Below are 288,358 nucleotides of genomic sequence, written 5' to 3'. Positions count from 1 at the left end.
TATTATAGCAGCGCGTTATAATCCCTGGAGATAGTGTGGGTGTCGCAAGGTGGAGCTACGGGTTTTTTCGCGCGTGCAGTCGGCTTTTGGTGACACGGAAGGCTGAACCGTATCCGTTAAAGAATGGTCGTGTCACACATGCTTTGATCTCACCGTGTGAAACCGAACTTTCCGCTGGACTCACAACCTTAGTTAAGCTCTTGCTGAGACTTCGTGTTGCTATGGGCAATTCTTTCTCTCATCCATACGTGTCAGCCACGTTTTTTATTCTCTCGATCATGCCGAGCAAGTTAACACAACCAGATTGGAGGACTTTCCCGTTACTAAAACTAGCAAATATCCCAAGACTTCTCTGCATAGGATCCCCTTTTGGTTAACACCTCCCTTTCTCCACCATTGGCTTTGTTGTTTATATCGCCGCTTCATTGTTTCATTGCTTCGAAAGACAAAAGCAACGCGGCACTTTTCGAGACACTTTCATTTATTGGCGGAGTCATGATATACCCTTGGAGAAAATCTCTGAACAACTACCAAACTCTGGCTGGGTGCCGTACGCAAATTGAACAAAAGTGTGATGTTACGGACAATGTGTGAATTTCGATGTACAGCAATAATATATTTAGGCGCAATTTTCTTTACAAAAACTCCAGTGTCTGAAGTTGCCTCGCTGCTTGGAACCACGCGTAAACGTGCATGTTCGGGAAGTCTCTATGATCCTTAGTTCTCCTATCTTAAAAGCAACAAGACGCATGTAACAGGTGTTTTATACGTCCTGGAAAAAAATATTCTAATTCGCCACAAATCTGTCATTTCTAGGTGGCATTCGTAGCAAGCGTATGTCATGCGAGTGTGAAACGAATGACCAAAAGAAATTAGGCTGCAGACAATTGAACCTGTGTTGTTGCATCGGATGCCACTCAGTAGAAGCTGTTTCATCAAATGGCGCTTGTTGGAAATATGTTTCATCGATGACATTTTGCTTAATTAGGTTGCTGAACGGTGACGACAATGTTATTCCGCACAGAATCATCATTCACGCTGACCATTTCTTATGTGGAGAAAACTGCTGATGTGTTGTCTTGACGTGAATGACCAAGGTGTTTTGCCCCGTGACCTATAACTGAAGTACCCAGATGGTGTCTTGTGTAAGTGCCTCAATTAAGACTACATATGAAGGACGTGGGGCGTGACATTTTCATTGCAAAATACTCTAAGGGAAGCTTGATTGATTAATTGATTGATTGATTGATTGATTGATTGATTGATTGATTGATTGATTGATTGATTGATTGATTGATTGATTGATTGATTGATTGATTGATTGATTGATTGATTATAGGGTTTAACGCGCCGACGCAACGCAGGCGATGAGGCGCGCCCTAGTGTAGGGCTCCGGAAAAATTTTTTCCACCTGGGGATCGTTCGTAACGTGGGCCGAAATCTCGTACAAAAGGGCGTTTTTCATTCTCGCCTCCATCAGAAAAGCGGCAGCCGTGGCCGGGAATCGAACCCGCGACCTCGTGCTCAGCAGCACAATGCCTCAGCCGCTGAGCCACCGCGGCGGGTTTCTGTAAGGGAAGAAAAAAATCTAATACCAAACCAGTCTTCGACCACAAGGGTGTAGATATTGCCCTCAAACGGGGTTGTGGAAAGCACTCTTACATGCATTGCTGTCGCTGCTTGAACGCATTAAGCCCCACGCCGCATTTTTTTGGCTTCTTAAAATGTCCTTGATTACTGACGACTCAATTACGCAAGCCAATGCATATGACACGCGTCACTATCGGAATAGGGTGGTGTTTCCAAGAAACAGTCTTGTGGTCGGACAGCAGTTCCTTGAATTAACTAAAATTTCATTGTTCCGAACAATAGACGTACCACAAGTTTCAGGGGAATGTGCATATTTCAAGCTTATTGCTGCCACGTGTGCTGTCTCGAGCGGCTCAGAGAGATGGACGAGAGAGAGGGGTTGGTTGGTTACACAAAACGCACATTTATTCTACACGCGAAAAACCGCCAATGCCGATCACGTTCACAAACAACACGGAACCAAACACTCAGCAAGCTGATAAACGTCACACAAGAAGGCTCAAAGTAAACAAAGTGTCGCTTCAATGAAGTTTTTTCACAGTCAAATCAAAAAACCTCTATCCACTCATTACTGGTCAATCCTCATGTTCTGGGCACCATCTCGACAACGCCTCAAGTAATGAGTATCAACTTATGTCCTACGACATGTGTCCTTACTGGACTAGCCTACCGCTGTCACCGGCACTGACATGACGTTATCTGTCGTACCCGCGATGGTGTGGCAGCCGTAGTCTGCGTTGTACCACTGCCGGCATTGCTGCGCGCTGTCGTCGTGAAGATGGCGTTAGAGCCACGCGCCCCGACGTGAGTCGTCTGTGGCTACCGCTCTGGTCATCCGCCAAGCATGCCCCTGGCCAGGAACTGTCGACGTAGAGAGCGATCACACGGGAGGATCCTGAAGCGTTTCCGTGCGGGGACCGTCAGAGTGTAGGCTGACGGGCGTAGAAGCTAGACGGAGGGGCCGGACCGACACCGCTGGGGCCTCCAATGCACAGGTTAGCGGTGCGATTCCGAGGCTAGGGCGGATGCGTTGTCGGCCCGCTCCCGCCAGGGCTTACATGACATGGTGGAGGCCTGGCAACGTTCCCCAGGCTCGTTCCTCCCAGACCATCCACCTCGTGTGCTGCCTCCTCCTGCTCATCTCTCCTTCCCCTAGACTCTCTTGTCCAGGGCTTAAAGAGACACTGTAAACTATCGGGAATTGTTTGTGCAAATCGTAATCTGGGTTCCCTAGGTCATGCTTCGACCACACTCGGTGCATTCACGCCAGTGTATTTAGTAGTAAATCAAGTCGAAAGTGCTGCCCTTCTGTCTGCATCTTTCTTGCCGATTTCCTATGACGTTCCGTGTGCTGTTAACTCGGTATGGCTTGGTTAGAGTGCGATACTGCGCGCCTCGCCGACTTTCCGACAGAGTGACCCGGCTGTGGGTCAGCCAGAGGCGTGTCGTTGCAGTTCGTTCGCTCAGTTGAAACTGAGCCACGATGCGACTTGCGTTTGTAAGACCATGCCTTCGGTTTAGTAAAGTCTATGAAGTCAAAGCAGCTCCACACAAGCGCACATGCGATGCTTCGCTGACTGGTACGCTAGTAGGAAATCTAAAACCAATCAAAGGAAGAGAAGAGTCAGCGAAGTTGTAGATACAAAGGATTTAAATACAAGGGAAACGTTTGCTGTAAAACGTAACAACAAGCCCTTTACGTTGTCTGCCACTGGCGCGCTGGTGAGTTCCAGTTGGCGTGCTGTTGCCGTAAGCGCCGCCTGCTTGCGGGCACAGCGCGGAACAAGCCGACTCTCGGCATAGTATGAAAACGCCTCTTAGGACCTAGGGAGGAGCCAAGAAAGCACCAGAAAGGGGGAGGAGGGGGGGGGGAGGGGGGGGGGAAGCTACTCGGATTTTAACGTCCCTGACTACGCGGAGGGCATTCAGTCAGTACGTAAGACTTGGCTAGGGAACATTGCGGTTTTAAGCGGTGCTGGCAGGTTTATCTGACGCATTGTAGAGCCGACAACGTAGAAGAAGCGCGGTAGGCCGGTTCCTGATATATCGAGAAGGCTACTCCAACCATAAAGTCGCATGCTAAGCATGTTGTTCCGCAAAACCGAAACCAAAACATCCTAATTCGAATATTGGACATCGTCCTTTAGTATCGCATCTCGAAAACGCGACACTGCTTGTAGTTGTCGCGGAAGCCACAAATGTCACACAGTATTTTTTATTGTTTTAGGCTTTAAAAATATAACTACTGCTTTATCGCCGCGTAAACGATAAAACGTGCTTTTATTTGAGCCAGTCTTTGCAATAAAAACAAAAACAGAAGTTTGGCAATTTATTTTAAGGCCCCTTTTACAAGAAAAATACAATGTGGTGCTTGACGCCTCACCGTCCCCCTTGTCGCCGCTTGTCGCCGCATTACCCCCATTGCTGACGCGGCCTGTTTCACAAGTCCCGTAGTCCCACGCACTCACGTGTGGTGACTACGGAATACCTTTCGATGGTTTCGGTACCTCCGGTACTGCATTCTGCTTGCTCATTCGAGGAGCTTTTTTTTTCGACATGAGTCAAATTCACAGACTCCAACTAAAATTGAACTGCAGTTACCAGAAAAACTGGGAATCTTTTGCCGAGAAAAGCGGTGGCTACAAAGAGTTCAGATAACCGCGGGTGAACGTGTACGCATATCGCATTCTGAATTTCAAATGACCGAGATCCTGCTGTATCACAGATCTGCTCTTCGCTTTTCCAATGGGAGTGTGCTTTCGCATTAAGAGCACGCAACCAACAAGGCAACCGGCTTGTGAGTTCCCGACTAACAGCACGGGCTGTCTGGCGAACGACAAATTTATTGCGGTATCATTTAAAAATGAATTCAGTTCTAATAAAATAAGCGCTTACTTTTTTTTTCAGTTCTTGTGGCCGTAAACGTCCCTTAGCTGACATACAAAACATGTTATATAAGGGTTTTGAGGGCCTTGCATTTAAATTCTGTAATAATAAACCTTCGCTCATTTCTCGAAATCTGTTAAGTTTGATTCACATCGAAAAAAATACTCATTAGGCTTCGCTCTTCGGGTCCAACGATACCTAAGTGTAGTCTGAACATCGCGGAAATAAAATTATACTAAGCACGTCACAGGCTGGTATAAGGGCCTTAATGACTACTCACGACTACTTTCAGTACAAATCTCACTGATTACGCGTTTCACGTCCCCTCATCATCACTGTGGATGGTATTTTTCAATGTTTTACACCAACACTATGTGCGGCTGAATAGTGTTGTGTACTTTAAAAACCGAGCCATCCTGTCACTCAGAAGTAGATGGCCAACAATTGCGGTTTTACCAAACCAAACACACTCTGGAATCGACTGAGATAAAAATTGAAGGTTTAATTGAACTGGGGATCAACGACTTCCCCTTCGTTTGTACGCGTTCGGCGATGTGTATTAACAATGACATTCATTTCAAAAATTCGCATCGCAGGGTCAAAAAGTGCGTTTGTTTGTGAATGGAAGTCGCGGGAGCAAGGCGTCGCTCTTCGACGGCGCTGACTTTCGTCAGTAGCATCAGTCTCTAGCGGTACACGCAACCAATAGTCTCCGAAAGAAGCGGGATATTGTGTTGCAGGTACTCACATCATACTCTTAGGGCAGCCAATCAGGCAAACGTGATGTAAGGGGCTTATCTTATTTGAAGTAATTTCAGGCTTTTATGCTTCACGGGGGCACTTGGCGGGTAGAGGCGAGTTGCTTCACGTCGTTTCCGTCCTCTTTCTGCTGCAATATCCTTTCTCCTCCAAGAAAAACAGGAAAACCTTCGACCAACCAGACGCTAAAAGCTCCGCTCGTGCCTCACACCAGGTAGGGTTACAACATTCACCCGCAGGGAAAACAGACGTACTGTTGTGTGTGGTGTTATTACATGGCCACCACCAGTGTCGCCTACCATTCAAAAACATAATTAGGACCTAAAACGTATTTTTTTGATCACTTGATTATGTAGTTTGGGTATATAAATTACCGATGCAGAGCATTCTCAAGGTCAGTAGACTACCGGTGGCGTATTTGAACACCCTTCGCTGCAGTGCCCCTTCACCCACCAGCACCCACCCCACCCCACGACATGCCACTTTTTGCGATAAAGACCGCCGAGGAAACGTATTCATGGGCGGCGCCCCGATCCTAAACTAACAAAAGGGATATCACATCACATTTATTAAAAAATATAGTAGGTATGATGGATCTAAGGAGACCGTTTAAAAACTGAGGGGTTGAACCCGCCGGATCTCGTACCCCGCGGCCTTCAGCGACAGTTTCCTGAACTCTACTTCGAGACAGGTTTCTTTGTTTATTGTATGGGAGGATACACTGAAACATTGGATACACTGAGGACATTGCATAGTCAAGCGAACGACAGAATACACTAATGTTAAGAAAAGAACAAATGCATCAAAATTCAGGCCCACAAACACACACGCGTCCAAATGAGGGAATCGGTCACGTGGATTGTCGCAAAAAAAATACCCACAGATGCGCTTTTTAGCAGGAGCTCAATATAAAAGCGCGCAAAGTGACATCCCTTATGTCACGTGGGTTACGCTGTTCAGCGGAGCGTTTCAAGCGCGCCTTCGGGTACATAATGCCGGTTACCCTTTAAGGTTTGCCGCTGTTCGCAGCACACTCTTTCTGCAGTGGTTGGAATGGCTAGCGTGTCTAGTTTCTTCCGGCTTCTCGCCGCGTGGGGCTGTGTCAACCCGCCCTCTCTTGCTGTCGGCGTTCCAAGTGACTTTTCCTGTAGGCCTTTTGGGGAAGAGAGGGATGGTTCGTCACTTAGCCAAGACAGGTGCGATTCTCCATTTTTGACAATATGCCTTTCGGTTCGGCGTATCCTCGACAACGGTTCTTATGCGGGATGCAGCTGTGCTAGTCATCCACTTTCACAGAGTGAATGGCTCACAAATTCTTTTTACTGAGCTACTATGTAGTGTAGTCGTTATAAACTTATCGCATTGGAAAACAGCGGGATATCGCAACAAATAAGCGCCTAATCGGGAGGAGCGACACATGCAAAAAAGCCCCTAAAACGATTTGTCAGTTGCCGAGACAATGCCACCTATCAGATCCCCATGTCTTGCGGGAAAACGTTAGGTGGGGCTGATACTCAGCTCGCTAAAAAACGTGTCAAATAACATGCGTGTTCTCTACGAACATCCACGGGTAGCCATCTTTGGCAACTGCCTAAAGTAAAACCGGAGGTAGGTAATCGCAATTTGATGCGACCCAGACAGATCATTTGTTTGTCCTGTAGCCTTTTATACGTCCATCTTTTAAAGCGAATAAACTATATCATAAACTACGAAAACACATGGCCCCCCAAAAGTTATAAACCGTTTATGATGGCCAAGAACGTTGATCGCTGTGTCAGGGCCTCTTCTCTGAACCTGCTTGTCAGTCAGCTTGAATATCTTGCGTATGAGGGACTGCGGAATGGCGATAGTTCAGCGTGTTTACCTACATGTGTTGTGGTCCCGCTATTTCCACCATAATCATGCACACTTTTTGAATATTTCTTGTTTCGTCTATCGATTTATGACGCCGAGCAGAACGCCACGTGTATCCGTCCATTTACTTTCAGCCGCAAGAACTAAAAGGCACTTGTTATTAAGCTACCATGTGAGGTCACTCGCGTGGTCGTCCGCCTTCACACGGTGCCTTTATGGGAAGAGTAGGTGGAACCGCCGCGTTCTATATACCACATGCACGTCTGGAAGCAGCGCTTGGATGCTTCCAATATGCCGCGGCGTCTCAGGACTCCAATTTGTCTGGACGAAGAGGCCGCCCGGCTGGTGCATCCCGTGGTGGCGAAGAAGAGAGAATAAAGCTTTATTTATTGCCAAATGGCGTTCCATAGATTCCGAACAAAGCCATCGGGCTCTGGTAGTGTTAACACCAGTTGTACGGCCCAGAGTTGATCCTGCTGGTTGGAGCTGCGGAGTATTGTCTCCCACTGCTCACTGTTATTAACATTGCGACCAAGTGTGGCTCCCCACGACATTGAAATAGCACGTGTTCTAGGCCCGCTCGTAGCTCGCACATGTGGTACTCTGTGGGTAACGGCCTGAATAACAGTACTGTAGACAATCGGGCTGTAATATGAGTGTATCTGGAGGAGTCTCCAGACCACGGATTGGCGTTAAGTTAGGGAGGGACATGAGGGCTGAACGCGGGCTCAGGTCAGCCGATGGTTGTTGGTAATATCTATTTATGACACGGGTTGGTCCCCGCCCGGTATTGAGGTGATACCCTCGTCAAAATTGGCGTCCGCAATGGCGGTAAAGCCCAGATCATCGTCGTGAGCGGATTTGTTCCTGGAAAGAAAGAAGTGGGCAGGGGTCAAAAATATTTTCATCTTACTGCTCCTTTTCTCGGGGTCGAAGCCGGAAGTTAAGTTTGCGGACGCCTATCGGGAGATCTGCCTTCCGAAAAAATTTCATGGCACACTTGGAGTCGCTTATTACGTTCCTGATTTTTGTGGAGGCCAGGCCACCATCGCATGTACAATTGCTGTTTCTTCACCAACCACTAAGGACGTCACACTGAGAAAGCCGGAGGCACTGAAATTCACACATATTATAGACTGGTGCACTTACCAATGCATCGTGACCAAAAATAGTCAACCGCATCCGTCTAGGCCATGTTCTCGCAGTTAGAGTAGCCTTAGCGCAGAGCTCGGGCTACCTGTCGTAGCTCCTCGTTGTGGACGGTGTGCATGTTTCGCGGTAACGGTAATGAGGATGTGCACTCGGAGCGATGTAGGGGATATTTCCAGGCCGAGTCGCGCCGCCAGGGTACCTAATGCTCAATGTGTCTAAAAGGTGACGCCCCGTTTGGTTTTTAGCTTAACACTCGTGCTGCATGCCTAAACGCTAGTATACCTTTGGGCCTATACGAGCTCGTCCAAACTTTTGTCAGTCCAAGAACCTCAGACCGCCGGGTGGAGGTGTTAAGGAGAAGGCCATAGCCTGCTTGTAGGCTCTTCTGAGCTGGGCATCTATTTATACCTTTTCTCCGCGGTATACGAGCAGGTTCGGAGCCGCGTAAGTACCCGGCTCACGTAGGTCACAAAGCTCGCCTGGACCAGATGAACGAGGGTTTCCTGCCATGATGGCGATTGGCGACGCGAAATACTGCCGCGAACCAGGTATGGGTTTGTTTATTTATTATTTGTTTTTACTGCCCGGCCACTCCCGGCTCAGTTATCGGTGTCCCAAGCGAAGCGCGTCTTCCATTCTTTATTTTCTGCCGCACGGGCTATCTCATTCAGATAAGCAGGCAGTTTTGTGTTAACGTCACTATCCCGGAATACTCTTCTCTGATCTGCAATGTTCTGGATGCAACTCGACGGTTCCAGGAACACTCGCGCCGAAAGATAAAAGCCTGCAGAGCAGACGCCGCGGCATTCGAATTGTCGACGCTCGCCTTCGCACGTCACTTTGTTGACTGCTGCTTCGCCGCCTCCATTGTTTGAGTTGTCAGGGGAGCAGAAGTTCGCTCGAATAAACTTGTTTTCCTTGAAGACAACTGCGTCGTCTTTGGCCACATGACAATATACAGTGTGTCCAAGCTATCATGCAACAAGATTTTAAAAAAGGGCAGTGGTGATACCCCGAGAAAACCCACTGCATGATGTTAGCAGTACTGTGGAAAACCGGACAATAGGGGTTTCGTTGGTAAGAAATATTTCATTGTAATTATTTATCTAACACCAGATTTACTCTCGTGATAATAAAAGTGTCAATGAGGCACTTCTAGGCACCCACAAGAGGCATCTAACGGTGGTATTTTCAGCTACGAACTTATTCTGTACTCATTTATCCCGACTGAAAAAGCACCCCCACGAAATAACGAAAATACCACGTGACGGCGCTCCCGCCTGCCTCATAAAGCAGCGTCCTCAAATCAGCTCATTCAAACGCAACTGCTCTGCCTGTCACCCGCCTGAAAAGGCAGCCCATCACCTGAATAATGGCATGCAAGGAAGTAGCAGCGAAAGCAAGTTTCACGTTGAACCTGTGGTAGAAAGGCACAAACTCGGTCGTGATTTCTGCTTTCTTTCTTTTCTTTATTTCATACTGGCTAACTCAGAGGCAGCCTGTTTGGCGGCATTGTTTACGAGACAGGCGGCCGCTCCGACACCTGGTATTTGTCATATTTCGCGGGGTTTCTCTATCAGTCACAGTAAATCAGTACGCAATTAGATTGTCGCTGAACATACCGCTGGTAGATGCCCATCGTGGGTAACTACAAGTGCCACATTGACACTTTAATGATTAGGAAAGTAGTTCTCGAGTTACATAATTATTTACAAATTACAATTACATCTAATTAACAAAGAAAAAACTGACGCTACTCCTCTTTACTGCAAACAGTATTCACTCGGTTTTCTTCGAGTAGCGCCAATGCTCTTTTTTAATCTTGTTGCATGATAGCTGGGACACAATGTATACCTGGTGGTCTGCTGTACTATTTTTTTCGACAGCGAGCACCATTTTGAATTTATGGCCATTCACTTGCATACGGAGTCCTAAATCACGTATCCTAGGAACGCTAGGAATGCACTGCTAACCTACCGTAGAACGTTTACGAGAAGAAGGGAGGGGGGGCGAGAGAAGCTTTCTTCCCTGACTGGTTGAGTGGTAAAGCAAAAGTTCCAATTTCTGCGGTCAGCATCTGACGCCCCGCGGTCACGTTTCTCTCAACCCTGTCTATCGCCTGCTGGAGAGTATCCTGGCTTCAGAGACCCTGCCTGCAGAGGCCCAGAGCGTGATGTCGTCAGCGTATAGGTGGTATTCGTTGAAAAGTTTAGCGGTCAGTCTCATCGCTTGGCAACACTGGAAACGGTTACAGACATGGCCGATGCGCGAACGACACGGGGCGGCTTGGGCCACTGCGCCAGCAAGCCGAAGAAAAAAACACCGGCGTGCGTCATCTGCTACGCTCTAATCCTATTCTAAACAGTGAGGTCAATAGGGACGTTAATAATTGCACACACATTGAACTCGAGGGAATACTGTGCGTTCGGTGGGGTGGAGCTTGTAACGTCAAACAGTCATGTGTGGAGACCACCCACACAAAAATGCCTTACGGGCGTCTATAGAAAAATGTATGGTGAGCTATGGCCGCCTATGGGTCCCTATGGTCACCCATAAAAGTGCATAAATTAGGCTATAGCCAGCTATTGAAGTTTTTATGCATCCTGCACTAAAGAATGTAAACCATACAATTCTCTTTAGACGACTATAGAACATCCTAGTGTGTTTAGTCTATAGAGTCACAGCTATTCAGGCTACTTTAGCCAGCTAAAGAAAAATCTATGGCTTTAGTTCTATAGGCCAGCCGCGACAAAGCTTTTTTGGCTGGCTATAGACCATTGTTTAGCTTTAAGTCTACAGACTTGAAACCATTCAGCTGTCTTTTACCAGCTATTGAAAAGAGTTCGTGCTAAAGCTAAAGAGAGAAAGCCATAAAAGCTCATTTGGCTGGCTATAGGCCGTTTTTTAGCTCTAACTCTACAGACTCAAAACCATTGAGCTGTCTTTTGCCAGCTATTGAAAAGGATTCGTTCTACAGCTAAAGAGAGAAAGCCATAAAAGCTCATTTGGCTGGCTATACCCAGGTAGCACAGGACTGTTCGGCCTGAAACAGGCCGATTTACTTTGGCCGGTGATTTTCTGTCCGGCCGTTTTCCGGCAGCCATGTTCGGCCCATGTCCAAATGTGGGCCTTTTGGCCGTATACGGCTGTACTCCCATGGCTGTCCAACGGCCAGTGTCCGTCGGCCAGTCGACCGGCTTACGGTCATACGGCCAGATTCCAGCCGTAGGGCTCCGGCCATTCCAAAGCCACCCATGTACGGCCGAAGTACGGTCGCCGGAGGACAGCCGAGATGCGGTCGCCGGACTCCAGCCAGACTAAAGCTACCGGAAATACGGCCGTGCTACGGGCATTGGAGTTCAGCCACAGTGCGTTGTACTGAGGCCGGTCACTGCATGTCGCGCAAGCAGATGACTCATTCGCGCAGTGCAGAATCAGCACAAACCCAGCATTTTGGGTCCAATGCAGCCACATCAAAGTGAGCTCCCGCGCAACCACCAGCCGTCAAGCTTTCAGCGCAGCCTTGATTAATTACCAGCCTCAGTTGACAGCAAAATTCATTTATTAAACAGTGCTCACAAATTGTCGTTCCTTTAATTGCTGTGCCTCTTTTACTGCCGAACACAGAAAATATTCAGTTCTGTGTAGAGCTTGAATAGATCTATTTTCCAGGTCCTGATATCCTGTGTGGGGTGGCTTACCTGTAATAAATGGGGAAAGAGGAGGGAGGGGGGGGGGTGGCGGAGGGCGCATACTTTAGTGGGTTGAATTTCAGAGACATAAATTGCGCCGCTTTTAGCCAATTTCTTTAAGGGCAATATTCCGGAACACTTTCATGCTATGACTACATAAACTATTTTTATAACAATTGCTTGACCAATTTTGATGTATATAAAACCGGTGTGAATGCCTTTACGAAACGTTTTGGTTCTCAACAAAACACTCAGGAGCATTTAATATAACTCCTTCACAAAAAAAGTACGTCCAGTTTCGGCTCATTTTTCTTGCAAAGACATTTTCTACTCGATCAACTTTTCTGATGATCTTGCGCAGGGCTGATCCTAAGAAGGAGCGAAGAGGTACTTTAATTTGCAATCTATTTTAATGTTATTTTCATGAGTATACGTCCACACCACTTAATAGTCCAAAAGAACTTAATTTTCTTCTAATGTCATACTACGTTCAAAAAATTCTAGACGCGTTGCGAATGACGCCCTGCTTCAGGTGGCTGCAGTTGTATCTCTCTGTGTTCACGCAAGGAAAGGCGTAAAATTAGAGTTACATAATTTGTTTCAAACCAATCACATAGCAATGGTAGCATGCATACAGGAACCCTTGCATACTGCAACGAATAGGGCCATAAATATTTTATTGGTCAAGGTTGAATGCGTAGGGTTCTCAACCCGTCGGAGGCAAACTTGCGCCTCTGGAAGTTTATTTATTTATTTATTTATTTATTTATTTATTTTTATTCATTTTTTATTCATTTATTTATTTATTTGATGCCTGCATGCATTACAGAAGGGATATACATAAGACTAAGCAATAAATATGAGACAAAATAACAAAATAATTCTACAAAGCGCGCTGAAAATCGTCAATATAAACAGTTAATGCAATCATACGTGGAGGATAATTACACTGCAGTATTGATGTAAAATAAAATGAATCGCGCAAGGCGTCACCTTTAAAGGAAAGTTAATAATTTGCTTTAAGCTAGCGGTCACGCTTTGCGATATGTAGAATGGCGCCTGGACATACTTCTCCACTTCTACTCCAGTTTTCGAATCATAGATATTACGAAAAAAGTTCAACCTGTGGTTTCGTCTGTGATCTTTCATGTCCTGCCATTTAAGTTTACTTTTACTTTCTCTCATGCTAAGTTGAGCGTGCCGATTACCTAATACGAATCGCACTGACATATTCTGTATGTTTTCGAGCGTATCAACCAGCTCTTTGGTGTAGGGATCCACGAAAACACACGCGTACTCCAAGATTGAGCGCACATGAGTGAAATACGGTTGTTCTTTTCAGTTAGATGGAGGTTCACTGAAATTTCGTCTCAGAAAGCCAAAAACCTATGCAGCCTTAACTTTTATGGTGTAAACCTGCCTATTTAACCTCTACCCACTCCCTAAATAAACTCCTAGGTATTTATATTCCTCGGCCCTTGTCACAGCAGCATAATTTACGTTATACGTATTCAATTGGAATGACGGTTTTCTTGTAAAGGTGCCATTAACACACTGTTTAACATCCAAAAACTTTTCTGAATCAGCACACCAGGATGTTATTAAATTCGAATAAAGCTGCAGGTATACGGAATCACGTTCATTCGCTATAATCCGGTAAACTACACAGTACTTTTGAACAAAGCTATAGGGCCAATAGTAATAACAATGCAAAAACCGATTCATTCAGTTCATAGGATGAAATGTACTACGCAGAAGGTGATATGGAACACCATCATTTGCTTTTTGTCAGTCCAACAATATACAGTCAACCACTTTAGGCTTATCTATTGCAAGAGCCAAATCGTGCGTGAACTCAACAATCTGCGTTGACCAAGAAAATCCTGACAAAATCCGTGTTTTCTAGGATTCTGGCAATTATGTTTAACCAAATGAGTCATATCCCCAGAGTAGCTAAGCTCACCTTCAAACATCGGAACTAAATTAACAGCTAGGCTTCGTCAGTGACAAGGCTCTGTTGTTATCGTAAAGTTAAAATAATTTTTTTTCTAAATAGGCAGTCGTAAAATCCCATGAAGTAACATAGTGCAGGGCATGATTTGATCCTACCAATGCACGAGCGAGTCTGTTCTACTTTTATCACCAACAACATAGTGCAACATTGCTTGTCGCAGTTTAATTGTAAGCAGAAAAACTTGCGCTTTTGTTCGCACTTGCCTTTATTTGGTGGGGTGTCCTTGACATGGTGGTGGTTTAGCTCCTGCGTGGTGGCCGCTTGCTCGACGCCCTTGAAGGCCAGTTATTTTGGTGAACCATCTCCATCTCGGACCGGACATCTCTGTCGGTTCGATGTCTCCAATGCTCTCCATTTCTTGAGGGGGCGAATAGCCTCGAGCTGATGCGTCGACGAAGCCGGCGGAAGAGGCGTGGTAGCGGAGATGACTGGCGAGGCTTAGCTCACCCGTCGGTGTGGCATAGTCTTCTTGTGGCAATAAATGACATTTAAATGGCCTAAAAGCTTGCCTGCTAATGTCCAGTCAGTCCTTGCACCTTGCCCGTTCACCGAGAACACTCATTACTGTTTGACAAACGATGTTCGTTCATTTAAAACGTAGAAACACGGAGCCGATGAAAAACGCGTCCCCGTCGTTCGGCTCCCTAACGGCTTTTTCTCCCCGCAGAAAAAAAACGGTCGGTCTCCTTCCAAACACGTCTGTGCATGAATTCTCGGCGCCCAGGCGCGTGCCGTTGTTCGGCTGTATGCCGTTTGCCGAAAAAATGACGTATAACCAGATACCTTACGTAGGCCGGTCTCCTCTTGAACACCGGTTGCCAGATATTCAGTGGCCATTCGCTTGCCTTAATTCGGCCGAAGACAGCTAACCGAATGAGAAACGTATATTCCGGGGCCGTACGTCGGCCGGTATCCTTCATAACACTGGTTGCCCGAAGAAAACGAATATTCTACCGTCGGACGCGCGGTTCACCGTTGAAACAACGAATGCACGGCAGCCGCGCTCCGGCCGGTCTCCTTACAGACACCAACTGCCGCAAGAATACGCATATTCTGTGGCCGGTCGCTTGCCGCGCTTCGGCCGATTACCGCTTCCCGAAGAAAAAGCGGATGCCCTAAGGCCGTACTTCGGCCGTTCTATTTCTCAACATCGGCAGCCGTAAGAGAACTGAATATCTGGCAGCCGGTTAGCTGCCGTTGTGCGTCCGGACATGGGCGGACGGAAAAATACCGAATCTCTGGTTGCCGAATGTTGGCCGTTCAACGCATGATCAGTGGCTGCCAGAACCTGGATGCTGGCCGGACATGCCAGAAAGCGGCCATAGAAGGGCCGGTCTTGGGGCACACTTTCTGTGCCGCCTGGGTAGGCCGTTTTTTAGCTCTAACTCTACAGACTCAAAACCATTGAGCTGTCTTTTGCCAGCTATTGAAAGAATTCGTCCTAAAGCTAAAGAGAGAAAGCCATAAAAGCTCATTTGGCTGGATATAGGCCGTTGTCTATCTCTAAGTCTACATAATTGGAACCATTCAGCGGTCTTCTGCCCGCTATTAGAGAGAATCTGCCCTAAAGCTAAAGAGAGGCACCCATAAAAGTTTCTGCGGCTGGCTACAGCGCAATATATAACTGTAAACCTTTAGACGTGGGACAATTAGCAACATTTAACCAGAATTAGGAAACCGTGTGGCGCAGAATTTAGAGGCTTGCATCCATAAAAGCTTCCTTAGCTAACTACAAAGTGATATAAGCCTCTAAGTCTACCGCCGCTAATAAAAAAGTGTTAGCGTATAAAGGTATAATTCGAGCGCACCATTAAATTCTATTCCGCTGGTTCCAATATCACTTAAGCCGCGTAATTTATACACTCATGATTTACCTAGCTACATCTACAACACAGACTGAATAACGATGATGAGGTTCATTGGCCAGTTATATGAAAGGTTAACGCTCAAATTCAGGTTGCAACTTTGGATACTGTGCGTCGGCAAAGCTTGCGAATGAACGGAGACCGAAAGACGTATAAGTTAGGAGAATTCTTCCTCTGCGGCCCATCGCTGCTGCAGTCAAGTGAAAAAGCGGGCTTCTCTGAAAACGGCCTTCTCAGCGTCGAAGCAAATTGGAAAGAACTTTCGCAGCCCCCGTTCCTGCGGGCGCAGTCAGAAATATGGTGGCATCTGCGAACAACCGCATTCCTTCTCCCGCGGAGCTCACTTTGAAATTAGTCATTGAGAAAGGGGGAGAGCGACCCAAGCTGGACCGAAGGAGGCAGGGAAAGGAAGTTCTGGGAAGCATTGAAAAGGCAGAGGGGACCACGACCGGCCGGGGAGGTGCGGCGTGAGTGCCCCGCCCGTCGACGCTGTAGCTCGGTCGTGCGAAGGGAAGTTTTCGTGGAAAAGAGGGTCAGGCGTTCCGTGCTGTGTTAGTATTCGTGCGCGCAGCAATAATAGTAGCAGAAAAGTTTCCCTGAGTACTGATAACAGATATAGTTTTTTCGGATGAAGAAAACAAAACGTTAAGCGATGTTGTATTTGCCAAATAAAATCATTACCAGAAAACAAGGTAGAAAAAGGTCGAAAGATGGGCACGTATCTCCGCACTATTTGCTAGTGCGATGGACCTGCTTATACCAGGATGTACTCAGTCAGCCACATCTCGTCTCCTTGCTCATGTGCGCGGGCATGGCACGTGTTGCCAAATGTTGGAAATTTACGACTCGACTGCAATGTGTTCGTGTTGATGGTTTGACGCCAAACAATTGTGCCGCTTTTCGCTGTCGGAAATTTCGGTGTTTACGGTGACAGTGTTGCGATTAATTCAACATCAACCCGAAGTCACGCGAAAATGGATACCTGCGATGCCGCGACATGAATTTCATCGTACGCAAAACACCAGGGTGAGTGATCGTACGAACTGAAGAGGCTGTGTTGTGCGAGAAATGCAGGACTTTTTTTGGTGTTCAAGAATACGTTTCCAAGCTACCCTGCACCACATGGGCATTGCAATGTACACAGAAGTGAAGATTTCGCCGCGGTGATGAGACAAATATAATTATTTTTTCGCGAACTGAGAAAACGTACAAGGAACTAATTGAACGGGCTTGGAAAACGTTTTTTATTATTGCATTATGTGCGACCGTCTTTATTGTTTAATTAAGAGTGCATTTCCATTTTAGCCACCATACTTGCAACTTCGTGCATTGAGTACTGAGTGAAATGAACGATTTCTGAGTGTTCTATTTTCTGTGGACTACCCAGCACCTGCAGGTATTGTGTCTCGGTGGGCGTTCGTAGAAAATGTGCCGCGTAGTGTGGCTGTCGAGCGAATGACGTAAGCGTGAGCCAGAGTGTTGGAATGCGTGTGCTGTGTGTTTGGATCGGCGTATGTGAACAACAGTTTACTGGCGGCGAAGTAGCGTAGATAGTAGCCCTTTATGTAATGAATGGGATGAATAAACCCCTTGGTTTTGATTTTCTTGTTTGCCTTTGTTTAAGCCTTTTGTGAATGAAAACTGGCGACGTGTTTGCAGTCGCAACCTTGCACTCCCCCTATATCGCTGAAGTGTTCATGGAGCATATATTACAGAATGCAGATAGCCACACAACCTAAGTTGTGTGGAGAAGTTCTAGAGATCCGCAAGGCTATATGCCGGCATAGCAGCGTGTTAATAATTTCCCAGAGGCTGCTGCTGTCGCTGTGTTTCAAGTAGTGGTCATTTTCTTCTGGCTGCAGCCCATGCAAAAATATCGTATGGTCGGGTATTGAAAATCCTTCTTATGGTTGTCTTTAGCTATTTGGCCCAATTATCTTTAGACATTTCTATGGCTGTCTTTAGCCATTTCTATGGATATTTCTATGGGTGTCTTTAGCTTCTTCTATAGCCATAGCGATATCGAAAGAAGACCTAAAGAAAGCCATAGAACCGGCTATAGAAGAAGCTAAAGACACCCATAGAAATGTCGATACGAATAGCTCAAGACAACCAGAGAACCGGCTATAGAAGAAGGTAAAAACATCCGTAGGAATGTCGATACGAATATCTAAAGACAACCACAGAACCGGCTAAAGAAGAACCTAAAGACACCCATAGGAATGGCGATACGAATCGCTAAAGACAAACATAGAACCGGCTATAGAAGAACCTAAAGACACCCATAGGAATGTCGATACGAATATCTAAAGACAACAACAGAACTGGCTATAGAAGAAGCTAAAGACACCCATAGGAATGGCGATACGATTCGCCAAAGACACCCATAGAAACTTCTAAAGAAAATTGGGCCAAATAGCTAAAGCCGACCATAAAAAGGATTTTCTATAGCCGACCATACAATATTTTTGTATGGGCAAAACTTTAGGCAAAATGCCCTTTTTCCCTTGAGCCCGTATAAAGCCTATTTAACATATAGGCATAAACTAAGGAAAGGGTAGCATTTTAAGCAATAGTTTATTGTGCCTCTAATGCCTATTTTGACCATATGAGCTTTTTAGTGGCTATTGTGACTATACGGGCCTATATGAGCATATGGGCTTTTTAGTCAATAAAAATGCCTATTTTGTGTTTAATGTGCTTTTTTGTTTTTATAGTCGCTAGTCTGCACGGACTGTTCTCGCTTCAGGAACCCGCAACGAAGTGTTTGTCGCACCCCATTCACAAAAAAAAATCCGCGAGTCATGCCCAACAAGCCCATAAACGCAAGCCGGGCACAAGCCACCGCCACCTAGACCTCGTCACATCGGCCGAGCTGCCAAAGGTCCGTACGCAGCGAAGCGCAGCCAACCTTACCCCGACGTCACCCTTGTCCAGACGAGCTGTTTTGTTGTATGTCCTTGTGACGCGTTGTGTCCGCGGACCGACGGCGACAACTTTTGGCCATGTGCCCCCCTCATTGCTAACGCGATAAAAACCATGGCCCCGATGAATCTATTGGATTGAAGGGTGCGGTGAAAAGCTGAGCAGGTCGTTCTTCTCTGTCAACGAATGAATACCTGCGGTTAAGATCTTTCTTCGGTTTGCAGTTGTGTCTTCAAGCAGAAGTTACCGGTTGTGCATCTTCCACCACATGTCCTATTGGTATGACTTAAAAATTTGGCTAAGTGCGGGTATGTACTACAAATACACTCGCCGGTGCCCTAACACCATTGCAGACGACAAAAGTGTCGCAGCCGAAATTGTTTGCACTAAACTACACTTGAACGTAACTGGGCACATTTGTGGGCTTATTTCACACTCTTAGCAAAAAGAATTTCCGCAGCTGATAACTTTTGCACCACTCTGACTAAGAATGCTCAGCTCATTTCGAAGATCCAGGACTTACCGCCACAATCCCCAAGGGCCGGTTTCCGATAGAGCCTTTTCTGCCTGACAATCTGCCATTCTTCCTGACATAAAATGCCTGGATTCCCTCTTCTAAAAGAGCTATCCAAGGTTCTGAGCACCAAACATTTTTATATTCCAGATGGAATCATAAAACATCCCGAAGAACAAGCACGCTTTTCGAACTTAAGTGAACGTTGAGTGTTGTTTTTTCACACACAATTATGGACCGAAACCAGGTACAAATACAGGGCGAAACTAACTTAGGGGGGTGTGCCTTGCAATTGCTTTTAAGCTTTTTTTTTGCTGTGGAATCATTCGGCATTTCACGTAAATCTGTTAAAATAGCAACTCTTGTGCGGCTGATTTTCACGAATAAAATACACTTACTTTTCCGCTGTACAAGACCTGAATTTTCTGCTGTTTTTACTGCACGTCATATATTTGTCGTAAAAATGCTGCTGGAGTGAATACGTGTTGAGCCTATATGTGCCCTAAACAACAGTATTTGGTGCATATAAATAACTAAACGGCCCTTTTTACTGCCTACAATAGGCGCCTAAAGCCGTAATTTCTTATGCTTGAAGTTTCAGTCTCTAGTCATGTGTTTCACAGTCGTGCTTAGCATGGACAAGTACCGCCATCCCGCGGAGCGGCGGCGGTGGCGAGAACAGTGTAGCCCCGTCTAGACGTAAACTCCGCCACCAACGCGCGCACGGCGCTGCACTAGCCCGGCCGTGAGCGCACTCACACGGTTGCATGGAGGATAAGAGGGATGCCTGATCTGCGGGCCGTGCGCACAACATCGCATAGCAACAGACGCTTGGCCACAGATATGGCGGCACACACTTGGGTGCCTGCATGCATTCCGTGCCATTGAATACCGGCTATAGGCTGTGTTGGGCTCCTTGGATGCCGTTTAGAAAATCGGACGAGCGGATCATAGCAACATTGAAAATAAAAGATGATATAACCGACCCTTGCGCTGTGTCACTACTGCCTATGCCGATGCCGGATTGTAGTTCGTAAACAGCGAGAGTTGCTGTTCGAATAGAAGTAATCCTGAAATATAGTTTAACACAGGTTTGCCGAGACCAAGGGTGTTTAAGTTTTCTAAGATCGCTGAGTGTTGGACGCTATCAAAAGGCTTAGTAAGATTGAGACCGAGGATGGCGCAAGCACCTAGCGATGAGCAGGGCGACCCATCCATTACCTCCTGCGCTAACGGAAGCATGACGTCCTATGCGGTAATTGTACTCCTCATGCCGATCATGGCACGGGGAAGGAGGCTCTTCCTCCATGCAGGCGTTAAAGGGACACTGAAGTGAATTTGTCAAGCTCCCGTTTTTGCTTGCACTACGTAGACTGGCTCAAATTAGTACACTTTTCATCGTTTATCCGGTTCACAAATCGGTAATTATTTTACGAAGCGCGAAAGAAGAAAAACTACCATGCGCGGTTTGCGGCGGCAGCACCAACCTCAGCTGTGACGTTGGGAGGAGCGGGCACCGTGATTGGACGATGCCCAAGGTGAGCAACCAAACAAGTTTCGGTTTCGGTTTCGGTTCTGTAAAACACAACCGGTGGCGTTGTTGGATGGGCATTCTCAATAACTCAGTAATCATCGTACCGCGCTTCTGCCATGTTGTCAGCTGTAAAAAATGCATAACGATAAGCCTCCCAGGACGGCTTGGAATCGTAGCATTCACTAGCCGAGGCCTACGCAGTGCATGGACGCCCTCCGCGTACCCGCAGACGCCCAAATGTCATGCGCTTTTCCCCCATATTTGGATCTTGCCTCACTCATGCCTGTACCGTAAAAAGCGCGTTCGCACCAGGCCAAGGGTCGGTTCATTCTGGCCTGTGCCCACTGCCCACAAGCAGTCGGTGCTTACGGCAACAGCACGCCAACGAGAACTCGCTAGCGCGCCAGTGCCAGCCTGCGCGCGTTCTGTGAACTAGTCCGTGGAGCCATGAACGTTGCGGCCCAAAAAAAGTGAACTCAATGTAGAAAACATCGGCAGAAAATGAAAAAAGTTAACCAAAAAAAAAGCACGTACCCGCGGGGACTCGAACTCGTGACTTGCAAAACACTTGCGGCAACCTACCTAGCGGCCCAGACCACTGGGCCACGGGACGGGTTCCGCCGACTTTGTAATATAAGGTATATATTGTACAACAAGTTTACACTTTTATTTAGTTTTGGCATTTCAAGCAGCTTAGGTGAATATTTGTTGTATTGCGCTCGTGCAGTAAGCGTCCCCCGAGTTTCCACAATAGCTCACGTCTAGCAATCGCATTTCGTAGACGGAAAAGCGTTCGCAGATTCGAAGTCGTGCTGCTGACCGCTGTGCTTGTTCGCCCAGCGCAAAAAAGTGCTTCCCGCACCCTATTTTTTACGCTGCACGATAAAAATATCAGTTTATTTTATTTCCTTGGTACCTATATTGACTTCGCTGACTCTTCTCCCGCCTTCAAGAGGCCTTATATTTTCCTACTGGCATACCAGTCAGCGAAGCGTCGCATGTGCGCTTGTGCAGCGCTTGTGTGAAGCGACCTTGACTTGGAGCTAGATACAGTGTACAAACTAACAAAGTAAAGAAAGGCCCATTCTTCCATTCATTCGTGTCCTGGTTTCGTTTCAACTGAGCGAACGAATTGCGACTTCTCGTCGGCGGCCGGCGGACGAAACGCTGGGCTGACTGATTGTCTCTGAAGGCCGGGGAGCCGTGCAGTATAATTGCGAGCTCGGCTCCTCGCGACGTCACACGAAAATGCCGCAGAAAATGGGCGAGCGTAAAGAGAGGAGGACAGCATTTTAGAATGATTTTTTCTACTACATAAAATCGCGTAAAAGCGCCCAGAGTGGTCGTAACATGGCCTGGGGACTCCGGACTACAATTTGCGCAAGAAATCCCGCAATGTTTACATATCACTTCAGTGTCCCGTTAATCCTTTTAACAATAACATTTTTACAACGCTAGTCCATGAACGAGCTAAGGGATATCGGGCGAAGGTTTTCAATCCGAAGCGTTTTTCCGGGTTTAGGGGAGAAAATGATTATCGGCCGCTTTTTGCGTTCAAGAAAGGGACCACAATCACAACACGCATTAAAGTTACGCATGAGGGCCTCCCTGGAGTCATCAAGTACATTACGAAGAATTTTGTTCCCGATGCCACCAGGCCGCGGAGGGCATTTTGCGCGCAGAGAAGATGTAGCCCCGCGTAACTCGCTAAAATTGATGGGGCTGTCGAGAAGGTGGGCGCGTTTCGTTCAGACTAGGGAAGCAGTACCACGGGGCAGAATTTGCTGTGTAAAGATCCTGAATGGCCTTTAGTAGTTCTTCGTCCACGCCACACTTACGCGGTGTTTTTTGCGGTGGGCCGTCTTTTTCTCTTGTGAGGAACTATTAAGCAACACACGATGCTCCATGTCTTGGGTTCACTTATTTTCCTCTACATGCGGTAGCAAGCAGTATGCCATTTGTGTATCTACAAACGTTTATGTATTCTTCTGCGCCCCGTTCGAGCCGACTCAGGCGAGGACGTTAGTTGCAATTGAGCTTGTGGAGCCTCTGTTGAAAGCCATGTTTAGCCGTCGACATGTGGCGAAGCGGCGCGTCGGCCTGCCATAGGTCCGTTCCTTGGGATATCTCTTTAGTTACTTATTCACCACCTCTCAGAGTTGACCCGCCCATGCCTCCATGTCGGTTATTTCAAGAGACGTAGATAACAAATAAGTGTGAAGAAGACCGCTGCGCCACGCAGAGCTGACGAAATGCGTCCCAGCTACTCAGCCTAATTGGCCTACCAGAACTTCATCTGACGTCCCCGGATGCGACGCCTATGACCACCACGACGCCTATGACCAGAGGGTGCGAGGCTTGTCGCTGCCGACATTCTCTAGTGTGTTGAGCCAAGTCGCGTCTCGGCGTGTGCATTCTGCTAGCGTGAAGTCGGGCGTCGTGTGGCTGCTCACACTATTTCCGATGCGAGATGGACGCCTGGGGTCGGGGATACGGATGACGTCTTCTTGTTGGGCGTCAAGCAATGTTGTGGCCCTTGATGGTCTCGCACTTGTAATCTTACTGAGCGTGATGCGCGTTAAGATCACCCACATTGCGTAATGTCCGGTCCTAGGGAATGTCGATAGTTTTCCGGAAAAGCTTGGTTACTTGGGAGGTATTGCTAGGAGGACTAATTGGCATATTCATGGGAGGTTGTGGCCATTACTGCACCGGGGTTAAAAAGTCCCCATCTCCCGCACAATGCTCGGAGAAGAGAACACGTCCCAGCACCACTCCAATTGCTTCTAGATTTGTATTTACTCTGTGCGTGCGTGCGTGCGTGCATGGTCGCGTTTGTAGTGGCTGTTGCACGGATTGAAATTGTTCTGTAGTATTAGATGGCTTAGCACCCCCTGCTGCGTCACAGGTCTCACCGCCATCGTGGTCAGTTCCTTCGCAGCCACTGGAGACTGGGGGCCGTGGGTTAATCGGCGTATTCATGGGAGGTTGGGGCCATTACTACACCATGGTGGAAACATCCTGCTCTGGTGAAGCAGTGCGTTACGGGCAATGGTGGCCGGGGTCAGGCGGCACCCCAGGCCTCATACTGCAATTCCATCAACACCCAAATTTTTCTTTATTGTTTTATAATTCGTTGAGAATTGTCCGGCAAAGGTATTCGAGCCAACGGTCCTTGTGCACACGAGGCAGATGCTCTACCCCTACACCACCGCTGCACCGGAAGGATGGCGGGCACATCGTACTACTAAAACTGGAAAACCTGCTCACGCGATGCCTTATACCCACGAGTGTACCGGAATCTTGGAAGAACCCGAACATCATTCTAATCCATTTTGAAGGGTGACATAAAGAACTTGAAAAGTTACAGGCCGATAAGCTTACTGTCAGTCGTCTACAAGGGACTTGCCAAGTTAATCGCTAACAGAATTTGTGCCACCTTAAATTTCCATCAACCTAAAGAACAAGCAGTGTTTCGTAAAGGCTATCCAACAATGGACCATATTCACACGATCACTCAGGTGATAGAGAAGTGCGCGGAGTACGCTGATCCGCTTTATATAGCCTTTATAGACTATGAGAAAGCATTTGACTCGGTCGAAACCGCACCAGTCATTCAGGCAATACCGTGCCAGGGTAAGAGGGGTAATACTTGAGGACATTTACAGTGGGTCCACAGATACCATCATCCTCCATAAGGAGAGCAGCAACATACCTATAAAGAAGGCATTCATACAAGGAGACGCCATCTTTCCAATGTTATTCACAGCATGTTTACAGGAAGTATTAAGAACATTGGAGTGGGAACAGGTGAGAGTAAGGGTTAATGGAGATTACCTCAGTAACCTCAGATTTTCTGACCTTGCCTTGCTAAGTAACTCGTGGGACGAATTTCAAAGCATGCTTTCAACACTGGACAAACATAATAGAGCCGAGGGCCTGAAAATTAATATGCAGAAAACCAAAGTAATGATCAATAACCTCGGGACAGCACAGCGGTTTCAGATAGGTGGCGGGGGAGCGGAAGTCGTAAGCGAATACATTTACTTAGGCCAGGTTGTGACCCCGGATCCCACCCATGAGGCAGAGATAATTCGAAGAATAAGAATGGGCTAAAGTGCATTCGGCAGGCATTCTCAGATAGTGAATAGCAGCATATCATTGTCCCTGAAGAAGAAAGTGTATGACAGCTGCATCTTCCCGGTACTCCCCTACGGGGCAGAAACTTGGAGGCTGATTAATCAAGTTAAACTTAAATTGAGGACGACTCAGCAAGCACCGGAATGGAGGAGGATAGGTGTAACATTAAGGGGCAAGACAGCGGAGTGGGTCACGGAACAAACGCGTGTTGAGGACACATTAGCAGAAATTAACAAGAAAGGGACGTGGGCAGGGCATGTAATGGGAAGGCAAGACAACGGTTGCTCATTGAGGGTACCAGAGTGGATCTCTAGAGAAGGCAAGTGTGGTAGAAGGCAGCAGGAAGTTAGATGGGCAGATGAGATCAAGAAGCTTGCGGGGATAAATTGGTCGCAGGTGGCGTAGGACCGGGGTAACTGGAAATTATTTGGAAAGGCCTTCCCCCGGCAGTGGGCGTAGATAGGCTGATGATAATGGCGATGATGATGATGCTGCTAGGACAGCTGTATACGTTTAAGACAAACATGCTGGTCATTCCCTGTTCTAGATTAGGAATTTGTAGCAGCAGATCCAGCGGCAATGCTGATTCAAGCGCCACCTCTCAATTGGCAGCCCGAGGGATTTGGCCGGATGCGCTTCGTGGGCACGCGAGGGGATCAGACAGGGGGTTTCGCTGAGTGCTAAGAAGATCGAATATATTTTTCCTTGCCGACGAACGGTGGTACTGCGCGAGGTGGCCTTCTTTTATCCTGACATACCTGACATAGCGCCTTACAACTGGTTACCCTCCGGAACACGCCACCGAGGCTACTTCAGAGCCATGTCCCTCGACAACCAGGAGTCGACCCGTACACAGGAAACCGGCAAGCACTCTCAGCCGTGTATATTCTTCGGCGCAGATTTGGCACCACAATACGACTATTTGTTTCTGCCAAAAGTGGCGCCACTCGAGCTGGACCGGATCACCTCTTCAAGGAACCGAATATCACGTTGTCGGAACCAATCCACCGACTGCGACCGAGGTGGTTGCTGCCACCCTCGCCACACTACGCCAAAGCCGTGCAGCAGCTTCTTACGATACGCTCAAGGCTGCCCTGCTCGAGCGCACAGCTATTTGGGAGCGAACGCGCATCCAGAAGCTTCTCTGGTAGGAAGATCTTGGCGACCGCAGGTTAACCCCATTACTACGCGACAAGACAATACTTCAGGGCACGCAGTCCGCCGCCATAGATGACACACACTGCTGCTTGAACTTTCCCTTTAGTGCCTTCTTTTACGTACAACTATATTTGCCAATGCCGCAACCATGTACCTGCAGGCACTCACCGCACTGACAGTCAATGACATGGACGTCGCCACCCCTTTTTCCCAAGAGACTGCGGTTGCATCGGTTAGCCTACGCTTACTCCCTGTACCATCAACCCCGCCCCTGTTCAGAGTGAGTCCGCGCCTTAGTCCAGGCTCGAGAGACTTTGCGAAAGTCTGGAGAATACGTTCTAGCCGCACCACGCGGCTATAGCTCGCCAAGCCATTCCAAGCAAGGTCCTCGCTCGTTATCACAGCGCCGACGCACTGAGCGCCCACGCAACAACTCCCCCTATAACAGCACTGGTTTCTTAGGTGCCGCCACTGCGGTTTACTATGCGCCTGGAAATGAAACAGACACGCAGACCGCTAACGGCGACAAGCGATCTCGTCCGTACGGAGGAATACCGGCTCTTTCGCGTCACGGACCGCACCACAGGACAGAAATTACTCGTTGATACCGGTGCCCAGGTTAGTATGCGGCCGGCTACACGCTCCGATAGCCCTTCTTGTGCCACCTCCCATTTACAAGCATTGAACGGTGCGCGCATACCAGTGTACAAGCAACTCTCCCTCGCTCTGAAACTGGGGCTCCGCCGAGTATTGCGGTGGGTTTTTCTAGACGCCGACATTCGCGCCGCCACCCTCGCAAACCATGGGCTCCTCTCCGTCGTGAAGCGGTAGCGAATACTAGATCCCATGACGTTACTCTCAGTGTAAGGTGTGCCTGCAGAGGCAGCTGCTAATGCAGCGCGATCCTGTGCTACAGCTGCCGCTGAACCGTTCGCCGCTTTGCAAGCTTGTCTACTACTGCGCAGTGACCCAGGAAACGGGTCACTCAAAGGACATGGGCTCTTGAGGGAGGGATTGGTGGCAGATGTTGGTATGAGCCGCCTTGTTGCCTGGGTCGTTCCGGTGTCCAGCTGTCTATTCCGTCAAGATCAGAATGCTCTAAAGGTCCGTCGGTCGCTGCCCTGTGTTGTGAATGGTGCAGTCCAAGCGGCTTGGTGGATTGGCGTCTTCAAGGGCTTTAATTTTGGGCGCGTTATCCGTATATATATTAATGCGTTTCGGTTTGTGTATAGCTTGATTTTTTAGATGCGAAGCATCTCATTGTAAGGGATATGTCCCTCCCTTGTTGTTGTTGCGCTGTCCACCCCCCCCCCCTAGCGCATGCTCGGCATGCTAAACGCCCGATGGTGTGTTACCCTTTAAGGGCTTCAAGAGCGACAGTGTTACCGTTGTCTTCCTGGACCGGCACGAGACGAGCACGCTTCACGCGCCAAGGTGTCCTTGACACGCCAAGAGGGCCGAATCCACTCTTCGTAGGAGTGAACCCACGCCGGGCGGTGTTGGGCGCGAAGCACGGCAAGGCCCGGGCAAGACCAGACGAGGTGCGGAAGGTCAGGCTTTGTTGTGCCATGGCATGCGTAGCAGAGCACATTGGGGTCCAAGAGAGAAGGGGAGGAACTGGGAGCTGATCCGGTCTGTGGAGGTCCTGCGAGGTCTACAGAATGGGAGTTTCCCGCCATTGTTGACGTCGGAGAACCTGCCTGCGGTATGGTGTTGCCGTGTTGGGATTCATTGCCCGAAGGGTCAAAGTGAGTGTGCCGTCCTCGCCACCGTGCGACGATGTCAGCGGTTATGGCGAAGCCAGAACGGGCCCGGTTGAGAAAAACCTGGGCGCCGCGAGATAATCCAGGAGGCAGAGGATGCGGGTTCTGGGGTACTGATGACTGGAGGTGAAGGCGCCGGGCATGTCGGCGACGCTGGCGCTCCTCGTCAGGATCGAAGTGGGCTCCGCTGGCTATGGTCTCCCCGGGCTGACGGCGGTACGACGAAGATGCCTCGCTCGCCAGCCTGTGGGCGCTTTCATTACCGGGATGCCCCCATGGCCAGGGATCCACCGTACTGTTACGGGCGTGTGGAAGGTATTGTGCAGAGAGCTGCATGATTGTTTAATGCAGTATGCTGCAGAGTGTTTCCGTGGAATTCCTATAAGGGAACGTAAGGCCTCGGCACAGTCCGTGAAAATGTGCACGCGGTGGTACGCGCGCTGATTGCATGCCTGCAAAACGGAACGTGCTAGGCGAAGGCCTTGTTCAATAGCGCGCAGCTCAATGGTGGTGGTGTCCGGAATGGAGTCGACGATGTAGGCTGTAACGCTGCGTTCATTGCTGTCTGCCGCTACAGCTGCAAGTGCCACAGCAGCCGTGCGAGGTTGCCAGGAGGCGTCCACGTACACACGCAATGTCCGCGGATCCGCAGCGTCGGTGGCTGCGGTGGTCTGCACCAGTGTGGCACGTTGCGCCGCATAAGTAGCCCGAGCAGTTTTCCGGGGTGCTGGTCGCCGTTCTGTGATCAACACATCCTCCCATGGGCGAACGTGTGGAGGGATGGGCGGCTCATCTAGTAGTCGCTCACCGTCGTGACGTAGCAGGCGGCGTCCCTGCAGTGTCAAGTGGCGACGGTCGTTTGTGCCTGCTATGCGCGCCGAGAGGGTATCCCCAAGCGTGGGCAAACCAGCATAACGGTACAGCTCTTCGACGCGAGTGTGACGGGGCAGGCCAGTAATAGCCCGCAGCGCCTCCCGATACAAGACCTCTAGCTGGTGAAGTTGGTACTTCGTGAGATCGTAACACATGGCGCCGTAGACCGCTCTAGATACCAGCACTGCCTGTACTAGGCGTCGAGCGATATCTTGCGAAGCACCACCGAAAGTGCCAGAGATGCGACGTATTATGTGTAGGAGACGTCGCCACAATGGTTTGAGCTGTCTCAGCCACTCTTGAGCTCCCCCGTTTTCATGAAACGGAACACCTAGTATGCGGATCCAACCATCTGGAGCTGGCTGGATGGGTTGCCCTGCGATAGTTAAACGAACGCGCTCACGATTAGTGGCTTTGCCGCGCACAGCTAAGTAATTTGTTTTTGTTGCTGACACCTCCATGCCAGTGGGTATGAGAAGGGCCGTGAATGTGTCCAAAGCATGTTGCAGGCGCTGTACGGCGGCATCAGTCGTAGGATGATCGTTGGCCTCCGTCCACATGGTCACGTCGTCAGCGTAACCGTGACATGAACCCCTGTGACGGCACCAACACCCTTGACTAGCTTTGCCATTACGATATTGAATAATATCGGGGACATTATGGCGCCTTGTGGTACCCCGCAGCTGTTCTTGAAATGGTGGGTATTCACACGTCCCGAGCGTATTTCAAACATCCTGTCGGCCAGGAAGGCTCGCACGAAATTCCTCATCCTTTTACCCGGGTAAGCTTCGCAGAGGGCTTGTAGTACCGCGTGGTGGGAGACGGTGTCAAAAGCCTTGCGAAGGTCTACAGCCACCAAGATGTGTGGCTTATGATGTCGTGTACGCCGGAGTACCCGCCGAAGGAGGTGGATGCTGTCATGCGTTGCGAGATTGCTTCTGAATCCAGTCTGCGCGGGGTGGAAAAAGAAAGCCCCTTCTTCCAAGTAGTGGATTAGTCGGGTAGCGGCCATTCGTTCAAGTAATTTGCACAGTGTCGACGTCAGGGAGATGGGCCGTAGATTTGACATCGTGGATGGATCTTTTCCAGCCTTAGGAATGGGTGTGACGACTGCGTGCTTGAGAGATTCTGGCAGATGTCCTGTGGCCCAAATGGAATTCAACAGTTCCAGTATGTCGCATCTAGTTTGTTCATCTAGATTTCGCAGCATTGACCAAGTCACTCTAGCAGCAGCCTTGGCAGCACTCTGGAGCTTTGTCTGTGCGGCGTCGATGGCTGGACATTACTAGCGTCCTTCCTGCCCTCCCCCTTCCCCTGCGGCTTCGGGCCATCCTTTCTTAATAAAGTTTTCTTCCTTCCTTCCTTCACGCGCCTTCGAAGTTTCATCGGCGGCAGCGGTGGCGTGCGTCGGCGAGTCTCGGCGGACCGTGATTACAAGCAGCCCACAACCATCCGGAGAACGTGCATCGACCTCATCTTCAGCAACTTTATGGTTCATTCACTACAACAGCCATTGACTTTGCATTTCACAGACCATAAGGCGGTCATAATCAAAGCGATACGCCAACCACAGCTCGACATCACCTGCGTTGAAGATGATGATGATAATGCCTAAATAAAGACAAACTCATAACACGTACTACGTCTATCTCTCTCTCTCTTTAATGGCTCTCCACTCTAACACCCCCCCCCCTCCAATCAAATCACACCATGTCCCGGTAGGGGAATCGTGAAGAGTATGGGAAGCCGCAATGGGGTCAGTGGCATTTCCCACTTCGCAGTTCTGGTACGTTGAAAGTTTGGTAGTTACCATGGAAACCAAACGATAAATATAACGGTAGCTACGTACCTCAACCTAACGGAAACGACGAACTGAAAACAAATGGGCACTTGAATCGACCCCATGGCTGCTTTGCATACTACTAAGGGTTCCCCTACGGGAAGATGGTTTAATTTTTTTAGTGTCTCTAGAGAGTAATGTGAAACCCAGGAGTATAACCTTTAGTTCGGCTGTGGTGGAATAAAATTAGGTCTCAGAGTAGATACTGGCGACTTCCACAATGATGAGTCAGACCTATGATAGCTGCTCCTTACTAAGGACGTTTCTCTTATGGACGCTTCGGTGTAGATGGCATATGCTCCTGGCTCTGTGCAGTAATGTAGAATGGAGAAGCGTGGCTTTTTGGTGAGTGTCTTTGTGTGTGTGTGTGTGGGTTGTTCCTTGGGGGACCTATTTTTAATGCGTCATTGTTTTAAATCCGAAATCAATGTGAGGGTGGCGGTGCGAGCGTATGGGTACCAATTTGTTCTGTGTAGACTTTGAGGGTCTCATCACACTGCGTTGGGTGTCGACCCTGGATTTAAGTGTCTACGCTCTTTATGGGTATTGTTGGCGTATTTCTTAAGAGATTCGCTTGTTGTCAGCTCGGCGTACGCATACAGGTGATCAGTTGACGTATGTCTTGGAAGGCCGGTAGTGCATCTGAGTAGCGTGTGGTGCAAAATTGTGAGTTGCTTCAGCTGAGTACGAGTGAATATGAAACAGGTGCTGCCGTATGTAAACAGGTGCTGCCGTATGAAAACAGGTGCTGCCGCAGTGACACCTCCAAGTTATCGGCCTAGTCTTAGCAGAGAGCACTCAGCCGTTAAGAACTTTGGTGCCACTCTCACTCAGAATGCATATCTCATTCCGAAACTACGTGATAGGCCCATCGCCCCCCCGAAGAACAGGTTTCTGACCGAGTCATTCATAAGCTTATATCCATGTCATGCATAAAATTACAGGATTACGTGTGCTAAAAAATACAGCAGGTTCTAAAAGGTTAACATTATGACATTTCGTGTTGGAATGAGATTGTCGGGAACCTTTTGCATTGGAATGAACCTTTGAAATGTTTGAGCGGCATTCCATCGCCCAAACGGCATGCGCACATACTCAAACAAGCCGAAGGGTGTAGTGATGGCCGTCTTCGGGATATCGGCAGGCTCGAAGGGGATTGGGTGATATGCCTTAACAAAGTCCAGTTTGCTGAAGATTGTGCACCCTTCCAAGTGGCTTGTGAAATCCTGGATGTGGGGTAGGGGATAGCTGTCGTGGACAGTCTGAGCGTTGAGCGCCCAGTAATCGCCGCAGGGACGCCAGTCTCCACTCTTTGGAACCACATGCAGTGGAGACACGTGGTTGCTGGACGATGGACGGATAATACCGAGTTCCAGCATGTGCTCGAATTCACGCTTAGCAGTCACCAGACGCTCACCGAAGAGGCAGCGCGGCCGAGCTGCGGCTGGTGGGCCACGCGTGAAATTGTGATGGGTAATGCTATGCTTAAGCGGCTGCTTTAAGTTGCAGGGTCTCGTAACCTCCGGGAAGTATTCGAGGATTCTTGCGTACGGGGATGACGGAAACAGCGTGCATATGCCAGTTGGAGCGACAGTACGAGCGACAGGAGACAGTACGCGACAGCCAACTCGCTAGGAGCGGTGCGCGCAAGCTCCTTCATTGAACGTATTTCATTTGGAACATATCGTCCGCACGCTTCTCCCTCGTGCATCCAAGGCCAGCTGAACATCCGGAGAACACCTGCACACCAAGACATTACCTAGAAACGACTCAAGGCTCCGGAAAAAGCTTCGGAAGCAAGAGCAATCGGGTGAGCCTAACCCACCGCTTCAAATTTTCAAGACCTCCACACAAGACAACAACTGTCGGGAGTATGGTGTGTTAGGTCCTAATCGACTCGCGAACATTTTCGCTGACATCGACGAGTAAATATCCGCCAAAATAGGCGCAAAGAGGAAATAAACGCCGTCTTACTTTCACAGCCGACTGGACCCTGGGCGCAGCCATTACGGGCAATGTAGGAGAGCCGGAGGAGAGCCGGGTGGGCTCCGAATTTAGAAGAAAGTCTCCAGAAGGGGAAAACGAAACCAAGCGGAAATTTTTAAGAGCTATCTGAACAAAAAACTAATAAAAGCTCACTCCCACGCTGCAAAGTCGGTTTCGCCTTGGTGAGGCCGAATACGGAAGTGTAGCGCTCGCGAAGGAGACTGGTGGATACGGAAAAGGAAGAAACATGCGAAAGCTAGTGGGAGATCCCCAGTACTTAAAGGATGAAAAAAACAACGCAGAAAGAAACAATCTCCAGACCCAACAAAAAAAGTGAAACCAAGCCAACTTCCACCAGCCGCAATGAAAGAGTCATTAGAACGCGACAGGTGGCAAAATGATGACTCACAGCTAAGCGACACGGGCTCAAACGCTCCTCCTGAAATTTCAAACATAAGTAATTCACGCAAAAGAGTTGAGACTCAAGAAAGCGGTGAAGACCACCAACGAAGACTCCACGAACCAAAATCACCGGATGGAACTGATATAGCTGAAGATTTCCCTGCTCTACCTGCCAGAGAACACACTACACCGGACATTCCGATCTGTGATGATAGCAGTGACCTGCTAACAAAAATAACCAGCTGTGATGAGCGTTTCATGAGCGCACTCATGGAAATCGCGACGTTTACTAAAAATGTGAAAGGTCTGAAGCAAGGAGTCGCACACTGCTCAAAGAGTTCATTCAAATGAAGGAGCTCACTTTAAAAGCATCTCACGACGTGCAGCGATTTAGAGGAGAGATCTCCGGCATGGAAAAGGCTCTCAGCAAACACTACCGAGAAGGTGTTAGTTAGGCAAGAACTGTTCAAGGAAGTGATGTGACAGAACCAACCAACGACAAAGACCCAGTACAAACAAGAACCAACCAGCCGCCACCTCGCGCCGCGGTAGTGGTGACGTCGCCCACACTAAAAGGAGCAAAGATAGTTGAAACACTCCAAAAACACATTGACCGAGGAAAAATCGGCATAACAGAAGTCTCCCTTCTACAAGGAAGAGAAGGCATCGTAGTGACCTCGACGTCAAAGGAAGGACTGAAGAAACTGTCTGAAGAAATCGCGAAAAATCCAGCAACCCACCAAATACAAACTAGGGAACCCAAGACAAAACTTCCCCAGGGGATGGTAATAGATATCCAAGACGACGTTTCAGTCAAAGACATTCCGACAGTTAGTAAACCACAATCGACTATCCTGCGACCCCGACAACATCCAAGTTCTGAACCATTGGAAGGGAAAGAATGGCACAACAGCCGTTCTGTCAACACAACTGCGAGCTTATCAGAGCATCGTTTTGAAAGAAATACTCTACATAGGATGGACAAGCTGCAGGTACTTCAACAACGTTTTCCTCCCAAAATGCAAGCGTTGTGTGAACTTCGGCCACTCCGGAAAACACTGTGACATCAACAGGAGACCACGATGCTCCCAATGTGGGGGAAACCCCCACTACCAGAACTGCGCTAGTGTAGAACTTCATTGTTGCATCTGTGCGGAAGAGAGCCAAGGAACTGTTGAGAAGTTCGACATGAGGCACTCAATGATGGAGAACACATGCCCAACGTACATTCAGAGGCAGCGACAAAAACAAGAAGCGATTCTCTTCCGATTGAATTGAACCGACTGGGTAGCTCTGCGTCGACAACGTAAGCGGCAAGTAATTGAACATTTAGCTAAGTTCAGTGTTGTGTGCAGTGGACTGAGTTGGACGCTCTAAAATTGTGAGTTGCTATGAATAGGTCAACGCAAACACACTCTCATCACTACAACACTCACAACACGCACATACATAATACTATGGCGAAGAAGTACTCGGACCAGCGAAAAATCTCGCAGCCACGGTCATCACTACACATCCTCCAGTTTAATTTGGCAAAGTGTGCCAAAGGGAACGAGGCGTTAAGTTTCTACCATAACGAAAATCATAATCACATCTCAGCAATACAGGAACCTTATCATGTTAAAGGAAAGGTTATAGGTTTCCCCATCCGGCATCAAGTCATAGCACACAAAAATAACCCGAAAGTCGCTATAGTAAATCATTCTCCAGATGTAAAAATATTCCCTCTCATAATCTACCAAAAAGTAATTGCGGCGAAGGTAAACTGGGAAGAAGAGGAATTCATTATAATTAATTGGTACGCCCCTCCCAGAGACGATTTCGAAAACACGTTAAACCAATTAGAACTCTTCTTTCAAAGTTGTTCTACAGACCACGTAGTACTACTGAGTGACTTCAATGCTAAATACAGAGTTTGGGGAGGAGATATAACCGATACAAGGGGTGACAATTTACTTGAGCTTTCCCTTAGGCACGACCTTTCTGTTATAAATAGCCCTAACTCACCTCCGACATTTGAAAGCAGTATAGGTAAGAGTTAGATCGACGTAACCATTTTAGAGCAAGCGTTATTATCAGAAGTTATTCACTGGGAAGTACTCGAAGAATACAACAGCAGCGACCACAAATTTATTTGTTTATTTTTATACGATATCTTTAACAAACCCAAGTACCGTCTCACCCTGAAAGTGAGAAACATGTCCTAGAAGATTTCAAAAAGGACACTTGGTTCGAAACCACTAGAAACAGGATTAAAACAACAGAAGAAATCAAAAATACAGTGAACACATTGTATGCTAAAATAGAAAAATTAGTAAGTAAATATAGCAAAAAAGTTAAACCATCCCACACACAACGAAATCCGTGGTGGATAGCTGAACTTGAAATCGAGAGAAAGCCAGTAAGAGCACTAAGAAGGAGGTATCACAAATCGCGAGTAGAAATCAGGGAATAATTTAAGCGCGAGTACTATAATGAACACACAGCTTACAATGATAACTCAGCCACAGCAAAAAGAAAAAGTTGGGAACAACTTTGTTCACAAGTTCATAAAAATCCATTCACATTACGGTATAAATTAGCCAGAGGAACAGTAAACCAACCAATCATCATTTCAAGTTTAGAAAAAGAAAGTGGAGGAAAAACAAAATCAACCGAAGAAACAGTTGAGCATATATTAAGAGAGTTATACGATGTCGACAAGGTTTGTGACGAAGAAGAAATTCTTCTTGAAAGCGATAGCGATGAAGCTGTTATTACTGAAAATGAAATTAACGCAGCCATTTCTGAATTACGCAGAAATGTAGCTCCTGGACCAGATGGCCTACGAGCCACGTTTGTACAATGTCTATATAATTACCAAAAATTATTCTTACTTGGTCTTTACAATGCATGTGTCAAAACAGGATACATCCTTCACGGTGGAAAGAATCAAATGTAATCCTAATACCAAAATCAGGAGATAACCAAGGAGCCAACAAATATAGACTCATAGCGGTCAACTCTATACTAGGAAAATACCGTACTTACCCGATTCTAACGCGCCCCCGATTCTAACGCGCACCCGATTTTCCAGGCAAAAAACCGAAAAAACTTGCACCTCCGATTGTAACGCATACGGAACTTTGTGAGCAAGAAAAACGAATGCGAGAGAAACGGGCGATTTATTTTCTGAAGTAATCTCGCGCATCTCACTCCTCGTCACTCTCCGAGAGCTCCTTGTCGCCTTCCGCTGACCGCGACATCTCGTCCTCGGTGCCATCACGCGCGTTCGCGATGCCACACTTCTGAACGAACGTTCAACCATGGTCGATGGGATCGTGGCCCATGCCTCGCACGCCCATCCCGCCAGCTTCTCCAGAGGCGCACGCTTCAGCGAACCACTCGTTATGAACGCGTGGGAGCCGCTCGTAAGCCGCGGAACCGGCGCACCTTCGTTGCCGCTGCTCCCTTTGCTGTTATCAAGCGCGCAAGTGGAATAATTTGACGATTTGCGTGAACGCCAATAGAAAAGCCTAGGCGTCTAGATCTGAAAAATTGTTGCTAAAAGCTTTGGCGCCATCTTGAGATGGCGATAGCGATGGGTGGGACGAAATTTTAACAGTTTCGGTTTTGTATCCGATTCTAACGCGCATGCGATTTTTCGGCCTGTTTTTCCGGAAAAAAAGTGCGCGTTAGAATCGGGTAATTACGGTACTTGAAAAAATAAAAAAGACAGAATATATTACTTCTTAACCAAGAAAAACTCTATAGTACAAAACAGTTCGGATTTACCCATAATACGACGGCAACGATCGCCTTAAACGAGTAAACAAAATTGATCAAGCAAGATTAGATAAAGATGCATGTGTTGTCCTTTCTTTAGACATAAAGAACGCATTTAGCTGTATCAAGTCATCTGTCATTCTAAACTTTCTAAAAAATGTCCGAAAATTCTGATCATTTCGACTCATAACTTTTTTAAAAATAGAACAATTATCTATAACATGGAGAAATCAGGAATTCAACTTTATCTTAAGTCTGGCTCTCCGCAGGGGTCACCTTTAAGTCCATTACTCTGGAACATAACAATTTCAGATCTCCCAAACAGCAAATTTCCTAGCGATTTATATATTCAGACTTTTGCCGACGGCATAACCTTAGTAATAAGAGGCAATTCAAGAAATAGTATCGAACAAAAGGCAGCTGAAGCGCTCAAAATAGTAGAGAACTGGGGAATAGACAAACAACTTACATTTAGCACAACCAAATCGAAATTCACTGTAATAGGGGACAAGTACATTAAAAGGCCTCCCATTATCAAACTAGGAAACAAAAATCTTAAATTATGTAAAGAAATTAAAATATTAGGCGTCTATATAGACAACAAGCTCAGTTTTATCCCTCATATTAACTATGTAAAGGAAAAAGTAAACCAAATAATAAACAGCCTAGGAAAATTTACAGCATACAACTGGGGGCTTACCAGCAAACACCTACAACAAATTTATATATGAGGTATAGAAAGAATCATAGTTTATGCCGCTCCAATTTGGTATGCAAAACAGGTACTACTAAGAAAAAAACTAAGAAGTATTCAAAGAGCAAGCCTCCTTAAAGTTACCAAAGCATTTAAAACAGTATCCAATCCGGCCTTAACATCATAGCTGATGTCCCACCAATTCATCTGACGATCGAAAAAGAAATCAAAACATTTAACATACTTTTCGCCGGAAAAATGTTCATCTTGAAAAACCGGGCTTTTTCGGGAGACCAAATAAGTAACAAAGTAGATACATGGCCGTTGCATCCAGCAGATAAGATATCTTTTACCCCTCTTACCCAACCAATTTCGCAGACAGATTTTGTAGTATTTACAGACGGCTCGCAAGATAAAACCATAGGAGCAGCTTTTATAATTCTTGACCAATCCGGCAAAATAGTAGAAATCAAACAATACAAACTTCCGCTTTCACCAATTTCCGCTTTCACCAATTCCGCTTTCACCAAACCACTTTCCCACCAATTATTACACGCCACAGTTTATCACTGGACACGGTAGATTTCCGTTTTATTTTCATAGGTTTGCGATTTCAAATAATAACATATGTAAATGCAACCTACCAGCAGACAGTTTTGATCACTATTTACACGACTTCCCCATAACAAACAAACACAGAGAACAACTTCTTGATATCCATAGAAATTACCTTGTAAGAAGGAAACCCGAGTTAATAAAACATACAAAAACGTTAAAAATTTCAGAAGAAATGACCATACTAGTTAACACTAATATTCCAGAATACTAACCCCTCAAATATTTTGTCACAATTTTACTCGCACGCAGAAACAAAGTCAGCGGCAATAACGCGATAATAGCCTTTAGATCTTTTGTATTTATCATTGTTGTTTAGTAAGTCATTTTCTGCGTAATTATATTGTTTAATTACCTTTTTAAATTTTTCTATTTCAAATCCATACATCCATTTTCAATGTATTTAATTTACCCGTTATACCTCGGTGAAACAGGAAAGGTTTCAGTTCTTGAGCCCGTTTTAATAAAGTCAAAGTAGACAGTACGCCCAGAATGGAAAGGCGCATCTTGCTGTCAATCAGGCGATGGTGACACATGCTGACATCTAGGTCAAAATGGGTCAGGAAATCGGAGCCGAGGTTGTGCTGATGGACGTCGGCTGCTACGAAGACCCACCCAAAGACACGCCGCAAACCAAGGTCGAGGCTGAGGGACCGCAGACCATACGTGGCAATAGAAGTAGAGTTCGCTGCACGAAGCGTATGCCCAGGTGACTTAGAAGTACGCTAACCCTTGGTGGCTGGTAATACACTGACCTCAGCACCCGTGTCTACAAGGAAGCGCAAACCAAAATGCGATCTGTGACCAGGAAAAGGCGGCCAAGTTGTAAGGCGAGGTCACATGCCGCCATCAGTGATCTCGCGTCGCATTTTCCGACCAGCTGCTTGGGGAAGTGCAGTGACGGGCGCGGTGCTGGAAAGTGCGATGGTACCAGGAGATAGACGAGCTTCGAGAGCTGCGCGAGCAAGAACCGCCCGGAGAAGACGAGCGACGCCTAGGACGTGGGGAGGAGCCGCATCGGCGATCAGAGGATGCCCGAAGCGCTTCGATGGAAGCGGCGAGTTGATCGATCTGAGTCTCTAAGCGGGACACGGCCGATGACTCTGCTGTCGAAGCAAGGGTAGCGACTGAGGGAGAAGTCGCGTCGTGAACTCTATCAGCAAGCTCGGCGGCGCGGTCGAGAGTCAAGTCCCCTGCAGCAGCTAAAACGATGCGAGTGGACTGTGGCAAGCGCTGCAGAAAGAGCTCCTTTAAAAGTGCACCGTTCGAGTCCACGTTGCTCGCGCCCACGAGCTGTCGCATGTTGTTGAGCAGCTGGGAAGGGCGGCGATCTCCAAGCTCTTCGTGGGTGAGCAGGTGCCGGAGGCGCGCGCTCTCGGACGCCGTGGTTCGGTCCAGAATACTCTGCTTGAGCCGCTGGTACGGAGCATCGTTCAAAGGTGCACCGATGACGTCTGCCACTTCATCAGCCACCTCAGCAGCCAGGTTGCAAATCAAGTGGCGAAACCGAGGAGTCTCCGAGGTGACGCGGTGCAGATCGAAGACGGCTTCGACCTGGTCGAACCAAACGTGTGGGTTCTTGCTCACGAAGGTGGGCAGACAGAGCTGTATGACTGCGACATCCGGCAGCCGCCAGGAAGCGTCAGGCAAAAGAGGGCCAGAAGGCGCGAGGTTGCGGCGGTCAGTCATATTAGGTCCGGGTGACCACGGTCGGGAACCGTGGGGTCGCAGCGCCGCGCAAGAGAGAAAGTACCAGCGTGGCAGGCTTTTGGAATCGAACTACCCGTGCAGTGCTGACGCACCAAGCATGCGCAGCTCGTTCCTTTATTGTCCTCGTCTTTCATAGCCGGCGACTTGGCGCCGCCGAAGAGCGCCGACTAAACGACGCTATAAGATCACAAAACATTTCCAAGTTTACGTATGCTACGCGAACTTCAGTGGACGTTGAGCGATCTTTTTGCTTATAAATATTGACGGAAACCAGGTTCACCTTCAAGCTGTCAAACGTACAGATGACCCTGCTTTATCGTGGCTTCTAATACTTTAAAATTACTACTTGAATTAATACCTACTGAAATACTTTCCTACAGCAAAAACAATCTCACCTGTTTTCATCGCGAGTCAATACTTTGTGCGAAACTGCGCTGCTGACGTAAATATCGTTTCAGCGTATATGTTCTTAAACGGGAGTATCTCACCTCTATGTCGCCTAAAGGACACTTTATCAGCCCCTGTTGTAGGCCCCTACAACATCGATTTTTCGTTCCGAAAGTTCAGGTCTCTACACATGACTCACATATGTATAATGCTTAGATTAAGTGCCTGTGTTTTGTGCAATCTAGAAAGTCTTCTGTCTTTTTATGCTTGAAAACTGCTTGCACAAAGCAGCGGATATACCATTCTCAGGTATGGCATTATCATCATTCTGCTCAGGTTCCGCTGAAGGACGAAGGCCTCTTCCATTGACCCCCAACCGCTGCTGCCCTGCGCTACTCGAGTCGACAGTTTACCCCCGCGGTTCAATATTTGATCCCTCCATCGTTTCGTTGACCTGTTGACCCACCCAACACAAGGTCATCTGGTCTCCTTTGTGAGGGCGGCCATGCTCGACTCGTGATAGCCCCGGTTGTTAGTATCTAGGGCAGTGCGCCGACACTTGCGTGACTTCAATGCTGCGACAACAGTACGAGAAGACCGTAGCACGATTCAAAATAAAAATGACACTCCAAACCACCAGAATGTTGAAACGGCAGCTGCTGCCTCCGAGGCAAACATGAGCGCAATGTGCCTATAGACGCATGCACAGATTATAATAATAACCAGGACGTTTAAGCGGTGTTGTACACGTAACACCCCAGAAGTAACCAGCAACCGTTACTCGTTATTTGGCTTTAGAAAAATAAAATATTTTGCCGTTGTTTTTTTCGAAAACGTAACTAAATACCTCTTTTGTTTCCGAAAAGAGTAACTAGTTAGAATAAACTCGCTTCTTGTAACGCGTTACATGCATGTCTTCTTCTGCGGCAATGTGACCTTTTAAAGACCATACTCGCGTTATCACGTTGCTGTTCCGATAGTTTGACAACTTAAATCAGCCCGAAAGGCGAATTTATGGTAAATTTACACCCAAGCTCTGTACAGAATGTTGCTGGAATAGTTGGTACAGCATTTCAAGAGTAAAAAACTGCTTATCAAAGACAAGAGTTTTGTAAAAGGGACAGGATGGGCCGTCCTGCCCACTTGGCAGTAGTCCTGTATTTGATGATCACTTTTTCTACTTTTGAAATTCCAGCCAAAAATGGAAATGTAAACAAACGGTCACCATAACTACCAGGACCTCCCATTCTTGCACAAAACCGAGTGTTTGAACGACGTTTGCAAGGCAATCATAAGAATAGGTCTTATTTGCTAGACTTGGCTGTGGAGCGGTGCGGCCAGGCTAGAGCGGGGGCTTGCGCGCGCCGCCGCTCTAGCCCAGGAGTCTTGCTTAATGTTAGTCAACCTAGATGGCGCCCCCACACCGAGGCAAATCGAAACTTCGTAGCACGAATTCTTTTACAGTTACATACACTTTTTTTTTCGGCGCAGGGGCGGTCACGCGCCAGCTTTTACATGCATGCAAAACAAACCCAGCTAACATCCACGAGAAGGTGACCCCTTAAAGGTGTCATGAAGGCAAAATACAAGTTCGTTTTGTTCGAATGATTTCGTGTTGTATAGCGCCCCTAGCGCTCATCAGGAAGCAATCGAGTCGCAAACGAATAGTGAGAGGACTCTGGAAGCGAGTAATGGTACCAGCACTCACAATTTCAAACGCAGTAGTGTGTGTCGTATCAGAGATTCTATCAGGGCTAGAAGTAAATCAGAGGGCGGTAGGTCGATTGGCATTAGAAGCACACAGTAAAACAACAGAGGCAGCACAGAGAGACATGGGATGGGCCTCCTTTGAAGGGAGATAAGAACAGGGAAATATATGTTTTGAAGAACGACTTAGAAATATTGATGACCAGAGGTGCGCGGCTAAAGTGTTACGGTATCTTTACATGAAAAGCACGGGCACACGGTGGAAGAAAAGAACCAGAAGGCTCAAGTGCAGGGGAAACGACCGAGGCAATAAAAAATGAAGTGAAAGAATCAGCGACAACGGCCTAGAAAAACAGGATGGACGCGAAGAAGTCCTTAGATATCTACAGGATCGGGAAGCAGGAGATCAGAAGGGAAAAAGTCTTTGATAATACCAAATGGAGTGCATTGATTTATGAAGCCCGGGCGGATTGCTTGAGGAGAAAAACGCTTATCCGCGAGCCGGTACAGTAAGAACTGTGCGCAGACTCCGGCAGGGAGCCAGAAACTATGCGGCATATTGTAACGGAAGGCAAAAAGATCCGTCCAGTCCTCGGTGAAGGAGCCATCCAGCTTCCGGAAGCCCTTGCCTCTAATGTTAACGAAAAAGTGAGTTGGACAGCAGTTGAGGTCAGCAAAGAAGGTTAGAGTGTTGGTTGGAAAAGAGCAGGGAACAAACTGGAAAGTCATGTGAACAAAGAGCTCAGACTAGCACTAAAATTTCATCAAGATTTATTATTTCTCTTTTTATATTTTTATTTATTTATTTTGAAATCTTTTTGGCGAGGTGGTTATATAGTGAGGTTACGACTAAGGGCTCTGTGCAATGCCACCCTGTTACAAAGGGGAAGCCGCTAAGCATCATCGTCTTGCCTTTTTCTGCCTTTTGTTTGTTTGTGAGCGTATTTAAACATGGCTTGCTTTTGTTCATGGAGAAAATAATTGTTTCGTGAAACATGGTGCTCGCTCGACAAATATGGTCAGGTAAGACACCGTCGCTTGCGTCAATCTGCCATTGTCGTCTTAGACAACCCCAAAGCGCCGCTGTGCTCTGCATCTAAAGAAAGCAAAATGGGCGCACTACCAACTGCAGTACGCATCGGTACTTCTGTGTTTACGTGTGCTTTTATAACTTGTACTGTTTTTCCCACCATTCTTACTGATATAAAAAGAATTTGCCCTACATATAAGCGCAAATACCTCGTTCGGTAAGCTTATCAGTTCTGCTTAATTCGCGTTTGCTTTTCCCTGCCTTCGCCAATCGCAGAGCTGGCTGGTATGATAGCATAGATTCTGTTGGGCGAAATGAGCTAGTGCGACACATGACCATTTCCTTTTTTTATTATACAGCTTATTTGACCGAAGTTCACGTTAAAAAAGGGGTGTCAGCATGATTTTAACCAGGCAATCTTTTGCATGGACCAAACTTGCATTTTGTCTTCATTTAAAGGGCCTTGTCAGAGCTATGCTGTTAATATAGTTTGAGAGGCTAATTTAGCTCGCTAGGCGCATTTTTGATAAAGTTACAGCCACAAGCCGAAATGTAAATAAACACTTATAGTACGTTCGAGAACCTTCCATTCATGGCAGACACGCTTAAACAGAGCTCCGCTGCCTGAGCTTCAAGCAAATCAGCTAAGCCTCAGCTGAGAAGCTCAGCTTCCCTTTACCAGGTCCTCGTTGGCCAGCTGAGCTTCCAATTAGCCGTCTTTTCGTATCTATGCACTTGGGCATGGCAGTAGCTTATGTTTCCAACGGCCATACGTCAGAGAATCTTATCAGTAAACCAATGTGTCAGCTTAAACTTTCCGAACGACGCGTGTAAACAGCAACAACGAAAAACGCTGGCTCACTGTCACTGCAGGCGTCCCGACAACGTCGTCGTCGTGCAACTTCTCTCGCTGACTTGCTATTTTAGATGCGGAGCATCTTATAGTCTGGGCATGTCCCGCGTCGGCATCCTCACTCACACTGCGCATGCGCAACTCTCCTCCTTCCCTCTCTCCCACAGCTGCGCGATACTCCCGCCACTTCTTCTCTCGTACCAGTTGCGTGCACTTCGCTTTCGCTTCTCCCGCGTTCTCGCTTCTGCTTTCGCGGCGCACGCTCGGCGCTTCCGCAGCTTCCGCATCTCTCCTCCTCTCGTCTCCTCTCCTTCAACCTTGAATGTAAATCGGGTAGCGCGCTGCGCGCGTTCAGTTCAGCGCTTGCTGCGGTTGACTCCACTTCACTCCGTTCTTCCGATGAAGTGTGATAGAAGCAACAGTCCCGTCAGTTAGTGGGTTGGCGCAAGCAAGCGTCAGCACCACCCCATAAACTAACAGCAACGCTACGTCTACTGAAGACAAAGCTGCGCAGCGAAGGGCACGCAACGCTGAGCGCAAACGCTTGAAGCGAGCGGCGGACCCTGAGCTTCGTCGGCGCGAATTCTCGGCGCTTCTCCTCTTCTCTTCTCCTCTCGTCTCCTCTCCTTCAACCTTGAATGTAAATCGGGTGGCGCGCTGCGCGCGTTCAGTTCAGCGCTTGCTGCGGTTGACTCCCCTTCACTTCGTTCTTCCGATGAAGTTGTACGAACACAACGGAAACACAACGGAACCCCGAGATGCACCGCATCTACTCAGCGCTCCCTTCGGGAAGATGGGGCTAATTTATTTCGTCTACCTCTCTCTGCACAACCCATGTAGGTATAGAGTGCTGCCTGCTCCTGGAGTAACCATCGTGCCGGACACCTAACGGACTACACAAGAGAGATTCTACCATGCCAGGAAGGCTCTTAGGGACGAAACAGCACTCCCTCACCAGAGAAGAATCTGGACACCTTGGTGTTGTAGTTAGCCACCACTTTCCTATAATAAACTGTTTCAACTCAGGTATGCCATGTGATGCTTTTTCAATAGTTCCACTACGATAAGAGCAGAGTCAAAAGTATTTCATTTTCTTTACAAGTCACATTTGCAAGTCACATTCACATTTTCAAGTCACTTCACAAGTCACATTCGTTACAAGTCACATTTTATTTAGGGCAAGTGGCTTACCGTCATTTGATGTGTGTTTAAGAAAAATATTTGTGATGGGGTATTTCACATGTATGAACTGCGGAACTCTGAGTCTTAAACCCATTCCTCTGTGGCATATACTTCGTTATAACGCGCCACGGGTCCGTTCCTGTTACGGAAGAGCTGCAAGCCCGTGTTATATACCTGCTATTTTCAATGAACTTCCTGACAAAATATACACCTGAACTACTCGCAAAAATTTGTGACTACGATTCTAGCATTGAACTGTTCCTGAAGTGTACATGTGTTTGCGTTGACCATTTTGTCAGTTCTTTGCTTTCTAAGCACTGATTGGTGGCGCTTTAACTTCAGCTGACCTTAAGACGAAAGGAAAGCGGAACATGGCTATACCGAAGCACACAGCACTGTGGAGCTACAACAAATGCGAGGAGGTAAGGGCAGCCTGAATAGGGGCTGTAGCGGGACAACGACGCAAGAAGACCTGGGCCATGGCAAAGAGGAATGCGCGTTCGCCGTGAATGAAAGCGAGGTCGGGCCTCCTTCTGAGAGCGTTGGACGGGACCGAACGGCTTTGAGAAGTGGTTGGCAACATACCTGCATAAAAGGTTAACAAAGCGAAATCGACACTCAACCAAAGGCAAGCTTTCGCTTTGCATATCCAAGGTTAGCTGAAATAAGCCACAGCACTTTTTGTACCCAACTGTGCAAAAAAACTCAAAAACATTCCCTAGGGAATTATTGCGTAAAACATTAATAAAACACGATCAAAGGGTGCTGAATTAATCCGTCTGCCGGTGGACTGGCGGTCATGGCGTATTGGATGGTACATATACGCCACCCCGCGGCACCTTAACGACAATCATAGAGAGGCTGCTAAAAGGGACAAAACTGGGGCTCCTGTTAATAAGAAGGACGCGCATTTGCGCTACGTTGGTCTCGACAGCAGGCGCCGTGCATCGAGAGAGCGCAGCGATGATTTTCAACACGTGTTCGCCTGGTCCGGAGTACTGAGTCTTCGCCTCTACGTGCACGCTTAATCAGCAGCAACGCACCCCGTTTGCGCGAGAAGACAAAACGAGCACTGCACACTTCATACACAGCGGGGACGCATCACTCGTGCATGTCTAAACAAGCATAGAGTTTCATACAATATTAACTAGAAGGAAAACTGGCGCTAGTGTCAACGCAAATACCGAGGCGGTGCTTACGCTTCGATGGGAATGATGGGTACTTCTGGAACTGGATTGCGTAGGATCAAAACGAGCCTCTGGCTGCGCGAACGGTGTTTTTTGACAAAACACTCTTATCGCCCGGTTTGGTGTTTACAAAAAACATGGGAAACAAGAAAGCTAGAGAACAAAAATATTTTTCGACGAAATAGAAGGACGCGTTAAGTAACAGAAATTCCCGCATCTCCACGAAGCGAATCATGAAGAGTGGGCGAAGCACTGGGGACCATTCTTACCGCAAATCACCCGTGGCATTTCTCACTCGCGCATGTAAATGAGTGACAACGCATGTGTACAGTATCATTATCATCACCAGCCTATCTCGCCCACTGCAGGGCAAAGGCATCTCCCATTATTCTCCAACTATACCGGTCCTGTTCTAACTCACTGTGCTAACTGTGCAGCGGTGGCGTAGAGGTAGAGCATTCGCCTTACATGCAGAAGGACCGTGGTTCGAATCCTGGTGCTGGAAAATTCCCACCGGATTAAAAAAACTCGCGCATTGATGGAATTGGAGATTGTGGCTTGGTGTGCGGCCTGACCCCGGCGACAATTCCCGGTAACGCACTCCCTCACCCGAGCAGGATTGGCCACCCTGGCGTACTAATGGCCGCAACTTCCCATGAAAACGCCAATTAACAAGCGGCCCTCACTCGGGTACGGTATATACAATTCCAATCTAATCCAATCCGATAGATTGCTCCTCGCGCATGCGCAACGCTGTGTACACGGACGCCAAAGGTCAAGCCATGGAGAAAGCGAGGTTCTAACGTGCTTTGCCTCAAAAAGCAGCCGCGGAGTAGAGGAGGCCTGCAGAGCTGATTTCCCATCTACCGCCCACTACTGCGGGACGCGAAATTCCTTGAAAAAGTTTCGGCCCTTCTATTTTTCAGTAATAATAAAAGTCTTGTGCTCCTAAAAAAGAAACCATTACATTTTGAAGGAGTTATTCTAGCCTGTATTAGTAACATTCCTGAAGCTTCAAATAATGTTGGTCTACGCCGTAGGTGCCAGCGTTCGCACGAAAGGTGTGGCTGTTCGAAGCAGTTCGCAACCCTTGTCTGCTTCGAAAATACATTGCTATTCCTAATGAGCTACGCCGCAACTCCTCCGAATATATGGAGGTCTTTCACTTGTGTTTTCGAGCTCGCTGTGCAGGCAATGAATTCATAACCCACCCGACTGGCAACTATGGTTACAAAACTTTACCACTCATGGTGGCGTCAGTGCGAATTGTCGCCGCTGCCAAGCCAGCGACAGGACGATGGGAGACAGGCTGGGATATCAAGACGTTTTTAGTCATTCCACTCTATTTACTTTGAATTAGAATCAATCCGTACATTACACGTTCCAGTGTTTGCTAGTGTGTCGCAATGAACTGAGTAACATATTTGGAGTGACCGCGTTTTTATTATTCTGAAGATGTGTAACCCACGCATGGCCTGCGGTGCGTTCTATTTTGTCGCGCACTGCACGTTTTCCGTTGTTTTATTCGACAGTCCCATGTAAAGCAAGAGCGAAAGGCCCGTTATCGTCATTTAGAAGGCAACTTAAAGGCAGCTGTAGTAGGCCCACAAGAAAATAATAATCGTATTACAACGACCATATTCATACCGGAATTCCTCAGGAGTTTACAAGACATCTCATCCGCGGATTCCGTAATACACCCAAACTCAATTTACAGGTACTTTGTAATTCTGATTCTAAACAGGATGTTTCTCTACGTTTAGAAAACCGAATTTAGATCGTCTCGAAAACGTTGAGGAGCCAGACAATAGCAGAGATATGAGAGATCGTCACAACGGCGGGAGTCTTTTCGGAGTCGTTTTGTTGCCATTATTTTCGTCTGGGATGTCCGCAGCATATACGATTTGTAACCTTTTGGTGCTAGCTGGGTCACTTCGGCTCGTTTTTAACGGCGCAAATCCTGCCAAGTCTATCCCGTCGCCATTTAATGGAGCTAGAAAAGAACAGACCCTGCCTTGCATTGCCGCTCCTGCGACTGCATGGTGGCACTGCAGACAGGGCCAATGCTACGTGAGCCGCCGCTGCTGATAGGAGCATAGGCACCGCGCCGTTTGGCGGTTTGGGTAGCTGTAGGCCGTCCTTCATTTGTGTGTATTTACTTGCGGATGCACCCTCAATCGCTTGGCCCATGGACGAGCCGACGTAAAAGAAAGCGCGTAGAATTGAAGTCATCGTTTTTTACACCTTGCTGTTTTCATCATGTTTTTGTAGTACATTAAAACACCGTAATGATTGCAACTTGCATTGCCGGCACTCCTTTATGTCAAATGAAGTGCAAACCCGTTGCTTCCATGCTCTGCAACCCAGCCTGTAAGCCGCCATACAGAAATAACTGAGAAGTCATTCCCTCAAATCTAACATTTCACTTCAAGGTTTATTAATTGCAGCATCCATACTAAATTTTCTATTCGAATGGATGTTAATTCCCAAGAATTGATGTGGCTCTAGCAACATGAGCACTCTGGGGGTATGGTAAATGTTTTTTTCTGCCCTAAACATCGTTTTTGGAAAGTACGGTAACTATGTTTCCTTTTCTAAAACTTGTGATGACATCTTAAGTTTACTCTTTCAAAAATGAGACAGTATCGGGCCCCCGCTAATATATCTAACTCAAAGTTTGAAGATTCGTCAAACGTAACAGTTTTGTTTTTGTTTTCGTGTTTCTTGTTTTTGTGAGTCGTGATTAATTCCGGGCTTTGTAAGCTACACTCCTAGTAATTTTGGCTTTTAGGAGGCTGTCAAAAGATAGCAACAAACGTTCTGATGCTTGCGAGAAATAACTTATTGCCAGTACAACAAAAACTAAAAATTACGCCCATCTTCCGGCGAGGGAACCCTGATGTGATGCGACGCATCTTGGGGGTTTAATTGGCGTTTCCATTGGGTTGAGTCTCTAAATCGGGTGAAACGTGTTGTGAACGCGCATGATGCATTTCCATTTAACCGTTTGCGTTCGGCATCACGTGCCCGTCGTTTCGCAGCCTTGTATTCGGTGGTCGTAACGTTGCCTTGAGCGTTTGCGCTGACGCTGGTATTAGATTGCGTCTACCCACTCGCTGAAGGCACCGTCGCTTCCATCACGTCTTCATCGGAAGAATCAAGCCAAGCAGGAAGTCGTCAAGCAAGTCACGCGGAGTCGAACGAGAGCGAGCGGTGACTGAACCGCCGCAGCGCGCTACCCGCTTTATATTCACAGCGCCTGAAGGAGAGGAAACAGCGGAGGAGAGGCGCGCATGTGCGCACTTGCGCACCGGAGCAGACGCGAGCGGAGTGAAGCGCGCGCGCAGCTGTTTTGTTATGCTAATGCGACGGAGTGAGAGCGTTGCGCACAGCTCTGTCCGAGAGAAGAACGGAGGAGAGTTGCGCATGCGCAGGTGGTGTGCGGACGTCGACGCCGACGGCGGAGGGACATGCCCCCGAGCAAGAGATGCGTTGCATCTAAAAAGCTTGTTTGATGTTCGTACTCTTGCTGGTTACAAAACAGAATACTGAAGTAAAGCGGAACCAGTTTAATTAAAATTATTCTGCAAAACACCTTCTATACGGGTAGCCATGATATACCGTCGCACGTAACGAGTTATTATCCCAGAATTTCACGGAAATGGGATGGGTATTTCTGCTAGAAAGTATGAAATTCATTTTCCGGCATACTTCAAAGCCTTCAGATACATGATATGTTGGACATCTTTCATTGTTGTGAAGATTTTTTAAAAAGAAAACATTGATCCTAAAAGCAAATATCTGGGCCCCTACGAAGCAAGTTTTGATGTGGACAGGATGTCTTTGTTTATTCGATGAAATTTTGTAGAGCATTTGTTGTCCTTTATACGTTTGGCGTATTCCGGTTTCCAGGAAACAAAATAGCTATTAGGTGAATTAAAAAAAGCAGAGATAAACATACAAAAGCGTGAAACCGTCATGGACAACACAACGCCCCGTAAAACCACGTTCACCTCTTGTTTGCAAAGAAAAACGTCGCAAAGTTCACAGTTTACGTAGAACACGCCAATATCTGTCTTTTGCTCAACAGGTATTAGGTTGGGCGGGAAAAGCACTTTACTAAAACACATTGGTACGGGTATACACGAATCTGACGTCGGTACGTACCGCCAGTCGTGACGTTTCGCGAAACATGAGAAAAAATCACAGGAAAACTAAAAAGCGATGCCAATTTGGCAACCCAATAATAGTTCTTGAAGCATACATCTCTGTGAGTAGTACCAAACCTGTCAGGTTCCGCAGCAAGGGAATTTCTACCAAGGACGCGAACAGCCCTTACGCAAAATAAATCTAGATACCGCAAGACGATGGACCCCATCTCTGCATTTGCGAGCTTAACGGGAAGTTCATCTTCAGCGGCAATGCCGGTTTTTGTATCTGCCCTTGTGTTAATTGTAGCTTTCAATTATGACTGTTGCAACGGTTTTATGCACCAAATACAGTTGATAAACGCTACAAACAATGTGTCAGGCTAGCGCGTGGCTATTTTCAGCTTCAAGACAAGCAATAGGGCATTAGACAACACTCTGAGGTGTTTTTCAATTTCGTAGCGCACTGGACTGACCTGGGCACCCCTAGCTGTTTGTTTTCAATCCTATGCTTTCTGACTCAGCCTGTGGACTTCCCACGGCCCACATTCATGGTTGCTTTTCCAAAAGACCGTCAGTACACAGAATTCCTTCAATTAATTCTTACATTGCAAAAAAAAACAATCCCAATGTCCAGTGGGTAATTCAAATTGAGGAGCCCCAAGTCGTCATCCAACGATTATCTAGTCTTGCATGCCAGATTGTCACCGTTACCAGCAACGGTATCAACGTTCCATTAAAAAAATTCAAGTCTTGTACCGCTTGTAAGCTTCCACAAGCATTTACATATGGGAAAGAGCTGCTTTTGAAGGCATGTACCCAAAGTACCAGTCTTTAGCTTTGGCTTTGGGAGGGGACCCACCACCACCAAGCATCCACATTTCTTTCAACCTTATATTATAATGGACAGATGCAAAAAGGATTCCCGGAAGCGTCTGCCCTGTTGGACACTTATAATGTGACCAACACTTCACTCAGAATACCCTGCCCCGATCGAAGCAACGACACTCTTTTTCTAGACCAAAACGTAGACTCTCTTGTGTACGCACCACTCCGGGAAGATTACCCAGCTTTTTACAAATGCGCTTTCTGCTCACCGGTCTCACTGTGCTTCTTCGTTCGCTCACGCATTCCTGTGCGTCCATCTTTTTTGAGGTGCTGGCTCTCATTGGTTGTGTGTCTTCTCTTTTTGGTGCCCCTTACCGCAGGAATGGTATTTGTGGCTTACGAGCGCAGCCGCTTGCGATTTATAAGCAGGTTTACGCTCTCATCTGCAGCATTGTTTTTGTTGGGCACGTTGCTGAACAGAAGGCAAGTGTACATTGCCTTTCAAGCTGCAACCCCGAGAGTAGCCTTGGCGATGTGGCTGATTGTTATGTTTGTTCTTGGAACCCATTATCAAACAAGCACCACCGCATCCATAAATGTACCGTACTTTTCAGCGGATATTGATAGTCGCAGTGAGCTAGCACAACGCTTTAACGATGGAACTGTACCGCACTGTATCCCCGGTTAGTCTAACAGCGAGGTACGTGGGGACATCCAAACAAAGCCGATCTTCGAAACTGTGGCGATTTTTTTACGAAAATGTCAATCTCATTGCTTCGATTAACATCATCACAGAGGTTGCATTGAAAGAGTGCCAAGTGGCAAGCGTGTTTTTGTGACTGTTTGCAGCGGCCTTACTCTACACTTTACCTATGAACGGGCACTCGTGACTGGCCCAAAAAAATTAGTGATGTGGCTGTCGTACTCACCGGTGCATATTCGCTCTCCGCTCAGGAATGAATGGAGCCGTGTAAAGGATGTTCGCCACTGTCTTGTGATGCTTCTGAAAGATGCGTTACCACACTCTGCATATCGTTTTACGGCAGTTCCGTACAGTCATGGGCAGATAAAATGCGAACACAAAAATACTGACGGGAACAAGGTAATAGCGTTTATTATCTTTATTTAACCGCAATTAGCTATATGTACCACGACCGCCAGTACGTGCTAGCAACGAAGCAAATTCTTCAATTTTGCATTTACCGGTTCATATCTTAGAGCTCCCTTTTCATTTGTCCATGACCGTACATATCCTTAACAGGACCTGTAACGTGTGCTCCCGTATAGGAAAAAACGTAGAGCCGAAACCGTATACCCAAATTTTCAGCTTCCACTTTAATAACAATATTAAAATAATCAGGGTCACTTCAAATGTACATATCCTTACAGTTGCTGTAGAAATTTTCTATACGTATAAACCACCGAAAATCCGTGTCATGTACAATGTTGCACTCGATCGAACTGCCCAATGCTACGTCACCGCACCGCAGGAACCACACCTCGCATTTTTTTAATTGCGCTCACCAACATATTTGAGGCCAAACTCTGATGGCACAATTAAAGTATCCAGTTGCCCCCAATACTGCGAACTGCGACGATAAACAAAAGAATATGTTTAAGTGTCGTTGTGTCGCACCTATAAAACACAATGCAACGCACCATATCAACTCAGATAATGTTTGCTTATTTTGAGTTTTCGGTACAAGACAAGAGCAACCATAGAGTTTTTTTACAGAAGATTCGGGTAAGCTTGCGTAGTCTTTCTGCTCATTACGTAATGCATTCAAAAACTTCAAGTTCGACAACAATTACAGGTCTCATCCTTTATTACAAATGAACGTTACCGGCCCAGGAAGCCCAGTTTGATATACTGCTTCTTTTCTTACTTTGTCGACAATCATTTTTGTGTTGAATGTATTGCAGGGGGGATATATGTTTTTTTGTATATGATGCCCACGTAAACCATATTTGCATATTTTCATGCAGGAGTAACTTTTGTATTATTAGATGATGAACCAACACCTATTACAACCCCCAAGATATTCTGGTGAACTACCATGCGGGAGCCTGATTAGTCAAGAAGCTTTGTCCGTGGCGTTCTGTCTCTTCTTGTGCATAGTTGTTGGCGACCCGGGATTGAACTGCAGAGAGGACGCTCTCGTTACCTATTTGAGCGGTTGCAATTGAGCAAAGTGATTATGCGCGTCGACACTCATATACCGTGGGGTAGGCAAGGCCCCAGCCATAATTTACAATAGTATGCGTATGTAGTGAGGTGTGAAGATTGTTATGTGGTAGCTATGGAATGTGCTTAAAGCTATCGATAGACAAGTGCGAACTCTGCAGACATCTGAAAATGTGGACGCTGAAAAGGTTATTAGCTCCCAGTTGTAACGTTCAATTATGTCTGAGTATCTTCTCAGAATAATTTATTGGGGTGGACACATAGCATTCCTGGGTGCAATGCGCGAAGAATCGCCCGGTGTGCCTCAGGGCGCAGTAAATATGACGCTTATTCTTTCCCTCCAAAGACGTGTAGTCCTGGGTCAAAAAAATGTATTTCACCAATTAATACTGGATACACAGATGTCCGCAACTCTCGTTGAAATGCGTTTGTACACGAAGTCTTCAAGTCTGAGATAATGGTACCGCATTCCTTGCCCGTGGTTTGTGCAAGTGCAATGACTTTTATGGTAGTGCTTATTGCCTTTCTTGGTATAAAAGCAGTGGGTGGTTTCAGTCCTTGGTCGGTAACGGTGGTACCACGGGCTCATCGATTTGTATGTACCGGTGTGTGTGCTCCCCTAACGTAAGCGTTTCTTCTGTATTCAGATTGCCGAGCTTATAACCCCTGCCTCCCGCCGTTTCTTGTCTAATGTAAACATGTTTTTCAAACATTTCATGCCTGTGGTGCGTTTGGTAGCCGCTAGCGAAATGCGCATGCTTGTTTTCCTTTGTTGCGTCATAACCTACTTTTCCCAGAGTGTGTCTTTGGTTATTGGGGCGTTTTGAACGTTCTTACGGGGTAATAATATTGCGCTTTAGCCCATTCCTACCAGGTCTTGTGCTTGCCTCGAGGCAGTAATTTGTCCATTCAAGAATTTGTGTGAAAGCCTTGGTAAGCTTGTGTGCTATTTGATTCAAGTATTGTTACGTAGCCGAGGACTGCGCAGCTGTCTTGAAGGAAAATCAAGTTTATTGGAGCAAATTTGTGCTCCCCTAACAACTCAAAGAATACGCAGGCGGCGAAGCAGTGGTCCACAAAGTGACGTGCGCAGGCGAGTGTCGGTTAATCGTATGCCACGGCGTCGGCTCTGCGGGCATTTATCTTTCGGCACGGCTGTTTCCAGAACCGTGGAATCACTTCGAGAACCCCCTAGATCAAAAAAAGACTACACTACGCTAGCGAGGTTAGGGCGAAACATTCTCGTTGTCAAATAAGACAACCCGTGCGGCATCAGAAAGAAAGAGTGCCCCGCGCGCTCCACTTCAGACGTAAATAAAACAACCCGGTGCAGCCGTGCAGTATTTTCAAAACATAAACAAATCCAATGCAGAGTTCGCGGCAATATGAGGTATTTTTTTGTTTGTTTTGGGTAAGATAAAGCGGTGCATTGGTAATAATACTTGATATCAAATATTAAAAATGAATGCGGCGTATTAGTTTTTGAGGCTGTATCGGCATGCGAACCTGTGGATGAGAGGTGGAGCTCAATGAATGATGGTTTCCAGCTCATGAAGCACTCTAGGCTTACGTACTGCCTTTCTAATTTTATTTTCTCTTCACTCTAGTCGATAAACTATTGTTACGATCACTGCATATAATAATTTTCACTGGTTAATATTCCCAAATGCTAAAGTTAACTACCCATAAATAATAAAATCAGACCAATTATCTCCTGGAAGACCCGGGATAAAAACATATACGCACAAAAACTATTCCACACACACACACACATACACACACACACACACACACACACACACACACACACACACACACACACACACACACACGTCGCAAAATCGGTTGGTAGAATATATTGTTGTAAAACGCACTTCCTCTAGCCGCGCCTCTTTATGGTAGGGGAGATATGTCCTTGTTATGTTTGCGCAGTCAGTGACAAGGTGACGCATGGGCACACTTGAAAATAGGGTTTATTCACTCAAGAAGAACGCGGCTTTTTCGCAACTGCTCTGCAGCAAGGTCTCAAAGCGTGTCTGGCGCATTGTCCATCGCACCGCGGAGTCGGGGGCGGCGTCGGCGAAGGAAGGGGCCCCTTGCGGGGGACACTAACTGGCGCGCTGTCGGAAGGCGCCGAAACAGAATGCGCTTCCGCTGGGCACGAACACAACATTTCTTCATCACTTAGAAGAGCGCCTGGTAGCGGTCAGGGGGGTGTCGCTGCCGTGAGGACGTAGTTCGACGGCCTGGGGTTGCAATGAAGACGGGAGCTGGCCGTCTGCGCATGTGGTTGTCGGCGTCGCCGCGGCGCTCTCCATAGTGAGATGGGAGGTTCCTGTTTGAACCCATTCCCATTTCACCCTTCCCGCTTGTTCCATCCCGTTTCAACCCGACGCAAAACGATCTTCCCGTTTCGCCCTTTCCCACTTGGCACGTTCCCGTTTGAACCCGTTCCCTTTTGAACCTTCCCGTTTGTTCCTTCCTATTTCGGCCCGGGGTGAAAGAACCTTCCCGTTTCGTACTTCCCTACTTAGCCCGTTCCTGGAATAACGTACCCAGTTTATGAAACGTTATAAAAGCATTTTCATATTGTTTTTCATTTATTTCCGCTTGTTCACAGCCGTTGCAATAGCATTCTAAGTACATCCAGAGTCCTTGAGTGCTTTTCAAACCTGGGCTTCACTTTTTGAATCTAGAGACGATGACATTTGGTTACAATTCATCATACCATTTAACAAATCTTTTAAATTAACAAAGCCTAACAAACAAATTAACAATTAACAAATTAATAAACAAATCTTTTAACTTAACAAACCAAAAAATGATAACCACAAAAAGCCCAGAAAAGCGCCGCGGAAGCAAAAATAAAAAATCGCAAAAACTCACTTTGAAAGAAATCGTATTTGGCGGACTAACACATTTAATCGTTATAAAAGCACGAGTGTACATCAATGCCGAAAAGAAACAGATGAAAATTATAACAGATAAAAAAGACGTATAGAAATAAAGTAACCCTATGTATCTGTATACATATGACACATCTGGCTATAAAAAATCGCAGTCATGAGAAGCGGGGAACATTATAAACTTACCTTTGCGTTTTATTGATTCTGGTTATTCCCGTCAGTCTAGCGTATTCAATTTGCGTAATAGGGCAAACCTTCAAAAACTTAAGCAGCGCAGGGTCATCTCTAGCCTACATTTTCTTTACTAGAGAAACTTAAAATTGTCGCGGGAATACCACCTCCAGGGCCTTTCAGACGTTCAGCGAGAAGACATCATAGTAAGACTATTAGGCAGCCAATCAGCTGAATTACTATTCCAAAGTTCTCTTTGTTTCCTCATGCAATTTCTTACTGGAATAAGTCAACTGAACGAACAGGGAACTCGGTATTGTTAGAAACATTTCCCCACGTATTGTAAATATGTGTTCTGGTTGAATTGTCGTATTTTAAAATTGGAATACATTACTAATGCATATCCTTGTTTGGACCCCTTTGCGTCTATTACATATTTATGTTATTTATTGATTTGTGTGGGGCGTTGTTAAACCACGCCAACCAATACTGATGTGTTTTCATGTTCACTCCGGCATGAGCCCGACCAGGCCGTAAAGTATCGGTAAATAAATAAATATATCTCCCCATTACTCGCGTAGGAAAGGCATTAGTAGCCAATTCTCAAATTTCTGCACATGTTTTTGCCTTTTTTAAAGTCTCTCCTACGGACATCTTCGGTATATAGATCTCTCGAGCCAGAACGCAAAGCTGCGCTCCAAACAATGAGCATAAGAGGGGCTGATAAATAAATTTCAGCCGCACGTACGAACACCAACTGCAGAAAAATTCAATGCTTGCATTACTCAAGATATTGGGTATCTTTATATTACACTTTCGCCGCTACAAATTTTGTGTCAAGAGGGCAGTATCTGCCTAAGGCATTCGAAAACGTTTATCGGCCGGAAATATCGGCCGATTCCGGAAAATTTGGTGCATACAAGTTTTTAATGCATGACCCGTTGCTTGTAAGCACAATTTGGGAATAGTTTCATTCAGAAATTCTAATGGGTTGGAACGATGCGGGTTCAAATGAGAAGGGCGCTTTGGGAGCGGGTTGTAACGGGAAGGGAGTTTTGGGAACGGGTTGAAACAGGAAGCGCCCAAACGGGAAGGTCGTTTCGGGAACGGGCGCACACGGGACGGGTCAAGCGGGGAGGGCGTTTCGGGAATGGGTTCAAACGGGAAGGGGTCAAACGGGAATGGGTTCTTTCGGGCTACACCTAGTGAGATGCCAGGCCCTGTTGACGGGTGGTGACTCACAACGTCCTTCAGAAGAGGCTGGTTTGTTTGGAGACAGCCTAAGCTGGTGGAGCTGATTGAGGTGCCCCCGAGTTGTCGTCCCGGAAATCTAGACGAGCCACGACCGGAGGCCAATCCATTTTTTTCATGGTCGCTGGGACCCGTTCCGGCTTGTGGTGAAACTGGCGGGCGAGTACCCGTTCTCCCTTTTGTACCCCCCGGCTGCGCAGTGGGTTGCGGGCATCCTCTGCCGCCTTTGAAGATGGCTCTGGTCGAATGGCCGTGAGAGGCGTCCTCATTTGCCGCGAAAACATTAGCTTAGCAGGGGTCTGGGCTGTCGTATTTTGGACTGCTGTGTGCTGCTTGAAAATGAAGCGGGCCAAACGTCGCTGTAATGACCCTGTCTCGTCCTTGCAAAGTGCCCTCTTGAGTTCGGCCACGTAGCGTTCGGCTTGGCCGTTCGTTGCTGGGTGGTACGGGGCGGATGTCACAGCTGTGATGCCGTTGTCTTTGTAGAACCGCCTGATCTCTGCCGACACAAATGCCGTGCCGTTGTCCGATACTATCTTTTGAGGTAGTCCGAACGTTGCAAAAAACGCGCGCAGTGTGTCGATGACTGCCGCAGATGTTGGTCTACTCATTTGTGCAACTTCTAGCCATTTTGTGTAGGCATCCACCACAACTAGAAATGTTCCTTCGATTGGGCCTGCAAAGTCAACGTGCAAGGTGTGCCGTGGAGTTGTTGGCTTCTCCCAATCAAGAATGTGGGCTCTCGGTGGGGCTTGTTGGATTCCCTGGCAAGCTTGACACGTTTACGCAGCTGTATCGATGTCGTAGTCAATTCCTCGCTACCACATGTAGCTGCGAGCGCACCTTTTCATGGCTACTCCTCCTCGATGCCCATCATGAATGAGCGCTATGGCTTGCTCGCGTACTGCGTGCGGGATAACGACTCGTGACCCGAGTGTCACGCAGCCACGATGGATACTCAACTCTGTTGCTCTTTTCTTAAAGGCGTTGAAGATTTCTCTGGTGAGTTTCTGCACGCGGCCTTGATGAAGTGCCTCGCTCAGTTGCGACAACGTCGGTTCCTCTTGCGTCGCTACGGTGACCATGTCGGCCGTTAGGGGTGGATTAGGCAGGGCTTCAAACATCAGCACGCAGCCCACTTGTGGGGGATCCTCAATTGTTTCCCCGAGCGGCAGACGACTCAATGCGTCCGCGTTCTGGTGTCTTCTCCCTGGGCGGTGCACGAGCTCATAGTCGTACGCTGACATTTGTATGCACCACCGTGTCATATGGGGGGACAGCGTATGGAGTATTTGTTTCTGGAGGCCCAAAATACCCAAAAGATGTTGGTGATCTGTAATGATGACCACGTGTCTGCCAGCAATGTACTGGTGAAAGTGTATGGCTCCATACACGATTGCGAGTCGTTCTGGATCCAGTTGCGTGTAGTTGCGCTCTGCCACTGAAAGGGTGCTGGAAGCAAAAGCAATCGGTGCTTCCCTGCCTTGATCGTCCGCGTGTGAAAGACTGCGCCCACACCGTAGGGCGATGCGTCGCAGGCGAGAAGCAGGGGCTTCGTTTCATCGTAATGCCTGAGGACTACGCACCGCCGGAGCAGGTGCTTAAGCGCGTTGAATGCCTTCTGGTGGCGTTGCACCAGCTCCATTGGACATCATTTTGTAACAGGTGGTACAGGTCGTTAGCCACAGACGCTCGCTGCTCTAGGAATCGATCTTAGAACGTAATGAGCCCAAGAAAGGACTGCAGTTCCTGCTTGTTGGTTGGTGCTGGTGCCTCACTGATAGCACGCACCTTGTCATCAGTTGGATGAATGCCTTCAGCACTGATCAGGTGCCCCAAGAACTTTACCTCGGGCACTGCAAAACAGCATTTCTCTATGCTTAAGCGCAAGTTGGCGCTGGCTAGCCTGTCAAGTACAAGCTCTAGGCGTGCTGCGTGTTCTTCGCTTGATGTGCCTCTAATTATCACATCATCCAGGTAAACGCACACTCCTTGAATTCCAGCAAGCGTGGACTCCATGTACTTCTGGAAAACTGCTGGGGCTGCGGCCACTCGAAACGGAAGTCGTTTAACCCTGTAGAGGCCCCTTGTAGTGTTTCTGGTGAGCAATTCAGATGTTTCTTCGCTCACCTTCAGCTGTTGGTACGCCTGGGTCACGTCCAGCGTGCTGAAAATTCGGCCTCCATGGAGTGTGCTGAAAACCTCCTGTGGCGTTGGTAAAGGGTAAGCAGAAGCCATCGTTGCCAGGTTGACGGTGCCCCTGTAGTCTCCACAAAGACGTACAGTTCCGTCTTTTTATGTGACTCCGACAAGTGGTGTGGTTCAGTCTGAGTGCTGCGTCGGCTCAATGACATCCTGCTGCTCGAGCTTGCGAAGCTCTTCGTCGTACGCCGACTGCATGGCAAAGGATACTGGCCTTGCTTTGAGAATTTGGGGCTGACGTCCTGATGTAGCTCCAGGTTGATAAGAGGTCCATTGTGACCGGGAATATCCTTACCGAAGACCGTTTCGTACTTCTTTTGAAGTCGCTCCACGAAATCCTGTCGCTCGGGAATATTGTCCTCGGTAGCCTGGTTGATACCTCCGATCGTTATCCCAAGAGCGTCGAACCAATTGCGGCCCAAGAGCCTAGATCCGGCCCCTCACACGATAAGTAGTGGTAGCTGGCAGGTTGTGCCGATGAAGGAAACGTCGACGTTGGCACTTCTCAGTAGTGGCAAGGCCTGCCCTGACCACGTTCTCAGGTGCGCCTCGTCGTCGAGCAAGATGGGTGCATGCTGCCGCCAGGTCTTGTGGTACGTCTGTTCGCTAATGAGCGCACATGCTGCGCCGGAATCCACCTCGAAGTGGATCGGCTGGAGATGCGCGGTGACGTCGATTATGATCTTCGGTTGCGTGCGTAGGTTGAGAACGGTGTTTAGGTCGTACAACACCAGTGACGTTGGTAGACTACCGTGTGTCTCCGCCTGCGTTAAGGCCTCTGAGGCGTTCAGGTGCTTGTGCCGTTCAGGGGGTGCCCTCGACTGTTTCTTCTTTGATATGCATGCCTTCTCAATGTGACCTCGTTTCTTGCAAAAATGTCACGTTGCGCCTTTAAGCTTGCATGACTGCGGGCTGTGCTGCTCGTCACACCACCAGCAGCGCTGCGTCTTAGGTGGTTTTTTGCCACTTGCCTTGCGGGGGTTGGAGCTGGTGATTTGTGAGGTATGCCGGCTTGATGGGCTTCCGGATGTCACGCTGCTGCTTGCCGGCACTCTCCGCTCGAATCGCGATGTCGTAAGCCTTTGCGAACGTCAAGTCGGTCTCAGCAAGCAGGCAATGTTGTAGGAAGTCGTCCCGCAGTCCGCACACAAATCGGTCACGGAGCATAATGTCCAGTGGTAGCATGGTAGGGTTCGCAGGTGGCGAGGCAACTGGGTGTTCGGTAGCTACCATTGTGGTGGGCAGCGTTCAGAAATTAAAATCAGAGGCCAGTTTTTTCAGCGCTGCAACGTAGGCGCTGACCGCTTCTTCCTCCATCTGGTCCCTTCCTTGAAAATGGGCCCGGCTGTACACTTCCGATGGCCTTGGGTCGTAGTGCTTCTGCAGTGCCGCAACGATGGGGTCGTAGTCCACTGTCGCTGGTGTGCTTGGCTGCACTAAGGAGCAGACGGTGTCGTACGTCTCCTCCCCACACAGCGTGAGCAGGTGTGCCTTCATCTTGCTGGGCTCTACGATGTTTTTGGCCTCAAAGCAGAATTGAATACGTCCAAGCCATGATCCCCAGGAGGTGCCGTTGAACTCAGGTAATTGTCCTGATGCGTGCGTAGGCATTGCGTAGCACTGCCTTTCAACGTGGGTCGCGCAAACACTTCCTCATCGCAACTGTTATGTCCGCGCAGTCAGTGACAAGCTGGCGCACGGGCACACTTGAAAATAGGGTGTATTCACTCAAGAAGAACGCGGCTTTTTTTGCGACTGCTCTGCAGCAAGGTCCCAAAGTGTGTCTGGCGCATTGTCCATCGCACCGCGGAGTCGGGGGCGGCGTCGGCGAGGGGAAGGGCCCCTTTCGGGGGACACTAATTGGCGCGCTGTCGGAAGGCGCCGGAACAGAGTGCGCTTCCGCTGGGCACGAACACAACAGTCCTGAAGTTTTATTTTCCCGAATATCGCGTGTAATCCTGAGCACAACAAGTACTGGTAATTACTGCAGCTAGGCCCTATGATAAAAGGAGTTTACAGTGCAAGACACAGGTTCTGTGTAAGACAGAACGTTTTGCGGACTTCAAATGCTCTCTGTCATTGTGTAGCTGTATTTGCTATGTCCCATCTATCTGAGCTCAACGCAAAAGAGACTCGGCTGTATTATCTCGTCAATTCCATCGGCAGGTGCCACCCAGAATTCTCTGCGTTGAAATATAAGTTTACGCAGCCGGTTGTAAAAAGGACTTCTGAATAAATCGAAGACGGGGTTTCTGAAAAGGCGCCACGCGCTGTGCAATACGCCATGTCCTGGGATAGTGCGTGATGCATGAACGCTGTTTATTACGCGATCTCTTCGCTTACATCCAAACACTAATCGAACATATATATTCCATTAAAGAAACAATGGTACTTATCCGTGCCTAAATATCCCATAATCGTTTTAAAATCGTCTCGAAGCAATGGTGCGGACATGCTTGAACACCGATGTCAAGCGAGGCGACGTGAACTAAGGGTGTTACTTTTGACTTTGGTGCAGGGTAAATCAGTGCAAGAAAGAAAACTTTTGTGTTTGTAATTTCCAATTGGGCAGCCTTCTGAATAGTTCTCCCAATGAAACTTATAGGATATCAATGTTATCTCAGCCGACATACATGAATTTGTTCTACGTCAGTTTTTGTACGCGGCTTGAAGGGTTTCCGAGTGGTGGCGTCAGGTTATTTGTTATAAATTTTTGATACATTGTTATCTATTAGACGTGACGTATACAATATCCCGATTATTTGGTAATTTTATCAGACCAACCTCGTTATATTTGTTTCGGGATGGTTCCAACAACACACAGTGTACACCCCTTTTCTGTACCCACACTCCTATCCGAATTGCCGCTGTTTTGACAACAGGAGGCAATTTGTTATCGTTTCTAACAAAATGGCGAACTTTTGCTTATAAATGTGATGGTTACAACTGTGTGCAAACGAATTTTAGGGTTTTGCTATAAGCAGTGGTAGAATGTGTATTTGAACTCATTTACACTCTTTGTAGCATGAATACGTGACCAGGTATCATATTGACACAGATGGACATCGCTGGGTACTACCGCTATTCAACACATTGATATGCATTGTATACAGATAAATTTCTTGCAGAGACATGCTACTTTATATATAATGGCACATAGTTGGACCAATTGGAATTTTGGAGAAATTTATTTTCCCACTTTTACTCTAATAACATTGCTTCTGAAAACTTTTAAGACGTGTTTGCCCATTAAGACGTTCAAACATCAAATCCACGCTCTCTAAATTCGCTATGCTAATAATAAACCTATTATGCCGTTTTGCAGGAGCTGCATGAATTTCAAATTTGTCAAGACGTCAACTGTTGTCAATAAATTAGGAAGGAAACCACAGTTCATCTAGCCATGGCCCTAAGTTGCCTCCTGAACTGAGCTGGCTATGCCGTCACCAACTACGTTGGTAAGCAAGAAGTACAAAGTGGGATTACACAAGCAGAATATACGTTCATTTCTTTCGACTTGTACACAGCCCAGGCTATCATATCAGCGCCTCCTTGGGAGACCAACCTCCTAGCGTGATTTATATCCGTTAAAGTAACCTTTGTCGACGACAGCACTTCTCAGACGAAGTCTCATGCACAATATTTTAAACGTCGGCTTCACTGACAGGCTTATATTTACATTTAAATCAAACGATTCACTTTACTGTATTCATCATTGTTGTCGTTCTTTTTCAGGCACCAGCACCGACGTATTCTCATGGCTGTCGCAGAAGGGGGATTTGCCCAACATTACCGTCACCTCAAACATTCATCCTCCACGGGTGGCGACCTCTTGTCCTTCTCGGTGCCGTTCCAGGAGTATATGCTCATCCTCCTCATCGGCCATGCAATATCACTGCCCGCCTTCGTCACAGAGCTTCTCAGCAAGCCGTCATGGAAACAGCGGCCGAACAACTCCCCACTGGAGCACAACACCGGACCATCTGTCAGCACAGTTGCCTAGGCTGGGCATGTAGTCTTGCGACTGTCTTGGAAGGCTTTGTGATGGGCGCTTATTTATATTGCGCTACTTTGATGACAAAATACCTGTACATCCACAAATATCAACTGAATGTGGTGTTAGCCTTTTTTCTGTGGCGTTAGTCTGTACCGCAGTGGAGAAGAAAAATCCCAAAGCAAATGGTGAATCTCTCTTAGGTGCTTTAATGTGGATCCCCATGAAGCATTTGTTACACACAACAAGCAGAGGTGTAGTTCGGGCGGTTCTCCTGCTATTACTAAACAGTTTCACATCAGAACTTCTTTCAGGGGAAGGCACTCTCAGATTGACAGGCCACTATAAAAACGTCAAGCCAGGGGTAGTTCTCACCACTAGAATAACCAAACATCACTAAAGTAGAAAGTCGGGGCGGCGGCAGCCGGTTGAGGGGTTATCCATTTGCTCAGGAACCGAGGCAAGCTTAGCTAAGAGCATTCATGTGGCCGCTGACTTCAAGCGGCAAAGGTGTTTCTTCGTTCACTGACACTAGCCGACGTTCAGACTTTTGTGGCCTAATTGTACAGCACCGCATAGCATAAATCTGGTATCCACATGGCTCGTGCCTGTGTACTGCACATTTCCCGATGGCCTGATCGCACAAGTCTATTGTCATTATTCTTGTAGCCGCAAGCAACCTAGGGGAAAAAAGCCATCCTGGCAATTTACTGTGATGGAGACACCAGGAGGTCTTAGAAGGGCTCGAGTCTTTAGACGACTACCGTGCCACACCTCACGCGGCGAGGAGGTATGATAGATTAAGCAATGTCGTTCACGGGCGGGGGACAGGCGATTACTTTGAAAGGGCTAGGATACTTGGCTACCAATTTTGGGATAACACACGAAGTTGGGCAGGGCCACCCAAAGCCACGTGTGCTACCCAGGATAAAATGTTACTCTTGAGAAGTTGTCACGGCGATGTATCTGGCTCTGTTCGAATGCATTTGTAAAGAAACGGGTGGATTTTCGGCATTCGTAGGCGTTCTTTGACAATCGTTGAACATTATGTGTGCTACAGCTGCAGCGTTCTAAGGCAATAAGTTGTCCGCGGACATTGCGTCTAGCGTCCAATCAGCAAACAAAAAACACAGAACAATTGCTTATTAACAGCCTGTGTTCGACGACGTTCGAGTTGAGGTTGTTTGATGACACGTATATTAAACGGACCATGCAACACGCTGTGAGCAGTGCAAGTAAACCTGCGCGGCATTTAGATTCCACTGTCTAGAATAAGTGAGCCAAATATTACACGTGAACCTGAATCGGTGAGCGCGCAAATCGCTGCTAAAGACGCGGAAAAACCAACCGCGCTCTGTTCAGATATTATTATGCACCCCTGAACGATGTCATTGAGGCTATGGCAGTCCTATTGGCTGTCGCTGGTAAAGTTCGCGGCTTATTTCTCGCATTTACTGTGACGATCCGCCATCGTCGGTGCTGTGTACCAACCTGTTCTATGCCGGAACCTGTACGCAGAGTTTAGGAGTTTCTTTTGCGGTTTGAGTGCACGCGTAATTTGAGTGGCGAACTCAATACTTCCTTTTCAACAAGACCACTCAACAAAATACGTTCCTTGCCTAAAAAACGCCCCACCACCCTGTGCGCCCGCTTGCGAGCAGGCAGTCATGGCGACTTTTTTGTGGCACCACCGGAAATAGACTTCCGTAGATAAGGAGAAACTTCCCTCGCCTGTGATATATTTAAGGCCACCGGATGTAATACTGGGAGCCATCCCAATCTCCAAGAGAGACCGTGGAGATTTCGCTGCGTTGTCCGCGCAAGAGTTGAGAGGGAAAAATTATGCGCAAGTTTTGTAAATGTTGTCGGAGGAGATTGCTGGGACAATCAATTTACCCCGAAATACATTCAGAGTAGTCGATGGTGAGTGCTGCAGGGTCCCTTTAAAAGGAAGTCCCAAGAGTTCGGTAGAACCTTTCCGTAAGCCAATTATTTTGTGGGTGCATAGCATGGTCAGGTGGTGTAAGAAGAAAGTGGTATTACACGAATAGCGCTTTACCAAATTCCGATAAACATCCCGCCCTTGGTCACTCAGTAGCTTCTGAGAAGCTACGTTACAAAGGCAAAAGTAGCGTTGAAAAATGCAGTGACGTCACATCACATAAGTGATGTTAGTGCAGCGTTCATAGCGTACTCCTCCCGGCTGTCCAATGCAAAAATTATCCACCGGATGCCGGCTGATGCAGAAGACAGCGCACTGTATCGGTTCATCCTTACGTGGTCGAAGGATTTCGTTGGGCAGGGTAACGGTTGCATTGTGGAGGATCAGTAAGTAGTTAAAAATTTGCGGTGTTGGTATTGATTGCACGAATGAACGTCGATTGATTGATTTGACTCATTCTCGGGTTTACCGCGCCGACGCACCGCAGGCGATGAGGCGCGCCATAGTTGCGGGTTCCGGATTATTTGTGACCACCGGGGGAATTCTAACGTGCGCCGAGATCTCGTACATACGGGCGTTTTTGCTTTTCGACTCTATCAGAAAAGCGGCCGCCGCGGCCGTGAATCGAACCCGCACGAATAAACATGCTTCTATGCGAAATTACGCATAACACCATGATAATAAGCTTCAAGAACCGCGTGTACGTAGAATTGTACGTAACGTTTTAAAAGTAATATATTGGTCGTAATGAATTGCCTTTTTTCTGGCACGGTGAGTTGTAAAATATTGCCACTTTACCATGCCGTTGGACACAGCACGTTCTGTATAGCGTTACATAACATGTACAGTATTAACGGTCTTATCCTCTTTCATTAGTTCCTTGTGTCAGTAACTGCGGTGTGTCAAATTCCAGGGCTAGAACTTACCGAAGCGCGCTCGCGCACCTGACGATTCCGTCTCTTTTAATGCAAAATTGTTCAGGCTGCATTGAGTGGAAGAGCCAGTGGCTGCCAGCGTCCGATTTCATTTTCCCTTGCCTTTGTTACATTAAGTAAAATGACATTGTTGCTACAGATTTTAGCAGTTGTGATTCCTTATCGGAAAAGTGGAGAAGGAATGACGTTGCTTAGGAGAGGAATGACTGTTTCTCAGTACCGGTTACAAAAATGGAATGTCCATTACTTGTGACGTGTTTCACAGCCCGTTAAAAGGCATGGCCTGGGTACATAACCTGAAGAAACCTAAGTGCTTCTAACTCTCTCAGCATGCTGCCGTATGTACTGTAACAAGTAGGCTGCACCAATCTTGTCATAAAACCCCAAAACGTAACGTGCAGAAAAATCTAACAATTTTATTCTGGACAAAAACTTAAAAAAGCACTCTGCGACGCTTAAATATGCAATAAATAAAATGTGCACCTGGAAACCACTAACTGTTTTTTTGATAACCAGCATGGCTTCAGAAATGGTTTTTCTTGTGATACGCACTTATTTGAATTTACCACTGACTTGCACATTAACATGGACAATAACTTTCAAACTGACTGTATTTTTCTTGATTTTTCTAATGCTTTTGACACTGTCGCCCATTGCCGTTTAATCTCTAAATTGTCCGCCCTTCGACTAGATTCTTAACATTATCTTGGCTTCTTAATTTTCTTTTTATGCGTGAACAGTTCACGGTAGTAAATGATTATACCTCGCCGCTGTCCCCAGTCACTTCGGGTGTTCCTCAAGGCAGTGTTCTCGGTCCCCTACTCTTCATAATATTTAATAATGATTTGCCTTCCCGCGTCACATTTTAATTTACCGGAACATAAATGACCCCACTGACAACGTAACGTTTTAAAAAGACCTAAACCTTATCTGCGATTGGTGCAACATATGGAAAATGTCTTTAAACTTAACTATATGCCAGAAAATATCCTTTAGCCATAAACACAAACTCTAACTTTCCTTATTTCCTGAAAAACCGTTTAGTTTCTGAAACACTAACATATAAATACCTAGGCGTGCTTCTAACGGCAAATCTTTCATAGTCCACCAACATTAATGCCAAATATGCTAAAGCCTCACGATCATTAGGATACTTACGTCAAAATTTGCATGCTTCTCCGTCTAACATTCGTCAAATAGCCTATAAAGCATTTGTATTACCACGACTAGAGTTCACGTCCTCAGTTTGGTCCCTCTATCAAAATTACTTAGTTGACATACTAGAAGCCGTACAAAATCGGGCAGCTCGGTTTATATCCAAATCATATGACTTCAGTTCAAGCATAACAAAATAAAACACAATCTTCCACTAGAACCATTGCATATCCGACGACAAATCGCGCTTTATTCATGTTTCACAAATACATTAAACATACCAGACCCTCCCCATTACTCACTGTAAGCCCTCTTTCCACATCACGCAGATTATTCAATCAACACAGCTTAACACAATCTATGACACCACAAACCTTTTCGATTCACCTGCTCTCCCACGTGCTATCCGGTTGGAACGATCTTCCTGATAATATCGCATCGCTGACTAACCCAGAAGCACACCGCAATCACCTGCGCAAGCATTTTACCATGTAAAATCACCAAAGAGAAACGCTGGCGTTCCTTTCTGTTAGCACCTTGTTGCTTTCCTTTTTCTGCCTTTTGTTTTTTATTGCTTGTATTTATTTTCTTGCCACTCTCGCTTGCTGTTATGGTCTTTTCTCTTGTTTCACTGACTTGTTGCTGTATTCTATATTCACTTTTTGTATAACTTCTGTTGTTATTTTTTGGTTATCGGCTCTTCTTGCCCACCTTATCCAACGCCCTGGTGGGCCTGTAAGGTATTTTGAATAAATAAATAAATAACAAATAAAAAAGTTTTTTAGTGTCACATTCTTTTAAAGTACTTGGTTGTCTTCAAAAAGTTTGTTTTTTAAGCTTGCTGATTCCGGTTTTCTCCGAAGGGCTAATTTATCTGACACGACTGTAAAGAATAACGCATGAGAGTCTATTGGTTTCAGTTGGATGGTGACACGCGGTCGAGCAGTTACTGCGCGTATACAGCCGGTGTTCATGAGTTCTTGAGCTCTAAAAGGGCCCTATCACCTGGTTCGCACCACTTGCGCCTAGGTGACGCTGCCATTTTTCTTTCAGCACGAACTCACCACACATTGATAGCTTAGTCGCTGTCTGTTATGTGTTGTACGCATGCAAACATTGTGATATTCAGTAGATAGCTAGGACAACAAATTGGCTTTAAAACGCCATTCCTTCTCCTTATGCGGCAGGGGCAATGAGAAGCATCGTAATGATTTCCTACGTATGATTTGCAACGTTCATTTACCGGCGCCGCCATACCGAAAATTCGCGCATTTCTCCTTTATAAAAAAAAAACACTGCGAATCTTAGTTCTCGAGTCACATTTGTGACTAACTAAAACCCACGCAAGGACGCAGAGGGGTACAGAAAAATACAAACACGCATAAAAAGAACACACAAACATTTCGTTTTATGCGATGTTACTAAGTGGTCATTCATTTTCCCGCAAGAGTTAACCGTTACAGCCGACGTTCATTAGTAGTGGATTGTCAAACCACCCCCAAAAACGTACTCAAAAATATGGCGTACCCGAGGATCTTGCAGTCACGCTGTCTGAGCCAATAGGTTGCAATCGGGACCCTTAAATCCGCGGCAGTACCTTGTAACTGCAGGTTACCGGCAGCCCCCCCGGCAACTGAGCCTCGCAGCTAGACTCCACAGCTGTCGACGTCTCCGTGACTGCGCACTGTTTCCTTCCGCTGGTGCGAAGATTTACGTTTGCGCAACTATTTACTCTGCGAACCAGTTTTTCGCGAAGAGATCCCACACCCTCTCAATGGTATCTTACATTACTCCATACGCAGGTCATTCATCTTGGATAATTGAAGCCATTGCCGAGTTGACTTAACGGCTTAGACATTTTCCGTGCTTCGTTCATAAGAGGAGCGACCGATGCACGTAATGTGAAATTTTGTGGCTTCGAGGATGATGCGGTTAGCCGAGTGGGTGGCGTAAACGCTTTTTCCACTCGATAAATGCCGCGTGAGCAGCGCTTCTATACAAAAGCAAATTTACGCGCAGCTGTCTTCCCATAAAATGTGTACGACTAACCACTGGAGCACGACCTGGTCAAGTTGGAGAGACGCATTATTTGCCGCATTTGATGACTTCCAATTCGCGTATCACACTGGTTTCATGGTAGCACTCCGTTACCATGCCCGCAGCAAACATGTACCCTAAGAAATTCCTCCGTTAAAGCCTCCGAAGTCTTTGATAAGGAACAAGCCATCCTCAGAAGCCAGCCGTAAACATTATGAAAGTCTGATTATGAGTCTCGACACAAGGACATGCCAGTATAAGCCAGCAGCTGAACTGCGTCAATCAGTTAAACACATGACGAGAAGCGTAGAGAACGCAAAAATACGCCTTTTGCAGGCGAGGACGTTTCAGCGATAGTCGTGGGAGCGAACAAGGACAAATGCGGAGAAGACCGGGACAGAAAAGAAAAAAAAATGAAGTCGGTTGGCTGAAAACGACGACAATGTCAGCAACAGAGGCAGAGCCAGCCTATCGCAGACCCTTTGCAAAGACACCATCATATGCCTCTTCAATGAGCAGAACATGATCATTTCGATAGCCACCGTAGCACCCTTGTCAACGAAAACAGCTCAGCCCGGGCACAAGCCAGCAACAATAAGCTCAACCGAGAGGCCGAAATATTACCCGTCGCCTCTATTTGATTGATTGATTGATTGATTGATTGATTGATTGATTGATTGATTGATTGATTGATTGATTGATTGATTGATTGATTGATTGATTGATTGATTGATTGATTGATCGATCGATCGATCGATCGATCGTAGGTTTTAACGCGCCGACGCAACGCAGGCGATGAGACGTGCCGTAGAGGAGGGATCCGGATTAATTTCGGCTACCTGGAGATCTTTGGTACATATGGTACACACCGGCATCCCAGCTTTTCGCCTCCAAAAGCGTCCGCCGTGGCCGGGAATGGAACCCGCGTCCTCATGCTCACCAGCACAACGCCTTAGCCAATGAACCACCCCATCGCCTCTATGCTGGACAGTAACAGTGCTGAGGGCATGGCCAAAAAAAATACAAGGAAGGACTCTTACCCCCCTCTCCTCCCTCCTTACTTTTCCTCATTCTTGAAACTTCGCGCTCTTTGGAATTCGCTGCATAGAACATATGCCGTATTTACTCGAATAATCTCCGGACTGCTGATAAACATCGCCTGACCTTGTACTTTCTAGCGTAGAATACGGAGATTGCCATCGGAATCAAACTGGAGACGAAGAGACATAGATTACGTTGAGATTTATCGGCTAGTGGTTCGTACTGAGAATGGGTTAACTGCGCGAAAAGACGAAAAGGAGTATTACAAACGCACGTACGTTTTCACGCACGTTCTCCTGGTCGAGTGCAACAACACTCATAAGAGTTACGCGTTGCAGTGTATATAGATAGATATTTGGGTCTATAATTCACTATGACAATATTGTGGTTTTTTATATACATGCCTATACGTTTACTCATTGACATTCCCGTGACATTAAGGGCATACAAACTGCGGCCGTATTGCTCTATGTGGGTTTACATACTTCACATAGCATATGTTTCACTACACGCACGTGGCCTATTTCCAAGGTTGCCAGTAATACTGTGATTTCTGTTACATTGTATTATTAAGGCAACAGCTACACCATTTATTATTTCCGCTGTTTTGAATAGCCAGCTCTTTTGTTGTTCCGAGCTAACCTTTTTACCAAATAATGTTTTTCTCTCTCATACTACTGTTAGGAGTGCAGTCTACGTGTCTTATGTGTGTTTTTTTCATTCGTCTCAACCTTTAGCGCAGTTTACCATTTCTCCTAAACCTCTACAATGCTAGTTGATAACATTTTCAACAGCAATGAAAATCACGGAAAGAAAAAAAGAATCATCGGATCTCTACTTTCGGTTTTTAGGGGTTACTCCTTAGTAGGCTGCGTTTTGGGAGGCCTTCACAACAGGTTCGTTAGGTCGCAGTGTCAGTTCCGGATGCAATGACCTTACGGGCCTTCGGTTTGGTCGGTTTACCTCAACTAGTGGCACCGCGGCGCTCTTGTGACACGCCAGTATATGTAAATGGTGACATGTCCGTGGCCTCAATTGCGGTTTCTGAGGGTCAGACAGTTTTGTGGAGATCAGAGTTTGTGATAGAAGCCGTAGCCTCAGCAGTGGACAAGTCTCCAATGGCAGTCACCACAAGGACAGCCTTCTGGTGTTGCACAGGGTTTTGAGACGACGCCAGGTCAACTTCGCACACCTGGACACAAGTCGTGCTGACAGTCTTTGCCCCAGCATTAGGTCCACGGCAGTGCATTCGGAAAATCGGCGAGTGCATTCGGAAAAATTGGCTCCCTTTATCTGTTCCATTCACGCTTTGGTTGCCTGCGTGTGAGCACCGCCCAAGAATATGAGTGGGCCTTTTCAGAAACTGGTGGAGCCAGAGAGCGAGATCGATACCTAACCTTCACAAAAATGTTTTCAGGAACACTCTCGAATAAACGATCATAAATGTTTTCATTTATGCACACATCGTTCACATTTAATCACGTAGTACATATACGTTTTACACGCAACATCCACTTTTATAAATACGGGTAACACATTCGCATATCACACGCCTTTTCTACTAATAAATTGCAGGTTAAATTTAAATGTTGACGCACACTGTCTACTTCAAGACAGTATAGAAAATAGGTTATGCGTTTCGGAGAAATTTAACTTTGAAATGAGCCGTGTATACGCATTACCACGTTTCCCTTTTTACTCGTCTTTTAAAAGAAAGGTATGTTCGTTTCAACGAGCGTTTTCCTGCTTTTTGCTTGAACAGTTTGTTGATGAAATCATAAATGTAACCGTTCAAGAAATCCTGGTACGGCTGCTCCCTGGGTTCATCAGCTGGATGAGCTCCGTCGCTGTATGGTTTTGGGCGAGTTCAATATTTTTAACTCAGACCGAAGAACTGCGAGGTGGTTTCAGTGTTATGTACATGATACAACGAACAACGTTTTCGAGGCATTCCTCATTGAAATAGACACTCTCTGTTTCAATCAGGGGGGATAACCAGGAGGCTCAAACATTTTCAAACCAAACCATGGAGTCCGCATTGTCTTTCAATATTAGTGGAGGCCGAAGCCTGGGGGTGGGGCCAGTTAAATTGAACCCTTTAATTTATAGATAATCCGCCTGTGCCTCTAACATAAAACACTGCAAAACACCATACTACAAGCTGCTCAAGAACGTCTCCAGGCTACGAAGAGACGTAGAACACCTTTCAGGTGTTCACGGTCTAGCCCTAAAGTGACAGCTTACTTTGAAGTGACAGCCCTGACAGCCCTGAAGTGACAGCCCTAAACTGACAGCTGAAGTGACCGTTCAGTACTGATGCTCGCATTATAGCCGGTGGTGAAGACGGGAAGCTTCCTGACGTAACATGAGGAAGGGGAGTTGGCGGGACAAACCAAACCGACGAACATCAGCGAAGTGTAAGTGGAAAAGGCAGAAGCCGGGAGCACAACTGCGTACTAAAGGTGGTGTTTTGGTGGCTCTTCATCACAGTACAAACATATGCAGTCTGTGTATCATGTTTGCACAGTTCTTAAGTATAAAAATTAAAAGATCTTTCGTAAGGGAAAGATGGTTAAAACGCAAAGCCTTCTCCCATGACACGTGACAAAGTCCGAAATTCATATTCCTTCTACCTTGTCAGTAAACGCAATCGAATAGATGTGGCCTTCATCATGCAAGTGAACAAGCTTCGATTCCAACCACGAGAAGCATTTTTTTCTTGAGGCAGTTGATGTCCCTTCGCGTATTATCATCATCGCTTTGTGGAACTCACTCTGTAAAGATGGATCTCCTGCAGTGCGTTCTGACGCGACATCGAACGCCATCAGTCAGGCACAGAGCTTCGCATAATATTATATATTGATCATTTACGTTCCTGACTATTCAGCTGAGTATGCGATCATAAAGCCAGCATAAAAAACGGCAACGTTCCTTCGGGTCTGCGGGTATCGGCCTTTCTCAAAATGCTTCTCAAGGAAAGGCCGATGCCCGCCCTTTCTTGAAGCCGATGAATGTGACCCCGCGCATTCCTATACTTGTGTCAAAAGCTGTACTTTCTGAAAAGCTGAAGACCAGCCTTTGATAAAGGCCCATGGCCGGCCCGAACACCAAAATTCCAAATTCCAGATTTATTTTTTACCAGTTTGAGTGGATAGGACGGAGTAAAGAAGCTGTGTGCGCAGCGTAACGGCCTTCCGGCCTTACAGTGCGAGGTGGCAGCACGGGCAAGAGACAATACAAGTAGAATTGCTGAAGTGAGAATACAAGAGTGATATGCACGCATCACATGCATAGACACTTAAACGGTAATTCCTGTGTACCACCAAAAAAAAAAACGATAGCCACAAAAAGAAGAGCACGACAGCCTTTTTTTTTTCTTGAAACGAAAAACAATGCAAAAATTAAGGCAGCTATCGCTAATGCGTAAGACTTCGAGGTAGCGCACCAGTACGCAACAGTAGTGTTTTTCCTCTTTTTCGCCTCACGGCATTGTTTAACCTTCGCGCTGTACGAGCGACCGCAGCTGTATGTTCGTCTTCCTCTATCGCACCCGGTTCCGGGCCGCACGTGACATTCCTTCGTTGCGCACGCTTAACCCCTTTTTAAGCCGCATCCCGCATACGGGTCCTGCGCACGTCTCATTTTCCTCTTCGCCTATCTCTCCCCCTTATCTGGCCGCAGCTCCGTCGCGGAGCTTGCGGAAGGGGGCGTGGTTTAATCTCTAGCCCTGAAGAGCGAAACTAGGCCCCCCGCGAAGGTTGCCATAGGTAGCGTAGCGTAGCTTGGGTTACAAAATTTCGACTGGGCGTACAAAGCCCACCAGATTTGTCTAAGGCAAGTCAGCGCGCCGCCAGAGCATGCTGGCGACAAAGGTGATAGCTGCTTGGTTGGAGTCACTTTTTCACTGCGCGGTCACGGGAATAAGACAGCTCGGATCCTGTTGTCGTTTAGTATGGGCCACTCATTCTGCAGATGCCAACACCCACGATGGGCGCTTTTGTTCTCTAGTGCAGGCCGTAAGCGATGGCACGGGAGGTAAGCGCGTCGTTTGACGCAGTGCGGTATCAGCGCAGTCAGTTACGTAATCACCCAAAAGGTTCGATTGAAAGTGCTCCAAGGCATACTTGTGGCGTGCTTTTCGTTTAATATGAGTAAGATGCGGAAGATTACCACAGGTTGATTTGAGAGATCACGTAACTTGCTGTGGTGACGTTGCACTTCGCCAAACCGGTCACTCCTAGTGGCTGTGACTGTCGAACCCATGCACCTCTCGTGGGCGGTGGCGTATGAAAATTAGACCTGGACATGCGAAAGAACGGCCAGGCCGACCCTATCTGAGATCCTAGCAGGCGCAACGAATTGCACACTATCTCCGACCCCGCAGCCACCAGCAGATGTCGCCAGCACCATCCAAAGCCGTGCGCATACAAGCCTGACGAGCACAAGAAAAAACTTCACAGAGTACGCTCTGCAGCTCCGGCAAATGCGTTTGCTTTCTATCGTCTTCGCAGTACTATGATTGTCGTCCTTCCCCTAATCAGTGGTCGTTGCGCCATATCCCAGATTCAGGCGAGCCTTCGCATCTCGCTACCTTAGTAATAGCTTCCAGCTGACAGCGATGACGTATTATATGCGACTGCATCTCATTCACTCGCCTTGACCCTCCATGCGGCGTTGTTGTCCGTCTACACCCCTCCCCCATTCTCCTCGCTGCGCGAGCTGCGCTCTCCGCCGCTCACCCCCTCTCCTCTCCGATAGCGAACACTCTCTCGCGAGGGGCATTGGATTGGATTCGATTGGTTTGGCTTTGCTTGGCTTGTCTTGGCTTAAATTGAATTGGATTTGATTGGATTGGATTTGGATTATATTAGATTAGAGTGGATTGTGTTGGATTGGGTTGCGTCATAGCCGCGGTCGTTCCAGCACCGGCGTTCCGATTTCCATCGATGCGTTGAATGGAGCCTAACAATTCTGCTATCGACCGCGTAACCGTAACAAGCACCGATCACTGTAATAACAGGAATGCGAGCACCACTGAAGACAAGGCTGCGAAGCGGCGTGAACGTGATGCTGAACGCAAACGATTGAAGCGAGCAGCTGATTCCGAACTTCGTAAACGTGATACCGAACGCAAACGGTTGAAGCGAGCAGCCGATGCTGAACTTCGTCAGCGTGAAGCCGCTGCCGTACGCGAGAAGCGAGCGGTCGATGCTGAACTTCGTCAGCGTGAAGCCGCTGCCGTACGCGAGAAGCGGGCGGCCGATGCTGAACTTAGTCAGCGTGAAGCCGCTGCCCTACGCGAGGAGCGAGCGGCTGATGCTGAACTTCGTCATCGTGAAGCCGCCGCTAAACGCCTACGCCGAGCTGCTGATCCAAGTACCGTTCACGGTGGTCCCGTTACGTTACGCCGTCATCGTTAACGTTACGCCGCGTGTTAAATAAAGAATACATCATACGCGTTCCTCGCACGTTTCACGCAATTAGAGAATCAACCCAACGGAAACACCAAGTGAACTCCCAAGATTCGGCGCATTTCCACAGGGTTCCCCTCGCGGGAAGGTGGGGTAATTTTTTCCGCGAACTTTTGATGAGCACGGCTGATTGCAGACAGCTAGTAACCACGAAGAGATAAAAAATGGGCGTAAAAATGCTATCGCGCTAATAAATACATTTCTGGGACCATAGCTTGTCTTCATTCAGTATGCTAAAGAGAAACTGCGCCTGGGAACCTTATGTCGCCGTGGGGGAGTATGGGAAGATCAGTGCTGCTGGTTTGGCATGTCTATCGGACTCTCAAGTGTCTTCTTTCGTTTGATTCTTTTTACTGTGCATTGCTATGTCTACTAGGTAGCCAAAATGGTCGAAACTCGCTTTGCTACATTAGCTTTGCTTGGAAACCTAAAAATTCGCTCCGTTAGTTCATACTGAGACAGCTATGATTCTTTGTAAATAAGTGGGAGGAATAGTGCCGGCGAGTGAACATCGGTACATTTCTACTAAAGTAGACACCCACATTGTAGATACGTTAGTTTGTGGAAAGGAGAGCTGGCTTCCAGGTTGTTTTTCGCAGTAGCCGTACATATGTTAGCAGGGCCCGGACATCTTGACTGAGCGGGCAATTAGTCGCGGCGAAAGTTGTAGCAGACGGTCCATGCACCAGTTCACCGCGAAGGTGATGTTTTTATATATACCCGCATAAAACCTTTCTGAGCTTTTTAAACAATTTATTGTTTGAAATATGGGCGCAATAGCTGTCTTTAATGAGTAGCCTCCCAAAATGTGGCATTTTGGGATAATACTCATAATAATAAATAAATAAATTATTGTTCATTTCCAGCTTGGTCTCCAGAATAGTAGGAACAATTATTCCGGCAGTCTTTAAGTAAAAGAAATACGCTTTATTTTTCTATTTCGTTACCTAGCTTTCAGACAGCGTGTTTTATTTTCACTTACACAATTACACACTAGGCTTCACGTTTTTGTGGCACTGCATATGAATTTACGGTCACAAGAACGTTTGAATACAATCCAGTGATGAAACTAAGGTGTGCGTACGGTTTGATGGTGGCCAATGTCAACAGAGACCGGCTTGATGTCAGCCGTATAGACACTGGCGCTACATTCCTCTCTACGGTATATTGTAAGAAACGATATGCTTTGGACATGGCAGCTTTCATGGTCCTATTATTTTAGATGCACCAGATGGCTTTACCGTAATTTTTGATAAAAACTGAATACCTGGATTGCATGAGCTCGGATGCGCAGGGTTGTACGCAAGCACGAAACTTGGTTGATAAAAGATGTGTGAATAATGCGAAGGTAAAGAAATCGACGTTCCTCTCGGGCACTATCATGGCAAAGGTCGTGATAACACAGGACAGGTCCCGTATAGCCTACTAAGAGATGGCTGTAGTGAAACAAGTTGGTCAGCCCATCCTCAGTGTACAAAACGTTCTCTGCGCCCGTGCGTTAGTTTACGCCGTCTAAGCGATAGATTAATACGCCCGGCGTTCTTAACGTCAATGCAGCGTGGAGTGAACCGCACAAGCGGCGGCAAACTCATCGACGCAAAAGTTATGTGATTCTGCTATCATTCCCTTGACGCCGTCCATTTTTGCAGTATATAATCAAGCATCATAAACTAAATGCGTCTTTCATCGGGCTCCTTTCTACAGAAGATTAAGGCTCTGTACTCAACTTAAGGGGGCCCTAAATAGGGTGTCGAAGGCGCTAAGGCCTGGATCTTTCACCGTTTCTTCGCGCCTGAAAGCGCCGTGCATGCTACAAGCCGAGAAGTTGGAGCAAGACAGCTCAGACACACTTGTCAGGGCGCTCACGCTCCCAAGTACGCGTGGCCATTGACTCCGCTCGGTGGTTCGTCCGGCTTTTTGAATTAGGTGCCATCGCGCATGCTTCGCCTACTACTGGCAGCGTGGCACTTCTTTTAACGTCGGCCATGCTAGCGGTGGCGCGTCAATTCAAGCATAGAGGAAACTAGCGCTTGAAGGCCAGTCCAGAAGCAGCATGCTCGCTCACAATATTTATTGAAGATTTCCACTTACGACTGGCAGCCCACTTGCGTTTCTTGCATGCTGCGCTGTCGCGGCGAGCAGGTCTCTCAGACGCCGGGTCGCCAAAAGAAGACTTATTAGCCTCGCCGCAGTTGCTCGGTCACTGCTTTATGAACCCGTGTCGGCGGCGATCCCAAGCACAGTCTTTCGCCGCACAATCATCCCCTATCATGCAAAGGTAAACTGATTTGCAGCTATAGTTTGTATCTGGCATGCGGCTCCGAGTGTTAGCTGCTGCAGTACGTGTGTGCCGATTTGTGCACGGTCCGTGCACACCGAATCACCGAATGCAGATGGTTGCCGCGGTCGCGTGGCTGCAGACGCTGCTGCGTTCTTGTCAGCGTTAATGATATCTTGTAAACGACGTGTTATACCAACAAATTAAGCTAAGCTAGTCTGACGGAAGGCTATGATCGACATTCGTACCAACAAAGATACGAAGTGAAGGAGTGTCGCTCTCATAGACGCCGCCCGAGCCGCCAAAACCACCCGCTGCTTCCTCCAGAGACGGTAACGCTGATTGGCTGCAGCATTTGATAGAATACCCCAATAACGGCGTCGTTTTCTTCAGCGTCACCTGCGTCATAGAGGCTGCGCCATAGTAAAAAAATGCGTCAAAGCTCTGTTAAATTATGGTAAGACTTCCCATGTAAACAAGCAAAGGAAAGAACTCTTATTTAGCGACAGCGCGGTTGAAATCGCGACCAATAGCATTAGGGCCTCTTTAAAAGACCCGGAGCCGTGCCTCAGTGGCTAAGGCGTTCTGCTGCTCAGCCCAAGGACGCGGGCTCGATTCCGGCGCGCGGAGGCCGCATTTCTGTTGGAGGCAAAAAGCGAAAACAGCCGTGTTTTCGATATTTCGGCGCCGGTTAAGGATCCCAGGTGGGCAAATATGATTACGGCGCGCCTCATCCCCTATGTGGCGTCGGCGCGTTAAACCTAATAAAAATATTCCATCAAGCATCCTAAATGTGCTATTAAAACAAAAGGCAACTTTGGTTCATTAAAAATCAGGTTGGTCGCGATATCAAGACCCATATTTTATCACAAACTTTAAAGAAATATTCGAGAATACAGCAAACACATGTAGCAGTGACGACTCACCATTCACCTTCAGGTGATTTTGCTATGCCATCACAAATCATTGTTGGTGGTATTGCCGGCCGCAAACCCAACCACCGCTACAGTGAACTAGAGTATTATAATATAAATTGATTGATTGATTGATGGAATGATTACTAGATTTAACGCACCGACGCTACACAGGCGATGAGGTGCGCCATAGTGGAGGGCTCCGGATTAAATTTGCCCACATGCAGGGGATCTTTAACGTGCGCCGACATCTCGAAAACACAGGCGTTTTCGCTTTTCGCCTACATCAGAAAAGCGGCCGCCGCAGCCGGCAATTGACCCCGCGTCGTTGTGCTAAGCGAATATTGTTAGTGGCGAAAGCAAGATCATTTTGGAGGCAAGGAAACCAAAAAACCAGAGCCACTCGTTGTACCTGGGTTCAAATGCTGGCGTATGACCAGGTTCTTTATTTTTTCTAGACATGCATGGACTGATGGAATATTTATAACGACTACAGTAACCGACCGTTTTTCCGTACTCCAAAAATTTCGGATTTGCTGGGTATTTCGGGCTTTCCCGGGGAACCGCTAGTTTTCCCGCAGGAGTAAAATATACGAACAACGGACAAAGCAAAGCCAAAAGTTTGATCCTTCGGACAAACGTTTCTGCGACAGAGCAACGGTGTGACTTCACGACGACGCCATTTTGAATCCTAAGCTACATGGCTTGCTTGGGATTGGTTGGGGATTGGCTTGACTTCTGACGGGGTAAAAACTTTCATCTTGGGTCACAAATTTGACATGTCGAAAAAGCCGTAATTTTGCATGCATTTTCACAAATATCAACGCAGGACATTGCAAACCTTAAGAAGAAAACCTGACAATTGCAGAGATACCCGCAGACGTTGTCACACCATGGAAAACTTTAGGGCAAGGTGCCGTTCCCGACATCTTCAATCCTATTTGAATGAAATAAAGTTCCTTTTTGGGACTCGCCGATTTATCAGACTGCTCTTTTATTCGGACTACTTTTCGTTCCCCTCCAGGTCCGAAAAATCGGTCGGCTACTGTATTGAGAGCAAATATTTTAAAGCGAAGCTTTTACCTCTACCCCCCAAGGTATCTATCGCGACCGTTGGTGTCAACATAAAACTCCCGCGAACGAATAAAAGATGTTACTAGCACCGCCAGGAATCGATCCTGGAACGCATAGAGAAATGGAGTGACTGCCCGTTGTCGTATCGATTGAGCTACGATCCTACGCATAGCGGGGAAGACAGACGGTGCACTCACAGAGTACAACTGCGGGTGTACCCTTCCGCCTTCGCTGAACGCCACGTGGTAGCGTCACGCCACCTCTCGCTCTACTGAGCGCTCCGCCCACAGCATGTGTAGCGGCCATGTGCGCGCTAGGCGCATGCCCTATGCTCCGTTTCATACATCCAGTGCAACGCTGTGGAGGTTACACAAGTAGTCCGCAAAGAAAGAAGGTGTATCACTCTGTGTGGTTTTGTAGCCGTGTGGTCTAACGCGTCGCTCTGGAGAAAAGACGCTGAATTTTGAAGTACATGAGTTCGAAACCGCGTTCCCAAGTTCCTTTTTATTTTTTATCACATCTTCTGCGAGTTCAATTCTAAATCTTACTTCGTTCCCAGTAACCTAAACCCTACGCGCATGCGGAAATGAACTGCCCGTATGGGTTCATTGGATGCATACCGTGCTCATTTGTGCGGGCCGAAACAAGCTCGCACCGATGTTTGACCATCAATGGCGATTTTGTTGCGATTTTGCAGCATTGTCAGTTTACCTCGTTGATTTTACGAGTACTTTGTGTAAGAAAAACGCGTTAATTCATTGGTTAGCTAGCACAGCTGTAGCACAGCAGCTCCAACCAGAGTGAATTACCAACAGGTGTTCACTTTCAACTTCCGTTTTCGCCGTTGCCCTGATGATCCACTTCTTTCTGGGCCTCTCTTAAGACTCAGCATGTTATTGATTATACCGAGCCGCCAGCAGAGCAACGCGTTTAGTTTTTACCGAAACAGTTTCTAACCGACTTTGGCACTGCACTGTGGAGTAGCCCGAAGCACTTGGTGTGAATAACGTTTCATTTGGTATTCATGGGAAAGGCCAGAAAGCATGCAGATTTCTGTACCTTAGAATACTGATTTCTGGCACAGAAAGGCATAGTAGATATTTTAAATTTGTTGTTCGCCTCTTTCCAGACCGAATATATACAACATTTTTGTGAATTCTTGTGCGTGATTTATTGTTTCTTTACTACAATGTTTCAGCCCGGAAGCAAGAGTTATATTTTCTTTTGTCATTGAAAAGAGCGCTCTTTAAGCTAGGCTCTTATTCGCAACAGAATCATGGATAGGTCAATAGTTTTTACATACCGAACCTGGAAATGTATATGGTAGAGGTTAATGCTGTGACAATAAACAGTAATAGCTCATGAGTTGGAGATTTGTTGTTATGCATAAATGCATGTAGGCGCAATACGGATTGTGTGCCATACACAAATATTGCAAGAGGAGGCTAACTTTCGCGGTTTAAAAAACAAACTTTATTTATAGGAGAGCACCTCTGGTCGATTTCCTGGTGGGTTCCGACTTCTTCCTTTCGTTCCTTTCTTCCAAACAGTTTTTGCAGAAGTTATATGACTGTTCCGGCTGTATACACTTCGCGACCGAACAGGACAGCACTACAATGTATAGTGTTTTTCATGGCACGGGTAACTTGGTGACGTTAAACCACACAAACAAAACCACACGACGAGGAAACACAGTTTGCTTTGTCGCAGTAACAAAGCCTTTTGGGGAATCGGCTCAGCATGAAGCAGCGCGAGCAGGCTGGATAGAAAGGTGTCCACGCTCCAGCTTTGCCAGTTGACCCTCGTGAACAAAGCCGCCACAGACAGGTCACATAATCCTGGGAAGTTCATCAACGATTCCCCCCTGCCCTGTCTTCGGAATTCCTTGAACGCCCGCAGGTACCTGCAGCGCCAGACAATGATGCCAAGATTCCGTATTCTCTCATCATAGGGGAAGCCCATGTCCTTCAATAACCTCCACAAGGTGGTTTTCGTGAAGTTGGGCACGTCGTCGTCTTCGTTGACAGCCTTTCCCACACTGTCCAGTGTCGGGATCTCCCTCTTGGCGTACATGCTCTGCACTTTCAGACGGATGGCGTGGACTGAGAAGCTGTCATGCTTGGCGGTTCGCGTAGTCTTCTCTTTGGAGACACCAAGTTTCCACGCAGACACTCCGCCTTCAATTTCGCCACGGTACGGGGAGATACTCCGGTGTTCTCGCACACAACACTCAGTACTTCCTGCACAGATTTCGCCGGGAAACGCATCCTCGTGGGGGCGTATATATTTGCAATTACTTGCTTGGCGTTCTTTGACAACTTTGATGCGCAAACCCTAAAAAAAATGCGTACAGAAGACGTGGTCGAAGCCCGAGAGATGGACGCCATTTTTTCAACGCTGCCTCAAAGAGTAAACAAAAAACAGCGTTCAAGGTTGCGCGGAGAGCGCAAACCTGACACGAAAGCGACAAACATAAAATACAAACTTGCATATTTCGATCGTTTGTCCGGCAACACGGGCGTTTTTTATCAAGCTGATGATAAATATTTATGCTTTAAGGTTGCCGGCGAAGCATTTATTGTTTCTGGATCACCGCAAGCAACCCACTACTTTTGGTTGCGGAAGCACACAGCGCAAACAAGAGCGCTAGCTTTGACAGCGTTGCACTCGATGTATGAAACGGAGTATAGTAGTTATACAAACGAAAGGAAGCTCACACCGACGCATGGCATCTGACTTCTCGCTCTCAAGTTCACATCAGAAATTTTGGCTTAAAATGTTCAATTTCTCAGCGAATAAAACATCTTTTGCTGCCGAACAGGTGCCATAAAACACTAAGCCTTTCGAATAAAACAAACTTGTGTTTTGTTTGCATGGTCTTTTTAACCCTGCTGCTTCTTATCTTGCTCACGGCATTCGCATTCCTTTTCGGTCTTCATACCAGTGTGAGCCTTCCTTCGTACAAAGAACCGCGAGCTTAAACCTAACTTTAGCACGACACCATTGTAGACGCTTGTTGTTCCCATCGAAGCTAAACCTTTTCACACTGTTCGTCAGGAGACCTAACGGCGTAGCCTACCCATAGCACTATTACACAAGAATAAACACGTACGTTTGGCGGGATTTATATATAAAAATAAAACTAGCCTCATTTATAGTAACCTCTGCTAAAATTGCGGACTTCCTCGGCTCCATCAGTAACGGGCGCTCGCCTCAGAATGGCAGCGCCGTCGCCGCGCAAATTCTATGGTTTACGCCATGGAATTGAAAGCTAAGCGTCTCCGGCGGGAAGGTCCTTCCCCTCTCCATCCCCTACCATGAGGGAGAGAAACCTGCACCTGCAAGACGGCTGCGCGCAATATAGGTAGGTATAAGAACTGGTGACTGTGAGGCCACCGCCGAGTCTGGAAACCTCGTTCTACTACCTGCTTTTTGAACGACCTTCAGAAGACTTTTGAGAATGCTCGACCTACACCTCGGTTTTAGAAGACGTCATACACTGCCATTGCCATTGCAGCTATGTAAGCGCAATCTTTACCGAAGAACGGCGTGGGGAGGGCTGCGTGCTTTTCATTTCCTCAGAAGCTAGGGGCGTCCATTGCCACTGCAAAATCTCCTGTCCAAGGAGCAGCTTCCGAAACAGTAATCACAACCTCGGATCGCTTACGTGATACGCCAGCGCTACATTAGATCATACGTGCGACTGTCTTGGTTGTAATGAGCGTCGAGATGGCATTATCGTGAACTATAAGGGTTTGATGCTTGTTTTAAGCTTGTATTTTATTTAAACAATGCCTGTGCCTTATGCTGTATGCGTGATGGCAAAGAATGTGTGCCCTTTCCACTTCACTCTGCTTTAGCGTCGTTCACGGGCAGCTTCGTAGATAGTGACCTGCCCATGCTCGCCGATTCCACGAGCCGAATTTTTTATTCCTTTTGTGGCCTATTTTAGTTCGTTCCGACACCAATGCGCCGGCTGGCGCTGCAGTTAACCTGCATTTCTCCGCTGTATACTCGTTTGATCGGTCTGCTCTCGCTGGTATTTTGTATTTTAACAGGGAAGCTGTTTAGAAAATCCTTATTGCTTTGGGTCGGCAGTTAAAAATAGCAAGAAAAAACGAGCGCGCATAGCGGCGACCGCCAGGCAGTTACAAAAGAAATAAAATGCGGAGCCTTCGTGTGTGCGCACCTGGCGGCGACCGCCCAGCGTCCCCGGAGCATGTTGTCAAGCCAAGTATACCCATTGAAGAAGATTGGTCAACATTGGCAAAAAAAAAAAATTCTTCAGCGTTCACCGCAGTCGTGGCAACACTTCCTCTGAACGAGAAAGACACGTCATCGCTTATGCCCCTCGAAGGTAATGTGCAATGATTATCACGAACAAAAAATGAAGGAATCTCGCACTTATACCAAAAATGTGGAGCAAATATCATTGCCGTGGCGAAGATGAAGCAAACAAGAGCGCTAGCTTTGACAGCGTCGCACTCGATGTATGAAACGGAGTATAGTAGTTATAAAAACGAAAGGAAGCTCACACCGACGCATGGCATCTGACTTCTCCGCCCCTGCTCCGATCTCGTCGCCTCCGTCGGCGGCGGGAGAGAGGGAAGAGAAGTGAGATCGTCTAACACCTGGTTTAAGCTTCCTTTAATTTTAAAAGAAACGTTTTAACTCATGTGCTGTTCCTGAACAACCGTTTCCTGAACGACTGTTCAGGAATCATGCGCTCATTTAACCTTAGCGAATAATATATCTCTTTGAAGTAAGAAAGGGTGTGGTTAAGACCATTTCACTTGTGTTTGGGTTCACTTTTTTTAGAGACACGTGCGCGAATTCAAGTGTCGTTACATGGGCAATCATTGCGGGTTTCGTTCACAGCTTCGCTTTCCAACCGCCTTCACAGGTTGGATTGGCGCGCATTTTTTAGCGTAGAACATCAGTGGTATGTGCTCTCGGCAAAGAGGTCAAGTGGGTCATAGGCAAATTATGAAGGCTCTGCGCTTCCCGAATTCCTCCCTTCCCCTACCTAAAGCCGCATCTTCTTAGAGTAAATTGGAATATTTCAGATTTCCTACATTTCCCGAGACATCGCTGACATGCCTCCGTTCTAGCACTGGCAAAAAAAACAAGTGCAGAGTAGCGAACATCAGCCCGCGCACGCTTTGTAGTGCCAACGTTGGCTCGGAGTATATATGTACGTATTCAGACTACTGAGCTCTTACCACATCTCATCGCAGCCGCCAGCGATCTTGGTATTGAAGGTCCCGACATCTTGTTTTAAATGCAGAGCATTTCAGTAACTCACGATGTCACCCGCGTTGGCGTCCGTAGTCCGAATCGCTCCCCCTACACTATATAAAAAAATATTAGCATCCGGCGTCAGGTTTCGGTCCCACGACTCTGCGGGCGGAACGCAAGGTACACGGCGCTCTACCGACTGCTCCACAAAGCCGACACAGAATGGAAGGTTACGGACGCGCCTTATATCCTTGACTCATTCAACCGTCGGCCACAGGTGCGCCCTCTCCCCCGCGTCCTCCTCGCCTTCTCTCTGCTCGCAACACCCTCTCTCACCGCGTTCGGTTCGGGCGCACACCAAGTGGGGACGTGCGCAACACCCTCTCTCGCCTCGTTGTGTTCGCATCACGCGTTCGTGTGGTGGCGCGATTTCGGCGCTATAACACTCTCTCGAGAAGGGCATTGGATTGGATTCGATTGGATTGGATTGGCTTGGCTTGGCTTGGCTTGGCTTGGCTTAGACTGGATTTGGATTTTGTTGGATTAAAGTGGATTGTGTTGGATTGTGTTGCGTCATAGCCGCGCCACGTTGCGTCATAGCCGCTCCACGTTGCGTAATAGCCGCGGCAGGGGGTTCACGGCACGTTTCACGTTTCACCATCACGTTTCACCATAGACAACAATTACAACAACAACAACCAATACGTAATCCATAAGACTTGCAGTCGCGCCCCCCGCGGAAATGCTCTGCATTTGATCGTGCCCCTCGCGAGGGGGGTGTTTTTTCGAGCAACAATTCAAACTCAGGCTTCGCTTCTTCCTGCTCGAGTTGAATTTTGTGCTCTAGGTTCTTGTTCTCCCGTTGGAGTCTCTCTCCTTCGAGCTCCCTTCTTTCCTGTTCAAGGCGCTCGAGCTCGAGGTCGTACCACCGCATCTTTATTTTGACCGTCGATGGTCACAGGGAAACTTGCTGAACTGAATGCAATTGCAGAAAAAAGTTGACAATGATGACGATGCGTTCCGACCTATGTACTCTCGGACAGACCAAGTTTAGATTTTCCTGTGATTTTGGTTGGCGAAGAGCCTTAGGCGCTGGGGCTGTTGGCGTCTCCTGTCGTTGTCGTAGTCGTCGTCTCATGTAGTCACGGTAGTAAAACATCGGGAAACTTGTTCAAGCCTCGCGCTAGAACGTAACGCGTACTAAAAAAACACCGGGACATTCGTTTACGCCTCGTGCTAGAATGCTTCTTGCTTCAAAGACAAGAGACTTTTACCTATATACCTCTACCCGCAAACGCTTTATCTCTGTTGGCAAAAACAAACACCAAGGCGCCTTACACACTGCATACACTTATACACTGCATGTTTATTTTCGGCCTTCAAGGACGCATCCAAACGAAGCATGGCCAGCTCTGCCGTAGGAAGGAAGGAAGGTTGGTGCAGCAGTCGCCCTGTTTCCTGACTTTTTTGGTTTAATCGGGAATGCATGCAATATAGGCAAGCCAACCCAAAATTACGACCGAGAAAGTAATCCAACAAGCTTAGAAGGCTCTGACGACTACTTTTACCACGGTTTGATCCGTCATTGGTGTTAGCGGATACATTCGTGTTAGCGGAGCAAATACACATCTTCGGTCAAAAAGCGCCAATTAAATAATACCCGTTAAAAAAACAAAAAGCAAAGCTTTTAGATGACTTGAGTACGTGACAAGTCTTTTTTAATGATTTGAAATGAGTTCTCATTCATTTTTGTTCTTCCTTTTTTGTTAGCCTTTACCCTCATGCCCGAAATCGCCTTTTATATGAGGCCTCTTGCTTCCGCCCCACATTCTCAAAATATGTTTCGCGATCCCCTTCCGCCTTACGCTGGAAATTCCTCGCGCTTCAAACGCATTTAGAGCCCCTTGAATTGCTGCAAGCAAGCTCGCAAACAAACCCACGCACAACCACGAACATCTCGCTGTATGGAACGCCTCGCCCGTTAAAGACATGTGGTTTAAAGTTTAATTTTCTGCAAGGCGTCTCCATGTGAGAGACTCTCAGATATGTATGAAATTCAAGAGTAATAACGCTCCGTTGTAAAACAATAAACATTATCCTGATAACAAGTCTACCTTAAATAAAATTTTACGTGAGTTCTATGCATGTACAGAGAAAAACAAATCGTTCTACGCCGGAACTTGAACCCATGAACGCCGAATGTACGGGGATACTCTATCCACTAAACTACGTCTGCTCGGGTACCGTATTTACTCCCATAATGATCGCACCCCAAAGTTCGTCGTCAAAACACGACTTTTTTCTAATTTCCTGCGAAGTGATCGCACCCTGAGCTTGCCGCAGCCATATGTCGTTGTGTGCCAAAACTAGATGACGATGGTCGTTCTTACCCTTGTTTCCTCCTCTTTCAAAGCGGACATATCTATGTTATTGCCGCGAACCTCATGATAGTAGCGATATCGGCAAGCATTAGTTTATTATTGGTGCGGAAGAAACTGTCACTAAATAAAAAAACACACTCAGCGTGCTGCTCCGGCAGCCGTGTCTTGATGTCCCACACTGTGACAACAGCTGCCACTTATTGGTCGACCTGTTCTCACCTCGCAGCAAACTCGTTCCTGCGCGTTTCGTTATTCGGTAATTCCGGCGCATACCGTAACGGAAACACTGCCTTTTGCTTCAGTCGGTGGTCATTGGGTGGTCGGTGGAGTTTTTATTATGTTTTTATTTGTTGTGTTTATTATTTTCATGAGACTCATCAAAATCATTTCCAACCTGCAACTTGCGTTTTCTGCGCTGGAACTTTTTTCGCGAAAAATTTACCTCGCGTAATGAACGCACACCTAAATTTGCATCATGTTTTTGAAACAAAAGTGCGATCATTACGCGAGTAAACAGCAGCGCTCCCAGCGGATTTCCGGATTTGTGGCGTAAACTTGCGGGTCCGCTTTTGCCATTCTTACAATGCTCTAGTTCACTGTACCACAACCAAGTAACATGACTGGACAATGATAGTGGGCCTCCGCATCTGTTTCATTCCTATCAATTAAATTAATGAATGAAAACGGCCATATCACACGTATTGCGATAACGCCTGCTATATTACGTCCCTGTACTTCAAAATTGGCGTTATTCAAAACTTTATAAGGGGGATTAGAGCTGGGGACCAGCAAGACGCTGGGAAAGAGGCAGAGACCAGATAAGGGCAAGGCAGCGCAGACCAATGTCTCGGTGCGTTCTCTTAGAGCGAGCGACTCGCGATGCTGACGGTTCGTCTTCGTCTCTCGCCCAGCACCTCGCGCCTGCCATCATCATGCGGCACAAAGCCGTCCTTCCTCCGCCACATACCCCGTCGGTTGCACAGGGGAGATTGGCGCACACTAAACGCAAGGTATGTCGTCGTGTCGCGGGGACTAATATCTCCAGTAAAATCACCGCCCGGCGAAAAGAGGAGCCATCCTGGCGACTTAAAGGGACGAAACAACGAGGGGATCGTAGTAGGGCTTGAAACGTTCGATGTGGACTACTTCACGACCTCGACGACGAAGGTCTGAGGTGGGAGTCACGGGCTCGACGAGGTAGTTAACAGGCGATGTTTGTTCGATAATCCTATATGGGCCGTGGTATTTAGCAAGGAATTTCGCCGAAAGGCTAGGAGTGGGGCATTGCACACGAAGCCTCGCAAGGGATCCAGGTTCAAGCTTTGGTGCAGCGCCGGAGCTGTCATGTCGATACTTCTGGCGTCCTTGGTCTTCTGATGTGAACTTGAGAGCGAGCTGTCGACATTCCTCGGCATACCTCGCCATCTCGGAAACTGGGGCACATTCAGATGCGTCGGTGCGATAGGGCAAAATAGTGTCGATCAAGCAAGATGGCTTACGCACATACAGAAGAAAAAAATTCCCCCGCACTTCCCCGAAGGGAATCGTGCAGAAATGCGAATACATTGGGTGCACCGATGAGTGTGTTGCGAGTAATGGCGTAATTAATGACGAGAGTGTGAACGTAATCATTTATTCATCAGCACCTGTTTGTGTTATCGTTGTACCTGACGGCCACAATCACTGCCTTGTGATCGCTAAAGTGCACGGTCAAAGGGTCTTTGAGAAGCATACGCGCGTCACAGTTTCGCGTAAAGACCAGATCAATGCAACTCCCGTGAATGGTAGTGGGGCACGTGTCGAAGCCGGCAAAGAGACAATGCATAGAGTGCCTGGTCTGCATGTACTCGACCAGCCACTCGCCACTCTTCTTGCGCACGTCAACGTTGAAGTCGCCAACCAAGACTATGGGGTCAGAGGGTTTGGAGCGCACGCGCACACTTTCCATAGCCGCGTCCAGCCGCGCGGCAACGGCGTCTCGAGCCCCCGACTAAGAAATGCATTCGCATTTACGACGACGACGAACGCGAAGGCAGAACTACGAGGCGCGCGCTCACGTGCGCTCACGCTGGAGGAATGCAGGCGCACATTCGCATTTACGACGACGACGACGACGAAGGCAGAACTACGAGGCGCGCACTCACGTGCGCTCGCGCTGGAGGAATGCAGGCGCACGCCGGCCAACGGAGCAAGACAACCCCCGGGTTATAAATGCATTCGCATTTAATAACAGTGAAAGGCTTGTGGTCGCCTGCGTGGTGGTGTTATATGCGTACGTGACGGACGGTAGCACCATGTCCCAATTAGAGTGGTCGAACGATATGTACATGAAAAGCATATCTCCAAGGGTGTGGTTGAACCTTTCAGTTAGGCCATTTGTCTGTGGGTGGTATGAAGTCGTGGTTCTGTCGACAATTTGACATTGCTGTAGCAGCGCCTCCACGACGTCAGAGAGAAATACCCGGCCGCGGTCACTAAGCAGCTCTCGGGGAGCACCGTGTCGTAAGACGAAACGCCGGTGTAGAAAAATGGCGACGTCGCGTGCCGTTGCGGTGGCCAGGGCGGCTGTTTCGGCGTATCGAGTCAGGTGATCCACCGCGACAATGATCCAACGGTTGCCTAATGGAGCGCTCGGAAGAAGACCGTAGAGGTCAATCCCAACCCAATCGAAAGGCCGTTCCGGGCATGGTAGCGGCCGCAGCTCTTCAGTGAGGTGCCGTGAAGGGGTCTTACGACGCTGGCAGTCAGTGCAGGAACGAATGTACTTCGCGACGAACGTATACATGCCTCGCCAGTGGTAGCGTAGGCGTAGGCGCTTGTAAGTCTTCGCTTCGTAATGCGCTTGTAAGTTCCAGCATGGCCACACTGCGCGTCAGCATGAAACAATGCGCATATATGCTAGCGCAGGTGACACGGTATTACCAGCAACCATTTGCGGCCTTCTGCGGAATAGTTGTGCCGATATAGGAGCTCCTCCCGAATGGCGAAATGCGCTGCTTGGCGCCGTAATGTGCGGGATGCGGAAGACTTTGTAGGATTGCCAAGGAAGTCTAGTAGTGAGGCTATCCAAGGGTCCTTGCGCTGTTTGGTAGCCATGTCGTCAATTTATAGTGACGACACGTCGCTTTTCGACACCAGCGCTGACGTCGTGGCTTCCGGTGGTAATGGCGAACGAGAAAGGGCGTCTGCGTCGGTGTGTCGTCTTCCTGAGCGGTAAACAACACGAACGTCGTGCTCCTGGAGCCTAAGGGACCAGCGGGCCAGACGTCCGGACGGATCCTTCAATGATGCCAACCAGCATAAAGCATGGTGGTCCGTGACTACTTCGAATGGGTGGCCATAGAGGTAGGGTCGAAATTTACTAATTGCCCAAACGATTGCAAGGCAGTCTTTTTCTGTGACGGAGTAGTTGTACTCCGCTTTTGTCAGAGCGCGACTTGCGTACGCCACGACATACTCGTCAAAACCAGCCTTGCGTTGAGCCAGGACAGCGCTGAGACCGGTACCACTGGCGTCCGTGTGAAGTTCAGTGGGCGCAGTAGGATCAAAATGGCGCAATATCGGCGGCGACGTCAGAAGCCTTCCTAAGGTCTGAAACGCTCTCTCGGAAGCCGTTGACCAGTTAAAAACATCTTTGGCGTCACCGATCAGCTGCGTCAACGGTGCGATGATAGACGCGAAGTTCCGGACAAACCGCCGAAAGTAGGAGCAAAGCCCAATAAAGCTTCGAAGCTCCTTGATTGTGCTCGGTTTAGGGAACTCGCGGACCGCACCCAGCTCGGCTGGGTCTGGTAGGTTACCGTCTTTAGATACCACATGACCTAATATAGTAAGTATGCGGGTAGCAAAACGGCATTTCTTGAGGTTCATTTGCAGACCAGCAGAAGTAACGCACGTAAGGACTTGGTCAAGTTGCTGGAGGTGGGTTGTAAAGTCCGGTGAAAACACGACAATGTCGTCAAAGTAGCACACACAGATACGCCACTTCAGCCCACGCAGAACATTGTCCATCATTCGCTCGAATGTCGCTGGCGCATTACACAGTCCAAAGAGCATGACGAGAATTCATAGAGCCCATCCGGTGTCACAAACGCCGTTTTCTGTCTGTCAGCCTCAGCCATAGGTACTTGCCAGTAACCCGAGCGCAAACCTAATGAAGAAAAGAACTCGGCACCTTGCAAGCAGTCTAGCGCGTCATCTATTCGAGGTAGTGGATAGACGTCCTTTCGTGTAATCTCATTGAGGTGGCGATAGTCGACGCAAAACCTAATAGACCCATCCTTCTTGGTGACTAGCACGACTGGAGAAGCCCAGGGACTCGTGGAGGGGCGAATAACGTCCCGGTTCAGCATATCGGCTACATGCTCCTCGATAACGCGGCGTTCCTTGGGTGAAACACGGTACGGCCGCTGGCGCAGTGGCGCATGGTTGCCGGTGTCAATCGGATGACAGACAGTTGACGTGCGCCCCAGGGATGTTCGCTGCGAGTCGAATGATGTACGGAATCGTTGTAGAAGAGCCAGGAGCTGGTTTTTGTGCTCCTGGTAGAGGTCGGCGTCGATGGAGGGAAGAAAAGCTGCCGGATTAAAAGGGACGTCGGGGCTCAGGGAGTCGAGATGGGCCGGAGTGGAGTCGTTCGGGATGTCGACGAGAACATGTGGCGGAACAACTTCGATGTATCCAAGACATTCGCGACGAAGCACTCGGGACGGGCAAGGTGACGGGTTAGGAATCGATATCATGCTCGAACCACATCTCATTTCCAGGACAGCGAACGGCCGGAGAAGATTGGTGCGCGACGAAAATAGACGGGAGGGCGTGAAGATAACGGTGGCGTCTGGGGCATCGGGTGACAGCACAGGTACAATGACAGAAGAGAATGGGGGGAATGGTGGCATCTTCAGCAGCAACCAATTTAACGCTGCTAGTCTCCGCGGTACTAGTACTGGGTGAAAACCGTTCAACCTCTGCGCGAAAGCAATCGATGATAGCGTGGTTATGTAACAAGAAATCCCACCCGCGGATAATCTCGTGAGAACATGCACGAAGGACGACCAGTTCAACTATGTGAGGGATGGCTTGAATGGTAATGCGAGCGGTGCACATGGCTAGTGGTTGAACGGGCTGTGCTTTGGCAGTGCGAAGAGTAAATCCCGAAAGCGGCGTCATCACTTTACGAATTTTGCGGCAAAAAGTCTCTCGAATCACAGATATGGCGGCTCCAGTGTCAATAAGCGCGAGTGCAGGGGTACCATCCACAATCACATCAATCACATTTGAAGGCGAAATATGAGGACTTAGAACGTTCGACGGTTGCGCAGCTCGTGCCTCACGAACTACGGCTGCTAGTTTCCCTCGGCTGCAGGGTTCCCACGGGGGCGCATCGGAGGAATGGAACGACGGCGTGGTGAAGGGGAACGGCGTCCAGAAGAGGGAAAGCCATCTGGGTAATACGAGTGTGGCGTTGATTCGGAAGGAACGGAAGCGGTGTGCAACTGAGGCGCAAATGCGGACCCCCGAAGAACGTCACTCGTAGGAGAGGGTCGGCGCCGGCAGAAACGTGCGACATGTCCAGAAACGTTACACGCAAAACATATGGGCCGATTATGGGACGTGAGCCACGGGTTGAGGCCCTGAGCTGCCGCTGGAGGATATGGGAGCACCCGCTGGCTCGTGGTGTACTGGAACGGCTGAAATGTGGCTGGCGGTGGTTGGGTACAAACCGCAGCATACGTGTAAGGCCCTGCCACGGGTGAGGCGAAGGGCGCAGCCACAGCGGAAGGAATCGGTGCTGCCATCGGTGAAAAGAAAGGCGCGGCCACGGGTACGGCTGGGGGCGCGGCCATGGACGAGTCGAGGTGGGCAGTAACAGGCGGGACCAGGTGCGCAGTCGAGGACGTAGGCTGGCGGTCTGACGGCAGCGCCTCGGCGACTCGGTCGTGAATTACGCGGCGCATTGACGTAGGCAACGGGCATGAAGGCGTGGATGACAACGGCTGAAGGTCGAGTTGGCGCGCAACCTCCTCGCGCACGAATTGTTCAATGTGAGAAAGAAGCGGCGCAAGATCAGATTAGATTGCAAGCGCTGAAAGTGAGGCCAGATGCGGTTCGTCGTTCGGGGAGCACTGGCGGGTAGAAATGCGCTGCTTCCTGAGCTCGTCGTAGCTAAGACACCATTTCATGACGTTTCCAACCGACTGCGGGTCCTTGCTGAGAAACATATGGAACGCGGCGTCCTCTATGCCTTTTAAGACGTGCTTGATCTTCTCGGACTCGGGCATAGCAGGATTTACGTGCCTACAGAGGTCGACAACGTCCTCAATACAGCTCGTGTACGTTTCGTCGGGAAGCTGTGTGCGCCCGCGTAAGCGCTGTTCAGCCTTAAGCTTGCGGACTGCGGGGTGACCGAACACTTCTAAGAATCTTGTTTTGAAGGCAGACCAAGTTGTCATGTCGGCATCGTTGTTTAGGAACCACCGGTCGGCTATTTGAGTAAGCCTAAAGCCGACGTTAGCACACTTCAGCGGGTCATCCCAGCGGTTGTGGGCACTCACTCTTTCGAAGTACGAGAGCCAGTCTTCTGCGTCGCGGTCGTCGGTGCCGGAGAACTTGACAGGGTCGCGGTGAGGAAGGGATCCGGAGCACATGATGGGCTCATGTTGCGGAGGCGCCATGTCGTGATCGATGTCTTGGAATAGTGGTTGTATTATGCGCTTGCTCCGTAGTAACAGGCTCGAAAGGCGTAGGGGAACTGCACCTCCACCACACTATGAGGGGGATTATAGCTGGGGACCAGCAACACGCTTGGAAAGAAGCCGAAACCAGATACGGGCAAGGCAGCGCAGACCAATGTCTCGGTGCGTTCTGTTAGAGCGAGCCAGTGGCAATGCTGACCGTTCCTCTTCATCTCTCGCCCAGCACCTCGCGCCTGTCATCATCATGCGGCACATAGGAGTCCTTCCTCCGCCACATACAGCGTCGGTTGCACAGGGGAGATTGGCGCACACTAAACGCAAGGTATGTCATCGTGTCGGGGACTAATATCTCTAGTACAACTTCATGTGTTTTTTTTGTTAACAAACTGTTGTTCGTGGCTGCTATGGAGTTGAGTGTGTCATCAAAAGTTAGCTGTTTCCCAATCAACTAAATTGTACACTCTTTTCATGCCCATTTAATGAATGTTTTCACTACTTTTTTCAGCGTCTTAATTTGGACCGCGCACGCTAGAAATCCCATCTTTTGAGAAAGTATGACGAAACACAGGCTAGGCCGTTTGACGGCGATCCGCCGGAAAGATATCAAAATTTTGACTCAGGTTCTAGATCATCATAAACTGAGCATAAACTCAGACAGCCTTTTCGCTCTAGAGGTAGAATCTTAAGGCTTGTCCAAATGACGGTTGTCTCATGTAGCGCACTTTTAGGTCGTCAATAATAAATTATTTCTGAGCAAACATACCACCTTAACCGTACAAATGTGCAATGTCGACCCTATTCGTCAGTCTGCTTATGGTCTTGCGTCACGCAGGGGTAGGAGTAGGCTCCAGACCAGCCGGCGGGTCTGTCTGTTACCCCCTCACCGGTAGTTTCCAGACCGACAGATAGAGGGCGTGGTCTGCAAGAGCGGGTTTCTCTCTCTCCCTCCCGGCAGGGAGAGGGGAGGCAGCCTCCTACTAATGACGTTTAGCTGCCAATTTCGTTGCGCGAACCGTACCGGTAATTGGTGCGGCAACGCCGCTTTCGTTCACTTGCGAAGAACCATTAACGTTCAAGTGAAGATACGAGAACCACAGCTCCGCAGTTCAAGCAGATTGCACTGTGAGTTCGAACTATATTTAATATTTCTCTCGTGAAGTTTTTCGCGTTGTGGTCTCAAGTATAACCTCGCACCAAATGTCCCCCCTGTTCAGGGCTGAGAGGCATTGTTACGATTATATACCGCGTCATGCTATACTACAAGTGTCGTCGTGTAACTTGCAGGAACAATGAACGTGTCATGCATTAGATCCGGGTAATAGGCCTAGTGGCCGTCCGGAAAGTGCTAAACGGTTACGTTTATGATCCACCGAAAACGCCCCACAAAAACTCCCTTTTCTCCCGACAATAATTTGGGGCGCTTTTTGTGCACGGAAATCAGCCACGTCATTATTCAGAAACTGTTCATAGAAACAGCAATAAGTTCCTAGAAAACAAGGTATCCATAATACTTGATTTGCCATGACATGCCGCCAGAAATGCTCGCCAAGCGAGGTGAGCGGTGTTTGGTTAGTTTAGACAGAAAATGGTTGTGATAATCGTTTTCACTTCGATGTACTGAGATCAGCTCCAAGGCGAGTTTTGTTATATTCGTGGCCAATAAAAAAGCGTTGTCCGATGAAAGGCAAGCCCCACAATGTAAGGACAACCGAAGACTGCCGAGAATACAATAAGTGACGACGAGTACAGCGATGTCAACCTCCGTGAGCGAGGCGTCGGCAATATAAGAAAATCTGTGGAACAGTTAGGCCTAACTCTGCGACATTTTCTGTAGCAGATATCCTGGCTTGTACGAGATACATATCCTGGTGTCTTTAGAGGAAAGACATTTTAATTTTGATCACAGCATCTTTGTATGTACTCAACACTGTCAAGAATATACCACTCTCCGAAGGAAAGGAATGTGCCACGTTTCGCTTTTATTGTCACATCTTTTTTTTTGTTTCTTCTCTAATTTGCAAAAAAACATTGTTGTATCCATAATTGATCGCACAAACACCAACGAAATCCAAAATTCTTGATGGAGAAAGTTAGTCTCTGGCTAAATGCTCCAATGAAAGAAAAAGGATAGCTGAATTTAAATTTAGCATTTGCTTCGTTAAAGTTGTCTGGCGTTGTGCTACTTGCATTTCGTTGGCGTTTTCAGCTTCGCAAATTTTTGAATTCTATTGCCACCATTTGATTTTGCCTTAAGCGTCTGGGGCATGAACCGGTGCGTTGTACTTAGGCTGACTACGACGGCATTGTGCATTCTTGAGGGGTCATGCAGATAAAGCACAGCTCGGTTCATTCGAAAAATAGCCTCATTACAGTCATACTGACACCACTTTTAACGTAAACTTAACTCAGATGGGGTTCGGCGATTTAATGGGCCAGGCAAGCTATTTGTCGCTTTTCGTGATGACATGCGCTTTGTTGAAGTTTAAGTCACGCCGCACAACACAAATGAGTATGTATGTGGGACTATTTTAATGGGCCGTCAACGCTTCACTTTAATATCCGCCTACCTCGAGCCAGGTGCTGCCTTTGACGTGTCGCGGCTGGAAAATCTCATAAAAATTGCGTCCGCTCCCACCATTATTTGGGGGCATTTTAATGCACACAATGTATTGTGGGGGAGCACGCACACGAGCGCAAGAGGGCAGAAGTTTGCTGACTTGCTAATTCGTTACATATTGAACCACTAAACGATGGAAGCATCACTTAACTGAAGCCCCCCCACCGTCCCCAGCTGCGTTGATTTATCATTACTCTCCTCTCCATATTCTCTGCGATTTACATGTACCACTGACGTGGAAACAAGGGGAAGTGAACATTACCCTAATTTGATAACCGCACTCGACGTCTCGTAGTCCTCTCGCATTATAAAAGTGAAATGTACGAAGTGGGATGCATTTACGAGTGCTTCGAGTAAACGTGTGACAGCTCTGACTGGGGATGACGAACTTGTTGAATCGATTACATCATGTTTGCTGGACACCACGCGCTGTGTAACCAATCGTCATGTCATTCCAAAAAAAATGATCCAGAGTACCAGAGGTTATGCGCCATACGAATGCGGGTGGAGAGGAAGGCGTTGCGTACCGAAACCATAGAGGACCGAGAGATTCTCGGCGAGCGCAAAGGCATGTCGGACGGGACCGGAACAAGCTGCGCCAGCAACGTTGGAGGAGCTTCTGCGCTACGCTGAACGTCAGACAGGCTCTCACACGCATATGGCGAATTGTGAATGGAATGCGAAAATGCACCCAGCAGCTGCACCTGTTCAATGCCCTCTACCTGCACGAGCGCGCGCCATTGAAAGTAGTGGCCGAAGAGTACTGTAAGTTTCTTACATCATCAACAATGCCTCCCCAACGATTCGTACGTGCCTCCTTCTCCATTCCCTGGAAAGTGTTGGAGCCAGCCTTTGATCTTCCCTTCACTATTGAAGAGCTTTTTTTGGCTATCTTTGATGCGAACGAGACGAGTTCTCTACACCAAGCTCTGACGGCGTCAGCTACGAAGCCATTGCCCATCTATCTCGGCCTTCAAAACTACGTCTACCGGAAATTCAACATGGCAAAAAGGTCAAGTGCCGGCCGAGTGTAAGCTTGCAAAAAATGTGCCGCTTTTAAAACCTGGGAAAGCACCAACCAGTTAAGCATCCATCTGACCTATCGCATTGCTCAGCTGTATGGGAAAGGTAATGGAAAAGATAATACATACAAGGATGACATGGTTTCTCGAGAGCAGAAGGCTTATCCCCAGGAAATGAATGGTTTTCGTCAGAACAGATCAGCGATAGACAACATCATTGCTCTAGTGTCCTCACTCGAAGAATCACTTAGTTCTGGATGCATACCAACCGCAATTTTTCTGGGCATAAAGGCCGCGTTTGATTCAGTCCTACAGGGAGCAATTCTTGCCGCTCATGAAAATCATGGCTTTCGGGGCAAGTTATACGCATGGATAGCGGACTACCTTGATGGCCGATACCTTTTCATGACCACTCCGGAAGGCTCAACTTCGCATCACGCCATAGAAAAAAGGTGTACCACAAGGGGCCGTACTAAGTCTGTTGCTGCTCAACCTGACCCTCATTTCACTCAAAAGGTTCCTTCCGGGTACGCAGATGATATCTGTGTGTGGTGTGCTCCTAGTTCGCGACGATGTACACAGCAGCGATTACAGAGAGCCCTGTACAACATTTCTAACTACCTCGCAACCCGCGCCTTCAACTTTCTCCAGATAAGAGCGTGGCCATGGCCTCCACACAAAAAAATATGGATCGCTATCCATTGATACTGGGCGGGCGCATGCTGTGGTATGCACAAGTTAAAAATTTTCTAGGAGTTTTAATAGACCGCAACTTAATCTGGTCACCCGAATTCAAACGGATATGGAGCCGCATTTCTTTGGCCGATCAGGTCTTTAAATGTCTCGCACGTCCGTGATGGGCAGTGATTGCCATTCAATGGTTATGCTGCACAAGAGCTATGTGGATAGAGTGCTGCGTTACAGCCTCCCTATGCTGAATAATTAAAATATTTGAGACAAACAAGAAAAGCCTCGAGGCAGCTAGAAACAACCACCTACGCACCTGTCTTGAAGGGATCTTCCAGCGTTGGAACCGTGGAAGAGGCACGTTGTTTGCCTTTTGATGTTATTATACAATAGGAGACCCTTCGAGTGCACTTGGGGTATCGTCTACATGCAAGAAATCATTTCCTAAGTCGTGTCCTCTCCAAGTGCAGCAGTTCCAGATTCGCCCAGACAATTCATAGAATATCACTGTCTGTTCCAACCCAGCCCTCATCAATAATTCCGCCACATGTCCCTCCGTGGAACCTTGCTCCCCTACAAATTGAATGTGGTATCCCAGGAATTGGCCCCAAAAAGACTATGCCTCAGTCAGAAATCCTCCACATCGTTTTAGACTACATGTAGAGAGCGCATTCAGCAAGAACATTCATATTCACCGATGGTTCATCAACCATGCAAAGCTCTTCTTCTGGTCTATACATACCACAAACTGGTGAAATGCTTTGATTTCTTCTAAAGCGACAAGCATCTTCGACAGCGGCTGAGCTCTAAGCTCTGAAGGAGGCAATCGTTTACATCCTGCGCTTTGAGCCGCACCAATGGAGTATCTTCACGGACTGCTACCAAGTTCTGCAAATTCTATGTAGGAGATGTACATCCCCCCCCCCCCCCCAGACGCAGCCTCTGATATATCATACCCTCACCATTTTGCCTGGTCTGCTGGACACAACATTAAATTGCAGTGGATACCTGGACACAGCGGCATCAAAGGTAACAAAAAAGCCGACGAAGCGGCCCGTAAAGGCGTTCTTTACCGAAAATACCGCAAGGTGTATTTCACCAAATCAGAAGCTTTTCTCATGGCTCACCACTTTGCGGTGACTAAAAGAAGCCGTATATGGAGCAACGTAAACAATACTCGCTGCTTTTTGCGCACTATCGACCCAGAATTAAAGTCGAGACTCCCGACACAGCTTCCTCGTAACTTGGACACGTTGTATCATCGTCTACGGCCGAACTGTTCCTGCACAAATAGCCAACTGTTTTGCCTTGGAGCGACGCCAAATCCGCACTTCGACAATTGCGCTTGCGTCGAAACAGTTGAACACATTTTATTAGAATGTGCGGCCTTCATGAAACCGAGATCTTACTTCCTGGAAATCATTGAACGTCTAGAACAGGGACCAATTACTCTCAGAATTATTTTAGGACCATGTATTCGTCTGTCGGAGCAGCGCCAAGCTTTACGGCGTTAGTTCTCTTATTCGGATGAAATTTGCCTTATTGCAAAATTGTAAATGGTGTGGTCCAAGCTTAGAACAAAAATATGCATGCAAGTTCGTTACCGCGCAAGTCCACGATAGTCTTTTTTACTTTCCTTCCCAGTTCTTTCTTGGGCCTTTTCTTCCCCCATCCCCAACCCACAGCAGAGAAGCATGTAGGCGTCTGTAAATGCCGGCAAACCTCTCTGCTTTTCCAGTAAAGAGCCTTCTCTGTCTCCCTGTCTAGCTCAGACAATCTATAGAATTAGGGAAAAAGGAATAGGCATATGACCCACTAGCTCATTTCCTGCAAACGAACCTATCATGTCATATGCCCATCTATGCGATGGGCTGACGACGGCAAAAGCAAACCCTAATGAGTCAGGGCTTCTAAGCTTCCCTCATGAGCTATTTGTACTGAAATATAGGGCACATTCTTTTTATAGCACTCAGAATTGTGGAGATAACAATTAATGTACAGAAAAACACCTAAAGCGCGAAGCAGTTAGTGCGGCACTTTGCCGGCTGACACTGCCTAACGAAGCCGTCGGATGCGTTGGACTTGTCTGAAACAACACTGACCAACTGACACAAACGGCACGGCCTGTTACAGATCATTTTTGCCGATTCATAGCTTAGGTTTTAGGAAACAATTAGTATGATCCCTAATAAAATACGGAGGGTAGAGAAGTCCGCCCATAAACAAAGTGCGAACACTGGCGCTGATGGCGATGATGATGACTAGTGACTCTCCCTTTGAATGAGGGCGTCGGTTGTCAGCAACCGAACTACCTGTTTTATTCCACTTACTTGCCCTACCCTTAGCTAACCTGATAGATTTGCTTCCTTCCCTTTCTCCTCCTCCCCCCTGTTTTAAACTCTCACCGCTTCCACCCCCTTCCCCCCTCTCCCCCCCGTTGTTCTAAATTCTCATCCGTATGATTATTCCTCCTGCGTACCCATCCCGTCCCTACTTTTCCTTCACCGCCATTCCAGTCGCCTCTTCGTCACCTCTATGGCCCTGAAGTTGAGGTTCCAAATCGCCCCAAACCCCCAAAGCCTCCGCCACCGTCATTTCCCCATTGTCCCACGGTGGTCGTACCTCTGTACAGCCCATGTCAATATGGTCTATAGTTTCCCGATCACTACCGCAGCAAGCACATGTTTCATCCTGCTCCCTGCAGATACCCGTGTATGCCCGTTTTCTCAGGCACCACGACCGTGCTTCGAAGAGCAAGGCTCTGCCTCTCATATTACAATAGAAACCTTCGTCCCTAATTTACAGTTTCTCTATCGTACAGGTCACCAGGTTTTTTTTTTTCGTTTCCATTCTCCCTGCCCACTTCTTCAGCGGTATTGCGACGCCATCTATGAAAGCAGGGGAAAATCAAGATAACCAAACGGCTATCTGTGAGGCGGTACCAACACTGGTCAGCAGCGTATCTTTGGTTTCAAGCCCCTGCGCTGAATACGTCCTTGCTAACGTCGCGAAAACACGATTTGCCGGAGAATTAAAATTTTGGCTTAAAATGTTCAATTTCTCAGTGAATAAAGCATCTTTCGCTGCCGAAAAGGCGCTATAAAACACTAAGACTTTCGAATAAAACAAGCTTGTGTTTTGTTTGCATGGCCTTTTTCACCCAGCTGTTTCTTATCTTGTTCATGGCATTCGCATTGCTTTTCGATTTTCATAACAGTGTGAGTCTTGCTTCGTACAAAGAACCGCCAGCTTAAACCTAACTTTAGCCCGACACCATTGTAGACCCTTGTTGTTCCCTTCGTAGCTAAACCTTTTCACACTGTTCGACAGGAGACCTAACTGCGTAGCCTACCCATAGCACTATTACACAAGAATTAACACGTACGCTTGGCGGGATTTATATATAAAAATAAAACTAGCTTCATTTAATGTAACCTCTGCTAAAATTGGAGGACTGTCTCGGCTCCAACAGCAAGGTGCGCTCGCGCCAGAATGGCAGCGCCGTCGCCGCGCAAATTCTACGGCTTGTGCAATGGAATTGGAAGCTAAGCGTCTCCGGCGGGAAGGTTTTTCTCCTCTCCATCCACTGGCATGAGGGAGAGAAACCTGCCCCTGCAAGACGGCTGCGCGCAATATAGGTAAGTATAAGAACTGGTTACTGCGAGGCCACCGCCGAGTTTGGCAACCTCATTCTACCCCCTGATTTTCGAACGACCTTCAGAAGACTTTCGACAAGGTTCGCCCTGCACCTCCGTTTTAGAAGACGTCATACGCTGCCATTGCCATGGCAGCTATGTAAGCACAATCTTTACCGAGGAGTGGCGTGGAGAGGGCTGCGTGCTTTTCATTTACACAGAAGCTAGGGGCGTCCATTGTCACTGCAGAATCTCCTGTCGAAGGAGCAGCTTCCAAAACAGCAATCCCTGCCACGAAACGCTTACGTTATGCGCCAGCGCTATACAAGATCATATGTGCGACTTTCTTGGTTATAATGAGCGTCGAGATGGCATTATCGTGAACTATATGCGTGTGATGCTTGTTTTAAGCACGTTTCTTATTCAAACAATGCATGTGCCTTATGCTGTATGCGTGATGGCAAAGAATGTGTGCCCTTTCGAGTTCACTCTGCTTTAGTGTCGTTCACTGGCAGCTTCGTAGATATTGACCTGCCCATGCTCGCCGATTCCACGAGCCGAATTTGTTATTCCTTTTTTGCCCTATTTTAGTTCGTTCCGACACCAATGCGCCGGCTGGCGCTGCACTTAACCCGCATTTCTCCGCTGTATACTCGTTTGATCGGTCTTCTCTCGCTGGTATTTTGTATTTTAACAGCGAAGCTTTTTAGCAAATCGTTATTTTTTGAGTCGGCAGTTACAAATAGCAAGAAAAAACTGAGCGCGCCTACCGGTGACCGCCGGACAGTTAAACAAAGAAAGAAAATGCCGAGCGCTCGTTTGTGCGCACATCGCGGCGACAGCCCAGCGTACCCGGAGCATGTTTGTCAAGACAAGTATACCCATTTAAGAAGATTGGTCAACATATGCAAAAAAAATACTTCAGCGTTCGCCACAGTCATGGCAACACCTCCTCGGAACGAGAATGACACGTCGTCGCTTACGCCCCTCGAAGTTGATGTGCATTGATTATCACGAAGAAAAAACGAGGGAATCTCGCACTTATACTAAAAATGTGTAGTCAATATCAATGCCGTGGCGAAGATGAAGCAAATCGGCTGCAATCGTGGACTTAAACCATCGTGATGGTCGCTACCTTGAAGTCTCAGGTATCAGCGTGAGTTTTCTACATTTTTTTCTCGGTCCGTTCGGCTGTTTTTGTCAATTCACGTGGGGGAAGTGCACACCTCTTGTGGAACGACGGTTAGCTCAATTAGAGGTTTTCTAAGGTGGAATTGTTTCTTGCCTTGGCTGGACAAAGCCCGCACATGGCCGGCGTCAACCGGACACGAACACAACCAGATACTGTCCGCAGAAAAGTGCCTAGAGACCTTAATTTTTGCTAATGTGTTCAATGGCGTTCTACACGTTTGAACGCGCGCGCATACATTCGAAAGAATAAAATCCCGGAATATTCAACGCGTTTTGTGTTATAGCATAAATCCGCAAAAAATGAACAGGAAGAACAGTTTATGCGCACCTTTTCACATCGTGCATCAAACGAAACAAGAAGAACAAGAGGAAACACTCGACGCGAGGTCCATTCCCATTGTGTTAGGACCCGTAGCACAAGAATACAAAAAATAATAAGCGTGCGTCAGGAATTTCCCTCCAAGTCTTGGTTGGGATTATGCTCATGTGGAGGCAGTGTAGCCGCAGCATCAGTAGCGATACTTTTAAAAGTAGCTGCAGTAAGTCTGGCGCCGAGGTTTTAGGTTATAGGCGACTTGGTCAGGAGGCTCGACGTCAAGCCCAGTCAAGAGAAACGCTTTCGCGAAGTAATTGCTCAAAGATGGTACAACATTTTTCCATCACACTTTCAGTGAACGTATCGTGCGCGATGGTATTTGTGGCGTACAGCTGAGCAAGGCAGGCAGACGCACGTAAGGCCTAATTGTTTTCAGTATTTTCCGGTCGCTTTGTTATGGGGCAGTGGCTCAAAAAGATATCCTGGAGATAACTGTACACCTCAACGCACGCATTCACAGGGGATGGCTTTCATACCCAGATTTTCCATTTGTTGCACTTGTAAGCCACCCCTACAGATCCCCTACAAGCATGGAGCTCAAGTTATGGTAAAAACGCCACAGTCGCTGAAAAGGTGGCCGTCGATTAGTGCTTTTTTCGCTGCATAAACAATAAAACAATCCGTTTGCGTGAGAGTGACGCCAATTCCATGCACAGAATGGTCCTGTTGCGATGTTTATACGAATTAGAGCCTTTTGTGTGACCGTTGCATGTGCATAGACGACTTTCACGTAAAAAGAAAGCTCCAACGGCCTAAACCGAACATCGTCAAAGTTTTCCTGTGTTTACAGGAATGAAAATGATCGGAAGCAAAGAATACTGCTCGAGCAGGCGGATGTGAAAGCAGCGTGGCTACTTCTGTAGGCTGGTGTTTGAATTAAGAAAAAAGAGTTCCATATTTAACCGTGCACTCTCGTTGCTATTTTATGGTCTAAAAGTTTATATCCTTAACCCTAGAGTTGCTGGCCGGTATAATAGGTACGCATTGGTACTATCGGCATTCATTGGTACGACGGCTACTTTTTATGCGAAAAGCCACAGGCCCCACTATGAGCGAAGCGCCGCTGGGGATTGCGGGGATTAAACTTAGCCCCACCTGACGGAGCCCGGCGTCCTTACATGGCTGTTTTTTGGCACGATGGCTCCCATTTTCGCCGCCTGCGACGGGGAGGTAGTTATCTATAAATCCAGATGCTGTCGTCATGTACACGCATGACTAAACACACCCGAAAAAGGCTGACAAACCATGTGCGCACATATCCGCTGTAAAACTGCAAAAGCGTAGTCTCATCCAACCATCGCATGGTTGAGTGCGGGCACGAGCACGAACCTGTCGTTGTAGAGCCAATGACTTAATCAACCAGGTCAGTGAAAAGCGGGCGTCCAAAACGGGCAACCATTTTTCTGTTTCGAAACAGAAAAAATGGATCCTATGGGAGGCGTTGCAAATCACGAGGCATTCTATATCACGAGACGGTCAACACCACCGGCTTGATCGGAAAGGCCGGTGTCCGCCGCCGGCACTCCCTAAAACCTGATTGAAGCTATTTCAGAGCGTCAAGGCCAGCGGCAACATTGCAAAGCCATTCAAGAATGCCAGGAGAAACAATACGTCTCTGGTATTCGGACGGATAACCATGCTTTTGCATTCACAACCGATAAGAAGTGCTCAGATGCCCCGTTTTTTTTTCTAATATCCCGTGAAAGGCCCAATGTATCAAAAAAACTATTACTACTTAACGCTAGCAGCACGCTGCGCGATGTGCTGGTGCGTTAATTTAACAAGGAGTGTCTACTGGCAGTTTCAGTGAGGGGAATTGCAGGGCGCGAAAACATTGCGGACGCTCCAAGAGTAGTTGCACAACAGCGATGAATTGTGAGTGAGCGTTTAAAATAAAATTACGCTTTCAAAAACTCTGCGCGCCAACCTCCTTTTTCTCTGAAAACCATGTAGAATTTTGTAGCACCACCTACGAAAAAGAAGTCATTAATCACTAAATGCGTCGGAACTAATAAACCAGAGTTACGGCTTAAGCTACGTGCTGTGGTTTCAAGCATTCAAAGTAAATAAAAACGCGGCGGATAGCTTCCCTCTGTATGCGGATAATAAGTGAAGACTTAGGCAATACTGGAAAGATATTTCATGCATTTTTAATTATTCGCGTGTTTGTAAATGTTGCGTAATGAACAAAATGCGCTGAAGTTTAATAAGATCTTTCCGATTCCACACGTTACTGTTTAAAACTATCTATCGGTCCAAACAGCGCCTAGATAAGTGTTCGTATGGTGATTCTCGCTAGGCCATTGCTTATCTGGGAGGCGGCAAATTGAATATCAAATTGTTTCCGCCTAATATTATTTGGAGATGCAAATTCTCGTTGCAGCTCCAATAGTTAAATTTTTTACCACTATGCGTTTCAAATCTGTGCCTTCGAGACTTCCAACTTGAATTTTTATTTATTTGAGGCGCAATAGTAGTCTGCTTGTTTACGTTCATCTACACACAAGTATTATAAATCGATAATGCTTGTTATGACAACTCATTATTGTTTGTGCATGTGCATAGCTCCCAGTAGAAGAGAGTTGCTGACATTACATGCCATTTCCCTGCATTCAAGAATTTGACTTTCCTTCGCAATATTTGCACCGCAAATGTTTGGTTCGGTGGTCTAAGCCGCCCAAATATCACAACTTTTTAGTGCGCAGTATTAAAATGTGTTTTTTTTTTCTTAGAATAACTACTCATAGGAGTCGACTTTGTAGGGTGAAAGGCCTTTTTTCCTATTTTGCACCGTACTATGTGAAGATTGTGTGGTAAAAAGTCCAGTCAATCTGACCGGGTCCATAAATAAAAAAGAACGTTTCATATTCAAGGTCCACAGGTAGGGGCCCAAAATAACACCACGTGAGGCGAGTCACTCGAGACCATGCCTTGGTCACTATCAAAATAACCTCCTTAGTTTCTTCGTGCCCAGAAGAAAGCCGTGATTATTTTGCGCATTCTGGGCTTGTAAATAATAGCTAAGCGAGAAGCAACCTGTGGGAATCCTGAGACCGAATTAGGGGCGTAGACCTGCAATCCGCATCATAGTGGGGTGCCACACTCAACTTTAGACTCTTTATTCAATCTCCTCTAAAATCTCTATTTGCAGTATTTAAAACTTTTCACGCTCTTTTTGAATGAATAATTGTCGTGGTGTACGACGTGTCTCATGGACAGGCAACGTCTTATAGTGTACTAAAATACGATCACAAAGCAAATGAAAGTTCTACTTTCACTGAGGAAGTATCTAACCACCTCTTAAAATTCGAAAAGTAGCATTCCATTCAAACGAGACGGCTATCAAGACCGAAAGTCATCAAGCAAATGAGATGGCTGTCCTATTGCAGTTCTATTCGTCACCAGTACTCTATGTGAGTAGGTGGCATGCTTTCTGATGAAAGCGAGGAACCGTGGCATATCTTTTTTTGCAAAACGACTCTTAAGGGTTTTACGCGCAATGTTAGGGTTGATTGTGGTATTGTGCTTTCTACACGGGGCAGATATACAGTCACTGTATATGAAACATGCAACGCACCACCTCGGCCATCCGTAGTCGCAACATCGCTGTATCCTACTAACTGATAGGGCCACTTGCTCATGAGAAAAATCTCTGGTTAAAGTTTTTTTCGTTCAGTTCAACCTATTGGCGCGTACGATAGCCTATTAGATGCACACCCACGTAGCCTAAATGCCGAAAGAGTACCGACCGGCTTCTAAGCGCCACTGTCTGTGCTGGGATGGGAACAGCTTTTTGTGAACGTATTTTATAATGACTGGATTACTATCGTTGGCATAGTGTTTAGGGCTCATATTCACGTAAACATCTAAACAGCCCAAGGACTGTACACAGATGGGGGATGTTTGTGCCGCTGTGATATCTAGGTTTGCTGTTGTTGTTGACTGGGTAGTCTCCTGTTGGGAATGACCTTCCCAGCGCTGCCCCCAAAGTAAGGACAGGGCCTCCCACCCCAGTCACCAAGGTTGTGACTCACACCCCAGCTTATCACCGATGTTGGAAATCAGCCATACGGACGCTGTCTCCGCTGCTGGGAATGGGCGCGCTCACCGCAGCCACCACTGTTGCAACTCGCCATCCGAGCGCAGCCACCGGTGTATAGCGGCGTTGCCTTACTCCGTCCACTATCGACGCCGCGTAGGGCAGGGCGATGAAGTTCTCGAGCCGACGAAAAGTTGAGGTAACATTTATATACAGTATGTACGAGGGTAAGCAAACGTTACATGCCTCGCACAAAGGCGAGAGCACGTCTCCACCTGGTGCCTCCGAAAAGTGCCGCCGAAGAATGCCGCTCTACAATGCCTCCGGGCGGGTTTTTATACCCGCGGAAGTTCATTGGAGCCCCCAGAAGTTTCAGTTGCTCCAATAACAACTCTCTCTGGCCGATGTTTGACATCCGACGAGTGGTAGCGCAGAGGTTGCGTCATCCGAACCGCCACGATGGGGAAAGGGAGGGTGACGCCCACGCCGTCTCCGCAACGTCGCCTCCATCGAATAGCAGCATGTCAGTCGCCGGTCGTTCACCCGTTCCAAGATTTGGCCGAGCCGCCGCGATGCGAAAGGAGAGGGGACTGTGCGGTGGTGCATGTTTCAGCTGGTTTCAGCCTGTCCGCTGCTGGCGGTTTGGTCTGGTTTGGACGAGGCGTCAATCGGCCCTGCTGTCGGCGCGTCGCCCCATGCAATGCATTCGGGCCGGGCGCTCTGGCACAACACTCCCGACAACGGTACGAAACCTTCGAATACGCGACACAGGGCGCCATTGCGTCAAGAGACCTTAACTGTGCTGGGCTCAATTAAGTGCACAACTACGTATACGGGTATTTCCGTTCGTCTATCAACGACTTTAATTACAGGCTTTTTAAGCTGCTGTCAAAGAGGACCTTAGAAGACTCTTGTGTTATAAGTTCCCCTGGAAGCGACTAGCTCAATTCTGGCGAATAAGCTAAGGTTCTCACGCGACAATCCTTTCGTGTGAACATTGATATGCTACCTGTTTTGTGAGCACAGCCCCCTCTTTCTTTCCTAAATGCAATTTCTTACCCGAAGACATGTCGTTCAGAGAAATATAACTTTGTCTTTTGAAAGCACGCAAAACTGTGCAGATACGTATGGAGAATGCTCAATACAGAGTATGTATTTTTACCCTCTCCTGAGGAGAGAGATAAATAAACGTTTATTGTCTGAAAAGACTTGCTAGGACTTGGTCTTTGCCGGTCCGAGATGGTAGGTCTCCTCAGTACGGGACACGTCTGGCGGTGGCTACCGTCTTCGCCCGGTACCCCAGAATATTGTGGTTCACCGGGTCCTCGCAGACGAGGAGTGCCTCCCAATTTTCAGCAATGCCGTGTTGACCGGTTGTATGCGCGCTTGCAATATCTTGTGGTGCGGAAGTCCGGGTTGTTGATGATGCTTGGCTATCCACAGGTGGGTCTGGGCGGCGGTCTTCGCAGGGACACTGCAGGATCATGAGCTGCAATGTGTAGGGTATGTCGTAATAGGGGCAGAGGTATGGAAATTGCGTGGGGTAAATACGGTGCATGATTATTCCGTAACCATATCTTATACGCTAAAAGCTTGAGACCAACCGAACCATCCGCCAACGGGTGGGTGCAAGACGTTAATGCAGCAACCTTGTTGAACCTTGGTGAAAGTTGCCCTTGTTGAAATGCAACCTTGTTGAAAGTTGCCTTACAAGGGATACCGGTTTCATGCAATACAGGGCTGTATGTAGTGTCATGTATAGTTCTTGAGGGGCCGTTATGACCAGTCATGTTATGTTTGTGGGCTTCCTGAGTAGCGCAGTTAGTGTTCTAGGTCTACTTCACCCTCTTTGCGGTTATTCTTTCCCTCTCCATGGCCTTACACAAGCCATCTGTTCTGTGAAGCATCCGTGAAAGTGTACAGGAGAGCAGAGTGGAGAGGAAGATGTTTGGACGGAGGATGGTAGTTTGGGACAGCATACTGTCAATCAGTGCGTTATGAGAATTGATGGGGTGTGAGAAGGGGTTTGAGGAACGTCGGGAGAGGCGAGCGCTGGCGAACGGTCGAGAATAGTGCACATAAAACAGGTTAGTGGTAGGAGGGATTCGGGAAGGTTAAGTGAATTTTCTTTAACACAAATCTGCCCTACAATTTCAATCGCAGTACCATCGCGAATCCAACGGTATCAATCGAAATTATCACCACTACATTGTTCCACTAGGCGTTCACCATGTTCTAATGAGGCAAGTGCAATAACTGCAGTGTAAAACCAGTTCTTCGTTACCCCTTCTTGACCAAATAGAATGGGGCCTAGCTCCGCTAATTCAGGCGGGTGACGTTACACCGCCTCTTCCCACTGTGACCCCAAGACAGTTACATTCATATTCATCCCGAAACGGAACAATTGGACCTCATTTATATGCGAAGATTCCGTTGGTGCTCTCAAACGAAAAACCAAGAAAAAGGACTCCCCCGGCGCGCACCGCCCGGCACTACCTCCGGCAAGCGGCGTAAGCGGAGCCAAGCCTCGCCTGCTACGACGTCGTGGCGCGCGCCGGTACTGCTCAACCTTCGAGAACACTGTGCCGTGGACTAATCTCTCATGTAGTAATCCGTCACATGCTTTTCTTCTCACCATTTCCCGTGCGTTCGCTCCTCAATTGGGAAACATAAACAGCCCGCGCTAAAGACGCCAAGGTGGCGAAGCCGGATGGTGCCGCGCGTGCTGACGCCGTCCACTTTGGGAGAGATGTGAATGCTTGCAGACAAATCCTCCTGGGCCTGCCAGTCATGCAGAAATTCTTGAAAACAGGCGCGGAAAGACGTTGACTAAGAAACGAAATACACAGGACGTATTTCAACGTCTTTCCGCGCCTGTTTTCAAGGTGAGTCTACACCAACTCGCCCAACTTGCCATCCTGTTAAATGCAGACCTTCCCGCGGCAAGTTCAGAAATCCATGTGAGGTGCAACAGCTGGGTCTCCGACGTAAAGGGAGGGGCCGCCAGCTCTGCTGTTTCTCGAGCCGTGCACCACTATACTGCAAGTTGCGCCGGTGTTTCGCAGTTGGGCCCCAGTACTAATGCCATCAAGTCATTAAAGTATAGATGCAGCTCATACTTGACATAATTCAGTGGTCTTCGTTTTAAGTGCACAACATTTTATGGGCTCGCCTTGTCGTCATAGCTCACTCGCTGGACCCAAGTAGACCCAGACGGCGTTCTGTCGTAGCGGCAGTCGTTGCGGCGTAAACCAGAGGCTTCGAAAGCCAAGTGGTTTATATGGTCATAAGCGTTCGAAACTCGTGAACCGCTGGCGCTTGTCATACATCTGCCCGTTGTTTCGAAGCGTTCGAAAACTGTAGGTACATTTGAGGCTAAGTATAAGTAATCAACCAGCAGCGCCCGCGTTCATTAGGTAAGAGCACACGTTGGGTTGGTTCTTTCGATTGTCAGCTATTAAAACTGGGAGTGCACCGCCATCACATGCGGGAAGAAAAAAAGCACCAAAAGAACAGAACTCCCGCTGCAGAATTTTCAGGGAGGGCACCGACGAGCACTGAGAAGGCGGGAAATTTGAATTTCATTGCGTGCTAGCAGTGAGCGGATTGACTTCTCTGCACTTCCGAAAGGTTTCACATTGAGTGTAACGGCTTTAATTGTTTTCAAAGCAGCGGGAAATAATCCAGAAGCTGGCTCCCAAGTGACAGTTCACGTCCTTTATGACAGAGCAGCGCAGAGCTCTGTAGCCTCACAACGTAGCTCTAACAGCGCGATTTCTGCTACAATGTGCCACACAAAAATACGCTCCTTATCACTACGTCGAGGACTGCAGGCATATTTGCGGGGAAGCTTTCCTTGACGTGTTCCGCGAGCTCAATGCTATAATTTTAGAATTCGTCCAGGACACCGAAGAACGGGACTTCAGCCTGAAACACCGGAGAGGATCGGTGAGCACCAATTAGCGGCCCTGATGGCAATGTCTCGGTATGCAGCTGCGGAACGCGACTTCAGGCAACAGTTCAATACGGAGAAATTGTCAGTTGGAGAAGTTGGTAGCAATTCATTCTCTACAAAGAGCGCCAAGACAATGGAATAGGAAGGACAGAGGACATAGGCTGCGTTCTTTTCGCTGCTAGAACAAAACGAACTTTCCTACTCATTCATTCAGTGTCTCGTGTAGCTTATGGTAGATGTTCTGAATATTTTAGAGGTCTTGCAGATGGTGGATTCATGCAGTTTTTCTAGCACTAAGCGAAGAATGTCCTGCATTCCGTTCTAATCAACTGGAGTGCTTACAATACTGATTTTTGTTTCCATGGCCCTTCTAGTTTTTTCATTGCCAGCTCAACCACATGTTCATTTCATTCTTTCTGTTCTTTGTATTTCTACCGTGCGGCGTTTTGACATTTAGGGACGAATAACCACTACTGGTAAAAGGGAAATAATGGTTCAATATTATATTCCAAACGAGCAGATACAAAGTTTCCACGTGTCCAGTCAATAGCCGATGCATGGCAGGAATGGGGGCGGCGTTGTAGTGTTTGTTCCCTGTGTTTTTGGGGGCGTCAAAATAACGACATTATTAAAGCAAAGCTTTACTAATCTCGTCGGACATTTTTGCCGTCGCGGTAAACTTGACCTTCATTTTAATGCAGCCTCGGCGTGCCCTCGACAACTAATCACGTGACTTGCCCGTTTGAACCGGCCGAGTTTGCCGCTGCCGCTGACGGCTTAGCAGATGCGCTCTCCGCAGCACGTACGCGCCTGGCTACGTGACTCACAGCGTGCATGCGATCTTGGCCATGAATGAGAGCGAGAGCGGGTAGTCTTCTCCGAGCCTTGCGTGGGAGCTAGAGGCTTTGAGCCATCGTCGGCAAGCGGCGTCTGAGCATTCTGGGGATATCGTCCGGCGGGCCGTTCGGCTCGGAAAACGTCAGAGGCGGCACCGCAACCATACGCAAATGCAGGCTTTCGACGAATAGTACGACGATTATAGCTAAATCAAAGGTTAATCAAGTGAAATCAAGACTTAGCCTGGCTTAGCAAAGCCTTTTTGCGTATCCAGGTTTAGCTGACCTGAGGCGCAGCCATTTTGTATTTTCACCATTTACCTATACAGAACAGGGGACCGAACGCAAGTTTTTAGGTGCATTTGCTTGGGGAGCTAGGAGGAGGGAAGGGCCTTGGGATACGTGGCTATCAATGCCCTTATTTTATTCTGCGCGCTAAAGCTTCCGTACAACATACTTTTTAAACTACAGCGCATCCTCCAAAGTCCATACTGCCTTATTCATGCAGTCTATAATCTCAACCTGTTTGTGTCAGGTCAGGGCTGTGCTAAAGGCTCCTTGTAAGAGGTCAGTAGCATCAATGTTATTGGCTTGTCATGGCGTTCACCCCCTTCCACCTTCGGTATGTAGTCCGCCTACCTAAGTCGATGTTAATGCAATCGCCTTGGTGTCTGGTTTGGAATGTTGATATTTAAGGACCGGCGCCGCCGGTACCTACTAACTAGAATGTTTTGCTTATTCACATTGTATAGGACATCAACCCGTCATCATTTAGTGACCGTTTACCACACACATATATGAGCTTTTGTTATTTTTTCCGCGATGCTTTTTATAAACCTTTGTGCTTCGGTTCTCTGGGCACAAATGCCTTGTGAGAAAATGCCAGCTTCCTTTATATTTGGAGAAGGGCTCCACTTACTAAGCGGTGGAATGTAGTTAGAAGGGTTGACAGGTCTACGTATTTGATTCCACATTTATAAACGCATCTAGTGATTTGTTGACTTAGTTGGAAAAAGAACATTGTACATCCAAATTACACGCACATTCATGGGAACTTCATACAAAATATAAAGCAATGTTACCTAAACTCCTGCTGCAGCAACTTCCGCAGTGTGAATGTTCTGCAGCTAACAACTAACTTCGAACTATTTCATGTTCAACACCCCTTCAGAGGAGAGATTCAGTGTGATCGCCTTGATCAAACATATCAACATCTCGCTTTTCTGATGGTAGCGAAAAGCAAAAACGCCCGTGTGTACGAGATTTCGGCGCACGATAAAGATCCCCAGGTGGTCAAAATTAATCCGGAGCCCTCCACTACGGCGCGCCTCATCGCCTGCGTTGCGTCGGCGCGTTAAACCCCACAATCAATCAATCAATCATATCAACATCTGGTGCCAGACTTTTGCAGTTGCCACAAATGTCGCCGTCCCATCCCGCACTTCTACCGGGATAATATGCAACGTTCCCATCGACGACACACCTGAGGCCATTACGGAGAGCCTCGTAAGATTCAATCCGACATGCAGTATCCTAAACCCCATAAGAATGGGCAACTCCAAAGCGGTTCAAATACTCTTCGACGGCGCTATTATACCTTACCACATCTTATATCGAGGAGGTACCTACTGATGTCAACCGTTCCAACGGAAAATAGAAGCCTGCACCACATGCTGGCGCACAGGACATCTACTGCACGTATGCCCAACCTCCCAAATGCGCTGTCAAAAGTGCAGACTCCTCAATTCAAACTTAGAGCACACGTACCAGCCAAAATGCGTAGCGTGCCAAGGCACTCACATCACCGACTCTTCAGAATGCCGGAGATTCAAGCCAAGATGAAGACCACCACCCTTGAACAAACAGCAGCACCTACCCTGGCAACAGCCACCACCACCACCGCCGCCACCTGTACCCGGCTGCCCGCAGGACTGGCCTGGTCTCCCAGAGCGCGGGGAAAGAAGCCGCTTGAATTCATTGGCCAACAAAAAGGGTCGCTCAATGAGCAACGAGGAAGAAGAAACTCAACCACCACCTCCGCGACCCATCCCAACAATAAGCAGATGAGCTGAGGCAGCGCGGGCTCCCACCATCCTCAGAGTCTACACCAAACACCCTATATTTCCACTGCGCGTGCGCACGAATTAGCTAGCACGCCATCTGAAATCGAAGCACTGAAACAAAGCATGTTAAAACTGAAAAACAACAACTTGGCCTTACACAAACAGAACCAGGCACTACGCAACAGCCTATCACAGGCAACACACACAGCGGAAGCAGACACGAACTGTCCTCCTATTAAAAGACGGGTTGTAGAGGCTCCGGTCACTAAAGAGGTAACGAGTAAACTCACTGACCACGATGAAATACTTGACGTCCTCAACAATAGGCTCAAAATGTTAGAACAAACCCTCGAAAGTAACTTTAAAGACATCGGCACAAAGCTCCACAACAACATGGAGCTGCTAAACAACTTTATGAAAGGCATTGAATCACCACAGCCTATTCAGATACCAACAGACACCCCGCAACAGTCTCCAGCACATCATGTTGAACGCGGAAGGAACAAACCGTACCGTTAAAGTCTGGCAGGGGAACTGCCGGAGAAATAAAGTTAAACGATCAGCCTTCCAATTACTGGTTCAATCTCAAAGTAACCCGCCGGTTAAAATTGCCATGCAGAAAACAAATACGCACCCGACGTTAACGGCCTACACAGGTTTTCAAAGTCAACATTGCCCATAAACGGCGGTATTGGTCAACTGCAACCTCTCAGCAGCCTGTCAACAGTTTGATGGTGTTGATATTCTCCACGACCTAATAACAGTGTACCTTAAAAAAACGGAGCGACATAAAAATCTTCATTTGAACGTATACAGCTCTCCAAAATAGCGTAAAGACAGATTCAACCGCCTCTTTTCGCTAACTCGCAAGGAAGCCGGACCACATGCGCTCATAATTGGGGGAGACTTAACGCCCCACACGAGGCATTGGGATATAAGAAAAGCAGTGATAAAGGAACAGGCCTCAGGGATCAGGCACAACAATACCATCTTAACATCCCTAACATCCCAAACACAGTCACCAGAGTCGGCAAAAGTGCTCAGACACCAACCCCGACCTTACCTTCACTTTACACATCAAGGAAAAGAACTGGAGCAGCACAGGGCATACATTAGGTAGTAATCACTACATTATAGAAACCATTAGAGCCCATGCTGGCAGGATTAAATATGTCCCCCGAAAACAAACACTCACGGAATGGGATGACTGGAGCACGCCGCGGGAAAAATATTCAGAAGAGACACCCATAACAGACATTGATAACTGGGCCTCGCAGGTTCTACCTGATATCAAAACCGTAACGAAACAGATATGTAAAGATGTCCCCTCTCTAACAGTGGTCTCCAGGCTTGCCCATCTCTGGGAAGCTTTCCAAAGCATTCAAAGACCCTGTTGTAAATTGTAGTTGAATATCGCGCTGAACCGTCACGTGGTTGGAATGAGCCGCTCAAGGAAGACGACGATGAAGAGGAGCTGTACGTCAAGCACGCAGCACGAGCTGTACTTTTGCTTTGTCTTCAAAAAAAAGAACACGACGACGCTTGCTGCGATGGATGCCGGGTTTTGCGTCTCGTTTCTTCGGCGCCACTAAAAGCCGAAGCGCGCTTTTCCAACATCAACTTTTGGTGCCTACGGCCGGCCAGCCAGAATCAAGCCAGCGGCACGAGCCTTTTTTTCCCGACGTGGGCGAGATGCACTTCGAGCTGGACCGGCATGAAACGAGCGACGCAGAAGCGGGCCTCACGACGAGCCGTGAACTCAAGGATCATCAATGAAGTCAACCAGGTCCTGCAGTCGACTCAGTTCGACCTTTCGGGACTTCGAATCGTCCACGGACGCCTGCGTGCCAGCAAAGAGGATCTTCGAGACCTGAACAACAAAGTTGAAAGAAACCTGACCGACGACCCAGCGGCGGACGACTACGACGTGGTCATGCAGTACGACGCCGCCGCGAACAGCACTTTGGCGTTGCTCGAGCACCACATTGAAGTACTGCAGACCGCTGCAACGCCTCCGTCTTCGCTTCCACCTTCAGACGGGGCCACTGCGTCTTCAGAGACAGCACTTAGCGGACACCAACTCCCAGCGCGTGAGTTTGGAGCGAGGCTTCCGAAGTTGGATCTTCTTCGATTTGACGGCACGGTGACCAAATGGCAGCCCTTTTGGGACATGTTTCGGCATTCAGTGCACGATAACACGAAGCTGTCTTACGCTGATCGCTTCCATTACTTGATCTGCCTACTGGATGGACCTGCTGCGCAAGCCGTTGCTGGCATTCAGGTGACCGACTTCTGCTATAATGATGCGCTTCAAATTCTCAAGCGCCGGTTTGGGAACGTCAAAATAATCGAGCACAAATACCTGAAGAATTTGCGAATGCTCAAACCTGTTATCTCAGCCAGCAACGTGCCTGCTTTGCGGAAGCTTTTGGACACGGTGGAGCTGAACCGCAGGGGTCTGCATAGCCTGGGAATCACAGAGGCATCGTACGCATCTATGCTGAACGAAGTGCTGCTCAAACTAATCCCACCCGACATTGTGGTACACTACTACAAAAAAGAAAGCACGGAGAATGCCACAGGAACTACGCAGGCTTCGTCTGATGAACTCGACAAGTTAATCAAGTTTCTCCAAATCGAGGTCGAGTGCCGAGAAACGGCTTCCCTCCTCAACGATTGGCCGACGTCATCTGAACGCGATGCTCTAGTCTTTAACCGGTCCCCAAAGAAGCAGACTCCAACTACTGCCGCAGCGTCTCGTCAGAACAAGACGAACTCTCTTCCTTCGTCTTGCTTTTTCTGCTCCGCCACGCAGCACAAGACTGAGGACTGCACGAGCGACATAACCCTGGCAGAGAAGCGCAACCAACTGGCGTCCGACGGTCGTTCCTTCCGGTGCATTGCTAGAGGTCATCTAGTCCGTTATTGCCGACGAAAAGTGCAATGTCAGACATGCAAAGGGTGACACGCCTCAACTATGTGCAACACTCGTTATGCGAAGACACCGTCATGGAACAATGCTCAAAGGTCCAATGCTACGATGCGGGTCGCCACCCAAGGCTCTTCAGCTCCTCGTCTAATAAATGACGTGCTACTCCAGACGTTTCGAGCATGGATGACGACGCCGGAAAGTTGTTATTACATACGTGGAGTACTCGATAATGGGAGCCAAAGAACGTTCGTGAGAGCGAGTGTTGTTTCTAAGCTGAACCTTCCTGCGGTCGCCGAAACCGAACTTGCCATCAGTGCCTTTGGTAGAACCAGCGGTCCGAACCGTCGGTACAAAAAAGTAAAGTTTGTGCTCCGCAGTCAGCACGCCAGCCTGACTGTCTACATTGAAGGTATTGTCGTGCTCTTTATATGTGAAGAGATGGCTGAAGTTCCGAGTGAGAGCCGCTTTCTTCAAGCCATACTTGCAGAAGGGGAACAATTAGCAGATGCCATTGTTTATCCCAGCCTGGATTGTGAGCCAGGCGTAAGTGTTCTCATTGGCTCTCACCAGCTGTGGAAGTTGGCACCGAATACAAGCTAAGTGAAGTGGGACACAGAAAATCCTGCCTTAGCCGCCTTCAGCACAAAAATGGGCTGGACGCTGCAGGGTCCCTTACCTACCGGTGGGAGCGCCGCATGCAGCAAAGCAAGCAGCCAAGTATGTGTTCTTCGCAGAACTTCCCATGAATTCGAAGAGATCACTTTCCCTTTGCAAAGATTTTGGGAACTCGATTCCGTCAGAATTTTGGATACGCCCCTCTTCCCAACATGAGGCAGATGTCTTGGCCAAATTTAACAGCACAGCCACTATCAGAGACGGACGCTAGGAGGTAGCGTTGCCTTGGAAGCTGCCTCTAGTCGACATGGCTTACAATCGGAAAGTAGCCCTGGCAAGGCTCCGCGGACTCGTCAGACGTCTCTCAGCTAGTGACGAATCAATGAGAGCCTACGATAAAGCTATTAGGCAGTATGAGGTGGATGGGCACGCTTGAAGAGTTGCAGATGTTGTTCCTCGTCCAGAGCCTCTCTACTACATGCCGCATGCCTCTACTACATACAAGAAATGAGAATCACCCGTGTTCCGTTCGGCACTTCTGCAAGCCCGTTCCTTTTATCTGCTACGTTGAAGCACCACTTCGATCACGTCGAACCAAACTATCAAGATACCGCGACGAAGCTGAAAGCAAGCTTCTACGTCGATGATTTGGTATTCGGTGCTTCAACTCCAAAGGAAGCTCAGCGACTTTACGAAGAGACAAAAGTCATTATGCAGCTGGCCGGAATGAAGATGCAGAAGTGGGCTACTAACTGCGAGCTGTTGAGAGAAATTCCAACAAGCTGGTGAGACAGTTTCAACTGAGACGTCTATAACGAAGGTTCTTGGAATATTTTGGAACTACAATGAAGACACAGTTTCAGTCAAATTTGATGCCGTAACGGAAGTCGTTAAATGAAGGAGACATCACTAAAAGGACCGTGCTCCAGGCTGCATCACAAATTTTCGACCACTTAGGATGGCTGGCACCATTTTCCATCAGAGTCAAGGTACTATTCCAGAAGATTTGGATGCACGGACGCGACTGGGAAAGTGTCTTACCCGAAACCTTAAAGGTCGAATGGGATAAGTGGATTGCCGAACTTCAAGACATCAGGGACTTCCGCATCTCAAGGAATCAGCTAGCAACCATCTGCCCACATGCTCGGCAACTTCACGCCTTCACGGATGCCAGCCCCTGCGCTTACGGAGCAGTAGCTTACCTGAGAGTCGTTGACAGTTCGGGGAAGATTGTAATTCAACAACTCGTCGCCAAAGCGCGGGTTGCTCCGATTAAGAGACTGACGTTGCCACGTCTGGAACGTGTGGGTACACTCCTCGGAGCTAGGTTCCTCAAGCTGCTCCGAGACACAGTGCCCTACGAAATTCTGGAATACTTCTGCTGGACAGGCTCCCGAATTTGCTTGACTTGGTTACAGTCCACACCGACCAAATGAAAGCCTTTCCTATGCAACCGAGTCATTGAAATTCAAGGCCTCACAGAACCGAGCCGTTGGAAACATTGCTCTGGGAAGACAAATTCGGCCGGCCTAGTCCCCAGAGGCATATCGGCACAAAAACTCGTCACAAACAACTTATGGTGGCATGCACCAGAATGGCTAGCGGGTCCCCAAGAAGCCTGGCCACAAATTTACGTGATTTCTGACGAGTCACCAGATGCGTTATCTGAGGCAAGGAGCCATGAGGAGGCAACCATATTGGCCTGCCACTGCTCGCCAAAAGAGCCTCTTTTCGACATTCATAAACACAGCAGATGGATCCGAGTGACAAGAATCACAGCTTGGATTACAAGAATGGTCCACAATTGTCGAGGCTACTCAAGTCAGCGAGTCATAGGCCCACTAACCGCTCCAGAGATAAAAGAGGCCGAATTCATATGGATCAGGAGCGCTCAAGCGGACGCGTTTGTATCTGAGATGACCACGCCATCAGTGGTCAAACCCCTGCACACGGCGTCCCGCATTCGTGACTTACACCCATTCTTGGACCATCTGGAATCCTCTGGATCAAGACACGTCTTGAAGATGTAAAGGCTTCAGAAGACGTGTTGTGCCCCATCTTGCTACCTGCTGACCACCGCCTCACGTACCTAATCACCGACAGCGTGCACCGGCGACTGCTGCATAGCGGGGTCAATGACACCCTTGCGGAGCTTCGCGAGCAGTTCTGGGTTATAAGGGGCAGGAAGTGTGTGAAAAAAGTGACATCAAGGTGTAAAGTGTGTGCCCGTTTCAAGCTACAACCTGCATCAGCACCGATCGCACCACTGCCGACCCACAGGGTCGACAGGTCTCATCCGTTCCAAGTTGTGGGTGTTGACGTCACCGGAGCTGTTTTTGTTAAGGGAAACAGTATTGCTAAGGCGTACATTGTGCTGTTTACATGTGCCGTAGTTAAGGCTATCCACTTAGAGCTATGCTCCGATTTGACTGCAGGATCATTTCTGATGGCTTTTCGTCGGTTTGTTTAGCGACGCGGTTTGCCCACTGTTTTTTACTCCGACAATGCCCTGGCATTTCAGGCAGCCAGTCGTGAGTTCAAAGTGGCGTACCGACTTCTGCGCCATTGCCAGGTCCGGGACTACTGTTCTACTAACCATATTACCTGAAAATTCATTGCCGAACGCGGTCCGTGGTGGGGAGGCTTTTGGGAAAGGATGATTCGATCAGTTAAAGGCTGCCTCCGGAAAACACTAGGGAAGGGCTGCTTCAATTTTGAGCAGCTCGGTACCCTAATCGCAGAAGTTGAGAATGTGATAAATTCTAGGCCACTAACCTACATCTCCTGTGACGCTACTGAGGCAGTGGTACTTACTCCTTCGCATTTCCTAACTGGTAGGGAGTCCGCTGCGCTGCCTAGCTCTAATAGTGGCGAACCATCTGATACCCTCAAGCTGTGGAAGTGCCGGCAGAAAAAGTAAACGACTTTTGGACGCGCTGGTATAAAGAATACCTTTTCTCCCTTAGAAGAGCGCATATCAGAGGAGTGCAGCCTGATAACCAGTTTAAGGTTGGCGAGGTAGTTGTCATCAAGGAAGACAAGGTACCCATAACATTCTGGAAACTCCGTAGGATAACCACAGTGGACAATCGAGGGACAATCATGTTAGGGCATGTAGGGTCGGTTTACCAGGAGGTAGAGAAGTGACTAGACCAGTACAGCTGTTGTGCCCGCTGGAGTTGGGGGAGTGAACTTTGTGGGGCGCGGAGGATGTTGTAAATTGTATTTGAATATCGCGCTGAACATCACGTTGTTGGAATGAGCCGCGCAAGGAAGACGACCATGAAGAAGAGCTGTACGTCAAGCACGCAGCGCGAGCTGTACTTTTGCTTTGTCTTCGAAAAAAGAACACGACGACGCTTGCTGCGATGGGTGCCGGGTTTTGCGTCTCTTTTCTTCGGCGCCACTAAAAGCCGAAGCGCGGTTTTCCCACAGACGCTGGAGACAGAATAAATTCAACACTAAGCTCAAACTACGACTAACCACCCTTCAGTCGGAAATCGAAAAACACTGAGCGGAACTCCATCAAAGCAAGTGGGACCAGATATGCGACCAGCTGCAGGGCAACCTACACCTTAAGAAGACGTGGCAGCTACTTAGGCACTTAATTTACCACAGTACCAGGAAGACGGAGCAAAGTGGTCGGCTAACTCAGACCATACAGAAACACCAAGGATCGGATTCAGAACTCCTGGATGTGCTCCGCGACATTCACTTTCCCCCCACCCCAAGATCACAACTACCACCATACACAGGCCTTCCAAACATTGAGTTGGACCGAGGCATTACAGAAACAGAAGTTAGAGCCCCACTAGCAAAACTCCGATCCAACTCAGCCCTTGGCCCAGACCAAATCACAAATGAAACATTACGCCACCTCGACGATAAGTCAATCACATTACTCACTGAGTACTTTAACGAATCCTGGAGAACCGGCCCTATACCCAAATCATGGAAGCGTGCCAAAACTATGCTGATTCCTAAGCCAAATAAAGCACCAGAATTGGAACAGCTCCGCCCTATATTTTTCACGTCATGACTTGGTAAGCTCATGGAGCATGTCATACACGCACTACTCATACAATATATGACTGACACCAATGAGTTTCCCCGCACCATGGTGGGCTTCCCGCCAAACATGTCCGCACAAGACGTCATGCTCAGGCTTTACCGTCACATCATAGAACCAAGAACAAACAGTCATGACTCCGCTGCAATTCTTACTCTGAACTTCAGCAAAGCCTTTGACAATGTCCCCCGTGGCGCAGTTCTGGCAGGCGTGCAATCAGTGAATCTAGGAATAGGAATGTATAACTATGGTAAAGACATCCTCACCGACACATCAGCCACCCTTCACGTAGGTGGCCTTCAGACCCCCTTGATAGACGTAGGTTGCCGCGGACACCCAGGGAGCAGTCATATCTTTACTTCTGTTTAATCTGTCCGTCCTTAGAACACCACAAAAAGTCAACCAAATCCCAGGACTGTGCGACAGCCTATACGCTGATGATATCACGGCCGAGGCAAACCAAGGCAGTGACGCCCATATAGAAGAAATCTTCTAGAAAGGCATCCAGATAGTGATAGAAGAAGCCGCCAAAGCAGGACTCGCATGCTCACCCACTAAATCGGAGTTACTTCTGCTACCATCACAAACGCGTAGACCAGACAAGCCAAACATCAGACTTCACATTCAACAACACCCTCTTCCAGAGGTCTCACGCATCCGAGTATTTGAGTTAAATATTCATAACGATAGAAAATTGGAGAATTCCTAGATCGCATTGAAAGAAACGCGACATAAACCGCCAATTTATAGTGCAGAATAACGAACCGTCATAAAGGGTTGAGACATAAAGAAAAGGGCCGCATTCTGCAGGCGTTCGTTCTCAGTCATTTGCAATACTCGCTGCCTTACCTTCGCTTAACCAGGCACGAATTAGAGCGTGCCGATGTACTCATCAGGCGAATATACAAACGTGCACTCCGCATCATCCCCGGCACACCCACAGCCCGCTTCGATGGTTTAGGCCTCCATAATGTAGTCCGCGAGCTCATAGAGGCCCACCTAACCAGCCAGTATGAAAGACTCGCACGATCAGCAGCAGGGAAACACATACTCAAAGAGCTATCTATTGGACACCACACCAACTATACACATCTCCACGCTATACCAACACACACCCACGCAAGGCTAACTATCAAACCCCTGCCACGAAACATGCTTCCTGAACATCACATAGCCAGGAGAAAGAAACCGGCAGAAGCACTTCATAAATTACCCAGCAATAACCCAAACACCATCTATGTGGACGCAGAAGAGTACAGACACCACGACGCATACCCGGTTGCTATAACAGACTTCTCCAAAGCACTACTAAACTCGGCGACCATACGAGCCACCCTCCCAGAAACGGCGAAAGAGGCGGCCATAGCCTTAGCCATCATACAAAATCCCACCCCAGATAATCATTTCAGATTCAAAGACTGCAATCTAAAATTTCGCCACAGGCAGATTATCTCGAGTGGCACTCAAAATTCAGGAAAAATTTTGATCGATATCCACAAACGAGAAATTATGCCTTACCTGGGTAACCGCGCACTCCGGCCTCGAGGGGAATGAGACGGTCCACGAACTCGCCCGAGGGCTCACGATCCGGGCAGGGCCTAAACTCTATCCCTATTGCGGGGCTAGGTGCGCGACGAATCGCCTGGTCACATTTCATGACATCACAACACACTACCGCCTCTCCCGCTGGATCTACCCACCGGCGGACCAGCAATTGGATAACAACAAAGCGCACATTTGGCGTTTACTACAAATACCTTCCCCAACCCAGCTCGTCTGACATACATACACCCAAGTCTCTGTCCAACCGCAGCCTGTCGCCTGGTTGGAGATCGCGCCACCCTTTTTCACATCATATGGGCATGCCCACAATATACGTTCCCGCTTATCACATCTGAGGAGCACTAGGAGGCCGCGCTCCGCAGCTCCGATCTGGACATTCAAGTCCGGTTAATTGATAGGGCTGTGGCAGTCGCCCGTGAGTGGTGGATGCCACCAGCTACAAGTGACACCTAAATGGCATAGACCCAATGAACTTTTCTCTCTCTCTATCTCTCTCTCGCTCTCTCAAGCATGCATGGACCTGCCAAACAACATTGTACAAGGGCGATGCCCGCACGCAAGAAAACAGAAGCAAGTAGACGAAAAAACATTCATAATACCGTGTCTGCTGCCTTTATAGTCTAAGCTAGTCCGTCCCGGGGTCATCAACCTATAAACAGTACTTAGGTTATAGACGGAAGACATTTTTTGGGTGGCTTTCGATTGGGCTCTTAATGTTGCCTAATCGCCCAAAATTTTAAGTGGCTTTTATGTGCTGGCGTATTTCCTTTAGCAAAAGTTGCCCTCCAGATGTATTTTGCATCTCCCTGTATTTTTGCAATTTTAGATGTGAAGCATATCTTGCTCGGGCTCGCGTCCATGACCCGTCCACAGCGCCTCTGATGAAGATTGTGGCAGGACGCCCGTAGGGATTGGCCAACCAAAGAATCCATCACGAGATAGCTTCTCGTTCAACCACCGTCGTCATCTTCCCGTAGGGTAACCGCTGAAGAAGAAGAAGGACAAGAAGACAAAGCTCTGAAGAGGAGGGCGTGTACGTTGCTCTGAGCTGGTGCAGCAACATCAACAGCCTTTACCTCACCAACGCTGACGGAGACTATCGATTCTACCACAGAAACGAAAACATCGGCAAAAACATGGTGGACGAGATTCGGCGCCTAGAAAACCACCGCATACTCACCGTAACACATTAGTACTTGCGTGGGAACCAGGACGCGGAATGCCCTCTGGCGCTACTAAACACTATATCGCTCAACATAACGGCAACACACCAGAACCACACAGAACCCCCTTGATGCTTCGCATCCTCATCAGGGTTCCACACGGGAAGATGGTGTAATTTTTTGCTTTATCTCCGACAAGTTCTGCGAATATTGATGCAATAAATTTATTTGTATTCTTAAATTCGTACCCGTTCAGAAAACTTGACCATGAAAAAAAAAATCCCGCCATCTTCACGAAGTGAATCATGATGAGAGGGGCAAGCTAAAATGCTTACCGGTAAAACAGTGAAACATTCGCCCGCACATAATATAAAGACTCGACACGTCAAGCTTACCACCACTCCGTTGACAAGCCCGACGACGACGTTGATGTTTGTGGTGATTATGTAAAGCTTGTTTGGGACGATGAGAATCTCGATGGGTAATTTGGCGAATTCGGTGTGTGACATTTTAGCCACCTCGGCCGTCGCCTTCTGCAGAGCATCTTGTGTCGCGTTCCCCCGGTACGTGTCTTGAGCTCGCAGGCGACGAAGGGCAATCTCTTCTTCTACCTCTCCTCCTTGTTGGGTAGCAACGAATGCGTTGAACGTTTTGACCTCTTCGGCCAATCTTTGGTTGGCCAATCCCTAGGGGGACCTTGCACAATCATCATTAATGTGCCGGATGCAGCAGCAACGAGGCACTGGACAGGGCCCGAGCAAGAGGAGCATCGCTCCTAAAAAGTCAGTTCAACTTCAGAAACGGAGTTTTGCATCAGTAGTCGCGTTTCACCTGGGCCAGGGGTTTGACTTCAGTTTCAGTTTTATTGTAACAGATAAGAAAGGTACTGTGGATGGTGATTGACAATACAGAAAGAGGGGCCGAAGTGTGACACAGCGGTGGATTGTTTTTTAAACGAACATTAGGATGATACATAGAAGTGATACGGTGTGCGCACAAACCCGCTAAATTTTTCAAATCGCCCATAAGAGCGGCAGCGCACGCTCGCCATTACGAATATTATGAAATAGTTTTGGTAGTTTTGGTACTGCCAAACTATTTTGGCCTAACTAAAAGCGATAAGCAATGTTAGAAAAAAAATCTCGCATGCGAACACGTGACATGTTTCCCATTAATGTTACGTTTACAAACACTCCACTTTTCACTTCAGTTTTCCGCATTTATGAAACCATTCGTTTTGTGCCTTTTACCAGCTACTGTATTTCCTACTTACCAGTGCTTTTAAAGAAGCTCACGCGCGTTTTAGTTATGCCTCATTTTTCACACCTGTTCATACAAATTGCGGGCACAGAAATGAGATATTTATAGAAACACGAAAAATATCACTTTTTTATTGAGGTTGAACTGCATGTTCACATTCCTTTAAAAAGTCGAGCCCTTAAGCCGAAGACATTTATGTGCCACTGTCGCCCTGTACTACTGATATCATAGCTCTTTGAGCACAAACGTAACACGTGTACCCGCCTTCATCTCCATCTTCATCCCTAGCGGCTGCTTCGATAATCATGTCTTGGAGTTTTGTCTCCTATTTAAATCACGCATGTACATGTGCGCAGGCTATGACGTATATTCAAACGACTGGGATGAATCCTGCCAGCCTTTTTGTGTTGCCGCTGTCGCTAACACTTCTTCTCCTCTACATCACCCCATTCGGTGAGTTTGTACGGTGCAACAAAAGTCACTCACGTGCTGTGCGCCAAGATATTCTTCTGTCTGCGGAAACTTCCCTTCTCTTTTTCCAATAAAGAGCAGAAGTCCGTCACAGCAGTTGTTTTTGTTTTCACACAAATAGTCTTGAGAACGAAAGCTTTCGTAGCTTGATTAGCTCAAAAGCAGTTTTTTGAATGTAAATGAAAAGCTTTCTGGGGAAAACACGCTAAACAAAGTCAAAGTTGGTGGCTTGCCGTAATAGCGAATGCTCGATTTCTTGTCATTTCATGCTATTTTTAGGAGAGCGCCGTATGCAGCTGATCTTTTGCAAAATTGCGGTGGTGTTTATTTCAATACTTTAATTCTCCGCCCCTACCACCAACTGACAAAATGTTACTCTGCAGTACTCCTGTAATTCCTGTGGATTCGTAACACGGCTCGTAATTTCACACATCTCACACCAACAATTCAAATTAGCCGTATACCGCTCGTTTTTATTGCCTTAAACAAGATAGATAATAGAGTTAGCCCCAGACTTAGAGATCATTGCGTCACAACCACGCGATTTCGGCCGGAATACATCAAATAGAGAAGAGGGGTTGTCTATGTAACCTACAGCTTCTTTCCGTTTCTGTTAGAATGACTTGTTTTTTTTTTCAAGCATGTATCTTTGGCTTCGGAGCGCTCAGAAGTATTGCACCACCAGAAATGTGGAATTTATTCTTCCCTAAAAATGCCGTTAGGTTTTTGCCTTCTTAAACTTGGCATTTCACAGTGGCATTGTTTACACAAAGTTCAAGCACCACGTGCCCCCTTACTAATACAAAACCTCTATTCGAAGGCCAGACTTCTTTCTGATGAAGAGCATGGTAGGAGGGTAAGCAATACTTAATTGCAACTAGCATTTTTTAGGCTATCCTGTAGGACCAGATCGTTTTTGCTCACAAGTGTGTATGTTAATGTTTGTGTTACCTTATTAAACTGTGCTATGACGTTCGTGTTGTGGTAATAACTTGTTCACCTTATTGCCATTAGAATGGATCGTCATAGCCAACAATTCGTGGCTGTAATGAGAATTCGAATATACTATAAGGTTGTACCAAAAGAGAGAAACCCTCAAATAAAATACCGTACAAGTTTATGAATGGGGATCGCAAGTAAATTAGATGTTAGGAAGGAATGGGCACTTATTTAAAATCCGAGGCGTTATTGTTCGTTTTAGGAAACTTTTCCGTGTTTTCGTCCTCTCTTCCGTTTCCTTAGTTGCCAGGATCTGGGCTTGATGAATTGGATAAGTTGCTTCAAAATATTTACGTGTGCTGTAAATCATTCTCGAGTGTGCACCGTTAGCAAATAATCAAACGATATGGATTCCGTTGTTCCTAGCACATCTAACACATTGCTGGAGCGTGCGAGGCTGCATCCGTGACCACAAATCGTGGAAACGACGCCGCAATCCGGCTCAAAAAGAGTCAAAGTGATCTCCCCGAGGTATCTCCACGTATCATATGCCTTACGATAACATAATGTCGCACCTGATGACTATCCCTTTGTGGCCCTGGCGGTACTTCAGATCATGGTTTCTTTATTCTTTGTTATGCTTGTGGATGACTTTACGTGCTCTACTTGTCACCAGATATCTGCGTGCTCTGCGTAAGTGTGGAAAGTGTCCGCTTTCAACACGTTAACTCTTTCCAGGTTCCTAACGAATCTTCAGCTCATCTCAGAGCAATCGGTATGTTTGATAAGCAGTGCTACAGCGTATTTTCCGTTTTTGGATGCATGCATGCGTACCGTATTGTTCTTCACGTTATACGTACGTCGAGGTGTTGTGCCCCAGCTGCTTCGGATAGACTGTCTATCGCGTAACGCGTTCATTTGCTAGGCGCGAAGCTTGGGCTGTATTCGGGTCCTCGCGGGGACTTATGCTGGTGGTGGCTTGTAGGCTATATCGCTCAGTGGGGCGCTGGGTTGTTGTGGTGCACTGCAGCATGGATATGTTTATGTCGTTGGGGGGTACGTGTTATGTTAGACGTGTTATACGTGTTATGCTACCCCAAGGAGCTTATGCTTGCAAATCCCCCCTTGGATAGAAGAACTTGGACGGGAATTTTTGGCCGGCTGTGGGAGCTAGGTAATTCATACCGAGGAGGCGTGATATACGCGAAAACTGCGGAGTTACCACTTGTCCACGAAAGTTATTCGTCGAGGTCGGTTGGTCACTAGCCGTACACGCTGGCATGGTGCACCAGGGTCTACGCCACCAAATGCGGGGTTTATCTAAAAGCAGTGACGATGCAGGTGTCCGGCTTATTCTTTGGTGTAGCATCAGAGGAATGGTGCTCGGAAGTACACTCCACGTCTGCTTTCGAGGGGCTGCGGTCTTTTCCAGCACATGGTAGCACGGACGGCAATGAAGGGGGGACGACAAAGCCTTGCGAGAGAGAGAGAGAGAGAGAGAGAGAGAGAGAGAGAGAAATAAATTTATTTTCAAGCAGAGGCTGAATAATGGGCCTCGCCCCGTAAAAGGCATCCCTTGTACGGGATTCCTTGGCTTCTGCTGGCTGCAGTTGCCAGGGTCACCGGGTTGGTATCCCGGTCTAGGCTGCCCGGGGAATCCTCTACTGCTCAAAGAGGGGTGAGGGAGTTGCGAAGGGGAGGCAAGTCTGGAGTGCGTTGGCCAGCCGATACTACATGGTATATTGTGCCAGGCTGGGGACAGAGAGCACAGAGGGAAGGTTGTTTGGTGGGAAAGATGATGTGGGGTTGGTGGAGGGGTATGGGTAGGTATTTGTCTGGAGCCGCCACCAAGTTGTAGCTTCGTCTCTGGAGAGGTGCCAGTGGGGTGGTGGGAGGCAGCGACGAGTTCGCTTGTAATGGGCGAGAATTTCTCTTCAGCCAGCCAGTGGGCGGGGTTCATATTGGCAGGGCAGAAATTTGCCACCGCCGGAGAGGCCTTGGTGTATAAAATCGCGAGCCGCTGCGTGAGCCGCTTTATTGCCGGGTATGGCTAAATGTACAGAAGACCAGACGATACTCATTTCAGATGTCGTTGATCAGCTGTTAGAGATGAGTAGGCCTGACAGAGAGATGTGGTCAATCTGATAGTTTCGGCAGGCTGTCTGAGAGTCGGTGAGAATAATAAATGGTTCACAGCGGGAAGTGGCGGTCAGGGCAATAGCTATTTCTTCAGCGACATCAACTGAGGTTGCGGTAGTACTGGCGGCACGGATGTATTGGCCAGCAGTATGTGTAACTATACAGGTTACATGGCCGGTGTGCCGGTGTAGGAGGTAGCATCTGTGTATAGGGTGGTGGGTTCAGTCCCATATCGCGCAGTCAAAAGAAAAACATCAGGGACGACGACGACGAAGCTTGTTTGTTAGCTGCTTCTTATCTAGTGTCTTTTTAGATTTGAAGCAGCTTATGGTCCAGCCTGTTCCCTCCGCCGTTGTGCGGGCGCCGTTGTGTGGCGTCCACACCCCCACTGCGCATGTCTGGCCAGGCACCGCTGATGATGATTGTAGCAGGATGCCCCTAGAGATTGGCCACCATCGTCATCTTCCCGTAGGGCAACCCTGAGTACCACACCCCCACTGCACATTCCTGGCCAGGCACCGCTGATGATGATTGTGGCAGGATGCCCCTAGGTATTGGCCAACCATAGAATCCATCACGAGAAAGCTTCGCGTTCAACAACCGTCGTCATCTTCCCATAGGGGAAACCTGAGTAGTATGCGAGGCATTCCTGCTCTCCTCTCCAACGCTCCTCCCCTCTCTGGCATTCCTCTACTGCTCTCCGAGGCTCCTCTCCTCTCCGGGATTCCGCAATCAATGGCAACACTGGCGGCTCCGTGCGCGATAATGCGAAGCAGCTTAGGGTTAGAGACGCGGCGGTAGCCGCTGCTTACTCCGCTGGGGGCGCCATTGTAGCTCCGCGGTGTAAATGACGCCCGCACGCGCTCCGCTCCCCTTATTCTCCTCCCGCAACGCCGCGATCGAATTAAAAACTTATGGGAACTTGAGTCTTCCCCATGGCTGCTTCGCATACTACTCAGGGTTCCCCTACTGGAAGATGGGGAAATTTGTTTTCTGTGGTACTTCACGAATTTAGCTATCATTTTTTAAACAACGCCTGCCTCTTTACAGTGGTTTTCTCCGTATGCGTCACCTGGATCCTCCTCGGTGTCCACCGCACTGAAAGAGCACCGCATACCGAGTGACCCTACCACCGGAGATCACGCTGGCCCCCTGCTTTGAAGCGCTTAGCAGCCTCTACAGAAGACTCACCGGTCGTGCCACCGACACCAGGCGATATTGAGAATACTGATGATACCACTTCCCAATTGTGGGTGAATAAGTTGTCGCCAAAATGACTGACGTAAACGATGAATAGTTCAAGCTGGTGAGTCACCGTAAAAAGCGTACCGTTGACATACCTAGGGTTGTCTCCCCACCTAATTGCGACCAAGACCTGACAAAGGTGAACCATATCACCCTCTTAGCGTTTGAAACTGTGTTGAGCAAGGCTCCACTTCGCAGCAGGTTCACTGATCATGCAGGGTGCCTTGCTTGTCGACGTGTCCACGGAAAAGGAGGTGAATAGTGAATACTCTTCTAAGATGCGACCGGGTTGGGGGAATTGCTGTGTCCGCCCGCCTGCCTGACTCCTACGTACAGGACACGTGTATTATTAACGGTGTTCTCAAGTGGTAGGCGGAGGAAGACCTTCTGGCAATCTCGGGCCTCAAGGTGCGCTGCACATGAGAAGGCTTATGCGGTGCTTTGGCTCATGGTTGCACAATTGCAAAACCACTCCATCTGATGCGCTGGAGCTCTCCTTCGCACCAAATACGGAACGTCCGACTACGATCAACCTTGGGGTGTTAAGGCACGCGAGAGCCTATTACACGTAGTCCCCTTCGTGCTGCTTTAAGTGTCAGTGTTATGGGCACATAGCCAAGTTCTCCAAAGGAGACCAGCACTGTAAGTGATGTAGAGGCCCGCATAATTTTCATCAATGCAAGGCAAACTTTACCTGTGCCAACTGCGGTGCCGATCACCCTGCAAGTTTCAGGGGGTGTCCGTTTCCTGTTAGCTTGCTACACAGGAGGAAGGCGTTCATTGAAGGACCCAAATCTCCTCCACCACCACAGGAGACGCCATCATAAAGGGACAGTTTTACGGCCTTAATTGCAAAGGCGTCCGTCAAGGCGACGAAAAGCAAGGAAAATGCGGCCAGTGTTGATAAACAAGAACCGCGGGATGTCCCCACTACACCAGTTCATCGCGATGCACAGCTGCCGTGGAACGCAATGCAGACGAGGCCAATATCCTGAAGTCTTAAGGGAGCGGCGCGTTCATCCCAATAAAAGGTAGATGACTACTCCAAAGTTTTGCGAGCCCTTTCACAGCCCTCCGGTCCCACCTTGCTTTTCTATGTCTCCAAGCTTGCGTAAAGCTACCATTGAGACCCTGCTGAGCCTAGACCCAGTCATTTGAGGGTTTTTTAGATGATACTCCCACAGTTTAATGCCTCTTCGGAGCCATTCCTTAGTCGACATCATGACCACTAATTCAAGGTTTTTTTGGGATGAAGAAAAACACGCCACTATACTAAAATGGAAGGCTGGAGGCCCGAAACCCCGTTTTTCCGAATTTTGTCAGTTTGTGATCATCAATAACTTCCCTATCATTGTTATTTACGAGCCGAACATAGATAAGGAGGCGAAACGTTCTGCATATGAAACTTTTACCTCGTTACTTTCTAGCGCGTCTAGCAAAGTACTTGTGTTCAACCTAAGAGAAATCGCTAATGTTTTACGCTATGTTCAGTCATTGGACAGTATCCAGTTTATTGGCCTCATGGTGAAAAAGAAAGGCTTATCGTTCACGCAAGTAGCGGTTCATTAATCTCCATTCGGGCACCTAAATAGCAAAAGACTAGAAAAAACTTCCAAGACACCCGTGGACCATGGATCATAATCGGAGATTTCAAGCACATGTATATAATGTGGGGGAGCCAGAAGAACGATCTATGAGGTCGAAGGCTTGTCTCCGTGGCGTTCCGCCATGAGCTTTCTTTTCTAAATAATACCAGCCGAACGTTTGTTCGTGGAGCAACATATAGCACTTGTCTGGATTCGGCACTGGTCTCCAGAAACCTGACCGACAGTGTTCAGTGGTTCACAGATATTGAAACCCACGGCAGCGATCATCTTCCGACGTACCTGAAAATTGGGGGACTTGATGGTTTGCTTCCGGTAAAAATTATCTGGCGAATAGACTGGAAGACTTTTAATTTCGCATGGAAGACATCTGCAAAGAAGGGCTTTTCTCAAGCTTCGAAAAGGCCATAACTAGCACTGCGGAGGAAGCGAAGCGTTCCTTTGTGATACATCCCAAACTTACAGAATTAGGCTAAGCTTTAAAACATCTAAGAGCGATTCGCCGTCGTGCTGAACCGAGATACGGGCGCACAAAGTCTATTCTCGATCTTCGGGAGGCCAAACGGACAAAAATAAAATTTAAGGCCGTAGTGAACAAGTTCAAGCACAATGATGGAAATCATTCAGAGAAAAACCTGATCTTTCAAAGCCCTTGTCTCAAATCTGGAACACTGTTAAGGGCCTAAGAAGAAAGACGCAGCAACGACGCCCGTTTAGTGCTTTGGCGCTTCATCAGAAACGCCTGGAAGTGGACGTTGCGGAGGACTTTCGCCTCAGAAGCGCCCAGGGCCCCCCTGCTTTGCCGAGCCAAGAGCCGATACACATTTTGCCAACATAAAGGGACTCCCACATGGACCTGCTGTTTTCAATGAAAGAGCTCCAGGCTGCACTATCTCTCTGTGCGAACAGGGTGCGAACATGGGGCAGCGTGGCCGCGCTCCGCGGAGCGCCAGCGCACAAGCCGCGGCTGCGCATCGGAGATAAGTGGCGCAGGCGCAAAGGAGCTTGGAGGCGGGGCTTCGTGTCATATGCTAGCGCGGCAGCGCGCCGTGCTATCTTTGCTGGAAAGCAAGCACGCTCGTGTAGAATTGCTCGGCATGCTTGTAGCGTCTTAGCGCGCCGTGACTGCGTTGCCGGAAAGCGCACTTTTCTCACTGCGCCGGGTTGTGTTGTTTCTGCGTACAACTGAACGCTTCCTCTTTTCAGGTACGCGCTCCCAGTTAAAGGCGCGCATTGTTGGAGGTATTTCAGGAATGATTTGTTTGGGGTTACAAGGTTTAACGCAGCAAAATGACTCCTGCTACGAAGACGCTGTACGAAAGGACTCCGGATAACCACGAGAGGCTTTTTTGCGTCGACTGATACCGTGCAGCAAACGTGCGTTCTTCTATTTAGCTTCTTTTAAAAAGCGGCACCTTCTACTGGGAAACCAAATTGGTCTCCCGGCTTAGTTTATCCAAGTACCCTAACCACTGAGCCACCGTGGCGGGCCAGGTCAATTCTTTGCCAGTTTCTCCGGACATACCCCACCCCAAATGTAAGGAGGGTCAAGGAACAAAGCATTATTTTCTGCGTATGTTCTCAAAAGCAGATGGTTAATGACCTTATATGCCGTCCGGCTGGCTTTTTAATAGCGGAGCTGTTGTACTGGGCGTAAGTTCACCGTTGCAGAAACAAAATACCAGAAAAATTCGGAGCGCTCGTGGGCCCGCGCCTTGCGGTCACCGGTGAGCATCCCCGTCCCCCGCAGTAGATTTCGGAAAAATACAAAAAACTGTCAAATACCCTGAAAAGCAAGAAAATGCCGAGCGCTTGTCACCGCATGCCTCGCGGAGACCGCCGATTCTCCGGATCGTGCAGCGGCTTTAGCAAAAAACAAAACTCCAGCGCTGTCGTCAACCGCTACAGCGCATCTAAGAAAACCTCCAGCGCTAATGTTCAACATCTAATGCTCAAGCAGAAATGAAACTCTGCTTGTTAGAAGACTCCCCGACCACCAAATTCTCTGGAAGCCACTATGGATAATTGAAGATGTGGCTACGAGTGTGCGAATCCTTGCCGCGGTGACTTGCAGATCCCGCCACCACTGCCTCGAGTTGATGACGAAGAGATGGTGGAAGGATACAAAGGCGAGGATGACTTCGCATCCACCACTCGCCGCGAAGAAGATACCGATCTCTTTGATGCTTATGACGACGATCACTGGCATCGCAACTATGCAAATAGGCAACGGTATTCAAACTTAACGTTGTCTGGCAATGCTCACCTACAACAGCTTCCCCATTCAAGCTTTTCTCAAATTTTTTTAACGTAGTGTCATATGATAAATCTAGCTAGACTACGCCCGCCGATTGCTAGTTGCGACTTCGAATGTGATCAATGAACTCATGGAAATCGACAACAAATACCGTAAACAGGAAAATAAGTTAAAATATGTTCAGTCCACAATGCAAGTGTTTTTTCATATGTAATGAATTGTTTGCATTATTAAGCACATTGAAAATGTATTGAACATATCAGCGATTTTCCATATCGTGGCGTTTGGATAGACAGTGTGTGGAAAGATGGTAGAGAAAAAAATGCACAAGTTGTGGACCTCAATAACGGAGAAGCTGTTCCACAATTGTGTAGCACACAACTGGGGACCACAGCTTCATTACTCACGTAGGCCGATTGCGAGGAAGTGCGGGTCGTACCAGAAAGAAGGTTACGTAGCAGGTGGCAACAAAGGGAACAGCTACTGCCTTCCAATAACTAGCCAGGTAGACAGCGCATGCAATGGCACACGCTTTATAATGTAGCAGGCCAGAGTGGAATCAGTTGAACCATCTGATTGAACCATCTTGACGATGCGCGATATTCATTTATATGAAAAAAACCAACACACATCGGTACTAGATTCGTGAGATTGAACCCCAGTCTCTGTAACGAAAATTCCTCGGAGGCAAAATGCACAGACAAAAATCTGCTGCGTAATACTGTGCAAATGAAATAAAGCCTGGTAGCTGCAACTATATGTAGCCCTTTTCTACAGCGCACCTTAAACCAGACCAAGCCAGTTCTGAAATGTTTGCAACAATACATGCATTTAACTGGAATCGCGGACCGGAAAAGAGGAAGCGCTCAGTAGTAGTACGCCGAAACTACAGGACGTGGCGCAGTGACAGAAGTGCGTTTTCCCGCAACGCGGTCGCGGTGTGCTAAGACCTTACAAGCATGCCGAGAGTTACGCGCGCTCCCCAGCATACCAATAACAGCGCGCTCCCGCACTTCCAAACGACCGAAGCCCCGCCGACAAGCCCCTGTGCGCCTCGCCGCTTAGCTTCGATGCGCGGCCGCGCATTGTGCGCCTGGTCTCTGCGGAGCGCCGCTACGCTGGGCCTTGTTCGCACCTAAATTGGACGGCCCTGTACATCTTCACCAGGACAAGACGGTGTAACATACGCAACCATGTGCCACCTTGGTCAAGGAGGACGTCATGCCCTTCTTTGTAGCATAAACCAGTCTTGGCAAGAGGGCACGGTCTCTGTAAAGTGGAAAACTTACAGTCTAGTTCCAGTCCGCAAACCAGGCAAGTCTCTAATGGACCTGGCGTCATATCGCCTTATAGCCTTAGCAAGCTGCATAGCCAAGTTAACAGAAATAATGGTTTGGTAAACCTTGATTGGTATCTTGAGCACCACAATATTAACCACATGCTATGGCTGGATTCCGATGAGGCCGTTCTTCCATCGACAATATTATTGACCTTGTGACTTCGGTGCAGCACGAGAAATCGGTCAAACGTCTACACGCACCGCTTTTTCTCAATATAAAAGTGGCTTACGACAACGTACTACATAACGCCGTTTTGAATAGCCTGGACGATGCGGGAGTGGGTGGCCGAACGTAAAGATGGATTCAAAGTTTCCTGTCTGGATGATCATTTTTTGTTGAGACAACTGATGCCACAACCTCACAGCACTACCTTTCCCGGCTCGTCTCACAAGGCAGTGTTCTTAGCCATACATTGTTCATTCTGGGGTTCATCAGACTTAAAAAAGCCAAACCAACCACTGTATATCTCTCCATATATGCTGCCCACACATGCGCATTCCTGCGTCAACAAGGACTTGAAACAGCACCAAATGAGTATGCAGTGGTGGCCTTTACTCGTAAAACAATGTCGCAATATTGCATCTATATAAATGGACATCTCATATCTTACGTAAGGGGTCACCGCTTTCTTGGAATCATTATCGATCGCGTCTTATCATGGACAGCACAAATCTCATCTCTGAAAAAAAGGATTAGTGGAATTGTGCAACTTTTCTCATTCCTAGCAGGAAAGACATGGCGGTTTCTATTCGCCCAATGGTAAATCTCTAAAATGCACAATTTCTTTTTGGTGCTCTCTGCTACAGCCCGCTCGTTCTGTTCAATGCAAGCAAAACCAACTTACGCGCAATTCAGGCCATAGAAACGCGAATTCTCCGGGCGTGTCTTGGTTTGCCGCGTTGTGCCTCAGCAGTGGCAACCGTATGCACCAGAAGAGATCATCCTATAACGACCTACGTTGCATTCGATGCACGTTGGGCTCACAATAAACATCTCACGCCGCTGCCTCATCAGCACCATGCATCCCTGCTGTCAACGAGACCAAGGGCATCCTTTACTAAGATAGTCGCGCTCACTGCGAGAGCACGCTCTGCCTCCCGAGCGAGGCGAGCTCCAAAGACAACGAGCTGTATTCTCCACCCAGCAACGACAGCACTCATAATGAATTCGAGGTGGTGCTCAGGAAGAACGCGAAGAGGAGGCTGCGTGCAGAGGCGTCTCGGTCGACTGGAGCGGAGCTCAACGTCGAGCGCATCGACTGTGACTCCCCGACAGGGCCCCCTGCTCATACTGTTTTGTTCGTGCCGGAGTCCCTAATGAAAATCTCAGAATGCTAAATCGGCAAGCAATTTCTGTTTTCTTGGAAGCCATTTTGCCGGGGAAAATTAACGAGGTCCGAATTAACCACCGGAAGAATATTTTGGCAATTGACATCGAGCAACGAGACGTAGATGAAACACTACATCACATACAGATGCTGGGACAAATAAATGTTCGTGCCTACGTATCTGCAGGCCAGGGCAGTTTCTTTGTATCATATTAATTGTTGACGTCTCCATAACGGATGCTTGCGTACCCATACTTAATAAACCGGCCACGGGCGGTCCAATCATCAAGCAGGTTAGTCGCCTCGAAAAATCACGTTGTGTTAAGCTCGTGTCTCAAGGTGACTGTATTCCAGAACATGGGAATGTGGGCCAATTTCAGCACGCAGTGCGACCTTTTGTGGCGAAACTTCTTCACTGTCTGAAATGCTTAAATATTGGCCATGTTGGCAGCGTTTGCGGACGAGCTACTGTGTTCTCCAAATTATCTGTGCCTCATGATGCCAAAGACTGCAACGAAGGTGTGCTATAATGTGCAAACTGTGAAGGCGCACGTGACGCCTCATCGAAGGCCTGCCTCCACTTCATACAGGAACGAAAGGTTCTGCAGCAGAGGGTAAGGATCACTCGTCTCACAAAGACGCATCTGCAAAAGTGCCACGCCACCGACGATTGCGACGGCGTAGATTATCGAATGCTGTTGGTGTCAAAGACGGTCAGCACCACTCACGTGGGAATCTTACGGCTTCACAGGCACTGCTTCCACCACCGCCGGTAGACCCGCCTACACCACCACCACCAGTACTACCAGCGGAAGCAACAAGAACAGTGGACACAGCTATATCTGTAAAGGTCAGCGAAGCCGGCAAGTCATCGCCACCAGTGGATCCGCGATCAAGGCTGCCGTATTGCTCGGCGGTGGAGTCCCGAAGCGCGGATGCCAAGTCTGAACAGACCCCGACTGCTCTGTCGAAGGATGACGTACAGATCGTCGCGGTCCTCAGGGCATTGATCAACGCCATTCATACGCTTCTTTATACGGTAAAAACGCCGACTATGTTCAGCGCCCTGGAAGTTCTGGATGCCCTGGCTTCACTACTGGTCACCTTCGCGTGATATCATACCGCGTGTTTCCGCGTCATTCTGCCAGGGAGTCCGCGAACCGTCTAGTTTTCAATGGAATGTAAGAAGTCTCAAACACCGAATTTCTGATATTCGCCAGTTTGTATCTAATAATCCGTTCCCGATTCTTGTGATCTGCGTACAAAACCTTCGTACTGTAATTACACTGTCCGGGTATGAAGGAATCAAGTCATCTACTTGTGGGACAAGCAGCAAAGTCAGTATTCTTTCGCCGGGAACTCACCTATACTGTTCACTCAATACGGCCGCATGACACTAACCAATACGTATGCTTAACTGTTAAAAAACTAAAGCTCTCTTTCATGCTTCTCGGTGCCTATATATACCCATCACCTATCATTGATTGGCAGAGACTGAAGCGTGTCTTCCAAACAACAGCAGGCCCTTGGATCCTCACCGAATATTTAATGACCCCCACCCTTCTTGGGGTAGCTCCAAGATGAAAGCCATGGGTCGAATACTTCCATCATTCGCATTCGAATATGAGCTTTGTGTAATAAATTATAGCAGTAATGCATTTCTCCGCGGCCTGACATATGGGAGCTGCCTGCTGGAAATCGCAGACGATATCTCCGCGAGGGCTGCCGCTAGAACTGATGAAATTCGATGTGCAAGAATCCGTGAAGTTCTTGCCTCACGCGATGAACACATAGACGCGCTCTTTTCCATGGAAGAGTTAGGGGTAGCTGTGGCATCTTGCAGGCGTAGCTCATCACCGGGTCCGGATGGGGTGTCCTATTGACATTAGGCACCTTGACCCTCAAGCACATCAAACGCTTTTAGACATCTTTACAAGATTTGGATGGATGGCGTCGTTCCCGCGGAGTGGAAAATAAGACATCTGGTCCTTTTACTGAAGCCTGGCCAATCTCCGCTTCAACTTCCATTATACCGTCCATTTGCCTTGGCAAGCTGCCTTTGCAAGGTCATGGAAAAAACAATATCCACGCGGCTGCAGTGGTACCTTGAATACAATAATATATACTCTGTATTTATGGCCGCTTACAGACGTAGGCATTCCTCCATTTACTGCGTGGTGGACCAGGGAATTTTTGCACAGCAATAACAAAGTCGCAAACGCCTGTCCGCAGCCAGCTTCCGTGACGTTAAGGGCGCCTGTGACAATGTCGTTCACGAGGCTATTTTAGACGATCTGGATCCCTTCGTACTTGGTGGGCGAGTTTACCGATGGGTAGAAAGCTCCTCTTCTGAAAGATCTTTTTATGCCATTACAGAGGACTACCCAACATCACAGCAGCTTATTCAGCGGGGTGTTCCTCAAGGAGGGGTGCTAAGTCCAACACTTTTCAATCTATCGTTCATCAGACTTGGGCCCGCTCTCCCCAAAAATGTCTGATTCTCCATTGATGCGGATGACATTTGCCGCTGGGATTAGGGTGTCAACCGACCACAGCCGCGGGTGCAACTTCAAAAGGCGGCCAATGTCACGGGATCTTACCGTGAAAGGCAAGGTCTGAGCATCTCGGGTGACAATGCGCGCTTGACGTATTTACCCGCAAGCCCATGTCCAGATATTGCATCAAGATCAATGGAAGGTTGCTACCCTACTCCAGGCATCACAAATTCCTCAGCATCACGAATTCCAGCACACATGTGACTGCTCTTAAGAAGAAACTCACCGCTATTGCCCACATATTTAAATTTCTTGTTGGAAAGATGCCGATAACATCGTTAAGAAGAATGCTGCAGCTGTATTCCGCACTTTTCTTAGGAGCCTTGCGTTACAGCTTCCCTGCAATCTGTAATAACTGCTCCACTAACCTTCGCGTAATACATGGCATGCAAGTGCAGGCTTTGCGCACGTGTCTTGGTTTGCCGCATTGTGCATCAACAGTGGGCACCATTTGCATCGCTCAGGAACACCCAATAGCTAAGCATGTGGCTACTGGAACACTACACCTGGAAATCAGGCTCCTCGTGAGGCTGCCATCTTATCATCTGGCGCAGCTCCCTCAGAATCGATCACGATCTCCGTTTTCAGCCATTGTCGCAACGTACAAGGCTAAAATCCCATCGAGGTACTCCCACACGGTTACATCGTCCTCCCCCCTGTGGTGTCTGGCACAGCCTAAAATCCGTCTGAGCTTTCCCGGAATCGACAAAAAGGCCACGTTGCCATCATTGGCCCTTGAACTGCTTACAATGCTGTTACTGCATGAACAGTACAATGACCAGAAACATCAAACACGGATGTCTCAGTAACGTCATTCAGTTCGGCAGGTTCGGTGGTCGTTATAGCAGATTTTACAACTCTCTGGGTTCCTTCAAAGAGCGACGAACACATTGAGAAAACCTTACAAGTAGGTCTCACTGCCACCCTGCAATGCATCCAACCCCTAACGCTCAACTCCTCCCTCAGAAAGTCAGCCCTACTCGCCCTTCCACCGCACAAAACTGCCGTCCCACCTAAAATCTGCTTATTTTCACACAACACACCTATCCCCCAAACCACCCATCTCCGTATTCTAGGGCTCCAAATCACCTCCACTCGCTCCCCTCACATACCACCCACATCAAACAATACGTAGCCCAAACCTCTCACCTTATCCGCCGGGTGGCAAACCGCCAACACGGCATGAGAGAGACAGACCACATACGTGCCCTCCAAAGCTTTTTAATCAGCCGGTTAACCTACCACCTTCCTTTCACCCCCCTCAAACAAACCCAGCATGCGCAACTCAAGGGCCTTTTACGCAAAGCCTACCGCCACGCGTTCATTTTACCTCCCCATTCCTCTACCGCGTTTCGTTACAGCTATGGGACTCCACAACACTTCACAGGAACTCATCGAAGCTCAGCGCTCCTACCAAATCCTCCGTCTCTCCCGCTCCTCCACCGGACACCATATTCTAGACCCCCTCAATATCAACCCAATTCAAACTCCATCCCCACTTCTATACCCCCAAACGACGCCTACTCCGCATCAAACCCCTTCCCCGCAACATGGACCATGCAGGCCGCCGCATGGCACGTGCCCAGCGCCACACCATCTCCCACCCAACCTCCCCCACTACCATATATGTGGACGCGGCTCAATACCCAAACAGTCAGGCGTACGCAACTTCTATGTATGGTCCTCCCCATTCTACGACCATGTCTGTCCTCACCCCCTTTCCTACGGTGGCAAAAGAAGTTGTCATTGCCCTCACCATTGTTCAACAGCCCCAACCCACCACCATCTTCTCCGACTCCCAGCATGCACTATCGAACTTTTTTAAGGGAAGTCTCTCTCCACAAGCTCTCCGGATCATCCTCCGACACCCTCCCTAGGATCCTGTGGAGCTACTGTGACTCTGACCCACACTGGATTAAGAGGCAATGAGGCAGTACATTGATATGCTCGAGAACTCGTTACCCGGGCTCCTGCATCTTTTGCTCCTAAGCACAGCATCCCCACCCCTGTACACATACACCAACATTACACTCCACCACAGACTAAACTGTTCAACCCTCCCTCCCCCCTCCTCGACAGGTCCCTATCAGAAGAGGAGGCCCGCATGTGACACATCATCCGAGCGCACACCTTCCCTCACCGCACGATCGTACGGCACTCCCAACCCCCCCCCCCCTGTTTCCCTCACCCCGCTGCCCGCTGTGTGGTGCACTGGACACGCGCTTTCATTTCCTCTGCCAGTGCCCCAAGAATTCCTACCCATCTCTCCCCAACCCCAGCCCTGGGAGCAGGTCTTGCGGAGCTCCGAGGTTTCGGACCAGGTGCTAGTCACCTCCCGATACCTACAGGTCGCGGCGGCCCTGTGGGCAGCCGCCACCGTGCCATAAGGGGGAGCTCTTCAAATAAATGGTATTTTTCTTTCTCATTATGCCCATGGAAGTGCCGAATTGACCAAAATCTAGTTATCGCGCCATGATACTGCAACATCACTGCGCTCAATCGCGCGCAATATCATGCTTACTCTTTGGAATACGCTGGAGTTTTCAAACTCCCGTGTGTACTTGCACGACCCCGACCTTCAGTGCCACTTACCCATGAACATGCCCCGTTGAGATTCCACCTTACTGTCCCGCCTTTGGATAGGAGTTGCTATTATCAAAGCTTACTCCTTCACTGGCAGCCCTGCTTGTGACGTGTGTGCCGACCAAACAATACAACACCTCTTGTGGCACTGTGCCCGGTTTGCAACGCAGAGACTGCACCTGTCAACCGCACTCTGGAAACTCGACAACCAGCCACTAACACCGCAGACTGTTTTGTTGCACAGGCGTTGCTCATCACACCCCACAAAAGGCCATCAAAGCATTCCTGCGTTTTTTAAAGAACACAGGCTTGTCTGAACGATTGTAGAGACATAGTGTACTATTTTTTATCCATCATTTGGTTAGTTTACCTGTTCAATTTAGGTGTTAATGTTGCCCATGGTTTTTGTTTTTTTAGTTACCTCTACTTTTTTTCTCCCTCCTCAACCTGTATTCTCCGTCTTTTCAATACCCTTTCTTTTTCTTTAAATGCCTCCTATCCCACTTCGCATTCGTAGGGTAGCCAACAGGACTGTCACCTGGTTTGGCTGTCGGCCTTTCATGCACTGTAGTATCCTTCCTTGCGTCCTACGAACATCAGCGCGTGAGCCACCGTTTGCCTGCGTAGATATTTCTCGCGCTGGCTGCACCTCTTTTTGTCGAAGGCGCTACAGGAGCTGATCGGCATGGTTACAATATTGCTCCGTAGAATGATCGACGTTTTCGCCGACATTTCGCCCACTAGGACCCAAAAGTGCTTTGCACCAACTCCGCTAAGGACGCTTGTGCTCCGGGACACGTTTCAAGCAAGTGGGATGCCTATGTATCATTTTGTGCGACAGTGACGCTCAGTACACGTTGGTGAGAGAGCTAGGCCTGTTAGGCCTACCTCGACTTCCCCTGGCCACCGCACCTACTGGAAGGCGTGGTGCGCTGGCGTTCGTGATCCACATTCATTATGTCGACAAAGTAAGTTCAAGACGAGGAAGGATGGTTCAGCAGGCCTGTCCGCACCCCAGGTGAGCCCGATACATACCAAAAAACTCATAGTACGACCGACGGCGGGACTCAGTCTAGCAAACCCCAACCCTACCGATTTTCACACTGTGCTAAGCCTAGTAGTACAGCTGACTTCTGCAGAAGCCCGCCCAGTCACTGTAAAGATAGCGGGTGACAAAAACCTTGCCATAATCACCAGCGGGAACAGGAATGCGACGGAAAAGTTCAAAAAGCTCGCATCTCTCAACTAAGAAGGAAGCACCCACACCATCTCGATTTATTAATCCAGCCAAGAAAGTGCATGCAAAGGTGTCATGCAAGACATTCGAGAAGGCACAAGCCTAGAACACTTAGAAAGGCACCACGCCACACCTGGATACCGCATCCTAGCAGCACGCATGATGGGAGACACAGCAACTGCTCTTTTCATATTTGAAGGGAGTTACATACCAAGAAACTTTGTACGCGGGAGGAGTCTACAGACGCTTTCTTCACAGACCAAGGACACAATTCTACACGGGCTGTCTCGCCATCGCACACAGAGACGTTTACAAAAGAGCGGGTTGACCAAGAAGTCCCAGATCCAGTCAAGATATCACCAACATTGCCGACCACCAAGAATGCGTGGCACGCTGCAGCAACTGTGGAGGGAACCATTGCGCCGACGATACAACGTGTGAACTAAGAAGAGAATCAGACAAGACAGTAAGACAAATGGCATACCAAAAACGTGTTCATCGATGCAAGATGCAACAGAAGACTCAAGAAGAAAACCACAAGCCAATGAAAATCGACCACCGACCAAGGTCACGTAGCCGAGTCCATGGGAGACAACTACGCAGCCCCAACAACGCTCGACGCAACCAATCAAGACCAAAACTCGGAGGTGGCAGTGCAGTCACCGCAACGCTACAGGCAGGTTAGCCATCCGTAACACCACTACACACGACCCCCAAACAAAGAAAGGAGCTAGGTCATACAGCAACATACTTACGCCGACCAAGCCCAAGGCAGACATAGTTTGCAGGGCACTTACTCAGGCAAGAACCGCAGTTACATCACCCCAACCCCAGGAAATGGAAACACACATGGCCACTACAGCCAGTACACCACTAGCATCAACCCCGAAAATCAGCAAATGTAAATGCACACAGCACCTAGCAATGTTGAAATGTCGCCGAAGCCCAAACGATGCAGGTCACTACTGTCAGACTCCGCAGCAGAAATGGCAGACCTCAAAAAAGAGTTACAGGTCATATCGCAAAAGCAAACTGAATTAGAGAAGTCTATAAAACCGTAATACAAAGGAAAATGGAAGGCTTCATCCGAGTAATTGTACAAACGGTTATCGCAATCGCGATTACCCCCATAGTAACACAAATCCAGACGCATATCAAGGCCTCACAGTGAACAAAGAAGCCCACCATGCCTAAAGAAATTTTAATATGGCGATAGAACTGCCGAAGTTTCCGGAACAAGAAAAGGGCGCTGCACCAGTATATACAAGCCCAAAACGAGAAACCGTACATCATTTTACTTCATTAGCCAGGCAAGCAACCACAACTTACTGAGTAAATAACTTATGAAAACAATGACACATTTGCCACCCTTGCCACAAAAGACTTGCATCTCGATGTAATACAAGAGACAAAGTAAGGCCACACACTGCTCCTACGTAACAAGCAGTGTAATATAAGCATTATCAATATATATAGCGCACCAAAGGGGAAAGTGAGTCATGTCAAACATGCAATCAAAGTAGCCGCTTGGAAAAAAATGTGGCACCTTCTAGCTGGTGACTTCAATAATGTACACACAGCCTGGAGATGGAAAAGAGACTCGAGAAAAGGTTCACAGCTGTACAAATTCATGCAGCAAGCGGGATTTACACTCCTAAATCACATCCCAGAACCCACAAGAACAGCCAACTTGTTTGCAAGGGATGCCTACCCAGATCTTACTTTCTGCAAGGGACCACTGCAAGCCAAGTAGACGTACACGAATAACACTTTAAGAAGTGACCACGCAATCATACAAATAAAAGTAGGCATACGAGTGGTAAAAAGGCAAACCAAACATGGTATCACAGATGGGCATTAAACACGCATGGAACAGCAAACTGTTCCGTGAAGTAGTGTATCAGAATTGGTGCAACAACTAGAAACAGTCAACAAAGAGCGCACAAACTACCTGCAACAACACGAGGATTAGCCATGCGCTGACAACCTCCTTTTACACCTTTGTAAGGCAAGACTAGGACCCACAGGGCGATGCAAAAAGCACAAAAAAAAACCGTGGGCGGAAGGCGCGCATTGACAGAATAAACAAAGAGTTACAAGAGTAGTGAGACCAACTTAGCCGAGAACAATGGCACGAGACGTGCGCGAAACTCAATAGTACCTTCAATCTCACCCGCACCTGGAACCTTGTCAGAGCACGCATAGAGCCCAGCAAAAGCAAGACCATGAACAACCACAATATCTTTCAGCTCATGCACACGTAAAAGGACAACGAAGCAAAACTCCACCAAGATTTACAAAGCACATACATCCCAGCACGACAACAACCTGCTTACAAAGGCTATAAATTACCAAACGAGAATGACATCGATTAACCATTTACGTCTCAGGAACTTCGAAGGTCCTTCGCAGAATGAGAGGAAATAAAGCACAAGGGCCTGGTCTACTAAAAACAGCCCAGATTCAGAGGCAGTTCAGGAATTCCTACTCCAAATCATCAATGAGGCATGGGTACTAGACACAGTGCCAACTAAATGGAAGAGTGCGAACATCACCTTCACCCCAAAACCAGGAAAACACATCGCCATACAGCAAGTGAGGTCCTTCTCCCTGACCTCGAATGCTGGAAAGATCATGGAAAGAATGGTACTTGACAGGCTATAAACGAACATATAGCTACAAAAGCTTCTGCCACAAAATATCATTGGATACTGAGATCGCCTATCCACGCACCATGCCTTACTTGTATTATACAATAAAAATTATAAAAAGGTTAGCATAGCTCAGCTCAAAACAATTCTGGTCATGGACCTGAAGAACGATCTTGATAATGTGGCACATGATGCAATGCCTGAAAAATTAGCCAGGACTGGTTGTTTGCAAGGCATGTACAATTATGTCAGAAGTTTCCTCGAGTGTCGAATCTACACATTGCACCTGATAAAAATCAAATCACAGTAATTGCAACACCTACAACAGGTAATCCCACAAACCTCCGTACTTTCACCAACACTCTTCAACCTTGCTATGCTCAGGATACGCAGACCCTTACGGATAATTGGAAATATCGGGCACATGACGCCGATGACAGTACATTGTGGGTTAAAACGGGCTCGCCAGGCGACAAACAGGTTATGTTACAACAGGCAGTCAATAACTTCAGTAAGGCAGCAGAAGAAATTGAACTACAGTACTCACCGGGAAAGTCGGAGCTTCTTCTCATACATAACCCAAGATGGAATCCTCCAGCCATTGTCATTAAAACGGAAGCGTCTAAATTTGTTGGAAAAAGTACTTGAACACCACATTGAAAGCCACCGCGGAGGCCATGCCACAACTCTGCGCATCCGTCTTCAAGAAGAACAAGTCCTCAACTTGATGCGCAGAATCACGAACAGAAAAAATGGACTAAGGGAACAAGACCTCCGACGACTACGGGATGCACTCCTTATTTCACGAATAAGCACCATGCAGCATACACCAACTTCCGTAAAACTCCGGAAGAAAGAATCAACGCTCTGATTAGGAAAGTGACGAAGATTGCGCTAGGCATTCCGATCAATGCCAGCACAAAGCAACGTCTTGAGACAGGAACGCACAATACCGTGGAGGAGAGCGTAGCTGTCCACAGGTACAACCAGCACCTTAGACTCCAAGAAACTGTTCCAGGGCACCACATACTTCAGTTTCTAGGCTACACAGACCAGCAGCCTATTATACGACCGGAACGTCTAAGTCCACGCACGGCCAACTTACTCAAAGTTGCATCTATACCGAGACACTTGCAATGCCTATGCAAAAAGGTCAGAAGGAGCATCCGAGCTAAATATCTGGATAAACCAGCAGCTTCATTCCAATTCAACAACAACGTATGCACAAAGGGAGCAGTTACAGACAGAGCAGCAAGTATATCGTATGCTGACCTCAAAGAAAAATTGGACTACCAGCAGTGCATTCCCTCTATGGAACCCATCTGGGCTCAATTCACAGCCATCGCCACTGCCATTGCCCACACATCCAGCCCCAAGAAGCACACGTACATATACACGGTCTCAAAAAGCGCCTGTCACCACGTGCTAAGCATGAAACTGCCACGACCCATAGCTGCGGCCATCAACAACAGCATCAAGGGAGCTGTAACAGTGTACTAGATACCTGGTCGCAAAGGAATGGCAGGTAACGAAAAAGCTAATCAGCTGGCCCGAGTAGCCGCAGCCCGGGCTCCTGCTAACATCAAGACAAATCCAACGCTCACTGTCCCGACAGCACCTAAATTGAAGGACTACTCCACGGGAAGGAGAGAACTACCACAGCGCTCTGACACGCTCACAAGACAACAAGCAACTCTAATAAGACAATCTCAAACAGACACCTTGGACACTCCAGCTAGACTACACAAGATACGGGCAGATCCTGACACACCACCGTCTACTTACTCCACATTTAACGTCACACTAGATCATGATCACATCCTCTAGAACTGCGTAACCATACACAACACTACAAACACACCCCACAAAGGATGGATGACAGCAACAAGCACCACCGCAGAACAAAGGCAACTGCGGCGTACATCAGGCAGCAGCGTAAAGACGTCACCACAGGTCCTCTGGAATGTGAGGACTAAGCAGGCCTACGTGCATATATTTATAAAAGGTTCTTTCTCTCTCTCCTTTTGTCGACATTAGGTTGCATCGTGCTCAAGAGTAGCGTCATAAAAGTATCCCTGGAGACTCTGGATTGTCCCTCGCCGGGTATCAGGAGACGCTGCCCTCGTATTGGCATGATTTAGCATCATTGGACCATATTAGCGTACGTACTACCTTCAAAGCGTGTAGAGGGATTTTTATTAAATCCCGCATAGTGTGGCGAAGGTCGGTAGTTGCATTAGCTAATGGGGCGCGAGTTAGGCGAGGAGGCTTTGCCTTACTCGTCACATAAAAGGTCTGTTTCGTTTCTGCTGACATTTTCTATCACCAGTGCCCAGGATCTGTTTTGTAGGTTTGGGTTTGGTACAAAAACATACAAAGAGAGGTGGCCCCGAAAGTATTTCTTTTCAAAAAGATACCCCATTAAAAGTTCTCGGTCAATGTACCAGTCCCTCGCAAGGAGCACCTTGAGTATTCTTGGTGACAGTATTGCCTCTGTGCCTCTTTGCAAAGAGGTTTGCCTCTTTCCTCCTGGGGTGGTACGTCGACGCAGCTCGCTGAGGGCGGAGCGGCGTCTGGTTTCCACAGGGACCCAGTTCAGTGAGTATGACGTAATGACGTCCCCGCTCCCGACTTGGTCGCCTCAGGCATCGCGACCCGTCACCACGCCGCTTGCTGAGGCAGCAGGGGTTGTGGTGCCAATCGTTTCCATTGGGACCGATGCCGGTGGCCCTGCATCGGCTCCCGCCGCCACCACACCGCCCGTACCACCGCTGCCCCCCCCACACCCTTTGGGGTGGCGGTTCAACCGAGGGGCCCCCAAAGGAAGGCCAAGTCCAGCGCGGCGGGTCCATCGTGCACCCGTCTGACATCTGACGAGGAGATAGATGGGTCGTTCCTGCAGGCAACGCAGCGCAAGGAGCGGCTTCTGTCATCTAAACCAACCGAAAGGCCCAAAAGGCCCCTTCCAAGACTACAAGCTCCGAAAGACAACATATAAAAGGACACACTCCAGTCATTCTTGAGTGTAAATAATTCGAACAGAAACCATCACCCAATATCACTGCAGAAGCCTCCCTAAAAATCTTGATGTGTATGAGATGCTGCATGCCAATCAGCCAAGTATAATGTGTCTCCAAAAAACTCACCTCAATCCCAAAGAAACAATTTTTAAATAGCTATATGGTATTCAGGAAGGACAGGGAGGGCTGCACACACTCTTTGGGTGGCGCGGCCATTGTCACCTGGAAATCATTAGCATCCCACCCTGTCTCTTTCAACACTGTCCTTGAGGCTGTACAAATTTTTACGATAATATATAAAAATTTGATAACTGCATGCTCCATTCATATAAATGCTGATTTTGGAGTCACACATCAGGCAACACCTTCGCCAAACATGGCAAGCACACTGGAATTAACAGACAAATTAACACAGACAACCAACTAGACGTTCTGAATCCACACTTGAGAGCATACACCACTGACACACACAACTGACACAATGAAGTTACCCTGGCTCGATTATGGATAGGTCACACGCATGCAACACAGTCATACCTGTTCCCGGGATCTCGAAGACCCCTGTGTAGCACGTTAGAGACGTCCTATCCGTGATTTATGTGCTACTCCAGTGCTAAGTACTCCACACAACACGACACAAACACTTCGGCGACCTCTACAGACAACACATTCCACTGCAACAAGCGTTACTTTTAGCGGATGATTCCATGATTCCTTTACAACGCACCTTTAAGTTCCTTAGAGACATTAAATTTTTACACCTTATTTCCTTTGACGTCTAGTTTTTACATACCTTATTTCAATGACAACCTGGCCCTTTTACAACAGCCACCCTCATTGTGTTTTACTGCTTTTACTTTTGTTCTTGTTTAACGATTCAACAGTTTACGTTTACATCCTTCATACCTAACAACTGTTAGGCGCTCTTTGCCCTAGGTGGCGTTGCGGGATAAACATCCAACCAGCATGAACGTAGCCAGTTCAACACCGTCACTTGTGATTTGTTTTGGCCAGGGTCTGCAACAGCGACAGCAGAATGGACCTTTATTTATTTATTTATTTACTTATTTTTATTTATCTATTTATTATTCCTAAATCTGATGCTCCTCTACGGACCGATGCAACAACTGGGGATTCATGCAGTCATTCGGTAATATACAAAACAGTTAAGGGAAAAAGCAAACCTCCCCTGCCAAAGCAGGTGTGCAGGTGAAACTTGCCGACTGCTGTGAAACCATAAACAAATACCTTGCAAAATTCCTTTCGGACTGATTGCGCAACCCCTGCTTGCCAAACCCCTTCAGCGGCCTGCTGTTGTCATTTCACCTGGCGTTGCAATTGCCGAAACTCCGGCGTAGGTCGCCCAGCAACCGTATATTCATGGACCCGCTCCCGATGACGTTCTGTCAGGGCTCCCTTCTCTTCGGCGGATTGGACCAAGCGCAGTTTGCGCATGGCGCAGCGGTCTTGAACGGACTTGAAACGGCAGGCGCGGATTGAGCTAACTTCCCTTCTCGTTCTGCGGAAGTAGAGAGCGCCTGCGATTGGCTGGCAGTATGGCCTGATCCGGCGCTTCACTTGTGTAAGCGGTGGGCCAGCAGCAGCCAGCTGCGAGCGAGGATGCGTTTCCGGCCACCAGCTGCAGGTAGGGAGGGAGAGAAGGGAGACTTGTTGTATCGTACCAGCAGCATCAGCGACGGCGACATGAGTCACCCAATACAAACTTCCTTGCAATAATTAGGAGCATTTTCAGTGACGATGTAAAAAACCCCAGTACATTTTTTCACTAGTAGGTACACCAATCATATACTGAGGACTTGTTGCACCTCCCTTATACGAGGAAAAAAACGAACAATAGAAACTTCAAGCTGCACATAAAAAAATAGATGTCGAAACAAGAACAGTGAAATAAAGCATTAAAGACATTTTTTGAGTTTTCAGTAAAAGAAAAGTAGATATAAAGACTGCAATTTCTGTTCCACAAATGAACAAAACACGTTCAAATTCGGAATATTGACCGCTTTGCTTGGTAGCCTGCTCGAAGTGCTTACAGCAGGAAGTACATAGAAACATTTAAAGGTATATACACACTAGATTGAACGGAACATTTATTTTGGTTTTTTAAGACAAAGGCGGCCATGTGAATGAATTTAGTCGCTTTAATTATTGTAATATGACCATAAAAAGGAGATCAATTTTATGGAAGCGAAATCATGCCAGCGAGACAGAAAATAACCAGGTGCGCTTGATTGCTCATGTCCGTTGCACTGTAGTGGCAAAGATAGTTTGAATAGGTCAACCTCAAAGCTTAGTTCTGTTAGCATTCAACTTTTCCGCGAAGCTATATTTATTCAGCGTCCCACAACATACCTCTGCATTGCAAAAAAAGTTGTGGCACGGGTTTTGTAGTCGCTTCTTTTATGGTCCGGAATTTATTGTTCATCTGCGCAGAAATCCTAGTTGTTTAAATGCCTTATGACATCTATTGGTAAGGTGCTTCTCCCTCCGGCAAAACGGGAAGACGTGTATGTCAGTTTGAACAATTGAAGGCGATGGTGCTAGTCATGCAAATGTCATGTGCGTGGCCGGTATAATGAAAAGAGCGTCAGAGACTCGCAATAAACCAATAACCACTATATCTCGACACAAGCGGTTTCTGCCACTGAACTATTACCGCACGCTTCCGGAAATACTCCTATACTTGTGCAAAGAACCAGAAACTACTAGTGCCACCATAACCATCTGCGCGCCACTGAAGCAGCAAACGGGAACACAAAAATTTCCGTTGCAAACCCGCCCGGCAAGTTCATGGTCTGGGTCCTGGAGCGAAAGCTACCTCCAGGGCTTCACCACTTCTAGAACCTCAATATAAATTGCGATAAATGACAGCATTCAAAGGATAAAGACAATTACCTCCCACTCACTTGGTAATGACAACAACGTCATCCGAGGCTTTTCGTCCTCAAAACGATAAAGTTGTTCATCTCTCATTGCCCCGCACGGGGCACCGTGAGTAATCTTTGTGACGATATTGGCGACCCCGCAGACCCCGAGCCCCCCCCACACTCACGCTCTGTCCTACCGTGGCTAGTAGTTTTAGCTGAAGGGTAGAAACCACAAGCGGCGGCCGTCGGAGCCAATGTCAAGCTCCGGCGAATGGGTTCCCTATCTGTTTGCCAGGCAGGGAGCTCCGGGACCTCTCTCGGCATCAGGGTAAACCGAGCGAAGGAAGTACCCCTGTTCCCTCGTTTTTTCCATGCTGAACGGTTCTTTCCAAATTTTCTAAACTCATTGATCGGCCTCTCAAAAGGGGCCGCACCGAAGCGAACGTTCCCTCATATCCTGCCCCATCGTTCCAAATACCTGAAAACATCCCCCGGTTCTTGATCATTGCATCCGAAGACAATACAAAGGCAGTGACATCTACATCCGATTTTTAAATAGCTAAGTGCATTGAACGTGTTGTAGGGAAACACTAAAAAGCAAGAAACTCACCTCTAGAAAAATACATGTAGAAGTAAACAACCCGGCACAATCAAAAAAGCTCCACGAACAAACCCATATTGGCGAGCTGAAAATCAAAGTCACACAAACCGAACGCTTAATACATCACAAGGTGTCATGTCCGAATCTGATATTTGCAATGAAACTGACTCTGACATCCACAAGGGCCTGCGCGACGAGGGCGTCATTGCAGTAAGAAGAATCGCTATGCTTCGAGAAAATCAGGAAATCAACACCAAACATGTAGTCATCACATTTGACCGCAGTACCTTAGCTGAATTTGTGAATGCAGGCTTTCTTCGATGTACCGTCAGACCATAAGTCCCCAACCTACGTGCCTTTAAGTGCCAACGTTATGGGCACAGTACTAACTGCCGTGGGCGTTTAACGTGCGCACAGTGCTCAGAGCGCGACCACACCAGAGAAAATTGCCAACAGCAGTTTGACTAAATGTCCGAACTGCAGTGGCCCCCACCCAGCGTACTCAAGGACGTGTGAAACATTCAAACTTGACAAGAAAATAATCAATCCTAAAGTCAACGAGAGCATCTCTGACATAGAAGTCGGTAAAAGGATCAGCGCTGTGCTTCTGCGAATTATGCCATCACAGCTCACCCGGGGGCGGAGCGGCGTCTTGTCACTGTGGCCACCCAGTAATGCGAAGCAGACTTGGCGCCGCCCCAACCCCCCAAGGTGCTGCCTAAGGTAGCCCAACCAGCCGACACAACAACTGTGGCACCCGCAAGAGTTGCCTCGGCCTTGAATGCCAGAAGTGACGGCTCTGCCGTCGGACCCCTTCTTCCGGCTACCAGACGTATGGTAGCGATGGACGTAGATGTGGCGGGTCCTTCGACCGCCTCTGCTTCCAACACGCCACAAACACTGGTGGGAGGGAGTTCTTCCTCCACTTAAAACATATTCCGTGTTGGAAGCCACAAGGACTCCATCTCGTCACTGTCGCTGCAATCAGACGATGACATGGACATGACACCGTCTCGGCCATCGCCAAAGGCGGCGAAAGAATAGCGCTCCATGGCAGGGCGAAAAAAAAAAGCCAGCGGCCTCCCGTGTCACTGGCCCAAATCATATTTGAGTGTGGTAGGTGATACATTCATTCCTAGTCTTAACCAGCCAAAACCTTCTTTAAACATTTATGGTAGCACAAATATTTACGCAATCGGAATTCTAGGGGATTAATCAAAAACCTACATTATATATATGAAATCCTACACAAAACTCACACAACCGTCCTGTGTTTACATGAGACTCACGTGACCTCTAAGTACACCAACTTCCTAAACCAATACTCAGTATTTAGAAGAGACAGAGATAGCTGCACACACTGCTCTGGTGGCGTTGCAATAGTTATACAAAAAGCTGTCCCTTGTCAATCTATTCATTTGCACACCGGCCTGGAATCGGTTGCTGTTCAGTCAATTATCTTCATGAAGTTAACAATTTGGTCACTGTACATTCCCCCTGAATATGGTTTGTCCAGTTTTGAATTTGAGTCCCTTATAGATGAGCTGCCGGAACCGTTTTTAATAGTTGGTGACCTTAATGCGCACCGCCCACTATGAGGACCGTAACGCACAGATTCCCGGGGCCACTTCATATAAAAATTTCTCTTGTCATCTGGAGCTTGTCTCTTTAACAAAAAGCAGCCCACATACTACACTACAGCACACCACACATATTCACAGATTGATCTGGCTTTAGGCTCCCCATTCTTTTTTCCGTCTAGCGAATGGGAAGTGGATACGAATCCCTACGGAAGCGACCACTTCCCAATCACCCTCAGATATTTAGGAAAATTACCCTACAGTTACACTTCACATGGAAAGTTTAAAGAAGCTGGTGCCTACTGGGCAACCTTTAAAGAGAGGTCGAAACTTACACATCAATAACACACTTAGGTAATGATAAAGCGTGCTTCTTAATCACAGCGCATATATTTGATGCTGGTAGCGTTTCTATTCCCCAGACCTCCGGTACCACACCTAATCTTCAGAGGCCGTGGGGGAATGACAATTGCAAGAAGGCCAGAAATGCTCAGCATAGGGCCTGTGGGGTACTCTGCAAGTATCCTACAACAAAAAACCTAACTTCCTTCAAGCGCGCAAAAGCCATGGGACGGCGAATCCGACGTCAGGCAAAAACAGATAGTTGGAGGTCATTTCTATCATCAATAAATTCCTATACAGATGCGCGCAAAGTTTGGAACAGGATACCGAGACTGTAGGGGCAGAAAACTTGTCACACCTCTTGTGGGCACCACTGGCGATACACTTAAAGACCAAGCAAACATGCTGGAACAACACTTTGAACATATTTCTAGCTTCTCCCACTACACCGAGACATTTCTAAAATACATAGAATCTGTTGAAAGAAAGCCTATCCGTGACAACAAGAAAAATGGTGGGTATAACTCTCCTTTTTTGCTGCAGGAACTTATGCTAGCTCTCAGCACATGCCGTGATTCAGAGCCAGGGGCCGATAAAATAACATATAGAATAATTCAGCCCGTGCACATAGATACCCTCAATACTCTGCTCTTCTTGTACAACAAGATATGGTGTGCTGGGTACTTTCCTCACGCTTGGAAAGAGGCAATCGTATTAGCTATATTGAAAAAGGAAAAAAGATGCGTCTTCTGCGATAAGCTATCGCCCTATTGCTTTGACAAGCTGCTTGAGCAAGCCATTTGAATAGATGATCAATAGACGGCTTATCTAATTCTTGGAATATCATGGTGTCGTTGATATCTGCCAGGCAAGCTTTCGTTTGGGCAGATCAACAACTGATACTCTTATAGCTGTCGAATCTTATGTTAAAGATGCCTTTGCTCATAAGCAAAACTGTATATCTGTATTCTTTTACATTGAAAAGGCCTATGACACCGCTTGGGGGTATGGCATCCTGCATGACCCCAAATCTGTCGGAATTTGTGGAAACATGTTAAACACACTGGAAAGCTGCTTTTCAGATAGACCATTCCGGGTACGAGTTGGTGCAGCACTCTCCGGGACGTATACACAAGAAAATGGCGTTTCACAGGCTGGAATGCTTAGCTGCACACTTTTCATTGTAAAAATGAATGCGTTAGGGAGAGCACTGCCTCCCACCATTTTTATTTATTCTACGTAGACGACGTTCACATCAGCTTCAGGTCCTACCACTCCTCTATCTCTGAACGGCAGATCCAAGTTGCTGTGAACAGACTAGCCAAGTGGGCAGAGAAAAGTGGTTTTAACCTAAATCCGCAGAAAAGCACTTGTGTTCTCTTTTCCAGGAAGCGTGGGATCAATCTGCAACCGACCATAAAACTTAAGGGAGTTGACATACCCGTAAAAAAAGAACACAAGTTTCTTGGAGTAGTCTTAGATGATAAGCTTACATTCATTTCACATATAAAAAACTTCAACTGAAATGCATGAAGACTATGAACATCTTAAAAGTCCTTTCCCGCCAGTCATACGGTGCAGATGCAACTTGCCTTTTGCTGTATTTATCAGTCCTGTGGGTTCCGTATGGACTACGCAAGTTTAATGTGTGTGTCTGCCTCAAAGACAGCTCTAAAAATGCTGGACGCAGTGCTGCACTTGGTGCTCCACCTGGCGTCCGGGGCTTTCCGGATGAATCCTATTGAAAGCCTTTATGTCGAAACTGATCAATGGTAGTTAGAGCACCAGCGTACATACATGACACTTTTGTATTGCGTAAGGGCAACATTCTTAAGAAGGTCATCCGCTCAATGCTAATATTGAAAACACACCCTCCGAAAGGCTGTTTTTGAGCCGTCCTTCGCTTCCTCTGCCGTTCTCTATCCGAGTGGAAGGGGAGGCAAAGGAACTTGGGGTTTATATCTAAATCTTGCTGACTTCGCCGAGCTCATGCCGCCTTTGCAACTGCGTTTTGTCACCTTTGAGATGTCGTTCAAGGAAATTTACAAAAAACATTCACCCACAGAACTCATCCGACAACACTTCCTGTACTTGCAAAACAAATTCCCATACACTGCTTTTTACACAGATGCGTCCAAACTGCCGCTGCTGTGGCATATGCTGCGCAAGGTCCCAACTTTGCGAGCACAAGGACACTAATTAAAAACACAAGTATATTTACGGCTGAGGAGCATGCTATATTAATTACGCCAGAACACAATACAAAGACACGATTGTATACACAGACTCATTGAATGTTGTGACCGCATTGCAATATGAAAAACCAAGCAGGAACATTGTGCTGAACAGATTAGTTAAAGAGATAATGGCAGCCTACGCTTTAAAACAGGTCATAGTAGTGTGTTGGGTGCCTGGACAAAGTGGCAATCCTGGTAATGAACTCGCACACCAGAGTGTCGAAATGAGGGGCTGTATACACCCCCACACTAACCTCTTTGAATATCATCACATTTACAGCACCATTTTACTAAAACATCACTGAAAATGATTAACCATTGCGTTGGCACTCTTTGGCCATCGTTGCCCTTCCGCCATAAAATAAACAGATACAGATCATTGCCAACATTGTGTGGGTTTTTATACACATATAAGAAGGTAGTATAGGTTCGTTAATACTTACCACGTATTCTCTCTGAGTGCCGATAACTTATTGAGAGGTTTGAATTGGCTTAATGAAATGGCTGCTATAAAGGTGAAGCCCACTCTATTTTACCTCATTTTATAACACTGAAAAAATTTTTCTGTCATAATATCACCAGGTGAAGATGCCGTAGAAAATGTGTTGGTGATATCCACAACACAAGAGGCTGGACGCAGCTAGCACACACCTAGGAATGCGCAACCATCACCCCTCGTCTTCTTTTTCTAGAGGAACTCGTCGCACAATCCCCGTTAGTGGAAACTGTGGCAAATCCACCCATAATCACTTGCCTCGTGTAATTAACGCACGACGCAACTAGCGCCGTCGCGGAGCTGTGGGGACACAGCGTGCGGTGGCTTGAGTCGTACAATGTGTACAATGTCCGTACTAGAGGGCTGACTCAGCGGTGTGGACGCCACCGAGGGGACCTTGTACGTTACGTCAGTAACTTGGCGCAAGACGCGAAATGGACCACCGTACCGGGGCAGAAAGCCGAACACGGCCGGTAGGCTTTCAGAAGAGAACAAGGGATCATGAAACGAAGTGCGCCACTCGGTTTCTCTGCTCATAAATAGTTTTCACATCAGCTTGGGAGGAACACATCTGCCCAGCATGATCGCCCCGAGATATAGGACCCCATGCGTACTCACATCGCACTGTGGGTTGGTCTAATGACTTAGGTGTGGGGTGTGCAGGGGAATGGTGGCCTAACGGCCATAAAGGAGGTAGAATGGGGAATACCCAGCCGTGTCATTCCGTGACGAATTATAGGCAAATGTCCCGTAAAGCAGCGAGACATCGGTGTCGCTGTGATCCTCGTAAACGTGCAAGGAAAGCATATCGGTCAGTGTACGATTTACGTCCGTTAGTCTGAAGATGGTACGCTGTAGGCACACTACCAGCCCTGTCAGCCTTTTGTGCATTTTGTTATGGGTTAGAGTAAATAGAACATATTTTTCTCTTCTGTTGACGTTCACCTCTATACGAAAAAGTTTTTTGGGAAACACTTTTTATCAATTGGCCCACCCACTGGCTATTCATGTGAGATTATTATTCAGGGCGAAAGTCCTGGGTGTTGTCGCTAGGACCTTTGTTGCGCTGTATACTCATTCCTTTCTGAATCTCACTGCCTACAGTGCTATCGCTAGACCGTAATAGCGGGCTTCTCAATAAAACATGCCATCGCCTGTACTCACGGCCTTCTCGCTCACGGCCTCTCCTTCACTGCCGTGTCTTCTCGATTTATTTCTTTATGTACTTTTTACGGCGCTCCTTCTTTCTATACTTTCCTTATTCATAAGCCCTAATTTTATAGTTGATGTGTTCTACCCTGCTGCACCTCATTTTCTGCTAGTCTACTTATCTTTTTTATACCAGTTTACGCTCAATATTTTCCCTAAACGCGTACTTCAGATGCATTTAATAGTTCTGTCGCGACGGGGACAGAGAGATGCGAAGACACACGTCTGCACGCTACAGCGCCGTGGACCCAAACTGGGGTCCCCGCTTTATTCCACGCTCGTGTCCAGCGCGCACCGCAAGCGCGTGGTCAGCACTCGCCACTCGTGGCTCAGCCTCAGCGTCATCGTTCCTGGAGCGTGCCCGTTTGCGGCAGCAGACGACGCAAGCTGCTGGGGCGCCGCCACATAGCCCCCCCCCTCTTCAGACGGAGTGGCGGAAACGGACAGTCTGCGCTGGGATGTTCACGGGTGGGGCTGCGAACGGAGAAGAGAGCGGTGGTGTTCAGGGTGGATTGGTGGGTGGTGGTGTCGAAGGCATGCGGTTCGGCCTCGGTGAAAGCGGGCTTGAGGCGATCAATGGAAACGACAGTGTCGCGGCCATTAACGCGAACTGTAAACGTCTTTTCGCCGCGTGAAATGAAGAGATGAGGGCCGGTGTAGGGCGGTTGAAGTGGCCGGCGGGCACTGTCGACACAGATGAAAACGTATAGGCTGACAAAAAGACTTGGGTGAATAAAAGTGGGTTTTGTGGAGCACGGCCGTGGCGGTTGGGGACGGATATAGCTAAAAAACCGGGTTAAATCCTTTACGTAGGATGGGCCAGGAGAGGAAGGGTTATCTTGAGGCTGTGGAGGGACCAGGAAGTCTGCCGTTAATCACAAAGACGTGCCGTAGACCATTTGGGATGCGGCACAACCAAGATCATCTTTGATGACGGTGCGTAATCGTAACATCACAAGAGGAAGGTGAACTGCCCACTGCTCAGGTGATTCGTGAGCCATCAGCGAGGCCTTGAGCTGACGATGAAACCTCTCGACCATGCCGTTAGCTTGAGGATGATAGGTCGTTGTTTTTAGGTAACACCGAGTAGGCATGTCAAGCGGCGAAAGAGTGTGGACTCAAATTGGCGGCCACGGTCTGTGATAATCTCCGACGGCACGCCAAAACGGGCGATCCACGTCGACATAAGCGTGGAAGCAACAGTCTCAGCCGTAATATCGTCGATTGGAAAAGCCTCCGGCCAGCGTGTAAAACGGTCGATCACTGTCAAGATGTAGCGGCAGCCCTTAGATGGTGGTAGTGGGCCAACAAGGTCCACGTGAATTGTGGACAACCTTGAGTCCGGTAGTGGGAAAGCAGCCAGAGGCGATGTGGTATGCCGAGAGACCTTGCATTGTTGGCAGGCGAGGCAGGAACGGGCCCAAGCGCGTACGTCAGTATTCATGCCCGGCCAGACGTATCTCTCGGCAATCAAACGCCGTGAGGCACGAACTCCAGGATGAGAGAGACGGTGAATAGAGTTGAAGGCAATGCGCCTGAGAGACGCAGGAAGGTATGGCCGTCTGCGGCCTGAGACCGGGTCAATGTCGCAAACGATGTTGATTCCCGAATCAGGGCATAGAATGTCCTCGAGTTGCAGAGAGGAGCTGTTTGAAGAACGTAGAGTTCGGAGCTCCTCGTCATCGCTTTGGGCTTGGGCCAACTCCTGAGAACTGAAACCGGAGCGCTGTACGGCGGAAATACGGCTAAGGGCGTCGGCTGGAATGTTGTTAACTCCTTTGACATGCCGAATGTCCGTCGTAAACTCTGCAAGATAAGCCAAATGTCGCGTCTCTCGGGGAGCATATGTAGTCTTCGATGACTTGAAGGCGTTCGTAAGAGGCTTGTGATCGGTGAAGATTACGAAGCTGCGGCCTTCGAGGAAAAAGCGGAAATGCTTCACAGCGAGGTATGCCGCCAGGAGTTCCCGTCCGAAAGTGCTGTACCGTTGCTCAGTGGGAGAAAGCTTCTTCGAAAAGAAACCGAGCGGGTGCCAGCTGCCGCGGATGTGCTGCTGAAGTACACCTCCAATCGCACAGTGGGAAGCATCTACCATCAGGCTTGTGGGAGCGTTGTGGCGCGGGTGCACGAGGAGGGTAGAAGAGGCCAGGCGCTCCTTGGTGGTAGTGAATGCGCGATCAGCAGCGTCAGAACATTCAAGACTGCACTCGGGAGACTTGGAAGTTTGAAGGAAAGTTTCGAGAGGTTGAACAATGGCCGCACATTCCGGGATGAACCGTCGGTAATAATTCACCAGCCCTAGGAAACGACGCAGTTGGCGCAAGGACTCAGGTCGGGGAAAGTCCATTATGGCCTTCACTTTGTCTGGCAGAGGGCGAATTCTATTGCAGTCAACGAAATGACCGAGAAACTCCAACGACGGCAACCCAAACGCACACTTTTCGCTATTAAGGATGAGTCCATGCTCTGCTAGGCGTTCGAAAACTATCCGCAGATGGTGAAGGTGTTCAGATAGCGATGAACTGCCGACAAGAACGTCATCTATGTAGGCGAAAACAAAAGGTAGACCACGGAGGACGACGTCTATGAAGCGCTGAAAAGTCTGAGCTGCGTTGCGTAATCCGAAAGGCATCCGAGTGAATTCGAAGAGGCCAAACGGTGTAATGATGGCAGTTTTCTTGACGGAATCCGCGGCTACGGGGATTTGGTGGTAGGCTTTTTGGAGGTCAAGCTTTGAAAAGATGGTACATCCATTGAGGTTATTGGTGAAGTCCTGTATATTATTAGGTAGGGGGTACCTGTCGGGTACCGTGGCCACGGTTAAGGAGCGGTAATCACCACAGGGTTGCCAGTCTCCTGATTTCTTCGGGACCATGTGTAACCACGAGGACCAGTTGCTGGATGACGGGCGAGCAATGCCGATTTCAACCATGTGGTGAAATTCCTGTTCCGCGATTTTATGTTTCTCTGGAGCCAGTCGACGCGCCACGGCGTGCGTAGGTGGACCGGTGGTGATGATCTGATGAACGACGTCATGCTTCACTGGCTTTGTCCAGTCTGGAGGGGCAGTCAGGGAAGGAAACTCGTTCAGCAATTCCCGGTACGGAGAAGGTAGGTCGCAAAGAAGCGTAAATGCGAACGGATGGAGTGGAGACGATTTGCCGATGACAGAAAGGCCGGTTTTGGCGTCCAGGATTCTTTTTTGGGCCATGTCAACCAGGAGGCCGAAGTGCGAAAGGAAATCGGCTCCTAGAATGGCGTGACTCATGTTGGCCACGAGGAAAATCCAGCGGAACGCACGGCGTAGGCCGATGTTGACCATCAGGGATTGATTTTTTTCGGTACACGGGAATGCTGGACTTGTTCATAGCTTGGAGATGGCACAGTGGTGCTTGAGTGCGGTCACAGGAATTAGCGGGGAGCACACTCACTTCAGCACCAGTGTCAACTAGGAAACGTTGACCACTGGTTGCATCTGTGATGTAGAAGAGGCGACTGTCGCTGGCTTGCGAATCGGTCGCCGCCGCTAACGATCCCTCGTCCCGTTTCCCGGCCAGCCGCAAGGACGGGTGCAACGTTGCGCCGCTGCACCGAAGCGGCGATGGTACCAGCACAATGAATCAGGGTGTTGAAGTGGCTGGCGCTTTGTGCCTTCCTGGCGAAATACTTGCGGAGACGGGTACGGCGAGAAGGGCCAAACCGGCGAGCTCGAGGGTTACGAGGCGGCGGCGAGCTGTAACCAGCCGAGGCGACAAGCTCCTCCAAGTTTTGCATGCGCTCTCGGAGAGCGGCGAGGTCTTCGGATAGCGGTGAGGGCAAAGGAGTAGCAGGCGCCGCCACGGTGGTATGGTCGGAAGATTGAGCGGATGCCACCGTGGACAAAGGCGGATGCAACGTCGCGACTTCCATTATCTTGTCAGCATGCGCGGCCAACGCGGATAAGGGAAGGTCAGAAGCAGTCGCGAGGATCATCTGCACAGAAGAGGGGAGCCGTCGCAGGAAAAGTTCCTTCAAGAAACGGGAGTCCGTGGCAGAAGGTGCGTCGCCGAGAAGGGTTTGCAGTTCGTGAAGGAGCTGCGAAGGTCGACGGTCACGCAACTCCTCTGCAGAAAGCAGCCCCTGGAAACGCTGCCGTTCCGAAGGGCTCGTGCGGCTCAAGATGGCAGCCTTCGACGTGTCGTAAGGGTTCGTGGTAGGCGGGTTGGCAAGGATGTCACGAACCTCAACCGCGATCTCAATAGGCAGTGACTGTTGTAGATGGTTGAAGCGGGTCTCTTGCGACGTGATGTGACTCACTCGGAAGCTTGCCTCGGCTTGAAGGAACCACACGTCGGGGTGCTTAGCGCTGAAGGGGGGCAAACGGCAAGCGACGGCGGAGATGCCAGGTGAAGAGGCAGCGGAGGACACAGAAGGACCGCTGGCGTCGCGGGGAGGGTCCATTCTGGGTACGTGGCTCCGCTGCAACGTCCGGGTCAGCAATGTCGCGACGGCGACAGAGAGATGCGAAGACACACGTCTGCACGCTACAGCGCCGTGGACCCAAAGTGGGGTCCCCGCTTTATTCCACGCTCGTGTCCAGCGCGCACCGCAAGCGCGTGGTCAGCACTCGCCACTCGTGGCTCAGCCCCAGCGTCATCGTTCCTGGAGCGTACCCGTTTGCGGCAGCAGACGACGCAAGCTGCTGGGGCGCCGCCACAGTTCCTTTAATCCCGAGTGCAGTTTCTTTCCTCAGTTAGCGCCCATTTTCTGGTCAATCCCCCTGAGGGGCTATGATCCTTTCCTTGGCACTAACGAACCAACCAACCAACATAGAGAGAGAGAGAGAAAAAGAGAGAGAAGGCTGTTTAGTAATTACATGACAATAGTACTACTCGGCGCGTTTATATATATCTGCTGTTTGGGCTGCAATGAATTTTAAAGTGCCTACTTCAGCGGCAACTGTGAAACGTTGTCCCAGACGAAAGCACGCCTGAGAAGAATGGGCAAGGGAATACAACAATGCCATATTGATAGCAAAGAGGTGGGCGCGCGTTGCAGCTATGTGTTGCATCTAGGCTCACCACCACCCAACACCACTGCAACCGCCACCACACGAAGAGTACACCCCCCACATGTTATCTTTCCTAAGGAAGACATTGTCGCCAAACAAGAGGACACCATCAAGAAAGACGTAGCATTACACATACAAGACCGCGCAGCATGAACTAAATAGCAATGCTGTCGCAATCCCACAAGTCCGCTTGTCCTAAATGTCGCCCTGAATATTTAGCTTAGTTTACACCAGAACGTACATTGTTTCTTGTGGTTAATAATTTTCTTTACAAGAATGCTTAATACCAAATAAACTCAATGCGTACACTTACCCTCTAAGTAAGCAGAAAATAGGCCTTCGTCGTTACCCTATTATTAAAGCTAAGGGATTCTAAACTTCTCTTCGTTTTGCTAATACCTAAATCTATCTGCTTCAAAGTGCAACAACACGGCCAGCATATGTATAAAGAGTGCCGCAGAAAACATTCTGACAAACGCCTCTATAATGAAGAATAAACTCCCTTTCCCAACAAGTGCTGTAACCATAAAAAACGGCACCCAAACATAAAAGCTCGCTCATTACCCTCGTTCTACCTCTCGAGTAAAATAATATGTATGCCGCCGTTTATTTCTTCCAAATGTGAAACAGTTTAGTAAACATTTTTTGCAATACCTCCTCCTCCTCAACTGTGTTGCTTCCTGTGTGCCCTGCTTTAGATAATGTGACGGCAAAATAACGTAATATGTTGGCTATGTTTGCATTTAATTACATTTTACTAGAGTCCCATAAATTACTCACCGAAATGTACTTGACAAGTGGTGTTTCTTCGATTTTTTTCCAGCATTTTGTTTTCCGAATAATACTGTCATTGCCTGCCCCGTACTAAACAAAACTGTAAGTACGTTCTCATCTAAAATATCCTTACTTCGCTAATTCAGACATACCGTTGGCGGTTGTTGTCGTTGACGCAGCGTGGCCCCGGCATCCGAGCACAGTCACGGTGCCATGACGACGTGATGAAGACGCTGGTCGGTGGGAATACGTGCAGTGCTTGAGGTAGCGCTCCCGCAGTCCGGGCGACTGCCGCTGGAGCGCAGGGTCTTCACAGCATCGGCGTACTCGCAGTCCGGTCGACTGCCGCTGGTCCGCCAGGCTACCTCAGGGTACACGATCCGCTAGTTTCCTTCGATGCCTTCTCGATCTTTCTCGAATCCCCAGCCTCGTTCCTCTTCTTTCTCGCCTCCCTTGTCTCGAGACCTTTTCGGATCGTCGCTTCTTCCTCTTCACTCGGCCACTCGCCCGCTTGCTGCGTCTTCTCCCCGCGAGTTCTTCTTGTTTTTCCCGCGCTCGGGGCACTTCATGACACAGACTAATCATACAGCTCCTAGTTGTATACAAACAATTTACGAAAATAATAGCCAAGCAACAAAAGTGACAGGCGACATTCCCAACATCCCAGAGAGCAGGCTGGGAGTACAAATAATTACTCAACACTGAATAACACCCAAGTCGCCTATGAAGTGAAAGAAAAATTCCGGCGACATAATAAACCCCTTTCAAAGGCATTGATAAACTACGAACGAGCGTTTGATTCAGAAAGCACAGCAGCACTGCTGGAAGCATTAAAATACCGGGAAATAGAAGACGCCTGCATAAGATGCCCAGGCAACATATATAATCCACAATAATCCGCAATCCAGCCACAAGGATAATCCACAACCACAGCAACAAATTCCTGATTTAAAAGGACGTAAGACAGAACCAGCAGAACTTGTTGCTGAGCGACTTGGTACACATTTGAATAAACATTTAACGTGGCACTAAGCAGACATAGAGAATGGAGGGAGAGATGGCCCCCGTGTCTGTCGTTTCTTGTCCTCGTCCATGTCTGTATAGCGCTCCTTTTTTTACTGCAGTGTAACAAAGTGCAGTGTAAAGTGTTATACCATTTCGCTAAAAGTGTTCACAGCACGTCTGGAGGGGTATTCAGAACGTTTGACCGTGTAGACACAGCATTACAAATAAACTGATAATGCTTCGGTCATTTGATGTTGGCAGGCGACATAATCTGTTGGCAGGCGACATAATCTTGTTGGCAGGCGACATAATCTAGATCACCTGCAAAAAATGCTTGAGTAAGAAGAAGGAGCTCAACCTCCGCAGACGTGGCTACTTCGGCTTGCGCAGTTTTCTCTCACTCTAAGCAGAAATTTCGTCCGTACAGGACCAATCAGCTCACCAGGCGAACGCTTCCGTCAGGTGTACCCACTGGCGACGCAAAAAATTTGCCTCCGCCCCTTCGGCGTTGACGAAGGAGTCTTGGCCTGGCGGTTAGGCCTAGTTTGACCGGGCATGCCCTCATCCCGGATGGCTCACCGGCGACGGCAGCAATGGACGCTACGCAAGTGCCTGCAGTGGCGGCCCGCTGCACGCAAGCTTTAGCGTCACTGAACCAGCTAAGCTGTTCGGGCACCCAGATGACCCAACAACAGGAACCAGTGATGGGAGACCCAGTGGTTCAACAGCCCGTGACCTCATCGGAACATACCCAGGAGATAAACTATGATCCTTCTGTGCCTCGAAGTGAAGTGCCAGCACCCTCCGCAACACACGCAACGACGCCGCACAGGATACGCCACCCACTAAGAAGGTGAGGGCCACCCCAGATGCTTCCACCGCACCCGCTTCACCTTGCAGCAGTTCCCGTACCGCTGTTTACCCAACCCCACCCCACGACCACTCATTCCGGGTGCACATTAAACCACCCACCAGGATTGATGTAACAACTATCCCCATTAAATTAGTTCAACAAGTGCTAGACCGGTGCCTAGGCACCCAGGGATATCAGCGGTTCGTGATCCAGAATGCGTCCAACTTAATAACCATCAACCTTGCCAGCCTGGATGACGCTAACAAGATCTGTGGTATTGCCAGCATCCCGATCTGTAGCGATGGTACCGTGAATATACACTCTTACTTTGCCTCTGGGCCCAATGTGTAGAGCTGCGTCCTGTACGACCTTGACCAAAACGACTCCCCTGCGACCATTCTACGCGAGTTGAGGTCCCCCACACATGATGTTCTGGCTCTATGGTGTTTGGGTAGAAGCAGGACCTACCTAGTCACCGTACAAGCTTATTCTACTATACCGGGAACGTTCTACTACAATGGCTGTGTATTGCACCCAAACCCGTATCGGCCACGAGTCATGTATTGCTACAGGTGCTTTAAACTAGATCACCACCAAAACTAATGTCCGAAGGCAACTGTACACCCAGAGAGAATAAATGCTGACGCAAGAAACGCTATCGTTGCGGGGTTTGAAAGGCTGATGACCACAAAATGACGTAAACAAAGTGTCCGACGAAATCGCGCTCGACAGCCCGCGCTCGTCGTCGAGAAAACAGTTCAGTGAGGGTTACATTAAACAATCGCTTTAAGGTCCTGCAAACCATCGAGTGCTCTGCTGTAGAAGATTCTCAGGAACCCGTTTCAACACGTGTTTCGTATTTTAAGATTCCGAAGAAGCGCGATCCTAAAAAGCGCAGACCTCCTAAACATACGCTCAATGATACCTGGGAGTTGACTGAATCTGTGTGGTAGATGAAGACCTGCATGATCAAATAGCCCAACTATCTAAACAGCTTGAGGCACTCCGCCAAAGGAAGGCACGCTTAGCTGGTCTCCGTAAAGAACGGGCTGCAACTCATGCACTGCAAGGTTCGCAAAACGTGCTTTGCGGATGCCAGCAATGCTCAAAAGACAACCCCCAGTGATACAGCCATCTGGACAGTTATACCTGAAACCCTGTCCAAGCTGACCCAACTTATTCAAGCTAGCTTATATTATGGCTAAATGACCTTCAAGCCATCAAACTGTCATACCGCGATGGAGCTGCAGAGGCCTTTCGAACAAATTAGGAGAACTAAAAACCAAAATTCATCCTCGTAAACTTCATGTGTGGGCGCTCGTTTTCCAAGAGTCAAAGAAGTTGTGTGCTCTCCCTCACTTCATTGGTTACCATAGTCCTTCCAGCCCCGATAATCGCACTGGCAACGCACCTGGAAAAGTGGAAATATACATTGTCAGTAGTGTTCCTCAAACGCCAGTCGATCTTCAGAAATGGTGTAACCGGTAGAAAGAGGTGGTCACAGTTTTAACTCGCCCAACCAAAACTCCACTTCTTTTAGTGTCCTTTTATGGGAGGCCATTCAGAGCACGTCTTAAGATGGGTTGGCTCCACCACCTCAGGGTTATGTACCCAGGCACTCCCATACTCGTAGGGGAAGACTTGAACGCACTACACTGTTTATCGGGCTACGAGCAAGACTCCAAGAGAGAGTACAGGTTCATGAAACCTTCACGAGAATGATCTTTTTCTTACTGAACATTTCCGCCACTACTACCATCCTTTCAACTTGGTCTCATGCTCCAGACCTTACGTGTTGGCTTGGCCCCGGGAATCCTTTCTGAAATCCGGAGCCAGACGCTTGGGCGAGTTACCATTCTCCAATTTTGATTGGCTTGCACACGAAGAAGTTACAAAAACATTGCCGCCAAGTCAGAATTGTTCACTGGAACAAAGTCCGCTCTTACGAATGAGCTTCTTCACTAACTGTCGAGAGCCTCATTTCTACGCTGCAGTCCGTACTCACCGATTGCACTATACATACCACCGTGAACGAGGATCAACCGAAGCGCGATATGCACCTCCTTAAACTTTGGGCAGAGCAGAGGTTTTTGCTAATCGCCACCCGACGCAATTCAACGCTCGTGTCACGGCAAATCGGTGTCGCGGCACAAGCGCGACGCTATGAAAAGCAGTTGTCACGTCGCCGTTGGCATGACTGGTGCTTTGGCCTTGGCTCTGGCAGTGGAAACAAGGCTTTTTGGCGGACCTTCCAAGCCATGGAGAGGAGTGGCAGCCTGGCTGATCCATCAGCTAGTATTCACCTAGCATACTGGTATTTCGGTCGTCCTACCACCCAGGAGCACGCTGTGCACAAACACTGGTGCGACCGGGCGAGAGACGCTCCTCGACATTGCGGCCAGACTCATCACACTGCGGTATGAATCAGATTATGAACCCGGGGACACAGCAGTGCACGGACCCGCTACCGCCAAAGCAACAAGGGGCTGTCCACCACATAGAGCACTCCAGCCCATCGATCTTGGTGATCCGAGAAACGCCATCTAGCCCTGTTGCCATGCAGCCAACGGGAGCAGACGTCAGAACACTGGTATTCGGGTCGTCCTACCACCCAGCCGCTCACTGTGCACAAACCCTGGCGAAACCGACGGAGAGACGCTGCTCGATATTTCAGCCAGACTCCTCATATTGCGTTAGAAACCAGCGCATGGACGCGGAGAGGCAGCCTTGGACGGACCTGCTACCACCAAAGCCGTTGAACCCCCCCCCCCCCGAAGTCGACATAGACAGCAGGGGCTGACGCAGAGCAAACACTCCAGACCAACTACCCTTGAGCCCGCCACACCCAGGATGGAGGGCATGGAAGGTGATGGCTTGGGGCGGGAAGCACCCAAGGCCTCCAGCGAAGAACAATCAGCGCATGTTGTGCTGCTGGCCATCGGCTCTTCAAGAACCGGCTGCAAACGTGGATAATGCGCCTTTCATTACGCAAAGGTAGCGGACGTGAGGGTACCCGCCCTACTGAACACTCGAGCAACGGTTTTCGTGTTTGTAGATCTTGCGGGAGAGCGCTTCTCGGCGAGGAAAATCAAATTCCCTCACGTAAGCACCAGTATCAGAACAGCCTACGACGAGGTTGTGCAGATAACATTAGCACCGAGGCGGACGGTGAACGCTGATGGCCGCAAACATAGGCAACGTTTTTTGCACCTCCCCGGTCTGTCCTGTCCAGCCATTCTGGGTCGCGATTTCATAGCCAGGACAGGGCTAGTGCTTCACGTGAAATCCAGAAACTACCACTATGGACCAGTATCACCGCTAAACAGCTTCGCAGCAAGACCATCCGAATCGCTTTCAGAGTTGTTGACTGCAAAGACCCTGACCGACAAGGTTGAAAACGGTTTGAAAACAATCTTGCAGTCGTTTTCAGGACCCGCGGAGGAAAAATCGCGGCTAGCGGCAGTACTACAGCCCTTTGCAGCCATGTTCACAGAGGCCCTGAGATGGTGAACATTTTGGAACACCACAACAAAACAGAAGATGCGCGTCCACTCCGGTTCAAACCTAGGCCCTTGAGCATCCACGAACAACTACAGCTGGATGGAGCCCTGCAAGAGATGGTGAATACGCGAGCAGTGAGGCCATCAAAAAGCCCTTGGGCATTTGCAATTGTGTTGGCAGATAAAAAAGATGGAAGTGTACGCATGTGCATGGACTACAGACGCCTAAACGTGATAGCCACGAGAGACTCCTACCCCTTTCCATCTATCGGTGCGGTTATGTACCCGCTAGGCTCGCAAAAATATTCACCACACTCGACTGCAGTAGAGGATTCCTACAGATCCCTGTAGCGGAGAAGGAAATCGAGAAAAAGGGCATTCACTTTCAGCAGAGGACTGTTTGAATGCGTCAGGCTGCCATTCGGTCTGTCGAATTCCCCCGCAACTTTCCGTTGCACGATGGACATCCTGCTGGGTTTGACAAGTTTAACTACGTGATGGCGTACATAGACGATGTGGTTGTATTGTTAAAAACCTTGAGGATGACGTTGTTTATTTACAGACTATGTTGCAGCGCATGCAGAACGCTGGCCTCACAATAAACCTCCGCAAGGTACAACTGGCTGCCAGCAGGATCGAGCTTCTGGGCTTCTTTGAGGACCACGAATAAGTTCGGCCAAACGACGAGAAGCTCAAGGTGACCCTGCAGTTCCCGAAACAAGTGAACGTCAACGCCTGAAGCGCTTCCTGGGTATGGTGGGCGTGGCCCCTTCATCAGCTTCAAAGAAAGGGAGGGGTGGTGTTGGGCAGCTTTCAAGGAGCGCACGTTTCGGGCTCTGTCCACAGCTATCGCCCTCACCGCAAGCCTGCGATTGCCAGATCTCATCCACCGCATCGCTGTTCAAACCGATGCAAGTGATTACGGCCTAGGGCTGTTTTGCTACAGGAGCATAAGACTGAACTGCAGCCCTTTGCGTTCGCGAGCCGTACTCTGTCAGCTGCTGAACAAAAATACTCATTGACGGAGAAGGAATGTGTCGCCATAGTGTTTGCCCTCAAAAAGTTTAGCATTTACTAAGATGGCGCAGATTTCGCGAGATTTCGCGATACAGACCAACCACCAGGCCCTGCAATGGTTGTCACGGCTTCAGAACCCTGCAGCTCGCCTCGCACGATAGGCCCTAAACCTGCAAATATATCACACAAAGTTGAGTACAAGAAGGGCACCAGCAAAAAAGCCGCGGAGGCTCTGCCTCGTGCACCCCTACCAGTACAAACGCAAGCAGAACTACAGGTTTTCGCAGTTACAACGACGAAAAAGGACTGGGGAAACCTGTTAAGTCGCCAGCAGATGCTAGAAGCGGAGTAGACTGACGAGTAGTGAAAGCGCATCCGGCAGCCGCTTACGGTCACAGAAACCGACGAAGCTACAGCGGCACGGGCCCCGAACTGCGACTGCTACATCGAAAGCCAGGACGGATTGCTACGGTGGTACATTCCAAGTGCAGACACGGACAGTAGTGAGTATTCTTTCCGGCTGTTCGTGCCAAATAGCCTAAGGAGGTCCTTTTTTGGAATACTACCACGACACTACCTCAGCATGTCATAGTGACGGACAGAAAACATTCGATAAGCTTTGTCGGGCTGTGACACGAACCTACATAGAAAAAGAGGTTATGAAGTACGCGCGCAGACATGCCCGGTTTGCCAGTCTCTGAAGCCAAGAGGAGGTAAACCGCCGGGCCTCATGAAGTCGGTCGAGAGCCGCTATCGCTGGCAAATCACGGCGTGCGGTGAGATGGATCCTTAAACAAGATCGGCGAAGGGTATTCGCTACCTCTTGGTCATCATAGATTATTTCTCGAGGTGGGTAGAGCTGTACGTCTTACGGAAACGCGATTCAAGGTGATCTGGGACAAGCTGTTGGATATGTTTCGCGCTTTCGATTCCCGGAAGAGCTGAAGAGCTCACAACGGACAATGCGACGTACTTCATAAGCAAGCACTTCGAGAACGCTTGTTCTGTTCTAGGAGTAGTATACGGGACGACTACTCCGTACCATCCACAAGCAAATATAACGGAACACGTCAACAGAAATTTTAAAATGATGCTGGTGGCCTTCACTGAATGCCACAAAGACTGGGATGCTCGCCTCTCCGAAATGGCGTTTGCTGCTCGGACTACGGTCAACTACTCGACTGGCTTTACACCAGCAGCCTTGCTTTTCGGCCGCGAATTGTTTTTTTTTCTATTGAACATTTCTTCAATGATCAGGGTGAGGCGCACCTTCGCACTTATGTCAAGTATGCGCAGGACATTCGCAGCTCCCTGAACAAGACTCTCAAGGTGGCCAGGCAAATCCTGGATCTAGCACGCCTCGAACAACGCCGGCAGTACGACAAGGGCATACTCCAGGTTGAGTTTTCCCTCGGTGACCTGGTACTACGTCGCACACAGCCGTTGAGAAATGCAACCAAAGGCTTTTCTGCTTCCCTGGCAGACAGATGGGAAGGCCCTTAGAAGGTGACAAAATGTACGTCTAGGTGGAATTATCGCCTTCGTAGCCTGCACGGAAGATGGGAAACGGGTGCAGTAGGCATTGATGACCTTAGAGCACACCATGAAAGAACCTCTGGCGAAGAGATATAACGTCGTTTATGTAACAGGAGGCGCTACCCGCTCAACGGTACAGCATCGGGGCTCGAGTGGGAAGACCCCCCTGAAACGGCATTCACCCCAAACCTCCTGGAGAAGGCTTTTTCAGCGGCAGCCCCCAGCGCTTCTAGGACACCTCGGGAGTTGTTCGGTCTTGAGGGATGGGGGGTGTAGGTACTGAGCCCCTGCGTGGGCCCGCGTACGGTGAGTACAGTGCAGCGAGTGCGCGTGGGACAAAGATAGGGACGTGAGGGCGCCATGTGCCCATGCGTGCGTGTGCGATACACAGTTAGTGGAAAATGCAACACGTGTGTTGCGTACCCAGCCCGGAACATGCGCACAACGTCCCCGTCTGGTATAAAGACTGCGTTCACGGTTGCGGCAGGGGGGAGTTGGACGGAACAGCTCGGCGCAAGCAGAAATAGGATGGGAGCAGCAAGGGGCAGACAACCGGATCGACGACCCTTGGCCAGCTCAGACTAACCAGCACTTGTGGCGGGCGCACACGGAGTGGCTTGGTTTAGGGACTTGAACGTTGTTGTGAGTGTAGAGTGAAGCGTTGTATTATTTTTCTGCACAATCAGTATCGTGGGTTTATTCAGTGTCGCATTGTTTACATGACCGTATGTGTTGCGAGCTGCTGGTTTTACTGATGTCATTTTTGTTTTGCCGTCCCAGAATAACCCGGTAATTTCTGTTTCTTTAGTGTCGGCGTCACTTCGTCGGGCGGGGTCAGGGTCGCGAACCTTTCGCACAATGAAGGAGGTTCCTTCAATGCTTATCCCAAAAACATTAACCCGCTCTTGTCCTGTGCTGCCAGAGTACATTGTTTGCCTCCATTTTTTTCTATTCCTTTCTCTACGGAGTAATTGCTTTCCCTTCTTCCAGATCCTTCTCTCTGTGTCTATTCCGTACCCTCGCGGCCCACTTGTTAGTAGTCCTGATCTCTACATGGCCTGCCCAAGCCCATTGCTTTGTCTGAATTTGAGGTAGGTTATTGGCACGCTACAAGCCCCAATTACCCTGATGGGTATCCGCCACAGTTAGAAAACCCCCTAGTTAAACCGAGTGGATTGACCGTTCTTAGAAGAAGAAGAGGTGTTTCCCGTGGTTGTATTCGCTGTTTTGATTTGTTCTCGCCAATGAACCTGGTTCTGCTCTAAGGGAGCACTTCCTATTGCGCTAACTTTTTTGGTCGGGCGCGCTGGGTACCGGACCATGCACTGTGGCCATGAAATGTGTCCTGAAAGGCGTTTAGAGCAGCGTAAATAATCCACCGCTATCGCTAGGTTGGGTAATCAACTTCACCTGTGCCAACTATCTCATTACGTGCAACGGAAAGCCCACTCTTTCGCTGCAAAGTTTGTCGCCGCGTTCCAACCTTTTCCAGCGTATTTTGCGCTTCGACATTCAAACGCATGTACGTCATTGAGTCTCCCATGTACGTCACAAAGCAGAAATATCTCTATTGAGCGGCTTTTGCTCACACTTACGACGAAGAGAGGCGTACTCTGCTCAGCATCGGGTAATTAGCGATTCCTGCAGCCCGCTTAACTCTATCTTGTTCGTCTATATTTGTTATTTTACTCTATTACTAGGCATCTGGTTAAGGCGCGTTGACTAGGCCGATGCGACGACGACAGGGCGGCGACTCCGACTTCGGAGTTGGCAGGCAGCCTTGCCATACGATGCCGATGGCGACACGCACACGTCGGGCGATCGAAAGCCCGCGTGGTGCGACCAAGGAGGTTAAAAAAATCAAAACATCCCCCTCGCGAGGGGCACGATCAAATGCAGAGCATTTTCACGGGGGGCGTGCCTGCAAGTCTTATGGATGACGTATTGGTTGTTGTTGTTGTAATTGTTGTCTTCCAGCGTAGACATTGTCGATGAAGTCGATGGTGAAAAGTGAAACGTGCCGTGAACCCCCTGCCGCGGCTATTACGCAACGTGGAGAGGCTACGACGCAACGTGGCGCGGCTATGACGCAACACAATCCAACACAATCCACTTTAATCCAACCCAATCCAAATCCAATCCAAGCCAGGTCAAGCCAAGCCAATCCAAGCCAAGCCAATCCAATGCCCTTCGCGAGAGAGTGTTATAGCGCCGAAATCGCGCCACCACATAAACGCGAACCGAACGCGGCGAGAGAGGGTGTTGCGAGCGGAGAGAAGGCGAGGAGGACGCGGGGGAGAGGGCGCACCTGTGGCCGACGGTTGAATGAGTCAAGGATATAAGGCGCGTGCGTAACCTCCCATTCTGTGTCGGCTCCGTGGAGCAGTCGGTAAAGTGCCGTGCACCTTGCGTTCCGCCCGCAGAGTCGTGGGATCGAAACCTGGCGCCGGAAGGTGTTGTTTCTTTATATAGTGTAGGGTGCGGACTACGGACGCCAACGCGGGTGACATCGTGAGTTACTAAAATGCTCTGCATTTAAAAGCACTTGTTTTCCCTCCTTCGGTGTGAATGGCGCGCGGGCGGAAGACGCTGACTATACCAATCGGTCGAGCAGCCGGCGGGTCGTCAAGAATTGATCGGGAAACAACAACTGCGCCCCGACAATATCCGTGCTGCAATAATTGCGGCTCTGCTCTGTTATTTTCTAGCGTGTCATAAACATAGTAAGGCTCCTGAAGCCCATACAACATAACACTAGTGCTAATGCCATCCGTTTTTCGGCATACGACGCTTCGGCCGTTTTTTTTTGGGCACATCGTTTCCCGAAGTCGTAGACTGCACATTCGTGTGCGGCAAGGAACGCTTGTAAAAAATATAACCTCAGTTAAGGGTAGCATAGGAGCTACGGAAGGATTATTAGGTAATAAGTGTCAATATCGCCCAAAATTTTAGCAGAACGCATAAAACAATAGAACGGCGAGCGCTATTCTCGCAGTGCGAAGTGGCAGTCGCGGGTAGGCATACATTTGCTATCGCTTTTGTGCCCGAAACAGTGCTGTTACTGGAGATCAGCAATGATGGCGGCTTCATGGAACCTTACTCTGCAACTGTTATTCAAGAAATGTTCGGTTAATCAGCAGGAGTTTTGGAAATCAGGTTGCAAATATATATGTGACACAAAGGGTGGGTCTCAAACTAGTATAAAGCCTATTCTGAGAATCTTACGTTTATCGTAGAGCAGTAGATTAAAGCCTCGCGCTCACGTAATCAACGTCGCTGGTGCCCATCCCGCAGAGTGTTGCGGTCGCTTTATTTTCTGCGTGCTTTTTGAAGTGCCGTGGTTTTCATATCGTGTTAGCGAATCTAAAACAAGCATTTTTGGTTGAACTGTGGAACTACTCATGAAACGTCAATGCATCGTTTAGATCATTGCCACAAATTGCTCAGTTTTAAAATCATGCTTTCACAAAATTGTTACCTGAATTGCCACAGGTAATTGTTATTGGGAGGAAGAATTACTGAATGGGGTATTTAGAAAAAATGGTATGCCTTTCTATACGAGCTAACATAGTTTCCTTCCATCCACCTAAACAAGAGACAGGTTAGGCTTGGGAAGGGGGGATTACAGGGGCGCGGGCGGCAACCACACAATCCACATATAGCAACTGACAGCAGTCAGCACGCAAAAACGAACAGCCTTTATCGAGGGAAAAGGGCCGCCAAGCTAGCGGGGGGAAAAGTCAGTGTGGAATAATCGTTTCGTGCAATCATATCCAGGGTTCACCGTAAGGGCAGGCAGCCCCACAAAACGCGCACTACTCTTCCTAGACCTGTCGTAATATCGGTTACGGTGTACTTGTGTACTGGTTCATGAACACATGGTAGCGTGGAAGCTTCCTCGAAAGTAAGCGGGTTGGGAGGATTGCAATGCATGACGGACGGTAAAAAAAGGTCACTGTCTGTACCATTCAAACCTTCGGCTGCTTTTTTGTTAATGTTATCAATGTTTATCAACAATCGGAATAACGGAATGAAATACTAATACTGCGATAAGTTGCTTGGCGTCATTACAGCACAAACTAGCTCCTCATTGGCGCGAAAGAGCTGCAAATTAAGCAATATATCAACAGACGTAGATTCGAAACGCATGTGCGTGCTCACTCTAGCAAATTTGGAGTCGATTCTTTCATGATTTGCTCACATAGTTGTGACGCTCATATGTACCAAAACACATCGCTGCCGCTTCTCCGCAGTGACCCTGACACGGTTGTTCCCTTTCCGAGTGATCTATTGGCGTGGTCTGGAAGCGTAAACATACCGTCCCGTGCCTTCTATCAGCTTTCCCAGCAATGAGCTGAATGCATGATTCATAAATGCTTCATAAAATTCACATATGCCCAATGTAGATTGATGATGAGGGCCCAGTAAAAGCCCTCTCCCAAGAATGCGCATATCACGAACTCGCTTTTCTCGAATCTGTCCGCACCCAGCAATCATCGAGTTACTCTGTCCTCCACCTTAACACGCGTTCCGCGATGAACAAACAAGTTAGCATTACACAGTTCCTGAGCCAGTTTTTATTTCAATTTAAAATTATTATGTTTACCGAAACATGGTACCGTGACGACTGCGCAATGTTGCATCTTGACGGTTACAAACGTTTCGTCATTATTCGCCCAAACCGTCGAAGTGGAGGTGTAGCAGTTTATGTAGAAGCCTGCCGTCACTCCAATCTTCCATCTGATTTTTGCGAATCTACCGGTGACTATGAGATACTAACTCGTAACCAAAAGTGCTATCAAGAAATTGTTTCAGTAGTGTATCACCCTCCTGATGGAAATATTGCTCGCTTTATTGATTTTTAAAAACTTTGCTCAAGTGCTTTTGTTTAAACAATTTTAGGTACATCTGCGGGGAAGACTTCGACATAAATGTCCTCGACAACAGCCCCACTGTACACGATTTCACAACCTGTATAGAATAACGTGGATTTGTGAATCTAATCACTTCCCCCACCCGCATTACTACCTCAACGTCATCGGCTCTCGACCTTTTATTTACTAATCTACTCATGGTTTCCGATGCTGGAACAATTGTGTCAGACATCAGTGACCAGTGTCCAGTTTTTATGCTTTACCCTGGTGGAGTAAATAGAGAGCGTCGTACAGATACTGTTATCAGACAGTTTGTTTCCCATCAGACTTTAGAGCGCTTTAAAATCGCCATTAGCTCTTATGACTGGTCTTGTGTTATGAATCAAGAAAATACGGATGATTCATACTCCTTATTCATATAAAAATTTACGCAGATATACCTCGCACATTTCCACTTTATAATTTTCACACCACTATAAAAAACAAACACAGCCATGGGCTTCACGGTTTCCCTTAGAAAGGATAAAAAAGAAAAATCGCCTTTTTCAAAAATTCTGACGCACACGAATACTCCAAACAATTAAAGAATTCAAAATGATTACAAACCTACTTAATTCTCAACGTAAAGGTGCTAAAATAAATTACTATCAATACTTGTTTTCTAATATCGGGGCGAAACGTCCCCCTCTAGTTTGGAGCACGGTAAATAGCATTTTGGGCCGTAAAAACAGGTAACGCACCAGGCAATATAATACATAAAAAAATCTGCTTCCGCTAATCGGTAAAGCGCTTGCAGACCACTTCAATCTGCATTTTGTTTCAAATAACCCTCGTAACCAAAATCTGCCGCTGCCAGTAATGCTATACCCTAGTCCTGCTGGTAGCTTATTTCTTGATCCTACAAACGAAACACAGTTCTGCAGAACTTTCACGTGCCTGAAAAATAGCAAGGCTCTTGACATTATTAGCTTACAAACTTCACCGATAAAGCACGTTTAAGTGCACATCGCCCCTTTTTCGGACATTTTATTCTAATTCTTGAACAAGGCGAATATCCAACAGCGATAAAGAAATCCCGAGTATCAGTCTTGTATAAAGGGGAGATAGAAACACACCATCTAACTATCGACCTATATCATTATTCCTATTTTTTGCAAAGGCTTAGAAAAAGTTATTTTTTCGAGAATAACAAACCTCCGAGATAAAAACGCCATTTTAACCGACGCCCAGTTCGGTTTCCGCAAAAGCAAGTCGACCGAAAATGCTTTCCTTCTGCTTAAAGAAACAATACTGGAAAACATCGAAAAACGTTTCTTACGTTGGGCTTATTTATAGATGTCAGCAAAGCGTTCGACTGCCTTGATTACAAAATTCATCATAAACTGGCTCACTATGGTATTCGCGGCGTTCTTTTATCTTTGCTACAAATCATATTTGCACAGAACAACACAGTGTTTGTATAGGCAGCGACAGGTCAACTCATTTACCTGTTGCATGTGGCGTACCTCAAGGCAGCGTCTTTGCGCCCTTGCGTTTTAAGATATATATCAATGACATCGTTGAAATCGACAAAACTGTGAAATTTATTATATATGCTGACGATAGCTCTCTATTGCTCTCAGGACCTGACCTAGACGTTTTAAGTAAATACTGTAATGACATTTTTCATGCGCTCCATATATGGTCAAACTCTAATCACATCAGAATCAATCCCACAAAAACAGAAGTAATAATTTTTCGTGCAAAAAATAAGGCGCGTCAAACCCGAAATGTCATTACTTATAAAGGGCAGGACATTGGAATTGTTGAATCACATGAACGTTTGGGTGTGACTTTTTCGTCAAATCTCAGCTGGGACTCTCACAATTCCATCCTCTGTAAAAAACTTTCCTCTATAACATGAGCGTTGTCAATACTCCGGTCATTCCTTCATCTTCAAGTGAAACTTAACGTATATCATGCTCTGTTTGCTTCGCAGCTTGACTATTGCAGCTTAGTTTGGTCAACAACGTCTCAGGCAAATCTGTCAAAAATTATTATGTTGCACAAAAAAATTATCTGCCACATTGCAAACGTTCCATTATTGTTCCCAAGAATAAATTTATTTCGCACTTTTAATATTATTCCTGCTAATAAAATGTACTATTTCCGCTTACTACGTTTATACTATTTCTCATCTGGCATATCGCGGGATTTCGTAACTACTGTGGAATCCTTAAAACAACACACTCATGTTGTACACACACGGAACAGATTTCTGGATGATACCTCGTTTTCAAACCGACTATAAATTACAAATGCTTCAGTATATTCTTCCATTAATTTTAAATACATACAAATGCGCTGATGATTTCACACTTAGCAGTCTGCGCGAATGCTTTATGAACTTGGAGGACTCCATTTGTTGAGACCTGTCCTATCCTGTTTGTACAAATAGATCGTGTGTACGTCTATTCGAGTAAAATTGGTATTGCTGTGAACATGTTTCTTATTGTTACAATGTAAGTGTTTGGTTCAACTGCAGTGTCAATATTAATTGCTGTGTTCCATGACACATCATTTTCCAGTGTCGCCTACATGTCTTGTAATGGCCTCTGGGGCCCCGTCAAGCTGCGTAACGCAGCTTTTAGCCCAGGGAGCCTTTACTGTTTGTTTCTGGAATAAAGATTTTTTTATTGATTGGCTGATTGGTTGATTGATTGGTTGGTTGGCTGGTTGGTTGGTTAATTAATTAATTAATTGATTGATTGATTGATTGATTGATTGATTGATTGATTGATTGATTGATTGATTGATTGATTGATTGATTGATTGATTGATTGATTGATTGATTGATTTATTGATTAATAAGTCACATAATAAAAACAGCTCAAGCGAGCTCAAACAGCTCAAGTATCAAGCGATGCTGCGGTGCAGAGTGTCGCAATTGGAGACGGGCGAAACTGGGTGCTATTGCAGACGTCACCAACAAGCGAAGCATCGTGGGTAGTCACACCACCGCGGTTGGATATGGGTGAAACGAGGAGGAATTGCGGCCTGTCTGAAAATGCGATCTTTTGATTCGCAATAAGCCCACTAATACTCGCCGCTTTAACAAAATTCTTGAAGGAGAGACAGAGTAAACGTGTTTATTGCGAAAGGCGATGAGAAGGAGTTATCAGTCCAAAACACCTGGGGCTTTCTCACCCTCAACAGCCTTCAACAATAGCAGGTGCTGATCATTGATGTAGGAGTTGGTCATAGCTCTCTCTCAAAGAAGAAGGCGAGGTATTGCGCAAATGTGAACACCCTTGTATCGGCGAAACCTCATTCCTGGCCCCTTGAAGATCTGTTTCCTTCTAGTCTTGGAACAGTAGACGCCACCACCGTCCACAAGCAAAGCCGACGCCGGCGACGTTTGCAACCGGCGCTCCAACATCTCGCCATGCCAGGCCGGTCAATCATTACTAGAAGGGCGACTCAAAAAAAGCGGACGGCAGAAGTGGCTCTATCTTTTTTGCATGCGCCTCGACAGCCCAAATCATTCTACGGCGATAAATTTAAAAGATTGGCTTGAGATCTTTGAACGCGTGGCCTGATTCAGTGAATCAGATGATTAGTGAAAACTAAGGAATGTCTTTTTCGCTCTGGAGGATGCCGCTGGGACCTGGTTTGAAAACCTAATCACCGGGCAGGAATTTCGGTGCCAGTTCGTGGCTACATACCGCAGCAGCGAATGAACGGGGAAGGTTCAGATCACCCTTTATTCATGAGTGCGGGACATTTGCCGTATTCTTCGAAAACATGTGCCGAGTGTTGAGGTGGACTGACCCCAACATACCCGACGACAAAAAGGTACAGAATTTATTAAGAGGAGTGAAATGAAAGCTGTTCGCAGCCGTTGTTCGGACTCCACCGGTCAGCGTGGTTGAGTTCATGAAAGAAGCACCAGCACTGTACCTCAGACCTCGAACGGGCAAGCTGTAACATGGGAAAATTCGGATGAATTATCTCTGCGCCAACTTATAAGAGCCATTGTTGGCGATAAACTTTAGCTGTAGAGAACCCACTCCGTGGGTCATCAGCACACTGTAGCATCCTAAATCAACATGGTTCGGGAAGACATACGGCAGCTATTGCATCCTACATGGGTGCCGGATACCACCCCCGCTCCAAATTACGAGGAGACATCACCACACGTTATGACGTGTTCGGATGTGCCACACCGACCGACTATAGGACTTCAACCTTTCCAGCCTTCCACCACACCCAGGCGGCAACGGCTCACCAGGGGCACGGCGCGGCTTGACCAAGGACAACCCGCTAGGAACTCCGTGGTATGTCGGGCCGCCGACAATTGACCCGTGTACTATTACTCCGATGCAGCCGCCCACATTCACGCCACTGCCCCTACCGTCGGATGAGATTACAAGGGTTTTCGCCGGATGCCCCTAGCCCCACCCCCCTTCCTGTGAACGTCCTTTTGAGTGAAGTCCAGTAATAACTAGCCGTCAACGTGCTTCCTCCGTCACCCGTGTCACAGCGACGCCAGTCCCGCTCCCCATAGCCCCAACGATTGACCTCTCCCCGTCGTGCACTATCTACGACCCTCAGCAAGGCTGCTATATGTTTTCGAGCCCACGCCGGGGAAACTGAATATGGCGTGTTCTGGAGATAGCCCTGCCGCTGCTCAGACATCACAACACCCTCTGTCGAGGCGACCACATGCAACACAACCCAAGAACTCGACGGAACCTATTTGATGACCCCCTAGTTAACCCAATTTTAGCTCCACGTTTGACCCGGCGACGCCACAGCAGCCACAAAATTGGACCATAAATATAGTGGTGCAGCTTCTGATTAAATTCCGCTATTTCTCGAAGACTACCCTTTCAGAGCTCTATTGGACCCCGGGGATGATTTTCTCTGATGAGCAGCCAGCTTGGTAGCGAACTGAGGAAATTGATAACACTGTGGCACGGCCCACACATTCCCACAGCTGGGGGTCGTCTGCTTAGCCCGAAAGGTGCGTGCAGAGCAAGAAAACACCTGGGGCTTCTTTCCCGGCGTGCTTCCATGTCCACCGAGACCGTTCTAGGCGTCTCATTGTAAGCAGCTCGGATTACACTTTCTTCACGAGTCAGGGGCCACTATTGGCCTTCTCGACCTTTTCGACCAAGCCAGCAGTGACCACCTCGACCAAGCCAGCGGTCAAAATCGAAAATGAACAGTGCGGGATTCCATTCCGAATTTACTATAATCACGTGATACTGCAACCTCTCAGGTAGTGTATTTCTCTTTGTCAAGTCCGAGACTGCCACCAAATATGGAACAGCCCAAACTAATATCCCCCTTGTGCTAAAACTACAGATCCTTGTCGCTCGGGGAGTAGTTGAGTTTCACGACATTTCGACAGAAGCACCTCTGCGACTTACCCGGAACCCGGCAGCGGCTTATGTCACTGAAATGACCGGCACCGAATGATTTTCAGCACCATTTCAAACTGATTCAAACTTATTTTCAGCAATAGTCCCGCCTTGGCGGTCGGTGACAAGTTTTAGCTGCTGCTGTGTACGCCGTATGGTGCATACACCGCACAGTGGGCTGCTTGTCGACCGTGCAGGCAGATGCTTGTCGCGGTCGCGCGTTTAGCGGGCGTTTGTGCCCGCAGAGATGCTCCACGTTTTTCAGCTTTATTCATACCTTGTAAACGACGCGCTGTAAATACAAACTAAGCTGAGCTCCTGTACATTCATCCGTGCCGCCGGTGCATACGTCGTGCCGCCGGTGCAGGAGCGCTGCCCGCAACCGCGTTTCCCCCAGAGCCGGGAACGCTGATTGGCTACCGCATTTAACGTGGCCCACGAATAGCGCAGCTGTGCTGTTGAGAGCTTCATGCGTCACACTGGTATGTCACAAGCGGTCTGGCGAACGTCAGAGTGCGGCAGTGTGGTGGCAAGGAAGCGATAGGCGAGCAAGGAAGAAAAAAAGCATCCTTGTTGCGTGTTTGTGCGGTCCCTGCTTTACGCAGAGATGCAACATTTGGTATACATTATCGTGCAGGGGTACTCTAGCGATTGCGCGTTTGAAATGGCGACCTTCAGCAGCCTATTTCGGGCCCCTTTAGGTGAAGACGTGTCGGCGTCGGGTGTGGGAAGGAGCCGGTATGTATGTGCCGTAGGGTAGTTCGTTTTTCTCTGGAAAGGTCAGGGTACGGCAAAGGTAGGGTCAGTCTCTGAAGGCGATAATGCTTGGTTATGTCCCTGAACGACACAAGCGGGTGACTGTCCTCGTGCAGCTCCAGAGCACGGGAGGTAAAAGCGCAGGCTTGTTGGTGGGCATATTCGTTGTCCTCTGTGGAAGCGTGAGCGGGTGTCCAGATGAGCTGAATGGAACCATTTGGGGACTGGGTTTTGAGCACCCGCAGTGCACGTCGGGACACCTAACCCGAATGGCAATTCCGGTAGGCTTTTGTTTGGAATCGGTTACTACCTTCCGAACCCCTAGCTGAGTGAGAACCAAGGCAACGGCTGCCTCTTCTGCTGCTATCATGTCTTGGGTCTTGAGTCAGAAACACGCGAGGAGGTTGGTTCTGGAGGTAGACACGATGATGGCGTACTACTGCCCTCGATGTTGGAAGGCGTCAGTGTAGATAACTGCATGATCGCCACAGAGGTTGGTGCAGAGCACTTGAGCCCGTGCTTGTCGGCGACCCTCGTCGTGTGAGGGGTTAATGTTTCTAAGCATCTTTAGTTCCTGACACCAAGAGTGCGGGAGCACATCAAGCCGAGTGACATTCTGTGCTGCCCAGCCAATCTGGTGAAGGATGCGGCGACCCACCACAGTTCTGCTCATTCGGAGTGCCTGGTTAGAAAGATGGCCCTCTATCAGCTCTTCCACCGTGTTCTAGGTCTCTGTGCTAAGCAGCCTCTCTGTGGACACACGCAGGGCAAGACGAATGTCCTGCTCAACCACCTTTCTAATCATTATGCACCGGCTCTTTATGTCCTCCTTGCCGAGGAGAAGACAGGGGGTTGACGTAAGGAATTCTCGAGAGGACAAAAGCTTGAATTATTCGAAAGCTATCGGATCCCTGGAGGCTTCGCTTCTTGGTTGCAACTCGCCTGATAATGTATATGATTGATTGATGCTGTGTTTGAGGCACTGCAACAATACCTCTCTCTTGGTGTTGGCCTGGAGATTTAGGCCCAGGATCTTGACGCTGGGGCTTGGAGGGATGGCCTGGCCATCAAGCAGTATTTGAATATGTTCCTTGATGTGTCAGTTGGCGTGAAGGCGGACGACAAGGAGCTCTGAGTTTTTTGTGTGATCACCGCAGGCCACAGGCTTTAGCACATTGGCGTACTATAAGTGAGACGCCATGCGTTGGTGTGAGCTTCCTTTAATTTTTGTAACTCCTAGCGCTCGCGCAAGGCGCGCACAGGGCCGCTAGACGTGACGCGGACGGAGCGCACAGTGGCACGTGAAGTCGTGTGATACTATCACGTGGCATTCAGCGAGAGTGCAGGGGGTAAACCAGTATATGCGCTTAGTCAGTCCACCACCTGTCTTCACCCTCTCCGCGTGGGCTCGTAGCTAAATCTTTTTATAGTTCTTTGAAGGAAGTCCCAGGAAAAGACTGCGTCCCAGCAATCCAGGAAAATGTGCTCCACATTTTCGGATTTTCCACAAAAAGCTGTCTGAACCCCACGAGAAAAACAGCCCCCTTCGCTCTTCCCATGTCAGTACTGGAAGGGTGTCTATGTGGAGCTTAAACAAAAACGTCTTTGCAGCCCCTCGCACTGCCATTTTGTGACCCTCTTTAAAACGTCACGGCCGGTGCTGTCCCGGTACCTGGATCGGTAGATTGGTTCGGGGAACAGGGATTCAGTTAGGTCTCTAGAAAGACGCTTACGGGAAACATTGGACAGGTATTCTATCGCAAACCGGGGCGTGAGAAAACGGAAAGATGCGACTACTTCCAGCAAAAAACCGTGCCACTGTGCCTTACATAGTCAACAGATGAAACAACAAAATTTGGCAGGGCCGTTGCTAGTGACATTTGCAAATTGGTCTGAACGAAAGGGTCTGTCTGGTCCCTTAAAAAGGAAAACCTTGACACAAGCTGTTTCACCAAAAGGTGTGGTAACGCTAGACCACCATCACCCAGTCTGCGGAACAAATTGCTGTGGCTTGTTCGCTTGAAAACCAACTGCCAAACGAAAACTAAAAACAGGAGATGGAACTTTTGCACATTCAACCGGGAACACGATAAAACCTGCATTATATACCAAACATTGGCCACCAGAAGCAGGTTGCATACAGTTGCACGCGCAAAGATAGACAATTTTCAATCACCCCATTTTTCTGTCAGTGCACGCATTTCATGCGCCCTATCGCCCCAGTACGCCGTATTTTCGCGATACCGATCCAATGGTACCCCCAAATACTTTGACCGTGTTGTGAACCACTGGACGTTTCCGTAAACAGCAGGTACCTATGCCCATTCACCATGCCACAGCGCGACAGTTTTGTTGACATTTAATTGACTACCCGTTACATCAAAAAAGCGTTGCGTCATGCGCAGCGCCCTACTCACACTTTTTTTATCTGAACTGAAAAAAGCCATATCGTCAGCGTATGCCAACACCTTTACTTCGCATGCCTGCAGGCAAAAAAAACGTATGCTACTACTTGGAATTATCTTTGCACACAAAGGTTCTATATACAGGGCAAAAAGTAGCAGGCTCAGTGGAGAGAGAGAGAGAGAGAGAGAGAAAACTTTTATTTGACTCGTTGACTGAGGGTTGGTGGTGGCTGGGCGGAGGCCAGCCGCGACTTCGGTAGCTCTGAATACCAGGGCCTCCTGAATTTCCTGGCTAGAGCTACCCAACGCCTCTCTCCATAGCTCGCTGCTGGAGATTTGAGGGACGGAGTCGTAAGGGCAAGCCCACATGGAATGTTCCAGAGTGGCACGTTGGCCTTATTGGGGACAGTTGGGAGACGGGAATGATGAGGGGTGGATGTGCTGCAGACGAGCTCTGCATGGGAAGTAGTCTGTCTGCAAGAGTCGCCAATAGCGGGTTTGGTGAGGTGTGAGGGAGGAATGGGCGGGGGATAACACCCTTGCCTCACTGAGGACTGAACGTGTATTTTATCTGTTAATTCCTTATTAACAATTATTCTAGTATTACAATTACTGTAGCCCATTTTAACACCGCCTTTAATTACCGACCCTACGTTAACGTGCTGCAGTATTTCAAACAGCATTTCATTACATACACGGTCGAAAGCTTTCGCCAGGTCTATTTGTACCATGGCTACCGTTCGAAAGTCGGCATCACAGTACTCGAATATGCTGCGGGTTACATGAATATTTGTAAATACAGTTCTTTCCTTTATACCACAGGTTTGGTAAGGCCCTATTAAGGATTTCATAACGGCTTGCATACGTTTCGCAAGAACTTTCATTATTATCCTATAATCAGTATTAGTAACTGTAATAGTCCTGTAGCCAGTTACTTTGTTCGATTGATCGCTGTCCTCCCCCTTCGGTATCAACTCCATGTGGGCATTTCCGCATGAAGGCGGTAGACTCCCACGCTCATAATACTCAGAAAAAACCCCATGAAGTAGTCCCGTCACTTCTGCCTTTAACGTCTTGTAAAAAAAAGGACCAATCGCGTCAGGCCCCGGCGATTTGCCAGAATTCAAATCATTTATGGCGTCCTCGATTTCGCCTAAGGTTATCTCCCTTTCCAAAAGTGCTGTCTCTTCACTTTCCAGCTGCGGCAAACAGTTCGAAAATTCTGTGTTAAACCCTTCTTTAGGTTTTCGCAGACCAAACAAATCGCGATAGTACTGTGTGAACGCACGAGCTATCTCGTCTTTGTTTTGAGTAACTACACCTGCCCACTCAATTTCTTTTATGTCTTGCTTACGTGAATGTCTTTTTCGTCTGCTAGAGCGCGTTGTGTCGGTTGTTCACGTGCCAACATTTTTTTCCGCATGAGCCCTCACGGCTGCCCCGCGGTATTTCTCGACATCAAGGTCTTCCAGGGCGCGTTTTATGTTTCTTGTGTCATCTATAAAAACACCGGGTACGTTTGTTTATTCCTGTATCAACCTTCCTGTATCCTTCCTGTATCAACCTTCCTTTATCCTGTATAAAAAAGATTTGCCACTAACAGCCGAAGGAATTACGTACCTTTCAGTAAACACGGACCGTATTCCATACGACCTGCTCTTTCTTTTAGGTCTGCAAGCAATATGGCGTAGCAGAATGAACGTTCGTCACAATTCAGTTGACGCGTGGTCTGTAAATAGTTATTTTGTTGAAGACGCCTGTAGTCTTCGAGAAGTGGTGAACAATGGTGATTGTAATCATGAAGTTTTGTGTTTGTTAAATGAGCTTAGTGTAATGAAAGTGCACCAACATGTCAGCGCCAGCTAAAAGTTTGGCGGAGGTTTATTGTCCTCAACCTCAAAAATTTATTTTGTAATGTGTGTGTTGTTGACAAAATATGCAATAAGAAAGCGGCCTCGTAGCTAAATCGGTAAGACAACGGGCTCTTGATATGTTACGCTGTTAGTTCCAGGTTCGATTCCTGGCGGTGCCATTAAATTCTTTTATTTGTTCGCGGGAGTTTTCTGTTGACACCAACGGTCGCGAAAGAACCCTTGGGGGTCGAAGTAAAAATCTTTTCTTTAAAACGCTTTGCTTTAAAAGAGGGCAAATATCTATGAATTCTTGAGCGAAAGTAGAGAAGGGAAAAATATTAGGTTGTTCATCATCCCGTTGTACATTCTCCAAGTTAAAGTTACCCAACAAAAACAGGGGTGACGTGAGATACCGTGGAACAAGTATGTTTAAAACTTCATGTAGCTCATTTACAAAATCAGGTGTGTCAGTAGGCGGGCGATAACAGGCACAAATTATGAATTTTAGGGACCCTGTTTCAACAAGGGCGCGCACAATCTCGATGTTACTGATAACATGGATGCACCGTGATGAATACGCTTTAGAGACACGCAACAAAACGCCACCGCCTCGCCGTGTCGTGCGGTCAGATCGACAGAACAAAAACGACTTTGATGTGGAATTTCGTGATCTCGAACTTGTGGGTGCAAACTAGTTTCAGTTAGTCGATGGTGTCAGCGTTGCAAGTGTCAGTGACGGATGTTCAACCGTCGCGTTTGCCATAACACTCCGAATGTTCGTGAAAAGCACGGATATATTTGATGATTTTATTCCACTTCCCCTAGCGCGTTCCTATGTTAGGACACGAGCAGACGCTGAATCGCAGTGCACCTGGTTATGTTTTTGTTGCGGTCCTAGTTCGTTAATGCTATCGCTGGAACGGACGTACGTATTGTGCTTTTTCCTAAATATGAGCTTAGTATGGCGTAGCTTGAAAGGCGGTGAACCAGGTTGGCTTTTGACAAACCCCACGAGCTTTCCGCGAGCCTGGCGCCTAGCAGGAGAAAACTGTTCGGTGGCGGCGACGTTTAGCTCTTTTAATTTAGTACAAAGTGCAATGGGAGTTTGGGCAATGAACGTTTTGGGGCTCGTTGGTTCGTACTTTATACAAAAAAAATGTGGTTGATGTTTCTTTCAGAGTAATCGCTAAAACACGAAATTGGAATGTGCCTTCACCGGAGCATTAGAATGTTTATTGTGCATCCATATCAACTTTCACATCGTTATTTATATTACGTCGGCATTGCTCCATTAGACACATGAACGTTAGACGCTGAATTGCACGCGCCGGAACACTGCATTAATCCGACCGAACCCACATCCGCTTAAAAACCGTGCGAACGAAATCTAACCGGAACCAAAACGAGTAGGTGCCTGAGGGCGCCTCAAATCACCCCCGTCCCGCTTACACGAACACGCTGGCATCGAGACGCCAATTGTCGGCGCTCATTAGCGTCATGCTGAACTACTTCGCTTCGCCTCTCCTAGACGGCAGCCTCATCTGAATGCAGAATTTAGTGGGAAAGATATAAGGTGCGTTCGTAGACCTACTTGAGCTTGACTTCATAGCGGTTCAAAGTTGACTTCATAGGTGGTAGAGCGCTCTGTACCACCCTTTGCGACGAGAGAGTTCATATGTCGAATCCGGGTGCAGCCGCATCAACGGAACTCTCTCTGTCTCTCTCTGGCGATGTCATTTCCGTGACGGCTGTGACGCCGGTGAGATCTTGGTGTACCCGGGCATAAAACACGTTCGTGTTAAAAACAGTGCTCAAGACGGGACACAATATTGTGCGTAGCCTCTTTCAACACTGTGCAGCACTATGTGTGGGTAGTCTCTTTCTTTGCGTGCCATCTTGAGTGTTTGTTTTGTGCTAATTTTCATTTGGGGGCAGGAACACTACCCAGCTTTTGAGGAACTCAATAAGCGGTTACAGTCTACCCCCATACTCGGGCATTTCTATGGCGATGCTGAGGCGGAACTGTACACTGATGGAATCAAATTTTGTCTTGGCGAATCTTAGCACAGTGACAGGATGGAGTCGAGCGAGTGATTGCGTACGCTAGCCCTACTGTTTCTTGAGTGGAGAGTAACTACTCAACAACGGAGGCACAGTGCGTAGAGTATTGGTTCAGACCCTTCCTATATACGGTCGATTATCCGCGTCGTAAGCGACCATCACTGCTTGTGCTGCTAAGGGGGTTAGCAGCCGCGAGTAAAAATAACATGTGCCGCCCATTAGAAAAAAACACTTACCTGGGTGAGAATGGAAGCTGGCTTCCTCATGTTATGTAACGGGCGTCTATGCGATTGAGCTATCATTGCATTGCGGGCTCACAGCATTTTCTTTGGGTTAGTAGCGCGGGCTTTGGCTTTGCACTTGGCCACGGGTTTAAGCGCGTGCTAACGCATCCCACTTTCTGAGATACGTGGAAGCATGCGGACGACACGATTCGCGCCTGTCAGTTGTGGAGAACTTTCAGCGGCAAGTTTGGAAATAAATGTGAAGTGCTACGGCCTGGTCTCCCACGAAGGTACAAGCGCCCCTAGCTCTGCTGTTTCTCTAGCCTCGCACCACTAGTGCAAGCTGCGGCAATTTGTAACCACACATCGCACAATATTTTTGGCCTTATTAAACAACTGCCAGTTGGGAGAATGATAACCTTGGATTCTCGGCACCTTAATCTGTCGATACACGGTAACTTGTTTCCACCCTTTACCGTCAATTTAAATAATAACCTTTTCTGTAACGGTGCCTCCGGAAGTAAATTACTGAAGCTTATGATCTCATAAGATTGTGACAACTTCAGAAGCAATCCTAAGAGAGTAGCCCTAGAGTAAAGAGCTTCAATCGACCTATGTTCCAAAACCCTGCGCATGAATATAATCTCGTCAGGGGTATTTTTTTCTCCAGAAGAAGCGGGCGCCTACCCTTTCTTTTTTGGTTTTATTAAATACGAAAAAAACAGTAAGCACAAGTTGCATGCGGCAAGGAATAAATTCCGAAATCATTGCGCAGTTTCACTGTCTCGTAGAAGAAAAACCACGTTGAGGTAGATGTTGAGCCACATCGGCCCACAGCTACAATACATTTCTGGCAAAGAAACTTCGCAGCCACGAGAAAGCATTTCCGCATGTTGAAGTTAAAAACGCAGTAGAGCTAAATAGGAATGGATTACACCGGTATCGCTTAGGCACACCAATAGTAAAAAAGCAGTTTGTAGCTTGCTGCTTTAAATTTTAGAGACAAGAAATATGTAGTTGAATATAAAAATTACCGAAATAAGCTAAGCGCAGAACCAAAAAAAAGCGAAATATTTGCACTACAAAAACAAACTTTTTTCGGTAGCTCATATACCTAAAGTACCTTGGCGAATATTTGACAAGGTTCTCAGGGGACAAAAGGTGTACTAGCCCTCCAAAATGAATGTTATTGGTATACCTTTTTGTTGCAAGAATCTTCCAAAACAATTTAACGAGCATTTCCTGGATCCTGGCGCTTACAGACAAATAGGAGAAATACTGAGTACAAGACAAACTCAATCCAAGATTATTCATTCTTATCGCGATTCCTTGTTTCTTAAAACTGCTCCGCAAACGGAAATCCAACCGAAAACAAGTGCTATAAATTGCACGTGTTCGCCCGGCAATGATGACACTACCATTGCACCAATTAAAAGCAGCAATCGCCTTTATCGCCTGTCCTCTTGCGTGTATTTGTAACACAATTACATTACCTAGTACATCCCTGAGAAGATGTGCATTGCACTTGTCACAGTAACCCCAAAAAGGGAGGGGGGGTAAACAAAACTTCAACAATTGCAGGGCGATATCTGGTAAAGCAATTGTAAAAATATTGCAGTACGTGTTACCTATACAAGCCTAAGTAGCTTTCTACAAACTGAACAAGTTATGTGTAAGCAACAATCCGTTTTTTATCGGGGCAGGTCCTCTGAGACGTCGTTGCTTTGTATTACCGGAAGCATACCAATTTAGAACAAAAACTTTTTACTGTCGGCTTTTTTTTATTTCGGAAACGAATTTGATTCGATAAAGCACGATGTTTATATTCATAAATTAGAAACCTATGGAATTCACGGAGTAGCCAAGAGACTTACAAAACGTTATTCGACAGAAAGATAACTCTACACACCTTAATAAAAGTAAGACTCCAAGGGGTAGCATCCCTGGTATTTTACAAGGACTGCATCTCCGACCGCTACCTTTGTATTACATGTACAGGATATTGTAAACATTCTATTCACTCAGAACATGGTCCTGCACGCCGATGATACTAACATTTTTTACTCCGTCCCGATCTTCTATTCATTCAGCAGTAGCAAATGCCTGGCAAGGCGAGTTTCAACCCTGGCTCAATATTAACTAGACCTCCCCAAATGTAAAGAAAACATACTATGTAATTTTTCGTACTTAAACAACCCTCCACACATTGACATAAGACTACTTATGACACACGTCGAATAGTTTTCTATGAGGTTTTGTACATTCTTAGGTTTAGATTTCAGGTCAGTTTTATGCTGGATATAACCCGTTATACTCCCGCATGAAAATTGTCCAGTCTGTAGGTGTAATACATAGGTTTAGGAATCTTCTAATCAAAGACGCAATTATATGTTTACGTGGTGCATTCGCACCTTTTATCTTCCACTTGATCTAGGGCCAGCATAACAAAACAGATGCTGATCGGCTCCTTGCCCTTCAGAAAAATTGTTTAAGAAGTATGCTGTACCCCACACACAGTACATAAACTTCTATGTCTAGATTTATTGATGTATTACATTTTTTCGAGTTAACAATCTTTTGTTGCAATTTTGTTGTATCGTTATAATAAATCTGACTTTGCGCAGTTTACTCAATATTAAGTCCGAGAAGTGACCTATAATCTGCGAATATTACCTCACTACGACAGAGATCGCGAACAAACAATAGTATTCCCACAATACAAATAAAACAATCTTTTTTATTAATACATAACCCTCTGTGATCGAACAAGCCCATCAAAGAAAATCGCCGCACGATTTCAAAGAGGTAATAAGAACTCATCATCGATATTACTCCGAACGCCATTGACTGAACTTATTTAGCTGTGATTGTTACTGCGGATGGTGCGATTTGTTTCTTCTGTCTATATCCCCAAATTGCCGATATTATTCACCTACCAAGAGAAGTATCCCTGGGTATTGATTAGCCTTGTTGTTGAAACTGAATGTACCGTAATATTTAAAAATATATTTGTACACTGCTGTCATATTGCCGCGAACCATGCACGGGTTTGCTTATTTATTGTTTGTTTTTAATGCCCGGCCACGCCCGGCTCTGTTATCTCTGTCCCACGCGAAGCGCGTTTTCCATTCTTTATTTTTATGCCGCTCGGGCTATCTCATTCAGATAAGCAGAGTGTTTCGCCCTAACGCCGCTAGCCCAGAATAATCTTCTGTGATCTAGAATGTTCTGGATGTAAATCGACTGTTCCAGAAACTCTCGCGCCGAAAGTTAAAAGCCTGCACAGCGGAGGCCGCGGCATTCGAGTTTGCGACGCTCGCCGACGCAAGTCACTTTGTTGGCCGCTGCTTCGCCACCTCTGTATTCTTTTGACTTGTTAGGGGAGCACAAGTTCGCTCCAATAAACTTGTCTCTCCTTCAAGACAACTGCGTCGTCCTTGTCTTCGAGAGATCTGGTGGAGGTGCTGGGTATACGTCCTTTTTGGTGACTTTGTTCAGTCGCCGGTAGTCAACGCAAAACCTTAATGTGCCGTCTTTTTTCTTCACCTGTACAGCGGGCGCAGCCCAGGGGCTTTTCGATGGCAGTACAAAGTCGTCGCTGAGCATGTCGTCGACTTGAGTCCGGATGGCTTCCCGCTCGTGGGAAGAGACGCGGTACGGTGATTGTCGGGTAGGTCGGGCTCCATCATCGGTTATTATTCGGTGCTTCGGTAGAGGTGTCTGACGTAGTTTTGAGTTTGACGAAAAACACTCCCTGTAGCGACGCAGAAAAGCCAATATTTATGTTTCGTTCTGCTTGCGGTAACGTCAGATTCACGTCGAAGGGATTCGGAAGCTTGAAGATATCTTCGGGTGCGCGTTCAAATTCGGCAACCGCGATCACGTCACTTGCTTGTTGCGTTTCTTCGAGGAATACAATTGAAGCGACCTTGTTTAAGTGCTGGCACTCCTCAGTAAAATTGGTGACCAAAACGTGGGGTTGGCGCTGCTTAAACCGCGCAATGCCTCTTGCGACAGACACACCGCGGTCGAGAAGCAACCTTTGGTCCTCTCCACGATAGCGTCAACGTCAGGAGCAGCACCTTCACAGTAGACGGTGATCGTCAAACTTGCGCGGGGTGGCAGGGTGACATGATCATCGGCGATCCTTACAGCTGCACGGTATTCCGGGTTCGGTTCCGGCGTCATGGAGTGATCGGAGGAAAAAGTTATCGACTTGGTCTGCAGATCAATTATTGCGCCGCTGTCCGTCAAAAAGTCTATTCCGAGAATTACGTCGCGGGAGCAGTTAGGCAAGATGACGAACGCGGCAGGGTACTTCGTGCCGTCTATGGTGACGCGGGATGTGCACGTTCCACTTGGCGTCACGAGGTGTCCTTCCGCTGTGCGTATGTGCGGACCGTCCCATCTGGTCATAACTTTCTTCAGCTTCGACGCAAATGGTCCGCTCATTACTTTGTAGTCGGCTCCCGTGTCTACGAGGGCCACTACGTCAAAGCCGTGGATGGACACCTTGACGTCGGATGCCGCCTTCCTCGAGTTCCGGGTTCGTCGGGGCGTCGCATCTCGGCTTGTGTGTGTTGTCGGTCGGGCACTGTGCGTCGTCGTTGTCGTCGGCTTCTCAGCAGACGTCTCGGTCAGGTCGGGTACGCGTCGCGCCGTGTAGCTGTCGTCGTGTTCGACAGTCTCGTCAGGGTTAAATGGGGTCGTCGGGATGTTGGCATGTAGTGAATCACTGTCTCCCGTGAGTCGTTGCGTCGTTGGAGGGTTTTCATTTTTCCGCGATCGTGCAACTTTACCTCCAGAAGTTTCTGGTTTTAGTTTCCCCCGCGTGGGCTGGGGGACCTTCCACGTGCGAAATCAGCCCTGCTACGGCGGTTGGGCGACTGGTATGGGTAGGGCGCTGGCCGGGTCGGGGGTGTGGGGCGTCGACGGAGAAACCACGCAGTCCGAGTCTCATGTACGGCCAGCAACGGTAGGTGTGATCGGCCTCTCCGCAGTGGTAGCACACTGGACGATTATCGGCGGTTCGCCTTACGTCCGTCTTCCTCGGCGTCTGGTTTTGGCGTGCAGGGGGTAGGGGGGGGCGCGACAGTGGACGGCGGTACGGCGGGACTTCTTGAAGACGGGTTGGAGCAGTGCGGGGTCGTCGAACAACCGCGGAGTAGGTCATAGCTTGAGGCTCACGTGGTACTTGGGGAGGCGTAGAAGTCTCCAAAGCGAGTTGAATTTCTTCCCGAATCACGTCGCTCATAGAGGTGACTTGGGGTTGCGTCGTTGTTGGGAAGAGTTTCCGCAGTTCTTCCCTGACGATAGCGCGGATTGTACCACGTAGTGTGTCAGAGCTAAGAGCCCCGGCATCGATCGTGTCCGCAACTAGCGCATTGATAGGACGGTAGTACTGCCTCGTCCGCATTTCCAACGTCTTCTCCATGGCGGCCGCCTCGGATGCGAATTCGGCCACCGATTTGCGGGGGTTGCGGACAAGGCAAGCAAAAAGTTCTTGCTTTACTCCTCGCATCAGAAACCTCAGTTTCTTTTCTTCCGTCATATCCGGGTCACCGTGACGGAATAGTCGCTTCATTTCCTCAACGAAGATTACGACTCCTTCATTTGGGTGTTGCGTTCGAGTTTCCAGTAAAAGCGCAGCTCGTTCTTTTCTCACCACGGTCGTGCAGGTCCTAAGGAACTCGCTTTTGAATTGCGTCCAGTGGGTCAAGGCGCTCTCGTGGTTCTCGAACCCAGTTCGAGCTGCATGCTCCAAGTAAAAGAAAACATGACGGAAGGTTTCTTCATCGTCCCGCCTGTTGAAGGCCCGCACGCGCTCCAGCTTCTACAACCATTCCTCGGGGTCTCCAGCGGGGGCTCCCCGGAACGATGGCGGTTCCCGGGGCTGCTGCAGGACGATTGGCGACGTTGTTTCTTGCACCATGGTATTGGTTACAGCGTTTCTTCTCTTGGGCCCTTCTGGCATAAGACCGAACTCGAGTAGCAATCCTTGCACTCGGCGGCTTTCTCTGGTTGGACTGGCTTGGCGGCTTGCAGATGTCGTAGGGAGCATAAAGGGTGAGTACCCAGCACCTCCACCAGATGTCATGAAGACAAAGACGACGCAGTTGCCTTGAAGGAGAGACAAGTTTATTGGAGCGAACTTGTGCTCCTTCAAAAAAAACTACTCTGCCTACGAAAAAGTGTGCCTGGCAATCATATGCCCATTTAAAAAATTCGCCCTTATGTGTATGGTAGACCATTCAATGTTGTGACAGACCACCATGCGCTGTGTTGGCTCGCCAATTTGAAGGACCCCTCTGGCCGTCTTGGGCGGTAGAGTTTGCGCCTGCAAGAGTTCGACGTTACACTCGTCTACAAATCCGGCAGCCAACACTCCGACGCCGACTGCTTGTCCCGCGCCCCTGTCGACCCACCACCACAAGACTCCAATGAAGACAGCCCGTTCTTCGGAGTTGTTACGGAGAGCGACCTTGCCGCACAGCAGCGTGCCTACCCCGACTTGCGCGTAATGATCGACTACCTCGAAGGACGAAACGTCGCCGTGCCAAGAGCGTTCAAGCAGAACTTACCAGCATTCAGCCTCAAAAACTCCGTCCTCGTGAAGAAGAATTTCAGCCCCGGAACGAGAACGAATTATCTACTTGTCATCCCCGCAGACCTTTGTGACGAAATTTTGGAAGCGTCCCACGACGACCCGTCTTCCGGACATCTCGGCACAGCTCGCACTATTGCAAAAATTAAGACGAACTACTTCTGGCCCCGCCTTACATCTGACGTCACCCACTACGTTCGGAGTTGCCGTGACTGCCAGCGACGAAAAACGCCGCTGACAAAACCCGCCGGACTTCTGCAACCGATCGCCGTCCCATCGAGGCCCTTTCATCAGATTGGAATGGACCTTCTAGGCCCGTACCCTACTTCACGATCAGATAACAAGTGGATTGTCGTAGCGACAGACTACATGACGCACTACGCAGAGACCGCCGCTCTTCCGAGGGGGGCAGCACAAGAAGTCGCAAAGTTCTTTATAAACCAGGTTGTGCTGCGACATGGAGCCCCTGAAGTCCTAATCACGGACAACGGAACAGCCTTTACCGCGGAGCTAATGCAAGGAATCTTACGCTACAGTAACACGGATCACCGAAGAACGACGGCGTACCACCCCCAAACGAACGGACTAACGGAACGTCTGAACAAGACGATTGCGGATATGCTGTCCATGTACGTCGACGTTGAACATAAGACTTGGGACGAAGTCCTCCCGTATGTCACGTTTGCGTACAATACAGCGACGCAGGAAACTACGCAGATGACACCGTTCGAGCTTGTCTACGGAAGACGGCCGACTACGATGCTCGACGCCATGCTTCCGCATGTAGAAGACGACGACCTCAACGCCGACGTCCAAGGATACCTTCAACGTATGGAGGAGGCCCGCCAGCTGGCTCGAGTTCGTATAACGGACCAGCAGCTGGTGGATGCCGGCCGCTACAACCTCCGACGCCGAGACGCCGAGTACCAACCAGGGGATCGTGTGTGGGTTTGGACTCCCATTCGACGACGCGGACTCAGTGAGAAGCTTCTGCGACGGTATTTCGGACCCTCTCAGATTCTACGACGTGTTCGCCAATTAACCTACGAAGTGATCTCCAGTGGTGATTCCAGCACATCACGGCGACGCACGCGATCCGAAGTCGTCCACGTGGTTCGCCTCAAACCGTACTTCGCAAGATGACGAACTCTTTTTCTTGTTGTTTTGTCGTTGCTGTTTGTTCGGACTGTCGTTTTATTTTAGCATCGGGTCGATGCACTCTTAGAGGGGGGTAATGCCGCGAACCATGTACGGGTTTGTTTATTTATTGCTTGTTTTTAATGCCCGGCCGCGCCCAGATCTGTTATCTGTGTCCCATGCGAAGCGCGTGTTCCATTCTTTATTTTTATGCCGCTCGGGCTATCTCATTCAGATAAGCAGAGTGTTTCGCCCTAACGCCGCTAGCCCAGAATAATCTTCTGTGATCTACAACGTTCTGGATGTGAATCGACTGTTCCAGAAACTCTCGCGGCGAAAGATAAGAGCCTGCACATCAGACGCCGCTGCATTCGATTCTGCGACGCTCGCCGACGCAAGTCACTTTGTTGACCGCTGCTTCGCGCCTCTGTATTCTTTGAGTTGTTAGGGCAGCACAAGTTCGCTCCAATAAACTTGTCTCTCCTTCAAGGCAACTGCGTCGTCCTTGTCTTCGTGACAATATGACTAAAAGCGAAGCGTAGGCCCCATCCATAGATGCTTGGATCCCCTTTTCCCTTGCCTCTTGGGCATATTTATTTGTGATCAAATGAACATTTGATTTCATGTCATTTGAAAGTAAGTAAATCGATAGACATTCTCAGATAATGAGTAGCAGCCTACCATTGTCGCTGAAGAAGAAAGTGTATGACAGCTGCATCTTACCGGTACTCACCTACGGGGCAGAAACTTGGAGGCTCACTAAGAGGGTTCAACTTAAATTGAGAACGACTCAGCGGGCAATGGAGCGGAAAATGATAGGTGTAACATTAAGGAACAAGAAGAGAGCGGAGTGGGTCAGAGAGCAAACTGGTGTTAAAGACATATTAGTAGAAATTAAGAAGAAGAAATGGACGTGGGCAGGGCATGTAATGCGAAGGCAAGATAGCCGCTGGTCATTAAGGGTGACAGAGTGGATCCCTAGAGAAGGCAAGCGTTGCAGGGGGCGGCAGAAAGTTAGATGGGCAGATGAGATCAGGAAGTTTGCGGGGATAAATTGGTCACAGTTGGCACAGGACCGAGGTAATTGGAGAATAATGGAAGAGGCCTTTGCCCTGAAGTGGGCGTAGATAGGCTGGTGATGATGATGATGAAATCGATAGAACGTGCCGAATGGCATAACAAACAATAGTTTCTTGTTGTTATGCCGTTTTTTGGTGCTCTTACGTATGTGCGACACACGTTTTCCATCGGCATGACCAAGTCGAAGGATACCTTCCGATCTTGCAATGAAGCTTTTATTGGCTGGCAAGAATTCCTGCGTTGCAGCGGCCCTTGTGGACCGCTTTCACTGCAACTGTATTAATGTGGTGGGCCAAGACTACGAGTCCTACATGGTCAGCGGGGAGAGCACCTACAAGTGCCATTCCTGCATCCGGCGAAACGATAAGGATTACAGCCGGCTGGGAAGCACGCGTCGTTAGCTGCCGCCAGCGGTGCAGCCGTGGGTGACGACGCTGGGCTGCGAGAACTTATCGTTGCCCTGTTCGAGAAGATAGATGCGCTGTCCTTGGATGTGCGACGACTCAAGAGTAACAATGAGTCGTTGCGCCTTCACCTCGCCAGCAACACTGACTTACTCCGCAAGCATATTGGCTCACCGTGTGCATCCAACGCGGCTTCGGCTGATGTTTCGGTCCTTCAAACAGAAGCAAGCTGCAAAGGGGGTGGTTCTGTGGACGTGCCGCCAAACTCAATGGAAACGCCCGCTTTTTGGTGGGCGTGTGTCCGCTGGAAAATGACGGTTCACATGTTTTCAGTTCTCGTCCTTCGTACTTGGATGCTCTACAAACGTCTGGTGACGTGAACGGTTTCGCTCCAAAACGACGCTACATAAAAGCCAGCGTGGGAAAAGCAGGAAAGAGCAAGCTTGTTTCTGTTCCCCGTGTTTTAACAGAACGAGCTCTCTTTGTGTCAAGGCTGGACCCGGCGACGACTGCTGCGGACTTCCGGGACGACCTCGCTGCAACGCTTCCAGAAATTGAAGTGACGTGCACAAAACTGCCATCGAGGTATGCCACGTATGCGTCTTTTCATGTCTGTGTGAAAGCTGAGCATTTTGATTTGAATAATTAGGCAAATGTGTGGCCCGTAGGCTGCATCGTTCGGCCTTTCTGGGGTAAGCTGCGTGCCAAAGAAATAGTTGAGGACGAATAATTGAGTGTTTCCTTCTTTTTTTTCCTACAAGTACGAACTGTTCCCTTTATTATCAAAATGTATGTGTCATTCCGATGAAGTCTAATCAGTACTTGGAAAACGTTTTAACATATAAATATGATGTTCTTTGCCTTACAGAGACGTGATTAAATAACAATTTCAATTCTGCTGAATAGTTCCCGCGGGAGTACGATGTGTTTAGGGCTGACCGGGACTATGACACGCTTTCTGTCAAGTATGGGGGCGGGGACCTAATCGCTCTAAGAAAGGTGTTTCAAGCAAGACGTCGTCGTGATTTGGAAGTATATGCAGAGAGCGTGTGGGTAGATGTAAACACGACAGATCAGATAAAACTCTTGATTGGTACGTTTTACTACCCCCCAAGATATTCTTCCGTCTTATTCAATGAGCAAATGACTGAACTTGGTGATATGTTGAACAACCAAAATTGCCGACTGATGAAAGCTGAAGACTTCAATATTCCCCAGATACGATGGAATTCTACTGAGACCTCATTGCAGAGCGGAGACTCAAAAGAGGAATCGCTACTACAGTTCATGCACTTGCTAAATCTTACTCAACACAACAACATAGAAAATCGAGCGGGCAATATACTCAATCTTGTATTGTCACACTTTCGTTTCAGCGAATGTTTGACGAGTGCAGACCCACTCGTCCCGCCTGATGCATGGCAGGTTTCCTTCTCTTTCACCTTTATAATTCATCGTCCGCAGAGGAACTATCTTGAGTGTAAAAAATTCTTGTTTCCTAAAGGTGATTATTTAGGCCTGTTTCTGTGTTTACGTGATCATGATTGGTCACGTGTTCTTAATACCAGTGATACAAACGAAGCTTTTCATGCCCTCAAAAGCGTTGTACATGAAGCAATATTCTAGAACTAGCTATCCTCCGTGGTTGAGAACTAGCTATCCTCCTGAAACACTTGCTACGCAAAAAATTACGCTATCACCAAAATTTTAAGGTAACGCGAAGCGAATATTGGCGTCAAAAATTCTGTGAAGCCCGCGGCCTAGTAAAAGTAGCCTACAAACATGATAAGGAAGTACATTTACATCCAGTTGAATCTAATTTAAATCGTGAGCCAAAACTATTTTGGAGATATGTGAAAGATATTTCAACACCTCAAACGAGCATCTCGTTGGCCCAGGATGGAACGGTGATGGACAAACCTAAGGATGTAGCTGACTGCTTTGCGGATTATTTTCATTCTGTCCTGTCTGTAAACACCTTTCCTTCGTACTCGCAATGTAGCTTTTTTCCTTCAAACGACAGCGGTAATGTGTTGCACACGTTTTCTTTTTCTGAATGCGACATCAAAAGGGCGATATCAGCACTGAAACCAAAGTTGTCGCTCGCTTTCGATGGCATTCCTAGCTTCATAGTTAAAGGATGCAGCACGATATTTGTGCCCGTTTTGACTCATATCTTCAACGCTTCTCGTTCGAACGGAATTTTTCCTGAGTTACTGAAAAACGGCGTAAATGTTCCCGTACATAAATCTGGTGATTCATGTGACGTCACTAAATACCGACCTATAACTTTGCCGAGCCCTTTTGCGAAAGTTTTTGAAATTGCCCTGTTTCATCACCTATGGTTCTTTTTTAAACGTCAGATCGGGAATGCACAACATGGGTTCTATAAAGGCTGATCCGTAGAAACTAATGTAATGACATTTTTGGAGTACACAAGTCATTATAATGAAAATCGTGGTCAGGTTGATGCCGTGTACTTTGACCTGTCCAAAGCGTTTGAATTGGTTGACCACCAGAGACTGGTTGAAAAGTTAGGAGCGTATGGCGTGTGCAATCAACTTTGTACTTTCATTGTGGATTATTTGTCCGGTACATGTAATTACGTCCGCGTTAACGGTGTGCTGTCCAAGCATTTTATTTCTACTTCTGGTGTTCCGCAAGGATTTATTTTGGGCCCTCTCTTGTGTAATGTATTTATTATCGATATTACATGCTGTGTCGAAACTTCCCGCACCCTTTTGTATGCGGATGATATCAAATTGTTTCGAGAAATTAGCATACATGATGACTGCGTCCTACTTCAGTCTGTCATCCTAAATATAGTTAATTGGTGCGCTGAAAATAAGCTGTTGAATAATGTCACCAAAACCTATGTTTTGACTTTCACATGAAAAAGTCTTGCTGTGCTACATGATTACACAATAAATGGAACAGTGCTCAAACGGGTTAAAGAAAGTCGTGATCTCGGCATTGTTGTAGATTCAGAACTAAATTTTCGTTCGGATATTGCTTCTGTTGTGAACAAGGCCTACAGCCTCTTGGGCATTGTGTCACGAATGACGAGATCTTTTTCTAATCCTTCGTATTTTGTTCGAATATTCTTAACTATGGTGAACCCAAAACTTCATTTTGTATCTGTTTTTTGGAACAGGTTGGGTATAAGAAGTAGCACTAAGCTTGAAAATGTACAAAGACGTTTTATTTATACGACAGGCATTTCGATCGCCGAGTTTGCTATCAGTAAGAAAACAAGTTGGAGAAATTGCAATAGGCTACATTGCCTAAAAAGAGACTCGACGCGGATTTGCTTTTTTTCTTTAAGTCGTTACACAGCATCATTGATTGTGAAGACCTTACGTCATCAATTGAGATTAGAGTTCCCTGTAGGTGTTTTCCTGAATTTATTTTATTTCGAATCAGTTCTACTTGTTCTCCTATGCAAAGATTGCTTAGACTGTACAATGAAAAGGCAGGTCACCTTGATATTTTAACAACAATTCGCATTTGTTTAAGCTTGCTTTGACTGAAGTGCACTGATCGTATTTTTCTTTCTTTCTCCTATTTATTTTTCCTCGTTTCAGGCTACATATTGAGTGGTTTGTGTTAGCAGCATATTTTGTGTTTCGTCCTGTGCACCACCGCTTAAGGCCATTGGCTGTTGGTGGGCACGTAGAAATAAAGATGATGATGATGATAATGTTGATGCTGACAGCATTTTATGCAGGGTGTTTCGAAAAGAATTTAGTATGCTCTGCTTACGTAGATGTGTTAAGGGGATACTTCTAGGAAGCTGCACCTTGCTTATGTAGCGTGTAGCGCCAACAATTCTAAAAATAATGTTTCACCTCATACATAAATACACACAACCCTTTTATAAAAGGGAGTCCAGCATCTCAACCTGGTCACAAAATGAGAAAATCAGAATAATCTACGGAAGGTTGTTAAAATATTATGACTTAAGTAGCTTTGCCACAAAGATACCTGACGCACGGCAATTATTTTACACCGGAGCTGTATCTGTATATCTGATGCACTCGTTTCGTGCGCTGATGTGGAACCAAAACCCTTCCCCTTGTATTTAGCGTAATGAAATAATTCACAAAAACAAAAAGATGGCGTTACGGCCTTTGAATTTTGGTGTAAGATGCCTTATATTGCACCTGAAAAATGTCTTTCCTGCTATGCATTTCTCTTATAGGAGATTAAGATCGGTGTAAGCTTAGACTTTGTAAGATAGCTTTCCCACATTGTTGCCAAGTGCGGGAGTGGTGATAGGCCCACTTAATGCTATTCTCCACCGCCATGGCCTCTGTCCCGAGTCCTGTATGCTGCTTTCCACACGAGGCGCCCATCCACCCCCCGCTATTGTTTGCCTGAAATTGAAGGGGGGGGGTGGCGATGTGCACGCACTAGCCGGGTTCACAAGTTCACCCTTGACCTACCCGTTCTGCTGGGGGACATTTCAACGCTGGCGGCGCACGGCCCGATGCGACGTGACTGTTCTCCTTCACGGGCAACCTGTTTGGGTTGGTGTGTTACAGGCAGTAAGATGCCTACGACGCGGGAGGGAAACGGACAACTCCATGTTTTTGTCCGCTAGATTGAAAGTGTAGTCGCTTAAACTTTCAAGCGCATAATTGGCTAGGAAGTATGCTTACACGCAAACTAGAAACAAACGTGTTTGGTTTCCTGCACTCCTTGCATTACGCACAGCTTCGCTGGTCATCCGTCTTCACAGGGTGGAAGGGAACAATTTTTTATGAGGAAAAGTTTATATCTTACTTTAAGTAACTACTAAGTGTTTCCCCGCTGTTTTGGAAACGTGAGCCTCACTCTCATGCATTTGCCATAAAGGCGCTTGCCTAGTGAAGCTTCGGGCCTCTTTCTTACTTATTTATACCAAACCAAGTTCTTTGTTTTGTACCCGGAACGTGCAGTTTACTTTGAATTCTCTCGTGCGTAATGGGTAATAAACTGGGCTGTATTGCGGTAGCCAGCGTTTCCTGGCATAAATGACAATGTTGAAGGTGGCGTCGTGAACTATCGGTGTCGGGTAAACCTAAGCTGTGGTGTTGCTTAACGCAAAGAATGTTTTCTCTTCTAGGGTTGTCGCGTTCCAAACTGCAACTATTATTGCGGACGGATGGATAACAACACGAATAAAATGGGGTACTACGCAGACGGAACAATATGTGAGGTATTATTGGTTTATTACAACCTCAACAGTGCGTTGACTTTCAAACATTATTCGTCGTGTTTTGCATTAGCGTATTTTTTATCAATCTTAGGAGTGTATTAAGTGGCCCTTCTTTCGCATTGTAATTACTTGAAACGTTCAAGCAACTGAAAATGTGACTACAGTAGTAATCGTATTAAATGTTATCAGGATGCCTGATTTGTTTGCTTGTGTTTTAATTCCCCCTAATTTTACAATTTACTTTAAATTGTCACCTTTTATCCTCCCGTGTATTACAATCGAGTTTTTCTCTGCTATCATGAGTGAACTCTTCTCGCGTTTGGACGTAAATGGACGGTTCATATTGAGAAAGAAGTGCGAATGATGGTTGTTTTTAAAGCAGACATTGCAGTAAAACGTGTGCACCTGGGCTGCAATAAACGCTAAGGATATCGTTTTGACCCAGAAATTGACACATTTCAACATCAAATACTTAAACAAAATGCAAACTCAGTGCGTTTCTTGAGATTCATGAATTTTCTTGAAACTGTTTTCGCGCTAAGAATGGCTAACACCTTATTGAGGACAAACAACCACTTATCCTGTACATTGGCACGGGCGCGCTGTTTTTATAGAAAATGTTATATCAAAATCGTTTTGTAGGAATTGAAAAACACACTAGCCCAGGACGAGGTTCGTACCACGAGCAGTTCGGTTTACGATGTCGATTTTTTCTAACGTAGGTGGTCTCTCTATACGTGCATTTCATGGTTTGGCTGTTTCGCAAATAATTTTAGCCATGCTCCTGGTTCAGCAGTATTTGCTTGTCGGTATTGGTATGCAAGTACACTTTTTAGCGGAGTTTGGCAGACTCTTTTTTATTCCAAAAACCACACAAACACGTGTACATAATACTGCCACAAATGTAATTTAAAACAGAAGAATCCACTGGTTAAGCCCCAGTTCAATGACGCAGTCACACGCACCTGACATCGCCTCCCATTTTGTGAATTTATTTCAGCACATATACGTTTTATCTGCATAAATGATTAGTTCTAACTTCTTTAAACACCCTCAGGAACAAAGCTACATCACGGTTAGCCCCTTTCAACCATCCAAACCACTTTTATGGGCTTCCGTAAATTTTCTACCACCCAGGCTCCGCTCGGTCTTCTTTGTAGGTCTAGCTTTAACGACGAGTAGCAGAGCCGCTTGCCCGCTGCACGATGAACGGGGAGACTTCACAATCGGTGCAAGCAACCACACTGGAAACCTCCAACCTCAACGGCAATAGGCGTGGCCTCAACGTTGAGTTTATGACATTCGAGAACACAGCAAGAGGCACGCTAGTGTAATCCCCCTTATGTAAGAATAAGCATCTCTTTAATCCCAGGCAGCGGACCCACTGAAACCCCACTCTTCAGCAAACGATCCACCACCATATCCGCCTCTTAATAACAGCACGGAAGTAACTCCCCAAGAGGTGTCTTTCCCTCCGCATTCATTGGAACTAAAGCACTGGCGACAGTCCTCGCCACTAAACGCAACCTCCACCTCCTGGTCTTCCAGCAAGTGGTGACTCTTTTACTAGAAAGGGTTCCAAATGTACTATGGACTGGGCGCAATCATATGACTCCGTATTCTGCTCTGTCATATTTAGTGGTTGCAAGTGGTGAATGGCGAATAAGTGTTTGCCGCATACATGAGCCACCCCCCTCCCAGCTTAACTTGTGCACGGCCACGACCAAGCAATCACCAGCTTCACTCCTATGAGACACACTCAAGCACACAACCTAGCACTGCTCCACGCCCGAATAATCGGAAAAACTCACTTGTCTCTCCTTAAGTTAAAGTCAAGGTACGTGTCTCTTTTTATGTACCACTTACGAGCGTTACTATCCGGTGCCATATATTCCTTCAAAGCACGGCAAGTGCCCCGTGTTTCTGATGACCTTTGACGCCACATGAATATGCACCCTCATTCCTACCGCCCAAAGGGTTTGCTCTCCAGACTACCTACTCTACCACTTAAGCAGGCCCACAACACGAGGTGCCAGCTGTGTTTCCAAACACCCTTCACCACGGGCAGGTACTTTCCACACGCTTTTAGTGTACCTTTTTTGACAGAACCCCACCCACAAATCCTCAAACAGGTGAGCTGCTTTCCTATTGCGGCTGGCACTCGTCGTCTTCAAATCCCTCCTACTTATCACCCCACACACTTCTGCCCGGCACCACCCCTCTTCTTACCCCCCCCCCCAAAGCTCTTCTCTCCACACGCACAAACTTGCAAGAGCATAAGGCCCAGCTCCTTGATCCTGTAGAAGCTCTCGAGGCAGAACCCGCAACATTGTACTGCAGCTTATTAAAATACAAGGAGTAACTCTTGAACACATATCCCCCAAAACCCAGTCCTCAGTTCCCTTTGAGAGAGAAGCACACTGCACCCCACCCGCAGAGTCTTCAAAACGCACACACCCCTCCTGGGCTCCGCACGATATACCTGGTAGCATGCGCGATAACAGCACACATGATCCCGGTATCACCGTCGTTAGAAACCGTCCGATTAGGCGTCTTCCACCAAATGCCACAACACTCACCACTTCCCATCTGAGCGCCTACAGCCCCCACGCGCTAGCTCTCTGGCCTGGAGACCCTTTTATTTGTATGAAATTACACCAAATTCTTGTTTCGTTCTGAGGGACTTCAATGCTACTAATATAATCTACGATTTTCTGTAACTGTCTACACGGAGGACCCAATGAGACTCTTGACGGTCCTTTAACCCATAACAAGATGCTACAGTCCATCGCCTGTCTCACCCGCAATACCGCTACATTCACGATTTATCACGTACAAACAACTCCTCTGTATGAAAAATAAATCTGTGGGCGCCCTCCTTTAGTTCTACAATTTTTTGTACTCTCAAGAGACACTACTTTCCCAACAGCGCCATCCCCCAATACTTTCTCCGCCCAGCCAAACAAGTGAGTCTCTTGGAAAAATGTGCGCACAATTTGGCTGACATCCGTTGGCAATCGACTCAAACGTATTGTCACCCAGAATATAATTGGCGACTTCAGAGGCGCAACACAGCTCCCTCACATCATGCTTGGTTATCGGTCCCAACTATGCTAAGAACGCTCACCTTCAACTGAAAAAAGAGGTCTTTACATAAGCAGCAAACACACCGTAACTCTTATTTCGCACGGACCATGAAGAGGTTGTTATACCGGTTTCATGCTGCAATTCTGACAAAAGCTCTGATACGAAGGCTGTGAGAAAGCCCCGCACAGTTTTTTCCTCGCACCCATTACCAGTTACGAGTAGTATAATTCTTGGCTGCAATGGAAATGGTCCGTTTACGACACCTGATAAGGGTAACCCACGAGGCATGGTTATATCCCCCCGTACATTTCTCTAATGCTGTGGCGTAAAACCCTCGCTCTTTTTCAGCCTCTTCGACACCTCACTTGCGCTCTATGAGGTGAATATCACTATTCTAAATAACACGACTGAGGCAACCAATTCAAGCCACTCCTGTCCTACGGTATTCGAGTTCATTCTTTGCTCCCAAAATTCCACAATCCACCTCTCCAACTCGTTATTAGCCTTCCACTGCTTCTGGAACCGTCTCTCGGTATCCTCTCTGATACCCTGGTGTTCCACCGGTTGTCATTTTGCATAAATACCTTACCAGCCCAACTTAATTTCTTTTTGTTTGTTTTAACTATGATGCTCTCTATTCACATTTGTTCTGGGATCGAGGCAGCTCGTTCCTCTCCCTAAGTGTTACTTCCATCATTATTCGTTCCATGACTTATCGAACAAACTTACGCTTGTTTTCTATTTGTTTAGTAAAGCCCCAAGCTTCCCTTCTAATGTTATCACCGGCGGCATGCATTGGTTGTGTATTCGTCTTTCGAGTGATAGAGGTAGCTTACTGTTTATTATTTGGAAGTGATTGCCGAGCGCACCCATCCAGTGCATACGCTTCTCTGTAAGAGAGTGAGGGTTCCGGCTAGTTGGTAATCCATTAGCAACACAGCGCAAAAAGCGCTTGTTTGTCGTATCCGTCTCGTCCTTGGTCTTTTTTGTCCTGTGTTGCTATTCTCCGTAGGATTTATTACCCGTGCTTAGGATCAGCACTGACCATCTTTCAGGGTACTTATAGTCGTTCACCTGATCTACCGTTTTTTGTTACCTATTCTTACGAGGGCACTTTTGGCATGTTTATTCATCCTTACTTTAAAGTGATAATTATTTCAGCCTTACTGCTTTGGTTTCTGATTGTAGTACCGCAATTTTTTTGGAAGTGTTCTTCGCACTCACTTAGACAGACTACGTCGTCTGCAAACATCAAATGGCTGAAGTATATTCCATTTTTCTGCAATCCTTTGTTTTCCCAGTAACGCTACTGACTACCCCATCGAGACATGATATGAATACTTTGGCGAGATGGAATTTATCTGTCGTACGCCCTTTGTTGCTTTGTCACTTTGTTTGTGAAGAATTCCCCTGCCCTTACATCTTTTATATATGTTGTCCGGAAGTATTATGGAGGTCTTATACTATTGACTTTTAATGCTTCCAGAACTGCTACTCTTTGTACTGAGTGAAAGGCTTTTTCATTGTCTATACATGCCATGTAAAAGTGTTTAACGTACTCTACTAATTTTTCTATTACTTTATTGATCACGTCGTTGTGATTCCTTGTTAGGTACTCTTCCTTAAACCGAGCCTGCTATCTTGGTGGTTAAGAGTCGAGGCTGTCACTTACGCGGTTACCTAATACCTTGGCAAACAGCTTGTATACAACTGAAGGTAGGCTGATGGGTCGGTAATTCTTAAGGTATTTGCAATGTCCGCTCTTGTTAATCAGGATTATGTTAGCGTTTTTCCAGGCTATGGGGACCTTTTAAGTCTCGCAGTATTCTGAAAATGCTGTACCAAGCTGTTCTACTGCGATATGTACTCCCTCCATTAAAACCATTCGAGGTCATGTCGTCATCTCATCCAGCTTTCCGTTTTTGCATGCCCTTGAGAGCCTTCTTTTCTGTCTTTTCTTACTAGTAATACATTGCATGCTACACTTGTACGCTCACTCGTCTCCACTGGCCTAAAGTGACTGGAGAAAAGCCTGCTGGAGAATTGCCCCGCTACTTTTATAATCTCGTCCATGCTGTGGGCAACGTTACCCTGCTCGTCTTTTAGTGCATTAATTCTATCTTCGCTGATAACTTTCTATCGGCAGAATCAATTGATATAGAAATTGTGGCGGCAATCGATATGGTGTTGGGTGATTACTTATCTACTATGACATCTACTAAGGGCCGCAGAGTTGTAATAGATGCAGGAATTTGTACTTCATTTCTTGTGTAAAACGTTTGTTAGGTGTTGACGAGGGCCAGCGTTATGAATGGGGTGCGTAATTAGCATCGCTGACGATTTCCCAACAGGCACTGCAGACTCCACCAACTTTTCGACTAACGACCAAACATATTCAGAACGGGCGAAGAAAAGGTCGGAGCCTACAGGCCAATAACGCCGACAAGATTTTATTGAGGTTGCTTGGAGTTCCCAACGCCGCGACGGAGTAAAGCAGCCTCGGCTAACCTGACTTCTATCCAGGTATTGGCCCTCATTGCGCCTCCCCCCCCCCGGGGGTCAAGCAAACTTGCTAAGAAACCCAAGCGTTTACATAAACACGGCTGTGCTAAGACGTAAAAGCGCCCTACCTGTATTCAATATTACTTACGACAAACTCGCTGTGGTCATGATAATGTCATACATGCCAAATGGCGTCAAGCAAATCTTCGGTTACGACTATACGTCACACAAAGCATTCTTTCAGTTGCCACACCATCATCGGAGGTAGCAAAAGCGCTCAGGCAAGTATAGCAGCTGACCCACAGCAAGCAGCAATATACTGTTCAACTATACGGGCTTCCCTCGGCGGACTCTTTCGAACGACACGGTCCTCAAAGGACGGGATGCACTGCCTTAGCAATGCATCAGCTGTGCCGTGCAGTATCGTGCTGCAGTATCGGGAACCAGTTCTAGAACCAAGTCGTTCCGACATCGGTGCGGAAGAACTACAACACGAGAATGAGAGTTAAGCGCACAAAGGGAACTTTGAGGCAAAAACAGCTGCGTTTAACGTTCGACAAGGGTAGAAGCTAAGAAACCCGCACCTAAAGTTCCAACTATCGGACCGTTACCAGTTACCTCTAGTGAGTTAGTGAAGTAACAGGAGAAAGATCCGTCACTGCAAGGTTGTTATCGACACGTTGGAGCGGAATGGCCACAAAACCGTACCGTGTACGAGTTACAAATACGCGACGGACTTCTTTACCGAAAGTGTCAATTTAGCTCTTGTCGAGAGGTCATGCAGTTGGTGGTAACCCGAAGGTTACGACAGACAGTCTTGGAATTATGCATGAAGCATAATGGCGGGTCGTCAAGCGACAAGTCGCACTATGGCCAGAATAGCTGAAGAATTCTTTTGGTCTGGTATGCAAAGTGACACCAAGCGGCACGTCAAGTCCTCTGATGTTTGCCAACGGACTGTCCCGAAGTTTAGAGTAGGCAAAGCCCCTCTTGGATTCATGCCTACCATTGCGACACCGTTCCACCGAGTAGCCATAGATATTGGCGGACCAATAACACCGGCTTAGTCGTAGGGCGATAAACATGTACTGACCTTGGTGGACATGGCAATGCGTTATCCGGAGGCGGTGGCACTCAAGACAGTGGGCACGATTCAAGTTGTCGAGGCACTGCTGGAGATGTTTTCAAGGTACGGTATACCAAAGGAGATTTTGAGTAACCGAGGATCAAGCTTCACATCTGACGTAATGAAGGAAATAAACAGGCTAATGTCGATGCAACAATTGTTGACCAACCCCTTACCCCCCAATGGCTAACGGGTTGGTTGAGAAGTTTAACGGCACATTGAGGAACATGATTAAGATGTGCCAAGAGAACCCCAAGCACCGGGACTGCTATCTCCCGCCCTTCTTTTTGCCTACTGTGAAGTGCCACAAATCTCTTTGGGATTCTCTCCTTTTGAGAGGCTGTATGGAAGAACGGTGAGAGGACCCTTAGCCATCCTGAAGGAGCTCTGGGTTAATGAGGGGTTGGAGACTAAGGTGAAAACGACGTATACCTATGTGTTGAAAAAACGGAAGAAATTGGAAGAGACGTGCCGTATCACTCACCAAAGTCTAGACCAAACAAGAAAGAATTACAAAAAGGCCTACGATCGCAAAGCATTAGCTCGACAGTTCAACCCGGGTGAGAAAGCCTCGGTGTTACTTCCTAGCCGTAGCAATAAATTACCCATGCAATGGAAAGGGCCATTCATGATTACATGCACGTGAAATGAATGGTACTACGAGTTATTAGTAAACGGACAGAGGAAACTTTTCCACCTCAACATGTTGAAGATGTACAAGTAGAGGCGTCCCCCAACAAGAAACAGTCCAAGTACAGCTTCCATGGTGCTAGCTGAAGATAGGGATTATGAAGTACTCTCATATTCAGCAAGAAAACCTATGGGAGTAGAGAAAGTCGGTATATGCCCCTCCTTGAGGAAAAGCGAAACATTATAACTTTGAAACCTGCTCCAGAAATAGGCTCACCTGTTTTCGGATCTGCCCGGAAGGACTACCATGCAAAAATGTAAGCTACAACTAACCTCGGACAAGCCTGCGCACGTAAAGCAATATCCATTACCTCTAGCAGTCCAAGAGGGTATTAAAAGAGAGGTAGCGTCAGTGTTGACCAAAAGTGAACGGTCTGATTCTGCATAAAATTATCCTCTAGTGGCAGTCAAGAAACAGGATGAGCCGACGAGAGTGTGTGTAGATTTTCGACACCCCAACAATATTTTGGTCGCCGATGCTGAGCCAATACCTCGAGCGGACGTAGTTTTCGCTTAAGTCGCAGACAAGAAGTACTTTTCCAAGCTCGAACTCACCAAGGGATGTTGGCAAACCCCTATGAAGGAGAAAAAAAAGAAAAAGAAAAAACAGCTTTCTCCTGCTCGTTGAGACTTTTTCAATTCAGGTTTATGCCATTTGGGCTTAAAACAGCCGCTGCTACTTTAACAAAACTAACGAGGAAGGTGTTACAAGGCTTCCGTAACGTGTAATACTACATCGATAACATTTTGGTAGCCACGGACACATGAAAAGAACACGTCGAGACACTTGAACCTTTGTTTCATCGACTGCAAGGGGTAAATCTCACGAGTAAGCCCACAAAATGTGAATTTGGTTACCAAGCCGTGACGTTCCTGGGACACAAGTTAGGAATGGGGCCCGTGTGTACCAAGGAAGATATCCTGGACCAGATAGAAGCAGCGAATCTACCAAAGACAAAGAAGGAGGTGCAGTCATTTCTGGGACTGACCGGATTTTACCGCAAGTTCATTCCCAATTACTCTAGCACAGCTGATCCCATGGCGCAACTCACGAGAAAGGGGTCGAGCAATACCATTAAATGAACAACAGTGTGTGCAGAAGCATTCGATAAACTCAAGAGCTGCATTGCACGGGCACCGGCGCTGTTCCCACCGAACCTAACGAGCCTTTTATTTTGCGAACAGATGCCGCAGGAAAGCTCTGGGCGTGGTTTTGATGCAAGATAATCATCAAAGGTTACATTCGGTCTGTTTTGCAAGTAAGAGATTAAATCAAGCAGAGAGAAAGTACTCCACCACAGAGAAGAAATGTCTGCCCTTGGTATGGGGTATCAGAAGATTTCACTTATACATCTATGGAAGGCTTTCAATGTGTAGACAGATCATCAGCCACTGGAATATCTGAAGGCGAAACTAAATAACAGCCAAATAATGCGATGGTCGTTAGCTCTGCAAGAGTATGACTTTCATGTGGAGTACATAAAAGGAAGAGAGAATGTAGGCGCGGACTTTATGAGTAGAGTAGCTGCCTAAGCAAAGGTGTACTCAGTTGTTCACGGTTAGGGTATCAACCGGGTTAAATGTAGCGTCGACTTTGTGTGTTTATTATCAACGGACATTGAACTCTTGGTGTGTTTATTATCCACGGACATTGAACTCTGACTTTATATTGGGTGATGAACTGTGTAGGTGAACTCCGTACGTTAGAGTGGAGTCTACTTAGACTTTCTGGGGCTGCAAGACAGCATTTGTGAGAGAAGACTGTGCTCCCCTTGTGCTGAGAAGAGGCAGTCATGGGCAACCCCTCAAGGAGGGGACTGGAGGAAGGGAAAGAAGAAGGGAGGCGCATGGAGCAAGGCGAGCGAGGAATGGCGACGCCTGCGCGGAAGTTCTAGGCACCGAACCTGGAAGGGCGCCCAGCCGGCCTCCTGAGCATGGCAACGATCCTGAGGGCAACGACGCACCCTTGGCGGCTTCAGAAACGACCACCTAGCCTAAACGCTCGGGCTGTGCACACGAGACAAGGTCCCCACCGGGACTACGCACTCTGGGCTCCGGCAGCGTGTCCTGCAAGCCTCTCAAGTGGTCATCGACTACCGGACCATACTTATTACAGCTACAACCAGGAACGGACATCGATTGGAAAGTGAGCGGAAGCTAAGTGTGTATTCTGCTTGCGCCCTGGGCGTTTTCAGACCACTGCAGTGAGGAACGGTGTGCTGTGTGGAGTTGTGCGCGTTATTGTAGTTGCATATTAAACGTCTCGTTTTTCTGCATCCGGTTCGCCCGGTTAATTGGCGTGACACACTCCGATTAACACCCCTTCGCCACTACAGGCGAAAGCTGATCATCCTAGCGTAACCCCCTAGTAACGATTTAGCAGGTCACGTGGTTCACTGGTCGTACATCTGCACATTAAAAGTGTCCCCGTAATGCCCACCTCCTTGTAAACCAACTTTGTTTTGTATATATCTCCTCGCATTTTGTCATGTTTGGCATAATTCGTACATTTTTTTACGTATTAGGCATATGTTCGCAAACCCAGTCTAAGCTATCTGCATCTTAACTTCAGCACAAATTATCCTAAGCAAATCTTAGCTCAAGGGAGGGCGGAGAGGGGTCCATAATTTGCTGCAGAAAACAATTTTACGAAAGCAACGAGCATCAATAAAAAGTATATACAGTAAAGCTACCTAATTCGAATTCCACAGGGGACGCCACCTCAGTTCAAATTAATAAAACTGAAGCACAAAAGCCGCACAAATCAATTTTCGAGCAGTAGAGCATGTCCGAAATTGAATGCTTTCAAATGGCCGCGTTTGAAACCATTCCATTGTGCTGGAAGGCCAAAGCTAGTACTTTTTAAAGCAAAGGTTTCTACCTCTACCAGCCAACGGTTCCTCCGTGGCGTGCGGGACAAGAAACTCCCAACGCGGCTGGGGAGGGCGGTTTTCACTCAGGTGGCAGTGTAGATGGCGCGGCGAATGGTTAGACCGCGTTCCACGCGCGCTGCTCATCCCGCGGGTGCGTTGGTGGGACGGTTTTGTCGTCTGCTTTAGCGACGGTTGTTTTGAGCCTGTTTGGGCGCAGCTTCGTGTTCATTGCGCGCTTCCGGTGCACGGATTGACTATTTTGTTCGACAGCACCTCCTGGTTAAACCGGACCCGAAAAAATTAACTGGTCGTACGGCAAAGGTACGTTGAAGATTGTTTTGCAGGGCAGGGAAAGAAAATGTAGAACACACATCTGGCTGTTAGAGAAACGCTATCTTTTGCGCACTGCTTGCCACGAATAGGACTCCATTTTCTAAATTGGGAAATGCTGATTCGTTTGTTTTAAGAGGTATTAAAAAACCGAAAGCAGCAACTGGTTCTGATAAACATCGATTATTTAAGTTCCCTCAGCTTTCTCGCTGTTGTCAAACATACTAAACTGACTAGTTTAAATCGGTATAAATGGGGCTCACTAAGATCACGTGCAGAATTGATTCGGCGTCTGCATTTGTGTCACGCGGTGATGTAGGCCCGAAGTAGCACATAACGATGACCAGGTTCCGCTGTCTCACCCTTCGAAAGACGCTCCTCTCCGTATTCTTTGTTTGCCGACGCACGGCCGGGCTACGGTGGCGGCGTCCACCGCTCTTGCCCGCCGTGGCCGAAGCTGCTGCGTTCGGGAAGCCGCCCCCGCGATTTCCCGGTAGCGGCTGGCAGAATATCTCGTTTCACTCATTGTAGAGCCACATGTCTGAATTCAAGTGACGTCGCATGGTCAATTGTTGTGGGTGCCGTTTAATGATTTTCTTTCCAACCACGCTCACGGCGTCTATTGGAGCCAATTTCTTTCTCTAACAAGCGAATGTAGCGGAAGGGCTCATTTTCGCGTACGCCCAAACTGGAGTAGAGACTGGTAGAATTTTATTCGGTCATTACTGGTGCTTCCTCTGCCACACTCTCGTGATCACTACCAGCGACAGGTTCTATGCTTCTGACCCCAAACATGATGTCATCTGTCAGCCCGCCCTACACTTTGAACTCGTGAGCATATCGGTGTAGTCCGCGAAGAAACTCCTTCGCAGACGTCCGCTATGGAGATTTTAGGTTGCTTCTACCCGATTTCACTTCTCTGTATGTTTCTTTTTCGCTTCAAGAGGCGACACCGTCTCGTGTGTAAGCAGCTGGGCCGAATCTATGGCCATTCGCCAGGCCCCAAGCTGCCGGCGTGGTGGTGCATAGTTCGAATTACCAGTGGCGGAGGCCCCTCGAGTTCGAATTAAATCGATTTCCAGTACATAGGCTTCTGTGTAGGCTTGGCCGACCAAATCATAGAGTTGAAATTATCCATAAATTCTAATTAAACATTTTCAAGGTAAAGAGCTTTCCTGTATAAGTGAGACCTTTCAAAACACCGGCAGTGGTAACAAGGCTGGTACATAATGATATAACATTTGAAAGAGAAACTTTTACTTGTGCAACAAAATCACCACATTACAAAGGGTAGGGAAAGTGTTCTCATAAAGGAACACTGAATTCAAAGTACCCGTTGATGTAGAAGGATAAATTGACTCATCGAGAACATGCAAATACCACTCTTGTGTGCAGAATTTTTAAACATGGTAGAAAACATCAAAAGCGTGAAGACAGGTGCTGTCACCACTGCCTATACCACGCAATTTGCACTGAAGTCACTAAAGCATTCGGCGTGCGCAACGTCTTTCCTGCCTGCCACTGAATGGCCCTACTTTTCCATAGTTTGGGCAGAGCTGACTCTTTTCGATGAAGCGTGCGAACTACGCAACGGTGGTTGGATTGACACCAACATTCGCGGGGCCTGCCAAGGACAGAAGGTTTTTTTTTCGGGAAGCGTCAGTACTGATCACGGGTGCCACGCAGGGACACCTTGGTTAGTGGTCCAGAGATGCAAGCCATGGAAGTAGGGGAAAGCATGAATGATTCGACCGAAAGTGACCATACCCTTCGGTACCTGGTAGCGTTTTATTCGGTTGCTTCTATACCGCGATACTCAACCGCTGCCTCGTTGCTTCCAGTTTATGGTGACCAAAACTGCGGCTGCATTCGGTGTTAGCGTCACGTTTGATCAGGGTCTGACTAACGATTTCTCAGTAATTTTTTGGTGGGTTTTCTAGGCTCTGAGCTAGCGTGGACAAGAAATTTCTGCGGTTTAGCTCACCTAAGGACGCGTTCAAACTACTGTCGCATCCGCCTTAAGTGGCATATTCATCGCAATCTGCGCAAGTGCTCGAACTTCCGTATACGCAGCTTGCAACCGGCTATGTTCGCATTGAGCCCTTTGGTAAGATACGCAATTTACCGCAAGCCAATCACCGCTCTGGGGCAACTGCGTTTCGCATTTTTTAGAATGGTGCCGATCAGCAAGCGGCTGTTAACGGCGGTCGAGGCTCTTCAAGCCCAGAATGAGCATATCATCGTCTATCCGATAAGTGACGCAGACGCAAGCGTCATAGAACAATCTGGGGTCATCAAATCTTCCTCGATAGAGCCTTTGACAGATATTTCCACAATCTTTTCGCAAAGCTGAGGACTAGCGACACTGCGTTGTTCTACAGCGTTGCATCGGCGGACGCCTGCGATGGCGGTTACCGCATAAAAAATCATCTGGGGAGTCCGTAAGGCCCGTGACCGGAACGTGACAACCGAAAGTGCGCTTCCCATTGGCTCCCCCATAACCGTCGCATCTGTGCTTGTCGTAAAAGTTGCGGGCCCTCCAAAACGTGCGCCCCTGCTGGCAGCAAACGTTGCGTACTTTATGCTCAATGCGACGATAGTCTGAACAAACTCGTTACATTTTTTTGTGTTTACACTTGCGATCCGTAATAACGATGCGTACGTGGCGTACGTAGCCTGAATGCGGCCTAAGCCTGGACATGCAAAGCGAAAGCCTGGTGAAGCTCCATGCCGGTGTTTTGTGAGCCCAACAGCTCGCCCTTCCTCAGTCTTCGATGCTAGCTTGGCGCGCTTGGCATTCAGACCCCCTCCAGTGAATCAGTTTTCCCGGTGATATCCGCGGGGTGGTCCGACGCCGCTTGCCGACGGAGCCTCAAAACCTTCCGTTCCCGTGCAACGCCTAGAGAAGACTGTCATCCTCGCTGTCATCCGTGGCCAAGCTCGCACTAACTAGGCGAGCGGGGCGCTCCTCTTCGCAAGCCTCCGGCGAGTAACGTGCCAGGTGCGAAGACCGCATGGGACATACCGACGATGGTGGCGGCAGTTAGCGCGCGCGGCCGCAGCAGCGGCAGAGCACAGTGCAGCGAGTCACTCATGCGTTTCCAAGGCTTCAGTGCAAGTGGGGTCAAGTAAAGACCAAATTTCTGGCGACGGCAAAGCGCAGCTCAACTACAGTAATTGTTGTGACGATTCAGTCTGAGAACGCGACGAAGACAGAAACCCCGCAGAAGCGGGGAATGGACGAAGCAAAGCGCGCGCCGCCGCCGCCGGGGGCTGTCAACTGGGACCACCGGCGGGGTCCGCGCGCGCGCCACGTATGGTTCTTGTTCCACCGGGGAACGTGGCCCCCTCTCCCTCGAAAGAAGGGACCGCGGCGGAGGGGAGCGGGGGGCCAGTTGGTTCGTTGAAAGCATGCAAGACAGAACGCTGTAACCTTCTGTACTTCTGTATAAAGAAATCCTGTTGTTTTCCTTTGCACTCGAACGAGTAGTGGTGTTTATTGAGCGACAGCGACCGAAAGGATCTACAGATATTAGCTACTACAAAATGTTGGTGCCGAAACCCAGGATCTTCAAAGATGACCGAACTGTGAGTGCATCGGCGAGCAACAGGGATCGACTGCTCCGTTGAACGTGGACGACGATCGGAATGGAGCTACAGAAGAAGAAACGAAAGACTCTGCGGGCTGAAGTAAGTCGACTCGTTGGCGAGGCAGAAAAGCTGCTACCGCTGCCTGCGCCCAGTTTCGAAGAACTTGAAGTGCTGATAGAACGTCTTCTGCTTGTGGAGGCTCAACTGAAGGAAGTGAACGCGGCAATTGAGCCTTTACTGACCGATGAAGACGCAGAAGACGAGTTCACTCATGCCATCGAGTACAGTGACAAGATCGTCACCTGCCTAGCGAGACTGAAAGGCAGGGTCAAACGAAGTTGCAACAATAACTCAGGTGGTGGCAACTCCGAACAAGACAGCAACGCAGCAAGAACAAGGACAGCAACGGCGGCAAAAGTCAAACTCCCAAAATTGGAGCTTCTGAAATTCAACGGAAACCGAAGGAATTGGCAGCCTTTTTGGGAGCAGTTCGAAACCGCCATTCATAAAAATTCGGACTTGGCGCCGTCGGAAAAGTTCAATTACCTGAGGGCTGCACTGATCGGAGACGGAGCTGCGGCAATTGTGGGTCTGCAGTCAACATCGGAGTGCTACGATGACGCCATCGACATCCTGCAGCAGAGGTTTGGAAACCAGGCCGCGCTCATCCAAGACCACATCGACAGCCTAATGAACCTAACACCGGTCTCGTCACCACGGAACGTCCGAGCGCTGCGCCGTATGTACGACAGCATCCAAGCTCACCTCCGAGGCCTGAAGGCGTTGGGTGTGGGACAGGAGTCGTACTGCGCCATGCTGTATCTCGGCCTACTTCGCGCACTTCCATCCGACCTGAGCTTGGATTACAACAGAAATGTGACATCGAGGAATGCGGAAGAGGCCAGCGCTGCGGGAACATCGAGCAGCGATAAGAGCTCCGAGACTTCAAAGAAGCCTGCCCACCTCGGCATGCTGAGTGACCTTTTGAACTTTCTCCGCATCGAGGTGGAGACGCTGGAAAAGTCCATCATCGAGCGACCTGACGGAACTGGTAAGCCTCCATCTCGCTTGCCTACGCATGAAAGTGACAAGAAGCCACAGCAGTTTGTGAAGTCACGACAACCATCAGCTGCCGCGCTGCACGGCACAGTTAAAGGGATGGAATGCTTTCTGTGCAACTCCAAAAAGCATGCCACAAAAGACTGCACCGAAGAAATCCCTCTGACAGAGAAGAAACGCATGTTGCAGCAAGGCAGGAGGTGTTTTAGGTGCACAATGCCGCATCATACAGCGAGAATGTGCACGTGCGTACTGAGTTGCGGCAAGTGTCAGGGCCGGCACGCTACCAGCATGTGTGACCCACATTACACTCCGCCTAAACGGATCTCTGACCGATCGGACGACGCGAAAAAAGAGAAGAATCCGAACGAGCCCGTCAGTCTCCAGACTACAGAAAAGGGCAGCGTGAGACCAGCCGTTCTATTGCAAACCGTAACAGCATGGGTTGAGAGTGGCAGGCAGATGAAGTTGGCCAGGCTAATGTTTGACAGCGGCAGCCAACGCACCTTCATAACGGAAAAGCTGTCACGGGAACTCAACTGCAAACTCCTCGGAACGGAGATTCTGGCGGTTGGCGTGTTCGGAGGTGAAAGCAAAGAACGCACCTTTCGGAGGGTTCTGGTAACCTTGAGAAGCCGACTGAACGACAAAAAAATGAGATCGACGCGCTAGAAACGCCCAAGATCTGTGCGCACGACCTTTCCAGCCCTGATGAAAGCATTCTGATCAAGTTAGATGAGATTGGCCTCTCAGTTGGGGACGATTTGAGTGGACAGAGCAATCGAGACGTTGACTTGCTGCTGGGATCCGACCATTACTGGACTGCGATGACCGGACGGATCCACCGACTGACGGAAAGTTTGACTGCGGCGGAATCCGTATTCGGATGGGCAGTCCAGGGACGAACGGGGTCACGCACAAGCAGAATGAATTGTTCCCAAGCGATCGTGCTGAAGGCAACGGCGCCAGATCTCGAGTCTTCCTCGCTTCTAAGGAGCTTTTGGGAACTCGAAAGTGTGGGAGTCACCGACGCCTTGGATGACGACCCTCCGGGGGAACATGTTAGGCGAAACTTTGAAGCCAGCATTACTCAGTCGAATGGCAGATACGAAGTTGCCCTCCCCTGGAAGGCTGACGTGAGGCTCGCCGACAACAAGCAGGTGACGTTAAACAGAATGGAGAACGTGAGGAAGAAACTGTCAAAAAACAAAGGTGTCCTCGAAGAGTACGATCAGGCAATTTGGTTCTATCAGAACAGTGGAATAGCAGAAAGCGTTGATGACGAAGGTAGCGATGAAGGAGCAGCGAAGGTGCTGTATTACATGCCCCACCAGGCTGTAGTACGAGAAAACAGCAGCAGCACAAAGCTTAGGATTGTATTTGACGCTTCATCCCACTGTGCAAACTCAAAATCTCTGAACGACAGCTTGGAAAGCGGCCCGAACCTTAATCCGGATCTGGTCGCCTTGCTCCTGAACCTCCGGACACATCCCATAGCTTTGGTCGCGGATGTGAAAAAGGCCTTCTTGCAAATCGGAGTGAAGGAAGAGGATCGTGACGCGCTCCGATTCCTCTGGTACAAAGACCCTCCGCGGCCAAATGAACCAATTCCGGAAATAGAGACTTTGCGAATGACGAGGGTGACTTTTGGAACGACTGCAAGTCCGTTCTTGCTGGCCGCTACCCTTCAGCATCATTTCCAAGCTATGGAGAGCGCCTACCAAGGCACTGCACGGACGCTAAGGAAATCGGTGTACGTTGACGATTTGTTGACTGGGGCGGCCGGCGAGGCAGAGGCGAAGCGACTGTATGCCGAAGCGAACGAAATATTCATGCTGGCAGGCATGAGACTCCACAAGTGGGGCTCAAATAGTGCAGCTCTAACAGGAATGTTTGAAGAGAACGGCGGCGTTGAAAGAAACTTGGGCCAAGTAGCGAACGTGCTGAAAGTGCTGGGAATGACTTGGAAACCCAAGCAGGACTGCCTTACCTTTTCTCCGGACCAAGTGGTCGAGTTCGCACAGCGCGGAGGAGACACAAAACGTTTCGTTCTCCAGACGACAGCGAGATTATACGACCCTCTCGGACTCCTGTCACCATTTGTCGTGAGGGCCAAAATCCTCTTTCAGGAGATCTGGAAACGCAACCTTCGATGGGATGACGTGCTGCCAGAGCAGCTACTGAAGGAATGGATCGCTTGGTGCGATGAGCTTGCGAACCTGAAAGAAATCAGCGTGCCGAGGTGTTACGCCACGGAGCTTTGGGAAACGTGACCCATCGAGCGCTGCACATTTACGCAGATGCCAGCACGGTGGCCTACGGAGCTGTAGTCTACCTCTTAACTATCGACGACACTGGAGCCACAACGACGACACTGCATCTGGCAAAAGGCCGAGTGGCGCCACTGAAAGAGGTCACCTTGCCCAAGCTTGAGCTGATGGCCGGCTTGATAGCCGCGAGGCTGTATAAGTACGTCAAAACGTGCCTCGAGATCGAAGTGAACGAGGTTCACTTTTGGACCGATTCCTCGATTACCTTGCATTGGATAACGGGAGACCCGAGCAGATGGAAATTGTTCGTCCGAAACCGCGTGCAAGAAATCCAAAGCCATTCTCTGGACGCGACATGGCATCACTGCCCTGGGAAGGACAATCCTGCCGACTTGATGACACGAGGTTTGAGGGCATCGAAACTGGTCTCATCGGATCTTTGGTGGAGAGGGCCGGAATGGTTGTCATTGCCGGCGACGGATTGGCCGAAAGAAAAACGCACTGAGCTCCCACAAGACCACCTTGAGGAGCGGCAACAACGGGCTGATCTGTTAGAGATTGCCACGGAGCCATCTGCGGAACTGCTCGACATTTCCAGATTCAGCTCGGCGTCCAAGGTCAACCGAACGACCGCTTGGATTTTCCGCTTCGTCTACAACCTGAAGTCCACGGAAAAAAGATCGGGACCCTTGACCGCGACGGAGATCCAAGCAGCGGGAACACACTGGCTGAGAAAGGCGCAGCAGTCGGCGTTCTCGGCTGACCTCAAATGTGTGACCGAAGGAACCAAGTCTCCACGTGATTCTCCCCTCCGAGACTTCATCACCTTCATCGACGACGAAGGAGTGCTTCGGATCAAGAGCCGCTTTCACTCGGCAAACATGACTTACGACGTGCGAAGCCCCGTCGTCTTGCCCAAACAGCACAGATATTCAGCGCTGCTGGCGATCGACGCCCACCGACAGGTTCTGCACGCAGGAGTGAGAGACACCGTCGTCCAGCTTCGTGAGAAATACTGGATTCTGCGAGGCAGAGAACTCGTGAAGAAGGTGGTGCGTGCATGTGTGACGTGTCAGCGTTTCAGTGCTACACCGGGGTGCGCGCCAACGGGACCTCTGCTGAATGATCGGACAACCAGAGCAGATCCGTTCGAAGTGATCGGCACTGACTTTGCGGGCCCACTTTATGTTAGAGACAATGGTGTCACGCGTAAGGCCTATATAGTGCTATTCACCTGTGCGGTTACGCGAGCTGTGCATTTAGAGCTGGTACATGACATGACAACTGCTAGTTTTTTGTTAGCTTTCCGCAGATTTGTGTCCCGCAGAGGGCTGTGTCGCGTCGTGTACTCTGACAATGCTTTGACATTCAAGCGCGCCACCAAAGAACTGCTCGAACTGTGGAACGTGTTGCGACATCCAGACGTGATCGACCACTTTTCTAGCGCAGGGATAGAGTGGAAATTCATTGTCGAGCGGGCACCATGGTGGGGAGGCTTTTACGAAAGGCTAGTGCGTTCAGTGAAAGGGGCACTGAAGAAAGTGATCGGGAGAAAAGTTTTGGGTTGGCACGAAGTGGCCACCATTTTGACAGAAGTGGAGGCGGTGATAAATTCCCGTCCCCTCACGTATGTATACAGTGACGTGGGAGAGGGCACCCCCCTTACACCGGCCAGCTTTCTCACTGGGAGGCGGCTAACTACACTGCCGATGGAAGTCGCGCAGCAGCCTGCTTCGACGCCCGAGGCACTCCGCGTGCTCTGGAGGCGCCGAAAGCGCCTGTTGAACCAATTCTGGGTGGCATGGGGAGCCGAGTACATGCGAGAGCTAAAATCCGCCTATGCTACCGACAGGAAGGAGTCGCCACCTCCCAGAGTGGGCCAGCTGGTGCTCATTAAGGAATCGGTACCGCGCTTGCTATGGAAGCTTGGAAGGATCGAAAAGGTTTTTGAGGGACGGGATGGTAAAGTGCGCTCGTGCACAGTAAGAGTGCCACGCGGCGTAATGTTAACGCGCCCAATACAGCTCATTTACCCGCTGGAGATGGAATGTGCTTGAGCCCATTCGGTGGGGAGTGTGTTGTGACGATTCAGTCTGAGAACGCGACGAAGACAGAAACCCCGCAGAAGCGGGGAATGGACGAAGCAAAGCGCGCGCCGCCGCCGCCGGGGGCTGTCAACTGGGACCACCGGCGGGGTCCGCGCGCGCGCCACATATGGTTCTTGTTCCACCGGGGAACATGGCCCCCTCTCCCTCGAAAGAAGGGACCGCGGCGGAGGGGAGCGGGGGGCCAGTTGATTCGTTGAAAGCATGCAAGACAGAACGCTGTAACCTTCTGTACTTCTGTATAAAGAAATCCTGTTGTTTTCCTTTGCACTCGAACGAGTAGTGGTGTTTATTGAACGACAGCGACCGAAAGGATCTACAGATATTCGCTACTACAGTAATAACTTTTTGCCTTAAAAAATTGGTTCCAGTCCACTCTGTGAAGCTGTTTGCAAAGCACAGCTTTAAACGACACCCACAACTACTGCCGATATGACGTCACTTGAATTCACACACGTGGTTCTACAACGAGAAAAACAAGACATTCTGCCAGCCCTTACTTGCGATTCGCGGGGGCGCGCCCCGAACGCAGCAGCGTCGGCCACGGCCGTACTAGAGCGGTGGACGCCGCCGCCGTAGCCCGACCGTGCGTCGGCGGAAGGAAAACGGAGAGGCGCGTCTTTCGAATTGGGAGACAGCAAAACCTAGCCATCCTGACGTGCTACCTCTGGGCTACACCACCGGCGACACAAACTCAGACCCCGAAACAATTCGGCATGTGAGCATAGTGCGTCCCATTTATACCGATGAAAACTAGTTAGTGTAGTACGTTTGAGATAGGCGAGAAAGCTGAGAAAACTCTTATAGTTGCTATTTATCAGAACCAGTTGCTCCTTTCAGTTTTTGTAATACCTCTTAAAACCGATTCACCGATTTAGAAAACAGCCGATTTAGAAATTCACCGATTTAGAAAACAGAGTCCCATTCGTGGCAAGCAGGCGCAAGAGATAGCACTTCTCTTGCGGCCAGCTGTCTGTTCTACATTTTCTTTTACCGCCCTACAAACCAGTCCTTAAAGGAGTACTGACAGCAGCAGCACGTCGACATGAACGACGACTGACGCGCGGCCGCTGGCTAGACTGGTGCGCTTCGCTTGGCCCTTCGTCGTCGAATTCTTCAGTCTGGCGAACATTTCGAGCAATGGAACGCGGTCAACGCCCTCCAGATCCAGCGGCTAGTGCACTTCTAGCATCTGGGCAAGACCCGTCCACTTTCGCCTATACAGCCGCAAGTAGCTTCTTCCCCGCTTTTGACGTCCAGTCAGCTCCCTTTACTGTGCAAAACAGCTTGCCGAATGGAGCCGGTTCGTTGCCTACGAGTGGAGGCATAGCAGGGATTGAAGCTCCTTTCACAATGGCGGAACTCTTGGCCGCCATCGACCATGCCAAGCCCAGAACAGCACCGGGACCGGATGGCGTTCCTTACGAGCTCTTCAAGAACACTGAAGGTACCACCCTCGATGTATTACTTGAGGCTATAAACACAGCTTGGACTACAGCCATCATTCCGGATTCGTGGTGCCACGCGGAAATTGTTGCAATTCCGAAGCAAGGCAAGACCCCAGACCAAATTTCTAACCTTCGGCCAATATCTCTTACATCGACGATATGCAAGCTGATGGAACGCATGCTAGCGACACGCCTTTCGTGGTGGCTGGAGCGATATTCGTGGTACCACCCTGGTCAAATTGGATTCAGGCCACAATTGGGTGTTGAAGATGGACTCGAGCATTTCTCCTCTATGGTCCTTATAGGAGGTCGCTCTCGTCGGATTCGAACGGTCCTGGCGATGGATATCAAGAAAGCATACGACAACGTCAGCCGCGAAGCTATTGTTGCGATCCTTGAGTGGCTCAAACTTCCAAGTCGTGTATGCACATTTGTGAACGCCTTTTTTCGGAACCGCACCTTCTCTGTTCGGTTGGCCGGCAAAGCTACAGGCCATTTCACCTCGTATCGAGGGGTTCCACAGGGCTCAGTGCTGGCGCCAATATTATTTAATATCGCCTTGCTTCCCTTAGCCTGGCAGTTGGCGGGAATTCCGGACGCAAAGTACATAATGTACGCCGATGACATTACTGTATGGTCTGTGCACCCTGAAATCGATGTACAAGAAAGAGCACTACAAATGGCGTTAGACACGACCAACTCCTGGTGCGCCAAGGTAGGGCTTGAACTTTCAAAAGAAAAAACGGCATATATGTCAGTGGCTAATAACAACGGGCGCCGCCGACTTGGGAACCGACCTGTCCGGTTGTTTATTGATCAGCAACCACTACAAGAAGTTTTAAGTCTACGGGTGCTTGGCCTCGACGTTGCCTCGTCAGGATCTGCGGCTCCATGGGTGAAGGGGGCAAAGGAGAGTGCTGCACGCACAATCCACCTGATACGCAGAATAGCAACGAAGGCTGGCGGGTCGCGAACTAGAATTGCTCGCCTCCTTGTGCAGTCTATTTTACAACCCCGACTCGTGTATCAGGCCCAGTTCCACCATCTCACGATGAGGGACTGGGATCGCCTCGAAGCAATTAACCGAGATGCCATGCGGGCTGTTACTGGTCTGCCCCGAATGACCCCGGTTCCAACTCTACAGGCCGAGGCCCAGCTCAACACTATCGATGAGCTGGTACATCAACGCCGTTCTGCCCGCACCTGTAAGCTCTCGAACATCGGTGCAGCTGCTGCACTAGCCCATTACATGGGCTTTGTTGTAGCAGATACAACTGTGAAAGGGTCGGAACTCCCTCCATGGCAGCGAGTACAGCTGACAGAAAACAAACCCATCGGTCGTCTCCGTCGCCCAGTCCCTCGCAAGGCCACGGCACAGGTCTCTGGTCTTCATTGTACAGACACCGACGCAATCATTGCGTATGTAGATGCCAGCGCTAAACATGGCATGGTGCACACCGCATTGGTGTGTCCCCAGCTACCGGAGGTTAACCAAACCTGTTCATATGCCGCCAATCCACTGCCACCCGTGTATCTTACTGAATTAGCTGCAATACATGATGAACTGGTCTCATTACTACCTTTTGTCAGGGCGGGGCCGTACTCACGACTAATCATACGGACTGACTCTACGCAAGCCATACATGACATTCGTCGCGTGGCACAATCGACATCCTTTTCCGATGCCATTCATCGCTTGGCAAGAAGCACGGCGCTGCAGATACGCATCGAATGGGTGCCCCGCTCATCTGTGCCTGGCAATACGGAGGCAGACTCAGCTAGCCACCCGATCACAGTCATGCGGCCACTACTACCTTTCCCCGAAGACGCTCGCGGGCACCTGGAACGACAAAAGGAAAATCTTCGGCGCACCACACGAGCACTCATACCACCGTGTGGTTCAAACCTCCCTGGCGACTTAACTCGCCGAGAGGAGGTTGCGCTGCGGAGATTACGCGTTGGGGTGGCCCTTACGCCGTCCGTGACTGCATCCTGGCCATCGGAATACCGCGCCCATACGGATCCACCTGTCCATTCTGCACCACTGCCATTGGGGACGTGAATGTGCAGCACCTGCTCTGGGCCTGCCCGGGATTGCATCAAGTTCGCCTGCGGCACCTTCGTGCAACCGGTCTCCACCCTGGCCGCCCTCCTGACCTGCAACGCTGGGTGCATGGACCGTGTCACCGACAACTCCTGAACTTTATACACGAAACTAACTTGTTCGTGTTTCTGTAAGCGCCTACATCTATTATGCCGCAGGGCAAACTTTCGAATTTAAAAAACAAAAAAAAACAAGATATTTCTCGCTTTCAGTTTTTATGCTGTAAAGAATACCTATTGGCCCAGTAATTACGAAAATCGAACCGAAAGCCGTCATCCGCCAACACAGAATTAATTAGAGCACGTTTATGGCAACCAATTTCAAATTTGGTCGCCGCGCTGGAAAATGGCCGTTCGAAGACCAGCCTTCAAGCGGGCCAGCCTTACGTCACGGTGTCACCCGTGACGTCAGGGACGTTTTTCTTTCCTCCATGCGTTCTCCGCATCGTCTGCTACGATTTCACATGGTCCGCGACTGGCCCGCGCAGTCGACTTTTCGTCTGAATCGTCAGGCTGGGATGAGTCACTGCCGCCCGACAGACAGAACAACTTTATTTGGTCAGGCGATTAGGCCGGCGATGTCTTCGCCGTCGTCCGTTTTTTAATGTCACTGCGGCTCGAACCGGCGCAGACCGTGATAGCAACAGCTTGTCGCCACTCTTCTAATCAATCTGATCACGAAAAAGAAGCTCCACATGCGAGAAAGTAGATGTTAGTGTGTTGAAAATTGTGCTAGGAGTTGTTATCAGCACTGAATTTAAAAGTGGCGTTCAGATATTTGCCGCGATGATAAGCCAACGCTGACCGGCAGCGGAGGTTCGGCGCTCCGACCCAGCACTGCCGGCACCACGGTGCGGCGAGCGGCCGAAAGATGGCGCCACCTGCGCGCTAGAGTCAAAACAGGCCACGGCAGATGTCTTGGTCGCCGATCGCTGGAACGGAAATTATTGCCAAAATAAAGCTTCATAAGCGAAAAAGGGGATGATAGTGTGGTGAAAAGTTGTGTAAGGGATGGTAATTCGCAGTTGTACAGATACCAGCGATCAAATAGTCGCCAAGATACTAAGTTCCCAACACCAAAGGTGACCCGTGCAACCCCGAGCCCGCTGGCTTGGGCGACAGTTCTTGCGGCCGCCGGCGCGCACGAACTCAGTCCACGTTTAGCGCTGCATGTCGACGGGTGGAAAATAATGCATCTTGGCGTCGCCGTCGGTTTGCTCGGACAGGCTTCCACGAGCAGTACTTCACATACCGCGAGCTTGCCATAGCGCCACGTCGCCGCGGTGCCCGTCGACATCGCGCAGTTTTCGGCACCAGTGCCGAACACCATGCACCGGCAACGAACTGAAGAGCAAAGACGTCGAACACGCAACGTTTACAAGCATTGCTCACACAGCTACGCCCACGTCTCCTGCCCAAACGAATACCACCGACAAGAGCAGCGCAGGATATCGTTTCCGGTTCTGAAAACGACTATATGACGTCACCCTGAACCGGCCAGACACGCAGGCCAATGTATCGTCACGCCGAAAGCGATTTCGCTAGTGCTTCCGATTTGTAGAAGCTCGCGGCCTGGACAATCAAAATCAATTTTAGAAGTGATTCCGGCCTCGGATCGCTGAAAAAATTTCTGTGAGGCATCTGTACAAGCTACTGAAGCCAATTATATCATTTTTTAGGTATCAAAATTTGGTGTCAGTACTCCTTTAACGTATCGTTGCCGTTGCACCACTTATTTCTGTCGGGTCCGAGTTAACGAGGAGGTGCTGTCGAACAAGTTAATCACGCCGTGCAAATGGAGCGCGCAATGGACGCGAAGCTGACCTAAAATAAGCGCGAAACAACCGTCACTAAGGCAGACGAGGAAGCCGTCCCGCCGACGCGCCCGTCGGTGTGAGCAGCGCTCTGGGAACACTCTGTAACCATTCGCCGCAAAATCTACACTCTGCCCTGTGAGTGAAAACCACCCTCCCATTCCCCAGCCGCGTTGGGAGTTTTATGTTCCGCACTCCGCGAAGGAACCGATAGCGGGTAGTGGCAGACAGTTTTAATTCAAAATTCAGTACCTCTTAACTCTGTGGAAAGGATTACCAGCGAAGCTGAGCGCTGTCCGAGGAGTGCACGAAGCAAAAAATGTTTGGTAGTAGCGATGTTGCGTACTTCCCAGACAGTTAGTTGAATGAAACCTTAAAGGCTTGAGCTTTATTCCAGCCCACAAATGTGGGAATGCCCGTTTCCATTCTGCGTCTTGGAAACCATACTGCCCGTGTAACACACCGTCTTTAACAACTCGACCATAGAGGGCAGCATCAAGTTCGCATTAGCCCTTTAAACCCTTAATTGCCACAACATCGCTGAGGGCATGAGGCCGATTCGCTCGTACACGTTGCCCCTTTCCCTTCTCCCCTCCTTTACGGACATGCATTAACCCGCAACGGGTTATCAGCACGTCCTAAGATATGAAAGATGCCGCCCTGAAAGCCCTTTTAGCTGAAGAATAATTCTAGGCTGACGTCGATGTTCCAAGCGGGCAAGTTTCTTTTCAATCAGAAGTAATTCCAAGCTGCTCCATGAGGCGGCAACGGGAGGGGGGGGGTGCATGGTCGGCAGCAGCTACTTTCTGTTGTTTTCGGCCAATTTGCAGTTCGCTCCGGGTGGACGCTCATTCAATTCCTGCTCTTGTTCCAACGAGCGAACGACACGCAATGTGGTGGCGGTGCCGAGTAAAGTGGCTTCACTGCAATGAAATGTAGCGGGGAAGTGGAGCGTAAGCCCATACTGCTTGTCTATAAAAACAATATCAATTCGTGCCTTTCCTGCTCGTACCTTACCTCGACGCTCTTGCCATCTGTCAGAACAACATTTGTTCATTCCTTGGCGTAGGACTACTCGTTCCAAATTTTATTAGGCGGGAGGAAACCTTGCTTGCGTTGTTTTCACGTTTGAATTCTCAATGATCTAAAGAGTCTACTGAGTGTGAAAGTATACTCCGCGAGATCAGCCGCATTTATAACTACACAAAAACTTCGGTCAGGAAATCTCCGTATTCCCCTACAGGAACCTGACATACGCCTCCTTCCACACAAAAGCGATAGCGCTAAAAGTAGTTACAAGAGAGAGAATAGATAGGTTTTTATTGCAGAGCAGTATATGTGTAGCCCCCCCCCCCAGTATTCATTCCGGAGTCATCGATTTACTCGGTGCCGCTCCGGATTTCCTCTTCACCACCGCTGACACCTCTTTCACAACTATTGTCCCCCTCACCTCCACCGATTTCCCTTTGGAAAGTTGTGCAGTTGGCAGCTTACTGCAGTTCTGCGGTTATCAGATGTTCGCGAAAAATAAACAGATGCACGAATAGAAGTAAACAATTCGCGCTAATCCACCTTGCGAATTTGGTTGGACAGCACCCGTCCTTGTCAGCTTTCTCGTCCTGTCCCTAGCGCTGTTTTTAATCATGGATCCTTACCGACTCGCCCAGCTCCGCACTCATAAAGCTGTAAACAGCACCCACAATCATTACCCATGTGACGTCACGTAAATTCACTCGTATCGCTCTACAAATAGTGAAACAAGAGAGAAGTTAAATTCACCTAACCACACGCTTTATTACTTCAAAGAGATATCCCTGGTAAGGTTAAATCAATGCATGAAGCATGAACGGTGGTTGGTTGAGCTGTATTGGTGTAGCACATAATAGGAAGCTCTTTTTTATAAAATTAAAGGAAACTCGGTGTAGACGATCTCACTTCTCCGTCTCTGCCGCCGCGGACGGAGGCGACGAGATCGGCAGCAGAGAGAGAGGTGGAGTATACGGGGGAGGATAAGCATGAAATACTTCTATTCAGATTTCTGAACGGCCCAATAAGCGGCCAAGAGTATTCCTTCTTCACTGGAGCTCATATGCAGTCCGCGCCGCATGTGCTCTGTCCACCAGCCTAAGCTGAGTAGGCAGAGAGGGGCTGGACAGCAGCATCTCCTATTCCCCTTTTTGTGTAGTTGACGGAAAGAGAGGAGGGTGCTCAGGGCTAAAGTCGAACACCCCATTTATGTGGCGGAGTTTTCCTACTTCTGAGCAATATTTACTTTCAGCGACGTAGCGATTCGGGTGCATTAAATGAAGACGTGTCGGGTGTGGGAAGGAGCCGGATTGTATGTGCCGTACGGTAGTTTGTTTTTCTCTGGAAAGGTGAAGGTAAGGCGAAGGTAAGGTCGGTCTCTGAAGGCGATAATGCAGGGTTATATCCCTGAACGAGCTAAGCGGGCGATTGTCCTCGCGCAGCTCCATATCATGGTGTGTAATAGCGCAGGCTTGTTGGTGGGCGTAATCGGTGCCCTCCATGGAGGCGTCAGCGCGTGTCGAGGTGAGCTGACTGGAACGGTATAGAGATTGGATTTTTTGACACACCGCACAGGTCGTTTATTATTAGATCCTGGTGATACAAACCCCGACTAGAAATTCCGGTTGGCCGGCTGAGAATCGGTGACTACATTCCGAACCCCTGGTTGAGTGAGAGCCAAGGCGATGGCTGCCTCTTCTGCCACCGTCATGTCTTGGGTTTTATGTGAAGCACACGTAAGGAGGATGTTTCTGGAGGTAGCCACGATGATAGGGTACTGCTGCCCGAGATGTCGGGAGGCGTCTGTGTACGTAACTGTATGATCCCAAGGAAGGGTAGTTTTGAGCACTTGACCACGTGCTTGTTGGCGACCATCATCATGTGACGGGCTCGTATTTGTGAGCAAAGGGAGAATCTTTAGTTCTAGTCGCCAAGAGTGCGGGAGTATTTCATTGATTGATTGTAGGTCTTGCCGCGCCGACGCAAACCAGGCGATGAGGCACGCCACAGTAGAGGGCTCCGGATTAATGTTGACCACATCGGGATCTTGAACGTGCGCCGAAATCTCGTACACAAGGGCGGTTTTGCTTTTCGCCTCCATCAGAAAAGTGGCCGCCGCGGCCGGGAATTGAGTCCGCTACTTCATGCTCAGCACCGCAACGCCTTCGCCATTGAACCACCGCGGTGGGTGAGTCCGGGAGTAGATCAAGCACAGTGACATTCTGTGCTGCCCAGTCAACCTGGTGATGGATGCGGCGACCAGCAACTGTTCTGGTCACTCGGAGCTTCTGGTTAGAAAGATGGCCCTCTATCTTCCACCGTGTTGTGGAGCCCCGTGCTAAGCAGCCACTCTGTGGACGCACTCATGGGAAGACCATGTCCTGCTCAACCGCCTTTCTGAGCATTATATAAAGCATCTTTATGTCGTCTTTGCCGAGAAGGGGACAGGGAGTTGAAGTAAGTGATTCTGTAGAGGACAAAATCTGCAATTATTCGAAAGGCGTCGGATTCCTAGAGGGCTTGCTTCTTGGTGGCATGTGTATGTGTATGATTTGTAAATTATGTGCATGATTTATTGATGCTGTGTTTGAGGCGCTGCAAGGATACGTCACTCTTGGTGGTGGCCTGGAGGTTTCGGCCCAGGACATTGTTGGTGGGGCTTGGAGTGGTGTCCTGGCCATCAAGGAGACTCGAATGTGTTCCTTGAAGTGTCTTTTTGCGTGAGGGTGGACGACACGTGTTTCTTGATGTGTCTTATAGCGTGAGGGCGGACAACAAGGATTTGTGATTTTTAACGTGAACACTGGAGGCCACAGGCTTTACTATATTCGCGTACTAGAAGTGAGATGCCATGCGTTGGTTTGAGCTTCCATTAATTAACTCCTAGCACAAGCGCAAGCCGCGCTCAAGGCCGCTAGACGTGCCGTGTTCGGAGTTCGCAGCGGCGCGAGAGGTCGCGTGACGCTATCACGTGGCATTCAGCGAAAATGCAGGTGGTGAACACGTAGATATGCTTGGTGAGTGCACCACCTGTCTTCCCAGTCACCGCGTGGGTTCGTAGCTAAATGGGTAAGACAACGGGCTGTCGCTTTCTTACTCTATTAGTTCCAGGTTCAATTTCCGGCCTCGCCAGTAAGTTCTTTTATTCGTTCGAGGGATGTTTCTCTTGACACGAGCGGTCGCGAAACAATCCTTGAGGGGTAGAGCTAAAAAGATTTGCTTTAAAGAATTCGTGCCCTTTCACTCTGTGAAGAAGGATCACCAGCCAAGCTGGACGCAGTCCACGGAGTGCACAAAACAAAACACATTTATTGTTATTTGCGAAGGAGTATAATTTTAGCCAAATACCTGCATGAACCTCTGACGGATCTATCTTTGTTCTTGCATATAAACATGGAACAGCCTCTGTTTGCCCAGCGTCGTAAGCATCTTACTGTTTGGGGAAGGCCTGGTTCAGACTGTTGCCGCAAATGTCGTAATAACTTTAAAGAATGACGTCATTTCACGTCTCAGCCAAGCGAACTGCGTGACATGCCATTTTTACGTCCATAGATTACGATACAGGTTTTGCGACGGTAATGTCAACATACCCTAACAGAAACACCCAATCCGCTCTACCACTATGGACTCCGGTCAAGTCCCATTGGGCCACTTAACGTCCGTGTTTAATCCTCGCACCAGCACAACGGACATGACATCAATCATTAGGGGCTGAAACCTATAGCTGCGCGTGCACACCCCCTCCTCCTTCCTTCCACCATTCTCCACTACAAACGTGCGCACGCATAAACCGGCAAGCGGTAATGTAAGCCTGCTTAGAAGTGACCGACGCGGTTGAAAATACCCCCTAACCCCCTCTGAATCAGTGATGTTCGCTCACGCCGACTTTCCAAGCGAACCATATGCTCTTTATCCGGAAAAGATTAGCCGTGACTCGACAAGCTGAAGTTCAGGCGGTAATAACGGTTCCAGCAGCTTTCCGTTGTTTTTGCACGCATTCGCGCTTGCGTTCGGCCCATGCTTCACTTCTTCCTCTTCTTCCTCCTAGCGAACGGCATGCATCTGCTCCGTAACTATTTAAAACCTGGACGCCATTGAGCTCTATTCTGGCGTACAGACATGTGGCTGTCCGTTTTCCTTCCCACTCGTGTGCATCTTACTGTGTGTGTAAGATGTCTGTGTAACACATCAACCCATACCCGAACCATTCGATTGAGCAGTACAGCCGACCAACCGTATTGAGCCATGTAATTTCTACATCTAAATCTCCACCACCACAACCAGCACTCATCGTTGCGGCATTACGACCAGCTGTGCGTGCACGCCCCCCTTTTTCTACCCGTAAACGCTTCACGCATAAACCAGCAACCAGTGATGGCGCAAACTTAGGCGTAAAGGACACCGGCAGAAATGTCGCTCTGAAGGCCTTTGAAGCTGAAAAAGAAATATGGGCTCAAACTGGCGTTCAAACTGGGGAAGTTTCTCTTCCACCGAGAGGGTTTCGCAGCTGCTTCGCGAATTGAATTTGAGTGGAAAGGGAGACAGCCAGTTTAGGTCGTTTCAGGGGACAGCCGTTTGGAAGCCATTACCTGGGATTCATGGGAGCACCGCCTATTTATGTCCGCGTAACCGAACGAGCGAACGCGGCAGCGACGAAAAAAGGAAAACAGAAAGGAGCGTCTAGCGAAGGGTGAGGGGGAGTACGACACGTGCGGCTATTGCGTCATCTATCTCCCTACCTTTCCCTCACACGTTTTATGTGTCTCTACCAAGAAGTGCTCTCCCCCTGATACTTTCTCCAAATGCTGTTTTATTCTTCGCTAATGAAAACCACCTAAGGCTTGCGCCGGAGAATCAAACTCGATGTACAACAGCATGCTCGCTCCTCCCTTGTGTGGGGCTAATCCGAACCACATGACATTTGTGTGGGAGGTTCAAACACGATTTGCAACATGCTGGCCGGCGCCGACAGCGCTCTGAGACGTAGCAGCAGAGTAGCGCACGCCGCCGTACGTTAGCTGATCACGTGAAGCAGACATGCAGCAGATATGCGCCGTGGCGGAGATGACTGCAGCTAGCGCTGCGCACAAATTTCAAATTCGCGAATCCTCAGTGCATTTTAAGGCCCAATTCGGCTGCCGTTTATTTTTCGCTATCATCTGCTGACCGCACTACCACCGTTAGCTGCCAACTGCACACCTTGCCACAGGCGCATCGCTGGAGGCGAGGTGGGAAATAGTTGTGCAAGGCGTGACAGCGGTGGTGAGGCGCAGCCCCGGAGCAGTGGCGAGGAACGAAATCGGAAAAAAAGAGGGAGGGGGGGTTAGCATATACTGCTTTCAAATAAAAAAGCACTGATGATTACTACACTCCCTAATATGAACTTTCTGCGCAGCGCGAGCTGCACTCTTCTCGGTCACGGCGCATTTCTGCTCAGGACGTGTTCACGAGCTTAGCGAACGTACGGCGGCCTGCGCTCGTGTGCTGCCAGCTCGTAGTCCGCCGCCGCCGGCATGATGCAAATACTGTTTGAACATCCCCCTCAAATGTCACGTGGTCTGGATTAGCCCGGCATAAGAGAGTAGCGAGCATGTTCTTGCATACCGTATTTCAAACTCCCGCGCAAACGCCACGTGGTATGGACAAGCGGAGAATAAAACAGCGTCTAAGCGTCTGGGGAGTGTCAAGGCGAGGGCTCTCCTTTTTGGCGACCCATGAGACCTGTGAGAGAAAGGCAGTGAGAGAGATGACGCCGTAGCCCCACGGGTCCTATTCAACTTCACACTTTGCCAGACGCTCCCATCCGTTTTCTTTCTTTCGTCGCTGCTGCGTTCTCTCACACGGTCACGCGCGCATAAACAGACGCCGCTCCTGCGAAGGCCAGGTAAAGGCTGCCAGAGGGCTAGCCGTAAAATGACCGAAACCCGTCGTCACCGTTTTTGCTTAAATTCACTTCGCCAAGTAGCTGTGAATCACTCCTGGTAAAAGAGAATCTTCCCCAGTTTGAACCCCCTCTTGAGCCCATATTTCTTTTTGAGCTTGGAAGGCCTTCCGAGCGACATTTCTGCCTGTATCTTTCACGCCTAAGCATGCGCCGTCACACGTTCCCAGTTCATGCCTGTACGGTTTGCGGGTAGAAAGAGGGCGGGGCGCACGCGGAGGTAGGCTTCATACCGTTACTGATGAAAATATGGTTGTGCTGGTGGAAGATGTATATGCCGAAATTACATGGTTCAATGCGGTTAGTCGGCTGTCCTCCTTAATCGAGTGGTTCGGGTGTGGGTTGATGTGTTACACAGACATCTTACATACACAGTGAGATGCATACGAGGGGGAAGGAAAATGGACAGCCACATGTTTGTATGCGAGAATAGAGCTCAAGGTTTTCCAGGTTTTAAATCGTTATGGGATGTATGCATGCCGTTACTTTGGAGGAAGAAGAGCAAGAATTGAGGCGTTGGCAGAACACAAGCGCGAGTGAACGCAAAGCAACGGAAAGCTGCTGGCACCGCCGTTATTACCGCCTCAACATCAGCTTTTCGATTAGCGGGGAATCCCTCCCGGATGAACGGCAAGTAGCCCGGTTGGGACACCGCCTCAAGTTCAGCTCAAGTACAGCTCGTGGAGTAGTGGTGAAACGCTCCTGGATGAACAGCAACTTTCAGGCATGGAACGACGGCATGGGTCAATAGAACTTCTTCAGAGGGCTTTCATGGGATATTTTGGACGGCGTGTGTCACTTCTAAGCAGGCGCAGATGTCCGGTTGTTGGTTTATGTGTGCTCATAGTGGGAGGGAAGAGGGGGGCGTATACGCGCAGCTATAGGTTTCATGCGCCTATTGATGATGCATGTCCGTTGTGCTGGTGCAAGGTTTAAACGCGTGCGTTAACCGACCCAATGGGACCTATCCGATGTTCGTTATGGTAGAGCGGATTGGGCGTATGTGTGTTAGGCTTTGATCAGACTACTGACGCAAAAGCCGTATTGTGATCTGTAGACATCAAAAATGGCATGTCACGGAGTTCGGTTGGCTAAGACGTGAAATTACCCCATTCGTTTAAGGTTATTACGGCAGCTGCGGCACGGGTCTGAACCCGGCCTTACACAAACAGCAAGATGCTTACGATGCGGGAGGGACACAGGCAGTTGCCTGTTTATCTGCAAGAACAAAGATTAGATTCTTCAGCAGCTCATTCCGCTAAATATCTTGGAAGTATGCCCCATCGCAAATTACAATAAACGTGTTTTGTTTCGTGCACTCTGTGGACTGTGTCCAGCTTTGCAGGTCATCCTTCTTCACCGCGTAGAAGGGCCCTATTTCTTTATTTTCTGTGTCGACTTTAAACGACCATGCCTTTTACAAATAATACGCAAGTACTCAGGTACATCCGGCTTCACCTCTGAGAATCATGTATTTCAAAAAGTGATTTCAACAGACTTGACTTTGTCGTTTTGCTTTTGTTACAGTATAACAAGAGCCGGGATAGCATATGCCTGGTTGATATATACAATGAAAATATGACACTATGCCTTTATCCCGGAAATTCAAGGGTCACCCAATATTTAGGTAAACCTATTGAAGGTCGCTACAACAACATTACATACTGTCCAAAAGAAACCGAGACGAGTGCAGAGGTGATAGAAGAGGTGCAAGGTATTGCTCGGGAAACACCATTGACCCCAACTGTTACCAACGCAGTGACTCCAACAACAACAGCAACAACAACAACGGCGACGACAATGATTACGGTGACACCGCTAGCCACAACAACCGAAACCGCAACCGAAGAAAACCCAATACATGATGTGCCTGAGTCCTCTCCAAATCCAGCCAGCGCAGAACTACCGCAACCGCCTGAAGAGCCTGCACCATCAAAACCAAGCGGAACGCCTGCCGCCTCCAGTGCGAGTCCAACTAGCAGCACAGTAGGGCAAGCTGCGTGCCGATGAATAAAAACAAATGAGGCGTGGAACGGCAAATGCTGTTTGTAACATTTATGATTTTGGGAAAAACGGTGCACTGGGCTGAGGGAAAGGCAATCGGCTACACCAACTGCATTTACACATCTGCCCTTACCGACAAAGTGAACGCACAGACACTGCCTTACTTGCCAGAATGATTATTTGAAAACAGCAGAAAAATTCATACTTTTCACTGCACTCATAAACCTAACTACTTACATATATGCCTATTTACTTCCGCAAGTACCACATTAACTGGTTTATTACTATTCTGTTTATTCCAAGTGTTGACACTGGCAGTAAATCGTTGAACGTAATACAGAAAATCGTAGCTTCAGGCCATGCCACATTTATCCGACGTTAAAACGTACTATTCTAAAGAACGAAACCAGATGTAATTTTGTATTACTCGATGCTATATAATCCCAGTCAAATGAATTCTACTTTTTGTACATGACTGACCGTTATTTTGCTGTTTTCTCAACTTCTGGCAGGCTGCGGACTTCGTCACGTTGATCGAGTTTGTAGTACCGCAATCAATTCAAAAGTAAACATGTTTAATAGATAGATTGATTGATTGATTGATTTATTGATTGATTGATTGATTTATTGATTTATTGATTGATTGATTGATTGATTGATTGGTTGGTTGGTTGGTTCGTTACTTGGTTGATTGATTGATTGATTGATTGATTGATTGATTGATTGATTGATTGATTGATTGATTGATTCATTCATTCATTCATTCATTCATTGATACAGCTTTAGTGTCTTTGCTTTGCCATCTTCAAAAAAATGTTTCAACAATACCTGTTATCCTCCATTTCCCAGACCTAAATCAAAGCTTACTTCGCTATGTGTTGCTCATAAATCGTCTCCGCTATATCAGCTCGATATATGTGCATATATGTCCAATAAATAATAATGTGAACTAACTTCATTTAAAGCGTCTTTGTTAAACAATTCGCTCGAATAGTTCATTTTATGTCCCTTTTCAAACATCCGTGGTGTGACCAGAGATTTGTCCTAAGGTAGCGCATTCAGTTTTAACAACAATACTCACGTCCTTATCCTTATATTCGGACTGTAACGTAGGATGAAAGCACCTCGCCGAAGTATTTTATTGGCCCACGCTTACCCTTAATGTTGCGCTTTCATGATAGTTCCCATAGTCATTTATTGATAGATTGTAGGGCTTAACGCACCGACGCAACGCAGGCGATGGGGCACGCCGTAGTGTAGGGCTCCGGGTTCATTTTGACCACCTTGGAATCTTTACGTGCGCCAAAATCACGTATACACGGGCGTTTTTGCGTTTCGCCTCCATCTGAAAAGCAGCCGCCGCGGCCCGGAATTGCACCTGAAACCGCGTTCTCAGCAGCACAACGCCTTCTCTACTGAGCCACCGCGGCGGCTCAGAGTTCCGATAGGCAGACACTGTTACCTGCCTGCAGAGCACAACATTCCCGCATTACCCAGTTCCGCAGCAGGTACCAGCGACACAAGCCTCTCAATGTGGCAGCAGGTACCGTGGACCAACAGAGTTTGAAGCATGAAAAACGTTGGCGGCGGCGACCTTGGCCGCAACGAAAGATTTCTCCACTACACTACACATACCCGCAGTAAATCTAGACGTCACTACACTACATATACCCGCATTAAATCTAGACGTCACTCGCAGCGCAAAGCTTGAAGGAGCGGTAAAGGGCATTCATTTGTAGTTCAATGATTTCGCCTTTACAGGACATTCAGTGCTTAGAGGCTCTAAACTATTTCCAACCCTGTGGCGTAACGTCACATTTGGCGCCATCTTTCAGTGATCAGCACCAGGTACACGTGTCTGTGTGTGAGAGAGAGAAAGAATGCACCTTAATGATGCTCACGAGGTGTGTCCAGCAGATAGCCTAACATGCCACGGCGGGTGAATAATAAGAAAAAAAATTAGTGCCCTTCCACTCTGTGAAGAAGGATCACCTGCAAAGCTGGACGCAGTCCAAGGAGTGCACGAAACAAAACACGTTTATTGTACTTTGCGATGGAGCATTCTTCATAGCTATTTAACTGAATGAACTGCTGAAGGAACCAAGCTTTGTTCTTGCAGATAAATAGAGAACTGCCTGTGTTCCTCCCGCGTCGTAAGCATCTGACCGTTGGTAAGGCCGGGTTCAGACTTTTGCCGCAGCTGTCGTAATAACTCCATTGAATGACGTCAATTCAAGTGTCAGGCAACCGAACTGCGTGAAATGCCATTTTTGTATGTCCATAGATGACGATACGGCTTTTGCATCAGTCGTCTGAACATTGCCTAACACACAAAACCAATCCGCTCTACCACTGAGGACTTCGGATAGGTCCCGTTGGGTCGTTTAACGCCCGCGTTTAGACCTCGCACCAGCACAACAGACATGCCATCCATCATTAGGGGCTGAAACATATAGCTGAGCGTGCACACCCCCTCCTCCCTCCACTTTTCTCTACTACAAACCACCGCACGCATAAACCGGCAACAGGTCATGTTCGCGTCTAAGAAGTGACAGACGCCGTCGAAAATATCCCGTGAAAGCTCTCTGAAGAAGTTATATTGGCTCACGCCAGCGTTCCAACCGGGCAAGTGACTGTTCATCCAGGAGGGTTTCGCCCCTACTCCACGAGCTGTACTTGAGGTGAACTTGAGGCGGTGTCCCAAGCGGGCCAGTTGCTGTTCATCAGGGAGGGATTCGCCGCTACAGGAAGAGCTGAACTTGGGAAGGTAATAGCGTCGGTGCCAGCCGCTTTCCGTTGTTTTGTGTTCATTCGCGCTTGTGTTCGGGCCAACGCTTCTATTATTGCTGTTCTTCCTCCAAACGAACGGCATGCATCCGCTCCATAAAGATTTAAATCCTGGAAGCCTTGAGCGCTATTCTCGCGTAAAAACATGTGGCTGTCCATTTTCCTTCCCCCTCGTATGCATCTCACTGTGTGTATTAGATGTCTGTGTAACACATCAACCCACACCCGAACCACTCGATTAAGGAGGACAGCCGTTTAACCGCTATGAGGAATGTAATTTCGACATCTACATTTCCCACCAGCACAACCATCTTTTCATCAGTAACGGTATGAAGCCTAGCTCCGCGCGCACCCCGCCCTCTTTCTACCCGCAAACCGTACAGGCATGAATCGGCAACCGGTGACGGCGCATACTTAGGCGTGAAAGACACCGGCAGAAATGTCGCTCGGAAGGCCTTTGAAGCTGAAAAAGAAATATGGGCTCAAACTGGCGTTCAAACTGGGGAAGTTTCTCTTCCACCGAGAGGGATTCGCAGCTACTTGGCGAAGTGATTTTGAGTGGAAATGGTGACGGCTGGTTTCGGTCGTTTTAGGCGGCAGCCCTTTGCCAGCCGTTACTTAGGCTTCGCGGGAGCGGCGTCTGTTTATGCCCGCGTAACCGAGTGAGCGAACACAGCAGCGGCGAAATTAACAAAAACAGAGGGGGGCGTCTACCGAAGGGTGAAGGGAATACGACACGTGCGGCAAGGGCGTCAAATCTCTCACTGCCTTTCCCTCACACGTCTCTTGCGGCGCCAAAAACTAGCACCCTCCCCCTGCTACTCTCCAGACACTGAGCTCTTTTATTCTCCGCTAATCCAAACCACGTTGCGTTTGCGCGGAAGGTTCCAACACGATAGCAACAACGTGCTCGCTGCTCCCTCGGGCACGTGTAATTTGGACTACGTGACTTTTGCGCGGGATGCTCATACACGATTTGCAACACGCTGGCCAGCGGCGGCGTACTGCGAGCTGGCAGCAGAGTAGCGCACGCCGCCGTACGTTCGCTGATCACGCGAACACTTTCTTCCTGAGACGCAGCAGAAATGCGCCGTGACCGAGAAGACTGCAGCTCGCTCTGCGCACAAATTTCATATTTGGGAGGGTAGTATCATCAATGCGTTTCTTTACTTCCACCCGTGCTTCTGTTTATTTTTCGCGAACATCCGATAACCGCACTACCACAGCAAGCTGCCGGCTGAGCAACTTCCGAAAGAGGCATCGGTGGAGGCGAGGGTTACATTGGTTGTGAAAGAGGTGTTAGCGGTGGTGAGGAGGAGCCCCAGTGCGGCGCCGAGTAAATCAATGACACCGGAAATAAAACGGGGGGTTTAGATATATATTGCTGTTCAGTAACACATACAAAATGACACCGACTTAAGGTCTGAAGACAGAATTCAGTAGCTCGGGGGCAAAAAAAAAGAAGTAGGGAAACGCACTGAAGTATTGTTCGCTTTTAATTTGAGCGCAGCTCAGAAAATCGCGGAACGAACACACGTGATCATGGCACATTCAGCGCCAGCATGGCAGTCATGCTGACCACAAATCCGAAATGTTCAGCGGGTACACCACGAACCTACGGAACACGTTGCATCAATGGTCGGCTCTCTTAAAGAATGTGAACTAGTCGTGAATTTAAAAGGAAGCTGAAGAAGGCGTTCATCGCACGTGAAGCCATTTTTGCACATGCCCAAGGACCAAGCACATCATGCAACGTAAAATGCAATGTAAGTAGCCTGCCCAAAGTCACTATCAAGAACATCTTGGTGCGGCTAATGGTTTTCACACTCATCGAACATTGTGAATGTCTTCGAGACAGTCAAGGTCTGGGCAGAGGGGTCACGTTCTCGGCTGAAGCTTGAAACAAAAAAGGCCAATATAGGTGAGGTTCAGGAATACAGGGTGTATTAAGGCTGAGTCGTGTTTTGGTGAGACCAGGGGGCAATTTGAGAGTACATTCTGGGTCGGCCGAGTAGAGCGGGGTATAGCACCATGATGAATCAGCCCATATGAGGAGCTGTACCTTCCGGGCAACAAAGCACGCCAGTCCGGCCGCATCCTTCCTGGAGAACAAGGTGCCCACAGTAGACACTTGGTTATTGTGAGTTTGGGAAGCTGTAGCGGCTGCTGCAGAATTACCCTATACACCCCAATGTGCCGATATCCGTTGGAGTTCGAGGAAAGCGTGACCACTGACGGATTGCTGAGCTAAAAGCCGAATGTCGCAGAGTAGCTGTTCAGTAGGAAAATGGTGAAGGCATTGAAGGGCCATGCGGGAATCTGTAAATATAGTTCATTGACTGGGTGACTGCGGTACGATGTATTCAAGAGCTACAACGAGGACGGTGATATCAGTCACTGTCGATGACAACCTGTGACTGAGTTTTTTTGGTTGTCTTAGTGCATGACGCAGGAATGTAAACACTAGTCGCTGAGGATCCTCCTGTGACTAAGCCATCAGTGTGTGTGTATGTGTGTGTGTGTGTGCGTGCGTGCGCGCGTGCGTGCGTGTGCGTGTGTGTGGGGGGGGGGTGTTTAGAGGCTACGTATTTACCGCCTAGAAGCTGTAGAGTTTTTAAAACTTACGAGCTGGAGCGGGAACATTTGCTCTTCGCGTGACTCCTGGCACAGCTATGTAAATGCTTTTGGGAGGGAGCAACCATAGGGGGTACGATGACAGAAATGGGATCTCGAAATGTTGCGGCAAAAGGTAGTGTAGATCTCAATCAAAGGTCTCAGCCAGTAGATGGTGGCGTTGTCTTGTGAAAAAACATAAACGTGCTAGAAGCAGTTCCTGTTTATCCAGCGCTGTCAGCATCAAGCATCGAACTTCAATGATAGCTCCAAGAGTGGATGCTGTTCTTGGGACGCCGATACACACCCGGAGTATACGGGGCTCCATGCTTTCGAAAGCCTCGAGGTTTCCTGATAAAAGGAGAAACACAGCAGGAAGGCTATAGCGGAGCAGACCTTCGCAGGGTGCGTCGTAGAGACGAAGAAACGAGTAAATTATGCAGCCGCAAGTGTTGCTAGAAAGCATTCGGAAGGTGTTGAAAACTGATGAGAATTTTAAGATGCGAAGCATTCAAGGCTCGGGTCTGTGTCCCTCACTCTCTTGTTGTCGTTGTTGCCCGCCGTCCGCACTCTAATGCGCATGCGCCTCTGTTAAGCCCCGTCAGCGTTTGGCCTGACGTCAGCTCAGTACACTATGAAAAGAAATAGTTAAGCGGCGCCCGGTTTCGATCCCACGACTCTGTGGCCGCAACGGGAGGTACGTGGCGCTCTTCCCACTGCTCTACAAACCGAGACGGGAGCGTGTGCTACGAACACGCCTTATGCCCTTCACTCGTTCAAACTACGTCAAGAAGCTACTGATACAACAAAGGCACGCGAAGCTGAACGTCAACGGAAACAGCGAACTGAAAGCTTTAGAGGAGGATGTTGAATTTCCTGTGGGAAAGCCTTGGCGAGAAGCGCTACATGCCTTGCAGCTCAACCAGAGAAGACGGCGGGCAGCGGGGTAGGAGCGTGAGCACGCAATAAAGTAAGACGAGAACCAGGAGGTGTTCGATCAGGTAACGCGCGGGTGTCGGCCTCTTCGCTGTATCTACATTTCTCTACATTTCTCTGCCTCTACATGGGGGGTTCACACTACGTTCCCATTCGTGCTCCGATAAATGAAACTACATAACGGCAACACAATGGAACCTACACGGAACCCCCATGATGCTTCGCATGCTCCTCATGGTTCCCCACGAGAAGATGGTGTAATTGTCTATGAAACTGGGTATATAGGGTATCCATGTCAACAATTTGTCGAACATGACTACGAGAAATGTCTGATTTGTGATATCCCCAATGTCGTGAGCTTGTACGGTGTGACTTCTGGCTTCATAAAAGCGATGGAGGCCGATTTTGTAGCGGAGATTTCGAGTCCACGCACCGCGAGGAACGCTGAGATTGAATATGTTCCTTGCAGAAGCCTCGCAAAAACCATACGTCTATTGCGCCCGGAGCACCATATGCTAATATCATCGGCATATAAGAAAATCACGACAGGTGTTGATAAACATTTTTCAATGCCGATGAGGGATATATTAAAACGCGCTAGGCTCAGTATTCATACTGGCAGAACGTCACCAGTTACGTTGTGCATTGTTGTGTCGCCGTTAGACATGGTAATAAAGATGCTTCTATCGCTAAGATCATACGACAGCCAATCTAACATCCGACCACCAATACCCAACGAATTCATTTGAAGGCGGAGAGCGTCATGCGTGATAGAGTCGTACGCAGCCTTGATGTCCGAAAACAGCGCCATGCCGGTGTTACACAGTGCTTTTTCGCGCTTGACACTATTAGCAAGGACGACAAGCGCCAAAAATACTGCGCACTGTGCAACACCGTTATATGTTCTACATGTGAATACATGAAGAACAAACTGTGTGTACTCTTTAATAAAGGCCCAAACATATATATATATATATATATATATATATATATATATATATATATATATTTATATATATAACCTGCCCATCACCCTTCATTAAAATGTAACCAGTCATCTCTGTCAGTGAGCCCTTGTGGCAATGCTCTTAAACCCACAGTAATCATGCCTTATGTTGCAATATTTTTACCTTGTATACCCACCCATTATGTAGCAGAGTTTCTTGCTGTTCTGTATTTCAATCCCTTATGTGGCAAATGTTCTTTATACCCTGTATATGCACCACTTATGAATACCCTTTTGTGGGGTCTTTAAAGAAATAAAATATGACGACATTACCGCTGCAGCATACTTGGAATCGCAGTGACTCTGCTGCTGCCCCTGCTCCGTCACCCGAGAGTGTTTAGTAGTTGCTATTCCACACTTTGAAGCACCATTTCGCAAAATAAAACCACAAGGGTTGTTGTACACGCACATTTCTTGTTACCGATGAAAGAAAATGAATTGGGTGGTGCCGTTTTTATTTCGGGAGCCTGTGAGTGAACGCCACAGAGTGTTTTTTGAGTGCAAAAATTGGAGAGTAGCTAACCCGTTCCCTATACCATTAAACCATCCACAGAAATTATTTAGCTTAACACAGTCAGCATTTTTGCAAAATGTTATTTATAAATGAGCATTGACTGTTTTACCCAACATTTTTTAGGCTTTAAATTTGTTGGCAAAAAACTTCTACGGTCATTCCTGTCCCTTCCAGGCAATAAAGTGGGTTTGGAAAGCTTGCTACCTTGCAAAGGCAGAGCTTTAAAGCTGATACATTAAATACCAAAGGATTTACCGTGTCTTAACAGAGGCCACAAGGCTGAGGTGCTCATTTTTAAGCGTTTTTTCATCCCAAGCAAGTCCTTCGGACGTCACCCAGTACTGAACAACAGTTTGCGCTAAGTCGTCGTAGACACTGCTTCTTCCAGCCACGAGTGGTGTGAGGCATTGCCCATGACAATTACACTACCAAGTGGCAGTTGTGGCAAAACGGCCCCAAACCTCCTTTCAAAGCGGGTGTTGTCCCTCTCCTCGTGGTAGTCGCCTGTCTTCGTACCCCGAAAGATGTCCAGGCACCCACCGACGAAGCCGCCCTCGCTGTCGATGTGCGTTACAATCAGGCGCTTCCTTTCCCTTACAGCTGCTTCAAACCTGTCGTCAGACAACGCATGAGGGCGTCGTGGTGGGAAGCAGCCTTCGTGTCCGTCAAACAGTCGATATCGTGTGTCCCGCATTCACTCAGGTTTCATCAAAGTAGAATATTTTTCGATCTTCAATCCTGTACGTGGCGATGTCATAGAGGTACTTTTGCTGCCACGCGACAATGTCGTGCAGCTCCATCAGCAGTGAGTTCCGGCCCCTCCCCCTCTTCTCATACCTGAACCCGAAGTCATCCACCAGCCGGCGCACAGTCCATGGCTTGAGAGGAGTAACATCGGCTCTAGCGTTCATATCCGCAGAAATTGTCTTCACTGTCGGGATCCCATTGCGGCGAAAAAGTCGATGCACGGACGACCGCAATGCGCAATTCGTGAGGTCGTCGTACACTTGTGTGCGTCGTCTCTTTCCATCGCTTCGCGGGCACTTTTGGGAGGGCGTCGCAAGATTTCCATCGTTATTTTTCATCTCCTTCTTCACGTCCATCACCAAACGCACGCTGATTCCAAGAAGATCGCTCATTGTCGCGACCGTTTCTTCAACGCTGCGCTCTCGGTGTAGATGCCGCAAGTAACCACTCACAGTAACGTCAGTAACGTCACTCACAGTGACCACTCACAGTAACGTCAGTGGTGTATAGATTCGTAATGCAGGCGATAAAATCAGAAATTCAAGCATGGATGGAAGAAAATGAAATACTTGGGGAACTGCAGAATGGATTTAGACAAAACAGGCGACTGGATGACAATCTGTTCGTGATAACGCAATGCATTGAAATTGCGAAAGCACAGAATACACCACTACGAATTACGTTCTTGGACATTAAAGGGCCATATGACAACGTAAACAGAGAACGGCTGTGGAGAATGCTGAAACTCCAGGGATTAGATGACGAGTTAGTACAGTTCCTTATAGCAATCTATAAAGACAATAGAGTGTACCTTACTTGGGAAGGACAGAAATGCGCCCAGCAGGTCAACATCCATCGGGGACTGAAACAGGGATGCCTTTTGAGTCCAATACTGTTAATGCTTTACATGGCAGGGTTAGAAAAGAAACTGGAAGAAAGTCAAGTAGGGTTTAGCCTAACCCTTATGCTGCAAGGCGAAGTGGTACAACAGCATATTCCGGGAATGTTCTACGCAGACGACATTGCTCTTTTAGCTGATAACCAAACCGATATGCAGCGGCTAATAAATATTTGCGGCCAGGAAGCCACTGACATCGGGTTAAATTTCAGTGCAGAAAAATCAGGAATAATGGTTTTCAGTGACGCTACCACCGACGTAGTGTCTATCCAGCAAGGGCAATTACCTAGAGTGAAGGAATATAAATATTTGGGAGTGTGGATAAACGAAGGGGATAACTACTTAAGTACTCACGAGGAGCAACTTAAGGTTAAGGGAAAGCGAAACGCAGCTATAATGAAGCATAGAGCTCTGTGGAGGTATAACAAATATGAAGTAGTAAAAGGAATGTGGAAAGGAGTAATGGTTCCGGGTCTCACGTTTGCGAATGCTGTACTCTGCTTAAAATCAGACGTTCTATCAGGCCTTGAAGTAAACTAGAGAACGGTAGGACGTTTCGCCCTAGGCGCGCATGGAAAAACAACTAACGAAGCAGTTCAGGGAGATATGGGCTGGTCGTCGTTTCAAGTTAGAGAAGCTCAGAGTAAAATATGCTTTGAGATGAGGTTGAGGGCGATGGATCAACGATGGTGGGCAGCTAAGGTTTTTAGGTACCTATACTTGAAAAGCGTGGACACGCAGTGGTTAAGAAAGACTAGAAGGCTAACGATGAAATACGGAAAGAACAGTGGGGAATCCAAAACAACCAAGGTAACCAAAAAAGAGGCAAGGCAGATTGAAACGAATCAATGGAGGGAAAAAATGGAAGCTAAGGCGTCGTTACAGATCTACAGGGCTGATAAGATGAACATCAGAAAGGAAAATTTCTACGATAATTCCCAGGGCAGTGCTTTGCTCTTTGAGGCTAGAGCAGGTTGCCTGCGAACTAAGAGTTTTGTGAGGAAGTATTCACAAAATGATGGGGTATGTGTGGTCTGCGGAAAAGAAACAGAATTGATGCGGCACATGGTGTTAGAATGTGAGGGTATCCATCCAAATCTACATGAAGGGAATATTGGGCTTTCAGAAGCCCTGGATTTAAGGGTATCAGAGAGGAAGTTAACTTCAAGGCTGTCGAGGGGACGAAAAGAAGATTGGAATGCTGGTGGACGAAAAGCAGAGAGGGGAATATTGCCTAGGACAGTTACCACCTGTAACAGGGAAAAGAAAGTATTTCGGCCTTGATAAGCTTTAGTGCCTGCCCTAAGCAGCGCTAGTATTAAACCAAGAGTGTAAAACATGGTTATATTAGTCCTTTTTGGTAAGATGACATGTCATCACCCCGCTTCAAAGGCGAAATCAATAGGAATCATCATCATCATCATCATCATCAGCGAACGTACGCGTTCCGGATCATCTCCCGCCCGCAGCTGCAGATAACACGGCGCTTATGTTTCTCTTTTATTATCGGCGGGGCGTGAATGGGAACGCACCACAATCCTCAGTCGAGAACGATAACGAAGGCTGAGACGCGACTTCTTCGGTCTCCAAATCGGAAAAGGGAATAGGCAATACATAAAACCAGAAGCAAGCGGTTGAGGGAAAACCCGGAAGCGCAGAAATTTACCATCAGCAATAAAATTAAAACTCCCTACTTCGGCTGACGAATAGGTTGTTTCACGCGCTGCATTATTATTGGCAAATAAAGAATTTTTAGCTAAGGTTTTCATCTCAGCTCAAAATGAAGCCGTCTTCAAGAACTACTTTTTGGCGCCGACTCATTCAGAAAAGCTTGGCTCCGAGCGCTGCCTGCAGGTGCAAGGCGGTCGCCGCCACGTCACGTAGATAGAGCGACACCATTGGCTGGAAGGGGGCTACTGGAAGGGGGGGACTGGGCTACGCCCCTTTTTTCTTGACTTGTATCCGAGTGTAGTCACCTACTTATCACCTGTAGACACCTCATTCGCTTCAGCGTGCGATGGTTGTTTAATTAAAGCAATTTTCAGTGGGGCCAGTCGCAGTTTCGGTTTCAGCGGGTGACGTGAAACGATGGATTTTGTTTGAATAAAGCTGACCACGTGGCCATCGGGGGGATATCACGGAGCAGAGCTGCCGTAGCACTGTTGAATCCGCGTCGCCGGCAGTTTCTGGGAATGACCCCACGTACTGATCTCGTGAGCCGCTTAATTAAAGAGCGACCGTGGACGTTACGCAGGCGCTGCGAGTACAAATGCTGCCATGGCTAAAGAACGACGCGCTACGCTCGAGACAGTGGGTGGCAAGACGCGCGCTGGGAGCAGCCAGCTGGTCTCCCTACAGGTCGGCCTACAGATGTGTTCGACTTAGCACGGCGGCGGATATTCGATTGCCGCTTTCGTAAGCGGTGCAGATGACAGTTTTTAATGCAAGCGCCATCCCATCGCATCATTAACTAATTTCTCATATAGCTGCCATGGTTGGGACTTGGGTCTAATCTCGTGCAGCGGTAACAAGCTATCACTGGAGCTGCCTTCGCCGGCCTGCACCACTTCGCGGCCGTGGCTGCCACCTGCACAGCGACCGTGCGGATCGCTCAGTGTGCTTTTCGTGTCTCCGGCGCGTCTTCGCGTCCGATGTAAATAAAAAAGAACACAAATAGAGTGCCTGGAATCGCTGTAGAACTTTGGTCGTGGCCAGCTGCCCGATGAGCCGACGAAATCACGGCGCCTCCGCCGCCAACGATCGGGTCGTTCCTTCTCGAGAGCAGAGGCTCCGCTCTCCGATTGGAGCGGCGAGCCTGCGAAAAACGCCGGCAGGGCGGAAGCGGCAAACACAAACTCGTGACGTGTTTGGATGTTGTTTATTTACAAAATATCCAGGGGATGTCGACTGCGCGAGCTCCTCTGCTGGCTGCTCGTTTGCGTTTCGCACACTTTAAAATTGATTTTAAACTTGTTCAAGGCTGTATTTGCAGTTGATATTTTGCAGATGATGTATGGGTGTCCCCAGCAATCTATCTCTGAAGTTATCTCGCCTTCAAAATTTTCTATCAGTACCCCTTTATTGTGGGGTATGTTCTACGGTAGCTATCCCTTCTTGAGATCCACCTTCCCGCTCATTCTCCTCCTAATCGCACACCCCTGGGAATGTGCTCTCAACTGTGTTCTCAGGGCATGTCGCTACATTACTGTCGATGTGGGCATACTCATTACTCCAGCGGGATTTCCTTTAAAGCATATGGCTGTGTTACCTCCTGCATCAGTGGTGTATTCACTGTCCTATTCACGCACATCCTGCAAGTGGGATGTCGGGTCACTTGAAAAAAAATATCCTGCATGCCTCATGTAATTTGCTATAGTGTTAGCAGTCAGCGGCCTCTATGCCAAGATTCGCGTTGTAGTGCAGGATCCTCGTTCAGCTCGTTTTCGAGGGACCGTGGTGTGTCGCGAGCGCTTCTTTGCCTAAGAACCGCTTTTGAAGTCACGAAGGATGTCCATCTTCTTTTCTAACGTAGGCGCATGGTGATACGTGCGCTTCTGAGCTGCAATTGAAATAACGGAGGCTAGAGGTCTCAAATTCGGGAGTGTTTACGAGCCACTGAAGTTAGAAGGTCGTGACGCAGTAATGAAGCACGAATCGCACCTTGGGGACTTTAATCGAGACCGAGCGACTACAGGATTTTCCGCCGAATATATTCCAAACGCCAGTGAATATAATCCCAGTGCCAGTGAATATAATCCAGGGGCCAACGAATATAATCCAGGACCCACGCGGTGGACAACACATGACAGCGCTTTGTAATTTAGTTGGCAACCAATACCATCCGGGCGCAGTGCATTTTCATCCAAGTTAGATGAACTGGGTTACGTGACCAGTTTACCCAGGCGATCTAAGAACTGCGCAATAAAACAGTCACGGGACTATCAAGCCCTCTCGCAAATCGCAAAAATGGTCGGGTCTTGCCCTGGCGTATAGGTGTGGTGAACGCGTGTTTCCGTGTTGTTTAAAGGGGCAACCTCTTGTTACCCTGATGATGTTAGTCAGCGAAACTCCCTTATTTTGTCAGAAATTAGGTCCGGGCGACAGCGTTCGGTTTAATTAATTACCTAATATACGTATCTAATTCATTATTTGGTAGTCATTGACTTGGATAAAAGTCAAATTCATGTAACCAGGGCTTGTGAGGTACAAAATTAATGGTCTCCATAAGGGGAATCACATGGGAGAAATAAAAAATTGCTTCCTGCTTATAGTCATGCAATGGTCACATGAGTCATAGATTGGGCTAACTGCCAAAGTAATGCCACAAGGGCTTCTGAGGTATCAAATTAAAGGTCTCGATAAGTGGCATGACGTGAGACAAATAAAAAATAGCTTCCCGGTTGTGGTCATGAGAGAGTCACGTGAGCCCTAGACTGGGTAAAAGTCAAAGTGGTGGCACTAGGGCTCGTGAGGTATCAAATCAAAGGTCTCGATGAGAGGAATACCCTGCGAAAATTAAAAATTGCATCCTGGTTAAAGTCATGATAATAATCACGTGAGTCATAGCTTGGGTTAAAAGTCAAAGATATGTCACTATGGCTTATGAGGCATCAAATTAAAGGGCTCGATCAGCGGAATCACGTACTACAAATTAAAAATTGCTTCGTAGTTATACTCATGATAAAATCACGTGATTCACAAAATGGGTTAAAAGTCAATATGACGTCACTAGGGCTTGTGAGGTCCCAAATTAAAGGTCTCGATGTAGGGAATCACGTGGCACAATTTACAAATTTCTTCCTAGTTATAGTCACGATAACATTCACGTGATTCACAAAACGGGTTAAAAGTCAAAGTGAAGCCACTAGGGCTTGCGAGGAATCAAATTAAAGGTCTTGAGGGAAATCACGTAGTACAATATAAAAATCGAAGTCCTGGTTATGCTCATACAATATTCAGGTGAGTTATAAATTGCATTACATTAAAAGTCAATGGGATGCCAGTAGGCCTTGTGTGGCATCAAATTAAAGGTCTCGACGGGGGAAGTCACGTGAGTCACAGATTGGGTTAAAAGTCAACTTGATGCCGCTAGGGGTTCTGATGTATCAAATTAAAGGCCTCGCTGAGGAGAATCGCGTGAGAGAATTTAAAAATTGCTTCCTCGTTATAGTCATGAGATTGTTACGTGATTCATAAAATGGGTAAATGTCAATGTGACGCTACTAATGCTTGTGAGGTATCAAATTAAAGGTCTTGATGAGGGTAGTAACGTGGCACAAATCAAAATTGATTCCTGGTTATAGTCATGAGATAGTCACGTGAGACATAAATTACGTTAAAAGTCAATGTGAGGCCACTAGTGCTTGTGGGGTATCAAAATAAAGGTATCGATGAGGTGAATAATGTGCCACAAATTAGAAATTGCTTCTTGGATATAGTCATGAGGTTGTTACGTGAGTCATAAATTGGGTCAAATGTCAATGTGATGCCGCTAGAGCTTGTGAGGTGCCAAAATAAAGGTCTCGATGAAGGGAATCGCGCGGGAAAATTTAAAAATTGCTTCCTGGTTATAGTCATGAGATGCTCACGTGAGTCACAAATTGGGTGAAAAGTCAAAGTGATGCCACTGGGGTTTTTTAGGCATCAAATTAAAGGTCGCGATGAGGGGGGAACACGCAGAACAAATTAAAAATTGCTTCCTGGTTATGGTCTTGAGATAGTTACGTGAGTCATAAATTGGGTTAATTGTCAAAGTGATGCCACTAGGGCTTGTCAGGTATCAAATTAAATGTCTCGATGAGAGAATCACGTGGGGCAAATTAATTAAATATTGCTTTCACTTTATAGGCATGAGATAGCCTCGTGGGACATAGATTCTGTCAAAAGTCAAAGTGATGCCTTAGAGCTTGTTATTACCCGCCCGATTGTAAAAATAAAGTTGCATATGCGAGAAAGAGGCTGAGGGTGTGTTGAAAAATTATAATTGGTTTTCTTATGATGTCGCGTGACTCCTACTGATGAATAATCAGTCATGTGACTGACCATGGCGTTTAGTTTTCACGAGTAAAAGCATCATAGGTATAAAATGATCGCTTCAGTTGCTTGTTTGCGGTATGTGCAAAAAAATTGTCTTGGCAAACATTATACCCACAGATGTCGCTTGATTTCCCTGCGTCATGATTTAGTCACGCGACTCACCATGATGTTAATTACATCACGAGTATTGGCATCATGGCTATGAAAAGAACGCTGTTGAATTGCTTGTTTACGTGATGCGCAAAAACTTATTGTCATAGTGAACATGTCTCCTTTTGATGGCGCATGACTCCCATGGATCATGAATTGGCCACGTGACTTACTATGAGGTTTATTACACGATGAGTATTGATATCATGGGTGTCTAATAAACGCTGTGTAATTCCTTGTATTCGAGATGTGTACAAAATCATGTCATGGTGAATATGATTCCTTATGAAGACGCATCACTCCAATGGATCATGAATTAGTCACGTGACTTACTATGAGGTGTATTACATCACGAGTACTGGCGTAATGGGTGTCAAAGAAAAGCTGTTGAATTTTTTGTTTTCGTCATGTGCGAAAATAGCCTGTTATTGTGTACATGCGACCTTAGAACTCACATCACACCTATTGATCCTGAAATATTTATCCGAGTAGTAGGGTTTATTATACCACGAGTAATCACATCATAGGTATGAAATAAATGCTGTTAAATTGCTGCTTACGGAATGTCAATTTTTTCTCTTGTTGTGCACGTGATTACAGATGATATGGCATGGTTCCTAATTGTAATAACTATGTTTTGTGACATACCACGACGCTTATGACGTCACGCGTACTGTCCACGTATATGTCCAATATACCAGTAATGAATTGTTTCTTCACGTGATTTGGGAATACACGCTTTGTTGCTATAGTGCGTGATTTCAGGCACATCAATTTGAAAGAACAAAGAAGGGCCTGGTTTCTCGAATGCTGAAAACACACCGGTGCAGTACTCTCCATGACAGTTCCCTCATGACTAGGCAATATATATATATATATATATATATATATATATATATATATATATATATATCTATATATATATATATATATATATATATATATATATATATATATATATATATATATATATATATATATATACATATATATATATATATATATATATATATATATATATATATATATATACATATATATATATATATATATATATATATATATGAAAAACTTCGACCAAGGTAAAAGCACGACTGTGGCCTACGTTTCAGCAAAGAGAACTTGCTTTCCCCTGAGGAAAGCAAGTTCTCTTTGCTGAAACGTAGGCCACAGTCGTGCTTTTACCTTGTTCGAAGTTTTTCTTCTCTTGTGTTCTCTACCATCTTCAAAGTTCTACTACTCCCTACATATATATATATGTGTGTATTTATATATCAAGATACATCTGATGACTCTAACCAGGAAGCAATTTATAATTTGTACCACGTGATTCCCCTCATCAAGACCTTTATTTTGATACCCCAAAAGCCCTAGCCCAGGCGGCACAAAAAGTGTGTCCGAAGACGGGCCCGTCTATGGCCGCTTTCTGGCATATCCGGGCAGCATCCAGCTTCTGGCAGCCACTGATCATAGCACGAGCGGCCGACATTCGGCAACCAGCACTTCGGTATTTCTCCGGCCGCCCGTGTTCAGACGCACAACGGCAGCTGCCCGGCTGCCAGATATTCAGCTGCCTTTCGGCTGCCGATGTTGAGAAAGTAATCGGCCGGAGTACGTCTTTAGGGTATCCGTTTTTCCTTCGGGAAGCAGTATTCAGCCGAGGCACGGCAAGCGACCGGCCACAGGATATCCGTATTCTTCTGACAGTTGGTGTTCGAAAGGAGACCGGCCGTAGCGCGGCCACCGCGCATCCGCTCTTTCAACGGTGAACCGCGCGTAAGGCGGCAGAATATTCGTTTTCTTCAGGCAGCCAGTGTTATAAAGGAGACCGGCCGACTTACGGCCTCACAATGTACGTTTATCATTTGGTTAGCGGTCCTCGGCCGAATTAGGGCAAGCTAACAACCGCAGAATTTTAGGCAACCAGTTTTCAAGAGGAGACCAGCCTTCGTAAGGTATCAGGTTATACGTCATTATGCGAACAACGGCGCGCGTCTGGGCGCCGAGAATTCATGCACAGACGTGCTTGGAAGAAGACCCGCCGATGTAGGAGAGAGAGAGGATAAAAATCTTTATTTGGAGCTTAATGGTGCAGGATGGTGAGAGCATCACCGGGGGGGGGGGCGTCCGCTAGTCCGGGATGCCCTGGTCCTTGCTGGCTGCTCGTGCCCTCTCTATCAGCATGCGCTGGGTCGAGAGGTCCGAGCTGGACAGCCGGTCCACCCACTGCTCGTACGTGTTACGGGGGTTGGGTGTGAGGGATGGGGATTGTTGGCACTCCCAGACCAGATGATACAGGGTGCCTGGTTGGGGGCAAAAGTTGCAGGTACTATAATACTGGGTGGGGTAGATATGGCGGAGGAGGGTGCAGTGCGGGTAGGAGTTGGTCTGTAGCCGAAGGAGTGTGGTCGCTTCGGCTCTGGAAAGGTGGGAGTTGGGTGGAGGGAACTGCTGGCGCTCGTGTCTGAAGTGAGCGAGAATGTCCGCGTAGCCATTCAGTGTGTGGGGGGCCTTCTCCGTGTCTTGGATCTCTTCAGAAATGGCCCGGAGGGTGTGTACGCGGGCAGCGGCGTGTGCAGCCTCATTTCCATCGAGAGACTCGTGTCCAGGGGCCCAAACGATATGAATGTCGGGTAGCTGCGGGATGGCATTCAGGATCTTGAGGGCGAAGGGTGATATGCGGCCGAGCTGGTAGTTGCGGCATGCTACTTGCGAGTCCGTAATGACTGTAACGTATTCGCTATGTGTTGTGGCTGCTAGGGCGATGTCGATTTCCTCAGCGGCGTTTGTAGAGGTGGTGGATATTGTGGCGGCTGTGACCTCGGTTCCCTGGTGGTCTATAACCGTGACTGCGTAAGCGGGTTTGCGGGTGTAGCGTGCAGCGTCCGTGTAGCGTGTCGTAGGGTTCCCGGCGTGCTTCTTCGTAACTGCATCGACCCGTGCTTTGCGGCGTGCTTTGTTGTAAAGGGGGTGCATATTTCGCGGCACGGGAGCTACACGAATGTGTTCACGGATGTGGAGGGGGACACGTTGGGGCTGGTCTTCTTTGGGCGGTACCGGATATCCAAGGCGTGTAAGGGTGTCTCTTCCGGTAGGTGTCAGCTTGAGACGGGTGATTTGGGAACAGCGATGAGCCTCGTGTAATTCTTCCAAAGTGTTGTGTACCCCTAGTTGGAGCAACTTGCGCGTGGATGTTGAGGGGGGTAGGCTAAGGGCGAGTTTGTAGGCTTGGCCTACAAACTCGCCCTTTGAGAGCCAGGTATGGTGTCCCGTAATTCAGACGACTGATCCGTATTGCTTGAGTTATTCTCAGAGTGTCCGTCTCCTGAAGGCCGTAGCGGCGGTGGGCGATGCGTCGTACGAGGTGCGTTAGTTGTGTGAGGGTGCGTTTTATTGCAGGTAAGGTTTGAGAGCCGCTTCCATTTTTGGGTATGTTGAGACCTAGTATGCGAAGGTGGGGAACTGTGGGTACTGCGAGGTTGTTGATCGTTAATTCCGGATCGGGGATTGGGTCCGTTCGTTTTTTGTAAGTGCGGGCACAGAGCGTGAGGAGGGCGGACTTCTCTGGGGCGCATTCCAGTCCACGAGCTCGGAGGTATGTTTGAGTGACGTGTATTTCTTCCTGAAGTGCGTCTTGTTGGGCGCCGGTGCAGCCGGTGGGGACCCACAAGGTGAGGTCGTCAGCGTAAAGTGCATGACGTAAATTGGAGATTGCTGCGAGGAGCGGCGGCAAATCTTTCGTAGCTAAGTTGAATAGCAATGGTGAAACGACGGACCCTTGTGGGGTTCCCTTGGGCGCCATTGCAAATGGGTCAGAACGGAGATTCCCAATGCCTATCGTTGCCGTGCGGTTGGTCAGAAAGCAAGCGATGTAGGAAAATGTACGTTCGCCGCAGTTGGTAGAGGCAAGACCTTGCAAGATAGCATGATGCGTTACGTTATCAAATCCCCCTTTGATATCTAGGGCTAGGATTGATTTTTTGCTCTGATTGTTCAGGGTGTCTAGAACGTCGTCTTTAATTTGAAGTAGGATGTCCTGGGCCGATAAGTGGGGGCGGAAGCCGTACATTGTACGAGGGAAGTACCCGTTCTCTTCGATGTGGGGTGATAGTCTGTTGTGCACCATGTGCTCAAACAGTTTTCCGACACATGAAGTGAGAGAGATGGGGCGGACGTTATTTGTAATGAGTGGTTTGTTGGGCTTGGGTATGAGGGTGATTTCGGCGTGCTTCCACTGTGGGGGGAGGGTTCCAGCCTGCCAATGGGAGTTGATAAAGTCCAAAAGCTTTTCAAGGGCAACGTAGTCAAGGTTGCGGAGGAGCTTGTTAGGAATCCGGTCTTTACCTTGGGCTGTGTTGCGGGTTAGATGGTGAACGGCTGCTTCGATTTCCGCCATAGTAAAAGGTGCGTCCATGTCTGGATTGGGTTTTCCCGTATATGACGGAAGTGTCAGAGTAGTAGCGGAAACGGGTGCTTGAAGCGGTTGCTGAAGCTCTCGCAATAAATCGGATTCTGTACCCTGGTAATTATGTATCAGGCGCTTCAGATGGTGTTGGGTGGTGGATATGGATTCCTTGCTGCCTAATAAAGATCGGAGTAAGTGCCAGGTGCGGCGGGTGCCGAGCGTGCCTTGAAGTTGGTTGCAGAACTCAGCCCAGTTTTGTTGGCTAAGTTGTTTAGCGTACGCATCTGCCTCTGCTGTGATTTGAGCGATGCGGATGCGAAGTTTCTTATTTGTTCTGTTCTTTTTCCACCTTCGAAGCAGGCCTTGTCGGGCATCCCAAAGATGGAGCAGGTGTGCGTCAGTGGCTGGGATTTCTTCGGTTAGAGCAATTTCTTTTGTGTGCTTCTTGGCCGTGTCAAGTAACAGTTGGACCCAGTCATCTAGATTAGTGATGGAGTCCGCAGGGGTGTCATCTCGAAAGTCTTTCCAATTAGTGAGTCTGGTGGTGCCGATGCGTTGATTAGCGGGTCTTGCGTACGCAACTTCCAGTTTTATAATATGGTGATCGCTTCCGAGTGTTTCGTCAAGTCGCGTCCACGTGGCGCTCTTGATATTATATGTGAAGGTGAGGTCAGGGGTGGTGTCTCGGGAGATGCTGTTGCCAATTCTTGTCGGGAGATCTGGAGTGTTGCACAGATGCAGAAGGTTCTGAAGTGTTGCATCATATAGTGTTTTGCCTTACTTGGTATCTTTTAGGTATCCCCACGCCGTATGTTGGGCATTGAAGTCGCCAAGGACGATTAATTTTTGTCCGCGCGTGCGCTGCCGGACGGTTTTAAAGAGTTTGTCGATGCCGGTAAGGGGTTTGTTTGGGGGGCTGTATACGTTAAGTACAAATAGACTTGTTTCACTTTTCTTGCGTGGAATAATTTCTACAAATGCATAGTCGATCTCAGTTGGCAAAGTGTGAGATTGGGCAGTTTGGGTTGACTGTACCAGGATAGCGGTGCGTGAGCCAAGGCCTGTGACATGTGTGTTGTAGCCGCGCAGAGTAACAGTGTCAGAATCTGTTTCTTGCAATGCGATGACGTCGGGTTTGTGCTGTTGCGTGTAGTGGGTAAGTGTAGACTGCTTGTTGCGGTAGGACCGACAGTTCCATTGCCACAGGGTGAGCGTGGATGGGGGGTTGCCTTTTCTGTTACATGTCATGGTCGGATTGGAGGGTCGATGATGTGTCGCCCAGTTCGTGGGGTAAATGCCGCCTCATGGGCTTCTTGCGTGCTTTTTTGGCCTTCTTAGTTTCCTCCAGCAAGTGTAGCCTGTGATCCAGGTTATGAAGGCGTTCGTCGAGGCGTTCGCCAATGCCGCGTATGAGGCGCTCTAAGTGGCTGATATCGACTGATGCGGGTGTAGCAGCGTGGGGGATGGCGGACAAGGGCTCTAAGCTTCTGCTGGCGACTGAGGCGCCTGAGGTCAAGGATCCTGTTTCTATGTTTGTGTCGGCTGGAGGAGTTGGGGTGCTTAGTGATTGCTGCCGAGTGATTTGTTGCATTTGAGCTAGAAGCTGCTCGATGCGATTTTCAAGGGTTGCGGTGCGTTGTGCTGTCTGTTCGAGCTGTTGTTTCAGCAGTGCATTTTCTGCTTGAAGCGTCTTGATAAGGGTGTCGGGGGCTGGTGTAATAGTGGGTGCGGCTGGCGCAGCGGGTGTGGGGAGGGGGGAAAGATGCACGAGCAGTGAGTGGTGGTGCAACAATGGCCGACCAGCTTACTTGGGGAGTGGTGTTCGTTTGGTTGGCAGTCTGCCTTTGGTGCTGGCTGGCATCGTAAGTAGGTGCAGGTCGATGGCTGTTCTGGTTGGGAAATTTGTGCCGTAGTTGGGCGGTGGGTGGCGGCGGTCGTAGTTTCTTTTTGCACTCTCTGCTGGCCGTGAGGTGATCTAGTCCGCAGAGCTGACACATGGGTTTGCAGTCATGGTCTGGCTGAGGGTCAGGCGCGTGGCATCGCTGGCAGATGGCGACGTCGGGATTGGGGCAGACATCTCGTCGGTGTCCAAATTCACCGCAGAGTGTACAGCACTGTATGGTCTGGCGGTAAGGGCGACAACGGGTTAATAGGCCATACGCCTTGATGTAGAAGGGGACGTGAACGCCCTCAAATGTGACTAGAGCTGACGTGGATGTTTCGAGCATTCGGGCGTGGAGTATACGTGGGCCATTTGCTGATAGGATGTAGGGGAGCTGCTCGTTGGTGGTGTTGGGATCGAGCCCCGTTATTACCCCTCGAGACGTGCCGGGTAGTGGTTTCAAGTACGGCAGTACTTCTTGTGTTGTTGCCCCAAGTTGTATAGAGGTAATCTCGTTCAGTGCAAGGGAGGAGGCTTCGTCGGGGGTGCTCGCAGTGATTAGGTTTTGGGCAGCTTGGGTTTGGATAGTGACACGAGCGTAGAATGCAGCTTCGGGTATGTTGCTTGCCTGCTGGATGCCCTGGAAAACTTGGCGATCGCTCCACGAAGCTACGCGAAAACCGGCTTGCGGTCTGTAGATTATCTTGTAGTCGGAGTCCGGGAGCTGTGGTCGTGGGACGGTACGCGCGGGTGTCCGACGTGCGGCTGCCGGCGTTGTTGGCGGCTGCTTGCGGTCGTGGCGGTCTCGTAGTATTTGCTGCCATGGTCCGGGAGCTGGGATGGCTCTGCCGCTGTTGGGATCGAAGTCCATGGTAGCGTTGGGGTCTGGCGTCGATGCAATGGCGATGGAGTTGGAGCCGGGCCGAAGCCCTCACGGCGTTGGCTTAGCTAGAACTAGGAACGCTAGGCTTAGCGTGGGTTCCGGCGGGGTGGGCTTTATGTGGCTGTAATCTACGTACCGCCGTCCCGCTGACGTAGCGGGTGGGCTTGACGTGAAGCGCGTGACGTTACGAAGGCGTTGGTGGTGATTTCGTCAGCCAGAGAGGACGTGGTCCACACCAAATAGACGTTTAGTGAGCCCAAGTGAAGCGTGTGTTGGCTCTGTAGGCTGCTGATGATGATTGGACCGGTTTTTTCCTGGGTGAAGAAAGAGCCCTTAGGGAGTCGAATGGCGCAGACACGTTTTTCATCCGCTCGGTATTTCTACGTTTTAAAATGAACGAACTACGTTTGTCAAACAGTAATGAGTGTTCTAGGTGAACGGGAAAGGTGCAACGACTCACTGGACATTACCAGGAAAACGTTTAGTCCATTGAAATGCGATTTATTGCCACAAGAAGACTGTGCCACCCGACGGATGAGCTAAGCCTCGCCAGTCATAGCCGCTACAACGTCTCGCCTGTCGGCTTCGCCGACGCATCAGCTCGAGGCTATTCGCCCCCTCAAGAATTGGAGACCATTGGAGACATCGACCCGGCACCGATGTCCGACCCGAGATGGCGGTGCTTCACCAAAATAAGTGGCCTTAAAGGGTGTCGAGCAAGCGGCCACCACGCAGGAGCTGAACCGGCGCCATGTCAAGGACTCCCCACCAAAGAAAGGCAAGGGCGCGCAAAAGCGCAAGTTTCCGGCTATTCTTCTCACAATAATACTGCGAAAAACAATGTGCACTATATTGTTTGGGATAAACGTGGAAGAGGCTAATCTCGTGGATTGATAGGCTCAACTTGGTATTTTGCACTATGTTACTTCATGGGATTTTATGACTGCCTAATAACAAGTGTTATTTTGAATTGCCATAACAACAGAGCCTTGAGAATGAAGAAGCCTGGATGGTAATTTAGTTGCGGTGCTTGAAATTGAGATTAGCTACACTTGGGATATGACTCATTTGGTGAAATATAATCGCCAGCATCCTAGCAAACACGGATTTCGTCGGGTTTTTCTTGCTCAATGCAGCTTGTTGAGTTCACGCACGATTTGGCTGCACGCACGATTTTCTTCTGCGGCAAAAAAGCATTTGACGGTGTTTCATATCACCTTCTTGTTAGTACATTGCGGGCAATAAACTGAATGGATCGGTTATTGCATGGATAGCCGAGTATATCTCTCTAAGACAGCAGTTGGTCGCTCGCAATGGTTATTCATCCGGACATGTTCCGCGACCTCAGGAATTCCCCAAGCCTCAGTTGCGGGCCCTCTTTTGTTTGTGTGGCCTCAAATCTTTGTTAAAAATGTTCGCGTATGACTGTGTAATTTACAGCACTATAGCGAATGAACGCGATTCAAAATGCTTGTAGCATGATTCAAATTAATAACATCCTGGTGTGCTGATTCAGAAAAAGTCGTTGAATGTTAAAACGTGTGTTAACGTCAACTTTACAAGAAAACCTTCATTCCAATTGAATGCGTATACAGTAAATTACACTGCTTTAAGAACGACCGGAGAATATAAATAACGAGGAGTATATTTAACGAGTTGTTAGAGAAATAGGCACGTTCACAACATAAAAGTTACGGCTGCACGTGTGTTTCGCTTTCCGAGATAAAATTTCAGCAAACCTCCGCCTAACTTAAAAGAACAACCGTATATCACTCATGTGCACTCAATGTAGGAGTACGCATGTGTTTTCTGGGATCCCTACAGCAAAGAGCTGGTTGATACGCTCGATCGAAGTTGATACAGAATAGGGCAGTGCGATTCGTATGAGGTATTGGCACTGTCTACTTAGGATGAGGGAAAGTAAAAGTAAACTTAAATGGTAAGACGGGAAAGATCATAGACTAAACCTGAGGTTGAAATTTTTTTGTACTATCTATCATTCGAAAACTGGAATAGAAGGGGAGAAGTATATCCAAGCGCCATTCTACATATCGCAGAGTTGGATCGCTAGCTTGAAGCAAATTATTAACTTTCCTTTATGGTGACGCCTTGCGCGATTCATTTTATGTTAGATCAAGACGAGAGTGTAATTATCTTGAAGGTATGGTTTTTATCCACTGTTTATAATGACACTTTTCACCGCGCTTTGTAGAATTATTTTGTTATTTGGTCTCATATATGATGCTTAGTGTTACGTATCTCCATGCTGTAATGCGTGCAGCAGGTATCAAATAAATAAATAAATAACTGAACAAGTCAATAAATAAGCAAATAAATAAATAAATAAATAAATAAATAAATAAATAAATAAGTAAATAAATAAATAAATAAATAAATAAATAAACTTCCGGAGCCGCAAGTTCGGCTCCGGCGGGATCAGAACCCTACGCATTCAAACTTGACCAATGAAATATTTATTGCGTTATTCGTTGCAGTATGCAAGGTTCGCTGTATGAATACTATAATTGCTAAGTTATTTGTTTGAAAGAAAATATGAAACTCTTGTCTTACGCCTTTCCTTGCGTGAACACAGACGGATACAACTGCAGCCTTCTGAAGAAGGGCGCCATTCGCAACACCTCTAGAATTTTCTTAACGTAGTACGACTTTAGAGGGAAATTAAGTTCTTTTGGACTATTAAGGAGGGCGCACGTAACTCATGAAAACATAAAAAATATATTGAAACTGAAAGTACTTCTTTGATCTCTTCTAGGATCAACCCTGTGAAAGATCATCAGAAAAGTTGATCGAGTAGAAAATGTCTTTGCAAGAAAAATGGGCAAATAGTGGACATACTTTTTGTTTGAATTAAATTATATTGAATGCTGCTGAGTGTTTTGTGGAGTACCGAACCGCTTCGTAAAGGCATTCGCACCGGTTTTATATACAAAACAACTGGTGAAGCAGCTGTTGTAAAAATGGTTGATTTATTCAGAGCATGAAAGTGTTGTCTTACAACAAATTTCCCAAAAGCGGCAATTTCATCTTTGTGAAATACAACCCACTAACGTATGTGCCTTCCGCCCCCTTCCCCCATCCTTCCTTGTTTATTACAGGTAAACTGCGCCACAGAAGACATCAGTACCTGGACAATGCATCTATTACAGCTCTGCAAAGAAATGGATATTTGCTGTATTCGACAGTAAAAAAGGCATAGCAAATAAAGGGATGACCATTTGTGAGCACTGTTGAATAAATTAATGTTGGTGTAAACTGACGCTGCTGAATAAGCCAGGCTGCGCTGAAGGCTGGACAACTGGTGATTGCACGCGGGCTCACTTTGATGTGAGTGCAGTGGACCAAAAATGGTGGGTTTGTGCTACTGGACAGCGCGATTAGGTCATCTGCTTGCGCTGCATGCAGTGGTCGTCCACCGGAACCAGTACAGTTCACGTACTGTGGCTGAAATACAATGCCCGTAGCACGGCCGAACTTCCGGCAGCTTTAGTGCGGCTGGAGTCTTACGACCGCATCTCGGCTGTCCTCCGGTGGCCGTAGTTCGGCCGCACACCTGCGGCTTTGGGATGGCCGGAGCCCTACGGCTGGAATCTGGCCGTATGAACGTAAGCCGGTCGACTGGCCGACGGGCCCTGGCCGTTGGACAGTGATGGGAGTACAGCCGTATATGGCCAAAAGGCCCACATTTGGACACGGGCCGAACATAGTTGCCGGAGAAAGGCCGGGCAGAAAATCACCGGCCAAAGTACACCGGCTTGAGAAATGCCGAACAGTCTTGTGCTGCCTGGGAGTGGCCTCACATTGACTTTTAACGTAATCTATGACTCACTTGACCATCTCATGACTATAACCAGACAGTAAATTTTAATTTGTCCCATGTGAGTCCCCTCATCGAGACCTTTAATTTGATACCTCACAAGCCCTAGCGGCGTCAAGTTGACTTTTAACCCAATCTATGACTCACGTGACTATCTCATGACTATAACCGAGAAGCAATTTCTAATTCTTACTACGTGATTCCCCTCATTGAGACCTTTATTTTGATACCCTACAAGCCCTAATGGCCTCACAGTGACTTTTACGTAATCTATGACTCACATGACCATGTCATGACTATAACCAGTGCGCGATTTTTAATTTGTACTGCGTGATTCTCCTCATCGAGACGTTAAATATTATACCTCACAAGCCCTAGCGGCATCAAGTTGACTTTTAACCCAATTTAAGACTCACGTAACTATCTCATGACTACAACCAGGAAGCAATTCCTACTTTGTAGCACGTGGTTCCCCTCATTGAGACATTTATTTTGATACCCCACAATCCCTAGTGGCTTCACATTGACTTTTAACGTAATCTATGACTCACGTGACCTTCTTATGACTATAACCAGGAAGCAATTTTTAATTTGGCCCACGTGACTCCCCTCGTAGAGACCTTCAATTTGATGTCACAGAAGCCCTAGTGGCATCACATTGACTTTTAATGTAATCTATGACTCGCGGGACTCACTGATGGCTAACCAGGACGGGATTTTTAATTTGTACTACGTGATTCCCATAATCGAGACCTTTCATTTGATTCCTCACAAGCCCTAGTGGCGTCAGTTTGACTTTTAACCCATTTTGTGAATCACGTGACGGTTATCAAGACTATAACTAGGAAGAAATTATTAAATTGCCCCACGTCATTCCTCTCAACGAGACCTTTAATTTGGTACCTCACAAGCCATAGTGACGTCACATTGACTTTACCCCAATTTCTGAATCACGTGACTATCTCATGACTCTAACCAGGCAGCAATTTGTAATTTGTACTACGTGATTCCGCTCGTCGAGCCCTTTAATTTTATAATTCGTAAGCCATAGTGACATAATTTTTACTTTTAGCCGAATCTATGACTCACGTGAATATTATCATGACTTCAACAAGAGCAGGCGGAGGAAATAACTATAGTTAGTCGAAAGAAGAGGCCTATTCAGGCCCGTGGCGCCTTAGATCACGGCCAAGATATCTTGACTCCTGGCGGCGTCTTCGGCTCTTTGGACGGCCCACTGGTGGATTTCAGGGTTTTCTCTGCGTAGCACGGTCTCCCATTGCTCTTTACTAGTTATAATAAATGTGCCTTTGGTATTGCTAAAATCTTGTTTCTGAACACTGGGGCATTCCCATAGAATGTGAGTGAAGCTTGCAATCTCGAATGGAAGTGCCTGTAAAGGCCTGGGTTAGGATACGTGTTCGTATGGAGGCGTCTCCACGCGATTTCTTTCTTCTTGGTGAGCGAGGGGTGGGCAGCCGGGTAGGTTCGTCTTTCCCCTTTGTAGTGTTCGATCACGTTTCGGTAAGTACAGAGGCGATGAAGCAATTTTTAATTTTCCGACTGGATTCCTCTCATCGAGGCCTTTGATTTGATACCTCACAAGCCCTAGTGCCACCACTTTGACTTTTAACCCAATCTAGGGCTCACGTGACTCTCTCATGACTACAACTGGGAAGCAATTTTTTTATTTCTCCCACGTGATACCACTTATCGAGACCCTTAATTTGATACCTCACAAGCCCTTGTGGCATTACTCTGACATTAACCCAATCTCATGACTCACGTGACTATCGCATGCGTGTGAGCGGGAAGCAATTTTTTTATTTCTCCCACGTGATTCCCCTTATCGCGACCATTAATTTTGTACCTCACAAGCCCTGGTTACATAAATTTTACTTTTATTCAAATCAATGACTAACGATTAATGAATTAGGTACCTATATTAGGTAATTAATTTGACCGAACGCGTGTCGCCCGGACCTAATCTCTGGCAAAAAAAGTGAGTTTCGCATGACTAACATCATCACTGTAACGAGAGGCTGCCCCTTTAAACAATACCGAAACACGCGTTCTCTGACCCTACACGCCAGGGCAAGTCCCGACCATTCTTGCGATTTTCTTCCGCGGGTGGCGCTGTTGAACGGCGCCAGCAGCGCCACCTGCCTGTCCCACGTTCGGGCTCGTATTGGGTTTCGAGAGTTAGGCATTCTGGCAGTTTTCCCTAAAATTTTGAATAAGCGAGCAATTTAAATGCGATAATTCATACACATGACACCATCCACGTATTCACTATAGTAATTAGACGAGAGGGCTGGATAGTCATGTGACTGTTTTATTGCCCAGTTCTTGGGTCGTCTGGGTAAAATGGTCACGTAACCTAGTTCATCTAACTTGGATGAAAATACACTGCGCCCGGATGGTATTGGTTGCCAACTAAATTACAAAGCGCAGTCATGTGTTGTGCACCGCATGGGTCCTGGATTATATTGGTTGGCGCCTGGATTATATTCACTGGCGCTGGGATTATATTCACTAGCGTTCGGATTATACTGAGCGGGAAATGCTGTGGAACTGCGATGGTGCATTCGTCGCGCTAACATGGCTGACTACGAACGAGATGAGGCTTACGAAGCTAATGAGGCTAAAAAAAGGCTGCGGCTTAGCGCCGCCAACCTTGGGTATGCAAAGCAAAATCTTGGCACAGTGTGATTTGGTCTTGGTTTCGCTTTTGATTTAGCTGTATTGCCCGCCAGGTCTCAAAGCCGTTTGGTTCCGTACAAGGCTCACAAAGGAGGCCTGGCGAACGTGGTGTTCGCCAGGAGGAAGGCAGCGTTCATTCATTGCGAATGCATCGTACCACTTCGCCTGGCGGGAGACGAGTCACGTTGCGCCAAACAGCCCAGCGCCGCATGCATGGGAGTTTGCGGGGGTGGTTGGCTGCCTCGGCCGCAGCTGCGGTGGCGACCGCTGTCGGCGCCCGCAGGCACCAACAGCTGGCCCTGCTAATCACGGGATGCTCTTCGAGGGGTGTGTCGTCGGGGGGGTGTTTTCGGTAAAAGGGTCATTTGCGCGTCCTCCACGAAATCGCTGGATGAAAGTCGTAAAGCTTTGCGTTAAAACACAAGCAAAACAGCATGAACCCGACAGAGCTGATGTTTATGACAATGGGTCTGACAAGGAGTTTCATTATCGGTTTCGTTAACACGGTGACGCAGAAATTTTAGTTCCGATTACCGAAAGATTTTTTTACGCTACCTGAATAAAAAGCCAAACACCTTCTAGGTTACTGTTCTTTTGAAGCGGAAATTCCTTTTAAGCCATTTCCATTTAGCGACATTGTATTGTATTGTATAGAGACTGAAGCAGAATTAAACAGTTTAGTAATAAGCTACGCTGTTATAGCTGTGTTTGAGGGCCCTCGTGAACAAATTGAATGTCCACTTACTCGTATTTACCGGCTGCTAACAAGCCCACAATAAATTTTCGTGCATCACAGCAGCGTGTAATCACCTCGCTTACTGTGCGCTTTTCAAGACACAGTAACCAGAGATTCCTATCTGCAAAAAAAAGAAAAAAAAAAACCGCGGGAGAATGGAAAGCCTTGAACACAATCTTCCCAACTGTATCAACCTACGGCTGGGCAGCAAGGGGACAGCAAGGCGACATCAGCACCCAGTTTGATTTGGAGGCTCCCCCTACAATAAAACATTTCTGTATCACTTTGTTGCCGTACGTAGTCGATATGGACGAAAATAAACTTATGGCGCACGTTTTTGCAAATGTGCGTTCACGGGCGCTGCAGACGGTACCGACCCTGAGTTACAGTGGTCTGCCGCAGCAGGTGCTGCGCTCACCCGGCAAACTTCGCTGTCCGGAGCCTATAGACCGTGCCGTGGTGGAGAGCGGGCTACGTTTGCCGTTTGACTTCTGCACGTGGAGTGGGGGGGCATGGCTTTGCCGCAGTGTTGTACACATTCCTCTAAAACAGGAATGAAAGCTCGTTCCTCGTTCCTTCCCAATTTTGAAATGAGTTACCGTCTCAAGTTCCTTTATTGCGAAAGGAACGCGTTCCAGTTCGACATCGAACATTGGAACGTGTCGTTACATTAACCGTACATTTCAGTTTTTAAATTAAGGTATGGTGTCGGATAATCCCGAGGAGAAATAAAGTGTGAATATTAATACTCACACCAAACTATTTACATTATACGAATAAAACCACCACTGGTAGCAGATTATCATTGAGATAAAAAGGATCCGAAGAAACACCCCCTAGACATCTTTTTTCGGGGTCACCGGACAAACTCAAGACATATCTAACTGCGATTTTGGTGCGCGTCTATTATGGGTGCAATACATATGGTACTTTCAACTTCGGTCTTACGAATGCGCAGTAAGATTACTGCGCTGGAGAAGTGCAATTCGAAAGTTACATGCAGGAACATAATTAAATTTCTTGCATAGGTAATTGTGTCGAAAGGAACAATACATAGGCGTTTAATGAATGGTTATTACAATATTGCAGGCTATTTAAAATGCTTTACAGGCCCGGTGCAGGGAATTGAGTAAGGGAGTTACAAAAGTGAAGTTTTGCGGATCACACAGCACAAATTTGCGAGTAACAAAACACAACACAAGTAATGGCTGCAAGGTTCACAATACAAGTTTAAGTCAAGAAAAAAAAAATAAAAGTTAGCAGCGTAGTCACACAAGAAATCTACGTGCAAGAATGAGAAAGTATACCGAACACAATCAGGGTTGTAGATAAAGTAAACAACCAAAAATAGCCAAATATGTGGACGCGACGCACAAATCAGTTGCTGTTGTTAGAAATACGCATAAGGGAAAATCACAGGAAATGACGCGGTGCTTATTCACGTGCGTAAAAAAACATTTACGCTATAAAAATCAAAGCACAGGTTAAAACCGACAAACTAAAGAAACTCTGAACGCAGGCCGTGCCCGTTCAGGCGGCCTCTCTCAGGTATTGTCCATACGCACGCGACGAAATTATGACCAACAATGATGAAATTCTTGTCCTTTGTCAACAGGACGCGTGGAATACAAAAGGTCCTGGCACTCCCATCGACCCACAGACCGCGCCGTGACGAACTGCATGTGTACTCTAACTTCGAGCAGTACAGCATCGCGAGCACTGCGGCGCGCCCAGCCCTATTCATAGCCGGTGACACTTCGAATGACCTCACAGCGAGCGCAACTCCCCCATCGGCACCCCACGCCAGGCAGTTTCTGGCCATTTTCACCCATCTACCCCCCCCCCCCCCCCTTTAAAACCTCATAGCATAGCATAGCAACGCACCCGTGCCTAGCGCGCACTAATGTGGTAGTTACCCCCGACAATATACAGATACTGTGGTTTCACAAGGAACCTGCAACGACGCTCGGACTCAGACAACCTTTCCTCGGCAGGGAACAATTTCATCAGCCACACGCGCATCCTGGCCTCTCCAGACAAACGAAGAAAGCTGAAAATCATTCTCGCGGCTGAGTTATTCACCCGTCGAACGCCGCGTAAGCTCAACCGGCATGAAAGCAAGCACAAGCTGCGGCACAGTGTGTGGTTATTCTTCTGCCTTTGACTTTCGAGAAAGCACGTTCCGCTGAAGGGCGCGGACACACTGGCCAGGCTATAGAAAGAGAAACACAGTAGCGACTTGTGGATTTTTGTACTCGAGCCTTGAAATAAAAAACAGCCAGATCCTAACAATGTACCGTTTGCAGAAGGAACGCCGTTCCTTCATAAACCTAACGAGTCACCGTCACAGTTCGACCGAAACTTAATGAAACGGTGACGTTCCTTCGTTCCTCCAAAGAGGAACTATAACTCGGGAACAACTTTCTGTGGCAATGGAGAGAAAGCTACAGGAGGGGGGGGGGGGCGAAGTGGCCGGCCGAACCACATTTCGCTGCGCAGTTGGAAGTAGTTCTACAAACATTATTCAATGCGCATAACCTATGCAATTTAAAGACATATATTTCTCTTTTTCTCGCTTTGCATTGGCAATGCCAATAAATAGCCAGGTTATAATCGCCAGTAAGCGTTACGTTTTTTAAATTTTCGGTTTTGTTTGGTTGCTGAAAAAAACCACTGGTGGCACGACGGTTCTCTTCAGAAAACAAAGGGCTTCTTCATCGACAGCAGCTACTTTTCCGTCCGATACCCCGCAAGTTAATTCGCCTCGAAGAATTTTCAAAAAGCTTCACAACCCAAAGCTGTCAAACCAGACCAAGCAAGTTGTCTGCAACGTGAACGCCCAAGTGAGACTGACGCAATTAGGACTCTCCGTCGTTTCCGCATTTCGTTCGGTTAATCTTACCGGCATAAGCAAGCGTACGGTCGCACAGATCAAGAATGAGGTTTTGCGTGGCACCCCGAAGTCCCCAAAGCGCAAAAGGCTTCGTTTGTCGACTGGGAAACCGCCTGCAGTTACAGGAAAGACAAGAGTACAGCGGTACGACAGCTTCGCCCTTGCTGCTCTCCGACGGAAACTGTATCAGTACTTCATTCGCAACGAGGCGCCAACTGCAGAAAAGAACCTCAGCGATGTGACCAGCAACCCCGACATGGGGCTGCCGAAGCTGTGTGTCAGAACGATGCGTCGGCTTCTGAATGACATTGGATTTGCTTTTCGGAAGCGAAAACGTAACTCTGCTCTTCTGGAAAGGGATGACATCATCGTGTGGCGGCGGAAATATCTGCGGACCCTTCGAGAAATGCGAAAGCAGAAACGCTACGTGGCTACTGTTTCGATTTAGCGGGTGGATAGATAAATGTTAACTCCCGTGATTAAAATAAAAATTTCGTATGTAACATTATTTGACAGTTGAAATGTAACAAGAAAAAATTACTATGGAAGTTCTCGTACAGCCAAATATTTTATTGCTGAGAGTTACTTATCAACACCGCTCCGCATGCATACTGGCGTTGACTTTATTTTTTTCATTGCGTGTTTCTGTATCTCTGCCTCTTATTCGTATTTTGCATGCTATTCTTGCTCAGCAAGTGAAGGGACAAGTATGCATCGACATGTTATAATGATGCATAGATAGCACTCACTGACTGGATTTGTATATGTATAGATAGCATCATGTAATAATGTATAGATAGCATCATGCTCACCTCGTCTATGATCACGCATTTCACGTTGCGGAAGGCCACGCGGAGGGTGTTCAACTAGCCGGCGCTGAGGCCTCCGTCCTTGTTGGGGCTGATGGTCTTCCGAGAGAGCTTGAAAGCCGCGTGCAGCGGGGTTCCTCCCACTGCCACAGCCGCCTTTCCGGTGTTCGCGCAGATGACGAACGCATTTTAGGCGGTGTTGCTGCCGGTGTTGCTATACCGGTTGTAGAGGTCCATGGCAAGCCGAAGGACGAACGTCTTGCCGCAACGGGCCGGTCTGGTGAAGAAGACCCGTAACGGAGGTGTTCACGGCCTCGTCTGCGGTGGATGATCTCGCGGAATAGCTCATGTTGTTCCGCGTTTGTCATCCTCATCCAGTTGTAGTAGTCGTTCCGGTCCATGAAGTCCTGGCGCTTGCGCACGGCCGCGCACAGACTCGCGTGTTTCATCAGGCGCACCAAGACTTGGCTCGGGATGAGGTCGGCGGCTTTGTGTTCCGGATGGACGATCACGGCAGGAGAAGGTGCTGCTCCTTCTTCTTCTTGTTCTTCTTGTTGTGCCCTCTTCTCCGCGTCGCTGTCCGCGGTGCTAAAACTGGCGTTGACGCTGGCGTTGCAGGTGGCGTTACCGGCGGCGTTGCCCGTGGCACTCATCGAGGAGTTGCGGGAGGAGGTTCCCCTACGGGAAGAACGCGAAGCTATCTAGTGACGGATTCTTTGGTTGACCAATCCCTAGGAGCATCCTGCCACAATCATCATCAGCGGTGCCTGGCCAGGCATGCGCAGTGGGGGTGTGTACGCCGCATGGCAGAAGGAGGGACAAAACCTCAACCATGAGATGCTTCGCATCTAAAACAGACATGCTGTCGTGCCTGTGTGCACGTACAGCGACGTGAAAAATCCCTGCTTACCCGCCTTCGCAGCTGGATACGCTAAAGTGCTCTTGCGGCTGTGAGCTAGGTGGTTTCAAGTGCTTCGGGCTCCGAGTTCGGTGCGCTCGGCAGGCCACCGGTGTCTGGTTTCGTTTTCGCCTCCCTGCGCGAGAATTCTCGGAAGCTTCGGAGATGGCTGATACGCCCCTACTTGAAATTGTGCCTGTCCTCAGGCACATGCATCCCCGTGGAACGGCATCCCTTCGTATCCAGAAACACAACTGTCCCCGTTTACACAGTTTCTCCATGCTGCCATTTGTTTTTTGTTGTTCCGGATATAGGAACGTTCGTTTAGTCGGCGTTCGTCTCGATGAGGTCGGCGAATATCAAGCTCGCTTGATTTTTTCGTGCCGTGGGATTCATTTCGCTGGGCATAAACTTGGCAGCGTTTATGGCGTTGCATTGGTCGCCTCGCTTCCGTCGGTGATGGAGTCTGTGTAGCTTCTTGCAAGCCTGATGCGCGTGGGAGCGTCGGCGTGCGTTTTGTCTGGTGGTGACGTGCGTTCTGTGAAGATCGCGTGGTTTGGTCCGTTGAAGGCGTTTTTTTAAGTGCGATGCACTTTATAAGCGACCCTGAATCCGCCGTCCGCATTGCTCCTCCTCCTCTCCCCTAGCAACGGCGCGAGGAGCGGAGAGGAGCGTCTGTAGCAACGGCGCAGCGACGTCACACCCCACGTGACCCGCGCGCGCTCCGCCTCCCGCGCCGTGGCTGCGCGCGCCCGCGCCGGCTCCCGCACCGCTCCTCGCGCCGTGACGTCACACTCCCACGTGACCGCGCGCTGGCGCCTTTGCGTCTGCTCCCCCTCTCCTCGCGCCGTGACGTCACATGCTCTGCAGCTGGCGCGCCTCTCCCCCCGTTAGGTTTGCACTCACCCTCGGCGCGCGCCTCTCCCCTCGCCTGACAGCTCCCCCTCGCCGGTACTGCGCCTCTCAAGGCGATGGCAGAATTACTACGCCGTGTACTCTCGGCGCAAGAAATGCATTCGCACTTCCTCACGATTCCCTTCGGGGAGGTGGGGGCAATTTTTTTTGCTCGAGGTGTGCGTTTCGTGCGGTCCGGGAGCCGTTTCCCTTTTCGTTGAGCCTGCGGTGGCGTGGTGTTGTCGTAATGTGACGTGGCTGATCGGTCAAACTCGTTGTGGTGCCGTGCTCGCTTAAGCCGTGGTTGCCCTCGGAAGTGAAGCCATTCTGGTGGGAAAGTGCGCAAAGTTTATCTCGTTTTTTCGGTCCCGCAATCTTTGGCGTCGTAGGCGTGCCTTTTTCGGTAGGGCATTTGACGCGTTCGTGTGGATTGGCCTCGTTCGTTGTCGCTCTCGCCATACCCGTGTTGTCGCTCAAGCTCTCGTCACTTGCCGGTGGGTTCAAAAGTGCTGCGGTCGGCATTTTTCTTGTGCAAGCAGACTCGATGGTGTCTCGGTGCCAAGCCAGGCACCAAAAGGGCTTTGCCCTTATAAGGGCCGTTGATGTTGTTGTCCTGTACGGAAAATACACGCCGCTTTAAAATTGAAAAAAACACCTCTTGAGTTTGCATGGGAGTTGAACTAGGAGCTGCAGAAGTGGAGCACAGCGCGGAAGCATTACGCCATCACATACCCTTGGCAGTGGGGAGAAAAAGTTTCCATCATTGTCGTTCCTGTCTTTGTAGCACGTACCTACTTGAAAGATTGGGTAGTTTTGAGGGAGCTCTGAGGGTCGGATGTGCCTGTTTCACAAAACGACGGAATGAAAACGTCAGAGTTATTAAAATAGTGCGTGTTGTGTGAAACGGGAATGCGATGACACGTGAGTATAACAGGTACGAATCAGCCGCGCAGAACTCTCATTCTACGAAGGTTATGGCGTCTCGTACCGGTCTACTTGCTGAAGTAATTCCAGCCATAAGTAAAAAAAACCAACTCCAATAAAGAAACGAAAACACAATGTTGCATTAAAGAAGCCTGTCCAAGCAGAGCGCGTAAAATGTGAACGAAAGCGGATACAGGCTAATATATTGTTGCAATTACCAAGTAATTATTAAGTATTTCCAGTCATTCATCTGAAAACCGAGTAAGCATACCTAAGCATAGCCCTAAAAATTTTTATTCCTCCCGTTGTTCATCTTACACATGTCTATGTAAAAAAATCTTCTAGGAGGCAGCTATATCTCCGGCGATAATTATATTTCATCTCTTTCAGCCGTCCGATAACACATCTCGGCTCCGATTGGGTAGAACTACCATTTATGTGGACCGAATTAGCGAAGGGTGTGTGCATGCTTGGATGTGCAGAAGTGTCGGCGTGTAATTCTATGCTCATGAATACACCTGCAACATCACGTTTCATGTTTTAGCACTACTTCAAAAAAGCACCTCCCTTCATAATTTTGTATTTCAGTTCCGGTAGAAAAGCACTCGTCGCTGTCAGTAAGCTTTCGAACTGACTAGCGGGTATAAAAAAATCCCGCCATCTCCACGAAGTGAATGATGATGAGAGGGGCGAAGCTGAAATGCTTATTGTTGAAACCGTGAAACATTGTTATAGGTCTTCTTGACGGCACGCACCATCTGAATTAGCGAAGGACATCACGCGCGTTCGAAGCCATGCTCGCGTCTCGGTTTGTAGCGCAGTGGGAATTGCACCACGTACCTCCCGTCGCGGCCAGAGAGTCGTGGGATCGAAACCGGGCGCCGCCGCGTCAAGACCACCACTCCTCGCTCGCAAAGCTTGGGACTTCCCACCGCTCCGCTGACAAGCAGGCGACGACGTCGATATTTGTGGTGATTATGTAGGGCTTGTTTGGGACGATGAGAATCTCCATGGGTATGTTGGCGAATTCGGTGTGTGACATTTTAGAAACCTTGGCCGTCGCCTTCTGCAGAGCGTCTTGGGTCGCCTACCCCCGGTACGTGTCCTGAGCTCGCAGGCGACGAAGCACAACCTCTTCTTCCTCTCCTCCTTGTTGGCTAGCAACGAACACGTTGAACGTTTTGACCTCTTCGGCCAATCTTTGGTTGGCCAATCCCTAGGGGTATCCTGCCACAATCATAATCGTGGTGCCTTGTACAGCAGCAACGAGGGACGGGACAGGGCCCGAGCAAGAGGAGGTTCGCCCCTAATAAAACCAGGGGGTCTAAAAATAATATTTGCTAATGGTTACGGCTCGAAAAAAAGGTTTTTATGGAGAAGGCAGTGTGTTCTACTAATGGCAGGGGCAATATCACAAAGGAAAGGAATAAAGTGCATATACAGGCTCAGAATTTTTACGTCCATTTACTCTACACAGTTACATACGGGGACACATTTGCTGAAGTGTGGCGCAGTGCAGGCACACTGAAAATGATTGATGGTTATGGCTAAGTGCCACATGGTAGTCAAATACAGAGTAACTTTAAAGGAGTCCTAAAACCTGCAAGATGTTGTTTGCTACAAATGGTTATAGAAGATTCGGGCTTTTGAAGTTACTGAGATCATAGGGAAACGCAAATAGTATTTTATTCGGGCAGAAAGTAAATGTCCTCGCACCAGACACCTCAATCGGCCTTAGTGACGGCCGAGTGACTCAAACACCTACCCTGAGCCCCCCACTTACGCTGAGTTTTACCGCGGCGACAAGTCGAAACATGAAGGTTAAAAAACACATACTATGCTGTCGGCTGTCACTGCTTTTGCCAAGCGCTGGCTGATAGGATCCCTGTTGGTGTAGCAGACAAAACCTTATGGTCCTTGCTGATTTCTAGTATCAAGCTCAGCTGGTTTTAATTCACCATCTTTCATTCGATGTCTTACAGACTGTCCGAACTATGTAGCGCCAACTCTATACTTCCAAAGGTGGCTACATCAAATGCTTTCACTGCCGAGTTGTTTCGCATTCAATTATTTCTTGTAGCTTTTTCAGCTAATGAAAGAACGAATGATGTGCTTCTGGTTGCCAAAACTAACAAACTATCGTGCGAAAAGTGTACGGAGAGGAGTATGTGCTCACTGTTGGCCTCTTTGTAATGATCATACGATAGAATTAAGGCAAAAACCTCTTTAAAACAAAAAAAAATCGCGCAACTTCTTTTATGCGTAACTCCACATAAGACACGTAACCCTATCAAGCCGTCGTTAAAAAAGACCTTTAAAATAAAACAAAACTGGCTGGCTAGAAAATATTTCGTCTCATTTAGTGGCTACCATTACTGTAATAACGAAAAGAAATAACTAAATAATAAAGACTGAACACATTGCACTAATGTTCGCTCCGAGGCGACAAAGACATTTTTTTATTGGCTGTCGGGCGTGTGCTTACATCGCAAATCCGAAACGTTGTTTCAACTTTCATGAGGCTTTTTATGGCACTAAACATCGTTGAGGTGCATCGACTGCCAAGAGGTGCGGCAGAAGCAGCGCATATAGTTTCTGTAGCAGCCCGCTCGTGCAGTGCTCAAACTGCAGGGTCCGACACGCTGCAGCTACTCGAGCAAGTCTCCAAAGGCACGTCTGTCGGCAAAAATCAGCATGTCGCCCCTGCGGTACAACGTAACTCAGTGAGCGTTTAATTGATGCTTATACGGTGCTTTGTCGCTCAGTCTTGACGTGGGTAACGTGCCGGCGGGGACATCTATGCGTGCGCTTTAAAAAAAGCGGCAGATTTAATGCAGTCATCCAGTAGATATAGCTAGACGACTGGCTGCAAAAAAGGAGGACGTGTACTGCATTCACACGATATTCCGTGTTTCACGCAGACGAGCAGTATGTCATTTTACCCGGCTTAAAATATTGTTTTTTTTTGTGTTCTTAGGGCTTCAGCAATATATTTGTGGTAATGATGTGCAACGGTTCAGCCAGGGACAGGAGAGGTCTAGTTGACATGTGTATCTGTACGGCATCCATGTTGAGACTTACGTTCAACGTTTAACCTGTATTTTCTTTCCGTTTCAGTACGACGAGGGTGTGGTTGGAATTTGTACCTCTTATATATAATACTAATGACACACTCTGCCATCATCCGAATGACACAAGCATCCAGAGATCTCTAAACATATCGCCGTGGCGTTCATCAGGGCAAGGGTACCAGCACTGCGATACAAGCGGTGACGCCTTCAGAAACATCGACCGGAGTGCAAGGTATGTTAAACCAAGAGTCAGAAAACAACGGCCAAAGCGTCACCGGAGCAATCATTACGACGAAGACGCTGACGACGACAACATTGACGGCCACGTCAACGACAACTACGACCAAAAATTCCAAGCGCCCCAAAAATCCAAAAAGCAGTCGTCCGACAAAGAAACTAAGACTACCGAAGCGCCAGGCTTCAAAAGCGCCAAAAACATGTGCGGCACCCAGCACTCCAAAGGCAACCCCAACTGGTCGCACACAAGAGAAACATGCCCGTGTCGGTGAATGAAAGGGAAGAGCAGTGACCTGAAATTCAATTTGTAAGATTTTGTACTTCTAAAAAATCGGCTGCAAGGACGAAGGTGGTGCATATGCTAACTATTCTCCTACATCTGCGGTTGGCTACCTAGCGAACGTGTATACCCAGCAATAATGGTGAAATCGAGTATTTATAGATTTAACCAGAATTCGTTGCCTGACGAAATAAATCGAGCTGTTTTCATATCTATTTCATGACCTTTCGTGAGTACCAAGATATGTTTGCCCGATCGCATAGGTTCCCTTTTACAATACGACGGCGATCGCCGACAAGAATAAGTCGAAGTCGCCCACGGCAAACGACTATGTTGCCCGAAAAGCCGACAAAAAATCCAACTTATCCGCACGTTTGTCTCGGTTTCGGGCAAACGACCTATTTCGAAGGGCGTGCTTAAATCGTAGTTGAGAAGTTGTTGGTGACTTATAGCGTTCGGGTAAACGCAGTTATGTTATTCGCATTTTTGTCATTTCCCTAAGGATAGCACCTTAGTATAAAAATAAATATTTCTGAACATCTTCCATTGCCGGACCTCAGGAAATGTTCATTTAGTAAAAGGCTTTCGTATCAATTTTTGGTACTTTCTAACAATATCAAACTACGAGATCGCTTTCACCAGGAATCTCTAATCGACATTAAGGAACATACTTTACCGTGATTTGATGAATAAGCATCAAAGTATATCTGCTCTATTGACATCAAATAAAAAGCAGTGCGGAACAGCATCTCTAGAAACTTTATTCGAAAGACTTCGGCTTACCCTTCTGTTTGTAACCATTTTAAAACTTCCCTTTAAATATCCTTAACCCCGGCGTGTACCCAAATTTAAATTTCCGCTTTTCATATACTGGAATGTTCTACACCATCTGTAGAAAAAGAGGTAGAGGAATAAAGAGAAGAAGAAGAAACTGCTCGGAACGGTGGCCTCCTGCCTCTCTGCTTCTCTTCGCCCGCCACCTTTCTTAACATTTGGTGCCGAAAACCCCGTGCGGCAACGATTGACTTCAACGCACGACCTCAAGGGCCCGTCTTTCATCTGCTCCGCCCCTTCGCGCTGCGAGTGGGGGAGGAATCGTTTAACGAAGTGGTCCTGGAACGTCACGGCTGGGGGGACGATTAGGTGCAGCCTACCGCGTAATGGAGCGACTGAAGAGCAAGATTTCTCCGCGAAGAGCCAAGAATACGAGGCTTATAAAGGAAGCTCGCTCGTTGCTCGACGCTGGATGTCAAGACATCACCAAGCTCACGGGCTTGCAAGATCGACTCATGGCCAACCACGCCGAGCTCTTGAAGATCAGCGAGGAGCTCGAGGCCTTCCTTACGGCGGAGGAACAAGACATCGAGTATCAAGCGGCCGAGGAATACAATGATAGGACCCTCGACACGTTGGCGGAAATTCGATGCAAGATCGACTTTCTTGAACGAGCCGCTCAGAACGCCCCACATTCGCCGGCTGTTAACGAAATGGTCCCGTTCAGACAGGAAAGTGCGGCCACGACCTCGGGACCTCGGCTTCCGCCGCTGGAAGTACCGGTCTTTCGAGGTGAGCTTCAGCTTTGGACGGGTTTCTGGGAGCAGTTCGAGCAAACCATCCACAACAACAACGCTCTGACGCCCACGTCGAAGTTTTATTATCTGCGCCGTTACGTGATGGGGGAGGCGGCTGCAGCAATCGCAGGCTTACCGACCACAGACGCCTGTTATGCGGATGCTATAGAAATCCTCAAGCAGCGATACGGGAACAAGCGAAGGATTCAGCAGCATCATCTTTCCGGACTGAGGAATCTGTCGCCTGTAAAATCGTCTGCTGACATACGGCGGCTCAGGAAGCTCTACGATGCGGTGCAGCTGCATAGCCGCTGCTTGAACTCTCTGAAGGTGCCCACCTGCAGCTTCGCTGCCATGCTCGTAGATATATTGCAGCACGCGCTCCCACACGATATTGTGCTGAATTTTACTAAAGAGAAGCGGCATCGAGAGCTGACCTCCTCCCCAGGGTACGGCCCTCCTCCAGCCAATTCATCGGGAGAGCTGAACCCTTCCCCAGCAGACGAGGCACTCCCAGCCCGCTCATTGGCAGTGACAGCTGAAGCGGACGATGAATTGAAAGAGCTGCTCACCTTTGTGAGGATGGAGCTAGAGAGCCGCGAGCAGTGCTGCGAGTTGCCCCAGCGGCAAGTTGCTGGCAACCGACCAGAGAAGCAGCGAAGTTGCCCCTTCACGGCGTCGGCATTACACGTCACTGCCCGCAAATACCGAAAGGAGGAGTGCTTCTTTTGCCATTCCCAGAAGCACAGCACGCGTTCATGCACCGCCGACCTCTCGCTGGCTACTAAGAAAGAGCATCTCGCAAGGGACAGAAGATGTTTTAGGTGCACGACCAAGGGTCACCAAGCGAGAAACTGCAGGGCCAGATTGAGTTGCGCATCGTGCCACGGGAGGCATGCAACCACCATGTGCGACCCTTCGTTCAAAGGCAATAATGCAACCGAGGGTGCACCGGGAACAACGGTCTGCGTATCGGCCCCGGTTCAAGCGTCTGGAGAGAGCAGCAACGAACAGTCGAACGATCGTTCTAAAGACAATGGGGTGTACCTTCAGACGTTCCTAGCATGGTTGAGCCACGACGGGAGGAGCGGACTCGTTCGAGGTATACTCGACGGCGGAAACCAGAGGTCGTTCATCACCCAAGACCTCGCAACCAAACTGCGTTTGAAGGTTGTGAACGAGACGACGGTCGCATTCAACACGTTCGGCAATGCTTCTACTCCGTGTGCGCAGAAGCGAAAAGTCGTTCAAGTTCCCCTTCGGAGCCAACACGCTACAGATGTCCACTCCATCGAAGCGATAGTGGTACCTGTCATCTGCCAAGATGTATCAGCACCATCAGCTGATATCTCTTTCGTAGAAGATCTGCGAAGGCAGGGCAAGGTCTTTGCTGACCAGCAGATGTTCATAGGAGTAGATTCAGAGCCCGGCCTCGGTCTGCTCATTGGATCCGACTACCTTTGGCGTTTGCTAACGGGAGAAGTTATTCGGAGCCCGGATATCGAAGGCCTGGCGGCGATAAACACTATTTTTGGGTGGACGCTTCAAGGTCCGTCTCGGCAGAAGGCATTCCTAGATGGGGGAACTCACCTCATGGTCTGCGTTCTGAGGGTGAGCAGCGTCACGGAGGACGAATCCGCGTCAGAGCTCTTGCAGGCTTTCTGGCAACTGGAATCAATGGGCATAGCGGACTCGAGCGAACAATCTACTGATTGCCTGGTACAGTTTAAACAAACAATTCAGAAGAACAACGGAAGGTACACTGTTGCACTCCCCTGGAAAGAAGGCTGGAAGAATTCCTTGACGGACAATCGTGACATCGCACTGAACCGGCTTCAGAGATTAGTAAAGCGACTTTCTCACCAAGAAGGGCTGCTACAGAGGTACGACACAGTGATCAGGCAGTACTTGTTGCTCAACCATGCTGAAGTCGTACCCAAAGTAGTTCCTGACGATCGGGTGGTTTACTACATGCCGCATCGCGAGGTCGTGCGCGAGGAGTCACTGACAACCAAGCTGCGAGTTGTTTTTGACGCGTCCTCGCATTCACAAGGTGTACCATCCCTCAATGACTGTCTCGACAAAGGAACGAACCTCAACCCAGAGTTACTTCAGGTTCTGCTGCGGTTCAGGTGGTATCCCATAGCTATAAACTCGGACATAGAAAAGGCATTCCTTCAAATCGAAGTGCAAGAAACGGATCGGGACGCTTTCAGATTTCTCTGGTTTGAGAACATTCCCACCAGTTCCACGGAAAAGATGGTCGAATGGAGAATGACGAGAGTGCCATTCGGCTCAACCTCAAGTCCCTTTCTGCTCATGGCCACTATCCACCATCATCTGGATACGGTGGGCGAGGACGACCATGACTTCGCCAGAAAACTGAAGAAGTCGTTTTACGTGGATGACTTACTCATAGGAGCGGACACATACAACGAAGGATTGGACGTTTACGAGAGATCGAAATTTATAATGAGTAAAGCTGCTATGAATCTTCGTAAATGAAAAACTAATAACAAGCAGCTTCAGAAGGTTTTTGACCAGAAAGAGGAAAACGTTGACGGAGCATCAACTTCTGGGACCGTGCTGGGAATGCTTTGGAATATAGAGCATGATTGTTTTGACTTATCGCCCAAAGCAGTAACCCAGTACTTGGCTTCGGTCACATCTAACTCGAAGCGTTCTTTGCTGAAGACGGCGGCCAGGATCTTCGATCCACTTGGAGTTCTCGCGCCATTTACTGTCACAGCTAAGATCCTGTTTCAACAATTGTGGATGAGGCAGGTGTCATGGGATGCTGAGCTACCCACCGATGTAGCTATGTTGTGGAAAGCCTGGTGCGCCGATTTACTCCAGCTGGTTTCGATTAGGATCCCACGGTGCGTGAGACATGGGCTTGACACAGTAGTGAAAGCTGCTGACATTCATGTTTTCGTAGACGCCAGGTTGAAAGCATACGGAGCGTGCGCATACCTCAAGGCTTCAGACACCAATGATCATGTTGTCACTTCCTTGATTATGGCCAAATCTCGAGTGGCACCGATGAAAGCCTTGACTCTTCCGAAACTGGAACTGATGGGCGCAGTGGTAGGAACGAGAATGGTGAAATACCTGCGAACATCGTGGGATACGTTGTCGCTGAGCGTTGTCATGTGGACGGATTCTACAACCGTACTCAACTGGATCCGAGGGCATCTGAACAAACCAAACCAGTTTGTCCGGAACCGAATACTTGAAATTACAACTGTAACCAAACCAGAGGACTGGATATATTGCCCAGGTGAAGATAACCCTGCAGATTTGTTGACGAGAGGTGTGTCGGCGACTACTCTACGTGAGAGTCGAATATGGTGGAGAGGCCCAGAATGGCTGCCGAAACCGCGTTCTGACTGGCCTACTGACCCAAGCAGATTGAAAGACGCTTGCGGGGAGCAGATGGTGCCCCCACAGCCGGGTGATAAGGTCTCTCAGTTTGCAGGGGTGCTTCTTCAGACACAGGGAAATTCAGAGCCCATTTTATGCCTCGAGAGATTTAGCAGTCTGCAAAAGCTGCTGCGTATCACAGCACAGGTCTTCAGGTTCATGGAACGTTGTCGACGTACGCAAAGGTCGTTTCCTGCGTCGATCATCGCCGAGGAGATGGACAGGGCCGAGATTTTCTGGATACGGCATACCCAAAATGAAGTTTTCGACCGAGAGATCGGGCAACTTCGATGTGGCCATTGTGTCGACAAACAATCTGTCCTGCATAACCTCCACCCATTTTTCGACAACAACCGAGTTCTTCGTCTAAGTGGTCGTCTTCAGGGAATGAAAGCTGCCTACGAGGAAAAGCATCCGGTCGTACTACCCAAGCGGCATGCCTTCACAAGGTTAATGGTTGTTGAAGCCCCCTGTCGTGTATTTCATGGTGGCGTAGCGAGCACTATGGCCCAGTTACGTCAACGTTTTTGGGTTATTCATGCTCGGCAGGAGGCGAAGAAGGTGATTCGTGCTTGCTTCCTCTGTAAACGATTCAGCAGCAGACCTGTTAACGTACAACATGCTCCGCTGCCTGAGGACAGACTACTGGCTTCCAAACCATTTGAGGTAACTGGACTCGACTTCGCCGGTCCACTTTACGTGAAAAACACCCCGGGCGCAACTACTTCAAAGACTTATGTATTGCTGTTCACGTGCTCTACCACAAGAGCTGTGCACCTGGAGTTAACAACCGGACTCTCTTCGGACGCTTTCCTTCTCGCTTTTCGTCGGTTCCTGGCGCGCCGAGGGGTACCGTGCACTTTGTACTCCGACAACGCGCTCGCATTCAGAAGAGCTTCAAGAGATATCAAAGAGGCACGGAGGATAATGGGCACCTCTCCATTATCCTCATTTCTCGCCACCAACCGGATTAAGTGGAAATTCATAGTCCCAGCAGCGCCGTGGTGGGGAGGTTGGTGGGAGAGGCTGATTCGCTCCGTAAAGTCAGCCTTGCGGAAGGTGCTTGGAAAGACGAGCCTGAGCGCAGAGGAGCTGACCACGCTTCTTACAGAAGTAGAAGCTGTCATCAATTCAAGGCCTCTTACTTATACGTATACCAGTGCGGAGGAGCCCTCGCCTATATGCCCTGCGCACTTTCTCATTGGAACTTCCTTGCTGAGCATACCTGGCCCAGGCAATGAGGACGACTCCTACATCAACAAGGTGACACGTGAAACCACAATTAGCAAGCTTCGGTACCGGCAGAAGCTTTTGGACCACTTGTGGAATCGCTGGAGAAGAGAGTATATCCTTGAGCTGAGGTCCTTTCATCATCATCCAAGTGCGTCCAACCGAAGTTTACAAGTTGGGGACGTGGTCTTGGTGGAGGCAACTGGCACCCCCAGGAGCCTTTGGTTGCTGGGCCGTGTTACAGAAGTTTTTCCTGGACGAGACGGGCTCACTCGGGCCTGTAGCTTGAGACGCAGGATGGGAAGATAATTAAGAGACCGGTGCAGGCACTTCATTTCCTAGAAATGGGACCTCCATCTTCTGGTGGGGGGAGAATGTAGAAAAAGAGGTAGAGGAATAAAGAGAAGAAGAAGAAACTGCTCGGAACGGTGGCCTCCTGCCTCTCTGCTTCTCTTCGCCCGCCCCTTTCTTAACACCATCTTTTACTTGCTCGTGCCATTCACTCGTGCGATTTGCTTAAAGCGCGGCCCAGATAGAGCACATTTCGCCCTGCGGCAGCAGCTGCTAAGACTCGTCAAGGACCCTTTGACACCCTAGACTACACATATATCAATTAACTCTCCTAAAAAGGAAAGTACTTTCCTCTTTGTATCTAGCCGAGCTACGTCTCCGACGGACTGCTGGTGGGGGTGGTAGTGTTGAACATGGCGGTATAAACATTTAACGAGGAACGAAATGGCCGCGTATCGCATCACTCCGCTGAAATGTCGTCGAAAGGCTATAGCCTCATGCCGCTCTTAATACGGAAGTACTTCCCTCCTCTCCCCATTGCCCACCTTTTCACGCAATTCCTCTCCCACCTCTTTTTATGTTTTGGGTGAAAACGTTGATATCAGCGGCTATTTTTTATCACTAATATCAAGCGCACACCTATTTATTTCTAATTTTCGAACACTGCCTGGTACCAGTAATGTATTGATGTTTAGCTTCAAATATTCGTAATGTTTTTGTTTGGCTCAGGAACGATGAGATCCATAAGGTATCGTACAAGATTTAGTTGATTGGAAGCTTTTGCCTATATAAACTCCTCGTTTCAAAATTCTGTTTACTTCAGCCTGGGTGGCTGAATCGAGGCACAGAGAGAAAAACAGAAACACAGACCAAAATGCTTGCGTATAAGTAGCCCAAGAAAGACTGCTGCCTTTAAATAATAAAAAGATGAAGTCTGGGTGGGGACCTCGGTCCAGGGCTTTACAGACGAAAGTCGCTGCTTCGGCGCATCTGATCAGTCGTGGCTGATCAGACACCAGTTTGCTGGCGAACTGCTCCGCCCAGGCTTGTGGCTTTGGGTTGGGGGAAGGAGAGGATGGGGTTATGTTGGCTAACGATGAAATACGGAAAGAACAGTGGGGAATCCAAAACAGCCAAGGTAACCAAAAAAGAGGCAAGGCAGATTGAAACGAATAAATGGAGGGAAAAAATGGAAGCTAAAACGTCGTTAGAGATGTACAGGGCTGAGAAGATGAACATCAGAAAGGAAAATTTCTACGATAATTCCCAGGGCAGTGCTTTGCTTTTTGAGGCTAGAGCAGGTTACCGGCGAACCAAGAGTTTTGTGAGGAAGTATTCACAAAATGATGGGGTATGTGTGGTTTGCGGAAAAGAAACAGAAACTATGCCGCACATAGTGCTAGAATGCGAGGGTATCCATCCAAATCTACATAAAGGGAATATTGGGCTTCCGGAAACCCTAGGATTTAAGGGTATCAGAGAGGAAGGTAACTTCCAGGCTGTCGAGGGGACGAAAAGAAGATTAGAATGCTGGTGGACGAAAAGCAGAGAGGGGAATATTGCCTAGGACAGTTACCACCTGTAACAGGGAAAAGAAATTATTTCGGGCCTAATAAGCTTTAGTGCCTGCCCTAAGCAGCACTAGTATTAAACCAAGAGGGTAAAACATGGTTATATTAGTCCTTTTTGGTAAGATGACATGTCATCACCCCGCTTCAAAGGGGAAACCAATAGGAATCATCATCATCATCGGTAAAGCCATACACGGTGCGAAAGCTTGGGGGCGTCGGGGATCGTGAATGGAGAGGGCCCGTTTAAAAGCCGTACAGATTTAAGTTTTTGTAGCTGCCGACACAGGAAAGCTTGGTGTCGCTTTTTTGTCGTCGCCATGTTCGTCGTCACCGCTCGCCGTTTTTTTCGCTACACCTTCGCTTGATATGGGCCGCGCATTCAATGGCCGCGCACAAGGCTCACAACTGTGTACATTGTCATGTGCGTGAGGCCTGTCACGCCATTTTGTTTGGTTTTGAAGAATTCCAGTCAACGGCCACAGAATTGCCTGGGAGCAACTTAGTCCTTACTCCATGCAAAACTGAATATAATCCACTGATTCAGCCGCGGAGGCCGACGACAGCGCAGGGGACGGTTCGGTCTTCGCAGAGTCCGAGCATGTTTTTAAAAGAAGTGCCGGACGACCGCGAATCATTTTCCTCCCCGGACACAGTCTTTGCGTGAGAGTGAGGCCGAGACGCGTGAGGATGGACGTGGCCCCTGCCCATATAACGGCGCACTTTTTTTCGAACTGGGCAAACGGCACTTACTCCCAACTGCCAGA

At 48.2% G+C, this 288,358-nt stretch overlaps 1 long non-coding RNA gene across 1 annotated transcript; it reads left to right on the top strand.

Moving 5' to 3' along the window:
- Window positions 1-127,171: 127,171 nt before the first annotated feature.
- LOC144167248 (uncharacterized) lies at window positions 127,172-239,396 on the top strand. Its single transcript, XR_013321902.1, has 4 exons — window positions 127,172-127,399; window positions 165,538-165,590; window positions 205,310-205,402; window positions 238,895-239,396. It is a non-coding gene; the product is annotated as an uncharacterized LOC144167248 (long non-coding RNA).
- The last annotated feature ends 48,962 nt before the right edge of the window (window positions 239,397-288,358 follow it).

This window comes from Haemaphysalis longicornis, unplaced genomic scaffold, assembly GCF_048455015.1.
Source record: "Haemaphysalis longicornis isolate Haplotype H1 unplaced genomic scaffold, Haemaphysalis longicornis Haplotype H1 scaffold_2, whole genome shotgun sequence".
Lineage (NCBI taxonomy): Eukaryota > Metazoa > Arthropoda > Arachnida > Ixodida > Ixodidae > Haemaphysalis > Haemaphysalis longicornis.
The sequence above is the reverse complement of the archived record's forward strand: the minus strand, read 5'-3'. Positions and strand labels throughout refer to the sequence as shown.